At 43.0% G+C, this 288,358-nt stretch overlaps 3 protein-coding genes across 9 annotated transcripts; 2 read left to right on the plus strand and 1 right to left on the minus strand.

Annotated features, from left to right (window-relative positions):
• The first annotated feature begins 19,095 nt into the window (after positions 1-19,095).
• On the plus strand, positions 19,096-36,668 carry LOC131422627 (group 10 secretory phospholipase A2-like). Its single transcript, XM_058570014.1, has 5 exons — positions 19,096-19,307; positions 19,655-19,755; positions 23,034-23,175; positions 24,894-25,000; positions 36,454-36,668. Exons 2-5 carry the CDS (start codon positions 19,698-19,700, stop codon positions 36,594-36,596), a joined length of 450 nt encoding a protein of 149 aa, XP_058425997.1. The 5' UTR covers positions 19,096-19,307; positions 19,655-19,697; the 3' UTR covers positions 36,597-36,668.
• Positions 36,669-39,026: 2,358 nt separating this feature from the next.
• Positions 39,027-68,809, minus strand: BFAR (bifunctional apoptosis regulator). 5 transcript variants are annotated; one of them, XM_058570010.1, is made up of 8 exons: positions 68,723-68,809; positions 57,737-58,073; positions 55,914-56,118; positions 55,001-55,170; positions 52,189-52,333; positions 43,307-43,480; positions 41,629-41,831; positions 39,027-40,028 (listed from the first exon to the last, which is right to left on the minus strand). In XM_058570010.1, exons 2-8 carry the CDS (start codon positions 57,997-57,999, stop codon positions 39,836-39,838), a joined length of 1,353 nt encoding a protein of 450 aa, XP_058425993.1. In that variant the 5' UTR covers positions 58,000-58,073; positions 68,723-68,809; the 3' UTR covers positions 39,027-39,835. The 5 variants fall into 5 exon arrangements, with proteins under 5 accessions (XP_058425993.1, XP_058425992.1, XP_058425996.1 ...); XM_058570009.1 differs by having other exon boundaries at positions 68,699-68,793; XM_058570013.1 differs by having other exon boundaries at positions 68,711-68,744.
• Positions 68,810-72,568: 3,759 nt separating this feature from the next.
• Positions 72,569-229,261, plus strand: PARN (poly(A)-specific ribonuclease). Of its 3 annotated transcripts, none has more exons than XM_058570015.1 (24): positions 72,569-72,669; positions 73,098-73,175; positions 74,502-74,581; positions 75,058-75,125; positions 75,211-75,292; positions 79,620-79,680; positions 85,879-86,044; positions 86,743-86,808; positions 93,666-93,704; positions 94,833-94,875; positions 96,218-96,298; positions 99,748-99,804; positions 104,325-104,402; positions 108,377-108,420; positions 110,338-110,380; positions 111,048-111,123; positions 113,170-113,280; positions 113,595-113,664; positions 129,333-129,388; positions 130,573-130,659; positions 133,872-133,946; positions 186,112-186,301; positions 219,710-219,903; positions 228,217-229,261. In XM_058570015.1, the coding sequence occupies exons 1-24, from the start codon at positions 72,651-72,653 to the stop codon at positions 228,267-228,269; spliced, it is 1,917 nt and encodes a 638-aa protein (XP_058425998.1). In that variant the 5' UTR covers positions 72,569-72,650; the 3' UTR covers positions 228,270-229,261. The 3 variants fall into 3 exon arrangements, with proteins under 3 accessions (XP_058425998.1, XP_058426000.1, XP_058425999.1); XM_058570017.1 differs by having other exon boundaries at positions 85,879-85,969; XM_058570016.1 differs by lacking the exon at positions 133,872-133,946.
• The last annotated feature ends 59,097 nt before the right edge of the window (positions 229,262-288,358 follow it).

The raw sequence follows: 288,358 nt of genomic DNA on the forward strand, positions 1-288,358 counted from the left end.
TTAAGGGAGAATGGTTTCAAAGGACAAATTCAAGGTTCAAGTACTCATTTGGTTGCAAAGGACGAAAATCCAAATCAAACTAGCATGAAGGAAAACCAAGGAATATGTTGGTTTATGAAGTTGGAAACGATCCTGGGGAAATACGTAGGACTGAAGGAAGAGCTGGAGGAGGCAGGGGCTCAGACTCAGGGTGTGGGCTTGGGACATAATGCAACCAGCCATCTCTCTCTCTCTGCTTGTCTTCATTCTGCACAAAGTCTTTCTGTATTTGGCAAGGAAAATGTTGACGGCCAAATCCAGATTGCTTTGTAAGAGCTCTTTTTGTGTTATTCATCTTACGGTTTCTATAACACACACACACTCTCTGTCTCTCCCAGTCTACCTCTTACCTTTTAGCTTTATGTTTTATGTTTCTGTTGCATCAACTATAGACACACATTTATTGTTCCTGGTCTGCCTGTTCTCTTTTAACTTCCTTTTCTCATTACATCCTTTATGTTTTCTGGGTTTTATGTATTGCTTGGAGCCATCATTCCCTACCCCGTACTTATAAATGCATTATCCTCTACAATGTCTTTTCAATATTTTATACTTTTGATTTTTAGGATTAAGTCTAAATCCTAAAATTTTTAGGGTTAACTCTACTTAGAACTTATTTTCTGCATAATGTGAGGACAGGAACTAATTTTTTTCTCCCCAAATATTTTCTTACTTTGGGTGTCCACAGAAGCAGACCCAAGGATTCAAGTGCAAGTAGTTTATTTGGGAGATAAAAGGAAATACCATCATAAAAGACTAGGGAAATGGGACAAGGAAGGGAAGGCAGTCCATAAAGGACGTGTTATCGATCCCTTTGGGCAACTGCAGCTTAAACCCACTGAGAACCAGTGCACGATGTATGCCAGCCTAGAGTCAAGGGAGCTAGGATATTGGTTTGCCAACTCATCAGTCATTAGTTGAAGGCTCTTCCTAAGAACATCAGTTCCCTGTGCAGATGACAAAGTGGCATCCAGAGACATGAGACAGCCCATAGACTAAGAAAGGCCTGTGCTTGCAACTGGATGTTGGCCCACTGAAATCATTAGAGTGAAGGAATATGGGCAAGGTACCCACAATGCTGTACATCTTTCCAGTCATCCCAGGGGCATTTATTGGTTGGTTTGTTTTGTCACTTCTTATTTCAAATCAGACAGGTTCTGATCCGTCGCTGCTCATATAGCACCTTTAGTCCTGGTGAAACTGGGTGAGAATTGCAGGTGATATATAGAATCAGGTTTAAGTTTCCTCACCCCCTCAAAAAAACCCAAACATTCCTACTGACATTTGGTTCTTGTTATGGACTGAATTGTGTCCTGCCAAAATTCATATGTTCAAGCCCTAACCCCCAAAATGACTTTATTTGGAGATAGGGCCTATAAGGAGATAACAAAGGTTAAGTGAGGTCATAAGGGTGGGGCCTTAATCTGATACAGCTGATGTCTTTATAAGAAGAGGAAGAGACACCAGAAGGTTCTCCCTCCACACACACAGAGAAGAGGCCATGGCGAGAAGGTGTCCACCTGGAAGCTAGGAAGAGAATCTTCACCGGAAACCAAATCTGCCAGCACCTCAATATGAGATTTCTAGCCTCCAGAACTCTGAGAAAATAAATTTCTGTTGTTTAAGCCACTCTGTCTATGGTATTTTGTTATGGCAATCCATGCAGACAAATACAGTCCTAGATAATTCTTTGTTGTGGGAGGGCTGTCCTTTGTACAGTAAGACATTTAGCAGTGTCTCTAGGCTCTACTCACCATTAGATGCCAGCAGATACCTCCCTCCCCAGTCCTCTGCCCGCCAGGTGTGACAACCAAAAATGACTCCAGATATTGTCAGACATGCCTGAGAAGCAAGATCCCCAGCTGAGAAACACTGATGAAGAGTAATGGAAAGATGTCTATCTGGTGCTAAGTGTCCGGGCTCTGTTGCTTTCCTCTTCCTCAGGGGCAGTCTGTGAGAGAGGGGAAAATATCCTGTGGGAGAAAGAGACCAAGACCTTCGGTTTCAGCACACACCTGTGACATCGGGCAATATTAGAATCCTGAGAATAGACAAAAGACCTACTCGTCTTGCCCAAGTAGTTTCTGTTTAATAAACAGGGATTGTTGTACTGATTTTATTCATGTTTTCTGGGGCCCACGTAATTTGTGCTCTTTCTAAGTAGCAAAGGTTATAAAAGCTGGGTCTTCCTTGACTTTTAACTGATGAGTTGGTTAAAAGTTAAACGGAAATAGGAAATTTGCCCTTCTTTATTCTAGAGAGCACTGACTCGAGGACTCAGGAAAGGTTTAGCAAACTGGCTCTGAAGAATTTCTTCTCTAAACCCACGCCTGCTGTTGGTTATCTTATTGTATCATTTACTAATATTTAGAGAGAACTTCGATTATTAAGATGAAGAATTTTCCCTCTGCCCTACGTACAATATAAGAAAAGCTTTTCAAAAATGGAAATGAACTAATAGAAGCAAAATCTTTGTTGCTATATCTTAAAAACTAAAATTTATTTTGGGTGTAAGAAGAGGAAATATGATACATTTGAGGCCTGACTCTGCACACAAAAATGGATAAGAGGCTCATTCTGGCTCTTGCAGTCTAGATTAGGTTGGAGGTACATTCTGTATGTGGACACCATAATGCTTTGCTTGCCTTTGACTCATCTTCCCCATTGTTGCACTATAATATTCATATGTTGAGTATCAGTACCCAAAGAAGAACAAGTCCAAGGATGAAAGTTATCCAGTCTTCAGTTGACAAAGCCATTCCAATAGTGTACAGCGAATATCCTAATGTAAAGAGAACGATGAATTCATGGTGCTGCATCAAGAAGTTCCCTGCATGCTGAATCTCTTGTAACATGGTGTTTAAATTAGGAGCATGTGGGATCCCAGGCATGGTGGATTCTTGCTGGTGGCAGGAAGAAGAGAGAAAGAGTTATAAATACCATTCAAAGGCTGACTAAAGATCTTCTCATTTTGGAAGGACATTGTTTTTAATATAAAGTTCATTTGTACTCATAATGAGCATGACTGGTCAGACTAGCGTTCTACCCTATCTAGTTTTCTGGGGATAGTACAAAGATAATGTTCTAGGACAATCTAGAATATCTTTCATGAAAGATCCTCAAGAGAAGAGAATGCCTCACTTCAATTCTGTATGGCTTTAGACAACTTCAGGAAGCAATCTGTCATGAATTTATTGAACAAATCCCAGTGAACTTTTGAAACTAGGATATACCCTATTCTCCTGAGGCACGCTAGGGAGTGCTTAAAGCAAGAGTAAGCTTTATATGTCTTTCTGGAACATTTTCACTCTATGGCAAGTCATTTTATACTTCACAAAAGTAAACATATGATCAATAGAAAGTAAAATCCATCTGAACTTAAGAATCAATAGTTTGAGCCACAATCATTGGATATCTAGATAGTGATCTGTAATTACTTCACTTGGGTGAAATGTCTATATGATTTGCCACTCTGAACTTGCTTGAAAAACAAGCATGTCTTAAGGTGTCAGCGTTAGAAGATATCAGCTGTTAATCTAGTAGGCTCCTGAGATAGCATAGGTAATTGGTGACTTTGGAACAAGGTAAAGGCTCCTTGGGGTCTTACGTACGTACCAGGCCATGGAAATTTGACGGAACAGAGCAACCCCACTGCCTTGGGCAAGTTATCTCTCTAACCTCAGTTTCTTCATCAGTAGCAATACCCACCTCATTTGGCAGTTGGGAGGATTAAATTAGCAGGCTTAGTGGAGTGCCTGGCATAACAGCTAATGTCTATTAAGTTGTTTCAGGCCATAGAGCCAGAATTCTCAATCATCTGAGTAGAGAAGTGAAATCTCTCCTCAACTACCATTTTTCTGAACAAGTCAGATTCTTCGTTAAGGAACAGGTTTCCAAGGAAGGAGTTTGAGGCCTCATCGGATGACTTTTAGGTGAACTTATTCTAAAGCCAAAGTACATGCAACTTCAGAAATGTAAGCAACTCAGAGGGCTAGTCTTTTAAATATCAAGCTTGGAAGTTTTGAGATTTGATTTCTGACCCCCAAGTTACAGTTCTTCAAGCCCTGTAGTTCAGTGGAAAGATGCAGAAATGGAAATTCAAGGCTGTGTCTAGTAGATACCCCTTTTGTAGTGTGGGCTACCAAATGTTCTCGTTTATTTCAGTTTCCCCATGGAGATGATCAGAACACTCGTGTGCCCTCTCCCCTCCAAGACTTCTAGACTCTACAGTTATCCTTTAAAATTTGTCATTCACCATTTTTTCCCCATTGAAGTCTCAGTACAGAGAAATGTCCTAAACAGACCATTTGATAAGCTTACAACCTAATGAGAAACTTATTTCATCAAGTTCTGCAGAATCATGCATATCCAAGAAGTTTGCAGATGCCCTTTACACACTAGGATGCTTTTCACAGCATTTTATAAAGTCTAGGACAACTTCATAATGCAGTCTAGAGTTTTGGAAGGCACATCAGATGAGGAATCAGGACAGAGCTTCAAAGTTTTCAAACACCTGGATACTGAGATTCAGACATATCAGGTATATTAGGCCCTGTCTTCAAACAGCTTAATCTGGTAGAGGACAACAGTTATATAATTAAATCTGTGCAATCAAGTTTTATTGGTATGACTGTAGACGTGGACACTGGTGACAATGTGAGAGAATGGATAGAGAGATGCCAGGGAATAAACAGGAATGGCCTCCTAGTAACATATGGGCTTAGTCCTAAGACAGGACTGGTATATGCCAGGCCAAAGTGGGAGGCATATTCCAGCTAGACAGACTAGTAGAGAGGAGCAGGGCAGCATGGAGTGGTGCAGGATCATATATGGGTAATGACAAGTAATTTAGCACGGCCACAGTGGGAGCTGGTTTCTCTGAAGACGGGAGAGGCCAGAAAGGAAGAAGTTGAAGAGGTAGGCAAGGCCCAGATTATATAGAACGTTATAACAAGTTTATGATTTGGGGTTTGACCTTGAGAGCAACAGAAAAAATCTTCAAGAGTTTTAAGTCAAAGAAATGTACAGTAAATTGTAAACTCAGCAGCCCTGGGCTGTCCAAACCCTACACACTCCAGAGGTCTTCAGGACTGGTCCTTGACCACTCTTCGTAGATAACTTTTGAGCCCTTGGAATATGCTGCCTGATAAGAGTATTTTTGTATACCTGGGCTTTGGGCCACACCATATAGTTATGCTAATAATGTGACTTATGGCGAATGTCTATTTTTGCATGCTTAGGGGCTTTGGGCCACAATGTGCCCACATGCCTACATGACGGACCCCCAATAAGAATGCTGGACACCAAGGCCTGAGTGAGCCCCCCTGGTAGGGAACACTTCACACATATTGTGGAAGTGCTGGGAGAATTAAGTGCTGTCTGTGCGACTCCACTGGGAGAGGACAGTTGGAAGCCTGTTCCTGGTATATACTGGACTCTGCCTTATGTGCCTTTTCCTTTGCCGATTTTAATCTGTAACCTTTCACTGTAATAAACTGTAGCCGTGAGTATAACAGCTTCTCTGAATTCTGTGAGTCCTTCTAGTGAATTATCAAACTGAAGATGGTCTTGAGGACCCCACATATAAGAAATAAAAAGTAACATTTACACTTAACATTTAAGAATTAACACATTTGATCATGAGAATGATGGATTTGAGGCAGCTATTAGGGAATCCAGAAAGGAGATGTAAGGGCCCCAACTAAGGCAGTGTTAGTAGAGACTGAGAAAAGTCTTGATGAAGACAAATGAACAGACCTTGATGACCAGTGGTATGTGGGGAAGATTAGTGGGCAGGGGGTGTGGGAATTGGGGTTAGCTGGCTTGGGTGACTGGGCTTATAGTAGCTATATTTTCTAATGAAGATACTGGATACACAGGAAAGAACTGGTTCTAGGGTAAGGTGGATGAACTCAGTTGTAAACATGTCAGGAATTAAGTGCTTGTGCAAGATCTAGGTGGATAGGTCTAGTAAGAAAGCATCTCCAACCTGAGAGAGATATCAGGGTTGCCAGCATGCAGAAAGTAATTGAGACTATGGAATAGCAAGATGGTCTTGAAGGAATGTGCAGAGAGCGATGAGAAGAGAGTCAGGTACAGAACACTGTGGCACTGTCTAGTGTCTTCTGTAAGGCAAGGGGCCATGCTGGCTATTTTCTACTAAATTTCTCCCACCTGTGAAGAGTAGCTGTCCACCCTCTTCTTACTTCAGATCGTCTGGCTCTACTCCAAGAGAACAGAAATCTTGTCTATTGTTTTTTGCAGCTGTAGTGACTGTCACATAGTAGCTACTCAAATAGTTTTTTGGGTTTTTTTTTTTTTGTGAGGAAGATCAGCCCTGAGCTAACATCCATGCCAATCCTCCTCTTTTTGCTGAGGAAGACTGGCCCTGGGCTAACATCTATTGCCAATCCTCCTCCTTTTCCTCCCCAAAGCCCCAGTAGATAGTGGTATGTCACAGTTGCACATCCTTCTAGCTGCTGTATGTGGGACGCATGCTCCGCCTCAGCGTGGCCGGAGAAGCGGTGCGACGGTGCACGCCAGGGATCCGAACCCAGGCCGCCAGTAGCGGAGCGCGCGCACTTAACCACTAAGCCACGGGGCCGCCCCTCAAATAGTTCTTTAACCATGATTCTGAAACAAATTAAGAAAAGCTACTACAGGAAAGAACATAAACTGGTTTTTGGCTAGCAGAGTTGAAGTTGTACAATTAGATGAGAAAAATGTCACTCATTTAAGTTCTATGTACAAGTATTGGCTGGAAGAAATTATAAAGGTTGAGAAGTCGGACATGGGAGGGCAGAAAGACATGCACAAACCAGAAGGAGCACTTAACTTCTAGACCCGGTCCATCTTTTGCAGTAGATGAGGAAGCTCTCAGTTACTAATGTAGCTATTGCCAGCACTTCAGATATTTCCTCAGTGGTGTTCCACAGAACACTCGTCCCCAGAGAGATGCTTCACAAATAGAAAGTTTCTCTGTCAAATGAGTTTGGGAAATGCTACACACTCTCTTGGAGTTTCATAGTGCACGGTCCTCTAAAGGCTCTGGGGAATTTTGCATTGAAAACCTTCACTTGTTAAACCCGGTGTTCCCCCCACATCAACTGGCCATTGAACCACTTCCCACCAAAGACTTTTTAAAATCCTGCAGAACTCAGGCCCCTTGGAACACATCTCACCAAATACCAAGTTTGGATACTCCAAATGCTTTCCACAGGGCAGGCACCATTTTATAAGATCATTCTTTGACACCAAACATCTGAATAAAAAGCAGAGCTAACTTTCCTATCTGGCGGACGCATCGATTCCTCTGGTCTAAATTAAGGAAAATATGGAAGATTTTATAATTCAGGTGTAAAACCGAGTTTGTAGTGAAAGAACTTTGGCATTCAGCAGATCTGTGCTAGAGGGCAGTGATGAAGAGCATGGGCCCTGGGGCTGCACGACCTGGGTTCAGGTCCCCCTCTGCCACTTTCTAGCTACATGACCTTAGGCAAGTTGCTTAGTTATCTGCTCACATCTCTGCATCAGTAGAGGAGGGATGATAACAATAGTGCTCACCTCCTGAGGGTTGTTTTACCCAGCATATCATGAGTGCTCAACAAGCGTTGGCTATTTCTCTTAAATTACTGTGTATTTCATAATCATTATTTGGTATGGCGTTCTAATGAAGTCATTTCATTTTTTTAAATTAAAAAAAATTTTTTTTCTTTTTGTGAGGAAGATCAGCCCTGAGCTAACATCCGATGCCAATCCTCCTATTTTTTGCTGAAGAAGATTGGCCCTGGGCTAATATCCGTGCCCATCTTCCTCTACTTTATATGGGACGCCGCCACGGCATGGCCTGACAAGCGGTGCGTGGGTGCGCGCCTGGGATCCGAACCCAGCTGAGCGCAAGCACTTAACTGCTACCCCACGGCGCGGGCCCTAATAAAGTCATTTTAAAAGGTGAGGAGAGCTCTGGTCAATTAAAGTATCTTAATTTAAAATGGTTTAGGAAATTACCAAACATTTTCTGAGAATAACAGGCATTACTCTACAGATTAAGCTGAGAAAGAGATAATAATGAAGGGAAGCTGCATTTTCAAGAATCCTGTGCAAACGTTCAGAAAAGAACATCCTTTCAAAAAAATGATATAGTAGTCATTTTTAAAAAAATCAAGTTTACTTACCTGGTATACAAGGAGATTTTCAAGCAAAGATCGAGAAAGTTTCGTGAACAAGTGTCCTTCAAAACAAAATCCCTCAAAATCACCAGAGAAAAATGGCACCCTTTCTCTTTCTGTTAGGAGGAGTAGGCTCTTGAGTAGCTAGTACAACTGGGATTTCCTGGAGGAACCCATGACTGCACCTTGGGTTAGTACTTTTATTACTTGAGTGCATGAGATTGCCCATCTACAAGCTTGCTTCAGAAATCATTTTCAAAAGCTGTGAACAAATATGAATTAGTTACTAAGTAATTTGAAAATAAATATTCATAAAATGAGAAAATGCATACACTTAACTGATTGTTCTTCAGTTAGTAGTTGTAGCCCCGTATCTTTTCATTTGGTTTCACCTGGTCCTGATATGCTAAAGTGAAAGATAGGATCTAGGAGGAGGATCGTTGTAAACTACTTCATAGTTTACATCTCCCTAGAAAATGCTTACTTTTAGCCATTTATTAAGACAAGAATGTGTACTTTTAGAAAATAGATGTTTATTTTTATTATAAAAAAGTTTCATGAAAAAACTGGGAAAATAGAGATTAAGTGAAAGAATAATAAAGGAAAACATATCATGTGTAACAGAGGCTAGAAGAAAATACACCAAAATGCTCACAGCAATTCCAATGGTAGAGGAACTCAAAAAACATGAATTACACTATATTTTTATAAAGTTTTAAGTAGGAAGTGTTCAGAATACTTCAAGTTACTTTCTGGAAGTGCCACCATTTCAGTGATAGAAAAAAAATCAAAGCACCAAAGGCTGTTTGTTGTTGATACTTAAAGACAATGCCAAGAAATTGCCTTTAAGGGCCATCAGGAGAGGACCATCTGGTGGTCCTGCGGCAAAATGTGTCTTCCTGACACCCTGTTGTAGTGATCACCTTCAACCTCCTCCTATCAGGAGGGCTCAGGAATAGGGCACTCGGGGTTTCTTTCCTTTTTGATAAATTCAGAACATATGTATTTTTAAAAAGCTCTGGTAACTTTTATTCTGAGTCATCAGGATAATGATGTAAGCTAAATTCAAACATCATTTCAAAAATTTCTTTTCTTTTTTTTTTTTTAAAGATTTTATTTATTTATTTTTTCCCCCAAAGCCCCGGTAGATAGTTGTGTGTTGTAGTTGCACATCCATTCTAATTGCTGTATGTGGGACGTGGCCTCAGCATGGCCGGAGAAGCGGTGTGTTGGTGCTCGTGTTGGTGCTCGGCCGGGATCGGAACCCTGGCTGCCAGCAGCGGAGCGCGCGCACTTAACCGCTAAGCCACGGGGCCGGCCCATTTCAAAAATTTCTGAGAAGAGCTCTGACTAGTTAAGATACTATATTTCTCTAATACTTTTAAAGTTGAAGAATATTCTGAGGACCAACATTTATTACAATGCTTTCCAAGCAGAAGGAATTTTAAGTTCACATGAAGGAAGTCTTACTTTCAAGAGAAACGTAAAGGGCCGGCCTGGTGGCATAGTGGTTAAGTTCGCATGCTCTACTCTGGCGGCTCGGGGTTCAAGGGCCAGATCCCGGGTGTGGACTTATGCACCGCTAATCAAGCCATGCTGTGGTGGCGTCCCACATATAAAGTAGAGGAGGATAGGCATGGATGTTAGCCCAGGGCTGATCTTCCTCAGCAAAAAGAGAAGGATTGGCAACAGATGTTAGCTCAGGGCTAATCTTCCTACCTGCCCCGCCCCCCCCCAAAAAAGAGAAAAGTAAAAAACTTATGAATACACCAAGGCATTTTATATTAAATTTTTATTTCACTTACCTATTATAAAAAGTAGCTCTTAGGCAACAAATTAGAAGACATTTCAAGAAACAGACAAGATATCCTTTAACCTTCAGAGACAACCTATTTCTTCAGAGAAGAAATGAAACATCCACCTTTTCTCCACCTCTTACCTTTTTAAATATATGGCATGCATTGTCATTAATTACAATAACGTGGATTTTCAAAGGGAAGCACTTTTACAATCAGGTTTCTGTTTTTTCCCTTAATTGAGCCTGTAGTTTCAGTGCTCTTCTTTAAGTGGGGAAGGATCTCATTAAAAGGGGCTGCAAGTAATAATTGTTACTATAGGGCAGTGGTTCTCAACCCTGTTGCCCCAGAGAATCAACCACCTAAGGAGCTTTTTGTGTCTGTGTGTGTGAGGAAGATCAGCCCTGAGCTAACATCTGATGCCAATCCTCCACTTTTTTTTTTTTTTTGGCTGAGGAAGATTGGCCCTGAACTAACATCCATGCCCATCTTCCTCTACTTTATATGGGACGCCACCACAGCATGGCCTGACAAGCAGTGCGTCGGTGCGTGCCTGGGATCTGAACCCGAGAACCTCACGCCGCCACTGCAAGAGCATGCACTTAACCACTTGCGCCACCACGCTGGCCCCTAAGGAGCTTTTAAAAATACAGATGGCTCTGCCCTGCTCCAAGCTACCTGAATAAAATTTCTGGGGGTGAGGTCCTGCATCAGGAGAAATTAAAAGCTCCCAGGTTATTCTAAAGCTTATCCGGGTTCAAAAACTACTCCTCTAAATTAAGTAAATTGAAGGTAATTAATTTCTAGTAAAATTAGAAACTAATACATCGATTTTATACTACCCTCTCTTTCAATTAGAAACTATAATTGCCTCATTTGCTTTCTCCTGATGCTATTTTGATACAAATGTTACTTCTAAAAGAAGGCTCCTTCTAAACTATTGCACTGATTCTCAAAGTGTAGTCCCAACCAGCAGCATCAGCATCAACTGGGAATTTACTAGAAATGCAGATTATCAAGGCCCACCTAGACCTATGGAATCAGGAACTCTAGGGGTAGGCCCCAGCAATCAGTGTTTTAATAAGCAGTTTAATGCACCTGAAGTTTGAGACCCATGGAGCTATTGCAATACTTCATTTTATTTTAACTTTTTTGTGAGGAAGATCAGCCCTGAGCTAACATCCATGCTAATCCTCCTCTCTTTGCTGAGGAAGACCGGCTCTGAGATAACATCTATTGCCAATCCTCCTTTTTTTTTCCCCCCAAAGCCCCAGTAGATAGTTGTATGTCGTAGTTGCACATCCTGCTAGTTGCTGTATGTGGGACACGGCCTCAGCATGGCCAGAGAAGCGGTGCGTTGGTGCGCACCCGGGATCCGAACCCGGGCCACCAGTAGCAGAGCATGCGCACTTAACCTCTAAGCCACGGGGCCGGCCCTATAACCTAGTTTTTTTGCCCCAAGAACATATGTGAATCTTTTCTCAGATCATTAATTTTTTTCCACTTAATTTTGATGATGACTTAGTATTTAGTTATAGGGATGGCTATAAGATAATTTAATCTCCTATTGTTGAAGATTTAGTTTGCCTAGTTTTTCCCAATTGTGGATGCAGAACATTCTTGGATGTAGGTCTCATTGTATAGCTCTGATTAATCTCGCAGAGTGAATTCCTAGTCCTTACAAGAGACATTCCTGGGTCAAAGAGCCTTCTTCTTAAATTTGGTCATACTAGTTCAGCAGGATGTTAAGAAGGACTTTCCTTGATGTTCCAGGATAGGTCACCAGGGCTCTGTCAGCTAGGGCCAGAGTCCTTCCCAGGGAATGAGACCTTCAGCCACTACTCTGGCCATCATTCCCTTCCCCAGACTAAATAAACTGACTTGTGAAAGAGAGGTATCACGCGTGGGAGCTTTGTGGACAGTGTCATGAATGAAGCCCCATGCAACTACTTATAGAAAGACTCAGAGGAGGAGGCTGTGAAAAAAGGAGACTGGGTGGGTGGATGTGTGCTAAGGCAGGGAGAGGAGGCCTGGGGAGACGGCAAGGCAGAGCCGTGGTAATGAAGCAGCGAGCATCTCCACTATCTGGTGTAGCAGGGATGTTCCTACATCTTCCCTGCTCAGGTGGACACAGGGGAGGTAGAAGGTTTTCAATAGAAAATGAGAAAGTATACATTTTGAAAGATTGAGATAAAGATGGAGTAAATAATGTTTTTAAATATCTTGGCAATCACAATGGCTTCATACTATCATTACCTGATACCTCAAGGCATAATGCCTACTTATGATAAGATTGTTAACAATAGCGGATATTGATGTTAGCTCAGAGCTGGTCTTCCTCAGCAAAAAGAGGAGGATTAGCATGGACGTTAGCTCAGGGCTGATCTTCCTCACAAAAAAAATAGTGGATATAAACACTTTATTCAAGAAGACTTCTAGATAATTTTCCATTTCCTTGACTGATATTTTTTTAGATGTGATTAGATCGTTATTTTTTACCTCAAATATAGCTGGAAAAGAGCTCCTTGCAAGAGTCAAAGAAGCATCAGCTCTGCTATTTTCTTGTTTCTGCCCATTTTGTGAAGGTTAGTTCATTTAGAACTATAGTATAGTTTGTAAATCCAATAACTGGTCGTTAGGATACATCACAAAATACTGCAAGTGGAAAAATGAGAGAGGATGCCATTGTCAACGCCTTTGTGTTGTGGTAGTTCCACTCTTCTGTCAATATATGTGTGTGCTGACAGGGCCCATAGAAGGTGTGTACGTGACATCGCTCATCAGTCTACATTCAATTCTTAGTAAAGCTTAATTTCTTTCTTTTTCGTTTTAGATAAAAATAAATGTAGGTAGGTTTTAATATTTTCTCCCCCACCCTAATGGATTTTCTTGTTTATTCCCTGTGGTTCCTGAACCTATTTATGAAGACCACTGACTTAGAAGAGGGAGGGAAAGGGAATGAAGAAATACATGATGTCCCACCCCCCTCCACTTCAGGTCTGACCTGCAAAATGGGTAGGAGGGAGAACCTTACATCCTTTATGCGGGTGGAGTTTTAAACTGAAGCGGAATTTTTTTTAAAGATTTTATTTATCTATTTATTTATTTTATTTAATTTTTAATTTTAATTTTTATTATTTTTTATTGCAGTAACATTGGTTTATAACATTATATAAATTTCAGGTGTACATCATTATACTTCTATTTCTGCATAGATTACATCATGTTCACCACCCAAATACTAATTACAATCCATCACCACACACATGTGCCTAATCATCCCTTTCACCCTCCTCCCTCCCCCCTGCCCCTCTGGTAACCACCAATCCACTCTTATTTCTATGTGTTTGTTTTTTGTTGTTTTTATCTTCTACTTATGAGTGAGATCATACAGTATTTGACTTTCTCCCTCTGACTTATTTCTCTTAACATAATACCCTCAAAGTCCATCCATGTTGTCTCAAATGGCTGGATTTCATTGTTTCTTATGGCTGAGTAGTATTCCACTGTGTATATATACCACATCTTCTTTACCTATTCATCACTTGATGGGCACTTGGATTGCTTCAAAGTCTTGGCTATTGTGACTAATGCTGCAATGAACACAGGGGTGCATGTATCTTTATGCATTCGTGATTTCATATTCTTTGGATAAATACCCAGCAGTGGAATAGCTGGATCATATGGTAGTTCTATTCTGAATTTTTTGAGGAATCTCCATACTGTTTTCCATAGTGGCTGCACCAGTTTGCACTCCCACCAGCAGTGTATGAGAGTTCCCTTCTCTCCACATCCTCTCCAACACTTGTTGTTCCCTGTCTTAATTATAGCCATTCTGACGGGTGTGAGGTGATATCTCCTTGTAGTTTTGATTTGCATTTCCCTGATAGTTAATGATGTTGAACATCTTTTCATGTGTCTGTTGGCCATCTGTATATCTTCTTTGGAGAAATGTCTCTTCAGGTCTTTTGCCCATTTTTTAATCAGGTTGTTATTTTTTTTGTTGTTGAGATGTATGAGTTCTTTATATATTTTGGAGATTAAGCCCTTATCAGATATATGGTTTGCAAATATCTTCTCCCAATTGTTAGGTTGTCTTTTCGTTTTGTTGGTGGTTTCCTTTGCTGTGCAGAAGCTTTTTAGTTTGATGTAGTCCCATTTGTTTATTTTTTCTATTGTTTCTCTTGCCCAGTCAGACATGGTACTTGAAAATGTTGTTAAGACCAATGTCAAAGAGCGTATTGCCTATGTTTTCTTCTAGAAATTTCATGGTTTCAGGTCTTACATTCAAGTGTTTAATCCATTTTGAGTTAATTTTTGTGTATGGTGTAAGATAATGGTCTATTTTCATTTTTTTGCATGCGGCTGTCCAGTTTTCCCAAAACCATTTGTTGGGCCGGCCCCGTGGCTTAGCGGTTAAGTGCGTGCGCTCCGCTGCCAGCGGCCCGGGTTCGGATCCCGGGTGCGCACCGAGGCACCACTCCTCCAGCCATGCTGAGGCCGCGTCCCACATACAGCAACTAGAAGGATGTGCAGCTAAGACAGACAACTATGTATGTACTGGGGCTTTGGGGGAAAAATAAATAACTAAAATCTTTAAAAAAAAAAAAAAAACCATTTGTTGAAGAGACTTACCTTTCTCCATCGTATGTTCTTGGCTCCCTTGACGAAAATTAGCTGTCCATAGATGTGTGAGTTTATTTCTGGGCTCTCGATTCTGTTCCACTGATTTGTGTGTCTGTTTTTGTGCCAGTACCATGCTGTTTTGGTTACTATAGCTTTGTAGTATATTTTGAAATCAGGGAGTGTGATACCTCCAGCTTTGTTCTTTTTCCTCAGGATTCCTTTAGCTATTCGGGGTTTTTTGTTGTTCCATATAAATTTTAGGATTCTTTGTTCTATTTTTGTGAAAAATGTTGTTGGAACTTTGATAGGGATTGCATTGAATCTATAGATTGCTTTAGGAAGTATGGACATCTTAACTATGTTAATTCTTCCAATCCAAGAGCATGGAATATCTTTCCATTTCTTTGTGTCGTCTTCAATTTCTTTCAACAATGTTTTACAGTTTTCTATGTACAGATCTCTCACATCTTTGGTTGTTTGTTCCCATGTATTTTATTCTTTTTGTTGCAATTGTAAATGGGATTGTATTCTTAATTTCTCTTTCTGCTGCTTCGTTGTTAGTGTATAGAAATGCAACTGATTTTTGTATGTTGATTTTGTATCCTGCAACTTCATTCATTTACTATTTCTAAAAGTTTTTTGGCGGATTCTCTAGGGTTTTCTGTATATAAAATCATGTCATCTAAAATACTTTTATTTTTTTTTAATTAATTTTTTTTGTGTGTGTGAGGAAGATCAGCCCTGAGCTAACATCCATGCTAATCCTCCTCTTTTTGCTGAGGAAGACCGGCCCTGAGCTAACATCTATTGCCAATCCTCCTCCTTTTTTTTTTTTTTTTCCTCCAAAGCCCCAGTAGATAGTTGTATGTCATAGTTGCACATCCTTCTAGTTGCTGTATGTGGGAAGCAGCCTCAACATGGCAGGAGAAGCGGTGCGTCTGTGCGCGCCCAGGATCCGAACCCTGGGCCGCCAGTAGCAGAGCGTGCGCACTTAACTGCTAAGCCACGGGGCCGGCCCCTACTTTTACTTTTTAAAAGCGGTTTAGGTTTACAACAAATTTGAGAGGAAGGTACAGAGATTTCCTACATGTCTCCTGCCCCTGCACGTGGATAGCCTCCCCCATTATTAATATCACTCACCAGAATGGTATTTTTTTTTTTTACCAAAAATGAACCTACATTGAAGCATCATAACCACCCAAAGTCCATAGACTGCCTTAGGGTTCGTTTTTGGTGTTGTACATTCTATGGATTGGGACAAAAGTATAACAACATATATCCATCAATAATACCTATAGGGTATTTTCACTGCCCTAAAAGTCCTCTGTGAACTGCCAATTCATCTCACCTCAGCCCCCGCAACCATGGATCATTTTGTTGTGTCCATAGTTGTGCCTTTTCCAGAATATCACATAGCTGGAATCATACAGTGTATGTACCCTTTCCAGATTGGCTTCTTTCACTTAGTAATATGCACTAATGGCTTCTCCATGTCTTTCCACGGCTTGATAGCTCATTTCATTTTAGCACTGAATAATATTCTATTCTCTGGATGTACCACAGTTTATTTATCCATTCCCCCACCCGCCGCCTTTTTTTTGTGAGGAAGATTAGCCCTGAGCTAACATCCGATGCCAACCCTCCTCTTTTTTGCTGAGGGAGACTGACCCTGGGCTAACATCCGTGCCCATCTTCCTCTATTTATATGGGACACTGCCTCAGCATGGCTTGACAAGCGGTGCGTTGGTCCACGCCCGGGATCTTAACATGTGAACCCCAGGCCGCCAAAGCGGATTGTGTGAATTTAACTGCTATGCCACCAGGCTAGCCCCTCTCTGGGATTTCTCATAAGGGCGCTAATCTCATTCATGAAGGCTCCACCCTCACCATCTAATCACCTCCCAAAGGCTCTACCTCCAAATACTACCACATTGGGACTTAGAATTTCACCACATGAATTTTGGGAGGACACAAACTTTCAATCTATAGCACTTAGCTAGTAATTCTGGTATGATGTTGAAAAGGAGTGGTGAGAGAGGACATGCTTGCCTTGTTCCTGATCTTAGCAGGAAAGCTTCTAGTTTCTTACCATTAAGTATGATGTTAGTTATAGATTTTTTTTGTCAATTTTTTTTATCAAGACAAAGAAGTTTCCTCTATTCCTAGTTTGCTGTATTCACTTTATTTTAATATTTATATACCATTACCACCAACAATAAGCTCACTGAACACAGTTTAGGATCGCTTGGTGTAGGCGTTTTGTGTCTAGGATATACCGTCAAAATTCGGTGTTTCCAAGTCTCTTGAAATAATTCCTCTCCTTGTGGTTACTTACCAACTGCTTATATAGATAGGTTTATTAATTTCAGTTTGTTTTTATTTTTAGGGATATCGTCCTTTTTGATTTTATTTTGAAATGGTGTAAAACTTTTACATGAATTCACAGTCAAGCTAATAAAACACATTGAGAAGTCTATCTTCTACCCTTTGTTCAGTCTGTTCTCATACTCCTCTTCCATTTTTATTAGTTTTTGGTTTATCTTTCCATCATTACTTTTATATATAGAAAAAATCACATGTGTATGTGTTTATATCCTTCCCTCCTTTCTTAAACAAAACAGGGCTTACTATACATACTATTTTACACCTTGCTTTTTTTCACTTGACAGTATATCCTGGAGATCACTCAAAGCTATATGCAGAGTTCTTCCTCATTAAAACTGTACTGTTCCTGATTAAAACTTATTAACATTGTGAGGCTGTACCTTTCCCCTATTCATAGGCATTTGTGTTGTTTCCATTCCTTTGCTGTTGTAAAAGTGTTAAAATGAATATCCTTGAGCATAAGCCATTACATTTTTTTGCCAGTATATTTTTTGATAGATTCTTAGAATTGATTGCTGGATCAAAAAGTAAATGCATATGTATTTACTCTATAGTCATTAAACAACAAGTTATCTAACAAAATTGGGAACAAATTATTCTGTATAAATGAGCTTTGCAGATGATTGAGGCTAACTACTTAAAGTGGTAGAGTTTTCAGTGCAAAAGCTCTAATATTGAGAATAGATTTCCTGACTTCTTAATTATAATGGACTGTCGGGGAGGAAAAACTATTCCTCTATCTTCTGGGTCCTTCTGGCTGGTCTAAGAATTAAATTGAGATGAGACAGAATACAGGAAAAAATTAAAGTTTAATAACATGTAGACATGGGAGAAACTCAGGAAAACCAAGTAACTTGCCCAAATGGCCGAAGCCACCATCTTCAGCTAAAGACAAAGGAGGATGTTGGGGCTAGTGGTTTGGGCCTTCCAAGGCAAGGAAGGCAACTTACGTGGAGATAGAAAAATGTTTGATAAACAAGTGTTGGCTGGATTATCTACGGACAAGGAGATCCCAAAGAGATCTTTTGATAAAATGGCCCTTGCTAGATGCCTTCCTGTCTACCATACCTAAAATTATCTATGGTGATAGCTCCTTCCTGGGACAGGCCCTTCTATCTTAAATTCTTTCAGGCAATTTGAGGGAAAGTCAGATGTTCTTCCTGAGTCTTCTGAGCCTTTATCGTCTTCAGCTCAAAATAATCAGCACGCCACAGTGATGCATCTTGGGTTGGCCTATTCTGATCCCCTACAAGATGCATCATTGTCAATGAGTTTTCCTCTGTGCATATTGACTGGGAAATTCCTTGAAAGCAAAAATCTCTCTGCTGGATTTATATGGGATATTTTATCCCCCATTGCAGATGGGAGCCCTTAGAAGAAAGAAAATGTTTTTCACTCCACGTTTTGGAGAGTATGAAACCCATACTCCCCACATGGGCAAACCTTAATTGAACAACTATTCTGGGTCAGGCAGGGCCATGCTGGGCGTTCAAGAGGAGAAGCCCAGGCCTTGCCTTAAGGAGCTCACTCCAGAGGGGAGACAAGGACCTCAGAGCATGGCAGGTGGATGGTCTGATGCCTCAGGTTTTTGTAGGAGACAGACAGAGGTTTGGAACCATGTAGAAAATAACTGGAATCTGGGCTCCCTTAATTCTCAGTGCTTAGCTTTTCTGATCCTCAGTTTATTCCTGTGAAATGGGGACACCAGGGGTCTGAGGTTGTAAGACCATACTCCTGGTGCCCTTAGCACACTATAGCGAGTGAGACGTGACATCGCCTTAGTTGCCATTATTTTTACTAGAGCTTGGCGGTGGAGATGGAGGGATCTAGGGTTCCACTCTCAGAAGTAGTTATGACTCGTACTCAACAGAAATTGGTGACTAATTAATTCGGTAGGGCTAGCGGCAGGGACCATGGGGAACAGATTTGTGCCACGATCGTCGTCTCTTTTAAATACTGAGCGCCTACTGTGTATGTCTTCCCCGCCTCCTGCGGTCCCTGGGAGGGGCTTATTACCCAGGAACAGAGGGGAAGCCTGAGGCGGGAAGGGTATGGGGTGAGGGGCGGGCTCAGACACAGTTGCGGCCTCGCTGCCCTCCCCCACCATTCCAGTGTCTTGCGCAAATCTTTGACGGCCTCAGTTTCCCGACTATGGTGGCGGCGGTGGTGGTGGGATTGCAGAGAGCTGATTTCGAGGGGAATCAGGAGGGCCAAGTTTCCTAGCTTTAAAATGTTTAATATCACTTCAGCCCCTCCCCCTCCCCCAAGTCTTCTGCTCCTTTCGCACGCCCAGGTGAGTGCTGGGAGGGGCTGCAGGTGGTAGTATCTCAACAGAGCACCCTTGCTGCGCATTTACGCCATGTGCCGACCTGTGCTATGCGCCTTTCCTCCGTAATTCTCCCCAAGCCCCAGTCCGAGACATCCCGGGGCCGGATTCTCCCTGTCGGCCCCGCGCGCCCCTTCGATGACCGATGCAGAGGTCCGGGCGGGACTCGCCGCGCCGCCCCGGGTGCCCGCCCCTGCCTGGCTCCGCCTGGGACCTGCGGGAGGGTGAGGCCGGGGGCGGGGGCGGGGGCGGGGGCGGGCGGGGCGTCGGGGGACCGGGTCGGCCCCGGCTCGGTGACTCCAGCGGCCCGCCAGGCCGTCCCACACCTGCTAGGGTCCTCTGCCGCTGTGCCCCACGATGTCGCTGCTGCTGCTGCTGCTGCTGCTACTGGGACGCATACCTTACCTCAGCCAGGGTGAGTGAGGCTCCGGGAGTTCACCGGACTCCTCCAGCCCTCCCTAGGAACCCAGGAGCCCTGCCTCCCCACCCCTCTGTGAGGACTCCAGCTCAGCAGCCCTCCCCAGGGCCCAGGAGCCCTACAGCCCCAGCCCTCTTTTCCATTGCCCGCTGACAGATTCCTTCCCACCTTCCCAGGAGCCCTGTCCCGCAGTCCTCCCCAAGGGCCCCCACTGATTCCGCCCTCCCAGGGACCCAGAACTAGCCTAGCCCTACCCCAGGGCCTCAGGGTCCTTCCCAGACACCCCCTCCACTCACTGTAACCCTCTCCAGTTACCAGTCCCTCCCCACCCACCTGGCCTGGGGTCCTGTGAACTGAGCCTTCACTCCACCCATCCCTGGGGTCTGAGGTAGGACCACCAGGGGAACACCAGAGGCTGGGAGAAGGAGGGGAAGAAGGGGCCCAGCCCTACCTGGAACCAGGGAAGAGCTCCTCTTTCTCACCGTGTCGCTTTGTCACCTACCCCTGGGACCTCTCTTGGAGGGGTCCCTCTGGCAACTAACCATTTCTGGGGTGCACAGACACACACACTCACAGGGAAGTATATAGACACCACAAGCATGGAGACACACAGGCACAGAACAGCCCCAGCCTCGCCTGGGCACTCAGGTGTAGGGCTCGTGGACAGCCTCACACACAGACACGGGCAGAGATACCCTGAGAGGAGCGCACGCGCGCACACACACACACACACACACACAACGCAGGGATACTGAGACAGTCCCACATGGACACACACACAGAAGCACCCACACACATACCCCTCCACACACCCAGGAAGCCTGGACAGCCTTGCACTTTCAGCAGAGGCTGCCATGGGCAGACAGAGCAAACAGACCCCAGAATGACCTGCCCCACCTAAGTTGGCACGGAGGGAGTGTTTTTCTTGATTCCAAACCCATTGCTGGGTGTCCGCCCCATGCCTAGGTTCTCCATAGGGCTGTGCCCGGGACACTGAGATGCCAGAGCGTGGTCAGGTCAGGGTGGGGGGACCTCTGGGGGCAACTTTGGGATATGGGGTTAAGACTGGGGCCCTGTCAGATATGCTTAGACTGGGAGTGTTTCACAGGGTTTGGTGGATCCAGAGGTCAAGCGCCCTTATCTGGAAGCCCACTGCGTGCCAGGGGATCTGGAGCTGCCTACAGCAGAAATCTGCTCTTAAAGAGCTCCAGGGCCAAAGGGTCACTCCCATAAGCAGATAGCAGCACAGTGTGACAAGGGTCTTCTGGTCACATTCTAGAAGGAGGTGATAGGTGAGCTGGGTGAGGATGGGCTGAGGGCATTTGAGGGCACTGCACTGAGTGGGAAGTTTAGCTGGAGACACAGGAAATGATGAGCAGGGTCCATGTGGGGGTTGTTGAGAGAGGACCCTGAAGAGGTGGGAGGGCCAGCTTCTGCAGGGCCTCTGGGATCTTTATCTAGAGGGCAATGGGAGCCACGGGAGGTTTCAGGCAGAGGATGGGCAGCTGGGAGCAGCACTCTGGCAAGTCCTGTGAGAGTAAGGACTGGTCATCCAGAGGAAGGCAAAGCTTTTAACTCTAAACTTGTTTTTACATTTCGTTTCTATTTAAGTCATCTCTATTTCATTTCGTCACACAAACATGCTACTTTTTCCACTGAAAAAGAAAAACAGGGGCCAGCCAGGTGGCATAGTGGGTAAAGTTGGCATGCTCCGCTTCGGCGGCCCGGGGTTTGCAGGTTCAGATCCCAGGCATGGATCTACGCACCACTTATCGAGCCATGCTGTGGCGGCGTCCCACATATAAAAGTAGAGGAAGATGGGCGCGGATGTTAGCCCAGGGCCAATCTTCCTCAGAAAAAGAGGAGGATTGGCAATGGATGTTAGCTCAGGGCTGGTCTTCATCACCAAAAAAAAAGATTGGATTTGATTTTGGCCTAGACTCTTCAAAAAAGTCAGTGTGATAAAAAACTTGTTCAGATAAAAAGACACAAAACAGATATGATGACTGAATGTGATGCATCAGTCTCCTGTGTAGCCTCAGGCCCGGAGCAGTGGACAGCGGGCTCCCGGGCATCAGGCAGGCCCTGTGACCTGGGGTGGGTCCTTTCACCTCTCTTAGCTTCAGTCTCCCCACCTGTCAATGGGACAATGGCTGTCCACAAGACAAGGAGGCTGTGCTGTTGACAACAGATGATACCTGTAAGTTGGGGAGCACAGTGCCTGGGGCAGGCTGAGGTTCAAGTGAGTGCCTCTCCTTACTGTCGCTCTGACAACTGTTTCTGACCCAACGCCAGGGAGTGGACCCATTGCCCTCCCCAGAAGGAGGAGTCGCTCTAGGATTCTCTGATGCCCAGGTCACAGTGGTTTGGAGGCCCCTCACTCCAAGCAGCGGCCCCCTTGCTGCCCCTCAGCTCTATCCCCCTGCCAGGCGTCCTTCCCCTGCTGCGTTTGGGTAAGGAGGAAGGGACACTGGATTGGGAGTCAGAAGCCTGGGTGGGAGCCCCCAGTCAGGTCAGGTTCTTGTTGGCTGTGTGACTGTGGGGGTCCTCCTCTTTCTCACCTGTGAAATGCAGGGGTTCCATTCGCACCTGCTGTGTACTGCTGTGTGTCAGAGCCACACGGAGATCCAGAGAAATGGCTGGCTTGGGCCGCAGGGCTCCCTGTGTGGGATGAAGCTGTGCCTGGCAGTGAAAATAAGAGGAGATGCGAGGGACCCTGAGCCATAGTCTAGAGGGGAATGGTGGGGGGGGGGCAGGGGAGACCCAAGGTCTGGGAAGCCCTCACAGAGGAGCCCTCTTTGATGGCAGGTACCCTGTTTAGCTCATCTCTGATGTCCAGTGTCCACCACAGGCAACTGGACAGACATTTAATGCACGACTTGCAATCTGGAGTTGACAAGGGCAGGGGATGGGGAATCAGGGCATTCCGGGGAGAGGGACTAGCCTGTGCAAAGGCCCAGTGGTATGATCTTTCAGATGCTGTGGCTCTGTGACTTTTTCTCTTTCATGGCTGTCTTGAGGATATTGTTAATAATAGTTAGAGCTTGTTATGTGCCAGGTGCTTTACATGCACGATCTCATTTCATTCTATGAAGTGAGGTCCCCTTATCCTCCTGTTTTACAGAAGAGGAAGCCAAGGCACAGAGGTTGAGTAAGTTGTCCAAGGTCACACAGCTAGGAAGTAGGAGAAGTAGGATTCAAACCCAGTCATCCAGGCCCTTTCCCCAGGTCTAGGGCAGCCCTGACCTGCAGCCTCTAACCTTTTCTTCCCCCAGCCTCCCATGTACACCGGCGTGGGCTCCTAGAACTGGCAGGGACTGTGAATTGTGTTGGCACCCGCACCCCCGTGGCCTACGTGAACTACGGTTGCTATTGTGGCCTGGGTGGCAATGGCCAGCCCCGGGACGCCATCGACTGGTGAGTGCATGCTTGGGCCCAGGCTAGAAGGTCCCCCACCCCTGGGGTAGTTCAGGCCTATGAGGAAATGCCCAAAACCGAGGTTGTGGTTTGGACTAGGAAGATTCCAGCACGTGATACTACCTTGCAGGTAGAGGGCCTCCTGGGTAACGTGGCCAATAAGGCCAAACCTTGGTGCCAACTGCCCACCACCCTGGCTATGGGATGATTTCTTTGGCAGAAAAAGGTAACGTAAAGTTGATCAGACTTATCACGCGCCAGGAACTGTTCTGAGTCCCTTGAGTCCTCACAACAACTCAATTGCAGAGACGAGGAAACTGAGGCACAGAAAGATTAAGTGACTTGTCTGGGGCCACAGAGAGGGTAAAGGGTGGGGCTGGGATTCAAACCCAGGCAGTTGGGCTGGATTCATGCCCCTAATCACTGCATTCTGCTACCACGTGGGAGGTGCCTGTTCTGTCCAGGCTGTGGGCTTAGATCTTTCCATGACTTCCTTCATTTACCCTCAGGCCGTCCTTGGAGGCCGGCATGATGGCTATCCCTGTTTACAGAGGAGGGCCCTGAAGCTCAGAGAGGCGCAACCACCTACCCTTTTCCACACAGCTAGTAGGTGGCAGAGGCAGAATTTGATTCTCTCTTCCCTCGCTTAGAGGATGTCATTGTCACTGACAGGTCTTTATTCTGGCCACCGGCCATGTCCTCCTGCGCTCTGGCTGTCTGGTTTCTGCACATCCTTCCAGGTGCTGCTCAGGCATCACCCCCTCTAAGAAGTCTTCCTGAAGCCTGGCCAGGCCTGGTACCTCCTCCGTCTCCCAGAATCCCCTCTCCTTAGCCCACATTCCAGCACTTCTCACCATGCATGCAGTGTCTGGTGGTTTGTCAGCCTCCCCCGCCAGAGTGGGGGCTCATTGAGGGCAGAGCAGGGTCCGGCTGACCTCCCCTGCCAGATCCTGCTGAGGGCTTAACACGGAGTGGGGCTGATGGCTAGATGAAACAGTACCAGTGAGTGAATGAATGATAGGCACATTTAGGGACATTTATGAGTTTTTCTCAGGGAATTTTTCAACGTAAATTATTGTTATTATTATTGAGGTCCTATTACCTGGCAGGCCCTCAGCTGGACACTGGTGACACTGTGGGGAACAGGACAGAAATTGTCCCTCCCTCACAGAGCTCTGGTCAGTGAGAAGGACAGATGTTGATCCATCTTCTCCCAAATGAGGGTCTCATTATAAACCTGCCCTGAAGGGAAGGAACCTGGTTTTCTGAGAGGGTGTGACAGGGAGATCGTCATAGCCTGGGGAGGTAGGGGGCCTGGATGACATCCTGGGGGTGAGGGCTGTTGCTTGGGCTGAGACCTAAGGGAGGAAGAGTGGACATGTTGTCCCAGGCAGAGGGCAGGACACAGGCAAAGTCAGGGGGCGGGCAGGGGTTGGCTCACTCCAGGAAGAGAGAGGAGACCAGTGTGCCTGGAGCTCAGAGACTCAGAGAGGGAAGCAGACAGGGGCCAGGTTCGAGCGTGGCCAGGGCATGGAGGCAGTGCAGGACACACTGGAGTCAGTGGAATTATTTCCCAGGATGAGGATTCTCAGGGACAAAGCTTTGACCAGAAGATGCTGTCCCCCTGTGGGTCCTCACTCGCCCGCCTGGCGTGGCAGGGTGGCCAGGAGAGCATCCCTGCCTTCTGCATCCCTGGTCTGCCTGTCTGCCATCCGCAGGTGCTGTTATCGCCACGACTGCTGCTACATCCGTGCTGAGAAGATGGGCTGCATGCCCAAGTTGGAGGGCTACTCCTGGCGGTGCGTCAACCAGAGCATCGTGTGTGGTGAGTCCCCAGCACCACCCACACCAACCTCCCCGAGTGTGCCTGGGCATCCGGGCTGTAATAACTTACCACTGCTTCCAACTCTCCATAGACTGCCGTTTGGATTTATCTAATATAAGTGATCTTTAGTACTAACCACTTAAAAAAAATAAAGAAACCTGTTTCTTTGCTTTCTGGACAAAAACCAAAAAAGAGAAATGATACTAGACATAAACAACCTGAATATCCATCAGACAGGGCCTGGGTAAATAAACCTGTGATGTATCCTCACTGTGGGAGGCTCTGCAGCCTCAAGAAAGGATAAGGTAGAACAATATGCTGACGTGGAAAGATGTTGAGTGAAAAAGCAATCTACAGGATGATGTGTCCAGTAAAGCACAATTTGTATTAAAAGACAGAAAAAGAAATTTGCAAAATAGTACCAGACTACTTTCCATGGTTACATGTAGACCTATGCAAAGCTCAGAAAAAGGTATGTAAAGATACACTCTAGGGGCTGGCCCGGTGGCGCAGCAGTTAAGTGCGCACGCTCCACTTTGGCGGCCCAGGGTTCGCAGATTCAGATCCCTGGCGCGCACGAACGCACCGCTTATCAGGCCATGCTGTGGTGGCGTCCCATATAAAGTGGAGGAAGATGGGCATGGATGTTAGCCCAGGGCCAGTCTTCCTCAGCAAAAAAAGAGGAGGATTGGCAGATGTTAGCTCAGGGCTGATCTTCCTCGCAAAAACAAAACGAAGCAAAAGATATACTCCAAACTGAGGATGGCTGTGGTCATCTCTAGGGACAGGATCAGGCTGAGGGAAGTGGTGGTGGAAGGCGATTTCATGTTCTCTGTGATGCTTCCATTTTTTACGAAGAGAATGACTTTGTGAGTTACTTGTGGATTAAAAGTTAAAAAGAAAAGGAGTATACAGCCTGTGGTGTTTCAGGGTGAAGTGCACTGATCTCTGCAAGTTACTTTGACATGCATGAGAACAAAATAAAATAAAAAGGTAGATGGACGGATGGATGGATGGATGGACAGATAGAGGGGTAAGTGGCGAAGCAAAACGTTAATGGTGGAATCTGCGTGGTAGATCTACAGATGTTCTCTGAACAGTTCTTTCAGCTTTTCTGTATGTTTGAAATTTTCCACAATAAAACGTTAGCAACAGAGAAAATGGAAGAGGTTGGTGCGAGGGCTCCGTGCCTCCATTTCCTCACCTCCAGCCCCAGTGGGAGATCCTCTCAAGGTGCAGGCCAGCTGCACCCTGGCGTGGTTTGATGACCCTCCTCCACCATGGTTCTGAGGCTCCAGCACTGGATGTCCTGCACTAGAGTGACCAGAAGCCGTAGGCTGGGTCTCATCCTAGGGGACGGAGGGATGTAGAACTTGGACCGAGCCTGTACCCTGAGTGTCCATTTCACTGGCTCTTCTTCCCTAAGGCTGAGCCAGGCAGAATGAACCGAGTTCTAGAGACGTCCTGCCACTTACCAGTTGGGGACTCCAGGGAAACCCCTTTCCCCCTCTGGAACACTGTGCCCTCATCTCTAAAAATACGGATAATAGTATTCCAGGTTGGTGACCTCTGGGCCATGTTTGTCCTGCAAATGTTTTGTTTCACCTGCACGGTGTTTAGAAAAGCAGTTTGAGCCAGTATTTGAAAAATCAAAATGTGTCATATAAAAAAATCTGAATTTCTGAATGTCTGGTTTCCCTTAAAAAATTGGAGGCTTTAACAGCATCAGACTCAGTAGCAACCATTGGCTGGAACTTAGAGGTCTGCCAGTTATAGGCAGGGCCTATGGCTCCTATCTGCCCCAGTCCCCACCATGCCCTGTTGTCTGTCTGACACTGAGGCCAAGTGTTGATGACCATATTTCATTTCCCTTGTGCTGTTGATTTTGTTCCAGAAAAGAAATATTTCTAACAAACCTAGGAAAACAGAAGGCAGACCAAAAGGTTGAATGCTTCAAGAAAAAATGGGAACGTGTGGCCTATTTATTTGTTGAAATGAAGAATGCTCCTGTGTTTGATAAGAACCCCCTTTGCTTTACTCATTAGCACCGCCTGCCCCAGTGGACATCTGAGTTTGCAACTCCTGGTCCAGTGGTCAACAGCTTAGTCAGTGACTCAGATTCTGGGCAAGCCCTGATCTCTCCAAGCCTCAGTTTCCTCATCCGTAGACTTGGGGCAGAAATCAAGCCTGCCTGTTGTGAGGATGAAATAGCGGTGACTGACACCGTACTGCATACACAGTAGATGTCATTAAATGTCTGTTGAAGAGGTGACACAACACTGTTCCTCCAAGCACAGGATTTGGGGGAGTGCATGAACACAGTTCTAACCCTGAACCCCAAAAGGAGAGAGCGATTTCTCTTTCAATTCTCTTTTAATCCTTCTAATTCTGTGGAGGAGACAGTCTCAGTTCAGTGCTCCTTTAGCTCTAACATCCCTGGGACATGGCTGATCCTTTTCAATGAGAGAGGAGGCTTCTGGCTTATAGCCTTACCAAGAGCAGCTCTATTCCTAAATTTAATTCTGGCTTTTGAAAAAATTATTTCTGTCTATCTACCTATCTATTTATTTATCTTTAACCACAAGCAGCATGTATTTAGTGAGGATAATTATAACATAATCCACTCTAACATTACTGTATATTTTACATGACCAGCCGCTTCTGAAGTTAAAAGAAAAATAAAACTGCAATTAAAAATGTTGATGTCCCTCAGGGCAACCTCACTGGTTTTTAAAACAAAGCAATAAGAAAAGGAGTTAGGTATTTATTTTTAAGATTGCTTTCTGATGGATGGTATTTTCCATTTATAGGTTCCTTTCAAATGAATTAAAAAGGTGAATCAAATTTAAAAATAGGAAGTGAGGGCCAGCCCTGGTGACCTAGTGGTTAGGTTCAACGCACTCCACTTCGGCAGCCCGCGTTCAGTTCCTGGGTGTGGACCTACACCACTCATCTGTCAGTGGCCGTGCTGTGCTGGTGCCTCAAGTACAAAAAGAGGAAGATTGGCAGCAGATGTTAGCTCAGGGCGAATCCTCCTCAACGAAAAATAAATCAATAAATAAATAAAAATAGGAAGAGAGTAATAGTACAGGCAGAATGGATGTAAGGCTGGGGTTTGGGCAGTGAGACTAAGTTATCTGAGGAGTTAGCATTGACCCAGACACCTGATTCCATAACTTTTTTTTTCTTTTTACTTTTAATTGAGAATAAACATAACATAAAATTAACCTTTTTTTTTTTTTTGGTGAGGAAGATTAGCCCTGAGCTAACATCTGTTGCCAATCCTCTTTTTGCTGAGGAAGATTGGCCCTGGGCTAACATCCGTGCCCATCGTCCTCTACTTTAGATATGGGGATGCTGCCACAGCATGGCTTGATAACGGGTGTGTAGGTCTGCGCCTGGGATTCGAACCTGTGGACCCCGGGCCACCGAAGCAGAGCGCACAAACTTAACCACTACACCGCCGTGCCAGCCCCCCAGAATTAACCATTTTAAAGTGTATAATTCAGTGATATTTAACACATTCACAATGTCCTCCAACCACCACCTCTGTCTAGTTCCAAAACATTTTCATCAACTCCCACCTAAAAAAGCCCATACCCGTTAAGTACTCAGTCCCTATTCCTCCTCCTCGCCCCCAGCACCTGGCAACCACCAATTTGCTTTCCATCTCCATGGATTTACCTATTCTGAACATTTCGTATAAATGGAATCATACAATATGTGGCCTTTTGTGTCTGGCTTCTTTCACTTAGTGTCATGTTTTCAAGGTTCATCCACGTTGTAGCATGTATCTGAACTTCATCCCTTTTTATGGCTGAATAACGTTCCACTGTAGGTATGTACCACATTTTGTTTATCCATTCATCCATTGGTGGATATTGGGTTGTTTGCACCTTTTCACTACAGGGAATAGTGCTGCTATGAACGTTTGTGTACAAGTATTTGTTTGAGTACCTGTTTTCATTTCTTTGGGGTATATACCTAGGAGTAGAATTGTTGGATCATCTGGTAATTCTATGTTTTACTTTTTGAGGAGCCACCAAACTTTTCTACAGAAGCTGTGCCATTTTACATTCTTTTTTTTTTTTTTTTTGTGAGGAAGATTAGCCCTGAGCCAACATCTGTTGCCAATCCTCCTCTTTTTGCTGAGGAAGATTGGCCCTGGGCTAACATCCGTGCCCATCTTCTTGTACTTTATATGTGGGACACCTGCCACAGTGTGGCTTGACAAGCAGTGCATAGGTCCACCCCCAGGATCTAAGCCTGCTAACCCTGGGCCGCCGAAGCAGAGTGTGCGAACTTAACCACTATGCCACCAGGCTGGCCCCCATTTTACATTCTCATTAGCAATGTATGAGGGATCTGGTTCCTCCACAGCCTTGAGAACACTTGTTTTTTAGTTAGTGGGGGTGATTAGTGTATCTTGTTGTGGTTTTGATTTGCTTTCCCTAGTGACTAATGATGCTGAACATCTTTTCATGTGCCTTTTGGCCATTTTTATATCGTCTTTGGAGAAAGTATATTCATTTTTGAACAGTCTTTTGCTCATTTTTAATTGGGTTGTTTGTCTTTTTGTTGTTGAGTTGTAAGAGTTCTTTATATGTTCTGGATACTGGACCCTTATCAGATATGTGATTTGCAAATATTTTCTCCTATTCTGTAGGTTGCCTTTTCATTTTCTTGGAAATGTCTTTGGTGCACAAAGTTTTAATTTTGGTAAAGTCCAATTTATCTATTTTGTCTTTTGTTGATCGTGTTTTTGTTGTCCTAAGAATCCATTGCCAGATCTAAGGTCATGAAGACTTACTCCTGTTTTCTTCTAATAGTTTTTTTGAACTCTTGTATTTTGGTCACTGACCTACTTTGAGTTAATTTTTGTGTATGGTATGTGGTAGGGGTCCAACTTCATTCTTTTGCATGTGAATATCCAGTTGTCCCAGCACCATTTGTTGGAGAGACTCTTCTTATCTCATTCAATAGTCTTGGTACTCTTGTTGAAAATCACTTGGCCCTAGATGGATGACCTCTCTGAGCCTCAGTTCCCTTATCTGGAAGATGGGTATTGCGAAAATGAAAAAAAGGGTTTATGACATGATAAACAGATCGGACGGGGGTTGTTACTCTCTCCCTTCCCTTCTCCTCCATCCCTCATCCTGATCTGAACCTCTCTCTGACCCCCACTACCTCCACTAGAGAGAATCGAAGAGCTGCCTGACTCTCCACTAAAACCCCAGCTTTTGCAGACTTGGTTTGCTCTGGAGGGAAGGAGGCTCTCTTAAGGATTACTAAAGGATATTCTCACATATGCACGCGTTCTCAGTTGTATCTCCTTAGTATGAATTAGGAGTTGGCATAAGAGCAAAGCTGAATTAAAATGGAGACGTAATATCAATTTTTAGGACTGAAAGTGCCCCAGACATCATCTCGTCCAACTCTTTCATTTAGACTTGGGGAAACTGAAGCCCAGGGGAAGAAGTGACTTGCCTAACCTGGTGGTTATGTGCCCACTCCTGGGCACATCCTCTGCCCCCTTCCAGTGTGGGCAGAGAGGAGGTGATACGGGGCTTGAGTGGGAAATCTGTTGAAGATCTTTCTCTTCTCCTTCAACCTGCATGTTCCACTTGTCTCTAACCATGTGAAATGATGTTTGTAAAATATTTATTGGTGTGTCTGCTGGTGGAGTCCATGCCTGTGTACAGAACTACCCTCCCTGAACCAACCAAAAAGAATCAAAATACCTATTATGCATTTTTGGCTAAAAATATTCTCTTATTCTGTCTGGAGATATTCTGAACATAGTTGTTTACTTAATTACAGGTGTGGCCCATTTTCCATTTATGGGCCTGACTTAAATATATTAAAAAAAATTAAGCTTATAATAATATTTACTGGCAGGCCTTTATTTTAAACTTAACCCTGGGAACTATTTTTCCTTTTCAGTTTTTACTATTCTTGAATAACATGGTGCTGTTGGTTCCTGAGGCCATGGAGCAGTGAAACCAAGTCTTGCTTTTGAAAGAATCTTTCTCACTCAGGGAGAAGGGTGGGAGCACAAGGGAGGTACAGGCCTGGGTCAGGAGATCCTGGGCTGGAATCCTGGTCCACCCCTTCTCACTCTGTGCCCTTGGACAACTTACCGAGTCCCTCTGAGCCACACTTTCCTCATCTGTAAAATGGGAATAATAAACCTTCGATGCTGGGTTTGTGTGAGAATTAGAAATGATATATGGCTTTTCTATATTTTCCCAACAAATATTATTGAGAGTCTACTCTGTGCCAGGCTTCATGCTGGGTTTTGGGCAAGACAAAGAATCAAGGCTCTGTAGTCTAAAAGGAGGAGAGCGGGAAATAGTGTCTGTGCCAAGTGCTTTATAAGGGCTGTGTCGGAAAATCAAGCAAGTGAAGTACTATACCTGCTACGACATGGAGGAACCTTGAAAACGTGATGCTAAGTGAAAGAAACCACACACAAAAGGTCACATATTGTATGATTCCATGTATATGAAATGTCCAGAATAGGCAAATCCATAGAGACTGAAAGCAGATTAGTGGTTGCCAAGGACTCAGGAAAGAGGTAATGGGGAGTGACTTCTTGACGGGTATGCGGTTTCTTTGGGGTGATAAAAATGTTTTGGAACTAGATAGAGGTGATGGTCATACAACATTGTGAATGTACGAAATGCCACTGACTCGTGCACTTTAAAATGAGTAAAATGGTAAATCTTGTTATGAGAATTTTGCCCCAATAAAAAAAAAGCAGGGGTGCAGGGTGAAAGATACTTTTTTGTATAGAATGGTCAGGGGTCAGAGAAGTCCTCACTGATAGGATGCCATTGAAGCAGATACCTGAGGAATGAGAGGAGCCATGTGAAGAGGGAGTGGGAATGGCCAGTGCAAAGGCCCTGAGGTAGCAATGAATGTCTGGGTGGTCTGAGGAGCACCAGGAGGTTGGTGAAGCTGGAGCAGAGTCACCTAGGGTGAGAGCAGTGGGTGATGATGTCAGAGTGATGGGGGCCAGACTTTCCTCTGAGAGAGAAGGGGAGCCAGGGAGGATTCTGAGCAGAGGAGGGACTTGATCTGGTTTGCATTTTAACCGAACCTCTTTGGCTGCTGCATGGAACATATTCCGGAGCAAGCAGAGGTGGAAGTCGGGCACTGGTTACGAAGCTGGCGCAGTGGTCTTGGTGAGCGGTGGGTTGGGCGGGAGGTGGCAGTGGAGGTGGTGCAAGGGGCTGGCTTTTGGACATATTTGGCTGGGGGGTGGAGCTGTAGGGCTTGCTGGTGGATGGGTGAGGGAAGAGGAGCTGGCTGGGGTATTTATCCCAGTCACCTTGTCCTTAGACAGCTGGCCTCCAGCCAGCTCTGTGGGGAACACTGCCACCCTGGGCTTCCTCAGGAGCCCCTACCCCAGCAGGTCACACTGCTCTGAGGGTGTCCGAGTCTCTGTTGGGCAGCAGCCCACGGAAGGTTTACAGGCACAAGGGCTCGCTCCTGCACTGGCTGCTTCTATTACCAATTTTTACACATTATTTTTATCTATCTATCTAATCTGTTCATCCACATGCTTTTTCTGATTCAAACCTAATACGTGTTTGTTGTGAAAAATCCAAACATTACGAAACATTATAAAGTAGAAAGTTATGCTCCATCCACCAGACTGAACTAGCTTCTGTTAAGTTTGGCATTTCTTCCTCCACAATAATAATAATTAGATCACTCTACATATAGTTTATAATTTTTTTCACTTAATATTGTGTCTTGGACATCTTGGAACATATGGGTCGGCCTCATTCTTTTAAAGCTAGAGTTGCTCAATCTTGACACTACCGACATTTTGGACGAAATCTCTGTTGTGGGGCCGTCCTGTGCATTGTCAATGTTTAGCAGCATCCCCCAACCGGATGCCAGTAGCACTGCCCCTCACCCCCGGCATGTGACAACTAAAAATGTCTCGAGACATTGCCAAATGCCCCCTGGGGGACACAGCTGCCTATGGTTGAGAACAGCTGGTTTACGGCATGAGCATACTTTAATTTGACCATTTCCCCATCAACTGCTATACATGGTTGCAGAGACCTTGGCTGTTTGTAAATCTTTGTGCACTTGTGTGAGGCTTTTTGAGGCATCAAGTCCTAGAATTCTTGGGTCAAATGGTGTATTTGAGGCACGTCTAGAATTTATATGTAGGAAGGACTGGGGGACAGCCTGAAAGAGGGGCTGGAGGACTTCTCCTGAAGGGGCATTTACCTGGCAATGGCATTTTGTAACAATGTAAATTGTGGGGCCGGCCCCTGTGGCCTAGTGGTTAAGCTTGCGTACTTCGCTTCAGCGGCCCAGAGTTCGTGGGTTTGGATCCTGGGCGTGGACCTACACACTGCTCATCAAGCCATGCTGTGGCAGCATCCCACATAGAAAAAAATGGAGGAAGATTGGCAACAGATGTTAGCTCAAGGCCAATCTCCCTCACCAAAAAAAAAAAAAGTCAATTGTGGGAGAGGGTAAGGAGAGACCTGGTAAAGATTAGGGAGGAGGATGGCCTCTAAAGCCCTCACAAGCCACCTCCTTTTCGCACTGCCACTGAGTGGTATAGATGCTTTATTTTATTTCTTTATTTCTTTATTTTGTGAGGAAGATCAGCCCTGAGCTAACATCGTGCTAATCCTCCTCTTTTTGCTGAGGAAGACCGGCTCTGAGCTAACATCTATTGCCAGTCCTCCCCCCTCCCCACCAAAGCCCCAGTAGATAGTTGTATGTCATAGTTGCACATCCTTCTAGTTGCTGTATGTGGGACGTGGCCTCAGCATGGCCGGAGAAGCGGTGCCTCGGTGCACGCTCGGGATCTGAACCCGGGCCGCCAGCAGCAGAGCGCGTGCCCTTAACCGCTAAGCCACGGGGCCGGCCCTATAGATACTTTAAATCAACAATATTGTAAATTAAACCCTGAAATAGCTGCCCTTCAAATTTTGTTAATTGAGATTGCTTTTTCCGTGATGAAACCATCATACAGCTCAAAGTAGAAAAGTTTGAAATTACAAAATGTAAATAGAGGAAATAAAACCCCCAGAGACACTACACACAGACAACTACTTAGTTAACCTTCTGGTGTTTTTCCTGTCTTTTGAGTGCATAATTTTTTAAAAAATATAAGAGTATGTTTTGTATGCCTTATTTTTCTCTTAAGTATAAGCTGTTTCCCGTGTCATTAAAACTCCATTAAATAATCCTCGGTTATAAACATGAATTGTAAGCGCGGGCACATCCCCCAAGTTGACACCCCATTCCCTTCCTGCGGACAAGTCAGAGGCCTGGCGTCAGGCAGAGCTGGGGTGGGGCCCCAGTCCCCTTGCCCCTTCCTGGTTTTCTCTTCTGCGAGGTGGGGGTGCCAGTGGCACCGCCCTGAGATGACTGGATGACATGAGCACCATAAAGCCTTTCGCCCAGTGCCTGGCTCTGCGTTAACTGCACGATAAATGCTAACCCCCATTTTTTCAATCCTGTTTTTGTTAGCCATTTAATGAATTACAACCAAGGCAGTCTGCAGAGTGTTTAAACACAGGCTTTTGGAGTTGGAGGGGTTTGTTTTGTGTTTTGCCCTCCCTCCTAGAGTAGTTTCCTAGAGTATGGGAAGCTTAACAAATGAATTTAAGTGAGAAAGATTTTCCCTTTCAGTCCTTTGTTAATTTTTCCACTTAGGCAAGGAGGAAGTTCAATTGTGTGAGGGTTAAACCTCTCTTACGCTTGCTGACCTCCCTTTATTCTTAAACCAAGACACTCCAATTTGGGAGCTCACAGCCTTCAGGTATGCAACAGCATCTAACTAGATTTTGATATTAGAACTTCATCTTCGTTGGTTTTTGTTGTTATTTGTTTTTGCTTGTTTTTTTTAAATCAATTTCTTATATTTATGGCATAGATAAAATTTATTTAATGTAATTTAATATAATTTAACGTAATTTATAATTTACTTAATAACTGACTTAGAACTTTAAAATGAGGGGATTTAAAGCAATAATCTTGAAGCTGCCATGGGCTTGACAGAGGAAACTGTGTGCAGTCATGCAGAGAAACACTTGAGTCAACTCAGCTCACGACAGGGCCTAGAAAGATGATTGCCAGAGCATCCCGGGTCCCTTGCGTCCTGCTTGATGTGCGCCCCCACTCTCCATCATTCTGTCCCCTCCTGGTGCTACCAAGCTCTCTAGGTGTTGCTCCAGGAGAGAAGCTGGTGGATTTTCTGACTTTCATGCTTCACTTTACTGGGGTCTCCAAGGAACTGTGCATTTTAAGAGAGGATCTTTAAAGATCAGCTGGCAGCTTCGGGAGGTCAGCTTTGGCTGACTGAGTGCCTACTATATGCCCTGCATTTGACAACTTGGTCTCTTTTCATTCTCCCAACAGCCCTTACAACTAGGTACTATTAGTTCCCCACGTTCCCCCTGAGGACACAGCCTGGGAAGGACGAAGTGATGTGTCTAAAGGCTCATAGGGACTCCATCCATGGCCAAGCTGGCTGACTCCAAACCTCAGGCTTCACTGTGCCTCTGGAAGGAACTTGGAAGGATTTAATAGTGGGTGGGGTTTTTTTTCCCATTTATGTGAATAATTAAAAGCCCACACTAAAAGGCAGTGGGTGGCATGGCTAGCTGACATATCCATAGCTGTTTAAGGCATTATACCTTCTAGATTAATAAGATACGACTTGAAGATCACAAATTCTTTCCAACCCAAAGTAATGACTCTTGAGTAGTGGAGTTCCCAAGGCAGGAGACCTATCTTGGGGTGGCAACCTTTGCATCCCTGTGTAAGGTAGGCCCAGAATGGAGGGGAGAGATGGAATACATGATTGTCACCTAAAACAAGCTGTTTTTCTTGAAGGAGCACCTCAAAGAGACTTGGAGAAAGAAGGCAGAGAAATGCAGGTGGAGCCAGCACTGACTGAGTGCGTGTCCAGTGCCAAGGCCCTGGCGGGCACTTTATGTAGCTTTCTCACCGAGGCTTCCCAATAACCCTGCACAGTGGATAGTGCTCCCCATTTTAAACGAGGACTTGGCTCAGAAATCTTAGGCAAGATCACACAGCTAGGAAGTAGCAGAGCAGGCATTTCCAAAAAAAGGCCTGGGCGGTACCAGGCACCCACTGCTTACCTAAACAGATCCTCAAATGAAATAGTGTAGTGTTGATACAGAATTGAAGCCAAGAGTTGTACGGACTTTGGACTCGCCATCTGAAAATAATTCTCTGGCAACTTCAGTTTCCTTTTCTGTAAAATGGGGCTAACACCACTCCCTCCTGGAGTTGCCATGATGATGGAGATCACGTGGTGAACTGTCAAGTGTCACACAGATATGATTTATGACCCTTCCTGCCTCTAGCTTTACTGGCTTTCCTTGTGTTTATCCTCAAGTCTCTGCAAGTCCCTGCTCTAACCTCAGTTTCCCCATTTCTTCCAGAACCAACGGAGGACAAATGCAAACAACTCTTATGCAAGTGTGACCAGGAGGTTGCTTACTGTTTAGCCCCAACTACGTACAACTTAAAGTACCTCTTCTACCCCCGTTTCTTATGTGAGAGGGACCCACCCAAATGTGACTAACTAGACTGACTTGAAATGTCCTTTTGCACGAGGAAATAAAACTCCCTTTCACTATCAACAGCTGCATTCAGTTCTTTGCAGGAGGGAACTGAGGCCAAGTGTGTTAAGCTGCAACCCTTGTGTTTGCTTTCTCTCCGGTCCCGGAACTTGGGGCTGGAGGCCTGTTTGGTTTCCAGTTTGATGAGGGTCAAAAGTCCCATGCCTATATTATAAAACCACAACCGTGTTGATGACTGTATTGGGTTGGACGCCATTTTTGAGGTTCAACCTTTATGAAAAGGGCTGAGCTTTGTCTTCTAACCTGCTCTTGACGGCAGGTAGTCAAATATGAACAAACACCTACTATGTGCTCAGTCTTGTTCTAGGTTCTGGGTTGAGGAAAAAACCAAGACGGCCACACGACGCCCACCCTTGTGAAGTTCAAGTCTAGTAGTTGTTGGCTCAAGAAAGAGTATTCTTCCCCATCCCACTCCACTTTTAACAGTTAAAATGTATTTCTTGGGGACAGCCCAGTGGCGTAGTGGTTAAGTTCATTCGCACCGCTTCAGCGGCCTGGGGTTCACAGATTCGGATCCCGGGCACAGACCTACACACTGCTTATCAAGCCATGCTGTGGCAGCATCCCACATAGAAAGTGGAGGAAGATGGGCACAGATGTTAGCCCAGGGCCAATCTTCCTCAGCAAAAAGAGGAGGATTGGCAACAGATGTTGGCTCAGGGCTAATCTTCCTCACCAAATAATAATAATAATACCTTGATTATAAAAGTAGTACATACTCATTGCTTAAAAAAAAAAAAAAGGAAAATACAAAGGAGAAAAAAAATCACTCCAATTCCCACAATCCAGAATAACCACTTTTAGCCTTTTAGTGTACTATCAGTCTTTTCTATAATTTTTAAAAATGTAGTTGAAACTATACCGTATGATTTTCATAAGCTTTTCTCCATGTCATTAAAAAATCTTTGGAAACTTCATTTTAAATAGCTGTATTAGACAGCATTTTATAGATTGCTAACTTTTGGATATTGGTGATATTTCCTATTTTTATCAGTTGTTGATGTGAAGAGGATGATTGTGAATTTATCTTTGCCACCTTCTAGCACCCACCTTTTTATTATTCCTTAACCCAGATTTGCAGAAATGGAATTCTTGCATCAAAGGATCTGAATAATTTAAATAGACACTCCTTTTTGATGCACCCAAGCCTGCTGTGATTGCGAGTCCTAGAAAGGAGAGAGGCAGTCTGTGGCTCTCGCTCTGAACGTGCCTGTCCCTCCTGCTGGTGATAAGGAGCACGAGTCCAGCCCAGCCTGTTTGCTCTAGGCCAGGTCTCCTTTGTCCTCCTCCCCAGAGCATATGTGGGTATTACTCATCTTGGAAACAGGATATGGGGAGCAGGGGTGGGTACAGCGTGTGGCAGGCCATGGGGTGTGGGTGTGGGGCAATGGACTGGGAGTCCGGCAACCTGTGGTCTGGCCTGGGCCCAGCTCCACCAGTGCCACCCAACCTCCATCTCTTCATCTGGAGAGGAGGCAGCTAGTAACCCCACAAAGCATGAGACCAGGAACGTGCCAATACCGCACAGTGTCCTCAGACCTGCAGTGTTGTCAGCGTCTCTGGCAGGCCACAATTCTTAAACAGGTAAAGTCAGGCAGCCCTGGGGCCTGAGGAGCAAACACAGGAGGAAGAGAAACATCCTCCCTCCTTTCACTTACGATACCTTAGGGTGGCTCCTCGGCTCAATGTTCGCATCAGGCTGTGGGACTTAACCATGACTAGTAGTCTGTATTGGGCAATACAGATTTTCTTAGCAGTTTTTCTCTATGTAGAAGTTTTATCTGTATAAAAATCTTTATTTTTATTTCAAGTAATTTCTTCAAACTTTCAGATGCAAAGTTTGAGTTAAATCTTCAAAAATACAAAGGATTGCGGCTGGCCCAGCGGCGTAGTGGTTAAGTTCGCGCGCTCTGCTTCAGCAGCCTGGGGTTCGTGGGTTCGGATCCCAGGCGCGGACTATGCACTGCTTGTCGGGCCATGCTGTGGCAGTGTCCCACATATAGAGGAAGGTGGGCACGGATGTTAGCTCAGGGCCAGTCTTCCTCAGCAAAAAGAGGATTGGCAACAGATGTTAGCTCAGGGCTAATCTTCCTCACCCCCCGAAAAAATTACAAAGGATTAATGAATGGTTCGTGGAGTCACAAAAAAACACCTTGGATGCAAATGTATCTCTGTGGGGCCAATCTTCAGATGGATCACATTTTACACCTGCTATTTTTACAGTGAAGGAGATAAAAGGCCACAGTTCATCTCATTCATATGTACAATTACAGCACTTGGCGTAATTATACTTGCTGTTTTATACATTAGAACAGGACAATAAAGATTATACAGTGTGAGGTCAATATACAAAATGTTTCCTTGAACAAAAGGACTATCCTGGAATTTATTTTACAGATTAAATTCTTAAAAGCAAAACGAAGTAAACCCCAAAACAACAATTTTAAGTAGCACTGAGGCAACTCAGCCTGATGTGAATCACTATCCATTAATTGCCTGATATCCCACTCAATCCCCCTACTCATAGAAGGGACCCAAGCTTTCAATGATTACATGTGGAAAACAGTGACGATGAGTCTAACCATCATTCTAGTCTCAAACTGAATCCTTTTAGAGGTTTAACTCTGAAACCTTCTAGCACCTCTTCAATAAGACAGAAACGTTGATCAGATTTTGGTTTTTCCTCTGTATTTTTTATGTGTAACTGTCTATGCCTATGACAAAATCTCCCGTTTTCCTAACTTGACTTAGAGGATAGGCCTGGCCCCCAACAAGCCTGGTCTCAGGCTAAGGGCTCCACCTTGCCCTGGGAGTCTTTGTCAGTCACTGATGTTAGGGTAAGCAGGACTGCTGACGTGGCAGCCTTCTGATATCGCCCACATCGCATCCTCTGAGGACCCTGGGTCCTTGGCAGCTGTCGTGGACTGGGCCTCCCAAGTCCCTGTGAGGAAGGCAGCAGAGTGGGAGGTACTGCTGCTGTGTTGGCCCAGCTCCGGCTGCCACGATGCCACAGGTAGAGGGAGAGAGGACCTGGTTGTAGCCTTTGACAGACAAAGCAGCACCTTGTTTACTAGGGGCAGAAAATAGGAAGTCCGCTCCTGCCCCTGTCCACCCACCTTAAGCATCAGAGCTCAGATGTCAAGGAGGCTGGAAGAGTCCCTCAGAGCCTGGGCAATGCCAGTCACAACACTTGGGTTTCTAGCCGTCGGACTTCCCTGACCACAAGATCAATGTTAATAATTGGGTTAAAGTACAGGGCCCAGTAAAATAAACAGTTGCAAACAAACTGAGGAATGAGGGGCCAGAACATGGCCACAAAAAGCCCCTGTGTTGATACTTTCCAAAAATGGCTCCACATCCTCTGAGGCACAGTCCTGAAAAAAGAAGAGAAACGTTTGAGAGGTGGAATCGTGATGGTACTTCTAATGACGACACAGAAGTGCTCAGACCCTGGGCCTTTTCCCAATGCAGAGTCTGGCTGCCTGTGCTGCAAAGACCTTGTTTTCTGTGTCCAGTGCCCGAGACATACCTTTACCTGACCAACCCATCTTCAACTCTCAGGACGCAGCCTGGAGGGTGCTTCTGCAGGGCAGTGTTGCCTTGTTCCCACATCAGGTGAGGCCTCCCCATTACAGCCCCAACACCACCTGCCGCATTGTTGTGTCACACATACATAGTTAACATACATATTTTCTCCGCGAGGCTGTAGGCTTTCCTAGTAAAGACTGTCTTCTTTACCAAAAGATCTGCAGTGCCCAGCAGAGAGCCAGGGGCAGGGTCGGGGCTTAATCAACCGTGCATGAATAAATGAATTCACTGAATTGAAATAAATGAGGGAGATTCTTGTCAGGTTCTCAGAACTATTCATAAGGCTGCTCCTGATTGATGAGGCCAAGAACGCTGTCATGGGATGTTGAGTCATGGGACGTTTCAGGCTGAAAGGATGCTGGTGTGGTGATGTATTACTTCTGCCTGCCCAGCAGCCATCCCCTTTCTTCTGGAAACACCTTCTGATTTTTCCTTTGGGGTGCCTCACTCCCTCATTCCTTTCCATTGTAGTCTGGGTGGGGCTGAAGCCAGCCCCTGGTTGAGGATGAGTGCACGCCTCGAGCGTGGACAAGGAGAGCCGGCATACCCCTGCACCGTGTGATAGGTCTGGGGGTGGGGAGCAGCATGTGACCCAGGCTGGGCCAATCAGAGCAAAGGCGTGTGAGGCCTGAGACTTTTATAAGTGCTGTGGGGAAAGAAGTGCTCTCTTTCCACCAGGGTTGCTAAGCTGCTCAGTTCCATACCCAGAGTCACCAAGGGACCCACACCAAGAGAGCTGCCTGAGGCTGAACAATACGGGAAAGAGCAGAGCTGTGAGAGAGAGGGAGAGACAGTCAGTCCTGATGACAGCACTTGGGTCTTTGGGTCCAGCCCTGCAGGAAGCCTTGACTGGGCATTTCCCTTTTCAGGAAAGCCACTTTAGGTCAGCTTCTGTCACTTGGCAACCACAAGTCCTGACTCAGTGACTGTCTAGTCCAACTCCATTTTATGCATTAATCCAGAGAAGTTATTACTGTCCAAGCTGGTGGCAGAGCAGGATTAGAACTCATGCCTACAGAATTCCTCATCAGATCTCTTAATGTTCTACCATACTGCTGTTTTCCATGAAGTACCCTCTTCTTCTCACTTGTTTATTTCTGAATTATCAAAATCATTCATGCACACCCCCCACCCCCAGGAATTATATAGTACCTTATTATGAGGGGATAAGATATATGGAGAAACACTAACAATGAGCACCACGAAAACCTCCCCAATTCCAAACACAAAGTCATTTTCCTATTCACTGCCGAAGCAGCGTTTCTAAACCAGAGCCCGAGGAGTCTTGTCACATTTGAGTAATACTTCAAAGAGGACTTTTCCACCACTTGGCATTTCTTTCCCAGTCTGTTGCGCCAACCATCTCCAACATAAAAACACGCTTACTTCAGTTCACTTCTTGACCAGATCCTCCAAAAGGAGAATAATTCCAGAACCGAGAGTAACATGGCATTGACGATGAGAAACCGTGATGTCCAGTAATGGACCTCCAGCCAGTCCCAAGCAAATTCAGCAATCAGCTGGTATGGGAGGAAGGAGTATTTGACAAGGAATTCTCTCCATTGCTTCCATGTGGGTTCTCTGAGATCCTTTAAAACAAATAAATAAAAATGGACACAAAAAATCATGAGGATTGACTTTTACACAAAATATTGTGGTTATCCCAGTGAGTTTTACATTTATTAAAACACACACACATAGCCAACAATCTGAAATGAAATTTCCATCCATCAACTCATCTTATAATAATGAATCTTACATAGGATAAATGATACCAAAGAGGTTGAACTGAGATGCTTATTATATAATTGTGGGAGCTCAGAAGTAAAAATCTAAGCATGAGTTATAAATAATGAGGCTGAAATGAATATAAACTAACGAGTTTTTAAATTTCTGCATCACTGCATGAGTAGCTCAAACAATTTCGTAAATTCAACACGTCATGGGAAAATTAAACATGCACCATGAAAAAGTAATTTTGAGGAAAATAAAAAAACTTTAATTACAGATATTAAGAGATAATTAACAAGAGTCTTTAAACAACTCAGAGGCATTCAGAAGACTGATGGAAGCTCAGCAAGACTGTGTACAATGGAGCAGATACTGAGTATTTCAGGAAAAAATTAGCCTGATGAGGGGCTGCTGGATTTGTTAAAATGGAAGGGTCAGGGGGTCTCTGTGCTCCCAGTGCAGCAAGAGCAAGTAAAAGCTAGCGACTGGGTAATTAGAGAAACACTGTGCGGGTGTTCTGTGCACATCAGCAGGTTTTAAACTACATCCAAGGCTGAAGTCAGGCAGACACTTGATTGAAGTTTTTAAAAAAGGGTTTTGGGAGATTAAGGAATTCTGTTTCAACATTCATGGGCATGGATCATATACATATGACAATTCCTATATCCATGTGACTTTTAGATATAAACAGATCAGAGAGACTGCCCTAAGAGTAGCAATGCAAAGGCCATTAACCTCAAATGAACAAGCAAACACAGAGACATCACCCTGCGTCAATGGAATCCACCCACAATTCTGAAGGAATCCATGGGTCCAACTGAAGAAACCTGAGCTATGGTGGGTAACAGTCCCTGCCAAGGGCACTGTGGCCAGCTGATGATGACTTCCATCAGTGAGCTGGACGATGGCTTACAGTTCTGAGGCCAAAAGGATGGATCTAACCCTGCCTTGTGGTAGGACAAATAATCACCCTTTGAGGATCCTGTTGAGACAGATGATCAAACTAGAAGGCCCATAAATCTAACCTTTGGGCAATCTGGACCTAAGCTATCTTCTCTTATAATAAAAGCAATGCCTTTTTTTTTCCCCCTAAATATTTCAAATGCAGAGGGTAGCCCCTCTTGCTACGCAATGCAGGAAACAAAACAGGCTTCTGGGAGTGGGGAAGTTCCTGCTTTACTTTCTTTTGTAGGGGCTCTCCTTGCAAAATGCAAATGAAATTCAAATGAAGGCTAGGTGTTTTCTGCTCTTCCCTGAGAGGCTAGAGCCATGTCTCCAATATCACACTGAGGAACAGTAGACCAGATCCATTCAAGGTGCTCTGCAGACCTACCAGAAGCTTGGTGATGATGTCCTCCCCGGAGCTGTCTTCTTGTAGAGGGCAGATGGTGTGGATGAAGGGTAGGAAGGTGTCTGTGTAGTCAAACAGGTAGAGGTACAGCAGCCCAAGTCTGGGGGAACTCTTGAGGGCGTACAGCAGGAACAGGGACCTGCCCGGGTTCACGGCCTGCAGAGGGTGAGGCGGGCACAGAGCCACATTACAACCATGGCGGCCAGCTCCCCACCCACACTCCTTCCGCAGTCTCATGCCCTTTGCCATCAACCTTTTCTGTTCGGTTTGCACAAACAATGAATGAAGGAATGAATGGCGAGAAGAGGCAAAGTAACCAATCTATTGGGCTACATCATAGAAAGATCCAATCTCTCTCCATGGCTGGGGAGGGGAGGGCTAGGAGAAGCCCACTCCTAGGCACAGCTGGTAGAATACAACCTTTTTGGAAGGCAATTTTGCAAAGTGTATCAGAGTCTTAAAAATGTTTAATTTAACCAATCCATTAGTGGGCATCACTTAATAAAAATAACCCCAAATAGAGAAGGCTTTATGCACAAAATGTTTAGTGTTGCATTGTGTCTAGGGAGAAGGAGTGAAATCTGCGATCTAAGTAATGGAGTTACTCTAGATAGCACACAATTCATATAGCCATTGAAAAATGATTATGAGAGGCTGTGGATAACGCTCCCGTTACAGTAATGTTAGGTGAAAAAAAGAGTCCAAGACACGTAGCAATCCGATCTCGACAGTGTCAGCGCCCTGAGAGCAAGGCCTAGTTCAGGCCGAGAGCTCTCTCCTAGAGGAGCACCCAGCTCACAGCAGATGCGCTTCAGTATTTGTGGAATGAACACATCGACAAAAGGACTGTTCAAACTGTGCACAGAAAACTGTCTAGAAGAAAACAGAGCAAAATGCAATGTTAACCGTGTTTGAATCTCAGGTGGGATTACGGGCATTTTTCATTTTCCTTGCCTTTGTAAATTTTGCTACAATTTTAAAGTAACTTTAAAATTACTTGATGCTACTAAGCATCAAATAAAATGGGGAAAAGACATGAATGGATGCTTTGCCAAAGAAGATATAAGGATGGCAAATAAGCACATGAAAAGATGCTCAGTGTCATTAGTTCTTAGAGAAATGCAAATTACACCAGTGAGATACCTCTGTACACATCTTAGGATGGGGAGAGGTGGGAAGGAGTGTTTACAAAGGGGCAGCAGGAAACCTTTGGGAGTGATGGCTATGTTCACTAGCTTGATTGTAGCGATGGTTTCACAGGTGTGTACTTATGTCAAAACTTACTATAGTGTACACTTTAAATATGTATATGTCAATTATAGCTCAATAAAACTGTTAAAACATATTCAACTTATTTGATGCAATTAATGGCTTACTATTAAATTTTCTTTAAGTGTAACAATGGTTACATTTAAGAAAAGAATCTTTCTCTTTAGAGGTTCATACTGCAGTATTTAGGGATAAAATAATAAGATGTTTGGATATGCTTTAATATAATGCCAGGACTGGGGGTGTGGAGAGTGAGGGGAGGGGTATAGACGAAATAAGAATGGCCATGAGTGGATACTCCTTGAAGCTGGGTCTGAGTGCACTCTTCCCTCTCTTGTTGTACATATCTGAAGTTTTCCGGTACAAGATTTTTTAAAAAGGTCCAACTTGTGACATGGCTGATGCCAGGTCTGGGGCAGGAAAGGTACAAGAGTTAACTGGAACATCTTGTCACGTGACAAAGGAACGTATCCAAGACTAATGAAGTCACGTCAAAAGGACTCGCTAGCAAGTACATTACACCTCTATCCAAAAGTTAAATTTAAAAAATGGACTCAAACTAATTTGAGGAGACTCCTACTCAAAAATGATGGGATAATTTGAGTGTCAATTAGAATAATTACTGAAATGTATTCAAACATGTCAAGAATAAAAACCACATGATCATCTCAATAGACGCAGAGAAGGCATTTGACAAGATACAACATCCATTTATGATAAAAACTCTCAATAAAATGGGAATAGAAGGAAAATACCTCAACATAATAAAGGCCATATATGACAAACCCACAGCCAACATCATACTCAATGGGGAAAGACTGAAAGCCATTCCTCTGAGAACAGGAACGAGGCAGGGCTGCCCACTCTCACCACTCCTGTTCAACATAGTACTGGAGGTTTTGGCCAGAGCAATTAGGCAAGAAAAAGGAATAAAAGGAATCCAAATAGGTAATGAAGAAGTGAAACTCTCACTACTTGCAGATAACATGATTGTATATATAGAAAACCCTAAAGAATCGGTTGGAAAACTATTAGAAACAATCAACAACTACAGCAAAGTTGCAGGGTACAAAATCAATCCACAAAAATCAGTTGCATTTCTGTATGCTAATAATGAACTAACAGAAAGAGAGCTCAAAAAGATAATACCATTTACAATTGCATCAAAAAGAATAAAATACCTAGGAATAAATCTTACCAAGGAGGTGAAGGACCTATACAATGAGAACTACAAGACATTATTGAAAGAAATCCATGATGACATAAAGAAATGGAAAGATATCTCATGCACGTGGATTGGAAGAATAAACATAGTTAAAATGTCTATATTACGTAAAGCAATCTACAGATCCAATGCACTCCCAATCAGAATCCCAATGACATTCTTCACAGAAATAGAAAAAAGAATACTAAAATTTATATGGGGCAACAAAAGACCCCGAATAGCTAAAGAAATCCTAAGAAAAAAGAACAAAGCAGGAGGCATCACAATCCCTGACTTCAAAACATACTACAAAGCAATAGTAATCAAAACAGCATGGTACTGGTACAAAAACAGACACACAGATCGATGGAACAGAATTGAAAGCCCAGAAATAAAAACACACATATACGGACAGCTAATTTTCGACAAAGGTGCTAAGAACATGCAATGGAGAAAGGAAAGTCTCTTCAATAAATGGTGTTGGGAAAACTGGACAGCCACATGCAAAAGAATGAAAGTGGACCATGTGCTATCGCCATTCACAAAAATTAACTCAAAATGGATCAAAGACCTGAAGGTGAGACCTGAAACTATAAAACTCATAGAAGAAAATATAGGCAACACACTATTTGACATTGGTTTTAAAGGAATCTTTTCGGATGACATGCCTACCTAGACTAGGGAAACTAAAGAAAAAATAAACAAGTGGGACTTTATCAGATTAAAGAGCTTTTATAAGACAAATGAAATCAGAATCAAGATGAACAGACAACCAACCAGCTGGGAGAGAATATGTGCAAAACATACATCTGACAAGGGGTTGATCTCCATAATATATAAAGAACTCACACAACTGAACAACAAAAAAAACAAACAACCGGATCAAAAAATGGGCAGAGGAAATGAACAGACACTTCTCCAAAGAAGATATACAGATGGCCAATAGGCCAGGAAAAGATGCTCAACCTCACTAATCATCAGGGAAATGCAAATCAAAACAACACTAAGATACCACCTCACGCCCGTTAGAATGGCTATAATCACCAAGACAAAAAACAACACATGTTGGAGAGGATGTGGAGAAACAGGAACCCTCATACACAGCTGGTGGGAATGCAAATTGGTGCAGCCTCTATGGAAAACGGTATGGAGATTCCTCAAAGAATTAAAAACAGAGATGCCCTACGATCCAGCCATCCCACTACTGGGAATCTATCCAACGCACCTGAAATCAACAATCCAAAGAGGCTTATGCACCCCTATGTTCATTGCAGCATTATTCACCAAAGCCAAGAAGTGGAAGCAACCTAAGTGTCCGTCGACTGACAACTGGATTAGGAAAATGTGGTATATATATACAATGGAATACTACTCAGCCATAAAAAAAGACAAAATCGTCCCATTTGCAACAACATGGATGGGCCTGGAGCATATTATGTTAAGTGAAATAAGCCAGAAAGAGAAAGACAAACACTGTATGATCTCACTCATATGTGGAATATAAACCAACACATGGACAGAGAAAACTGGACTGTGGTTACCAGGGGCAGTGGGGGTGGGGGGTAGGCACAAGGGGTGAAGGGAGTCATATATATGGTGATGGACAAACAAAAATGTACAACCCAAAAATTTCACAATGTTAGAAACCATTAAAACATCAATTAAAAAAAAAAAAAAAAGAATGTTAAAATGCTCAGTTAATAATGATCCTAAAGAAAGAAATTAGTCCCTCTGGACGTAATAGAGAACCAAATCATTATTCCTTTTTTTGCTAAGGAAGATTTGCCCTGAGCTAACAACTGCTGCCTATCTTCCTTTTTTTTTTTTTTTTTAGAATTTTATTTAATTAATTAATTTATTTTGTGAGGGAGATCAGCCCTGAGCTAACATCCGTGCTAATCCTCCTCTTTTTGCTGAGGAAGACCGGCTCTGAGCTAACATCTATTGCCAATCCTCCTCCTTTTTTTTTTCCTTCCTCAAAGCCCCAGTAGATAGTTGTATGTCATAGTTGCACATCCTTCCAGTTGCTGTAGGTGGGATGCGGCCCCAGCATGGCCTGAGAAGCGGCGCATCGGTGCGCGCCCGGGATCCGAACCTGGGCCACCAGTAGCGGAGCCCGCGCACCCAACCACTAAGCCACTGGGCCGGCCCCAATCTTCCTTTTTTTTGCTTGAGGAAGATCAGCCCTGAGCTAACATCTGTGCCAGTCTTCCTCTATTTTGTATGTGGGTCGCTGCCTCAGCATGGCTGATGAGTGGTGTAGGTCCATGCCTGGGATCTGAACCCGTGAACCTGGGCTGCCAAAGCAGAGCACACCAAACTTAACCACTACACCCCAGGGCTGGCCCCCAATGTTCCTCTTTTTGTATATGAGCCACCACCACAGCATGGCCACTGACAGATGAGTGGTGTAGGTTGCCTGGGAACTGAATGTGGGCCGCTGATGCAGAGCGCACCAAACTTAACCACTAGGCCACCAGGTCTGGCCCCCAAATCATTATTCTGAAACTCGTGAAAAAAAAAAAAAAGGGAAAGAATCAAGCATTTAACCTGCCTTTCTGGTATAAATTGTATTTAGGTAATCAAAATGGTTGTTGAGGAAGTTTTCCTTTTTTTTTTAGATGTATTTCAGCAAACAAATAAATAAAAAATGAGAGAACTATAATATCACAATTTCGCAACCCCTAATGAACTAATGGATCTAAATAATCAATGATCACAGCGGCTGCTACCATCAGAAAAAGACAAACAGTTGGATATTATGAGCCTCTTGATGGAAGAAAACAGTATGTGGAAATTAACATAGGGAAACCTCATTTAAAATGGAGTCAGGAGGGCGGGAGGGGGAGTTCCCATGCAGTAACACTTGAGGTCAATTACAGGAAAGACAGAAAATCACAGACCCCAACAGAAAGAAGTCAACAGGAAAGAAGTGTCAATTGCAGGAAGAAATGTACATTGCACCCTCAACAGAAATTGACTACCCCAGTAACTCAGCCAATGAGAAACCATCACCACCCTGGACTCTTGCTTTTCTCCAATGGATTTTCCAACCCCTGCCACTTTCCTTCTTTTTCTCTATAACATAACATTCCTCTCCCTTGTTTGTTGGATTTGCCTATGGTCCACCATGGCATGCACATCCCAAATTGCAATTCTTTGGCTATTCCTAAACTCGTTTTGCTGGTAAAATAACTGGCTGTTTTATTTTTTAAGGTTGACAACCACCAACATCAAGTAGTCTTACCCAAATACCAAACCTAAACTAAAGCAAGCCTCTAGACCTAACTTCTAAATTGTAGCATATGCAGAGGACAAAGGGACCTGTTAGGTGACACCACAAGAGAGCAATCAGCAAAATTCAAGATGTGGGAAAACTACAGGACAAAATGATCTGTTTTCTTCAACAAATAAGTGCAGGGTAACAAAAAGAGGGAGAGAGAATCTATTAAACTAAAAGAGTCTGAAGAGACATAAGCAAATGTGGACCTTGTTTGGACCCTGGTTAGAACAAATCAACTGCAAAAAAAAAAAAAGGAGACGTGGGATATTTGAATACTGACAAATTATTTGATAATAGAGAATTATTATTAACTTTGGAGGGTACAATGGTGATATTTTAGTTTTGTTTTTTAAAAAGTCTTTACTTTTTAGAGATTCAAATATTTACTTACGAAACACATGGTATCTCAGATTTCCAAAACAATCAGGGCTGGGAGTAGACAGGGTCTTATTGAAACAAACATGGCCATGAGTTGCTGTCACCGATATGGGTAAATGGCGGTTTTGTACTATATCCTGCTTTTGTGTGTCTGAAGTTGTCCACAGTAAAAGTTTTTTAAAAATCAAACTTCTAAAAATATCTTTGTAGCCTAACTTAGGTGAGAGACAGATATATGGGAGTAGTCCTTCATTCTAAAGTAGTGTTCCCCAACCTTTTTGTTCATTATCACCCCTTATGGAGCCTTTTAAAAACATTTTTTTCATAATTTCCCTCCCACCCCCATGAAATGTTAATACCACAGAAATGCTGTATATCTGTTTATGTACTGTGGTCTTTTGGAGGGCCAGAGATCATTGTAACATCTAAGACTTTTCCACACCCTACCCCCAGAACCAATCGCCTTGGGGGTGATATTGCTCTTGTTGAGTATGCGCGCTCTAAAGGAACACAGGTCCCAGAAATATAGTCTGATGGCGTCCAGCCACATCATGGTCAGTACAAGAGAAAGGGAGATGACCAGGTTACAAATTTGTAGGTCTGGTGTCAGTGTGAGTCCTGGACCAAAATATTCCAACTCTTGGCTACTTCCTATCAGATAAGGAGGAAAAACCAACCACCCAGTGAGGTGATTATGATGATAGCACTGCAGTGGGGAGCCCCCTCTTTCAAGCCTGATGAGCACAGTGGCGTTCAGGAGGAGTTGCACTGGGACACTAGGGTTGGAGGAATCTTATCACACAGGCTTTCAGCTAATCATCCAATGGCCATCCTTGGAGAAGCGCTGGTAGCACAGAAGATCTGAAGGAGCAGACTGGTAAGATTCGCTTGCTTTTACGCCAGGACCAGAATCACATTCCCATTCACTCTGGGTAATATTAAGATTACTTTTACGTATTTTAAATAGAGGGTCATTGCTGGATACATGACCCAGAAATGTTCTGCCAGATATTAAAACCCACTATAGGATTAATATTGGCTACAGAAAGTCCAGAGTTTGACTGCATTAACAAAACTAATAATTTACGATAAAAGAGAAGTAGGGATTTTTTAAAATTAAGAAACAACAAACCTTCTACCTTAGGACCTCCATGCCTGTTCTTCAAAATTTTTTAACCTAGTGGTTTTTTTTAGTTTTAAAGTAATACAGGTACACAGTAAACATAATTTTTTTTCAAACGGCACAGAAATGTATTAAGTGACAAAATTCTCCCTCTCAGCCAAGTCTCAATTCCCAGATGAAAACATTGGTAAGTTTGCGTATATCCTTCCAGAAATTTTCTATGTATATGCAAACATATAGATACATACAAATGGGTATATTTTCCAACGAGCTTTTCTTTATTTTCAGTTAACAGTACAACTTGGGCATCCTTCCCTTATTAGTTAGCACACCCAGAGTCACCTCCTCTGTTTGCAGTGGTTACACGTACAGGTGTGCCATACTTATTTCCTGTTCCTGATAATGGGCGCTTAGGTTCTTTTCCATATGCTGCTATTACCAAGGATGCTGTGGTGAACATCTTGTTTAATGACTTTTTGTGACTCAAACATTCAGTTCTCACTATGACTCTTTGAGGCCATTTACAGAGGAGGAAATGGACATCAAGACGCCCGTGCTTGCTGGTGTTCCCACAGCCAGTGCACCCTGGAGGAGCCAGATGAGGAGCCCGGGCAGTCAGGCTCCTGAGCCCTGCTCTGGATCACCGTGCTACGCTGCCTGTGCTCTAAATACAAAGAAGGGAAACTGCGGATCAAAGAGTGGGTGTGGTTTACATTTTAACAGTTATTGACAAACCGCTCTCCAAAGAGACTGCACCAGTTCATGATCTACAACACACAAGTGCCTCTTTCCTCATATTGTTAAACGTTCTCATCCTTGACAATACCAGAGGTCAAAAAAATGCCATCTCGTTGTTTTAGTTTGTACTTCTTTAATTATGAATGAGCATTTTTCCCCATAAACTTATTGGTTATTTACATTTATTTTTCTCCATGATGTCTTTTTAGGGTATGTCGGTATATCCCAGATATTCTAAAACTAATAAAAAATATATAGCATTTGTTTTACAGTATTCGTTAAATCCTCTCTGTGAAGGAGAACCCATTGGTGCAGCCACAGCAAAGAACAATTTATCAATATCTAATAAAGTTGAAGATGTGCATTACTTGTGACCTAACAATCTCTCAGTATATACCATAAAGAAACTCTTGTATATGAGCGTGAGAACTTCCAAAGAATGTCCACAGCAGCACTGTTTCTAATAGCAAAAATGGAAACAATCTCAGCGTTCATCAGCAAGAACACGCATAAATTATCACATACTCGTGCAATGGAATACTGTGCAAAAGAAAAAATGAGTGAACTAGAGCTAGAGCCATAGAGAGAAAAACTACTTGCAGAAGGATATGCTCAGTTCAGGTCTCTTACATTAAGGTGAAAAACTTATAGAACAATGTTCCTAGTGCTCTCGGATACATACACATAATACAGGTAGGAAAACACGCCTAGGAAGCATACATAGCCTGGCTACAGGGGCATAGTACCTCTAGACAGGGTGGGGACACGGGGGGCTTCAATTGTGTCTGTGGTGTTTTCTTAAGTAGTTAGCATGCAGATTGCTATCTCGTTCTTCATACTTTTTTCAATTAAAAAAATAAAAAGTTCACCTTATATTCCCAGAAATTTTGGGGGGGCTTCACGCCTAGTGCTTTGACGCGCTCCAGTTCCGTGAGGATGGCTCTTCTGTGGCTGCTATTTTCTATACTATATGGCGCCCTTGAAAATTCTTCCTCTGTCAAAGTTAAAAGCAATCTGTGGGGGGAAAGGGATAGGAGGATATTTCTTTTGAGATGATATACTGGGAGCAAACTTTCCACAGTCAGAGTTCCGTCTTATCAACATCAGTACTTCAGGCTTGAGTTAAGGAAAGACACTTAATATATGAAATGATATTAGACACAGCCAACAATTGAATGCTTACTCTTTGCCAGTGACTATCTCGAAATACTTTCATAAATCATCACCGATTCATTTAACATTCTGCAAGATAGGTGGCATTATGACCATTCTGTGAATGAGAAAACCGGCTTAGACAAGTAGAGTGACTCAGCCAAGGCATACCCAGGTCTGTTTTGTTCCTAACCTTTGATCTTTCAGCTGTGAACTCTGACCTCTCCCATATTACTCTATTTTTTAAAGTATTTGTATAGAAGAAAACTGCAAAGAAATCCAATAAAACATCATGACATTAAGAGTAGTTGTTTTTGGGGCTGGCCCCGTGGCTTAGCGGTTAGGTGCGTGCGCTCCGCTGCTGGCGGCCCGGGTTCGGATCCTGGCTGCGCACCGATGCACCGCTTCTCTGGCCATGCTGAGGCCGTGTCCCACATGCAGCAACTGGAAGGATGTGCAGCTATGACATACAACTATCTACTGGGGCTTTGGGGGAACATAAATAAATGACAAAAGAATTAAAAAAAAAAAAGAGTAGTAGTTTTTGGTAGTGATTTAATAAAAAAAAATTGTAGATCCCTTTTTTCCCCTTTCATTAGAAAACATGAAGCCACCTCCGCAGTGACTCGTCGTTAAAAACATCCCTGTGCACTAGCAGATGAGGACCAGGAGGCACACACAACCACTGGTGGAGGAGTATAAATTGACGTCTTTTTGTGGGTAATTTGGTAATATTTACTAAAGTTGTAAAGGTTTATTCCCTTTGACCCACCAATTCCAGTTCTAGGAATCTATCCTCTAGAAGGAAGACAATTGTGCAAAGATATATTGTATTATGGGGCCGGCCCCATGGCGTAGTAGTTAAGTGCGTGCACTCCGCTGCTGGCGGCCCGGGTTCGGATCCCAGGCGTGCATGGACGCACCACTTGTCAGGCCATGCTGTGGCGGCGTTCCACATAAAGTAGAGGAAGTTCAGCACGGATGTTAGCTCAGGGCTAGTCTTTCCCAGGAAAAAGAGGAGGAGTGGCATGGATGTTAGCTCAGGGCTGATCTTCCTCACACACACACACAAAAAAGATATATTGCATTAGCTGGGTAGACAATTTTTTTTAACCACAATTTGGAGGAGGGGGCTAATTCTCACAAAAAACAAAGTGGGAGTATTTTGCTTCCCCAAAGGAGAGTCACTGAACTGAGTGTTGAAAACTCAGTTCAGTGGGAAAAAGTGACTGTAGTGGAAGGTGGGGCAGACAGGCAGCCTGGCAGTTGAGTGGCTATGTCTGAAACAAACGGATCAGGGAGAGTGGCTGCTCTCAGCACTGTGTGGTGTTCTAAGTCACATCCCTACACAGTCCCTCCAAGGAAGGGAGGGACTCCAACAAAGATGGACAGTGCTCTAGAAGGGGGCAGGGGGATTTGTTGTCGGGCAGAAGCAGGCCTCCCCAAAGTCCAGTAATTTGACTCATGAGTTCCTTGTACCAGGGCATTTGCTACGATGTTGTCTGGAATTGTCTGGAATAGGAAAAAGGAAACAACACAAATGTGTATTGGCAGAGATGGATTAAACAGACTGTAGTATATACACATACATACATACGTATATATACATATAAACACAGGTCTGCTTAGTACAATCTATTTTCAGTGTAAATAAATAAATGATACACATTTATATGTGTATGTTTGTATAAACATTGAAAAAAATCTGGACAGATGTCCAGCAAGATGATACAGTAGTTTTCTCCAATGAGTAGAATTACAAGAGTATTTCACTGCCAAATCCTATAGTTCTACATTATCTTTAAAAATAAATAATAAATATGTTACTTTTATAATCAGGAAGCAACAAACAAATTAAAATGTCAATGACATAAAATGGTACAGCCACTTTGGGAAACAGTTTGACAGTTCCTCAAAAAGTTAAACATAGAGTTACCTTATGACCCAGCAATTCCACTCTTACAGAGTATTGAAAATATATATATCCATACAAAAACTTTTAAACAAATGATCATAGCAGCAATATTCATAACAGCCTCAAAATGGAATCAACCCAAATGTCCATCAACTGAAGAATGGATAAATAAAAGATGGTCTATCCATAGAATGGAATATTATTTAGCCATAAAAAGGAATGAAGCACTGCTATATGCTACAACTTGGATGAACTTTGAAAATGTTATGCTAAGTGAAAAAGCCAGACACAAAAGGTCACACATATTGTATGATTCCATTTATATGAAATACTCTGAATAGGCATATCCAGAGAGACAGAAAGTAGAATGGTGGTTGCTCAGGGCTGAGGGAGGGCAGAAGTAAGGACTGACCAGTAAAGGGTAAGAGCTTTCTTTCTGGGGATGAATGTTCTAAAACTAGATTGTGGTGATAGCTGCACATATCTATGAATATATTAAAAACCACTGATTATACGCTTTAAATGGGTGAATTTTATGGTATGTGGATTATATCTCAATAAAGCTGTTAAAAAAAAAAAAACTCAGTGACGTGTCAGAAGATTTTGCTCCTCACCTTCCATTTACTCTTTCAGATAAAAACCTGTCTCTGTAGAGAGAGGCCCAAGGGCCCAGCTGCTCCAGCCAGAGGACAACTTCTTCCGCTGTCCATTTGGCCACAGCCTTGTGGACTAGGAGGTCGTGCTCAGATTCCCTGCTGCTCCAGTGATACACGAGCAGGACCACCTGGGGAAAAGTGACAGGGACCTTAAGACACAGAAAGATCAGAGATGCCAGTTTCTAAATACATGAGCGTGGGGCAAGGAAGGGAAGAGGCTGAGCTGGAAGGGAATGACGGCAAGTCTGTACACAGAGGCAGGGCAATGCCACTGCCACAGAGAACTGGGGTGCACGACTCTTGGCAGGCTCATCTCTCTGCTGGTTGTCAGGCCGTGAGGGAACAGACACAGGAACAGGACTCATCGCAGGGCATCTGGGAACACTGCACCCTTGACCCCATTCAACTCGGCCAACATAACTGACTCACGTGCCTTTTCTATTGGAAAATTTGTAACATTTAAGATTTCTGTAGCATGGAACTCATCAAGAAAGTATTCTCTACAATGGAAGTTAGTAAAGTGCTGTACTCAAGACTCTATCATCAAGGCAGACATGGTCTCAAATTCCAGTTCTAACACCTTTCTGCACCTGTTTCCTCATCTCTAAAATGGGAATAATAATGGTGCCTACTGCATAGGTTACAAAGAAGATGAAATGGGATAAAGTCAACATTTACTGGGCTCTGAATATTATGTTGTCTACTTGACTAAGCAACATCCCCAAAGAATCATACAAGCCAGCAGATTTCAATGTATGCAGTGAATTACCACATACAGTTATGTCATCAATTGTTTAGATGTATTTCAACAGAAATGACTTTAGTGGAAACCATGGCAGGGAGGGGGACAGAGAAACAGCAATAAACTTACTGCTACACCAGTTAAAGCTGTGAGCACTCCAGAAAAGAAGCCCCCTCCTCTCTGCTGATTCCCTCGGCCAGTGTTGGGAGCTAAAGGAATCTGATCATTCCCATACTTCTGAAAGGCTGCAAGACTCTGGACTATGTCATTATTCTGCTGAATGTCTTCAAATCGCATTCTAATGGCATCAGGAAATAATTTTTCAATGGCATCCCTATGGAGAACAGAAAAAAATGACAAGACGGTTGTTTGACTAAATACACTTTCAATGTTTAGAGGCCAAAATAAAACTAATAATTAACATTTAATAATATATGAGTATTCTAGAATAGACAAGGAGATTAGTTATGGCTCTGTCATTAGAAACAACCTACAAGTCCACTATTAGAGAAACAGCTATATAAAACATGGCATATTCATACAATGGAACACTACATAGTTTTAAAAATGAATTTACTGGATATCACTGTGTATCAAGATGGATAAATTTAAGACATACATATTGTTGATTGAAAATAGTAAACTATAGAACCATACAGATAGTACACCACTGATGTGAGAAAATATCTGCATTTCCTATTGGCAAATATATGTATAAGAATTTTTTTTTAAATCTGAAAGAAATCACTACTAAGTCATAACTGAAATTACTCAGAAGAAAAGGAAGGATTGTAAGATGAGGGAGGAGGAGTCAAAGGGGTAATGTTCTAATTTTTAAAAAAGAATGTAAACAAATTAATGGAAATATGTATGGCTTATGTTATCAAAAATTAATTCATAAAAAGGGAAAAAAGTAGGGGCCGGCCCAGTGGCTTAGCAGTTAAGGCCACGTGCTCCGCTTCAGTGGCCTGGGGTTCGCGGGTTCAGATCCCGGGCGTGGACCTATGCACTGCTTATCAAGCCATGCTGTGGTGGCGTCCCACATATAAAGTAGAGGAAGATGGGCACAGATGTTAGCTCAGGGCTAATCTTCCTCAGCAAAAAGAGGAGGATTAGCAACAGATGTTAGCTCAGGGCTAATTTTCCTCACCAAAAAAAAAAAGGGAAAAAAGTAAAGTTCAGTAGTAAGACATAGATAGACCAACCATGAGGCCATCTGTAGGGCTCTTCATTTTCAATTATACACAGAGAACCCTCCTTCAGTTTAGGATTAACCTTCAGGTAAACCAAGGCTGACAAGTCAGAGCACAGTGTTTGCAAATATATCTCCTGTGAAAAAGAGAAGGTTGGGCTAATGTTTTCATGGAACTTTCTGGTACTCTGCTGATCTCAAGAAAACAACAAGAGACAGGGATCTTACCCTCAAAGGCCTCACAGGTATCACAGGTATATTACAACCACAGGGAAACAGAAAAGAACCCGCTATCCGAAAGGTCTTGCCATTTGTCATGTACCACTCTGCATGAGTAACTATCTCTACTAATGTGATAAAGGGAACAAGGGTTCAGTTAAAGATTATGAAAATCAACATGAAGCCAGTTATTCAGAATTGTAGTTACACCATTTTCTCTGTTAGATTCAGGATGTTCTCAGTGAATACAAATCAATGAAAAATATTATATGACAACAGATTACGAGCAATGGTCTGATAACCAGAATTTACTTCTTTCCTTCACTTGCAATAAGTAATAAACAAATTACAGTCACCTATGAGGAAGAGAGTCTGGATTTTCAGATCCTTGAGCTCCCTGACTCACATTTCAGCAGATCCAGAATGACCACCAAGGAGACCGACTCTGTGCCTCCAGCCTTTTCAACACGGCTGCTCCCTCCCATTAAGAGAAACCATACCATACAAGCTGTATGTGCTACCAATATGGACTGAGCATTACCTGAGGAGAATATTGACTTTGGGGAAACCTTCCCATTTTTCTCTGCATTCTGGACACTCTGTTTTCTTCGAAGAGGCCCACCATAAAGCTAGGCAGTGCCGGCAGAAGCTGTGCCCACAGTTCAAGGTGGTGGGGTTAACCAAGATGTCGTAACAGCAGTGGCAAGAAAATTCACTAACAGAAATCTGAGGGCAGGTGCTCTTGAGAGGCTCATCTTTCTCAAGGGTCACTGTGGACAGATCATTGTGTTGAGATTCCTCCATCGCTTAGCAAATTCTGGGATCCACAGCCATAGAAAATTTCAGACTCAGAAAATTGCTGCAGAGCATCATTAAATCTAGGAAAAAAAGACAGCAACAGAAATAGGACAATTGTTTAGTAGGTGTTTGAGATTACGGCCATTCTATTAAAGGTGGTTTTTAAATGTACAAATTTGATTTTAAAAATTCACATTCCATAAACCAGATAAACATCACTGAATTGCTTTCTGGCTATTTGTCATACTTTTGAAAATTAGGTAAAGCAAAACAGTGTAGTGGAAAGTTCAGTGGATGGGGGGCGGTATGTGTGGAGAATTCTAGATCCTTTTCTTTCACTAACTTCTTTTGAAAACATAATTCCTCTGCCCTCAGTTTTCTCAATTAAATTTCTAAGGTCCTTTCAATGTGTATGATTTTAAATAAACCAGCTTCTGGGCCCAGTAAAATGTCTGCAGTCAGCAGTAACAGATGTACTTCATGTAAATAACACATTTTGTCCAAATAAATCTGCCTTCCCATTAGGTATTTATTTTATAAACATTTGATTTCGGAGGCTCCCACAGGAGCAGTACCAGGAAGTGAGTAAAGCCTTGTTTTCTGAGGTCCCTGTGCCCAGGTCGACTCCCTCATGGCTCAATATACTCCTTTCCCCCAAGTCAACCCAAACAGGCATAGCATGCCCTCTGCAGCCAGACAATTTGGTGCCACAGAAAACACACTAATGTTGCTAATATGCAAATGGCAAAGGACAATTCTCTTTTCATTCTCATCTGGGTCTTAGGAAATTTTCTTATTGAGACGCAGTATGATGGAGAATACCACGGAGTTAGAATCTCAACTCTCCAACTCACTAGCTCTGTGACTGCATAAGTTACTTGAGCTCTCCGAGCCTTGTTTCCTCAACTGTGACAACAGTCCAAAAACCTTCAAGGGTTCTTGTAAGGATTAGAGACAGCGAAAGGAAAGGGGCTCCGATGGCGTATAGTGTAAATAGGGGCTAAAGAAATGATTCCTCATACTATTCCTGGTATTAGCATAGTGTGGGCACTGGGGGGAAAGCAAGGAAATCACTCCTGATCCCCGACACTGGTCACACAGAGAGGGGCTCACGTTTTGTGCTCTGCAGGCACTGTGGTTAGGAACACAGGTTCCACGGCTGGGTGGCCTGGGTTCTTACCCCCCCTCTGCCTTTACCAGCCTTGAGGTCTGAACTTGTTTGAGTCTCAGCTTTCTCATGTGTAAATGGGGGTGGTAATAGTATTTACCCCACTGGGAGGTTTTAAGAATTAAATCAGAGAACGCAAGTAAAGTACCTAGTACAAAGCCTGGCATACGGTAAGTAAACCATACATGGTAGCAACTTACCTGATTTTCAAATTCAGCGGCAAGAGAATTTTATCACCTTTTATAATGTGCAAAATTTTACAGAAAGCATGGTAACATTATATTTTAAATAAGCAAATCTATAAACAAAGACTAGAAGAAAATACAATGAAGTGTTAGTAATGGGTGTGTTGGGTGGGGGAGGGTCATGATTGTTTCAGTTTTGGTTTTCTGTATTTATCAAGTTGTTCTTAATGAAAATGTATGATGTTATAATAACTGTAAAAATATATATGAAATTGTAAAAAAATATACTGTATTCCCTTTGGCCTAACACCAATGGGAGATTTTCAACTCAGAATAAACACAACTAAGAGGAAGACGGGCACAGATGTTTTAGCCCAGGGCCAATCTTCTCAGCAAAAAAAGAGGAGGACTGGCATCGGAAGTTAGCTCAGGGCCTATCTTCCTCACCAAAAAGAAAAAGAAAAAAGAAAAGAAAACTAAATTTTAAACTCAGTGTTAAAGAAGAATAGATTCCTCATCCAGTTCTAAAAAGATAAATCTAAATTTTTAAAATTTATAATTAAATTAGTAGTTATTCACAGTAGCAGATGATAGTAAAGAGGGATGCAACTTCTGTCCAGGCCCAATAAAAACCATTCTTTTTGGAAGAAAGAGTCTAAATAAATGTTCTTAATGACAAATTCTACATTATTTCTGATAATCATATTTTCTCATTATTTGTATGTTTAGGAACATTTAAAAAATTTCCAAGTGCTTCCATTTGGGCAGCCTGTTCAAATGGCTAAGAAAGTGGGAGATCTTATACGTATAGGTTTTGGGAGAAAGGAATCACTTTGATAAAGTAGTTCCTTTATTTGGCTAATAATGATTACACAACTACCACATGCAGAGCATTATCCCAGGAAAGAATAATTGCACCACTGCTATTTATTGAGCATCTCCTATTAGCTGGGCACTGGGCAGGTCTTTTCGCTACCTTCATGATCACATCTGGACTCGGTGTCAGAGGAAAGACAGCGAGGCTGCCAGCGAGGGCTGTGCAAGGGGTCAGACAAGACGGGCCTGACTGGGGCACTGCTCTGTGTTTTCCCGGGGAGCAGTGAGGGATACAGGAGCTACAGGTCTGCTACGGGGTCTTGTGTGCCTGGTTAACGAGAGGGGGGGCCGATGGGAGCACGTGAAGGTTTCAGAGGCAATGAGATCAGCGAAGCTGTGCTTGAGGATGGTAAGTCTCATCAAGAAGGAGGGCTAGGCTGGGCCAGGTGACAAGTGAGTATTATTACTTCTGGGACTAAGGTGGCAAAGGTGAAAATGGCAAAGAAATGAAAGGTGGCAAAAAAAGCGATCAATCTATCCGAGAGATGTTTAAGAAAATAACTGATGGGCTTTGGCGACTAGAGAGAAAGAATGATCAAAGATGCTGGCTAGGTTTCAGAACTAGGGAAGAAGAACAGTACTTCTGCTAGAAATGGGTCACTGTAAACCAGTGGAGCCAATCTTGGAAAGAAGTTGAATTTTAGAAAAGTTGAGTTTGAGGTGATGACAAGACTTCCAAGTAGAACTGCCTAGTGAGCAGATGGAGATACAAAACTATAGTTAAGAGTTAAGAATGAGGCCAAGTGTATGGATTTCAGAGTCATTTGCAGAGAAATGACAATGTATATTGAAATTAATTTCTCATAAATTAGCCTTTAAAACTAGAATGCATCAGTAGTTCCCAGCTTACCAGATCTTATTTCTCATGAGAGAAAACAAATCACACGCTGATGTCAAAAGTGTCTTTTATAAGTCGTATTTTCAAAAGCAGAGGTGGCCACTAACTTTGTTTTATAATTCTCTTTAACAAACTATAAACTGCAGGAACTTTATGTCTTGGGAATTTTGCTAGTTTCATTTTACCATAAATTCAGAAGTGAAAGCTAACAGAGAAAGAATACACATCTTAACCAAATTCAGTTGATTTTTTTCTGCTATTTCTGTCTGTACGTATTTGGGTTATCTCCATTAAGAAAGCAGTACTTTTAGAGGAGGAAAGTGCCTCTTAAGTGATAAAATCTAGCTCAGACACTAAAGTTCCAAGCTGTGGTGTTCTGGCTTGGGTAAACACACCCTCCCGCACTGGCAACGATTAAAGGCCTCTTTGAGGAGAAGGCCCAGTGTTCCTGAGGAGGTTTATAGCTGTTCTCTACAAACTTGGCACACGCATCAGCAGGCTGGAGCTGTGAGAAGGTTCGCGGGCTCCTTCTCAGTTCTTTCACAAGTAAGCCCACGTTAGAACATCCCTGTAGCCTCCTGTTCTTTTCCTCTTGTCTCAAAGGCCTCAGAGAAGACTGGGGGGACGTGGTTAGGACTGGGGCAAGGAGACTCATTCCATTCCCACCTCCAGTGCCCCATTCACATGGATACACTTTGGTTTATGTTTAATCATCACATCAAATTGCAAGCGTTAATCACCCAATTCAAAATTAACAGGAAGAATGCCTGAGTTTGGAAAACTCTCCAAAACTGCAGACAGAGACAAGTTTAAAATGACAGGTTGAACAGCACAGAATTGAAAAGTACAGCAAAACTTCTGTGGACTGAGTCACTCTGAAGAGCTGTGGTTTCTGAAGAAAAGTTGGGCCTTCAGCTGACGCCTGTAGAGGCACCTCAGGAGGTCTGTGCGTACTCTGAAATTACATACCGAGCTTGTGTTTGTGCATGTGGGCGTGTCATAAGAGCATTCTCCTGAAGGTAATCTTCAGCTCTTACTAGGCTCTCAAAGGGGACCAAGACCCAAATAAGGTTCAGAACTAGTGTTTATCCACTGGGATAAAGACTTTCTTAACGTACTACAGCCCTCTGCTTCCTAAGGTGGTTATAATGAACCCAGGTGAGCTTGCCACAGTGACGCAGCCTTCTTGCCATGAGCATCCATATTTTGTGTCCTGGAACAGTCTCAACATTGGCAGCCCCCACTCAACTGTGGCAACAGCTGGCCTGCAAAGCACGCTTGCTTTCACATGGTGTTTCTTTCTCTCTCTGCCCTTCTTTCTACCTTTCCCTCTCTTTCTTTGCTCCTCCCCCTTCTTCTTCTTTCCTCTCTTTCTTTCTATTGAATCTGGTGCCAGTATTTTTAAAAATCTGATTTCCATAAAAATCCAGATTCCTGGCTGCTACTGAAAAAACTCAGATCTGGCAAGAGCAGGCTCTCATTTTGCGTGACAAGAATCAGCTCCAACTGACTAAGTCAGCAGGTGCCCCCTTCAGACAGGGCACGCCCACTCCAGTTTGCTAGTCCTCACTCACCTGTTTTCCTCATTTCTGTTACTTGCCTGACCCCTGAGTTTTCATGACCTGCCGCGTAAGGCGATGTCTTCAGTCCACTGATGAGTGTATGATGTTTCCAGGTTAACCAGCCTTAGGCTAGTAAGCTTTTGGAGTTCTGACAGCTTATAGTTTTCCTGTCTTTTGATTTGCTGTCAGGCTGTTACTTATCATTGCTGAGAAAGTGATTGCCTATGAGGTCTTCCAAAATTTTTCAAAGTTACTGCTTCTACTCTGCTTTAGATGCAGAAGCCAGATAACCTTTGTTAGTAGATTCTGTGTGGGCAAGACTCTGGATGAACCTTAGGGCAGGAACCAAGTCTAAAAATTCTAAGTCAGCTTTATTGTCATCATATCCCCAGAGAACTAGCTCAAAATGAATAGAGTGAGAGTTTGTGGGCTCTTCTATGAATCACATATTTCATACAAGGCCTTTAAGACACTTATTTTAATTTTTGGGAGGTGTTCTTTACTTCCTGGTTTGAGAGGCAGTGTAATACACCTCAGTTTTAAAATCAGAAGACAGGTCTGAGTCCCAGCTCTTCTCTTTATGAGCCAGGAGATCATGGACAAATTACTCATTCCCTCCAAGTCTCACATTAGCATATGTAAGGAATGGGGTCACTACTGCCAACCTCACAGGGCTGTCATGAGCCTAAGGACGACACATGTAAGCTTTGGCACACAGGAAGTGTTCAATAAATGGGGTCCCTTCTTCCACAACACCTTCCGGGTGGATGACATTTCCCAATCCAGATAAGTGTGGAATCTAAAGTAGTTGTCGTTCTTAGGCTCATGCCATATAATCAACACCTTGTTCTAACATCTCACCAATGTAACTTTTAAAACACCTGGAGAGATGCTACTTCCTGAGGAACACACCATCTCTAAAATTACAGTGTCAAGAAATGGCGTAAAATCTTAGAAAGGATTAATATGTGAAATATGACATAAATACACACATATGAAAAAACTTTTCTACAAGTCGACCTTTCCTAAAACTGTCATGGGTTTGGTCTGTTGGCACAACTGATAGGAAACACTTATCACAGTCTCCAATGACTTGGGCAATTCCAAGATATCTATCACCATAACCTTTTCTAAGTTTTCCCAAAGAAATACCTAACTGACAGGGTATAGTTATCTGAAAAATCTATGCAGAAAAAGAAATGGCTGGGACATAAAAACAATCTCCTAATAATTCTAAGTAACTAAAGAACCTAGAATGAACTTGGCTATTCCTCCCTCAGAAGGAGAGTTGTCTGTCTGACGCAGTCAAGTGCTCATCTATGGAACTGTCCAGAGGGCTACTATCTGGAAGGAGGGGGTGGCACTGCTGTTACCTCTTTGATTCCTTAGTCATCCAACTAGCATTTAAGAAAGTCAATTAGTACAATAATTTTTATTGCGTTTATAAAAAAAGAATGCATTAATTCTGAGTTTAAGAATTTTTATAGGGCCGGCCCCGTGGCTTAGCGGTTAAGTGCGCGCGCTCCGCTGCTGGCAGCCCGGGTTCGGATGCCGGGCGCGCACCGACGAACTGCTTCTCTGGCCATGCTGAGGCCGCGTCCCACATACAGCAACCAGAAGGATGTGCAGCTATGACATACAACTATCTACTGGGGCTTTGGGGGAAAAAATAAATGAATAAATAAAATTATTAAAAAAAAAAGAATTTTTATACCTTAGCTTATAAAGATCTCATTATGTAATGATTGTTAACTCTTTAGAAATCATAATCTTCAAACTGCTTTGTTCAGTGGTATATAATTATGGTCCTACTTCTTCATTCAACAAAACATTTATTGTGATTATAGTACATACCTAATGTTTTAGGAATAATCCTTTGATGGGCTAATTTATTGGGATTCTAGCCTGAAAAATATGATGTCAATCATTTCTTAGCAAAGTTGTTCACCGAAATAAAAAGATTTTGGCTCTATATGGGCCTCTAATTAGGCTATTTCTTCTCATTACATATTACCTGACAACAGAGAATAATGACAATTGCTAATATTTACTAAGCCCTTATAATGTGAAAGACATAATAATCCTATGGGGTAATTATTACTGTCATTTTCATTTTACAGATGAGAAAATGGAGGCCTAATTCATATAGGACAGAGCCTGGTTTTAAATCATGGTCTGACTTAAAGCCTGTTCTCATAACACTATATTATCCCAACAAGGTAATAAATAAGTTATTAGTTCAAAGGAATGATTTGCTCCTTTGTCATCTAGGCCACATCACTGACCTGCTACTACACAGCTCAGAAATCCAAACTAGAGAAAAACTAGAATTTGACAACATTGCATTCTGGAACATGAACTCCAGCTTGTGGTTGTTAGGGTGAGCAAGCTATTCCATGAACTAAATAAACAGAAACATTCACAATAGAAATAGAGGTGAGGCTGGCTGGGAGCACCCCTATTTCTGACACCTCAGGTCCACCTCTGGGGACACCACTATAAACACTGGCAGAATACTACAGACATTATGAAATGTCCAAAGAGCGACCACGCATTTTTAGTGACTACGAAACAGGCTCTGACAGTATAAAACCTTGTGTTTTTCCAACTCCAAATAGATTTTCTTTTGGGATGGGGTCAGAAATCACTAGGGCAAAGGTAGCTCCCTCACTGGCTGTTGACCTGCTGCCTCAACTGTGAGGCGCTGTGATTTACTGCCTGAGTGGTGTTGGGCAAGATGAGAGCACTCTGAGAAGGGTGTCCTGTCTCTCTCTAGACTCTCCTCTCTCGCTTCTGTTACGTGGCATACATGCCATGACTTATCCTGTCTTAAATGCTGCACATGTCCAATAACTCAGAGAGTGATCAAAAACTACTGGTAGTTCCCAGCAACCCATACCTTAACCACCGGTTTTTAAACTATTCTGCTCTGATTCACATACTATAAACTAACGTGTTGTCTTCAGGTTTAGCTCACTCTTACACTTTTTGCATACTACTGTTGGAGTAGTCTTTGCCTCTCCAACCAGATCCTGAGCTCCTTGAGGTCGGGAACCAAGCCAATAGAATTCTAATTCAAGTCACCGTAGCTGAGAGTAGCTGGCGCAAAGCTGGGCTCTAGATATTTGTAGTTGAAAATCAAACCAACAAATATTTGACTTCCTATCACAGGAATTTCTCAGAACCTCCATCAGAATCACGTGGGAAGTTTGGCGAATCTGAATAAGGATATCTGGGATAGACTCAGGGATGTACATTTTATTTATTTATTTATTTTTTGGGTGAGGAAGATCAGCCCTGAGCTAACATCTGCCAATCCTCTTCTTTTTTGCTGAGGAAGATTGGCCCTGGGCTAACATCCGTGCCCATCTTCCTCTACTTTATACAGGACGCCGCCACAGCATGGCTTGACCAGCAGTGCATCAGTGCGCATCGGGATCCGAACATGTGAACCCCGGGCCACGGAAGCCGAGCGCATGCACTTACCCACTGCGCCACCGGGCTGGCCCAGGAATGTACATTTTAAACAAGCCCCTCAGGATATTCTTATGCACATGGAAGTTTGGGAACTAGACAGCTGTGACATACAAACACACACTTATATGCCTAAATATATGTTTTAGACAAGGTATGGGTAAGGTGCCAACAAAATAAAGTTTAAGTAACATTTCTAATCTCGTTTCCTCTTCTCTCATTGCCTTCCTCTCTCCACTGCTCGAATCATCCTCCTCGAGCAAAAGTCTGATCAAGCCTTTCCTTTGTTCAAAACCTTCCTGACTATGACAAATTAAAACCCATAGCTGTAAGCTTGTCCTTTAAGAATCTTTATGGGAGGCTGGCCCAGTGGCGTAGCAGTTAAGTTCATGCACTCTGATTCAGCAGCCCCAGGTTCGCAGGTTCGGATCCCGGGTGTGGACCTATGGACCGCTTATCAAGCCATGCTGTGGTGGCATCCCATATAAAGTGGAGGAAGATGGGCACGGATGTTAGCCCAGGGCCAGTCTTTCTCAGCAAAAAAGAGGATTGGCAACAGATGTTAGCTCAGGGCTAATCTTCCTCAAAAAAAGGAAAAAAAGAATCTTTATGGCCCACCAGCAATCAACACAACATTTTAAATAAGAAAACAAACTCTGGAGCCAGAATGAGTTCCAATCTCAGCCCCACCAATTATTAGTTGTATGATCTCAGGCAAGTCACTTCACCTCTGTGCCTCAGTTTCCTCATCTGTAAAATGGGGACAGTAATAGTATCTTCCTGATAGGGCTGTTGACAGAATTAAATGAATTAATATATGCACAGCACTCAGAATAGTGCTGGCACATAGTAAGTGCAATATAAGTGTTAGCTATTACTCTTATCGTGATTATGCCCTACTGCTCACCTCCTCACACACTACAATCTAGTCTTATTATTACTTCCTGCTCCTTGGGCATTTTTCCATATCACACTTTTCCCTCCATCTGTAACACAGCTCCACACCATGCCTGGGTCAAAAATGTCCAACTGATAAGACCCAAATCAACTGTCACTTGAAAGTCTTTAATGACTAACTCCCTCCACACCCAAATTAATCCTTCCCACCTCTATGCATTGGCATAACTTTTATTTGTGTACGTTTCCTCATCTTCTAGACTATAATTTCCCCAGAGAGGTTTGGTTTTAGGAATGAGAGAGGTTTGGAACCCAGGTCATATTTATCCTCCCTGAGCCTCATATTTCCCATATTAAGTTCAGGATAATAATATCTACTTGGAAGGAGGTTTAAATGACAAACTCTATCCATAGATACTCAAAGAGTCTACTGTATGGCTGATTGGTATATTAACAGAATTACTACATTTGCATTTACTGAGTGCCAGCTACGTAAGTAGTGTACGTAGTAAGCCAAGCCCTGGAGCTTACACACAAAAGAACTGCCCTGGAGCAGCAGTTTTTCCATCAAGTTTATGGAGACAGGCAGGGAAACGCAGAGCACCTCAAACACCCGGCTTGGCTGTTTACACACCAGCCGTGACAAGAACAAACAAAACAACCCAACCCGCACGTGCACTCCGTGCCGGCTCTGGGGTGTGCCCGGGGAAAGAGAGTACAGCTCCTTCCTATTGGCCTTTCAGAGCGCGACATCATGACCACCCCCAAAGGACCGGCCAATGGGCGCCGGCGGGGAGGACCCAACGGCGACAGTTGACCGCATGACAGCGCCTGGGCTCTCATTTTCTCCTCTCCAGCAAAGCTGGGGGGGCAGCCGCCTCGGGCAGTGACAGGGCCGCCTCCTGTTCCGCCAAAGATCCCCAGTTAGACCCACAGCCTAACTCTCATTTGCCTTTTTTTCCTAAACGAAAACTCTCTTTTGCTCCAGTTCAGTTTTCTAAGCCGTGAGTTCGGAGCCCAACCCCACTGTTGACTTTGGGGTTTCACTTTCCCTTTTCTGCGCGTCCGTTACCCCATTTTAAGACGGGAGCCATCGCTCCGCTTTGAGGCAAGAACGTGCCTCGCTAAGGAGACCTGAAGCCCAGCCTGACGTCTATCGGGAGCTTAATCCCAGTGCGACTCCGGGGTTTCACTTTTCCTTTTCTGCGCCTCCTAACCCTATTTTAAAACGGGAGCCATCGCTCCGCTTTGAGGCAGGCACGTGCCTCGCTAAGTAGACCTGAAGCCCAGCCCGGCGTCTATCGGGGGCCTAATCAATTCTGGACGCGTTGTCGCAGGCTGCGGTAGGCGCCCTGGGGAGGCGCCCCGTCGTCCCCCTCCAGGGGGTGTGGAAGCGACGCCTCCTCCCTCTCGCCCTGTAGAGACCCTGGAGCCACAGGCTCTGACTCTGATCCCCGAGGGCTCACAGGCGAGGCCCAGCGACAGGCCGAGCGGGATGTGGGGCTCTCGAGACGGGATGGGGAAGCTGGCCAAGCGCGGGGTCCACGCCCGGATGCCAAGACTGCGGATGCTCAGGACCCGGGCCTGGCTGACGAGAGCCCCGCGCACCTCTTCCGACTTCGTCCCCCACGCCCGTCCTCCACACCAGGCCCCGACATCGAGCCCGGGCCACCCGCTCGCCATCCCCCGCCGCGCCGCTGCTCACCACTCCGCTCACCCCCGGGCTGACCTGGCCGTCTGGCACCCTCTTGAACCCCTGCGGAAGTACAGGAGGAGTTGGCCCCTTCACTTCCGGAAGAAACACCTAGGACGGACTGCGGAGGAGGGTTCCCACTGCCCGCGACCATAGAGGAGAGGCCGCATTCGTTTCCCAAGCCCCTCAACCCCGCGACCTCCCGGCCGCCTAGAGCGGCCACTCCCCGGCCGCGGACTTTGGCGCATGCGTAGTACCGCCGGCCCCGCCCCTTCCTTTGCGTGGACACACCTTGGGCCGGGGCGTTACCCCCGGAGGGTGAGGCGGGTGCTTGGCTTTGCTCCAGCGGGGCGTGTGTTTCTGTCTGGAGGAGACAGCTTTGTCCAGAAATTAAAATGTTGTTACAAGACAGCACTGTACTACTCGCCACAAATTTTTTTTGCCTTCACATTTTATGCAGAACATCAAAGGACCATGGCTCAAGTTCCGTTTGCAGTAAGAAGAATCGGGATTAAAATGACTTTTTTATCACCGCGTTTTTTTCTCTCAGCGTCTTGATCCGTTGAAAATTCATGCTGATTATGTGTTTTAAATCGCTGGCCTGGAGATTGTTAAATTGATCATTTGGGACAACATTTTTTTTTTTCCTGTCTATCAAATTGGCAAAGAGTAAAAAGATTGGTAATGGCCTGTGCTAATGGGGGGAGTGTGTGAAGTCAGTTTCTGGAGGATAATCTGGCAATAGGTATCAGTATATTTTTTTTAAATTGTGGTAAAAGATACATAATGTAAAATTTACCATTTTAACCATTTTTAAGTGCCTAGTTCAGTGGCATTAAGTATATCCACATTGTTCTGCAACCATCATCATCATCATCCATTTCCAGGACTTTTTCATCTTCCCAAACTGAAATTCCATACCTATTCAAACAACTCCCCGAGATCCCTTCTCCAAGCCTCTGGTAACCACGGTTCTGCTTTTTGTTTCTATGAATTTGACTACTCTAGGTACCACATATAAGTAGAATCATACAGTATTTGTCTTGTTATGACTGGCTTATTTCATTTAGCATAATGTCCTCAAGTTTCATTTTCCTTTTCAAGGCTGAATAATGTTCCATTGTATGTATATATCATGTTTTGTTTATCCATTCATCTGTTAATGACACTTGGATTGTTTCCACCTTTTGGCTATTGTGAATAATGCTGCTGTGAACATGGGTGTGCAAATACCTGTTTAAACCTCTGCTTTCATTTCTTTTGGATGTATGCCCAAAAGTGGAATTGCTGCATCATATAATTCTATTTTTAATTTTCGTGTGTGTGTGTGTGTGTGTGTGTGTGTGTGTGAGGCACACTGGCCCTGAGCTAACATCTGTTGCCAATCTTCCTCCTTTTGCTTGAGGGAGATTGTCACTAAGCTAACATCTGTGCCAACCTTCCTCTACTTTGTATGTGGGACGCCGCCATAGCATGGCTCAATGAGCAGCGTGTTGGTCTGTGCCAGGGATCCAAACCCTTGAACCACTGGCCGCTGAAGCAGAGTTTGCAGATTTAACCACTACGCCACCAGGCTGGCCCCTGTTTTTAATTTTTTAAGAAGCACCGTACAGTTTTCCATAGTGGCTGCCTGATTTTACATTCCCACCAGCAGGACACAAAATTCCAATTTCTCACTTAATGGGTGTGAAATGGTTTCTCATTGTGGGTTTGATTTGCATTAGTGATGTTGAGCATCTTTTCATGTGCTTTTTGGCTATTTGTATATCTCCTTTGGAGAAATATTTATTCAAGTTTTGTCCATTTTTTAATTGGATTGTTTGTTTTTGAGTTGTTGAGTTGTAGGAGTTTTTTTATATATTATGAATGTTAAACCTTTAGCAGATATATGATGTGCTAATATTTTCTCCCATTCAGTGGATTGCCTTTTCACCTTGCTGATAGTGTCTTTTGATATACAATTGTTTTTAATTTTGATGTAGGTCAATTCATCTATTTTTTCTTTTGTTACCTGTGCTTTTCGTGTCCTAGCCAAAAAATCATTGCCAAATCCAATGTCATGAAGGTTTTGCCCTGTGTTTTCTTCTAATAGTCTTATAGTTTTAGCTCTTACATTTAGGTGTTTGATCTATTTTGAATTGTTTTATATGGTGTTAGGTAAGGGTTCAACTTCATTCTTTTTTTTTTTTTTTTTGAGGAAGCCTGGCCCTGTGCTAACATGTGTTGCCAATCTTTCTCTTTTCCTTTTTTCTCTTTTTCCTCCCCAAAGCCCCGGTACATAGTTGTATAGTTGTATATTATAGTTGTAGAGTTGTAACTCTTCTGTATGGGACGCAGCCTCAGCATGGCTTGATGAGCAGTGAGTAGGAGTAGGTTGGCGCCCAGGATCCAAACCATGAACACTGGGCTGCCGAAGCGAAACTCTCGAACTTAACCACTGCACCACCAGGCTGGGCCCTCAACTTCATTCTTTTGCATATGGATATCCAGTTTTCCCAGCACCGTTTGTTGGAAAGTGTATCCTTTTCCTCTTGAATGATCTTGGCATCCTTGTTGCAAATCATTTGACCGTATATTTGAGGGTTTATTTTGGGGCTTTCTATTCTCTTTCATTGGTCTGTATGTCTTTATGCCAGTACCACACTGTTTTGATTACTGTAGTTTTGTAGTGAGTTTTGATATTTGTTTAATTTAAATTACTTTAAATTTAAGTGGCCATATGTGGCTAGTACTTTCCATTTAGGACTTTTTTAGCTGAAAGAAGAAGGCAGAGAGACATGTCAAGCTTGAGGTTTGACTACTTGTCCTATTGGTATTTGCCCTTCCCATTCGATCTGAACTCTAGAATTGACATTCACTTGCTGCTGCCTCATACTAGGGATAGTGGGCATAATTTCCTATATATAAATTTCCATTGAATGAGGCATGGAAAATGGACTTGTTGTGGGACCTGGTGGGGAAAATATGGCTAGACTCTTATTTGTTCTTCAGAGTACTTAATATTTCCTTTTGGGAGGAAAATGGTTAAACTGGTTTGTACTCAGTATTTCTCTCAAACCTCAGAGATACGAATGCAGGGAAATGTGACAGCAAGTCAAAACTCTGATCATTTCTTACATATATTTATACAGGGCCTTAAAGTTCACATACATTATCACCACTGATCTCAACCCTTTTTAGTGGATGAGGAAATTGAGCTTTAAGAAGGTTGAATATGTTCCAGACCTAATAAATGGCAGAACTAGCCTTTGAAAACAGATCTTCTAGCCAGCTTCATAGTAGGCTTTTGTGAAAGACCAAGGTTATTCATTCACTGAACCCATGTTTATTGATGTGTCGTGGTAGGCTCTGGGGTTCAATGGCAAATACCAAACCAAAGTAAAACGCCGATAGGCAAGACTTTATCTGTGCTGCTTGCTTTAGTATTCCCAGTGGCTAGTGCAGTAAAGGTCTCAGCTCTGCTTTCTCTGTCACCTCTCTAAGTAACCTTCCCTCCCATTATTCTTATTGCAGCACCCTGCTCTTTCTCTTCATAGCGACTATCGTGTTTCCGAGTGGCAAGTTTCCTATCTGACTTGCTCCTCTTCCCCCAAATTAAGCTCCAGTGGGGCAGAGACCTTGTCTTTTTTTGTTTATCATTGTATCCCTACGCCTTTCAGAGAGCCTGGCACCTAATAGGAACCCAGGAAATATGTGTCCATCAACTGGATGTCAAGTTAGGCCACGCCTTGGGGACTTCGGTAGCCACGCCCCTCCTCTGTTCCTGGAAGGAGTGAGAGGAGCCCAGCCGGGGCCCCGCCCCCGCCGTGACGCAGGCGCACGTGACGCTCGCCGGCGCGCGCTGTTTCCGGAAGTCGCCGCTGGGGTCCCCGCAGCTGCTGCCTCTGCGGTCGCCGCGGAGCTCCACGAGTAGAACGGCGGAGGCTGCCTCGGGCGGGACGGGGGGCTGCGGCCACTCTGCAGAATGGAGATAATCAGGAGCAGTGCGTGTCCAACGTGCACCTCCCCGCGTCCTCGCGGCCTCCCTCAGCCGGCCTGCTAGGCCCAGACCACGGCCGGTCTGCTTGGCAGGGCCTGGGGCTGAAGCAGCCCGTCAGGGGTTTGTCCCCCTTAATCGTGGGCGCCTCCTGGGGCCTTGTTCCTCTCTGGCCCGTGCACCCCTAGGGACTTGTCCTCCTCCTTCCCGGGCACCCCCCGGGGCCTTGTCCCTCTTTGGCCGGTGCACCCTCGGGGCTTGTCCCCGTCTAGCCCGTGCACCCCTCGGGGACTTTCGGTTCCATGCTTCCCTCCAGGACTTGTACTCCGGCCCGAGGCCTTAGATGCTCCTTGGCCCTCCTTCCCTCTCCCCTTAGGAGCCTGCAGGCAGGAAGCCGGGCCACCGGTTCTGAGCCTCTTCTCGGTTTCTCCGCAGATTTTAAGAGTAATCTTCACAAAGTGTACCAGGCCATAGAGGAGGCCGACTTCTTCGCCATCGATGGGGAGTTTTCAGGTATCCTTCGCTTGTAAGCTCGAGGCCAGCGCCCGGCAATGCATAGCCAAGGCTCCGGTCCCCCGCCCCTGACTTCTGCGTGCTGGCCGCTCCTGCCTGTTTGTAGCCTTAGGCGAGTTGCATGAGTCTCAGCGTTTCCTTGTAAACGTTTCAAAAGCACGGAAGGGATGAGGTGGATTTCTGATTGTTTGAGCTCTGAGAGTTGGAGGTAGAGATCATGGTTTTGGTGCTGCTTAAAACTGACATGTACATGGGTTAGGGTCAGGCTTGTGTGTGTGGTAAAATATACATAACCATTTTTAAGTAGTTTTACAGTTCAGCAGCACTAAGTACATTCACAGTGTTGTGCAGCCATCTCCACCATCCATCTTCAGAACTTTTTCATCTTCCCAAACTTTGTACCCATTGAACAATAACTCTCAATTCCTTCTTCTCCTCTGCCTCTGGCAACCACTATTTCTGCGTCTATGAATTTGACTGCTCTAGCACTTCTTGTAAGTGGAATCATACAATATTTGTCCTTTGTGACTAACTTTAGGGTCAGGTTTTTGTGGGTAAATGAGGGTATTCTTTTATGCATTAGTGGAAGTGTTCATTGCCTACCTTGTTGTGAGTGTGTATGTGTGTGTAATACTTTACCTACACTTAAAATTGCACGGATTTTTTCTTTGGATCAAAGACTAATTTTTCAATTATTGAAGTCAGTATGAACAGTTGGCTCCCTTTGGTATAGATATCCACTTCCGCTATCTGATTTTACATGTTTAGAAAACTGTTCAGCTCTTTCTAAAGGAGTCCATGCTGGAGGTAAATAGGGATCCTTGGCTTTAATTAAGCATGCAGTTTCTAGTTGGAATCAGTTCCCCTGGAAGCTAAGAGTTTCCACCAGAAATAATTTTCTCTTGACCTTGAAAATAACCCTTGTTGTATAGATGTTACTCCAAACTGTTGGCCAAGACCGATACTCTAACAGTAACATACTTCAGGGTTTGTTGATGTCTGATTATGCCTTAATCTTTTGAAAGCAGCAAAACTTATTGAATCGTAGAGATAGCTTTCTTAAATCATTACTGTGTTTTGAAACCTCTTTTAGACACTGGAACTACCCATTCTCACATTGAAACATTCACATCTCTAAATTCATTATTATAGAGTTTAGCTTGGTAGTCAGTGAAATGAATACTAATTTTGAAAAAAGTGAAGCAGTGCTTCCAGTTAATCTTAATTCATAAGAATATGAAATTATAGAGCCATTGACTAGTTGACTGACATTTTTTACTTTATAATTTATTAACAAGTTAAAAACTTTTATTTCTTAAAATCTAGGAATCAGTGATGGACCTTCAGTCTCTGCCTTAACAAATGGTTTTGACACTCCGGAAGAAAGGTATCAGAAGCTTAAAAAAGTAAGTGGATGTGCTAGAAAATCTTTTTTTTTTTTTTTCACGTAGGTCCTCCTTATGTTGAATTATAGAGAAATATTAAACTTGCACAATAACTTCTCAACCCAGCAGTGAATTGATATTTTAGTGATATTTAAAACAACAGCAAAAATAATTGTTTGCTGGAAAACATGTTGGGTAAGGTTTAGTATTTTCAATGTTAATTTGATTTATAGGAAGTATGATGTGGTTATTTTAATCATTTGGAAATAGGCCTAATATGATGCTCTGGATGATGGATAGGTGCTTAATTGGGAAAAATATTAAGAAATGTATATAAACTAATAATGCTTCTGATACATAATCTGTAATCTGTTCTAATCGGAAGTATTCTGCCAAAGTCAAGTTGAGTAATCAGAAAGCCCACCTGATTGAGAATACTATTGCTCACATCGAATATACAGCACTGTTTTGACAGATGTTTTATTTCCCTTTTCCAGCATTCCATGGACTTTTTGCTGTTTCAGTTTGGCCTTTGCACTTTTAAGTATGACTACACAGATTCAAAGTAGGTTGTTTTAACAAGTGGTGGGAATTCTATTGTCGTGGCATAGTGTAATCCCCTAAGTCTCCTTTTATCTTATTTTTCCCAGGTATATAACAAAGTCATTTAACTTCTATGTTTTCCCGAAACCCTTCAATAGATCCTCACCAGATGTCAAATTTGTTTGTCAGGTTAGTAGTATCATTGAGTTTTTTTCTGTTATGAGTTGCTGATGAGGCAGCATGAAATTGTGGAATCAGAATTGTCTTTAAAATTTGGTTCTACCACTAACATTGGGCTTTGGGCAAATCATTTCACCTCTCTGACCTTTAGTTTTAGAGTTGTAAATTAATGACACTCTTATCTCCCCCGTTACTTCAGAATGAATTAAGGAGTAAGATGCAAGAGACAGACAGATGGAAATCAGAACATTAGCTTTATTATTCGTAAAGCTGAATTGGAGACATGGCTTCATAATGTGGCTCTATTTGGGATTTTTAATATCTTACCCCTGAAGTGAACCTACAGATCAGGACCTGCAGGCTGCTTCCTACCCTGTCTCCTTGCACCCATCCCCAACGGTAGAGCTTTATTTTCTGGAAGAGCAGAGTATGTGTATCCTGTACAAAAAGAGAGAACCCAAAAGGGGCTAATTACATATGCTCAGTTCCTTTTCCCAAGCTCACCATTTAAGAAAGAGGGGTGGAAAAAGACCACTGTTTCCTCCTGAGGAGGAGAGGGCTTATTTTATGAGCCAAGGTAAGGATCCAGGGAGAGTCCCCATTAGGACATCGCTTTAGAGTTGTGGCTGACCAGGTAGACACTCAGTAATATCAGTTTCCCCTTTCTGCCCTCTTGTAAATTGTTGTAATGGATAAGGAGAATGTGAATAAATGATATAGTGTATGGATATGTGATTAACAATGACTGTTAATCTTTTCTCCCTTACAATTTTGTGCCCTGGCTTCTCTCCCAATAGCAACGTCAGTTCATTTGAGTCTTCCCATCTTTCCCTTCTCCTGCTTGAAAGTGGTAATGCAGTTAAGAAAGCCTGGAGGGTAGGCTTCTGAGTGACTGAGTCATGTCAAATTCTTTCTGTAATAAGGCAGGATATAAACAAATGAAATTAAGAGTTAATTGTATGCCTGGGGCTGAAGAGAAAAGGTGAAGGTAATTTTCGTCTTGTAAGCTGTTTTCTTAAATTAGCAAATAAACCATAGTTAATATTTATGTGACATTTGTGTGGAAATAGTTTTCCAGCAGTTCCAGGAGAAGACACTTACTTACAGTGGGTTCCACAGCTTTAGCCAGGTGTTAATCAAATAAAAGCAGACAGTGGCAATGAGACACCTTAGGGATGATGCTCTGTTCTAAAAGAGCGATATAGTATGGCTATTCCACGAAATGTATTGGAGACAGATCAGAAGAACTCTACTCACTGTACAAAGCCATTCTGTGCTTACCCCTGGAACACTTCATGCAGTTCTAGTTCTAGCTTTTTTGTGTGTGTGAGGAAGATCGGCCCTGTGCTAACATCTACCAATCCTCCTCTTTTTTTTTTGCTGAGGAAGACTGGCTCCGGGCTAACATCCGTGCCCATCTTCCTCCACTTTCTATGGGACGCCGCCGTAGCATGGCTTGACAAGTGGTGCGTCGGTGCGCGCCCAGGATCCGAACCGGCGAACCCCGGGCTGCCACAGCAGAGTGCACACACTTAACAGCTTGCACCACCGGGCTGGCCCCTAGTTCTAGCTTTTTTCTTTAATATAGACAAAATCCTAATATTCATATTTTATATAACTTGCATTTTCCACTCAACACATCTTCATATTTCATAGTATGGATATGTGTAATTTTTTAAATTAGAATTTAGAAGCCTTCCAATGGTTCCCTGTTTTAAACAATGCTATAGTCACCATCCATGTGCAGTATATCTTGGTGTATATGTAGGAATATTTTTATAGGATAGATTTCCTGGAAGGGGAATTACTGGCTCATAGGGCATATGCGTTTAAGATTTTGATGCATGCCTCAAATTGCTGTGCTCATCTCTTGAATCCTGAAAATGGTACATTTAGGACAAATCAAAGGCAGTGGATAGTAAACCACAAGTAGATCTTGTTAGTTCAAAGGGTTTTTTTTTTTAATTATGGTAAAAAATACATAATATAAAACTTACTATTTTAAGTGGTTTTAAGTTCAGTAGCATTAAGTACATTTACATCGTTGTGCAACCTAAAGGGTAAAGGGTGTCATTTGAGTGAAAAATATATAGCTTCAAAAAGGGAATGGATGGGGGGCCGGCCCGGTGGCCAAAGCGGTTAAGTGCGCGCGCTCCGCTGCAGCGGCCTGGGGTTCGCTGGTTCACATCCTGGGCGTGCTCCAACGCACTGCTTGTCAAGCCATGCTGTGGCGGCGTCCCATATAAAGTGGAGGAAGATGGGCATGGATGTTAGCCCAGGGCCAGTCTTCCTCAGGAAAAAGAGGAGGATTGGCAGATGTTAGCTCAGGGCCAATCTTCCTCACAAAAAAAAAAAAAAAGGGAATAGACGAATCTTTGATTCTGGATTTTTAAAGAGAAGGAAGTTAGGATTTTTTGGAATGTAGTGACAAGAGAAACAAAAATGCCTTTCCATAATTCATCTTTCAGTGCCCCTGTCAGGGATGGAATATTTAGGTGGGCAAAAGTATAAGAATACTCAGGCGTGGTAGACAGAAAGGAGGCTTGTGGGGGCCGGCCCCGTGGCATAGCGGTTAAGTGCTCGTACTCTGCTGTTGGCGGCCCGGGTTCGGATCCTGGGCGCGCACCGATGCACCGCTTGTCAGGCCATGCCGTGGCAGTGTCCCACATAAAGTGGAGGAAGATGGGCACAGATGTTAGCTCAGGGCCAGTCTTCCTCAGCAAAAAGAGGAAGGATTGGCATGGATGTTAGCTCAGGGCTGATCTTCCTCATGAAACAAAAATAAAGTAAAATAAAAAAGAAAGGAGGCTTGTGGCCCAAGTCAGAAGACATTGGATCTTGGTTCAAAACGGGATAAAGGGGCCGACCTGGTGGTGTAGTGGTTAAATGCACGCTCTCCGCTGCTGTAGCCTGCTGTTTGCAGGCTCACATCCTGGGCATGAACCGACACACTGCTCATCAAGCCATGCTGTGGCAGTGTCCCATATAAAGTAGAAGAAGATGGACACGGATGTTAGCCCAGGGCCAATCTTCTTCAGCAAAAAGAGGAGGATTGGTAATGGATGTTAGCTCAGGGCTAGTCTTCCTCACACACACACAAAAAAACAGGATAAAAAGAGTTGCTTGTTTTAAACCATAGAAAACCGGGACATGATGGAAAATGATGTACATGTACCCAAGTTTGTGTGTGTGTGTCTGTGGTAAGATTGCCTTTTTATATCCCACCATATTTTTAAAAGAATTTGTTGGCTAATAAAGATATATTCAGTGTTTACCTTTTTACATAAGGTTAAAAAAATAAATGAAAAAATGGAAGAAAAGAAAAATGAGAATCTGATCGCTATGGTATGATTAGAATGCAGAATTTGTGCCAAAGAAAGTTTCAACTCTTTGTCTCTGAGCTTCCTACCAAAAGGGGGACACACACTATCAATTCTGTGGTCCATAGGATCAAAACAAACCAGGGCTCAGGACAAGTTCAGTAAAGAAATCCTTAATGTAGAAAACCTTGCCTTCAACCATATCTCTAAAGCGAATACCGAATGAATCTAGTGGGACTGGTACAATGTCCCTCCATCTAGAGTGAGGTATCATGTCAAAGTACATTTCAGGAAAGGTAGTTCTATGAGGGGCCAGATTAAAATGATTCAGGTGTGTCGCCTTCTCATGTTCTGACTTAAACCAAGAGTAGCTACAGTAATGTTTTCTATTCTGCAGTCAGTTTAAGAACTTTGTGATTTTGCCATTCTTGTGCACCATGTGTAATATTATTTACCTAATACTTTAAATTTTCTTACCTGTTTCAACTCACCCTAGGTTTGAGATATGTTTGTTTAATAAGGCTTGTTACTGGGAACTTTTCTGTATTTTGCTCTTGAATGTAAAGAACATCCACTTAAGATTTTGGGTTTTTAGAGCCTCATTTGAAGTGGATGTTGATGTCTTACAGCCTGTACATGTGAGCTACCTTCAACTTGAACCTGGGGTGAGATAATATAAATATATTTTATTTCTGTTTATAATCTCCTAGTCAGTACAGCGATCAGGAGTTTTCTGCCTTTTGGGAGAATATATGTTCACCAAGTAAAATTTTCTTAAATACTGTGAAACAAGGGATATTTGTTTTATAAGCTATAAAGGAGAAGAGCCCAGGTAGTTTAAGTACATTAATGGATTATTTGGCAGCCTTGGAGTAGAAATCCTGTCTTCTGACCTTTGGTATGTTGCTTCCCTGCCTGGTTGTCTTTGTTTACTCCCCTGAGTTACTTCTCTGTGTCTGTTTACATACCTGCCACTAACATCCCTGAAATGTGCCTTCTCTTTACTCTTGTTTCAGAGCTCAAGCATTGACTTTCTAGCAAGCCAAGGATTTGATTTTAATAAAGTTTTTCGCAATGGTAAGGTTATGTGTGACTTATCCTTAGAGCTTGTAAATCTGGATTTGGTTGAGAATTATCTTTTTGTGCCTGCTATCTGAGATAGGATCTTGGATTTCCAGTACATCATGTGCAGCCTTAGAGTTTTTAATAACTCTTTTATTGTGCCTTTTTTTTTTTTAAGCCTAGTCAACCATGAACTGAACAGGAGAGTAGATGCTACTCCATTTAGCTGTAATGAGGCCTCTCAGACTCCTGATTTATTGAGTGCAGTTTATTCTACCACTGACGTGGCTTAGTCGCCTAACAGACCACCCATGGGGAGCGCTTCCCTGTTTTCCTTCAGTGAGACAAGTGGTCTGGTATAGTACATTAAAAAGTGGCCATATTCCAGTAATGCTGTAATGCAAAACTCCCTTTTCCAATTGGCATTTGTTTTATAATTGGAGATGGTTTCTCATGGGAGGAAAAAAGTCTCCATAGACTGCACAGTCACGATGGCTACCTTGCTGCTGTGATGGGCTGGTGAGCATCCTGAGGAAAGAGACTGTGTCTCATTCCATATCTCCAGGGCATAGCGTGGTACTGTGTTAGGGAGATGACCATCAAATATTCAGTGAGTGAGTACTGGACGTTAGAGCACACCAGAGTGGTTTTGCTTCCTCCATTCATTTATTTTCCGAAAAGTGTTTGGGAAAGCCTCTGGTTTCCCAGCAGTAGTCAGCGCCTTCTGCCATAAGGTCAATAACTACTTTTAATTTAATTATTCTCGTAGATTGTATTCTTTTCCCATAGTAAATGTGTAATTATTAAGTGAGTTAAGGAAGGAGATTTTTCTCAACAAAAGTACTACAACATAGACTTCAAATAAATTCACTTCCCCCCAGCATGATCTAGCGAGGCCTTTAGAACGCATGCCGTATTGTTTTTTTAATTGCTTCAGTGGTGCTGCATCTTAATTTCTATTGATGCTTTTGTTTTTTGGAAATACTAAAAAAAGTTTTGGAGCCAAAACTGCTTAACATAGTGGGTGAGCCAGCTGGGTAACACAATTTAGGTGTTATAAAATAGTTTTTTCCTTTGGCTCATACTTGACTCTGAAAGCCATTATAGAATACAAGTTCCAAATGTAGTTAGAACACTATATTGGAATAAGTACAAAAATATTTTGAAGGAACTACTTGTTTTATTGTTTATTATGTTATTTGTTTCGTTTACTGGTTATTATGTTTATTTATTATCATTGTTTTATAGTCAGACCTTGGAATATTTTAGTCACAACTGATCAGGACTCCTAGGCCATCTACTTTTACTAAGACTCTTATCCTCACTCTGTTGTTGATGCTATCTAAATCTGATCTAGACCTTCACTTCTCTTCCTTATCAAATCTTGCCACTCTGGCTCCCTGAATGCCAGACCCTTTCCCGGCAGTCTTTTTGGAAGTGCCTTTGACTTCCTTGTCTGAAATGGAGCCCTGTGACTCCTCTTGTTACCGTTCCCCCTGCAACCCTCTCTAACACAGGTAGATTTACCTCTCTTTGTATATCTCCAGCCAGGCAGTGGTAGATAACCTTGTTCCTCATGCCACTTTCAAACCACTTGAATTCCCTCTTCTCAGGAGCCACAGTTCTTCTCAGGGCTGTTGCCTAGCTGTGCCATCCCTCTTTCTGCTGACTTCATGGGCATGGCATTCACCAACAACCTTGGCTTGGCTCATTCTCTTTCTCCCCACTCTACCTCTCTCCTCATTCTGGGTGACTTCAGCATCCACAGGGATGACCAGCATATGCTCTGTCTTATCTGCTCCTTGACCACGTGGTCAGCAGTCTTTGCTTCACCTCTCCTCAGCCATCTCCTCCCATGGTAGCATCATGGGTCTTGTCACCAGTAACTGCACCCACCTCCAACATTTCTCATTGAGAGCATTACCTCTTGTCCCTCTCATTCACGTACTCTAGTGCCTCATTTGAGCAATCTGTTGACCTCCATTGCTTTTTCACTAGTGGTTACCTTGTGCCCTCTTGTCTTGACTTCCTTCCTTATCCACATGGTCCATCATTATCCTTTCTTTTACCTCTCTCCCTGCATTGCACTTGCCTAGCAAAGTCCCAACCCTGGTTGGATTGGACCATCCACCTTCTCTGTTTTTGAGCATCCTCCGAATATTGCTGGAAAACATGACACACCTGAGCTAATTTGTCACTTTAAATTCATCACCACGAGCTTCAAATAAGCACTTAGTCGTGCTCAAAAATCCTACATTTCTGACTTAGAAATTCCCTTTCCAACTATCTAAGATGTCTGCTTTTAACCGCCTCTTTCTCCAAACCTCCCGCCCCAGCTGATGACCATGCTTCTCAATGAAAATAGAAGCCATCAGAGAAGAGCCACTTCTTGTTCTCACCACCAGATCCACAGACCTCCCCCCAGTCTGGACCCAGCCTTTTTGCTTCTCTCCCTTGCAGTGAAGAGGAGTCCCTGCACCTGTCAAAGGCTAGTCCCTGTCTCTCTGTCAGCACTGGCTCCTCCAGTTACCCTTCTCTCCTGAATTATTTTATTTTCCCTTCTCTACTGGGTCATTCCCGTCAGCCTTTGTAAACGTGCTTCAAGTACAGAGCTTCGTAATCTAGTCCATGCTTTCCTCCCGCCATTGATAGAGTCTGAACTTGGCGGTGGGGGGAGCTCATGTCTGTATTTTTTCCTAGCCTTGAACTGAATTTGGTAGTTTCTTACATTATGAATGTAGCAACAACCCCAGCAGTGTTAGCAGGATCTGGAAGTTTGTCATCAGTGAAATCTCAGGTATCTTCAAATGGCATTTGAATTGTTACAGATATCTTGAATATTATTTACATTTGTCAGTACTTTGAAATTATCATAGTTATTTCATCTGCCACTGGATCTTGTTATTTAATGTGTTGATTAAGAAGCTGATATACTGTATTGCTATATCATAGATTAAAAAAAATGTTTTGGTAACTATTTCCATATAATTACCTTCTTTTATAATCTTGTATACTTTATTTTATGCATTTAAAAACATTATTCTGAGGAAGGGTCTGTAGTCGTTTTTTGTGTGTGTGAGGAAGATCAGCCCTGAGCTAACATCCGATGCCAATCCTCCTCGTTTTTTTTTTGTTGAGTAGGATTGGCCCTGAGCTAACATCCGTGCCCATCTTCCTCTACTTTATATGGGACACCGCCACAGCATGGCTTGACAGGCAGTGCGTCGGTGTGTGCCCAGGATCCGAACCTGCGAACCCCGGGCTGTCAAAGAGGAGTGCACGCACTTAACCGCTTGTGCCACCGGGCCGGACCCTGGGGTCTGTAGTCTTTAGCAGACCGCCAAAGGGATCAGTGGCACGTGAAGGTTAAGCACGCCTGCAGGAATATCTCAGTCTTAAAATAACCCAAACCAAACCCCCTCACTTGTTTCCACTTCCCCTTCCTGGCCTGTGATGCTCCCACTCAGAGCAAAGCATCTTGAACAAGTTGTATGCTCTCCCTGTTCCTGCTTCTCCTCCACTGTTTTCTTCATCCTCTTCAGCTGGGCTTCCTTCTGCATCCTTCCACTGACACTTCGGGTTGGCCTGCCACGATCTCAAATCCAGTGACTCCCTCTTTGTCCTCATCTAATTCTACCTTTTGGTAGAATTTGACCCAGTTAATTACTCCCTCCTTCCCTAGATGCTCGCCTGCTGGCTTCCAGAACAGTGCATTCCCCTGGTTTTCCTCCAGAATCCTTAGTGTCCTGATTGGCTCTTTCTCATCTTGCCTCTTTCTAAATATTACTTTTCCTAATTGGTCTCATATATTCCATGGCTTTACTTTTTTTGTGCGTGTGAGGAAGATTAGCCCTGAGCTAACATCCGTTGCCAATCCTCCTCTTTCTGCTGAAGAAGATTGGCCCTGGGCTAACATCCGTGCCCATCTTCCTCTGTTTTATGTGGGACGCCGCCACAGCATGGCTTGATAAGCGGTGCGTAGGTCCACACCTGGGATCCAAACCTGTGAACCCCGGGGCGCCAAAGTGGAGCGTGCAAACTTAACCACTACGCCACTGGGCTGGCCCTTTACTTTTTTTATTATTAGATTATTAGAATTCCTATTTTTATTATTAGATTATTAGAATTCCTATACCTTCTCTCTCATTCCCCAAATGTTGGCATTGTACTGTTTGCTTTGTCATCCTTTCTCTCTTTATATATGTCTATATATAATTTTTTTCCTGAACCATTTTAGAGTAGTTGCAGACATGATGTTTCCCCTAGCTGGAGACGCACTGCTTCTCCAGCCATGCTGAGGCCGTGTCCCACGTACAGCAACTAGAAGGATGTGAAACTATGATGTACAACTATCTACTGGGGCTTCGGAGGGAAAAAAAAAAATTAAATTATTAAAAAAAAAAATGTCAAGGTATTAAGATCAAAGACAAACCGAGAAGCTGTTCTGGATTTAAAAAGAGAAAGATATGACAACTAAGTGAGCAATGCAGCAATGTCATTTTCCTAACTGGATTGCCGTACTGTGGTTATGTGAGAGAATGTCCTCATTTTTAGGAAATACACTACTACTTGTCTGATGTTTCCTCAGTCAAGTCCACATGCATTTATTTTTTTTTGGCAGGAACACTACAGAAGTGAGTGTGTGTGTGCTTCTTAGGGCATCATATCAGGAGGCACATGATGTCGATTTGTGCCGTTATGGTGATATTCACCTTTCTTATAATTGTGGAAAAATACACATAAAATTTATCTTAACCATGTTAAAGTATACAGTTCAGTAGTGTTAAGTACATTGATATTGTGAGCCGTTGGTGTTGTTAGCTTTGATCACTTTTTTCACCAGTTAGTTTTAGCATCCATTGATGATTCTTCTTGAAACAATTGTTGGCAAATGGTGATTTTCTAATTCCCTTGTTCTTTCTACAAAGTTCATTAGTGTCCCACGGCTTTTGATACCACCTGTATCCTGATGATACCTAAATTTATATCTCAACACCTTTCTTCTATACTGTAGACTTATATCTTCAGTTCTTAATTTGAGTATACCCGTAGATGATTTAATATGTCCAGGAAGGAGTTTTTGACTTTTATCCTTGGAACCCTAAACCTATTCTTTGCCTGGTTTTCCCTACCTAAATTAAGAGGCCTTACCGTCTTCTCAATTGCTTACACCTAAGTGTCATTTTATATTTTGCCCTTCCCTTTAGCCCTCACCTCCAGTATATCAGCAAGTTCTATCTCTCCTGTTTCTAAAATCATTCTCTCCATCTCTGTAGTCTAAGCCAGGGTCACAAACTATGGCCTGCTGCCTGTTTTGTAAATGAGATTTTATTGGGACACAGCCAAGCCCATTCAGTTACTCATTGTGTAGTACTCTTTTCATGCTACAAGAGCACAGCTGAGTAGTTGCAATGGAGACCCCATATGGCCCACAAGCCTAAAACATTTACTCTTTGTCCCTTTAAGGAAAAGTTTGTTGACCTCTGATCTAAGTGATCATCTCTTGCCTGAACGATTGCAGTGGGCAGTTGCTTCTAGCTGACCTCCCTACTTCAACTCTCATAGGTGTCAAAATGATCTTTTAAAAAAACGTGAAGCAGATAATGTAATTATCTTGCATAAATCTAATGGCATCCCATTGCTCTTAGAATAAAATACATTCTTACTGTGGTCTCTGTGGGCCTGCACAGTCTTGTTCCATCCTCTCTCTAATCTGACCTCATGCTGTTCTCCTGCTCACTATGTTCTGACCATACCAGCTTCCTTGCTGTTTTTGGAGCAGTCCAAGCCGTTTCCATCCTCTAGGCATTTCTACTTATTCCCCTGCCTGAAATATTCTTCCCCTAGCTCTTTGCATGTCTGATTCATTCTTATCTTTCGGGTCTTCCCTCACAGTGGCCGTCTCTGATCATCCTGTGTAAAGTCATTCCCTCACTACAGAGCAGGATGCGTCTACTTTGTTCACTGTGAAATTCCCCAGTGCCTAATACAGTGCGTGGCACAGCGTACGTGCCAAATAAAAATATGTTGAAAGAAGAATGAGTGGAGTGCGTGAATAGACAAACATATTTCAAAATCATTTGCTTTTTCTGTTGACTTTTTGAGATATAGTTAAATATAGTAAATCTTTCCTGAGTGTTTTAGACTCTTTGTTAAAAAATTTTTATGTTAAGCAGTTACTTCTTCTAATGCATTCTTTTAAAAACTGTTTAGGAATTCCATATTTAAATCAGGAAGAAGAAAGACAGTTAAGAGAGCAGTATGATGAAAAACGTTTACAGTCCAATGGTGCAGGAGCTCTATCGTATGTATCTCCTAATGCTTCAAAATGTCCCATAACAATTCCTGAGGATCAGAAGAAGTTTATTGACCAAGTAGTGTAAGTTCCTAAACTGAAACCAAATGTACATTGAGTAATGTGTATTGGGCAGGACCGACATCTGTATCTGAAACTTGGGCTACCCATGCAGAGTACACACAGAGGAGTGATGTTGTGAGTGGCAGGATTTAGTTGTGGCATATCTGAATTTGTGTAAAAACAGCACATTGTAAATAGAATTCTGTGTACTGTATTTAGACTTGTCACATGTTGCTAGACAAGAGACTGTCTCAGCAAGTGGGTAGACCTGCATGGACCAAGGGCCTGACAGCCACTGTCCAGTTTCCCTAAGAGGAGCAAAACAGGCCCGCGAAACAGGCCCGTTCAGATATTTGCAACATGCCCACATGTTTTTCTACCACGGTGAAGTTTCTGACAAGCAAAAGTGCCACTGGAGGAGTGTCTGTCTTGTCTTGTTTAGTTTACTTGTCTGTATAACTGCTTTATTAGAAAACTAAAAATTTTAATCACTGGTATTGATGAGAAGTTGTCACTAACTCTTATAAATAACAAGAACAAAAAGAATATGCCAAAATAAAGTATTTTTCTACTGAACTAAAAAGTTATAACATGATTTGATAAAATTACGTTGTCATATGTTCTTATATTTATATGGCTTTTGGGTATGATTATTCTGTTGGTTGATGACTTCATTCCTTAAGGGTATTGATGGTCATGTTTTTATTTTAATTCCTCAGAGAGAAAATAGAAGATTTATTACAAAGTGAAGAAGACAAGAACTTGGATTTAGAGCCATGTACTGGGTTAGTTGCCCTGAATATTTTCACATGTTCTTTTTTTGGAAGGGTAGATGATTTCTGGCGTGCATTTGGTCTTTTAAAAACACATTCATAAATAGTCTTTTTATTATAGATAGATTCCCAAGACTGAAGCACTAACCTCAGCATTAACACAGTGGAGACGACGGTATATTAAGACGCTGAATGAATGCTGTGTCTCCTCCTGGAGGGGAGAAAACTTGCGCAGCTTTGGCTTTAAGTTATACTCAAGAGTGGCGTAATTATTTTAGCCTCGAGGAGTGCTTATTACACAAAGGCTCTAGAAGAGAAGAATTCCCTGTCAGGCTACTTCTATCCTTTAATTTCTCTCTGCAGTAAAAAACATCAGTGTTTCAAAGAGTCAGTAACTCAAACATCCTATTTTCCTTTAACTGTGACTAGCTTCACAAAAGTGTTTTAATGCATCTGTCTGCTTTAAACTCCTGTTATACAGCCACAGGAAGTAATACTTTGGTTAGACAAGAACCTCTTCTATAAAGGCAATATAATAATATTAAAGAACATTTTAATGAAGATGAGTGATGAGGAATCCTTCCACCTCAAACATCCTGCCTGTTTTTTGTTTGCTATTACCTGTCACTTCTAATGAAGTCTCTTTTAAAAATTAGATGTCTTTCCCAAACAGTGCTTAGTCAGTTTGAATTTTCTTTTTTTTTTTTTTTTTTTGATTTTTATTGATATTTTAATGGTTTCTAACATTGTGAAATTTTGGGTTGTACATTTTTGTTTGTCCATCACCCCATATATGACTCCCTTCACCCCTTGTGCCCACCCCCCACCCCCACTTCCCGGGTAACCACAGTCCAGTTTTCTCTGTCCATGTGTTGGTTTATATTCCATATATGAGTGAGATCATACAGTGTTTGTCTTTCTCTTTCTGGCTTATTTCACTTAACATAATACGCTCCAGGCCCATCCATGTTGTTGCAAATGGGACGATTTTGTCTTTTTTTATGGCTGAGTAGTATTCCATTGTATATATATACCACATTTTCTTAATCCAGTCGTCAGTCGAGGGACACTTAGGTTGCTTCCACTTCTTGGCTATGGTGAATAATGCTGCAATGAACATAGGGGTGCATAAGCCTCTTTGGATTGTTGATTTCAGGTGCGTTGGATAGATTCCCAGTAGTGGGATGGCTGGATCATAGGGCATCTCTATTTTTAATTCTTTGAGGAATCTCCATACCGTTTTCCATAGAGGCTGCACCAATTTGCATTCCCACCAGCTGTGTATGAGGGTTCCTGTTTCTCCACATCCTCTCCAACATTTGTTGTTTTTTGTCTTGGTGATTATAGCCATTCTAACGGGCGTGAGGTGGTATCTTAGTGTTGTTTTGATTTGCATTTCCCTGATGATTAGTGATGTTGAGCATCTTTTCATGTGCCTATTGGCCATCTGTATATCTTCCTTGGAGAAGTGTCTGTTCATTTCCTCTGCCCATTTTTTGATCGGGTTGTTTGTTTTTTTGTTGTTCAATTGTGTGAGTTCTTTATATATTATGGAGATCAACCCCTTGTCAGATGTATGTTTTGCAAATATTCTCTCCCAGCTGGTTGGTTGTTTGTTCATCTTGATTCTGATTTCATTTGTCTTATAAAAGCTCTTTAGTCTGATAAAGTCCCACTTGTTTATTTTTTCTTTAGTTTCCCTAGTCTAGGTAGGCATGTCATCCGAAAAGATTCCTTTAAACCCAATGTCAAATAGTGTGTTGCCTATATTTTCTTCTATGAGTTTTATAGTTTCAGGTCTCACCTTCAGGTCTTTGATCCATTTTGAGTTAATTTTTGTGAATGGCGATAGCACATGGTCCACTTTCATTCTTTTGCATGTGGATGTCCAGTTTTCCCAACACCATTTATTGAAGAGACTTTCCTTTCTCCATTGCATGTCCTTAGCACCTTTGTCGAAAATTAGCTGTCCGTATATGTGTGGTTTTATTTCTGGGCTTTCAATTCTGTTCCATTGATCTGTGTGTCTGTTTTTGTACCAGTACCATGCTGTTTTGATTACTATTGCTTTGTAGTATGTTTTGAAGTCAGGAATTGTGATGCCTCCTGCTTTGTTCTTTTTCTTTAGGATTTCTTTAGCTATTCGGGGTCTTTTGTTGCCCCATATAAATTTTAGTATTCTTTTTTCTATTTCTGTGAAGAATGTCATTGGGATTCTGATTGGGATTGCATTGAATCTGTAGATTGCTTTAGGTAATATAGACATTTTAACTATGTTTATTCTTCCGATCCACGTGCATGGGATATCTTTCCATTTCTTTATGTCATCGTAGATTTCCCTCAATAATGTCTTGTAGTTCTCATTGTATAGGTCCTTCACCTCCTTGGTAAGATTTATTCCTAGGTATTTTATTCTTTTTGATGCAATTGTAAATGGTATTATCTTTTTGAGCTCTCTTTCTGTTAGTTCATTATTAGCATATAGAAATGCAACTGATTTTTGTAGATTGATTTTGTACCCTGCAACTTTGCTGTAGTTGTTGATTGTTTCTAACAGTTTTCCAACAGATTCTTTAGGGTTTTCTATATCTACAATCATGTCATCTGCAAATAGTGAGAGTTTCACTTCTTCGTTACCTATTTGGATTCCTTTTATTCCTTTTTCTTGCCTAATTGCTCTGGCCAAAACCTCCAGTACTATGTTGAACAGGAGTGGTGAGAGTGGGCAGCCCTGCCTCGTTCCTGTTCTCAGAGGAATGGCTTTCAGTCTTTCCCCGTTGAGTATGATGTTAGCTGTGGGTTTGTCATATATGGCCTTTATTATGTTGAGGTACTTTCCTTCTATTCCCATTTTATTGAGAGTTTTTATCATAAATGGATGTTGTATCTTGTCAAATGCCTTCTCTGCGTCTATTGAGACGATCATGTGGTTTTTATTCTTTGTTTTGTTGATGTGATGTATCACGTTGATTGATTTGCGGATGTTGAACCATCCCTGCGTCTCTGGTATAAATCCCACTTGATCATGGTGTATGATCTTTTTAATATATTGTTGTATTCGGTTTGCCAATATTTTGTTGAGGATTTTTGCATCAATGTTCATCAGCGATATTGGCCTGTAATTTTCTTTCTTTGTATTGTCTTTGTCTGGTTTCGGTATCAGGGTGATGTTGGCCTCATAGAATGATTCAGGAAGTGTTCCATCTTCCTCTATTTTTTGGAATAGTTTGAGGAGGCCATATGGGTATTAAATCTTCTTTGAATGTTTGGTAAAATTCACTGGAGAAGCCATCTGGTCCTGGACTTTTATTTTTTGGGAGGTTTTTGATTACTATTTCAATCTCTTTACTTGTGATTGGTCTATTCAGATTCTCCATTTCTTCTTGGTTCAATTTTGGGAGGTTGTATAAGTCTAAGAATTTATCCATTTCTTCTAGATTGTCCAATTTGTTGGCATATAATTTCTCATAGTATTCTCTTATAATCCTCTGTATTTCCATGGTATCCGTTGTAATTTCTCCTCTTTCATTTCTAATTTTATTTACTTGAGCCTTTTCTCTTTTTTTCTTAGTTAGCCTGGCTAAGGGTTTGTCTATTTTGTTTATCTTCTCGAAGAACCAACTCTTTGTTTCATTAATCCTTTCTACTGTTTTTTTGGTCTCAATATCATTTATTTCTGCTCTGATTTTTATTATTTCTCTCCTTCTGCTGGCTTTGGGCTTTGTTTGTTCTTCTTTTTCTAGTTCTGTTAGGTGTAATTTAAGGTTGCCTATTAGGGCTTTTTCTTGTTTGTTAAGGTGGGCTTGTATCGCTATGAGTTTCCCTCTCAGGACCGCTTTTGCTGCGTCCCATATGGTTTGATATGGCATGTTATCATTTTCGTTTGTTTCCAGATAGTTTTTGATTTCTCCTTTAATTTCATCAATGATCCATTGGTTGTTCAGTAGCATGTTGTTTAATCTCCACATTTTTGTCACTTTCCCAGTTTTTTTTTCCTGGTTCATTTCCAGTTTCATAGCCTTATGGTCTGAAAAGATGCTTGTTATGATTTCAATCTTCTTAAATTTATTGAGGCTTGCTTTGTTTCCCAACATATGGTCTATCCTAGAGAATGTTCCATGCGCGCTTGAGAAGAATGTGTAGTCAGCTGTTTTTGGGTGGAGTGCTCTGTATATGTCTACTAGGTCCATCTCGTCCAGTTTTTCATTTAAGTCTAATATTTCTTTATTAACTTTTTGTCTGGATGATCTATCCATTGCTGTAAGTGGGGTGTTAAGATCCCCTACTATTATTGTGTTGTTGTTGATTTCTCCTTTTAGGTTTGTTAATAGTTGTTTTATGTACATTGGTGCTCCTATGTTGGGTGCATATATATTTATAAGTGATATGTCTTCTTGATGGAGTGTCCCTTTTATCATTATATATTTCCCTTCTTTGTCTTTCTTAACCTGTTTTATCTTGAAGTCTACTTTGTCTGATATGAGTATGGCAACACCTGCTTTCTTTTGTTTGCCATTAGCTTGGAGTATTGTCTTCCATCCTTTCACTCTGAGCCTGTGCTTGTCTTTAGTGCTAAGATGTGTTTCCTGAAGGCAGCATATTGTTGGGTCTTGCTTTTTAATCCATCCTGCCACTCTGTATCTTTTGATTGGAGAGTTCAATCCATTTACATTTAGGGTAATTATTGAAATATGAGGGTTGAATGTTGCTGTTTTGTCACTTATTTTCTGGTTCTTTTGCATTTCCTTTGTTTCTTGTCCCATTTGTTTTGGACTGCCAATTCAGTTTGGTTGTTCTGTCTTATGATTCTTCTAGTTTTCTCTTTGTTTATCATATGTGGTTTTAATTTGATTATTTGTTTAGTGGTTACCTTGGGGTTTGGGCGAAAAATCTTCTGTATGAGATAGTCCATTATCTGATAGCCTCCTATTTCCTTATACTAAGTCAATTCAGTCACTTTCCTCTTCCCCTTCTAAGTTGCTCTTGTTATACCTTATTCTATCTTGTGTTGTGGCTGTGTGTTTACAGTGATGAGGTTAAATTTATTTTTGGTGAATTTCTTCCTTTGATCTTTGAGTTTAGTATTTAAGTGGTTGCTAACCTATTCCGGTAAAGATCTACTATTTCTCTGATTTTGTCTACCTACTTTTCTCCTTACTCCAAGCTTTGTGTTCCCTTTCTCTTCTTGTTTTCAGGCCTGAGGGCCTTCTTGAGTATTTCTTGTAGTGGCGGTCTCGTGGCCATGAACTCCCTTAGCTTTTGTTTATCTGGGAGAGTTACTATTTCTCCATCATATTTGAAGGATATTTTTGCTGGATAGAGTATTCTTGGCTGAAAGTTTTTGTCTTTTAGTATTTTGAATATATCATTCCAGTCTCTTCTAGCCTGAAAAGTTTCTGTTGAGAAATCCGCTGAGAGCCTGATGGGAGTTCCTTTGTACGTTATTTTTTGTTTTTGTCTAGCTGCCCTTAATATTGTTTCTTTGTCGTTGACCCTGGCTAGCCTTACCACTAGGTGTCGTGGTGAAGGCCTTTGTCTGTTAATATATATAGGAGTCCTGTTGGCTTCGCTTACTGGTATTTCCTGCTCCTTCCCCAGATTTGGGAAATTTTCAGCTATTATTTCCTTGAATAGGCTCTCTGTTCCTCTTTCCCTCTCCTCTCCCTCAGGAATACCTATAATTCTTATGTTACATTTTCTAATAGAGTCCGATATTTCTCGGAGTCTTTCTTCATTTCTTTTTAGTCTTAGTTCTCTCTCTTCTTCCATCTGGAGTATATCTGTATTCCTATCCTCTAAAGTACTAATTCTTTCCTCCATATTGTCAGCTCTGTTCTTTAAAGATTCCAGATTCTCCTTTATCTCCTCCATTGTGTTCTTCATCTCCATCAGCCCTGATAGGTTTTTCTTTATGATTTCAATCTCTTTTGTGAAGAAACTCCTAATCTCATTTAATTGTTTGTCTGTGTTGTCTCGTATTTCGTTGAGTGTTTTTATGATAGCTATTTTGAAATCTCTGTCATTTAGTTTATGGATTTCTGTGTCTTCGGGGTTGATTTCTGGGTGCTTGTCATTTTGTTTCTGGTCTGGTGATTTCATATATTTTTGCATTGTGGTTCCTGTGTTGGTTTTGATTTTCCTCATCCTGGAAGTCTCTGGTTGCAATTTTCACCTGCCGCCACTGTGTGGTGGTAAAGGGCTGTGTAGTCTAAGCCCCCTGCGCTCTGCCCCAGTTTTTCTGCTGCGATCCGCAGTTTTGTTTTGTTTTGTTTTGTTTCTTTTCCCCACTGCGATCCACGGGTCCAGTCCAGTTTATTCAGGTCTGCCTCGGACCGCTAGATCTGGTCGAGCTGCAGACTCCGGGTTGCGGGGAGGGGGGAGCTCTCTCTTTTGCCCTCTGGGTCCCTGACGTGGGAGGCTTCTCGTTTGCCCCTCTTTATCCGCTCTCTGGGTTGCTCAGATGTTGATGGTAGCCCTGTGGCTCCTCTGAGCCCTCTGTGCGGGAGTTTCCCACTGGCTGAGAGAGCCCGAAGAGCTACAGTTTCCCGCCGAGGGCCGCCCCTCCCCCCTCTCTGGGAGCCGCGCGGACCGGATCGCTGATCTGATGGGGAGGGAGCGGAGTTCTCCTTACCTCTCCCCACTTCCTCCGGGGGCCCAGCACGTTCCGCTCTCAGATGTGCGGCAGTGTGGATCCCTCCGCTCCAGCTTTTGACTGTCTGGGATTCCGTTGTTGGTCTGTGGCTGTTACTTTTGTTGTATTTTGTGGGGGAAGAATTCACGGGAAAGCTCACTCCGCCATGATGCTGACGTCACTCCTCGAATTTTCTTTTAATGAGCCCAAATCAGTAACTTTTCTTTTGTTTTTATAGGTTCCAAAGAAAACTAATTTATCAGACTTTGAGCTGGAAGTAAGTGTTGTTTATATTATATGTGAGAGCTCTGTGAGGGACCCAGGATGTAAAAACTAAATATGATCTCCTAGCTCTCATTTCATTATTGAAATTCTGCAGTTTTTGGGATCTGACCATACCACCTTCTTGGGCAGTGCTTTATTTTGTTATTTGCTCCTACTTTCTTAAGTTGAGTGCCCACTTAATTTATTTTCTTTGTTATTGCTTCTTAGTTGATGCTTTAAAGCCTTTAAATTTTCTTTTCCTTAGCTCTTTGGCATTATTGATTAAGTTTTAGATGAGTGGTGGTTTTGTTCTTTGAAGGTATGCGATAAAGATTTGGTTTTAAGACCTAGAAATATTCAGATGAATCCTTGTTCTAAAGCAGGGGTTAGACCATGGATGGGCTTCAGGAGGTCTGTGAATCCCCTGAAATAATATCCAAAATTTTTTGCATGCTGGAGGGGTTTCCGTTGGTTTCATTGTATTTTCAAGTGCTCTCTAACCCAAAAATTGAACATGAGTATTGGACAGATGGATGTTTGCATTTGACTTTGTTTGGGGTTCTTGTTCTTTCTTTAGAGCTTGCCATTGACTTGTATACTGGGAATTTACTCTGAACAAAACAGGAAAAGAGCCATTGTCCTTTGACCAGGCTGCTTTCCTGTTATATTATCTTTGCAACGTACTCCATGTGGGTTCCAGATTCCTCTCCTTGGCTGATGCAAACTACCTTGCCAAACTACAGCAGACTTCCCCTGTGTATGCCCCATACCATCTGAAAAGACTTTCAAAATTTCACTTAGGAAGTAAGCATTATTATATTTGGAAGCAAGATTTGACTGTGTGGTAATGAGTTGAGTGTATTACATGATGTATGACATTTCAGAAAATGCCTAAGTCCTAAAAAAATTAATCTGAAATCAGATACATTCTTTTGTTTTAAGAACAGAGATAGAGAAACATTTAGCAGCTGAAATATTATGGAATAAGCTTACTATAAAGTCTTCATTGTGGTAATGTTTATTTCATATTTAATAAAACTTATTTAATTAAATTATGGCCATATAGTTGCTTTTAAAATACTTAGGGTTTTAACTGTCATTGTCTAATCTACTCATGTCATATTTTCTTTCTTTTCTTTAGGTACCCCAAAGGCATTCATGTTGAGACTTTAGAAACTGAAAAGGTAACCCCAGGAATTACCTAGTGCCAACATTAAGCACATGCAATGATACATTGACATGTTGAAAGTCAGAGTTTACTCCTTGGCTCTGCTACCTATGAGCTGGGTGACTTTGGGCGAGTCATTTCACTTCACTGAACTTCATTTTTCTCATTTGTACATTGGGGGTGAGCATGATAATGATGATCTACATCTATCTCACAACTTTTTTATGGTGATCAAGTGGGTAAACGCAAGTGAACATGCTTTCTAAACTTGAAAGTATGCAGATGTTAGTACATGTTCTTATGATGGCAGAAAGCTGTAATGATATGCATGAAAAATGGCTTTCTGTTATGTGGGCAAATAAAATTAAATTTCAGAATCTGGGGCATAAGCGTAAGCATAGCTATTGTCATATATTCCCAAGGTGTGCTGGTAGAACTGATGCGTAGTGGTGGGCTCATGGTGGGTTCCTTTTGCAGGATTTTAGAATTTTAGAATTTAATTGTTGCTCTTAAGTCAGATGTCAAATTAAATAAGAGATTAAGAAAATTAGGGGCCGGCCCTGTGGCTTAGCAGTTAACTGCGCGTGCTCTACTACTGGCAGCCCAGGTTCAGATCCCAGGTGCGCACCGACACAGTGCTTTTTGGGCCATGCTGAGGCAGCGTCCCACATACAGCAGCTAGAAGGATGTGCAACTATAACATACAACTATCTACTGGGCTTTGGGGAAAAAAAGGAGGGGGATTGGCAATAGTTGTTAGCTCAGGGCCAGTCTTCCTCAGCAAAAAGAGGAGGATTGGCATAGATGTTAGCTCACGGCTGATCTTTCTCACAAAAAAAAAAAAAGAAAATTAAAAAATCTTGCTGAAGATAAATCTCAAACTTTGACATAGGAGGTTTTGTGGTGTGTTTAATTGATACAAAATGCAGTATATGACAAAGAAGGTGCTATAGTTGCCTGACAAGTTACCAGAAAAATCCAGGAATTTTTTCTTATGTTAATGAAATATGGTACAGAAATTTTATTTCAAAACCAGCTACTTAGAAATTCATTTTCAAATGCAGTGTAACATCTTAGTGTTCATCATGGGAAGTGTTGTATTCTCGTAGTCTGTTGATACTTTTAACGGAGTCTGTTGGGGTGAATTAATAAACCATGGGAAAATGTTATGGAATCAGAGGCAGAATTTTGTTTGTAATGCATCCACTCAACTTTTGGTGGCTTTTCAAAATACTTTGTGTGTTTAGCCCATGAAAGACTGCAGTGGTAAAAATTATAACTTCTAATGGTAGCAGAATCTAAATTTTGGGGGCTCAGGTTGCTTCCAGAAAATTGTATGTCTGCTTTATGTCTTTTAGAAAGAGCGATATATTGTTATCAGCAAAGTAGATGAAGAAGAACGCAAAAGAAGAGAACAGGAGAAACACGCTAAAGAACAGGTAATTGAGTTATGTTCGTTTCCTTTGGGTGAGAAATGGCAACAGAGATACTGATTTATTACTTTCTGTGTATTTGTAGATCATATGTTGGATTCAATTTAATGAATAGTTTTCTACCATAGAAGAATTGAATTGATAGAAAACTCTAGAATAGAATGAGGGGGACTTGAAGTTAAGTATTTAGACAAAGCCAACACAGTGAGACTGACATCATGGTTGACCAGTCTTCACTTATATAAAAGCAGCCTTATAGAAAGTCTTCTTGATTATCATTCAGAGCGTGTGTCACTGAGCTTCACTGCCCGTTAAGTAATATCTCTGTGTCTAACTTCAGGTACAGTTACTAGTTTTCCTAAAACAAAATTTAGAACATAGGATTTGACAGATTAGGATGTCGTGGTCATATTTGCATTGTTGGAACATCACCCTGGTTGCTGTCTAGAGAATGGATTCGAGTGAGTAAGACTGGAGGCAGGGAGACCAGGTAAGTTGTGGAGTAACCTAGCTAAGAGATGTCGGTGACCTGGAATAGGATAGTTAGTAGCTGGAATCTGGAGATTCTTAGAAGGTAGAATCAATGGAATTTGTGATTGGATGTGGGTGGTGAAAGAGGAAGGGAGACGAAGGAAGATGCTCCAGCCAGAAATTTGAGCAACTGAGTAGATTGAGATCAGTTCACTTAAATGGGGTGGACTGGAGTGTATTAATGGGGAGACACAGGCAGAGGAGGCCAGGAGTGGGTTTGGGTGTGAGTGGATGTCAAGCTCACACATATATAAGGCAGGGCCATATCTGACTGATTCAGCCAGTAAAGACACCATAAACCACTGTTAGATTTAGGCAGTTTATTACTTATATAGAGACGGACAGTCAGCTGAAGGTGCCAACTGCATGTGATCCTCGTCCCACACACCAAATAGACAACACTGAAACAAAAGGGACCAGGTGACTTGCAGCGTGAGTTGTGGATCCCCCATTACGGAGGAGCCAGCTCTAGACTGCAGCTAAGGGCTTTTATATTCTGTAGCTCTATTCTGAAAGGTGTGGGGCAGAAAGCGCTCTGCCTCATCAGAACCTGGGAGGTGGTGAGAAACTATCTCCTGACAGCATCCCAGGAGACAGAGGGAGGCGAGTGGGAGGTGGCCTTGGAACAGCTCCTTACAAGCCTCTGTCACTCCTCCTCTCCTCCTGAGGTGTTCCACTGAGACGCAGGTTCATTGCAGCTCATGCCTTTGCCTGCATGGCCTATTTGAATGTGTGCAGGGTCACCAGGGCACTGTGGCAGAGCTGTCCCCTTACAGTGGAAAAAGATGTTATGTTCTTTTTTTGTCCCAATGAGGTTTTAGTTGTCCTTGGGACATCCAAGGGTAGGTGTCCTGTAGTCAGATTTGTCATTCTGGAGTGCAGGAGAGAGGTGAGGGCTAGACTTGTTTGTCGTTGGCAGAGAGACTGGGACTGGATTAGAGCACCTATAGCTTGCATGAGAAATGAGTAAAGAGGGCCTAGGGTAGGACCCTGAAGACCACCAGCATTTAAATAATAGACAGAAGTAGAAAAATTTGCCAGGAGATTATTATGACACGGCAGCCAAGGGAAGAGAGTATTTGAAGAAGGGGATGTCAACAGTGTCTGATACTTCAGAGAAGTAAGAATAAGCACTGAGATGTGGCCATTGGGTTTAGCCTTGGGAGTAGTTTTTCTTTCTTTCTTTCTTTTTTTTTAATATTCTTTCAATTTTTAAAAATTTTTAATTGTGGTAAAATACGCAACATAAATTTACCATCTTAACTATTTTTAAGTGCGCAGTTTTGTAGTGTTAAATACGTTCACATTGTTGTGCAACCATCACCACCATCCATCTCCAGAACTCTTCATCTTGCAAAACTGAAACTCTTTACCCGTTAAATAACAACTCGCCATTCCCCCTTCCCCCCAGCCCCTGGTAACCACCATTCTACTTCTGTCTATGAATTTAACTACTTTAGATACCTCATATAAGTGGAATCATACAGTATTTGTCATTTTGTGACTGGCTTTTTTCACTTAGCGTAATGTCCTCAAAGTTCATCCATATTGTAGCAGGTGTCAGAATTTCCTTCCTTTCTAAGCTAAATAATATCCCATTGTGTGGATATATCACATTTTCTTTTCTGTCTCTCTCTTTTTTTTTTTTGAGGAAGATTGGCCTTGAGCTAACATCTGTTGCCGATCTTCCTCTTTTTCTTTTTCCTCCCCAAAGCCCCAGTACATAGTTGTCTATCTCAGTTGTAGGTCCTTCTAGGTCTTCTCTGTGGGACACCGCCTCAGTATGGCTTGATGAGCGGTGAGTAGGTCTGTGCCCAGGATCCAAACCAGCAAACCTCAGGCCACCGAAGCAGAATGTGCGAACTTAACCGCTGCACCGCTGGGCTGGCCGCTACCACGTTTTCTTTATCCATTCATCTCGTAATGGATGCTTGCATTGATTGCTTTTACCTTTTGGTTCTTGCGAATAGTGCTGCTAATGAACATAGGTGTACAAGTAGCTTTGAGTCCTTACTTTCAATTCTTTTAGGTATATACCCAGAAGTGGAATTGCTGGGTCATATGGAAATTCTGTTTAATTTTTTGAAGAACCGCGATACTGTTTTTCATAGCGACTATACCAGTTTACATTCCCACCGACAGGGCACAAGTATTCCAATTTTTCCACATCCCCGCCAACACTTGTTAGCCTTGGGAGTAGTTTAAAGAGGTGAGCAGTTTCAGTGAGGGTGAAGCCCGAGAGCAGAGGGCTGCAAGTACCTAGGAGTTAAACAAGAGCCAGTAAGTGGAGAGAAGTCTTGTAAGTCATTTAGCTGTGAAGAGACAAGGAGAAGGGGCCGTAGTTACATGGAGCTTAGAGTTAAGGAAGGGGTTTCAAGGTAGGAGACAAATGAGCCTATTTAAACACTGTTGGGAAGAAAATGGGAGAGAAGAAACAGTGAAGGTGAATCTCAGAGTGCTGTGCTATAAAAATTTTGTAAAACTGTTTGACACAGAAGGAAATCAGGAATTCTGAGAATACTTGATTTGATCAGTCAGGATGGGTTTCCTTAGAATTTAACGCAGTATTGAATTTTGCCAGCAGGTGGCAGCTTTTAAAAGTTTGTGTTTTTAAGACAGTTTGATAGACTTGGAAATTTCAACAAATGATGTGAAGTGATAGGTAGACCCTAGGCACTGTTATTTTAGTAACTAATGAATAATTTGCCACTTGCTCATTCCACTTTTTAAAACGGAAGAAACGGATGTACGTAGATCATTTCAGATGGTGGTGTTTGGGGTGATAGACACAAAGCATGTGAAACTAAAGCTATCTAACTTGATATAACATTTCAGTGCTTTTCTTTTTTTGCTAGGCTTTAGCCCATTCCAGTAAGGAATATATGTATGTCAGTAGTTTTTTTTTGCTTGTTTCTTTAAATTAGGAAGAACTGAATGATGCTGTGGGATTTTCTAGAGTCATTCATGCCATTGCTAATTCGGTAAGTAAACCAGACTTTTTCTTGCTCGTTTGGATATGATTGCTGAATTATATCCAAACCATTTTTCAGAAAGCTTTTCTTGTAAAATGCATAGGAGGATTATACTATAATGTCCTTATATGGCTACATGAAACTAGTGTTTATTATTCTCAAAGACAGTAAGAAGTAGAATAAGAAAGTAAGGAATATGAGGAGAAACAATCGGGTGTTTGACTGAAGACATTTTCTCCTTCATTAGAATAATCTAGAGGATAAAAATAATTGTGTTCAGTTCTTCTGCATAACTGTAATTGAATCTTATGTCTGATAGCCTTAATAATTGATAAGTTTTAAAAATGTGCTGACCATTTGTGTAATTGTGCTAGAGGGTTGTGTGAGAGGTATGATAGGCATTTTCCTTGTGTTGTAAGGCCTTTCAGAAAAGAGGGATCCACATCTTGCATAGATAAACTGGATCATGCTGCTAGTTGTTTTTCAAATTACACATCCAAGTCAGACTGCTTGCTTGGATGCTAACTTTCCTGGAGTCTAAGACTTTCTTTTCCTTGAGTCGTTGGCCGTGAGAGAAGGAATCCGCCTCCTGGAGAGGAATCATCTTGTCCCTCCTTTGCGTCAGGGAAGCTTTAAGGCTGTGGAGACCCTCTCAGAGTTCCGTGGCTGTCTCACTACCAGGGGCAGGCTTGTCAGAACAGGACACTTGAGGGGAGGCACGCCACCGTCCTCAGCTGGGGACAACAGAAGTTACAGAGCCTTGTGAAAGAAGAGGGCTGGCTCACTAGGAGCTCTTTCTCTCAAGTCAGCGAGGTAATCAGAACGGATAGCAAGTTGGATGAGCCTGGAGAGAAACAAAGAAGTGACTAAGATAACAGGTATCCAGGAAAGCAGAGAGGAGTTTCTGGTCACGTCTGCTTTCATTGTCCACACTCACCCAGCAGACTTCAGATAAGTGGTTGATTTGACTGAGGCTGGCCCCAAAATACAGACATGTGGGCATGACTTGGCTTTGAGCGCTCTCATAGCCATCATGACAGTTTAGTTTGCTTTTCCAGGATTGGGACATTTGTTTGCCTTCTAAAGATTCAGATGCCTTAGCTTGCTGTGCCTCTGCTTGTGATTCCTCTCCGTTGCCTTTCTTCTACAGAATAATTCATAGTCTGTCGCTGACCATTGGTAGTGAACATCACAAAGCGTACTACGAGAAAAAGCCCTATTTATTAGTGATCCAGACATTTCAAATTGAGGATTCACATACCTTAAAAAAATTGTAACATAGTTAGGCTCTGTCTGTACAGCCAGTGAACAGTAAACACTCTGAAATATTTATATCACAGCCAAATTCTTTTCCTGTCACTCTTTGTAGTAAATGTATGTTTTCTGTAGTTTCATACAAGTTTTCATTTTGTACTAATTTTACACTCACAGAAAAGTCGTAAAAATAGTAGAGCTTCCATATATCCCTCACCCAGCTACCCCTAACGTTAGTATCTTACATAACCACACAGTTGTCAGAGCCAGGAAATTAACATTGGTGCAATATTATGAACTAAACTGTAGACCTTATTGGAATTTCACCAGTTTTTCCACTAAGTCCTTTTTCTGTTCACAATTCTGTCTGGGATCCCAATTGCACTTACTTGTTATTTCTCCTTAGTCTTCTGCAGTCTGTAACAGTCTTTCATTGTCTTTTATTTTTTATTTTATTTATTTTTTATTTTTTGTGAGGAAGATTGGCCCTGAGCTAACATCTGCCAATCCTCCTCTTTTTGCTGAGGAAGACTGGCCCTGGGCTAACATCCGTGCCCATCTTCCTCCACTTTATATGGGACGCCGCCACAGCATGGCTTGACAAGCGGTGCGTTGGTGCGCGCCCGGGATCCGAACCAGCGAACCCCGGGCCGCCGCAGCGGAGCGCGCGCACTTAACCGCTTGCGCCACCGGGCCGGCCCCTCATTGTCTTTTATAACCTTGATATTTTTAAAAAGTATTGATTGTAATTTTGTCGAATGTCCCTCAGTTTCGATTTGTCTGATCTTTTCTCATGATTGGATTGAGGATGTATAGTTTTGGCAAGAACACCATAGATGTTGACCTTGGTCACTTGGTTAATGTGGTGTCTGCTGGATTTGTGCACTATAAAGTTACTATTTTTCCCTTTATGGTTAATAAATATCTTGGGGGGCTGGCGTGGTGGCGTAGCAGTTGTTTGCCTGCCCCCACTTCGGCAGCCCGGGGTTTGCAGGTTCAGATCCCAGGCAGGGACTGACGCACCGCTTGTCAAGCCGTGCCGTGACAGCGTCCCATACAAAGTGGAGGAAGATGGGCACGGCTGTTAGCCCAGGGCCAATCTTCCTCAGCAAAAAGAGGAGGATTGGCATGGATGTTAGCTCAGGGCTAATCTTCCTCAATAAATAAATAAATAGGTAAATAGATAGATAGATATTTATATATATATATATCTTGAAAGTATGAGTATATGTCTTGGAAGAGATACTTTGAGACTATGAAAATCCTATTTTCCTCAAACCTTTGCCCACGAATACAGCATCTATTGGTGGATCTTGCCTGCAGCCATTATTACTCTGGCGTTCTGATGGCGCGTTTGATTCCCTCTTTCTTTCTACATCTGTTCTTGGAATTCTTCTATAAGGAAGAGCTGTCCCTTCTCCCCTGTTTATTGAATCATTTTCTAATGTAGCTGAGTATGGACTCAGGGACATTTATTTTACTCTACAGATTATAATCTAGTATTGTTTATTTTGTTGCTCACATTGCACCACCTTTGGTGGTTGGAGCTTCTTCAGTTTGGCTCCTGTGTCCTTTGAACAAGTCCCCAGCCTTTTGTGAGCAACTCCTTATTTTCCTGCAATGCAAGGTGTTCCAGACTCATCTTGCATTTTCCCTGCCTCAGCTCGAGAGTGGACAGAGCTGAGAATGATGCATGTGTATAACCATGCATATAGTATACACACATTTCTGTGTCTGTCTGTTATATATATATAAAAAACCATGCCTTTATACTGATAGCTCAGATTCCAGTTCAATACCACAGAGTGTATTTTAGTCTCCTCTCTTTTCTTATTTGTAACTTCTTTCTCCAGCAGTGGGAAATCCAGTTCTTATGATTTGCATTATATGTACTTGTTTAAATCTTTTATACATGTAAAGAAGTTTCAGAATTACTACCCCTACCCTGTGAGCAGTGCATTTAGTGACTAGTCTACAGCATTTATGTGCAGCTCTTTTTGTCTTTAGCCTTACACTATCTAGTTAAGATGCTGATTTCATAGTTAGTTCTTTTCTTCCCAGGCTCCTTCAGTGTGGTTATGGGATTCATTTGTAATACAGTTGGGTTTGCCTTGAGTGCTTGTATTCCATTTTGGATTCCCTCCAGATCTTTTCTGTGGTTTCAATCAATTCTTAGTATTTTAGCATTGTATAGGTATTCAGAAGGTTCACAAACACAGAGCCAAAAGGAAAGCTTGTCTGTAGAGTTGGGAGATTTTGTGTAGAATTATTTATGTCAAAGAATTGTGTATAGCCCTGTGAGTCCAGGAGTGTTACTCTCAAGGTCCACTGGGATCTGAGTAAAAAGCTCCACTGTAGCTTTATGTTAAAAACGGTGTCACCTGGCTAGCTAAATCCAAGTTGATGTTCCATTTTGGTAGTTTAATTTTTATCAAAATGGAGTAACTTATGGCACACATATTGTGCTTTAGTTGGTTGAAAAGCAATGAATTTCATTGGAAATGGTATTTAATTAAGAACATGCCCCATGAATTTTGACATAGGTGATGAAGGAAATAATTGAAAAATTCTGTTTAATGTAATTAGAAATTAGTTGTTTTTACCTTTTAGCATTGTTATGAATGTATGACAATAAATGAGTTGTTTTAAAGAATACACTTCTAAGATATCTGGAGTTTGTTCACAGATTATTTGATGGTTCAAGGTACTTAGCATTCAGTTACTTTTCTAACTTGAGCTCTTCAATAAAAATTTTATTATTTCTGATTCTTTTTTTTTTTTTTAAACTTTATTTTTATTTATTTTTCCCCCCAAAGCCCCAGTAGATAGTTGTATGTCATAGTTGCACATCCTTCTAGTTGCTGTATGTGGGACTCGGCCTCAGCATGGCCTGACAAGCGGTACGTCGGTGCGCGCCCGGGATCCGAACCTGGGCCGCCAGCAGCGGAGCGCGCGCACTTAACCGCTAAGCCACGGGGCCGGCCCCTGTTTCTGATTCTTGAGGGTGGCAAGATGAACAAAAATCAGAGAAAAAGATAATGAAATAAAAATCACTTGGAGCTTTTACTTTGCATTCTGGATTTAACACCACAAAATTTAAGAGAAATGAAGCCAGCCCTAAATTATTTATTTGCGTATATTTATACCTTTTTTTTTAACGTCGAGAAGTGAGGTTAGTAGAAAATTCTCGTGGAATCTGAGCCATACATTTCACTCACAAGCCCCAATATGGTTTTGTACCTGGAAGTCTTTTTCCTAACCTTGACTTTCTTTAGGGAAAACTTGTTATTGGACACAATATGCTCTTGGATGTCATGCACACAGTTCATCAGTTCTACTGCCCTCTGCCTGCGGTAAGTGACTCGTCAGCCTGTGTTAAAAATTCATGATTCTTTATTACTGAGGAAGCGTTCTCACTTGGATGCTGTTTCCTTGTATGCAGTATGTTCCCAAAGAGAGAGTCTCCCAAAGAGAGAATTTCATGCGCTTGGTTGTACATTTTTGAAGAGATGTGCATACAAGCCATTTTAAGGGGTCTTCAGTCATCTGCCATTGCCAGAGCAAGGTTAAACCTTCGTTTCATCTTGATGTCAGTGGTTTGCTCAGTTAGTGCTGGGCAGGGGTTCCTCGGCCACAGGTGTGGTCTTATAGTCGGTACTGCTGACTTGAGACATAGCAGGGCCATTGAAGGTGAGTGGTGCTTTAGAGTCAGCTGAACTGGATCAGGTCCTAGAAAATTCTTGATTACCTCCTGCTAGGCTGCTTCGCTTAGATTCTCTGTTGACCCTGGTGTTTTTTCACTCTTGGAGCCAAGTCATCTCAGTGCACCAAAGCATGAGCTGCTTTGGTGGCACAGGAAAAGAGTTCCTCTTCTCTCTCTCTCTCTTCTGCTCCCTGAATCCCTCTCCTTTATTTTCACACCATAATTTCTGTCCTTTAGCGATCTCCCAAACTTTCATAACTTCAGCTGAACACACCGACATCTTTTTTTTGTGTGTGTGTGAAGAAGCTCAGCCCTGAGCTAACATCCATGCCAATCCTCCTCTTTTTTTTTTTTTTTTTTACTGAGGAAGACTGGCCCTGGGCTAACATCTGAGCCCATCTTCCTCCACTTTATATGGGAGTCTGCCACAGTATGGCCTGACAAACGGTGCATCAGTGCGTGCCCGGGATCTGAACCCGGGCCGCCAACAGCAGAGCGTGCGCACTTAACTGCTACGCCATGGGGCCGGCCGCCACACTGACATCTTTATCTCCAGCTGTGATCTCTCCTCAGATCCGAGTACACAGTTCATGCACCTGCTGACTCCACACATCTGCGCCTGGATAGCCTTCAGACTAGGTGGTATTTAGGATGTCTCAAACGAAATATATAACTTACACAACCTTTCTTTTCCTTCTTAGTGTTTCTAAACCAGTCTCTTACTTTCTCTTGATTCCATTACTATAAATGATACCCAGTCACCAACACTATTTTTAGCGTCAGTTTGACTCTTCCTCTGTCCTCCAGATCCAGTCAGTTGCAAAATCTTGACAATTTTATCTGCATGCTATTTATCACATCTGGATTGCAAGTAGCCTTGTTTATTAACTGGAGTTTAGTAAACTCCAGGCAGAACTCCCTGTCTCACTTGAACCTTTGTTTACTAAACAAGGTTTAAACAAGAGATTGCCTATCCTTTAAATAAGAGGTTGGCAAACTTTTTTTGTTAAGGGCCAGATAGTAAAATATTGGGCTTTCTGTGCTGTGTGACGTCTGTCACAACTCTCAAACGCTGCCATTGTAGCCCAAAAACTGCCACAGAATGCATAAACAAATGGGTATGGCTTTGTTCTCATAAAATTTTATTTAAAAAGTAGGCAGTGGGCCAGATTTGGCCTGCAGGCCATGGTTTGCCAACCCTTGCTTTAAACTGCCACTACTTCTGGATTGGGAGATACCCACTTTAGAGTTCAGTCTCATTTATACGTCTGCAAAGCCTCAGTTACTTATGTTTCTTATGTGACATTGTTCCTTTAGCACCTTGATTACTTGCCTTGGAAAAGTCCAGCACAGCCCAGCCACGAATACAGTGGGGCTGTTGCTCCCTTTGTCCTATTTCTGCAAACTTAAGGTTCTCACAGCTTTTCCTGATAACTGTATCACCCTCTGGGACTCAAAGGCTTGTGAGTCTCAAATGTGATGGGTACGAGTTTGCATTGTATAAATCTAAAGAGCTAATATTTATTTCACATCAGCTACTTCTTATTGGCCGAAAAGACCAAAGTAGCGCTTCTCTCATGACTTTTTAACCTTTAAAGCAATGAAGTTATCAGTAAGGAAAGAGGAAAGTAAATTTAGTACTGTGTTTATAGGTGTTTTGAATACCAAACAGAGCTTGGCACATAGGAGGCATTAAATATTGATTTAACAAATGAGTATCTTCCACCAGTTTTATAATCTTCTGTTGTTTGGCTCTATTCACATCACTGACCCTTCTCAAAATTCTGAACTAATCCCATATTCTTTGTTTTTCTATAGAGTTGACTCTTTTTAGCCTGGCGTACCAAGCTTTCTATAATCTGGCCCAACCTTCTTGTGTAGTCTAGTCACTCGTTACTCTCCTTATTCTCAACCAGGCTCGTTTGTTCCCTGGGAAGTGCTTTGTGTTTTTTCTTGTGTGTGTTTTTGGTATATAATTTCCTCCAACTTGACTTGTCTCTAGCTTTTCTCAATGTTTGCTGTATGCACCTTTCCCTGTATTACCAAGGTCCAGCTTCTGCCTCTTGTCTGAAGTTTTCCCTGCCTGCTGCCTTGCCCAAGAGGTGATTTCTCCTTTCCCTGAGCTCCCTCAGAGCTGTGTACCTCTTATGCTGCATAAATTGTGTTTTTACAGCTTATCCCTCTCCTCCTTCTAGATGATTGGCTCCATGGACAAGGAGCATAATGTTTTTGTTGTCTGTGTCTAAATGCATAGCGTACACTCTGTATGTAAGCACTTAATAAATGTTCACTTGAATGAAACTAGTTTTGAATCAAATTCTAGTAGAAGAAGCACGTGATTTGTTGCAGAGTAAGAGGTGGGTTAGGGTAAGTTGTCTCATCCCTTACTTTATTACTGAGGTGACCTGAGTAAGTTACTTAGCTTTTTTGTGTTCTGTCATTGTCAAAGGGAGAAAATGGTTTTCTTCCATCTGCTTTTAGAAGAAGTGATGAGAATAAATGAGAAAACATATTTAAAATGGTAGGGCTTTAATATGCACTGGTACCAAATTTTCCATTTAAAAGTATACTAAAGAATCCAAAGTTTGGAGCTGCCTTTTGGGGGAGAGTCTCTTCTCAAGAGTCTTCTTGGTACCTCAGCATGACCTTTTAGAAGGCATTGGTCTAGAACTCCACTATCTGCTGGCGCTGGAAGTAGCCATAATTCTAATTTTTTCTTGCTTGTGAAGCTTTGTAATGGTACTGAGAGATTACAAACAGTCATTATTGCATTTTTGTTTGACTTAGCATTGAAACCACTTATTCGTGTATTGTCCATTAATTTAACAATAGCCATTGAAAAGCTGGTAAATATTTCAGACTAGCTAAATACAGTCTGTATTTACAGGCTTGCAAAGCTAATTGGAAATGGCAGTTTCCTATGAAGCATGAATAACGCTGTAGAGACGTGTAGTTGGGAGGGGTCAGGAGTATGACTACTCAGTCTAGCGTGGCAATTATGTATGTAAATGAGTTAATTCAAAATGAGAGCACTCTCATTTCAGCTTTAGACTTCCTGATCAAAGTAGACTTGGGAAATGAATTGTCTAATTGAGGCACTCGATATTGGTGCCACTTTAGCAGTTTTCTGAGTAGTTAAAGCAGGAATAATGTGTGTATTGAAAAGTCTGTGTTTTAGTGGCCATTTTAACCAACATTTCAAAGGTGCTCCCAGTAAAGGTATAGTCTAGTTTACACTATTTCCATTTCCTATATAAACCATTTTATTTAAATAACTCTGCTAGCCTCACCATTATGATGAATTTGTCTAATAGAACAATTACTGTAAGTTTTCTATATATAATAGAAACCTTTCTCCTGCCTCCTATTTCAGGCATAAAATGCTTAAATTTGTCTATTTTGGTTATGCAAAGGTTTTATTTCGTGATTCCCAATCAGTGAGAAATTGGGAAGATTTTTAAAAAGTATTAGCTAGAAATGGGTCTGGCAATTTAGCTTAAAGGGGCTTGTGTGAAGTATCAGAGTTTGTTTGTGAAGAGAGCTATGGAACTTGAAATATTTGTTTGTTTTTAATGGTGTGAGCGTATTAGTAAAATTGTAACAAGTCATTCTCTTGTTTTTTAGGACTTAAATGAGTTTAAGGAGATGACAACATGTGTTTTCCCCAGGTAAGCTTTCTTTGAGGATTTGTCTTTCATTTGCAACAGTCATCATGGCGTATATAATACAAATAGGTGTGTAGTAATTTATTAAAACCATTAGATTGTGAATACAATCCAGTTGATATAAACTGGGAAATTATTTAATAGCCCCAAGTTTGTGATGGTTTGCTTTTATAATTGGTGATTGGTTTTGTCACTCCATTAAAAATCAGAGTTTTAACTGAGAGTGAAAATAGGTAGCAGCTCCTTTTTTCTCATCCCACACACATCCTGCCGTCTGAAGAACTGGTGAAGTTTTCTTGAATTGGCTCTTGTCTTTCTTGTATATTGGATATAGTCATGCACCACATAATGACGTTTGGTCAATGATGGACCACATACGTGGCGGTGGTCCCATAAGATTAGTACCATATAGCCTAGGTGTGTAGTAGGCTCTACCATCTTGGTTTTGTAAGTACTGTAGGGGAGGAAGAAATTTTCCTCTGCTCTTCTAGGTTCTTCTGGCTGGTCTAAGAATTAAGTTGACATGATACAGTTTAAGAGGAGAAAAACAAAAGTTTAATAATATGTATACATGGGAGAAACACAGGAAAACTAAATAACTCACCAAAATGGCTGAAGCCTTCACCTTAAATACCGTCCTCAGCTAAAGACAAAAGAAGACGTTGCGGGGTGGGGAGAGTCAGGGACTTCAAAGGAAAAAAGGTAATTCACAGGTAGGTGAAAAGGAGCAAGCGTTTGGAACACAAATGTTTGGCTACACAGAAACAGAACAACACAGAGGGGAGCCCAACACACAGGCTTTTCTAGGTTCCTCCCAGTCTACCACCTAGTTCGTGTTATGCTGAGGTGATAGCTCACCTCCTGAGACAGATTTTTTTGTTTGAATTCTGTTTGGCAGTTAAGGAGGAGGTAACAAGAAAAACTTGCTGAATCTTTTGTTTCTTAAAAATAATCAGCCTAAAATAATCCTCACGTTAAAGAGACATTTTGGGATGGGAAGTTTTGTCCCCTTTCAGTACATTCTGTGATGTTTCCGTGACGAAATGACCTAATGACTCATTTCACAGAACGTGTCCTCATTGTTAAGTACCACATGACTACGTATCTTGTCACAGTGAACTGTCCAGTTGAGAGTATTCTGTATTCAGTCAACTGTCTAGCTAGAGATATTTTTCCTCAACTTTAAGTCAGTGCCTTTACCTGTTAGTATTTTCCACAGTTAACATTGCGTGTTAGTTCTGATATGTCATGTCTACTAGATCACATGCCAGCTATGTGGAGCCTACAGAGCAAGCGTCTGCGTTTGAGAACCCATTTGAAAGGGGACGGGCATGGTAGCGGAGCAGTTGCTCTTTCAGCTGGGTTATTTCTGTCCTGTTATCTACAGTGTTCACATTTATGTGAAAAGAAACAGTTTTCGTATTAGTGTCTCTCTCTTTTAGTATTCTGATATCTGCAATAGAGTTGTAAGGAATAACAATAATAGCATGAAACTACCAAGTGCAGATTTTGACCCTCCAAGAATTTATATTGTACAAGTCTGGGTAGTGGTAGTAGATGGCAACAGCTTGGGAATGTTAGACCTGCAGCAGTGTTTGAACCGTGTAAACCATATGAGGATATTTGACTTACCCTAGAGATTGACATAGCCCGCACCCTCTCAGGGTACAAGCAAGTCTAGAACTTGTGCTCTGAGTGTGGCAGGGTGTGGACTCTCCCACAGCCTCTTGATGAAGTTCCTGGTTGAGGGGACTGAGTCCCCACCCTAATGTAGCGGAGATGCCAGCACTAGGTCAGAATGGCCAATGTGCTTAATTCCCCTGTCCACTTTTAAGACACTAGGCTATTCATTTGAGTAAAATATGTTTTGAACATGGATGCACATTTTGTTTATCTTATTAAAAATTCTTTTGTCTTTAGACTTTTGGATACTAAATTGATGGCCAGCACACAACCTTTTAAGGTATTTAAAAATTTTGAATATCACTGATAAGCTATATTTTTGAAACTTTCTGAATTGCTCACTAAGAGCTTTAGACTTCTAGTGTACTTAAATGTAATTTTTAATTACATCCCCCAAAAAAGGAAAGAATGAAAATGAAAAAAAAATTGGAAAAAGGCTATAAATAAATATATCAAAATGTGAATAAGCAGTTGTCTTTGGGTGGTAGAATTATAGATTTTTTTATCTTTTATTTTTTGAATGTAAGCTTTCTAATATTGAAATATATAATGTATTTTTGAATACATTACACATGCACACTTCTTCATTTCTTTACTTATTTTATATATTTTCTAATATAAGATATATTTTCTAATCAAGAAAATTCAAGTGAAAGTATAATCATTTGCTATTTTGTGAAGTGACTTTATATAACTGAGTGAAACGAATGCGAGAAGAGTATAGCTTTCTGGCCAAAGGTCTGTAGATATTTAACACATCTGTAAAAACCTTTCATATGGTTGTACTTTCCATATGGTGAAAATTAAACTCAACTCCTGTGTTTCTTTAAAGAACACAAGGGGGCAGTATGCTTTTTTTTTTTTGGTCCTGACATTCAGTGAATCTCTTTAATACGTGTTGCGCTGAGATGATAAGGGCTCATAATTCTCTGCTTGCTGGTTGACAGGATATCATTAACAACACATCCCTTGCGGAATTGGAAAAGCGGTTAAAAGAGACACCTTTCAACCCTCCTAAAGTTGGTAAGAATATAAAATGATCCTGAAAACCTCCAAATTCTCTGTGATAATTATTGATGTATATATTGTAGCAGAAAGGTGAAACTGGTCTAGAAACTCTATTGCAGTTTTATAGATTTTGGCTACTTGCTCAAGCCCTGTGTCAGAATTACTGTTTTCTGAATAAAGGTGGTCTTCTAATCCTACATTTATTTTATGTTAATAGAGTTGGGTAGTCTGTTCATTGAGAAGTTTAGCAATTAAAGCTTCAGGGCTTTTATTTCCTAATGCTTGGAATTCTCCCAAAACTTAATGTGTCCTTCTTTTTTATGGTGCATTGTTTAAGCAGAGACAAAGAGTTGGTGATTAATTGCCAGGGGTAGAATGGAAATATACTTTGTGTCTCAGAAAAGCCCAAGAACTGGGTTTACAGTGGAGGAAGGAGAGTCTCCACCCCTGCCTCCTTCAGAGCTGCCTTAGGAGTGGGAGCAGCACTGAGGAAAACCAGAAGTAAGGAGGAATGTTTCTCAGGGGTGGAGATGTTTTGCATGTCTGGCCATGCCCCCTACTCAGGTATTTGGTGAACCTTCCAGGTGTTACTTCCTTGGTTCCTGTTAGCCTGATTGTGCTGCTGATACTATAATGGTAGCTGTAGCTTGCAAACTTCTGAAGACGGTATAGGACTAATGGTTCAGAAATTGACAATGGAAGGTACTAAATCAGGCAAGATAACACTTATTTGCTTCCGTTTCTGGGTAATAGATCAAAAAAGGAATTAAGAAAAGGAGTGGGAGGAGAGAAAACCTAGACCTTTTCTATAACAATATAATGGAAATAATTGATTTTGGAAATATGTGTTTCAGCCTGTGGTAGAGAATATTACTTAGTTGGCTATCATGTTAAAAGACGTTTTTTAAGCTTAAAGTCTAAATATTTAATACTTAGGAGGTTAAGGAATTCTTGCTTGAAGGGCATTGTATTGACCTAAAAACAATTACAGCCTTTTCATTGTTAATTTCCATTCATGCTTTTGATTCTGTTGAATCCTTTTTGATATTCATTTCCAGAATGGTTCTAGGAAATAATTATTTGTGAGTTATAGTTTTATCCTATTATTTCTGTATAATATTCTGGTATCTGGTAGAGAATTTACTCTAAAGCAGGTCACTCTTCTCAGATGTTACCCTCTCAGCATCTGTATAAAGCAGTGTGACAAAAGAATCGTTATAAAATGGTCTCTCCTATGAAGTGGCCCCATGTTCCAAATGCAGCATTACAGCAAGTTCTGATCTATTTTTGGAGTTAGTTGTGCTTTTATCTTTAGATCTGTAAGCTTGGAAACATAGAAGAGGACACTATTGAATTGAGCTGCCAATATTGATTGGAGTCTTTTTTGGTGGGGAGGGTGACTTGGGTATTTATAGATAACACTGACTAGACGTTTACCTTGTACCAAGCGCTGTGTAAGAGCTTTACTTACATTAGCTCCATTTGATTCTCACGAAAGCCTAATGAGGGAGGTTTGATTGTCATCTCCATTCCACCAGAATGGAGGCCCAGAGGTGAAGTGACTTGCCCGAGATCACATAGCAAATAAGTGATGGAGCAAAGACTCAAACTCAGACAGCGGGCTCCAGAGTCCATTTTGTTAATTGTTACTCTGAAATACCTGTTGTGTCCCGATGTTATCATTATCTATAAGAGAAGAAGCTCCTTTTCGTGACCTTAGGAAGCAATCAAAAGAGCAATCATTGTTGTAGGGTGAGTCATGCATGGTCGTAAATAGCACCCACCAGTGTGGGACGAGGAGGCCTGCGCTGAGTCTTCGGTAATGTATGTAACGGAGGCATTTCTCTAGTTTAGACCAAAGCCCTCATTTTCCATGACTCTGATATCTCATATTATAAGGTCTTGTGTGGAGAGAATTAAGAAATAGCTTTTCTCCAGCTTATTTAGGATATTTTAGCAGTACAAACTAAGGCAGTTTGGATTTGGTAGGGCAGCGTGCTTCCCAATATTCGTGATTTGTGATGTCTCTTGGGAAAACTGTTTTTTCTTTTTTCTGTTTAGAAAGTGCAGAAGGTTTTCCAAGTTATGACACAGCTTCTGAACAGCTCCACGAGGCAGGCTATGATGCTTATATCACAGGACTGTGTTTCATCTCCATGGCAAACTACTTAGGTACTCACTATACGTGTTCCTGTCTACCGTGCAGTGGTCTAGAGTGGGTCTCACCTGTCTGCCGTTTCCCTGGCACCCACTCACCCAGTTAGAAGTGGGAGGGTTTTGAGGTTGGAGTCGGAGGAGATTGGGGTGAGGGGATGGAGAGTACACAGGAGGAACCGTTGACACTTAACCTGTGGCATGGTATTTGGCCCACGTGAGCACCTTTTACCCCTGCTGAACCATACTGTTGATTTAAATATATTTTTGCCTGAACTTTCAGGCTTTGTCTATTTGACTGTATATAATACTCTGCTTCTTTTCTTCATTAGGTTCTTTTCTTAGTCCTCCAAAAATTCATGTGTCTGCCAGATCAAAACTCATTGAACCTTTTTTTAACAAGTAAGTAATCAGAGGGTCCCATTCCCCAAGTTGTCTCTCTGTGGAAGAGCCAGTACTGGGGACGTCAGTTAGGGGTGATTGGGAGGCGCAGTGCATTTTTAGATAAAATATTTCTCATCTCTAGTGACTCAGATTTTTTTGAAAATAGAAATTGACCTTTGGGGAAGTAATTTCTTAAATATATTGGCTTAAAAAAAAAAAGAAAAGAAAACATTGCCAAAGGTAGTGCATCTCTTCTAAGACACAGAAGTGGTGGTTTTGGAAATTAAATTACCTACAAGGGAGACTGTGTGTGTGTGTGTGTGTGTGTGTGTGTGTGTGTGTGTATACACAGTTAGACCTAACTTACCCCTAACAAACTTTACATGTGAGATTCTTTCTAAGAAGATGTTAGTTACACAAATGGCTTTTAAGACAATCTGTGGAGAAGTTCTAATTGTCATCCTGAGCCCTTATCTGAATGGATCCGATGAAGTAAAATCTTGCTCATTTACCTTCATTGTTGGAAGAAGTCAGTGTGATTTCGGGAGAAGTCTAAGTTCAGAGCATTTTCAAAGAAACTCAAGATTATTACTTCAAAGTGTGGTTTGTGCTTTCTTGGCACAGTCGAGACTAAAGTTATGGATGTGATCCTCAAGCCGACCACAGTTTGGCTCTGTGCCAGAGCCCTAAACCTTCGTCTTTACCCCAGCTCTCTTAGCAGGGTTGGTTCTAGGAGATTCTGGGCAAGCCAGACAGAACAAGGCAGCCCACATCGATCACTACCACTGAGAGAGCGAACCATTTCACTGTTGGTCTGGTTACATCATTTCCTTACATTACATGCAGCACTTTACAATCCTATCAGTGCTTTACTGTCTCCTTCAGATGCCTGTATAAATACTAGTATCACAGCGCTTGTACTTAGGTGACAGCCTGCAGAGACAGATGTTAATTCCAAACATCTGGATTCCTACGAGTTCGGAATTTGTGTAGTCTGAGTTAGGGAATTTTATCATACTGTGGCTTCTTATTTTCTTAATCTTTGTTCTTCTTTTCTATGTAAGTTCAGAGGTAAATGTGTTTGACTTTCAAAACATCTTTCAAAGAGGGCTGGGTAACCATGTTGTATATTTTGAAAATTAAGTTGAATTTTTCCACATGGAAAATTAATTCTGCTAACAATTGAGTCCTTGCTGTCTATCTATTTCCTTATGGGGAAAACAGGATTTTCTTACCTCTTAACTCTCATTTTGGGGGCAGTGCTTATCTTTATCTTTGTGAATCTTTGGAACGGCAGCTTATGTCATAGACTGTTGAACTTGCAAGTGACACTAAATATTGTTTGGATCATGACCATTCCTTGCAGTTTTATGTACATGATGTTAAGTTTGTTGTTCAACAATATTTTTCAACTGGGAGATGTTTACTCATTTTTAAATATTTTAAATAACGATCCTGCGTCTTCACTAAAATCAACTCCTTATAAAATCAGAAGATGTATACAAACTGGGTTAGATATAGGCTGCATCTAGTTTATCAGTAATCTGTCTGACCAACATGAAGAGCAATCAAAATAAGTTTTGATTAAAAAGCTTAATTAAGACTATATTTTCTAGATCAATTTGATTTTGCTAATAATGTGAAAGACTGTTACTCAAAAGAACTGGACAGTAAACACACAGCTTCATTTTAAATTGGGACATCTGTCCATTCAGATTTTTTTTTGCCAAAACCTAGATGCATACCAAAAATAGTTGAGGATTCAGAAACCCTCCTGTGATATTGCACTGAAAATTCTTGCCTCGTTTGATTTTTTGCTCTATTTTTTTCCCCATCTCTAAAGGAAGAATATTTTCTTCATCTTTGAAGGAAAAAGAATTCCAGCAGGATTTGAAATGCAAAATAAGAACTATTTTTATTCTATATTGGAATAGCGTGGTCAAGTACAGTCATCCATTCTTAACCCATTTAGAAAGTGGAAAAAGCAGTTGCTTCTTTTGACATCTCTTTCTGTGTTAATACTGACCTCATTCTTACATGCAAGTTTGATTTATGACATTAAACCTTGATTTTGTCATGTTTTTCAGGATTACCCTTGTAGAAAAACATCTGACAGTTGCCATCAACTTTATCTCAAGTGGTTGATTTTAGAAGAATCTGTAAATTTTTCTGAGGGTTTATTTGTTTTGGCACCGGGCTTTTCTCCATGTAAGCTTAACAGAATATGCATAGTCCTAACACAAATTTGGATGAACATCAAACCACCTACATATGCAAATAATATTTTGTTCTGCTCTCACCAGATTTATGTTTAAAAAGTAAACCTTCAGGGGAAATAAGCTCTACCTGTTTCTGCATTATTCTAAATTAGTGTTGGGCTGCATTGGGTGTGCCTTTTTGGAAGCTTTATTGAGTTAACTATTGAGACGATCCTGAGACAGCTGGTGCTTGAGCAGTATGCAAAGACCAAATGTAATATAAGGTGTTCTCTGAGCGATATTTGTCTGGAAGAATGTCCCATGAGGATTTTGTACGGTGCCATTTTGTCTCTTTCATGGCCTAGGCACCTCCCCTATTTCTCCTTACTTTGTTGAAATCAGAATGAAAGTCATAAGACAGTTGAGCGATGGAAATCAGGATCAGAGCAGTGCTAATGACAGGCTGTGTGGAATGTGCTCCTCGTTTATGTTCTAGGCTCTCTGGCCAGAAAATGATTTACCTTCTTTTATAACCTTGGTCAGTTTTAATCAATGCATGGAAACCAGACTTAGAGAAGATCCTTTGGTCAAATCCTTTTAGGCTGGAAAGAGCTAAAAATACTCTCTGCTTTTGCTTTTTATTGCACCACAGAAAGCACAAAATCAGACTTTTGCCTTATGTTTTATTAACAGTCATCTGTTTCTGCGAAACACCTTGAACTCTCTTGTAGATCACCTTTTATGAAGGTTTTTGGGGAAGGTTATTTTCTCTTTACCTCAATTCTTAGAAAGAGGAAGGAAATGAGCAGATCTTTTATTTTGGCTTGTCTCTGTAAGTAACAGAGTTAAAAAGGGAGAATTGCCTGCAGTTTACTGTATAGGATGGCCGCCTTATTCTTGACACAGGTGTTCTAAAACTGAACGGGAGTCCTCTAGAAATCTAATTCCTGGTATGACAGTGCCGGATGTTCTTTCTAAGCTGCAGATGAGGAAACAAGCCATAAGCAGGAGTGATATGTTCTTGGACAAATTGTTTCCTCTTCTTTAAAATGGCGGTAAAACTGTTCGCCTCCCATGGAAGTTAAAAAGATTGCACGAAAGCTTAGTAGGTGCCCAGTATATATTATTTTCGTTTCTTGAAGTGTAAAAGAATTTAACACGCTAGCAGATCCAGAAAAATAGATGTGGTAGCAGAATGTGTTTTATGTTTTTGGTTTCTTGACAAAGAAGAAAATTTGTTATCATGTGGATATAAAATTAGAGCAAATGTGAAGTGTTCGCTTCTGCTTGTACCCACCTTTAGAGTTTGCTCATGAAAAATCAGATGATGTTGAAGTGTGTCAGACTGTACCTATGGAAGCAAATTTGCTTTGATTTGGAGCATTTTTTAAAGTTTTGTTATTCAAATGAATATAGCAATTTATGGAAAGTGGTATAGGTATATATAAGAGTGATAAGTATAGAGAGGGGAGGAACCATTATGGTGCCTGAAATAAAGCCCAATGATGTTTTCTCCCTTTTCCTCCATGGAAATCAATCATGTGCTGGCAGCAAGTTGCTTTTTTTGTATAATATGCATGTGCTTCATATTTACCCTCAGAGAGATTTTAAAATGAAGGATTATAGGAAAACAAAATAGTAAAGATCAGTGCTGTACCTCCTTTCTTCCAGCCCTTTCACTGATAATGGACAGAGCAATTCTCGTTTGCCCCTGTTTACTAGCAACTGTCATTCATGCCGAGCAGCGTGGTATGCCAGCTTGCTAGTGAGTTGTCAGTGGGCCCCTGTGTCCGGAGGTGCAGACCCTGCTTGTCTCTCGAGGGAACGGTGCCTGATCACCTGCAGGGGGCCCCTCACTTATGCTTCTCCTGTCCTGCCTGGCCCTCCTCATAAGGAGGAACAGAAGGTGCTGAAATAATAAGAGGATGAGGCCAGTCTGTTCTGAGTCCCAGTGTCTGCTGTCAGTTTTTAGCATCCTGGGTGATGGATCGAGTATGTCTTTACTGAGATACTGGTCAGGTCAGGTATAAATTAAGTCCATTGTTTTATTTTATTATTTTTTTTATTTTTAATTTTGTGTGTGTGTGTGTGAGGAAGATCAGCCCTGAGCTAACATCCATACTAATCTTCCTCTTTTTTGCTGAGGAAGACCAGCTCTGAGCTAACATCTATGGCCAATCCTCCTCCTTTTTTTTCCCCAAAGCCCCAGTAGATAGTTGTATGTCATAGTTGCGCATCCTTCTAGTTGCTGTATGTGGGATGCGGCCTCAGCATGGCCGGAGAAGCGGTGCGTCAGTGTGCGCCCGGGATCTGAACCCGGGCCGCCAGCAGCGGCGCACGCCAGGCCACGGGGCCAGGCCACGGGGCCGGCACCAAGTCCAATGTTTTAACTGTTACAGGTATTCACTCAGTGCGACTTGCAACTTCCCAACATAAGCAAGAGTTACATATAGTTTGTACTGTTGGTAAGGCTGAATGTCATGACACTCCGCATAATTTGTTTCCATTTGCATTTAAAATTTAAAAATCATTTAATTTCTCCAGGAGAATTGCTTCACTTCAGGATATTGTGTAGTATAGTGCAGTTGTGGTGTGTAGGGTCAGGTACCTGGACTTGAATCCCAGCCCCACTCCTTATACCTGTGCCATCTTGGGCAAGTCACCCTCTCTGGGCCTCTGCTTCCTCATCTGTAATTGAGAATATTGCTGTCGATTTGATAGGGTTGTTGTGAGGATGCAATGGGAGAAGGTATGTAAAATGTGCAGTGCCATGGGCCTCAGTCAGCTTGTCACTGCTGTGGGGACATTTATACTTTGAGGACATGCTTCTCTGACCAGATGCTGGGAGCTAACAAAGAGCTTTTTTGTTTTTATAGGAAGTACCGTATAATCGTACCTTTGGGACTGTACACAACCTGTAAGTAGGGCTTTGTATTCAGTTATGAGCCTTGATCGGAGAAGGGAGGTAGGAGAGGAAAAAGCCTACTTGTGACTCATGGTGTTCAGGGCACATGGTCATTTCTCAGTCCCTGTGCTGTGCAGCATTTTCAGTTGTAGATTTTTATTGGGAGAGGAGAATAAAGAAATAGCATTCACTAAGTGACCCACTGGAGGCTGTTTCTTCTTATTTTTAACAGCTTTATTGAGATATGACTTTGTATAACATGCAGTTCACCCATTTAAAGTGTACGATTCAATGGTTTTTGGTATATGACATGATTAATTTTTCAAAATTATGGTAAAGATATGTAACATACAATTTGCCATTTTAACTTTTTTTTTTTTTTGGTGAGGAAGATCAGCCCTGAGCTAACATCCATGCCAATACTCCTGTTTTTGCTGAGGAAGACTGGCCCTGGGCTAATATCTGTGTCCATCTTCCTCCATTTTGTATGGGATGCCGCCACAGCATGGCTTGACAAGTGGTGCATTGATGCATGCCTGGGATCCGAACCTGGCACACCAGCAGCGGAGCATGCATACTTAATTGCTACGCCACGGGGCTGGCCCCCATTTTAACCATTTTTAAATGAACAATTCAGTGGCCTTAATTACATTCACAGTGCTGTGCACTGTTTTCAGAACCGCTATCTGTTTTCAGAACTTTTTCCTCACCCCAAAGAGAAACTCTGTAACCATCTATTCCTGCCTCCCTTCAGCCCCTGGTAACTTCTAGTCTACTTTTCCATCCCTATAAATTTGTCCGGTATGACCTATTTCTTTTTGAGCAACTCATTGCTTCAGTGAGAATTTAATCTATTAAAATGATTGATATTTTGCAAACACCTGGAGCATTTTTCTTTTCTATTTTATTGCCGTCTTATGTTTGGATCACTTCTCGGGCACATAAACCCAAGATGCGTGGATGTGAAGTTGTGCAACTGCCTCGACTGAGGTTTGCTTACATGCAAGGCAGCCGGGACACGGTGAATAGAGCTGAGACCTCAGGGTGGGCCGGCTTGGTTCACATCACGCCGCTCCGGCAGGACATTCGTCCTTTCTGAAGCTCAATTTCCACCTCTGTGAAATGGAGAGAACAAATGTCCCCCTTGTAGGGCTGCCCTGAGGTTGCGGAGCAGCGTCGATAAGGCTGCTTAGCGTAGTGTGTGGCATGTGGTGGGTGTGCAGAGAGTGGTGGCTCCTGTGACTCTCACCACAGTGAACTTCCAAGAAAATAACGTGAACCTAGTTTTTCCCGGTATTGGGGGCAGCGGTAGATAAACAAAGTGGACTATGTGTACTTAGCTGAATATTCTTGGGTGGCAGTCTCTCTGTGTTGACAGGAGGAAAGAGGCAGAAGTGCATGGTGCTAATAAAACCTTTTTTATAGAGAACAGCAGCCTGTTCTCTTCAGAAAACACTTCATAACTTGTATCTTAATTAAAAAGGTTTTGCTGCGAGGTTGGATTGTGAATGAGAAGAAAATACCTGCCCTGTGTGTTGGTTGCACTCGTGTGTTGAGCCTCATGCTGCTGGTGAGGCAGCAGAGTGACTCACACAGCCTCCTCCTCTCGTCTGCCACCAGGAGCAGCTGTGCTGTGCACAATCCTTCCCCAGAAGCCCCTGGTGATTCCAGAACCGAGGAGGTCAGGAGAGGCAGATAATAGCAGTGGTGACTGTGGGACCCTTCAATTGGCTTGCTTTTTCAAGAACTTGGTAGTAGTTATCCTTTAATTTTATCTTAGTAGTGCTTGACTAAAGGAGTAGCGTCCTCTGCCCCCTAGCTTCTACCAGAAATGGTCTTGAACCAGGGAGAGGGAGTGATGAGCATAGCTCATCACTCATTCTCAGCTGGCTGGAAGTGGACTGTGGTGCTGTTGTGGACATTACTTTTTAATCATAAAGAGCTTAGGAAGTAAGCTTTTTAGTAAAAACGGGGTGCATTTTTAACTTCTTCCAGATTGTACAAATTTTGGAGTCAGGCGCCAGGAGGAGTAAAATCGCACTGTTACAAACGCTTAGAGCAGCCTTCCAGATTCCAGAAGGTTTGAAGCCAGTTTCTCCCTAGTTTACGGAATGTATTTTTCCCTAGTACACAGATGTATTTTATCCTCACAAACCTTAACCAAAGCCCTTCCCCCCCCCCCCAAAGCCCCAGTAGGTAGTTGTATGTCGTAGTTGAACATCCTTCTAGTTGCTGTATGTGGGACGCGGCCTCAGCATGGCCGGAGAAGCGGTGCGTCGGTGCACACCCGGATTCCGAACCCGGGCCGCCAGCAGCGGAGCGCGCTCACTTAACCGCTAAGCCACGGGGCCGGCCCAAAGCCCTTTATTTTTAACCCAAGTCGTGTTCATTTCACTTTTGGTGCCCTAAATTACTAGGATGGAAAGAATCTCCCAGAATTGGCTTGGTTTGAGTACCCTGAAAGTTCTTTAGTACACCGATTTTCATAAAGTTAAGAGACAGGTGAGTCCAGGGCACATTAAAGTATTCTGAAGCCTTCTGTCTGGTTTCTTAAGACTGGAACTAGTGCTTGTTTCCATGACTTCTTCAGGGAAGGGGGTGCTTGCCTCCTGTTGATATTGCCTTATCTAACTTCTACCTTGCACTCCTGATTGCCAGAAGATTTATTAGGTGAGCTGCTTCTGTGGCTTTATCAAAAGGCTACTTTTTAAAGAAACCTTAAAAGGTACCCGCCCCACAAACCGCTTCTTGGTGTGCTAGCGCTACGGGCACTTGCTTAGCATTACAATAAACAAGTAATTTGCAGAGGTAAAAAAATCAGTCAACCCCTGGATATCTATTTAAACAACTTGCCTCCTCTGTGTTAGAGTATTACATTAGTTTCCTATGACTGCTATAACTAGTCACCGCAAGCTTGGTAGCTTAAGACAGCAGAAATGCATTCTCTCACAGCTCTGGAGGCCAGAAGTCTGAAATCAAGGTCTAGGCAGGCTGCACCCCCTCCAGAGGCTCTGGGGAAGCATCTGTTCCCTGCCTCCCCTAGCTTCTGGTGACTGCTGGCTTTCCTTGGCTTCTGGTCGCATCTCTCCAATCTCCACCTCCATGGCCACATTGCCTCCTCCTGTGTGTGTCTGTCTTGTCTCCCTCTGCCTCTGTCTTGTAAGGACACTTGTGCTGGCATTCAGGGCCCACTTGAATAGTTCAGGATAATGGTCTTGTCTCAAGATCCTTAGCTGAATTATTAATTACATCTGCTAAGACCGTTTTTCCAAATAAGGCAACATTCACAGGTTCCAGGGATTAGAATGTGGACATGTCTTTTTGGAGGCCGCCATTTAGCCCACTATAGACATGTTAGTAGTAAAGTCAGCCTTCTTAGGTATTCCTTGCCTTGCTTTGGCCCTGGCTATGAGGCAGCAGGCAATAGTTATTTCCAAGACTATTTAACATTTAATTTTTATCATTCAAGGGTTAACAGTGTACTCTAAGAAACTGAGACTAGCTACCAAATATCATCTCCCTTGACCGTTTTCCACTCTTCAGAGTATATCACCCACATTCACAGGGATTTCTGACAGCAGCCCTCAGAAGTAGATAATAATGTCCCCATTTTAAAGCTGAGAAGTGACAAAGTCAGGGATGACCCAGGTCCATCCTCGACTAAAAACATCCACAGTACACGGTCTCTGAAAGAGACAGTTCTACAGTTAGTTGCACATTTTCTTAAGAGACAATGCTGAGAGCTCGGAAAGATTTCTTTTTCTCTCAGCCTGAGCAGTGATTCTAAAAGATGTTGCCTTTGACCATTGGATTGTGTGGGGCTGGTTTCCTCTGACATTTTACAATCTGTTCTTTACAGGCCCTGCAGACGCTCCCTTTGTATAATGCTTGGTTTAACATTTTTACTTGATGTAATTTGATACGGTTCATTTGATGGAGACTGTTCAGATGAGCTGCTGGTTTCTTTTTTTTTTTTTCCCTTTCTTTTTCCCCTTGTTTCTGGTGTTGTACCTCTGTTTAAGAAAGAATATGAGTTGGCTTCAGGACAGATGTTGGTTAACACTCTGTTTGTCAAAACGTCAAGTGACTAGATTGAAAATTGTATCCCCCCCCACCCCCACTTGAGTGAAATTAAAATGACTGAAGCCACAGTAACTCCCTTCCAGCCAGTGGTTGCCCTCTGATTTTACACAAGAGCTTTAGTGAGCAAAATAAATGAGCTTATTTTGTGAGAGAGGTCTGCATGCTTCCTACCCTGGATGATAAAATTAGTTTTTTATAGCACATAAATATGTATAATGATGAGCTCTTGCATACAGGGTTCTTATGAAGTGCTTTTACTGCTGGGCCCTGAAGGAAATACCGGACCATTTGCAAGTACAGTTGAGCTGGCAGTCGTTAAAGGTTTCAATTTTCCTTTGGAAGGCTTGGGACTTGGGGTAAGCTGTAAATTAATTCACTGCTCAGATTGTGTTGAGATGAGATTTTGCTCAACGTTTCTGTCTCCCAGTCTTCAGTGCTATGAGAGGAGTGCAATTTTACTTGGAAGTCTCTTTTTTGAGATACAGCTTTTTAGGAAGAGAGGTGTAGTCTTGATGAAAGCAGATGAACAAATGGAAATATTTAGTCATTGAATGAAATACTGAGTTTCTAGGAGGAAGAATGAAGAGTTTGGGGGCTTGAGGTTTTTTCTTTTGCTAGGGAAAGAGAGGAGAATAAACGTCGTCATCTTTATTAAGACATGGCATAACATTAGAAATCCTTCTAGATCATTCAGGCCTGCGTGTATGTGTACAAAGCTGACACGACATAAAATAAGCTCTTGTATTCGTACACCGCTAGGTCTCACTCAACCCTGAGATGCGCCGATTCGCCAGTTTCCTGATGGTGGTCATGGCGTGTGGGGGCAGGTGGGCCGGAAGGCCTGATGCCCGGGTAGCTGGGTAGCAGCTCTTTCTGTACTGCACGCATGAGAAGCTTGGCCTTTTGGTCTGTGGAAATATGGCTCTCTTTGCTGCCTTTTATTCCCATTGCCTTGAAAATTCAGTCTACCCACAGCTCTTCCTCAGACAGCAACCTCATTTCTCATATCTGGGCTTCCGCCCCATCACACGAAGCTATAATTTAATCAGCCCTTAGAGCACTGAAAAAAGTGTTTCTGGGATCTTGTATCCCAAGCTCTTGCTTCACTTATGTGCACTAGGGGCTTGGGAAGTGATTCAGGACTAAAATCCTGACTTGTCCCTAGATGCTCCTGCTAGGACTCACCATGTCACACGGAGGCTTTGGAAATAGCTCAGACTAAAAGCCAAATGTGAGGGGTACACAGCAGAGAGAAGGTGGGGGCCGGCAGTGAGAGAGTTTGGTTCTGAGTCTGTCTCTTCTCCCCTAGTGGCTAAGTTAAACCACTGAACTTAGAAAAACCTGCTTCCTCATTCCTTGTCTGATGGGACCGTTACTTCTCTGCCTGTCCTCCAGACACCAGGGAATCAAATGAGGCTGAACATGCAATAATAAATATTGTTATTTTAGTCAGGAACTTTGTACTTTTAAAAAAATAATATATTTTTTTCTAATTGAAACACAAAATTACCCACTCATAATTCCACCTGCCAAAAAGAAAAAAGAGCTGTTGTTTTAGTGAATTTCCTATTAGTGTGTTTTCTGTGTCTACTTCATTTACTAATTGAGATCAGTATACCTCATTTACTAATTGAGATTATACTGATTATGTAATTTTGTAACTTAAAAAAATACAATAAAGGATTTTCAAAAGATGGTGAAACTAGTGGTCAGCATCACGTAGATGGCCTTCAGTGGTTCGTCAGGTGGATATCCTAGTCACCTTATAACTTAACCCTTTGTGGGTTGGCCTTTTGTTAGTATGCACTTCTATTGCCCTGCACTGGGCATTACCATTTTTTGCCAATTGCTTCTTACAGTGGCCGTCAATGCATCTCACTGATCCGCTTTCTTTCTCTGCCATCAGTTACGCCATTGGAAAGCATGCTGCTGCAGGAGCAAAATTAAATATTTTCTTTCATTTCTCAATAGTATCATTGATTTTATGCGTAGATTTGGTAATGCAGAATTTTAAGGAACTTGAATGATCTTTTTAGTTCCCAGAGATTTGAGCCTCTTGTGCAAAGTATTCCTAAATCACTTTCAGGACTTCTTGCATGCGTTTTTGAGTGTCACTTTTGCCCTTTTGTTTTCTTGAGCTTAGCCGCATAAAATGGGTTAATACTGGCATTGTTTTGCAATCCTTTCTTTTTTATTCGACAACTAGGGAATGGTTCAGATAAGCCATAGTCCAAGACAAACTATTGTGTCATCAGAGAAGACCCTTTGATCTTAGTGTACTTCTTGGAGCAGCCTAGTGTGTTTTGTGGTTGCCGGAATCTGTGTCTGAAACTTGTTAGGAAGGTCGGAGGATTTTGATATGGTTGGAGGTGTCTGAGTCTTTGTGTCATGTGTGTTACTCCTTCAAGTGTTTGCCAGCCTTCCATACTGCGTTAGTGGCTAAAGTTTAATTTGTGATGCTGGAGGTGCTCATTTGTGGCCGATTCACAGAAACTGATTGGACTTTTGCCAATGAGTTGCCAAGAGAGTAGTATAAGTCGTCTTTTTTTCACTTTCTTCTTAAAAATGAGGAACAATAGCTGTCAGCAATAATTTCCTCAATTTATCTCTTGCAGAGGACCTAGTTGCTTGCCACAGTTGACCTCCTGGTTTCAGGGAGTGGTAGAAGACTTATGTTATTGCTTCCTGGATTTTGAGGTAGTCCTTAGTATTTGTTTTAATAGTTTTGTGTTTTTTTGAGCCGAAATCATTTAATGCAAACAAATCATTAAGACTAATGAATACTTTTTTTGGAGAAGTTGGTACAAGTCATTATTATCTAGTTGATTAATGGATCATCATTAATGGCATTTAACGATACAACATTGAACATTCTCTTTTCCTTTTAACTCAGTGACTCTTAGAACCCAGAGTTTCTGAGTCAGTAGGTCTTAGGTAGGGCCCCGGGAATTTCCATTACTAATAAGTTCCCGGGTGATACTGATGTTGCTGGTATGGGGAACATTTTAAAAAGGGCTCAAGGTTCTAGGCTCCTAGGAGGTTTTATATCTGAAACAAAATTCTTTAGTGACTGGCGAGCCTTCTCATACAGTAGGTCACAATGTCATACTGCCCTGGTTTGAAATGGACATTGGTGAATGGCTTTTTGGAGATAAAGGCACTGTGCACAGTCAGTGCTGTGTAGCCTATTAAGAGGCTGAGCTGAAGTTACCCAGTCTGCTGAGCAAAGGACTCTGGAGTGTGCTGTACTTTACCCTTGGGTCTTTCCAGACATGTTTGAAAGCCGAGATAAACAGCATCACCAGTCATATAATTGTAGAACATTAAAAAACTAACAAATGCCAAAAAGGATAAAATTTGTTTTATGGCATCTAAATGTGAACTGGAGTTACACGGTTTCTTAGGGTAGAATCCTGGTGTAAAATTGGCCATGGTATCAAATGGGAATTTTAATTTTAGTCTTTGACAGAGTTAGTGTCAATCCTTTAGAGAGTAAGTGCTAAAATAATATTTCATCAGAAAGCTTGCAGGAATGTGGCAAGACTCCTGCACAGCCTTGAGTGTCTTTACCAAATTATAGCCATCTCAAATCCTCACTAAAATAAGAAATAACGTTTCATCCAAGTATTGGTCTGAGCATCTTTTTGATATCTGCAGATGAAAGGCCTTCTAGGAGAGATTTTTCTTTGATACAATTCCCAGTGAGAGAACAGCCTTTCATGTATTTATCAGCATTTCTGCTTTCCCAGTGCATTTCCTCATACGTTAAAATGAAAACTGTCAAGTCAGATGATCCATATGTGAAGTATTTTATCAAATCATTCCGAGGAGTCAGTGTAGGCCTTTTGACAGCCAGTTTGTATGAGGCATGCGTACAAGGAAATGTTTTAATTTTACTTCAGAAGGGCCGGGATGTTACCAGAGCAGTGGCTTGCAAACAGCCTGGCATAAGGGAGGTGGGAGGCCATTGGAGAGTTTACTTTGGTTCAGTTCCACAGACGCTCAGCTACAGTTTTAGAGTCGGTTTCCCAATTGCATGGCTCTTGCCAGAGGCGCAGTCTGCCAAGTCACACACAGAGTTAGTTTTCGTCTTCCTCCAGGGTTTGGGGCTATTCACTTCTCTCTAAAGCCCAGGCATGAAGATGGAGGGACGGAGGAAGAGCAAGAAGCACTGTTAGTAATTCATTTGAAAGGAGTTTCTATTTAGTTAAAGTACTAGTCAGCAGACAAGATAGTGTAGGATTAACTAACTCAAAAGAATCTTTTGAGTGTTTTAGCTAAGAATAAATTTTTATCTATTTTAATCAGAGATGAAATATTAGAGAACAAATAGCCTGTATATTGCTCAACAAAGACATCTTTCAAATAAATTTTTGAAACATTTACATGGTGAGATAAATTAGGGACGTCTTCTTTTTCTAAGTAGAATCCTTGTTGGTATTTATAGGACAATAGGTTTCCTAAACTTGTTGAGGTCCCATGATTTTAGAAGTAAAACAATATTTTTAAAAGAAATAAAGCAATTATAGGCTCAAACTTGTGGTTTTACTTTATATTCCTCCTCCCCCAGCAGGTAAGATGTGCACAGGATACACAAGATTGAGTCAACCAGCATATTCAGTTGGACTTCTTTAAGCAAGTCTCTAGTTATTTCCCCTGGGCCTCTGGTTCTGGAAGCTTTTATTTTCCTTTTTAAGTTTAAAAAATAATAGTAAAAGGAATTTTGAAAAACAGAGCTCACTTTCCCAAAACCATTGGCTTTTTTTCTAGGGGGTGGGGGTATTTTTTATTCTTGGTTTAATGACATAAATATTTTACAAACCTATAATCATAGAATAAAATTTTGTGCTTTTTTTAAAACTTACAATTGGATCATGATTTATTGATGTGTTGAAGTTTTCAGAAGTTATTTTGGAATTATTTTGATTGTTGAATGTTCTGTTGAAATGATGAACTATAATTTACCAACCCCCACATATTATTGAATCTTGAGGTTGATTTTGATTATTGGTGTGTCTGATAGTGTAGCAGTGAACATCTTGTTGATTCAACTTTTATTCTTTTGTTGAAATTAGGGTTAAAAAACAAATTATTTTTATGGCGCTTGATATGTTCCATTAACTTTTAAATTAGAGTTTTTTTGAATTGGGGGACTATCTCTAAATTTACTAAATGGAGAATTGAAAATTACATGAAGCATAAAAATACTGAGCTTTCTGAGGCAGGCATGACTTTTCAGGCTCTGGTTGGCACTGTCACTGAGAACCAGCTAGCTGTGTAGTGGGTGCTTAAGATGACTTGTCTTCTGGTATTGCAGGTAGTATTGATTAAATTGGGTAAAACAGCTACCAGAACCAGAATAGGACACTTGAGCCTAAATTAGTGAACTAAAAATAAATTTGGTTTCTTAGCCATAGGATTTGGTTTATTAAATTGTAGGCTAGGCAACAAGTTCTCAAGCCACGGAGTACCAGTACTTGGTTTTTTCTGGCATTAGCAGAACAGTGTTATTCATAGTGATGGTTCCATTTGTAAACTAGATCATGCCCTGCTTGGCTTGTGAATGCCTGGTAATAATGTGCCTTAATTGCAGGTCAGTGAAGCCAAACTAATTGCTTGTTGGGTGCTTGGATTGCCTTTTTAATTTGCTGTATAATACAGTCTCTACCAGAAATGCACGATGTGTTATCTACATAAAACTCATTAAAATCATCTTATAACAACAGAATGCCTGATATTTTGTCCATAATCTTGCACATAAAAGAAAATTGAATAGCTTTACAGAGAGTTATAATTTACAAGTACTCTTTTTTAAGTGCTTTTGTATCCATTTTGGAAGGTATACATAAAATGACTGCTATGGTTTATAGCAGCGTGATGGTTTTCTTTACCAAGGATTGATTTGCTTTGCGCTTTTAATATGTTTTAGATGACAATAATGACATGAGCTTTTGAGACGGTCACTTAATTTAGACTGTGCAGTTCACCCGATAAGATTAGTATTCATCTGGTGACTTTGCATTTCAGTGAAAAAAAAAAAAGTCATCTCTACTGTCATTTTCAGCTCACGAAGCACCAGTCATGGGGATTACCCTTAAAGTTTGTAGGAACAAGTGTTCATAAGTCGATATGATGGTTAACACTCTGCAATGTTTGTTTCCTCTCAGTTTCTCTGGGCCAACAAGGCAACTCTGCAGAGGACTTGCTTTCAACTCCTTGATTGCTAATTTCATTCATTTAGCTAATATTTATTGAGCAGTTACTGAATGCCAAGAACTGTTGTAGATGTTAGGGATACCTTGGGTTTTTTTTTTTTTTTTCTATTTATGATAAATATTTAGCTCTAGAGAAAAATCTTTGAGGTGAATCTAAGAGCTTTTAAAATGATCTTAGAAATAGAGTAATATATTAAGAAGCTTCTAGTAAAAGATTTAATAGATGCGTATGTCAGGTTTTTAATAGAAATTAGTCCATTACCTGTTTTTCTTTTCTTTTTGTAGGTTATTTCTTATGAGAGTCATGGATATCCCCTATCTAAACTTGGAAGGCCCAGACTGTAAGTGAATTTTTATTTTCTCATTGCATCTGCACATTTAAGTGTGTGGTCTGGAAAGGATAACAGGAAAAGTATTACTGAAGAAAGAGCTTTATTCACTTAAAAATAGGCAGTGATTTTGTGGTTGATATGAATAGTATGCTTAAGTTAATGGTACCCTTGGGCCATGATTAATTCATCTCTTTACTTACATTTTCCAGTTGATGCATGAGTTGAATTTTTAAAAAATATATCTTCATTATTTCATTTTTACTCAGAACTCTAAATTTGTAATTTCTTCTAAGTATATATATAAAAGATTTTAACATGTGCTAGCTGTGTCAGTAACAGTAAGTTGTCTATTTTCCACTTATCTGAGTATGTATATATTTAAGTTTAGTAGGTTGATTTCTTTTTTTCATTGAAAACCTATTTGGGAGGTAGTTACTCCTCCTTCTGATTATTCTCTACTTTATCCTTATCACCCCACTCTTCTTTTCCATTGCTTTTTTCCTAGCCTTGGTTTATTTGCCGTAATAGCTGCCATAGAGGTATAGAAACGTGTGAACTGTACTTGATGATAGTAATCGTCACAGTGATAGTTCGGAGACATACTGTGGTGCACTCCATATTAGACTTACATTTTAATTTTTAATCTGTCGTTCTCGCAACAATTCTGTGAGCTAAACATTGTCATCCCAGTTCAGAGCCACGTGTGGCTAGAGTGGTTAGGTCCCTTGCTTAGAGTTGCACGGTTTAGTGGTGGGTCCCGGCTTAGAGCACAAGATTGTGACTCAGGACTGCCTCTACTTAAACTCAGTCTGTTTAATTTGCACAGGGTGTTATTTTTTTAGCTAAATAAATATGGACAACTAGATTAAAAGGAGAAAGTTAAATTTTAGTGAAACTTCTTGAACAGAGCAGCCTTTTTTTTTCTTTAAATAATTTTCACAGGAGCTTTATGAGCAAAGATGTTTCTGCATAGAATTGCTAGGGTTCAGATTGTTGTGGGTTCTATAAAATCTGAGGTTCAGGCTAAGATGGCAGAGTCCTGTTATTCCTGACGATACTTGTAGGAGTTGTTTGGTCATCATCAGGCATTCATAACGATTCCCCAAGTTAGCTTGGGCTTAGTTTCATCAAAGAACCACTGGTGTGTTACTCACTTTTCAGCTATCAACCTTCATCAAAAATTTGTCTTGTAGTGCAACCTAAACGCGATCACGTTCTCCACGTGACATTCCCCAAAGAATGGAAAACCAGCGACCTTTACCAGCTTTTTAGTGCCTTTGGTAAGTAAATCACAAGTACAAATGTACTTTCAGGATTTTGCTATTCTTTTGGTCTAGGTGGTCTGAAGTATATAGATGGCTTCAGCTTGGGCATAAAAGTATATTAATATGCAAGGTTTTTAATCTCACTCATGGAATTTTAGGGGGTTTGGTATACTGCTATCTTTGTACTAATATGATCTGAGGAGCTTTGAATAGCACCCCACAATAGAGTGCTATTATTAATCCGTAGAAAGCAAGATACAATTACTATAACTGCCCTTACTGCTAACCATGGAACATAAGTCGAGGCTGAGGATAAATCATTTTTAAGATTAAATTCAGAGGGAATGTCTGTTTCATAAGGGCAGGCGGTCACTGCTTGACATTGAAGAGTCCAAGCAGATGAACACAGATGCTTGAGAGGACCAAGTTATGTGATAGGTGTGAGGTAGGGCAGTTCTTCTGTTTCCTTTGCACCAGGCCAGGCGATTAGGTTAGACTGAAGTCTTCTGATTAGGGTTTATAAAGACCATTCTGATGGTAAGTCTTCAGCTGTGCCTCTTTAACAAATGAAGTATTTAAGCTGTTCTCTTTGGAAATTCTTCATAAAGTGAAGGCAGCAAAAACCTAAATATCCAATAATAAGAATGTTTAGTAAATGTTTATGTATCTCTTCAACAGATTAGTATGTAGCCATTTTAAAAATTTTTGAAGAGTTTATTAGAAGACGGTAATGTGTTTATATTTTAGAGTGAAAAACAGATACAAAGTAGGATTCCTATAAAACATTATTTTTAAAAAAACTTTGTATAAAATCAGACTGAAAGGAAGCATCAAGCTATCATCACTGAATGTTTTAGATAGGATTTTTTCTTTTTATGCTTTTCTGTATTTTCTAAAATAAGCATATATTAGCTTTTTATAAGTAAAGAACTTTACACACCTAAGTTTTAGAAAAGTAAGGAAAAGCAGGTATATTTCTGGAAAGTTATCCTAATCTTTGCAGATAGTCTAAAAGACTTCTGAAATTCTAGTTCTGCTTTTTAATTTAAATACAGATATAGAAATGCAGTTGAATTTTACAGCTCATTTCTTTTAAAAGCTTTTGATGTTTCTCATCTGGTACTCTTAAGTTCTTATCCTTACGTAGTTAAACTTTAATTGGCTAAATTAAATAGAATGCTCCAAGTAGAATTTCTTTTTCGTTTTAATTAAAAAAAAAAAAAAGCTGGGGGCTGGCCCAGTGGCACAGCAGTTAAGTTTGAGCACTCTGCTTCAGCGGCCCGAGGTTCGCAGGTTCGCATCCCGGTCACGGAGTGATGCACTGCTTGTCAAGCCGTGCTGTGGTGGCGTCCCATATAAAGCAGAGGAAGATGGGCACGAATGTTAGCCCAGGGCCAATCTTCCTCAGCAAAAAGGGAAGGATTGGCAACAGATGTTAGCTCAGGGCTAATCTTCCTTACAAAAAAAATTAGCTGTGTGATATTGGACAAGTAACCTCTCTGTATCTTTGTTTCCTCACCACAGATGATGATGATGATGATGATAGTAATAATACCACCTATTTCCTAGGCATATCACGAGGATTAAATGAGCTAATCCATGGGAGGCGTTTAGAAAAGTATGTGGTGTATAGTAACTACTTAATAAATGTTACCTATTATTATTTATCTAAAAGACAACAGACGGGGTAGAGAGGTAATGAAATAATTACGTGACTTTTGTAATTGAGCAAGTCATTACAGCATCTCACTGTGCGGCAGGAAGTTAGTTTTTTTCCCTATGACAGTGAAACAAAGCCGTTTTCAAGCATTCCTAACCTTCAAAAATTTTAGTAGGAATTAAAACACTTTTTCATTGCTAAATTCTGGTGATGTTTACCCATTTTTTAAAAATTCCAGTCTTCTGTGTTTTTTCAAGAAGAGTGGTAGCAGAATAATTAGGTCCCTGCTTTTCCCCTGGGTTTTCTCCAGCTTCCTCCCCCCGCCCCCCTCCTCCTCCCTTCTCAGCACTCTCCTACATTCCATTCTGTTTGCGTTTCACCTTTATTGAGGATTTGTCTCTCAGCGTGTAAAAACCATTGTGTTTCACTAATACTGCTTTCTGCCCCTCTTTTTCTTTTGTCTGTTAGTCTGTCTTGGTTTTCTCTCTCTGACGCCTTCTTTTCCTTGTCCTCCATTCTGCTAATTGTTTTCTTTGCTTGGCCTTGAGATCAACATTGGATTTTTCTTGTTTCTTGCTACATTAATTCATTTCATGTTTCCCATTAGCACTTTTCAAAGTTTGTATCGCTAAAAAATAGCTATGTTTTTGTTTGTTTGTTTGTTTGTTTTTGTGAGGGAGATCAGGCCTGAGCTAACATCTGTGCTAATCCTCCTCTTTTTGCTGAGGAAGACGGGCTCTGTGCTAACATCCATTGCCAATCCTCCTCCTTTTTTTTTTTTACCCCAAAGCCCCAGTAGATAGTTGTATGTCATAGTTGCACATCCTTCTAGTTGCCGCATGTGGGATTCGGCCTCAGCACTGCCGGAGAAGCAGGGCCTCGGTGTGCGCCCAGGATCCAAACCTGGGCCGCCAGTAGCAGAGCGCGCGCACTTAACCGCCAAGCCACGGGGCCGGCCTCAATAGCTGTGTTTTTGAACTTACATGGTCTCTGATTTTTGTTAGGGTCTTGATAGGAAAAAAGTCTCCAGCCCTGGCGTGAGATTGGGTTGAATGATGAAGTGCCCCAGGATTTATTCCAGAAGGACCTTTCTTTTGTTTTTAAAACAAATTTTTAAAGCTTCTTTTTTTCCCTGGTTTGTCTCTTTTCTTGAAGTTCTAACTGAAATAACTGCAGTGGTAGATTTAAGTTTCAGCTCTCTGTAGTGCTGAGATTTTGGTCAAACTTTAAACCAGCACCTCATCTCTCTTTAGGTTAACACATATGCTAAAATATATCAGATGTACAAATGAAATCTTTTATTTTTTTATTTTTTTATTTTTCCCCCCAAGCCCCGGCAGATAGTTGCATGTCACAGCTGCACATCCTTCCAGTTGCTGTATGTGGGATGCAGCCTCAGCATGGCCGGAGAAGCGGCGCATCAGTGCGCGCCCGGGACCCAAACCCCGGGCCGCCAGCAGCAGAGCGCTCGCACTCAACCGCTAAGCCACGGGGCCGGCCCTACAAATGAAATCTGATAGCTATCTAAATGGTCAATGTTCACTTTACCTTTAATTTGATATGACAGGTAACATTCAGATATCCTGGATTGATGACACATCAGCATTTGTTTCTCTCAGCCAGCCTGAACAAGTACGAATTGGTAAGTGTTTTGGACATTTGTGTGTTAATTAAAGTGGGAGCTTGCCCTCCTTCCCTCCCACCCCAGTCTAAATGCTGTGGGCTCAGTCAGCTGATTCACAAGCATTGCTGCCTGGTTTGTTTGAGCTTGTTTCTGTAATAAAGGAAATAATTAGTATCATGTGTAGATGAGAAAATAAGAAATTTATTGGTTTATTAGATATACTGCATAATATATTTTTTCACTTCCGTTCTCTTCCTTTCCCGTTGCACTTTTTCTAAAATGAGTTGCAGATTTACTTTGAGAAGTAGGAGTAGCAAATTGAGCGGAATGGGGAACACCAAAAAGTGACACCTGTATTGACACGTTTGTCTCTGTACTTACCCATTTATTTATAAATTTTTGTGATTTATTCATTGTTAAATTGCATCAAATACTTGTTTTACAAACAAACTGAAAGGTATTTTATTTGCTTTTAAAATCGTATTGTAAAAAGATGCAGCACCACCTCTCTCATTGGACCCTAAATAATTTTGATATTAACCATCACAAACATTCTGGTTTCCTAGGATGAAAAGTTATTGAATAAAATATTGAAGAAAATATATATCGTGAAGCTATTGATTCAATAGATCTCAAGTTCCCTGGTGCTTAATTATGTAGAAGGTGTGAAATTTTTAAATGATATGTCTAATTAATGTTTTCCTCTTATTTAACAAAGTGCCACATACTAAAACTATGTAATTCTGATAATGTAACTATATGAGTAATTGTATATGAAAACTTCTACAAATATACAAATTCATACAGAATATTTTGGTTTTTTTCTTTTGATTATATGACCATGGCAGGAACATAGGCTGTGTTGTAGGCAAGCAAAGCTTAGGCTCTGGAATCATACTGCTGTACTGCCTACGGTGTGTGACCTTGGGCAAGTTAACCTTGATAAGCTTCTGCTTATCTACATGACCTGAGGATGGTAGTGTGGACTTCTTAGGGTTATTCTGAGGATTACATGAGATTCTGTGTATAAAGCTTGGCTTACTTTGAACTTTTATTATGGTTATTTAACAGTAGATTTCCATGTGAAATGTACTTCAGGAGTACATGACACCAGGAATAGTGTCAGATACAGGGTTTTAATGATGTTGCTTGTTAAATGTTTTAATATTTGCTTATTTCTGTGAGCAGTTCCCCCACAATCCTAAAAAGACAGTTTAGATGGACAAAAAGGGATTGAATTATTAAGAGAGCTAAAGATAACTTCAAGTGGGGGCAGGGACTCTGAGATCAAGACTGTAGTGAGACTTCATTGTGGCTGAAAAAACACCAAACGAGAACTCTTGACCTCAAGTCTAGTCACGCCTCCTCCACTCAGTGTCACACTTCAGCTCCCTTACTGGTCACATTCGGGTGACATTGCAGCCATGCAGAGGGATGGAAGGAGGTACACAGGCTTTGAAATCAGGCTTGCCTCCACTGCTTGTCGGCCACGCGCCTTTGGGCAAGTTATGTAAACTCGCTAAGCCACGGATTCCTCATTTGAGAGATGGAGATGATGATGTGACTTTGTGAAATGAGATCATGGATATTAAGTTCCCAGCAAGAGCCTGGCACTCCACAAGCAGTGCTTGACAAATGGTAGGTAATTATTAAAATATCTAGTTGGCCTCCCTTGCTGTGAACAGTAGAAATGAGAGTGTGTAAACGTGCTTTGAAATCTGTAAAACACTACTTAGTGGTATTTACTTGAAAATACAAGCATAATTCCTTGTTTATTTGTGTGGGGTGGCAAAGCTTCCTTTAATGTTCCTGTTATAGCACATTTGATATTCAGTAATGATTGCTCCCTTACTTAGTATTGAAAGATCCTTCAAACAGTAGCTTTTAAGCTCAGTACTTTAATTTAGCAATACCTGAAATCAGGGAGCTCCTTTTCAGAATCATGTAGCCACAAGAAGCACTCTGATTTGATTGTCTGCCCAGGTTTGTTGCTTCCCTGAGGGCAATACTGAGTCCCTTTTGTTCACACTGAATCCTTCTCCAGTGCCTGGCACACCTGTGGCATGAGTAAATATATGTGTGTTTGAATGGGTAGTATGGGGAGTAGGCCAAGATGAAATTGTGACCTTTTTACGTTTTTTCCTCCTGGATTAAGAAGTGGATGTTGTCTTTTAATATATGCAGCTATAGTCTCTTTTCTTATACAAAAGACAACTCTTAACATAAATACTTGGCCATTTGCATGTGCTGTGCCTATGACCATAGCTTTCTTTGCCTGAAGCCATCTTGTACTCACCCATCCCCTCCCTCCAGAGCCTGGCTGTACGTCGTTCTCCCCTCCTCATCTCAGCTTAAACATCTGTTTCTCGGGACGTCTTCTCTGGCTCCCTTGGCAGGGGCTTGGACCCTGTTTTCTCTGCTAGCCTGGCATCCTTTACTGACACACCTTGTTTGTCTTCCCGGATAGACTGTAAACTCTTTGAGAGCAGGGACCATATCTCTTGTTCACCATTGTGTTTTCAGTGCTTAGAGTCGTAGTGTCTGACATTAGTAAGTATATATTAATTATTTATTGAGCTGAATAAATGATATTCAAGGTAATTAGACTTAGAAATGCCTTTTTTGCACGTGATGGATATATCTAATGTCTGTGGTCTTTTGCCGTGATTTCTAAAACTATGCAGATGCTTCATTGAAAGGCAATGTAAAATTTGTTTTTTATAGTGGTAATTCTAATGATGAGAGAGACCTAGGGTATCTAATGTGCTGCAAATCCTATTAATGTTATCTTAAGGAAATTACTTATTCATTTCAGCGGAAACAGAAGGGCTGTTAGATCAATAATGTAACATTGGAAAAATCATTAAATGCCTATTTATATAGCAGCTTGTAATGGCTTCTTTGGCTCTGTTACAAGCTGTTTTTGATTTACATTTAAGGAGTTGCTTTTTAACCGACACCTGTCTTTTTCTTTGATAATGCTAATACTAATCAAGATTTTTTTTTAATGGTGATACAGTAATTTCTTCTTTAGTAATTAAGATTTTTTTTCTCTTAAAAATATGTGTTTTCTAGTAGCATATTTTGAAGAAACAATCATAAGGGCTAATCAAGATTTTTTAAAAACCATTTTTAGCATCTTGAATATGAAAGTTCTCTTGCTCTAGGAAACCTTATTATATTAATTATTAAAACCCTCAACCAAGTGCCATTTGCTTTGATTCCTGTTGTTTTTTGTTTGCTGCTACTGTGAAGATGAGGGTCCCTGGTGGCTTTGGCATTCAGATGGTGATAACCGGGACAAGCTGTAGGTTCAGCGTTCTCCCTGTGGTTCTTCAGATGGGACAGAAGATCACTTAGCCTCACTGCTTGAGAATTTTTCTCAAAAGTAGTTGAGTAAGAAATCACCTTGAATGGTAACATCTGAATAGCTCATTCAGATTTTTATATTCCTAATGTAGTTTTGTTAAATGAGAGAAGAGCTCAACAGTATTTCAAAAGTCGTGGAACTTGCTCCTCATACCCTCAATATTTTGACATTGTCTTGAGTGTCCTGAAGTGCATTATAAGACCTTATCTCTCTGCTTGTAATTTTTATAGAAATAGCTGGAGAAAAATAAACTTTTCAGTTATTTTGAAAGCTGGGGATGGGAGATTCACACTGTGAATACTACAAGAAATTTTTAAAAAGCAGAAATTGATAAAGGCATGTTAGAAGAGGAGAACCTAACAATTATTTTGTAAAGCCAGCCCAAATTCAGGTAGTTATATAAATTCCTCATACGCTACCTTAGGAGCTTGTTCAGGATGATTTGTTGGGATGAGGGGAGATACTTGGCTTCACTTCAGTCCAAAGCATGAGTGTGCTTATATTAAATCATACTTCTCAAAGCACAGCTTTTGATTGTGCTGAAAAGATAAATATTAGGGTTGTGGATATGACTCTTCTGAGGTGATTATTCAGCATTGTATTTGCTAAAAGGCTGCTTATAACTTTAAAATTTATCTGTGCTTTTTGTTATCTTTTTAATGTTTGCAGAATCTGTAGTGATAACTGCTTTTCATTCGTGATATTGGCGACGTGAGTTTTCGTTTTTCCTTGATTGCCCTAGCTAGGGTTACTGATTTTGTTGATCTTTTCAAGAACCAGCTTTTGGCTTAGTTCATTTTTCTGTATTGTTTGCTATTGTCTATTTTGTTGGTTTTTGTTTTTCTTTCTCTCTTTTTTCTTCCTTTTACTTGCTTTGAATTTACTTTGACCTTCTTTTTCCAGCTTCTTGAGCTAGAACCTTAAGTGATTGATTTTGTTTTTTTTAATTCTTCTAAAAATTTTTTAAGCCTGGCTTCCTAGAGGTTGCCCCTGGACCAGCCAGTGATTGGTCAGCTGTTGTGCTTAAACACCGTGGGCCAGTAAGGCTTCCGCCCTTTGCCAGCTGGGTTGGGGAACACATTCAGCATTCAAGCAGTTTACAAGTCTGCCCCGGTTTTACTTCTGGCTGTACCTTCTCATCTCCTGTGTGGGTGCACAGAGCCTCACCCCCAGCTAGCAGTGTGTATATAGCTAAGACTCTCTCCAAATCATGATTTTTGACATTTTGTTTTGTTTCTAATACAAACGTTTAAAGCTATAATTTATCCTCTAAGCACTGCTTTAGGTGCATCTCACAAATTATATGTTGTAATTCCATTATCATTAAATTAGATAAATTTTCTAATTTCTCCTTTGACCCTGGATTATTTAGAAGTGTGTTGTTTAATTTGCAAGTACTTAGAATTTTCCTAGCTCTCTTATTGTTACTAATTTCTAATTTAATTATGTTGTGATTAGAGATTTCTATATGATTTCAACCCATTTAGATGTACTGAAACTTGCTTTATGATCTAGCATAAGGTCTATCTTGCTGAACATACTATGTGCACTTGAAAAGAATGTGAATTCTGGGGTGTATGGTTTGGTCTATAAATATCACTGTTGTTCAGTTATTCAGTGTCTTTACTGATGTTTTATTTAGTAGTTCTATCAGATTTTGAGAGGAGGTGTTAAAATTTCCTATGATTGTGGAATTATCTGTTTCTCCCTTTAATTTTGTTAATTTTCATGTCGTATATTTTGGAGTTGTGTTGCTAGGTACATACACATTTATGATTGTCTTTCTGACAAGTTGACTCATTTATTATTATAAAATGTCTCTTTTTATCTTTTGTGTTACTATTATTTTTAAGTCTACTTTATTTGATATTAATGTAGTCAATCTGTCTTTCTTGTGTTTTTTATGTTTGTCTGATATATCCTTTTCCTTCCGTTTGCTCTCAACATATCTGTGTGTATATGAAATCAATCTCTTGTAGACCGTGTATAGTCTTGCTTTTTTATCCATTCTGATAGCTCTGACTTTTAATTGGGGTATTTAGTCCATTGACATTTAAGTAATTATATGGTTAATCCTGTCATTTTAAAATTTGTTCTTTGTCCCCTTTCTTTTTTGTTCCTTTGTTTCTCCCTTTCTTTTCTTTTTTTTTTTTTGTGAGGAAGATCGGCCCTGAGCTAACATCTGATGCCAATCCTCCTCTTTTTGCTGAGGAAGATTGGCCCTGAGCTAACATCCATGCCCATCTTCCTCTACTTTTTATATGGGACGCCGCCACAGCATGGCTCTACAAACAGTGCATCGGTGCACACCCGGGATCCGAACCAGCGAACCCCGGGCCACCGCAGCAGAGTGCGTTCTCTTAACCACTTGTGCCACCGGGCCAGCCCGTTTCTCCCTTTCTTATGTTCTTTTGGATCATTTGAATTTTTTTTAAGAATTCCATTTTAATTTCTCTATTGGCTTTTTAGCACTACCACTTTTCATTATTTTTTAGTGGTTGCTTTAGAAATTTCAATATATATCTATAACTTTTCACAGTCTACTTAGCGTTCATATTGTACTACTTCATGTAGAATGTAGAAACCTTACATCTATGTAGGTCCATTTATTCCAGTCTCCATTGTCTTTCATGCTGTAGTTGGCGTATGTATTATATCTGCATCTATTCTAAATCCCACAAAGTGGTGTTATAATTTTGCTTTAAACAGTCATATGTATTTTAGGAAATGAAGAGGATAAATTCTTTTCTACTTACCCAGATACAATTTCAGATGTCTTCATTCATTCCTGAAGATCCAGGTTTCTTTTGGATATAATTTCACTTCAGCCTGAAGAACTTCCATCAGTATTTCTTATAGTGCTGGTGTGGTGGCAACTGATTTTCTTAGCTTTCATTTCTCGGAAAATGTCTTTATTTTGCCTTCATCCACATAGGGTATTTTAGCTGGATATAGAATTCTGGGTTTTTCTTTCAACATTTTAAAGATGTTGTTCCACTGCCTTCTGGCCTCCATGGTTTCTGATGAGAAGGCTGCAGTCATTTGAATCATTTTTGCTCTATATGTAACAGTTTGTTTTTCTATGGCCATTTTCAAGATTTTCTCTTTACCATTCATTTTGAGCAGTTTGATTATGATATACGTAGGTATGGCTTCCTTTGTAATTATTCTCTTGGGGTTGACTGAGTTTCTTAAATCTGCAAATTTATGTCTCTCACTAGATTTGGGAAGTTTTTAGACATTATTCAAACATTATTTTTTCTCTTCTATATTCTCTTGCCTCTCCTTCTGGGACTCCAATTACCTATATGTAGGAGACTTTTTGATATTGTTCCAGTAGTTCTTGATCTCTTCATTTTTTTCTACCTTCTTATTTGTCTTCTTCAGATTGGATAATTTCTGTTGATCTACAAGCTCACTGACTCTTCCTTCAGTTATCATTATTCTACTATTAACCCATCCAGTGAATATTTTATTTCATATATTATATTTTTCAGTTCTGTATTTCCATTCAGTTTACTTTTATATTTTCTATTTCTGTTAAGATTTCATATTTTTCTTTTATTTTGAGACTGTATTCCTTTACCTCATTGAACATGGTTAGAATAGCTTGTTTAAAGTATTTGTCTAATAATTCTGAAAATATGTGTCATCTAGGTGTTGGTACCTTTTGATCACCTTTCCCTTAGAATGGGTCATGTTTTCCTGGCTCTTCATATGTTGTATAATTTGGGATTGTTTCCTGGACATTGTGAACGTTCTTTTGTGGAGACTTCAGATTCACTTATATTCCTCAGAAGAGTGTTGATATTTTTGTTTTAGTTTTAGAAAGAAATTAACTTAAACTCAAACTACAAACTCATTCATGCCTGCGGTGGGCAGTGGCTCAGCTCCTAGCTCAGACTGCCTTCAGTCTGCTACATGCATGATTAAGGGTCAGCCAGACACATGGGCTGAGTCTGTACACAAAATTTAGGGGTTCCCATTTTCTGGTTTCCTGTCTTCTGGATTCCTTTCTCACTCTCCATTGCCACTGGTTGCCCAAATGCTTCTTCTCCTGGTTCCTCTACAAGAAAGACATAGGATTTTTCCATCAGAGTTTTAGTTGCGCCATATCCCTTTAACCACAGTTTCCCCTTAGGCCAAAGTCACACAGAAACCCCCAGGAAATTCACTGTGTGCTGGTTTGCTTCCTCCAAGTTTTGACTGCTCTCCAAAATCTACCTGTTTCTGTTCATGTTGCAGAGCCCTCAGGTACATGTTTTTTATATTTTTTCCAGAGCTTATAGTTGTTATTAGCAGAAAGGTCAATTTGTTAGGAACTTACTTCTCCATACTAGGCAAAAGCACTTTACCTGTGCTTTTCAATTGTTGCTTTTGTAGGATCTGCTTTTGATACACAGCTTCCTGCCACATTATACCATGCTTAAACTACCTCTTTCTCTTTGTTTAGTAGCATTTTAAGAGAATCTCATGTTAATGCATTAAAAAAAAACCTGCTACTTACCTCCTTTAACCAATTAAAAGTGGCTAAATTTCACTTCCTTTCAGATTCACGTGCATATCAATAGACAAAATCCAGACAAAGTATTCAGTATCTTTGCTTTTGTTTGTGGTGCTTTTCATAGTTGGCTAATGTGTTACTGTATATTTATTCTTGTCAAAGAGGAAATGCACAAAACAGTCAAGAAAAACCAAAAAATGAATGTTTTCTTTTGCATGATTTTGCCAATCTTAAACTTTTAATTTAATTTTAAAAGTTTAATTTAATTTCAATTTTACCAATCTTAAACTCTGTGTAGAGTTGGTTTATGTGAGAGATCAAAATTGGCCACCTTGAAATATGTCTCTTTACCTTGATTATTTTCTCTGATGGACATTTGACCTTCCCCAAACTGCCTGAAGAATTTAACATAGAAGACCTGTTCCAGGAAGGAGCCACTATCATATGATGGCTGTAATATAATGTAAAATAGATGTCACAATAGGAAAGATGCCCAAGCCCCTCTTATCAAAAATTCTGTCTCTCCCCGGCCACATTCTCTAGGTGGCCCTAAAAAGAGTTGCCAGACAAACATTTACATTTATAAGAGAAATCTCCATTTGTAAAGGTATCTCCCTCTCTGTACTCGGAAGAGGGGTGATGACCTCATCTCTAAAAACTTATCAGTGTGGAAGGTGAGGCCTTAAATCTGCATAATAACCCTACTCTTGTTTACTGTGCTTTTCTGGTAATCTCCCATAAGTGACTCCCCCCATCCCCAACATCCTCCTTTGTCTTTAGCTAAAGATGGTATTTAAGATGAGAATCTCTGTCATTTTGTCGAGAAACTCAGTTTCCCTGGTTTCTCCCATGTTATACATATTATTAAACTTGGTGTTATTTTCTCCTGCTAACCTGTCTTTTAATTATTTGGCCAGCCATTAAGAACCTTAAGGGAAAGGGCAGTGGGAGATTCTCCCTCTTCCTCAACATTTACAACAGTTACCTTGAATTATAAATATATCAATAGATAAATGAGTTCAACTATGACATGACTTTTTAAAATGAGAGTTCTATGAAATAAGCTTGTTTTAGAGGGAGGGACTGATAACTTACTTAACTTGTGTGTTTAAATGATATATGATTTTTATGCCTGTAAGTACTGGATACTGGAAACAATGTATTTGTTTTTATACAAACAAGATTTTTTTTGCAGTAGTGGCTTATTGAGTACTTCAGTTTGATAAAGGAAAATTATTATTAGTGAGAAGTATAAATGTCTTTATGTTTCGTGTAAATATCTTCTGATTTGAAAACTTGTAAGAGCAACTGGCTCTTTTTTCCCCCTCTAAATCACTTAATCCATGAAAAGCACTGTGGAAATTTTTAATAATATTTATTAAGAACCTTCTTGTTTTCCTAATTCCTCCGTGTGTTTACTCTTGAGAATTAGCAGTTTTATACATCTCTGCTATGAAATCTGTATCAGGCAGATTTATTTAAGCGCGTGACAATAAGTTGGACTCTCTCTAATTAGTATTCTTTAGGGCATTAGCTGGGCAAAATGAGAATAGGGCAAAAAGCTTCCTGACTGCCAGAGACGGCTTCCCAAGTTCTTAATATAATTACCAGTGTTAAAGCAGCAATGAGAAAATGAGTCCTCCGGCAGTTCAAGCGCAGCCAGGGGAAGTGCAGTGTTTGTGCTCTGGAGGCTGAATCTTCGTGTTAAATCGTTTCTTGTCCAAAGCATTGGGTTTGATTTTTGCTTTCTAGGGCCCATGTTATCTGGATCTAAGAACATTCGCTTTGTGATGCACTATTCAGTAGATGTATCAAATTTAATTGTAATATTATTTGTAAAAAATGGCTTTTGTTATGCTCTCCCACGTCTAGTTTTAGAAGTAAATCAAACTTGTTGAAAATGTGAACAGTATTTGAAAATATAAAGAAGAAAACAGTTCAACCATGGTCTCACAACCTAGACATGAATACTAGTAGTATTTTGGTTAGTATTTCCTTTCAGTTGTTTTATTCTGTCTAGATGAGTGCTTTTATAATATTTTAAATACTAATTAGAATCTGACTTTAAATACATTCCCATGCCATTACACATTTTTCTAGAAGAGTTTTCTTTTAATAGATGCATTATATTTCATTATACAGATAAACATAACTTATTTAACTGTATCCCTTTTGGATGCTTAAGTTATATCTAAATTTTTACTATTTTAAATTCTACAATGTTATAAACCAATGTTACTGCAATAAACAAAAAATTTTAAAAAAATAAATAAATTAATTCTTTAATGAGTAGCTTTGTACCTTAGTCTTTGTCGATATCTCTGATTATTTTCTTAAAATAAATTCTGAAGAAGCGAAATCATTAGGTCTATAAGGATGATCTTAAAAAAAATCTAAAACCAACTTATTTTTCCCTCTTTCTTATTAAACAGTGATAATTTATTTTGTTAATAGAAAAATTTTAAACCACCAAAAAAATTTTCTATTGCCTCTCTCTTAATTAACAAAGATAATTCGATAATATTTGAGATTTACCTTTCAGTTGTATATATGATATTTAAGTATATATTTCATTCATAATATCTTATACTTTGCATATTGTTTTATAGTTTGTTCTTTTAACTTAACAGTGCTTCTTATCTATGTAATAAATCCTTCCGTTACATTTTTTTTGTATTTAGTTGAATAACATTTCGTCATATGAGTGTATCATCATTTGTTTAACCAGTTCCTTGTTGGACGCTTAATTTAAACAATTTTAGGGCTCGTGACTCATATTTCTAAATAAGCTTTTATTTATTCTTCTAATTGAGCTTTGGAATCATTTTGTTAGGGTCACTCAAAAAAACCCATTGGGATTTTCACTGACATTTTAAAAAATTAATTCCACTGACATTTTTATTGAGACATTTTCAATCTTTATGACTGAGAATATAATGTGTGTCTCCATTTACTCATATAATTTTGTGTATTTTTGAATGTGGTTGTATTTTTGTGTGTATGTGTGAGGAAGATCAGCCCTGTGCTAACATCTGCCAATCCTCCTCTTTTTTTTTGCTGAGGAAGACAGGCCCTGGGCTAACATCTGTGCCCATCTTCCTCCACTTTATATGGGATGCCGCCACAGCATGGCCTGGCAAGCAGTGCGTCAGTGCGCACCCGGGATCCGAACTGGCGAACCCCGGGCAGCTGCAGCGGAGCGTGCGCACTTCACCACTTGCGCCACTGGGCTGGCCCCAGTGTAGTTGTATTTTTTATTGTTGTTTCTGTTATTTTTATCATGCATACTTTTTTTTATTGAGGTCATAATAGTTTATAACATTGTGAAATTTCAGGTGTACATTATTATTTGTCAGTCACTGTATATATGTGCCCCGTTACCCCTTATGCCCACCTCCCAACCTGCTTCCTCTCTGGTAATCACTAATCTGTTCTCTTTGTCCATGTATTTGTTTATCTTCCACATCTGAGTGAAATCGTATGGTGTTTGTCTTTCTCTGGTCTGGCTTATTTCACTTAACATAATACCCTCAGGTTCCATCCATATTTTTGCGAATGGGACAATTTTGTCTTTTTTATGGTTGAGTAGTATTCCAATGTATATATATACACCATATCTTCTTTATCCATTCAGCAGTTGATGGGCACTTGGGTTGCTTCCACATCTTGGCTATTGGGAATAATGGTGCAATGAACATAAGGGTGCATAAGTTTCTTTGAATTGTTGATTTCAAGTTCTTTGGATAAATACCCAGTAGTGGGATAGCTGGGTTGTATGGTATTTCTATTTTAATTTTTTGAGAGATCTCCGTACTGTTTTCCATAGTGGCTGCACCAGTTTATCATGCATACTTTTTAAGGTTATGTAGAATCCTTTAGAAAGCAGGTACCATTGTGCCTGATTTCGTACCACAACCATAGTTAGCTCTCTGTAAATGTTTTAGGTTGCTGGTGGTAAGAGGAAATTTAAGGCAGTGAGATTAACCTGCCTGATTGCTCTCAGGCCACTGAGAGACTAAGGTTGCAGTCTCACTGTAAACATGTCTCTGATTCTTCTTCCTGAGGTTTCAAATGCCATTTTGTTGTTGTTTTTGTCAGCAGAAATGATGAACTGGTTGATTAAGTTGGTTAGCTGTGTTGTGTTAGTCTTTACATGTTTACATTGTTTTCTCCTGCATGATTCCTTTTGGTCTACAATCTTACTATTTTTAAAAATGAAATAAATCTGGTTTTAGCAAATTTGAAATATAAGTGAAATGATTTTGGAGCACTTAAGTGGCTAATTCAGAATATTATTATGCTACTAAAAATGTTACCAATGAATCTCTTGGGGTGATGGAATTACAGGTAGATTTTACTTTCCTGTGTTTTTTCTATTTTCTGATTTTCCCATTGTGAACATTGTACTAAAATATTTAAATTTAAGACTAAAAAATTATTACTTGGTTTTTTATATTGCAGGAGCACAGCAAAGGGAAGCCTCTTGCTTCTGAAACGCTTAGCTGGCAGAGCAGTTCCTTCATGTGGTTGACTGTAGTTATTGTATGGCATCTTTTTTCTAGTCATGAAATTTATAGAATTAGTTTCTCTGAGTTTTCATTCTTCAGCTTTTTGGTTTGTCTGGTATTCTGAAAAGGTGAATATGAAACATTTTTGATTTGTGATGTTTATTGATAATACTTCCACTGCTGAGTGTTTTTACAACCATTTTGTTTGTTTGTCCTGGAAAGAAGCCCAAACATCACTTTAGTAGCAGGGTGAAGGTCACTTGACTATGTTAGCAAAAACGCTAGAAAATGCTAGACCACTGGAGGGTTAAGTAACTTATAATTGATGGTGGTAGTGGTGACCCTAGTACTTCAGACCAGGATTTTACCTTAACTTTTACACCTCATATTAATATATTTAGGTATTAATGAGTGTTTTTCAGGTTGTATGATTATAAAAAGCAAACATGGCTTAAAATAATTGTTTAGTAATAAGACTTTATATTACATTGTCTTTTATCCTTTCTGCATGTGAATTGGAGCAGTGTGGAGAACTTCATAGAGACTTGTTTTCAGATTTCATCTGAGGCCAAGGGCAAACTCCTACAGTATTGGGAGAAGGAACATAGAAAAGACAGACACATTAAAATAAAATTTTGAAACTGAGATTTCCCCCCCACACAAATCCTTTATTGTTATTATATAAATAATTTAAAGAGAAGGGAACTAAACTATTATAGTATATGATGTAACCAAAAAAATGAGCTTTTTATAGGATATCTACTGATTTTAGTAATGGTCTGTTAATTCCCAAAATAGGTTTGAATCACTTTATAGCATGAGCAGGGTCACGTTTAGGTGTTCATTTTTATAACTGTATTTTCAGATGGAGTGTAAGCCTTTTATTCCTCATTATTTATCACTGTATATTGCTAGATACCTTATGTTTTTATATTGAGTGTTCTTTTTAGTAACAACAGAAGAGAATAATTATGAAGGTATTTTGCAAGATTTTTAAAAGATGGTTTTCATTTGAAACCTGCAGTGTTATTCTTTGCATAAATATTTGCCTGTCTACTGTTGAAGAACTGAGGGACTGAATTTAGATGGGGAATAAGATGAAATAATAGTCTGTGCACTCAAGGAATTCATGGTCTAGTGATGCAGATGAGTATCTAGACAACCAGCACATCAGTGTAGGCTGAGTGCTGTGATAAGGAACGTTGCCAGGGGAGGGAGAACCAGCTCAGAAGCCAACAGAGTAGGCTTCCTGGAGTAGGTGATGCCTGTGCTGATCCTCAGATAATGAGTTGGAGTTAGCATAGTAGAAGAGAAAGCTTTGGTGCAAAGTGGGACCAGCACATTCTTTGGTATGCTGGAGCAGAGGGTACATATGGTGGAGTGGCAGGAGGAAAATTAGAAGGTGGAAATATGGAATTTGTATGTTAAAAATGAGTTTAAATCTTATCCTTTGTATAAGCCTTCCTGTGATACTGATTTGATGTGTTTTATTTTGTTGTTGTTAAATCAAGTTTTAACATGAAAATATTGCATCCAACTAGTTTTCTTTTAAAAGTCTAGGCCTTTCGAAACACTTTCCAGATATTGAGTGCCAAGTTTTCAACCTAACGGGGAGCTGCCCTTGGGAAGCCTGATTGTTTTCAGAGGGGGCTTCCCCGGTGGCACTCTTCCGTGTGTATATGGTCGCCTTGTAGCACAGGGTCGAAAATAGATGGATATATTCAACTAGTTTTTATTTATTTTTAAAGCCTGGAAGGTTGGTATTTGCATTTACTCTGGTTCATAGCCTTCTCTAAGAGACTGAGGCCAAATTGAATTTATCTGGGAACCTGCCATATCTATAAATGCTACACAGAATAATAAATGGGCCATTGGCTTCCAAGAATCAGTGACAGTGCACTTCAGTTCCTAATTTAGAGCTCGTGAAAATTATCCCTTGACAAACAAGATTGTAAAAAAAGAAATCCTACTTGACGGAGTCATCTTTTGATAAACATTTAAATGTTTACACAAATGGTGTGGGAGCGAGTCAAGGTGAGAAGTGAATGAGTGAATAAATAAGTGAGTGAATACACATGGCAAGTGTTTTTGTGTTCAGAGGAAGGGGAGATGACTGAGCTAAGGCATATCATATATATATATTTGTCCCACCCAATAGACTTGGTTGCTTGAAATGGGGACTAGCTATAGTTATTATTTTGCATCCTTGGTACTTGGGGCGGTGCTGGACACAGAGCTGGGGAAGGCTTGGAGGAGAGGCCTTGATTTGGTCCTTGTTAGAGGGATGATTCTGGTTTGTCAGGGAAGAGAGAGGAGCAGGCAAGCACAACAGAGGTAGGAGTGAAAGTGCATGTTTACAGTAGTGTTTGTCAGACTGTGGTTCACACTCAGTGGGTTGTGAAATCATTTTAGTGAGTGTGACCAGCATTTTTATAAAAGGAAGAAGTTAGAAAATTTCAGAGTGAGTCCCTTATGATAAAGGTAGGTTTGCTTTTTTTTGTGTGTCTGTGAGGAAGATTAGCCCTGAGCTAACATCTGTCGCCAATGCTCCTCTTTTTGCTGAGGAAGACTGGCCCTGGGCTAACATCCATGCCCATCTTCCTCCACTTTATATGGGACGCTGCCACAGCATGGCTTGCCAAGCGGTGCATCGGTGCGCGCCTGGGATCCAAACCCCGGGCTGCTGCAGCGGAGCGCGCACACTTAACTGCTATGCCACCGGGCTGGCCCCTAGGTTGGCTTTTTTTAATGTACCTTTTTTTCAGGTATAAATCTGTACGTGCAGATATATATGTATGTGTACTGGGTTGTAATAAAAGTATTGTAGGTCGTGGTCAAAAAAAGTTTGAACTCAGATGGTTTAGGAGACTGTTCTTTTCCGTGTGTGCAGAACAGTGTGGCAGGTGTTGGTGGTAGGGGTAGAGGAGGAAGGGAAGGTAGCTCTGACGAAGATCTCGACCCTCAAGTGTGTCCTGTCTCTAGACCAGTCTGGGGCTGAGGATTCATGTCTACAGTGTCTGGTAGGAATGCTCATGGCTTCACCCTTACTTCCCTGTTGGCCAGGGGGAGACTTCTGTGCTTCTCACCAAGAGAGGAATATTGTGGTTAAAGCATCTGACCCTGCTCTCCATCCCCCTTGCTTGGTCATCCTCTTGGAAGAAGGACAAATGACATATCTGATAGGTGAAGTCAGGAAGAGGCTGACACCCAAGGGCCTTTTTGACCAGTGAGTGGGGCCACTGCATTGAAGAAGGCAGGCCTGGAAACCAGCTGCTGAGGTCTCTTCTGGCTGCAGAGATCAGGAAAGAGTTATGGAGCTTAGAGGCTCCTTGCAGCTTTCAGGTCTTTTCATTCATGGGGTCTTCTGGTCTGGATTTCTTTCGCGAGTGGCAGTGGCTATAGTAGGAAGGCCCATTTGGACCTCAGGCCCAAGATCCATTTCCAACACAATCCACTAAGGAGTCCTATACTTTGGGGGAATGTAAAGGTCTAAGTCATCATTAGCTCCTCTATCTGTCCCTCAACTTGTTAGAACTCCTAAGAGAGGGTGACGCTCCCTAACTGCTAACCAGTACCAGAGAGAGATATGGTTGGAAAGGGCCAGATTCTGAGGGCCTTAATCGCGCTTGCTGCCCCCATCAAATTTCAGCTTTGTGTGTGAGCAGCAGAGAGCCTTTTTGTGCACCCTGGGGGGTATGAGTGTGACTCTGATGACATGATAAGGAATTTCGTTCATAAGACATGACAGGTTCTACACTATGGGAGAGCTGAGAGGCTGGGCATGGCTGCAGTGTTTCCAAAAGTGGAATGACGACCAGTAGTGACCTCTAGTTAAAATTTTTTCTGTTCTGTGATTGGTCTCTGAGGGTGTTTACTTACTACTGACTTGTTCAGATCTTGCGGAAACTAAATTTTCTAGTTTGCCACCCTTCTGGGCTACCAAACTGTTGAAGTGCTTTTTAACTCCAGATGTGACTTTCTATGTCTTAATTCCATTTCACCAACCAGAAGATGGTGCTGTCGTGCTAGCAACCAACCCACCTTTCCCTTTCCCTCTTCAAGTAAAACTTGTCATCTAAATGCTTATTCATGCTAAGTGATGTGGACAGATTTAGCATGCGGTGTTCACAATGTACCCCTCATGCAGTATAGCACCAGAGAGGCAACATGGAACATTCGTGGGACCAAACCTGCAGAGTCTGGGGCCAGAGAAACGCGGCACTGGGCCTTGGTTAGGTGCTTGCTCAGGGCCAACTTTGCGCTCGGATTAAAGTGACACTCTCGTAGGAGGCAGGATGAAGACTTCTGTTAGGTGCTGTTTGATCTGTGTGCAGTCTTGCGTGATTTGGTTTGGAGATTTATGAATAGAGATGAGACAAGTTGCCATAGAAAGAAAACATTTTTTCCCTCTTCTCTTTTTGGAAAAGATCTGAGTACCTAAAGGAAAACTCATGAATTAAGTTTATAAGCAATACTCTGCTCAATTCAATGCTTCATTGAATACTCGACTAGTTGAAATACCCAAGCAATCTCTCAGTTTATTTTAACCACTTGAAACCCAGATGGTATGATGGACTTGGAGTAAAATTGGTTGTGTGATCTTGGTGCTTGACTTAACCTCTCTGAGCCTTCAGCTGTAAAGTGAAGATGAGAAAATCCACTTCTCTGGGCTGGGAGGAATTGATTGAGGTAATAAAGGAATGTTCTCAACACAGTGCCTGGTACTAGCTGCTCAGTAAATGTTCATTTCTTCCCCCATCTCATCCCCATTCAGAAATCTAGACATTAAAATTATATTACAAAATTGATTTTACACAAAGTGTGCATTGTGGCATCGTGGAGACTGTGAGTGTAAAGCTCTCAGTGTTTCCATGCTCAGCTTACAGAATGACGCGTCCCTCAGGTAGGGCCATGTTTATTGCTGTAACTGACCTCCGGTTAAAGTCTTCTCCCCCCTGTGCTTTTTCAACAAAAGACCAAAACTGTTGCCACAATGATTTTTAGTTGTCTGTCTTTTTCTTTCCCCTGGCTTCCTACAGCTAGGTTGCCATTCTAATTAATCTCTTTATCTATGCAGTCAGGGGTCTCCCTCAGAGCGTCCTCAGGGGGCTGTCTAGTTACTGGAGCAGCTTTCTGTTATAGAGGGTAGCTTTTGAGTAGGTTCATAAGTAATATGAGGATTCTGCAGACATTCTCAGACTCATTTGGGCAGCTGGTTTGGGAATGGCCTTAAAAGTACAGTCAGTCCTCATTATGCACAGATTCTGTGTTTGTGAATTCACCTACTCGTTAACATTTTTTTTATAACCTCAAAATCAGTACTCACAGAGCTTTTGTGGTCATTCACTGACATGCGCAGAGCGGTAAAAATTTGAGTCACCCGACACACACGTTCCCCAGTTGAGGTTGAACAAGGCGACGCTCTGCCTTCATGTTGCAGCTCTCATACTGTAAACAAGTGTCCTTTTCACAGTCTGTTTAGTGCTACGCTTTTCACGTTTGTGCTTTTCATTGGTGATTTTGCCGTTTAAAATGGCCTCCAAGTATAGTGCCAGAGTGCTGTCTAGTGTTCCTCAGCACAAGAAGACTGTGCTGTGCCTTATGGAGAAAATGCATGTGTTAGATGAGCTTCGTTCAGGCACGAGTTATAGTGCTGTTGTTCATGAGTTCAATATTAATGGATTAACAGTGTCTATTAAATAAGGTATCCTTAAACAGAAGCACACACAAAACAAGAGTACGTGTTGATTGGTTTACATAAATGTACCCAAAGGCTCTCAGGAACCTAACCCTGGTTTTCCCCTAGGAGCAATGGTTCAGTGTTCATGGAGACTTCACAGACTATAACTGCCACGAATAATGAGACCTGAGACTGGACTGTTTGTTCCTTTCTGCCTTTCCTTTCGCCTCCAGGTTATTCGACCCAGAGCCCTTAGGGGAAAAGATTTCTGGGCTGCCTACCTTTCATTTGTTTTTCAAGGAGAGGTACATTTTGCAGAGCTTCAGGAGAGTTATTCTGGCTCTTGCCTGACAGGAACGCTGCTGCAAAAATGGGCTTGCTGCAGGGTGGCAAGGCCTCTCCTGGCCTGGCAGGCAGCTTGTACACTAAGTGGCACAGTGTCCATAGACGGCTCCGAGTGCTGGGTAATTAGGTGAATGGAGACCTAGGATCTTCATTTGGTGAGATGAGTACAGCAAGCCATATCCTCAGTTTCCTGTGACTTTGGTCATTTTTTTCTTATTATAGTTGTATATATATAGTTGTAGGATCGAGGTTAGTTAAATTTAGTTGTGTATTGAACATCTGTAATTCCTACGACCGTTGAATTTCACTTTAATTGAAGATGATATTGTCTTTATTCTTTTTCTTGATACCGTATTTCTGCAGATGAATCATCTTGTTGTGGATTTCTACCTTAACTTTTCTGTTGTGTGGCGAGGTTTGAGAAAATCAGGGGTGTTGGTTTCCCTTGCCAGCCTCTTCCTTTCAGCTGCATTTTAACTTGCCCCTTTGGAAAGGAAGGAGCCTGAGATGGGAGAAGAGTGAAATGTAGTGGAAGATTCACCTAATTCTTCCGCAGGTACTTGGAAAAAGTAACAAATTTGGTTGAAATCAAAGTGAGAACACTCAGTGTCCCATTATGCAATCTTTCTTTTCACCTCTGTACATATAACACGTAGTACAATCTTTTCCTAGTGGAGCCTGCAATTAAGGAAAGTGTTGCTTTTAGGTCTGTTGAGCTAACCAAATCCTTGGATGCACTGATCAGCTCTAACCTGTCATTTGGCATGGACCCCTTTACAGGTGGGTGGTAGTGAAGAGAGGCTGCAATGAATATGGTGGGCATGCCAGGCAGGACCGTCCTGTGTCCCAGCAGGCTGCATAGCTGGCACGCCGCTGCCTTCACTCATCCGCTCGGAAGCTTGGTCCACAGACGCGGCCCCACTGACTTGCATGTGATTGGGGTGTTTGTGCACCCTACCTCAGTCTGAGAGTGACTGGGTGCTCGGCTTGCTGTTTCAGAGGGCTTGCCCCCTTTGTGACTGCTGCATTGACAGGACAGTGTCAGTATTAAGTAGTGAAACTGACAGGTCTTGGACAACTTCAAACCAGGCTTCCTGCGTTTTCCAGACACATCCTTATCTTTCACATGGGAGTGGGTCATCTGTTTCAGTTCTTGGCAGAGAACAGACATTGGTGCATTTATCCATTGGTGCATTTACTTCCTCATCTGTAGAGGGTCACAATTAGTAAGAGTGGCATAGGAACTTAATCTGGTGTTGTTCCCAGAGATCTTCATACTGAAATTCCATAGCGAGATTATCTGTAAGTGTTCTGGATAACTTCAGACAAGCAGAAACAAGGAAATACTTAATTTAAGACCCCCATGTGGTTTTTTTTTTTTTTTTTATTTGTAGTAGTATTTGTTCTGGAAAATATCTTATCATAGACTGTTTTAAAATCTTTCATTGTTTAAATTTTCCTTCCTCTTTTCTCATGAAATTAGATCTTTCTTCTTCTCCATTAGGTTTACTCTGTTGGGCAATATTTAAAGGAGAGATTCATTTTGATGTACAAATGAAGTAAGAGTTTCATTTTTTATGTTTATGTAAAATACTACCGTGATATCTGGTAATAGAAAGATTTAATGGATCCGAACAAGGAAGGAGATACACATGAAAACCATAGGGCAGGATCTGAATGGCACCGATGGCTGCATTTTGTTGATGCTAACTCCTGGGAGAAATTTTTACAAGCAGTTGATATTCAGTTTTAATATTGCTTCAGAGACATTTTAACAGAATATTGTTTGGGAAATTATAAGTGGAGATAAAATGTTTTCAGTCAAGTATTTTAAGTAAATTTAAAGACTTTCCTCTAAATTATCATTTGATTTCTAATTTGATTGAAAGGAACTTTTCCCTCCTGGTCCTTCCCCACTTTTAAATGCTTGCAAGCATTTTGAAAAGTGATTATGTTAGAGCTTGATCTTTGTCTCCTTATCTTGATAAATCGAATACTCTTAATGCTGCAATTTAGCAGCAGCAGTGAACAGCCGCCCCTAGGAGTAAAGATCCTTTTTCATAATTCATGTTTGGACAGGAAAGTGTACCTGGTAGTGAATCTTGATTATCTAAACCACCAGTGATGGCCCAGCAGTATGATGATATACTGGTTTGCCTTTAGGCCTCAGCTCTTTGAGAGTTTACTGATAAGGAAAAACAAAACAAAACAAAGAATTCATAGCTAAGTAGTTGCCTTGGGAAAGCAACAGCTCATGAAATGTTTTTAAGTGTCTTAGGCTAAGGAAAAAGAGGATTTAAATAAAACTCATGGGTTAGAATCAACTACTTATGTTGTTTCTGGGCTTCCCTCTGCCTGAATGACTTAGTCTTTTATCTCCCTAATCCTGGCATCACTCCTGGGAGATACATGGGGCCAGGCAGGCTTTGTTTTCTTCATGAGGTTAGCTCCTCTGTCTTTGATATTAAGTGTCATAATTATTCAATGTTCTATATAAATGTATAGCCTTTCCGACATCAGTTCACTCTACATATATACAGTATTAATCTTAGGTTAGCGAGAGGATAGACTTCTCTGACTATGCTCAGAGAAATGAGGCAGAAAGTGGAAATTATTCTAATTTGCACCTCAGTCCCCACTATAGTTTCTGGTTTTATTGCAACGTGTTAGAGAATGTGGTTAAGATAACCCATGGTATTTATTGAGTCTTGCTTTATGACCTAGTCAGTTATAAAAGCTCCAAGTGTGTTTGAAAGGATAATTTTCTAATTGAAGTGTGGGGTTCCATATGTCCAGTAGATCAAGCTTGTTAAATATGTGGTTCTACTCTTTTATTTATTTACTAATTATTTTTGTTTACTTGATCTATAAGTTCATAATTGGGATTTTTTTCTAAACTTCTGTGGTTTTGAAATTGTTGGTTTTTCCCTGTAATTCTGTCAGTTTTTGCTTTGGATAGTTTAATGCTAATTGTTCTAATTAGTGGTTTGTTGTTTTGTTTTGTTTTTTGCCCTGAACTCACTTGTGTCTGATGTAACTTAATTATACCAACTTTTTTCTTTTTTTGGTTAGTATTTACCTCATATCTTTTTCCATCCTCTTACTTACAACCATTCTGAGTTGCTTTAGATGTGTCTTTTGTGAATAGCATATAGGTATAAATTAGCTTTTCTTCAGTCAGAGAATCTCTGTCTTTTAAATGGTGAGTGTGGTCAATTGGTCTTTACTACTTACCATGCTTCCTTCTATTTTCTTAACACCCACTGTGGAGCAGGCTTGAGGTGTGATTTCTCTTACAGACTTTCCCTCCCCCCCCAGGGCCTTGGACAGGGACAGACTTGGTTGCCACCTCTCGGGGCCAGTTGGTGAGTTCTTTTCGTCTTCTCCCTGAGGAGGCAGCTCTTCTATGTGCCTAGCTTTATGCAGGGGTCTCAAGCCAGCTTCCTGCCCCACAGAGGCCTGAGTCCATGTCTGGGTCTCTGTGTGGCTCAGGATGTTGGGGCCCATGCCCAGGTCTTATCCCCCAGGGCTGCCTCTGCCCGCTCCTGCTCTTCACTCTCTTGGGCCACAGAAAACTCTCTTCTTTCTGACCCCTGAGGATTTCCTTAGGTGTTAGTTTCCTTTCTCTAGCACTCCTTTACATCGCCAGTGGGAGGAGCCTCTGCGTTTCTGCCTTAGCTCAGTCCCCCTCCTCAACTGCACCCCAGTTCTGTTTGTTTCTCGATATGGGTGTGAGTGATGTCTGTGGCTAAAGATCTTTCTGTAGTGTTGGTGTTGGGCTTTCTTGTTTTTACCCACTGGACTACTCTTACCTTTGCCTTAGCTCCTTGGTAATATTTAACAAATACTCCAAATGGAAAACAGCAGCGTTTCTCTGTTGGTGTGAACTGATGTTCAGTGGTTCTATGTGTTCATTTACTGCTATGTGACTCTGTCTGGATTATACCACGTGTCAGATGTTTGCCAGGCTGGAGGATTGGGGGGTACGGGACCTGCAGGTGATTGAATTTTTTGACAGCCCTAGTTTGCTTTCAGAGAACAGCAGCAAAAGTTTGAGTTTGGGGATATGTTCACTCTGTTTATTGCCTGAGCCTCTAATCCCCATAAGTGTGAAAGTTCCAAGGGTGCCAGATTCTGGTCGAGATGTCTTAGCTGATGCTTAGGCCTCGTCTTAATTAGTCTGGGGAAAAAAATTAGAGGAACTTAGTCTATTATATGCCAAGTGCTCTATTTTACTTTGTTTTTCATATGAAAAAGAAAAGGGAATATTTAGGTTTGCCAAAGTGTGTTGTTATAGCCGTTCGATAGAGCTGAAAAAGCAGCAAAAGTGAAAATGATATTCTGACAAACCTTTTACCTTAGTTAAGCTATTTGGGGAGGTAGACTAGAAAACCAAAGGATAGCACTCTGTGGCATAGTTACCAGACAGGCGAATATAATGGCGAGTCTTGGGCCACAGAAAACTCTCGTCAGCTCTCTGAGGGTGTGGGGGAGGAGAGAGGCTGTTGCGGTCCAGTTGTTGGTTTGGTTGAATTTTTTTTGTGGAAAACTTTTAAAGATACAGAAGAAAGAAGAATACAATGCATCCCTCTGTGTACCCATCCCCTCCCCCTTCAACCACTATCGTGGCCAATCCTATTTCATCTCTACCAATACCCACTCTTTCCCTTTTGTTTTATTTTGAAGCATATAGATACCAAATCATATTCGCTGGTAAATATTTCAATGTGTATCTTTCAAAGACAAATTCTTTTTTTAAAACATAGCCACAGTATTATCGCTCTTAAAAAATATCATCATCAAATATTCACTTACTATTAAAATTATCAATTATCTCACAAGCGTCGTGAATTTTTCCTTTTCCGTCTAAGATCCGTATAAAGGCCACAAATTGTACTTATTGAAATGTCTATTATGTCTGTTAAGCTATAGGTGTCTCTCTCTCATTTGTTGAAGAAATAGTGATTGTGTCCCCTTGTGCTGTTTTATATATTCTTCTGTCCTGTTGCCTGTAAACTGCTCATTAAAATCTAGAAGCTTCATCTAAACAAGATTTGATTTGATCAAGATGCAAGACTACTTCATAGGTGTTTAGTGTTCTTCCATCAGGAAGCGCATAGTGTCTGTATCTCTCGTTTTGTGATCTGATGGCTGTTAATGCCTAACCTAGATCCATTATTTCATTAAAGGTTGTAATATGGTGATTACAATTCTAGCATTCATTTTCCTTTATTTGTTGGAATACATCCGTAAAGAGAAACTGTCACTTATCTGTTATATGGTTTGCAATTGTATAGGAAAAGCAGAATAAATATTTGATTCTTTCCTTTCATTTACAGTTTTTTAAAAAGTGAGTTGATTTATTGGACTTCTCCAATGATGACCAGTCAGTTACTTTGTTTTAGTATCGTTATGAACTCAAGGACATACTGGCGTGTAATCGTCTATAGTCTGAATCACTTGCAGTTTTGACCCTTAACTAATGATCCAGTTGTCTCAGCTTTGCAAGTGCAAGTCTCTTTAGGTTGGCCGAGTTCGTTGACTTGCTCTGTGATGTGACAACGTGTTCCAGGCTCATCTTGTACATGTTCTGCCCCAGACCTGGAATCAGCACCTCACCAAGGAGCTCTGGTTACTTTTCATGGAAAATGGCATTTCAAGACCACAGTCTGGATGCTAGAGTGCTCCTTCTGCTGGGTTGCTCATTGTTTCTGAGCCTTTACAATAGACAAAGCAAAGAAAATTTTCTTTCTTTCAGGTAAAAATACCATGAGTTCAAACTGGTATTTCTGATTCAACATCAGGACTACAGGTTTTTTATTTAACCTCTTCTGTCTTACATATATCTTCTTTCTCTCATACCAAGAACCCTGGTTCTCAGTGATACTGGGAATGGTAGAAATAGAATATCATGTAATTATTCCTTTGCTTTATCCCATGATATATATCGAGCAGTCTCAGAATAACCAAAGCCATGCAAACCAGTGCAGTCATCACCAATATGATCATTGAGAACTGTTTAAGATTTTTTGCAGTTCTTTTTGGCTTAGGGTGTCTCCCTCCAGGGATGCATACTCTGATAACTGTTTTAAAGCCTTTTGGGTTAGTTTCCTCTCTGAGTTTATGCCCCCAACTGGATACATTTAGGTTCATTTGGTTTCTTTTATTTTTAGTTCTTAGAGATCACTTTTAAAAATATAATTATTTTATAATTGTTGAAAATATTATCATGGTTCCAAAGTCAAATTTGAAAAACAAGGTAAACTATATTCCCAAAAGTCTAGCTTTTGTCCCCATCTCCTCCACCCTGTTCTTTCCGTTCCCTAATAAGTAACTGTTAAAAAGTTTGTGCTTTATCGTTCCATTGTTTGTTTTTCTTAATATAAAAAAATAAGTATACATATTTATATTCTTCTACTTCTTAGGTAAATTGTAGTCTGTGTTTGCTTTTTTTCCGACTTTGCTTTCTTCATTTCACAAGATTTCTGAGAGATCACTTCACAGAAGTACCACAGTAGTAGTAGTAGTACAGCACACTGTTGGACTGTACGTACTTTGCTATCCAGTCTGAAATTTTTTTCTTTTAATAGGTGAATTTAAACCCATTTAAATTTATTCATGCAACCGATATGTTTGGCCTCAGTTTTCCCATTGTTTTATATTATATATGTATGTATATAAGTCTTTTATATGAATAGTCTTTCTCTATATGATCTGTTTTATTTATTCTCTCTCTCCTTTAATTGGTATGTTTTTTGGTTTTGTTTATTGTTTTTGTGGGGTTTTTAAAGAGCAGCTTAGGGCCGGCCCTGAGGCTTAGCGGTTGAGTGCGTGCGCTCTGCTGCTGGCAGCCCGGCTTCGGATCCCGGGCGCACACCGACGCACCACTTCTCCGGCCATGCTGAGGCTGCGTCCCACATACAGCAACTAGAAGGATGTGCAGCTATGACATACAACTATCTACTGGGGCTTTGGGGGGGGAAATAAATAAGTAAATAAAATTATTAAAAAAAAAAAAAAGAGCAGCTTATGTCTTTGTTCTGAGGGCTACTGTATTCTAATGGGTTATGTAATACCTTAGTCACCCCTTTTTTCATGGTCCGTTAGTTACCCCTGTTTGCTTTGTGCTTGTTTACACACCTTTGGCCAGAGCAGGTCACGTGCGGATCTCAGATTCAAGGGGAGCAGTAAATACACTGTACCTCTTGACTGGAAGAGCAGAAAAGTCACGTTGCAAAGGCTGTGCATAAAAAGAAGGAAGATTTTTTTGGCCATCTGCCAAAATCTGCCACAACTACAGTGTGTCTTCAGGCTGGTTGTTTTGGATCAGCTTTCCCGGGTATATGGTGTTTCCTTTCCATGTGTAGTATCGAGTCTTTTTTTGGTTACTTTGGCAAAGTTGTCTTGAATTATGATTTTCAGCACTGTTCTGCTCCATGATTTTGTTTTCGTCCATGAGAACTTCTGTTATACCTATCTGGATCTTCTTTGCCTATCTTCTGTTTGTATCTCTTTCTTTCAAATCATTTTTAATCTTTGCATTTCTTTTTGGTTTTAAAATTTTCCTCCTTTCCATCTTCTCTTTCTCTTAAGACATGTTGCGCTTATTCATTCTTGTATTCTTTCTAATGTAGTCTTCATTTGTAAAATGAAGACTACATTATGAATGAATTTGTAAAATGTATTTATTTTTAAATACATTTTTTCCAGTTTTATTGAGATATGTTTGATATATGACTTTTTTCTTTTATATCTAATTCTTGAGTTCTAATGTTTTCCTGAGTACTGTCACCTCCTTTCTGAGCTTTTCTAATTCTTATCTTCTTCTCTCATATATTAGCATATCATATATGTGTTCCTAAATTCTCTTAGTTCATTTCAAAATATTAGGTGCAGTTTTCATCTCTTTTGAGGCATGTCTTCCTGACATGCTTTCACTGGCCGTAAGGATGATTTTGCTGCTTCTTTATAATAACTTCCTGTGGGATTTGAATACAGTCCTTTTCTGTTACTCATTTTGGCTGTATTTTCTTTTTCTTTTTACTATTAAAGCCTCTAAAGAAACATTAAATTGGCAATAAAATATTTTTGTGTACGTATATTTGAGCTCAGCTGTCAGTCCTAGTGATTTAACTGCAATGAAGCATACTTTAGCATTTGCTCCCGAGGTGGGTTAAAGCCATTTCATGTTTTACGGGGGACATTGTTTAGAAAAGAAAGTGAACGTTTCCTAGTATGTAGGTTGAAGTTATGTGTGAAATGCTTATGGTTGAACAGTGAAGAGACAGGAACAAGTATATATTTTGGAATTTGACCAGCACAATGACAAAGGCAAGTTTGGTTTGAGGGAACAATAAGGAACAAGTCAGTGTTGATTTGGGGCACATGTAAAGACGTTTGTGCCATGGACCACATGGTGTGTTATTACCAACAGAGAAGTTATATGATGAAAACTTAGCTTCACCTTGGCATGTGTGATAATTAACAGCTTGGCCTAATGTAGCTTTTCTGTGCTGTCCCATTTACACAAAACATCATTATTGAGTGCCCACTACGTCTGCTTGTTCCAGGCGTACTCCTGCTGCAGGCCTTCTCACTCGCTGCTTCCTCCACTTGGAGTGATCTTTCCCCACATATTCAGTGAGTCACACTCCTGCACCTCACCTCCGTCAAATCATTGCTCAAAATTTCTTTGCCTTACCACTCCATTTAAAAGTCGCTCTTCCATCCCCACCGCCGTTTTCGCCTTATTGTTCTCCAAAGCACTGTGTTAGATTTTTCATTTTGTCTCCGCCCCTCCTCCTGTGTCTGTTTCCTCATATTAGAATCTAAGGTCCATGATATTATTCCTGGTGCCTGGAACAGTTCCTGACACGCACTAGGTGCTCAGTGGTTTATTGAATGAATGCATGTATGCTGGGCACTGAGCTAGGTGCTGAGGATACAGTGGTGAGCAACAGGTGCCCCGCCCTCACGGAGTTTGTAGTTTAGTGGGGGAGACAGAAATTAATCAAATAAAGTGTGGAGAGGACAGAACAGGGGAAACAGAGCTAGTCTAGGGCCGTCAGGGTACGCTTCTCGGAGAAAGAGTTTTGAGCTAAGAAGTGACAGAATAGTGAGTATGAGCTTTGTGACAGTGGTGGGGAGTGTTCCAGGAAGAGGAGCACGTTTTTTAAAGGCTCTGTGGCAAGAGGGAGCAAGACGGACATGTTGAGTTCGACGAATTGGGAAAAGGCCAGTGCTCTGAGGGAGCAGGAGAGAGGTGACCAGGGCAGCTGGGCAGGGCTACGTCAAGCAAGGGCCTTCAGGCCAAGTTACGGATTTTGCTCTTAGTGAAGTGTCTAAAGAGTAGTACCAGTCACCGCCACTTAGGTTGAGTCATAAGTCAGACGATATGGTGTTTTGCAGTATGTGTAATAAATATAGGAATTTACAGGACATCCAGCATGAAACTATAATAATTAACAATGGAATCCATTCGTCATGGCCTACAAATGGTTCCCTCACAGCGATTTTGAGAGACCTCAGATAAAATGAATGTATGTATAATAAATAGTTCATATTTATCTCATATATTAGCAAGGTCACAGCATTCTAATGTTTTTGTTTTTAATAGTACACTTTATTTGCTGAAGTTCTGAAAGTATTTTTTAATTGCTCCTGGAAGAAAAGCATTTATTTTAGTTGTAAGATAAAAAAAAGAAAGAAAAAACCTTTAAAATGTACAAGATGACTTTTTATTGCTAGTTTCACCTGGAAAGGGCAAGTTTTAAAGACGTGTATGTATAAAAAAAAGTATCAGAGGCAGCAAGACCGGGGACAGAGCAGGCCTTTTTGGAGTTCCGCAGGCCTCACTTTGATTTCCGGGGCCTGGTTCCTCCAGGCTGTATGATGTTGGCCAGTTACTTCTCCAGGCTTTCTGAGCCTAGGTTTCCTCCTGGGTAAAACGAAGCTGAAATAGTACTTTGCTCATCCATCTGTAGCAAGTCAGCAAGCCTCCTCCTCCCCATTTGCAGTAGCTTCTTTGTTTCAGGTCTCCCAGGATCAGTGAGGTCGAGTGAGGTGATTGTTAGTCCACACTTCACACAGGCCTGACACTTAGGAAGCGCTCAACTAATGGTAGCTCTTACCTACAGAATGAAAGATAAAATTATTTGTCTTACTGGGTTTTGTACACAATTAATGGCTTTTTAACTTAAGCCTTCCAGAGGGAGAAAAGAAAATCACTTGTCTTAAAGACCTTTATGGCTTTTCAGAATTACTTTTTAGATACATTTAACCCTTGGGGTACATGGATCTCAACTTGAATCTGTTAAACCTAATAATTCAGGAGGCAGAGGAGAGCCAAAGATATTTCAGTCTCCTATTTTTGTGATGATGTCAGCCCATTGATTCAGGCTTATGTTATGTGTGGTGTATTGTTTATTAGCTACCCTCTCTGACTAGTGTTGGAATTCGTCTGCTGCGTGAATACTTCCCAAGGAATTTTTTTTTTTTTTTTTTTTAATGAGCCATCAAAAAGGATGTGGTTTGGAGTTTTCTCGGCAGTGGGAATAGATTTGTGTTAATCTGTCTAGATACTCTTTCCCTCTGCTTTGTGAAGAACAGCATTCATTTCTGAGCAGGGTGTTAAGGGTGCAGGATATGGACTGTGTCCCTAGAACAGGCCAAGCTATTTCATCCTTGACATTTAAATTTAAAAGATAATGGGACCTTGGACTCATCACCCTGAGTCAGCTCATGGAGATAAGCAAGCTGTGTGCTTTAGGGTTTGAGCTAGCAGTGAATTTTAATTTTCTTTTATTGTTTTAAATAAGGGAAGACTAATGTATAACTTAAAGGAAATACTTGTATAGATTGGAGATAATTGAAGAGTAAGAACTTATGATCTGATTTCTGTGTATTCTTGGGACTCTTTAAAAGGGGAAATGATCCAGAAACTACCTTTATTGAGCAACTCCATGGTTGGGTGGCATTCAGAACTTTTGACATTGGTGAATATTTTTTTTCCTCTGTGTCTCAGTTCTTTTCTACATCTTCTGCGGGTCTGTCTAGATTTCTTTTCTTCTCTTGTCTTTCCCCCTTCCTGGTTTAGCATAACAGAAGAGCAAGCTTGGCTAGATGATGAGCATTGTCTGCATAGCAAAGTCAAAACATCATGTCACAGGATGGGGGAGGCTGGATGGTCTGCTGCTCTGTGGCTCTGTGGTTGTCAGTGGAGACCTAGGCTTAAATCGCAGTGACCTGGTGTGGTCTCTGGAAAAGCAGAATGATAGATTAAGAAATTAAGTCCAGCTGAAGGTTTGGGTTTCCTTATTTATCATTTTAACTAAGCAATTATTTTTTGCTTTTTTAGACTTTATCATCATCTTCCCCTTCTTCAAACAATACAGATTGATCTTTCTTCTTTACTTGTGCTTTCAAAAAGTGAATTTTTAGAAATCCCTACATAATTTGTGGTTCTCTACAGGCATTTAATTATCCCTAAGTAAATAGTTTCACAGCCTTCATTTTTTTCTAGAATTTGTGAAAATGAGAAAAATACAGCACTGGTTAATAGCACTGGCTATTGTATATATTGATTAAAAGAGTTACCCTGGAAGGTAGTTTAAAGTTTTAGGAGAATGTGTTGTTTTACTCTGTATTCCTGCAGTTTTTGTGAAATTTGTTTGGTGAAACTCATTACCCATTACCCCATGCTTTGGAAATGGCCGTGACCTTTTCCTTTTCCTCAGTGAACATACTCCCTCAATCCTCTGCTGTTTGTTCTCTCCTCTAGGGAAGAGTCCTAGGGTGGAAATACTCTTGAAATGCCCCCACAGCAACACTGTGTAGGTTAAATCAGTAATCATTGGGTGTCTGGAAGTCTTTTCTGAATGGGAATATTTCCACCCGTTGTTTTTGTCATTGTTTTTTGGGGATGTTTTTGTTTGTTGGCTCTGGGTGAGGGTTTAGAACACGCCACTGAAAGAAAACTGTTGGGAATATGTTAGCATGATAAATTGTATAGCTCAGCTTTGGTGAGTTGTGAAACCCGTTTCTTAGGGACCAGAGGTAACAAGTACACTTAACCATATTCTTCCTTCTTTACTAAAGAAATTCAATGCCAAAGTGTACTTCCTTCAAGAATAGAAAAATATATACAAACCTTGCCAAGGGTTGGGAAATGCACTGATTCATATAAAGCAGGTTTCTACCGGAAACAGCTTCTGTAGGCTTTTTTTTTCCTCCAGCTATAAAAATCTCTGTAATTTGTTTTAATACGTTTTGCCCTATCCTTTTGTATTGCACTTAATATTACAAATAAAAATGCTCTTCAAGTGCTCTTAGATATTGGTGATATTTGACCAAGTATTAGAGCTTCATATTTGTGGGTTTTAAATCATAATAACGATAAGAGTTTGTCTTTATAATTTGATATCCATTTGATGTCTCTCTTATGTGATGGGTGGGGCTTAGGGTTTAAAATTTTCATCCTCCAAATATCCTTTCACATGACAATGGATTGATAATTATACTGCTTTACCATTTGTGACAACATTTTAAAATAATCTTGACTTACAGCAGAAGAAAAAGTTGCTGAATAATCATGCAGTAAATCGTATTTATTGAATGAAACCTTTTCTTCCCCTTCTCTCCATCTCCAATTCAGTAACTCTTAAGTGCACTGTTTGTTCTTTCTGTGAGCAAGGAGGGCCAGTTTAGTGATGATATTCCCAAGATACAGGCTGGAAGTCAGACTGCCCATCCATGTGGTGATGTCCTTGTCTGGACGCCACATCAGGGGCTGATCAGTAAGGTCAGACAAACAGGTTGACACATTGTTTACATCTTCTTTGGCAGTTTGCAGCTTGTAGCTTGTAGGAGAGGTTCCTTTCTCAGTGGAGATGGCTTTCTTGAAAGGTCAGTCTTAAGTAGGCAAAGTGAGTGGTTTATTTCTCAGAATAATCTTAATTATTTCAGAACAATTTTATTTATTTATAATTTAGCTTCTTCTGAAATTTTGCCTTTTTAAAATTTTACCTTCTGGATTCTCAGAATAATTTTTTTATTCTCAGAACAATTTACTTCCAAGAATAGTGTTTCAATTCTATCAAACATTAGAAATTGTCAGTTTAAGATGCTGATTTGCAGACAATCAGAAATGATAGAGGGATTTCCATTTGGTTTGTAATAACTCTGTTCTCTTAAGCCTATAGCTAAAAATGAAATGAATTGTGGAATTTTGGTTCAGCCTAGATTAGGACTTTTAAGATTGAGCTATAGCCAAACACCAAGTTAATGAAATAAAATATTGAGACTATTCCTTCTCAAAAAAAGTTTATTTGGTGTTGGCTGGCATTGAATACAGTCCTTCTGAGTGTAATGTTTCAGCGTATTAATATGTGTAAATGTACTCATAACTCATAACCTCCTTCTCTAATTTTCAAAACTATGCTATACCATGGTCAGTTAAAAAGGGCTCTCTCCTAGTTATAACAGAGGCTAGCACTGTGGGAATATGAGCCTGTGTTTTTTGTGCTCAGCTTTCAGATCATCTAATCGGGTAACTATAATAACAAAAAATTTCACTATGTTCCAAGTCTAAGAATGCCAATTATTTTTGTCTTTTACTTTTAAAAAATATTTTTAAAAATAAAACAAGTACATGCTCATTACAGAAAATTGGGGAGAAACACACACACGCACACACAGCAATGGAATAAAGAAAGATAATCACCTACAAATAACCACAATCACATTCAGGTATAAATTCTTCCTGTATTTTGTCTCTGTTTTTAATGTGGATATAATCATGCTATAGATAGAACTTTAGACTTTGCTTTTTTTATTAATAGTTGTGAGAATTTTTCTCAAGTTATTTAAACTCTATGAAAACATTTTAACTGGCTGCATTAGTTAAATAAGCCATCAAGTTACTATACGATAAATTACTCAACAATATTCTTATTATAGAATTTTTAGGTTATTTTTTATTTTTAATGCTATAAATAACGCTCTCAAACCTCTTTGGGCACAAGAATTTTGTGTGAAAGAAGGAACTCCGAATGCAAATTTACAAGTCTTTGGAATTTTAGTTGGCCTCTGTCTATAACATAAGAGAGTCAGAGAATTGATTTAAAAAAAAGTTTAAAAATCATAATCTCATATATTGTCAGATTGCCCTGTATAAAGGTTATGTCAGTTTATAATCCATTCAGTGTTAGATATTTATCTTTTTAAAACCATTCTTATCAGCAGTTCTTTGATTACCAAGAGAGACTGTATTTTCTTTCTTTTCTTTTTTTTGCAGTTGAACTTCATGCATTTTATTTTGTTTTATTTTTGCTGTTTTCTCCAACTTTTTATTTTGAAAAATTTCAAACCTATAGATAAGTTTGCAACATTTTGTCCATTTTGCTTTATCTCCCCCTCACTCTGCACGTACATACACGTATGCATACATATATATATGCGTTCATAATATATATATACCTGAACATGTCTGTCCATATGTATAATTTTTTATTGTGGGAAATTTATGGTATTGATATGATTGAATGTTCAAGCCATAGTCAAATTTCCCCAAATGTCCCAATAATGTCTCTTTTAGTTTTTTATTTTTATTTTTTGATCCAAGATCCAGTTAAAATCTTGTATTGCATTTAGTCTTCGTAGCTCTTTAATCTCCTTTAATCTAGAACAGTTCCCCAGCCTGGTTTTGTTTTTCATAACATTGACATTTTTTGAAGAGTTCAGACCAGTTGTTTTGCAGTGTCCTTCAATTTTGGTTTGTCTGTCTCATGATAAGATTCAGATTAAGCATTTTTGGCAGGAGTGCCACAGAGGTGATGTGTTCTCAACATTTTACATTGAGAGGCACATGATGTCAGTTTGTTCCATTATTACTGATGTTGATTTGATGACTTAGTTAAATGGTGGCCTCAGATTTATCCATTGTAGTTTTCCCTTTTCGTAATTGATAAGTGCCCTATGAGTAATACTTGTGCAAGGATGTCATTCAAATTTTAGTGTGTGTGTTGTCAAAGCGGGCACTAGAATTATTTTGAAAAGTTTAATTGGTTCTTCTTATTTTATGAATTGTATGCCTTTCTTATTGATTGTAAATACATTTTTATTATAATTATTATTCATTTCTAATGTTTAGTAAGCCGTTAGTTATTAGATACTAGATACTATTCTGAAATCTTCATAACAGCTCTATGAAATGCAGGTACCATTTTCCCCCTTCATCTTGCAGAAGAAACTGAAGCTTACATTAATCCTGGGTTTTGTATTTTGCAAATATTTGTCCCAATTTGTTGTGTACTTCTTTTGTTTGTTTGTTTGTTTGTTTTGCTGAGGAAGATTAGCCCTGAGCTAACATCTGTTGCCAGTCTTCCTCTTTTTGCTTGAGGAAGATTTGCTCGGAGCTAACATCTGTGCCAATCTTCCTCTATTTCGTATGTGAGTTGCCACCACAGCATGGCCACCAACGAGTGGTGTAGGTCTGCACCCAGGAACCAAACTCGGGCTGCTGAAGCAGAGTGCACCGAACTTAACCACTAGGCTATGGGGCCAGACCCTGTTGTGTACTTCTTAATATAGTCTATTTTGCTCCACCCAAGCTTTACATTTTTCCATAGTAACAACTATCAATTTATTCTTTTATAGTTTCTACCTTTGGTGTGCTATTTAGAAGCATTAAGTATTTAATCCATTAGGAATGAGTTTTACTCAAATGCTCCCTCATCAGTAAGTAGGGTTGCCAGATTTTAGTTAGAATAAGTATGTCCCAAATAGTGTATGGAATATACTTATTCTAAAAAATTATTTGTTGCTTATCAGAAATGCAGCTGTAACTGGGCATCTTGTATTTGTATTTGGCAATCATATCAGTAAGACTTTCTCTGACTACTTTATTAAAATTGCAACTCCTAGCTTAGCACTCTGCTTTTCTTTTTCTCCATAGCACTATATATACACAGTGTATGTTACCTTTGTTTAGTGTCTGTATTCTACCACTGAAATGTAAACTCCATGAAGTCAGGCTTTTTTTAACTTTTAAATTGAAGTTTAACATACATACAGAAAAGTGCACGTATCAAAGTATACTGCTCAATGAATTATCTCAAAGTGAACACACCCGTATAACCACCATCCAGGAGGGCAAAGATTTTTATTCTAAATGTATTTTCAGTGCCTAAAATAGTACCTGATAGGTGATCAGCAAATATTTGTTGAATGAGTCAATGATGTAACCTGTGAGGTAGGCATTCAAGTTACTTTTGTCCAAATAACTAGCCAGAGAATTTATTGATTATTTATTGTTTGGTTATTTTCCCCTTGAAAAGCATAACTTTTAATGAATAGGAATAGCATAATTATTTAGCTATTCTCCTACTGTTGAACATTTAGGAGGCTTATTTGTGATTTTTTAAATATATGTGTATATATATATTTTTTGATCTTCAAACATCTTTGTGCATTAAAAGTTAGTCCTTATTTCAGAATTTTTTCATAGACTTGTTTCCTAAAAGAGGAATTACTAGGTCAAAAGATACAAGCATCTCTAAGCCCCTTCTCTTTTAGACAGAACATTCCCTGACAGTGAGTGGACGTGTCTGCTGAAGAAGGACATAGAAGGAGCTGATACCATGGCCCTGTGTTCCCTGCTTTGGAGAACAACTAGCACAGTAGATGGCCAGTGTGTGGTGGCTTCCTTGACATCATTCTCCTTGGTTGATAAGAGTGACTGAAATTCCTTGGGTTTGAATGCCAGTTCCTCTCCTTATACTAGCTGCAAGACTTTGGGCAAGTCATTCAACAGATTTCAGTGTTCTCTTCTCTACAGTGAGGGCAGCAGAACCTGGAGCATCAGCAGTGTGTGCTACGGGGGATGTCGTCTCAGGCAATGATGACTGCAGCTCTAGTACTGATGGCCCCTGCCGCTCGAAGCTTACCCAGTCCTGGTCCAGGCCATTTTGGTAGATGAGCTGATGCCAGGGGACCACTTCTCCTTGGCCAAGAAATGCTTGTCAAGTGAATGAGGGCCAAGATGTGAGCTTACAGGACAGGATTCCCACCTTCCCATTTGTGTCCACAGGTATGGGGGCTTAGTACCCCTTTCAGACAGATTTATTTGAACTGTGAGAGCATGCCCCCGTCAGCTTAGGCTGCCCTCGGCTCTCCTTGCTTATCCATGATACGTCCATTTCTGTCACCTCTGCTGGAAAAGTAGATAGGCCATTACCCTTTTCTGACACCACTCAGCTCTTTCCAGGATTGCTTCTAACCACAAGGAACTCCTGACAGCTCCGTGAGTGTCGCTTGTGAATCTAGAGTACAAATTATCCTGTGTCCACTACTCTATGTGGACACTGCATTCACCACTTTGCTGCCAAGACGAGGAGGGGGTTTCTTCTCCCTTCTGATGTTCTCACTCCCCCAGAAAAGAGAACTGGTCATTCGTTGGGCTAATATTTATTACTCAGGGCCTCTGTGAGAGGAGGTTATTCTTCAGGTTCCACTAAGTACCCCTAACACCAAAGGAGAAAGATAGGAATGCTTATGGGCGTTTGGGGAGGCAGGAGAGGCGGGGGGGGGGGGGGGGACGAGTTGGGATTGCTCTGCAGTCTCGTGTTTTATTTAAACCATTCTCGCAAACTTAAAAAATTCCACTCTATAATACATCCATTTTATTTTAATATTAAAATGTTTTAAATTACCAAATAAATATATTTAACTTTTCCTCCCTGATCTCGTAAAATCCATGCTCTGGGAAGTTAAACCATGGTTATTCAGTGGCTTGTAGTAATTGCAAGTACAGGGCTGTTCGGAAGCAGAGAGAAGCAGCTGTGTTAGATATTCTCTCCTGGAGAAATATCACTGGTGATATAAAATGACTAAAACACGTTCCTCGCCTTCAAAGAACTAGCTAGGGTACATGTGATCAGACGACAGGCACAAAGGCCTGGATTGTATTTTCACTAGGTCCCAGCTAGAGTTGCATCATAAAATTTTAAAACTTGTGTGAATTCAAATTTACTCATTTGGGAAAATTTTTTCCATAGTGAGACTGGTTTTGCTTGTCACTTCACTCATTGAAAGTATGTGTCCAGGAGAGCCGGAGATGAAATGGGAGCTATGGATCTGCTTTTCTCATGTGAATATCAGTTCTCACATTCCACCTGTAGTGAGTGTCCTGCTGATTTAGAAACCTTGTGCTCGCACGTGTGTGAACACATGTTCAATAACATGGTCCTCACGAGCAAGCCATCTTCTTCCTCTGGTGTGCAAGAGAAGAAACAGCAGTGTGCTCTGACACTGGGGGGAAAACAGCCATGTTGGATGCCAGCGTTGCGCCTCCAAAGGGAATTTTGAAGGGTAACTTTGACTAAACGCAGTTTTCACCGTTAGTCTCCCTGTCCCTCTCCCCCCCACACACGTCCGCCCTGTTGCAACTCCACATTGCTAGGTGCTTTCCCTGAAATGCACCATGGAAAGCACCTCCGCTCAGAGCAAAGAAAGCAGTTGCCCCAAGAGGTTACGTGGTAGTCCAGCGGTAGAACTGCCCCACTCGTTGCACTGTACCATCTGCTGATACAGTTTTATTAAAATCCTTTAACTCGTGAAGCAGTCAAACTTTTTGTTTTTAATAATCCAAACAGTTTTGTCCGAGCTTCCAGAGAAGCAAGCACAGGGTCTGCCTGTGCTCCTTTTGGCAGCGGCGGTGCGTTCTGGATGCACTCTGGCTTGAGTTGGAGAGAGAACATGTGCGACCGGCACGCGTTTTGCTCCTGGTCTGTGGCTTTCCGGCTACGTCCAGGTAGCTGCTTCCTACTGCATTCCTCCCAGAGCATGTCTGTGGCGAGAGAATGTGCTAGGGGAGGCGACCAGCTGTGAGCCAGGGAGAACGCATGATGCAGCATTCCAGCCAGCCCTCTGAGGATTCTCGTCGCTGCTGCTTTCATAAAATGTGGCATGTTGCCCGGCAATCTGAGAGTTGGTGGGGCTTTTTTCTACCTACTTTACCAAAAGCCCTCTCTCAGCCCTTGGCTGACCACCCAGGGTGGAGTAGAAGATAAACTCGGCTCTGGAAGCCAACTTTCTTCTTTCTTTTTCGAGCCTCTGCCTGCATTTTAACATTTGCTGTCTCTTCCATGCTCATTTCTGTATCACTTACAGGTAGAAGCTGGACAGTGTGACTCCCAAATCAAGTCCTGAGGGGCATCAGTTACTGAAAACACACTCTTTTTATATTAGTCAGAGCTACTTCATTTGTGATGCAGACCTGTGGACTCGTTCACTGAGTACGTTGTAGAGCAGCAGAGTCTGTAGCCCTGCACCTCCTTGCCGCCCATGTGGTTTTGACAGAAGGATCCAGTCGTAGCCATAGAAGCAGGCCTGGCTTGTTCTTTTCCCGTTGGTGAAGGCCTGTTACTGCTGCCCTAATCGGGCACAGGGCGTGGGGCGCTGTCTGAGCTGACTGGAAAAACGTGGTTTGTGGAGCTTTGCATCTGGGTCCCATGGAAGTTGCTATCAGATACTCATATTTTTCTTCATTAAAACCGCAGCATAATACTATGCAAAGGCAAGATAAGTAAATTCGTTTATTAAACAAACATACTTGAATTTGCATCCTTAAAATTGAGACTTATGTTAGAGGCATCAGATGTGGGACTTCAGAGTTAAAATTTAAGGATGGTAGTATTTTTCTAGGGAAAAATAAATGTAGAGAGTACTTTTTAAAATCTACGAATGCACCATTATCATCAAGCATTTTGTGTTCTGCTGTACAGATATATGACTTTCAAAAGTCGTTTTTCAGTTTCCTAATTTGTGTTGAGTATTTTTGACATTGTAGGGAACCCTTGGGTCATTGGGAATTTTAAAATATAATGTTATAAAATATTCCAAAATACCATAAAGTGTAGTAATATCACAACACTCACCATTGTATTAATCTTTTTATATAAATCTTTTTAAATATAAGGCTTGACTCTTTTTATCTAATCAGTTGATCTGGTATTGGATGTCCAAATATAAAAAGATCTACGTTAATTTTTCCTTGGGATGTGGAAACAAAATGAATATTTGGAACAACTTAGAGATATTAACACCTTGAGACCAGGAAAGCTGAACAATGCTATATCACTTTTTAAAAAAATCTTCCTTATTCTCCTCCTGGCAAAGAATTTCACAGGTTCTTTACAGGTGCAACAGTGGTGAAGAACTTGTTACTTCTCTGAATTTTGGGAGTTGCCATCTCCCGAAAGCACGTACCAAATGGGAACAGCTGCTCTAGCTGACTCTCATGCAGGCATGCTCTCCCTGCCCCTTCCTCCTCTGTCCCTGTCTTCCTCTCTCTCCTTTCTTTCCTTCTCCCACTCCCCTGTGTATCTGTGTATTTGACTCGAGAGAAATGTCACTGAACTTGCTTCACTGCTTTTGGCAGCTTGATGTGCTTGCGTCAAGCCTGAACGCTGCCTGTAGGTCTGACCACTGATGTTGACAGCAATGGCCTCCCGTAACAGGAGACAGATTTAACGGTAGAAGAAAATAAAGAGGAGGACTAGTCTTCCTAAAATCTTCAAGTCTGTAGGGAGGTGATTTGGTAATTTAAAAGGAGAAAAATAATACAAGTATAGAAGGAATGTGTTAACTGCCAAGATGGGATGGGACGTTAAAATCAATATAGATCTTATTCAGTTCTGTGCCACCCTTTCAGGATATTTGGTAATCCTTAGGGTTCTAGTGTGTGGTCTACAGACAGAACCCACCAGTGAAATAAATTAGTCATTGAGCACGTAGTCTTAGGAAAAGCAAAGAGTATAATTGATGTGGAAGATAAAACTAACTTCGTTTGTCATTCTTCGTCTATTTTCCCTTCGGAGAAGTGTGTGATTTTTTCTGTATACTTTTCTGAAGTCAGAGGTTGCCAGTTATAACACACATTTCATTGTCCCAAAGCAACTTGTAGTCTGAAGAACCCATTTCATTCCTTTTGTTATTAAATGATTCTCTCTCCACAAAGAGTAGTCACAGTGCCAGTGAGGGCTCTCTGTGAAGGCACAGAGGCGGCTGGCCTACGTGTTAAATGAGGTTGCGTTGGCACTTTTTCAAACCTTTTTGGCTGTGACAGATCATATGTGGAGTGTCCTGGAGACACTAGAGAAGCGAGTCAACGTTTGATGTTGGTACAGAATGTTCCCTGTCCAAGGATGGATTGCAGGGGTGGGGAGTAGGGCAGAGATGAAAAGTGGGACTAGGCAGAGCACTCCTGTTCCTGGGGTAGCATCATGGTACCATCATGAGAGGCTGAGTCGTTGCAGACAGGCAGCTGGCAAGGAGTGGTTAAAGGGAACCATAGACAGAGTTGTCCCATTTACAGTTGTCCATTTATATGGAATTTCTGTGACTCCTTTCTTAATTGGTTGGGAGAGGCTGCTTTTGGTGACTGATACCCTCCCTCCCAGGGGTAATGACTCACCTTGCAGGTGAGGTAGCTCAGCCCTGCCTGGCTGATAAGGGCCTGTCATTCTCATTCTGTCTCCAGGTCCCCTCTTTTCCTCCTGGTTAATGAATAAGCTGAGTCAGGAGGTGTAAGTAAAATCTTTTATCAAATGAAAACCACATCAAAACATCCAGAGAGACATTTAATGAAAGTCTAAATGTTGCAGCACAGCATCTCCCATATCTGGTTGGCTTATAAACAAACAGACTTTAAGCTTTTCAACTATTGAAACCTTTACAACGTAAAACGTGCTGCTCTGTCAGGCTTTTTGCAAACATGGTTGTGGGAAGTGGAGAAAAGATGTTGCTGCACTTATGCTTTATCACAATAGCACTAATATTGTGGCAGATTTAATGCTTCATAAACAGGTCAGCAAGCTGCCAAGGTTACATAGTGCAAAAGTATTGTCTGAGTGTATGTGGTGTACATTTATATTTGGTGCATATTGGTATCTGGCATCCAAACCATCCTTAGCAAGAGCTAGTCCAGATTAAAGAACCCTACTTAACTCTGACTATAGACCCAGTCACTACCTCCAGCCAGCAGTTCAGTTACACTCAGGCTATGGTCCGTGAATAGGTTGTGTCCTAAAAGTTCTTTTGTTGATTAACCTTTTAGAACACAAAGCACATTGTCATGTGGAAATGCCATTTTGAATGGTGGGTGTCATTGAGCTGTGGTGTGTTTCAAACTTCGGGTGGGGGCCATTAGTGGGTCAGGAAATCAATGCTGGTTGACACCAGTATAAAAAAAGAAGGAAGAAAGAAACAGAATAGAAAACATGAGAGTGGGTTGCATGTAGTAAAGGTAGGTATTGTTTGGTGATACTGTTGGAATTTAAAACTTATTGCACACCATATGCTACCATTACAGCATGAAAGCACTCATGTAGGGGAAGTTGTGTCAGCGATGGGTTAAGTGTGGCCATTTACCACCATCTAGCACTACGACATCAGGCAAGTGACTTAACCTCTCTGGGGCTCCGTTTTCTCATATTCAAAATAGGGCTGTTTTGTAGAGATAGGATTAGAGATGAAAGAGAATATGTTAAGATGAATATATTAGGATATTACAGAATATAGGATAACCTTAAGATTAGAGTGAATACAGCACCTGGGGCATAGTAATCTCTCTATAAACCAATGAGTACACATTTATGTGTACTCCTTTACGTTATGTGTATAAGCTGACCTTAAGGATCTTGTTATAAAATAGTATAACTAAATTGTGTGCTATTTAGTCTTCCCTAGAGTAGAATTCAGTGTTCTTGATGTTTAGAATCTGCCATTTCAGTTCTGTCATTTCTCATGATCTAGGCGACCTTTGATTTTACTTTAAGTTGTTCCTGTGTAGTTGAAACATCATTCTTAATTTTCTCCCATGAAGTGTGAAGAATGTTGTAAATTGCTTAGGTCTTCCAGCTGTCTGTCAAGTTCATCAAGACTGTTAAGTATGGAATTGCTTCCCAACTCTTATTTTAAATTGTGTTTTTCATCTTTTAAAAAAAGAAGAAGAAAGTATTCTCTCTCTCTTTTTTCAAGTAACTCTCACTTCTAAACTTGTTTGGAACTCCATCTGCTTCTGTTTGACTCCATCATAAAATTCCTTCTTCCCTTCTGCACATCACCGCCCCACCTTTTAAGGAGCTATGTCAGCACTTGTGAAAACTTCTTTTTGTTTGGCTTGGGTTTAGAGCAGCTGCTTTGCTGACAGCTTTGAGAGGTAGGTTAAAATAGTTGTCAAAAGCATGGCACCAAAGTCAGGGAGATCAGGATTCTAATCCAGCTCTGCCAATCAGTGATTTGGGCCCTCGGCAGGTTACTCAACCTCTCTCAGCCTCTATTGTCATGTCTGTAAAAATATAGTTACTGCTCACCTTGTCGGGTTGTTTTGAGGAAGAAAACATAACGGGCAGATTGGTAACACTTTGCAAGAAGGCCACTATCTGTGGCTGGGTCCTCATCATAACTAGTTCCATGGCCTTTTCTGCTTTTCCTGTCCTCCCGGTCTCCAACCCTGCTGCTCTCAGCAAGACCCACACCTCTATCCAGGAAACAGCCAACTTCCAGAGACAGCTTCCTACCCCCAGATTCACAGAGGTCTGCACCCACACCTCCCTTCTCTCAGAAGTGGATCCCACACATGTGCTCTGGGCCCCTCTCCTCTCTGGGGCCTCACACAATCCTTTATCCCTGTGTCCACCCAGTGACTTCTTCCTAACATGGTGAAAACCTGCTGAATTCCTTCCATCTTTTCAAAAGAACTCCCAAGGTCCCAACTCGCCTTTGCTGCTGCTGATTTCTTTCCTTTTACAAATCCAGGTGGTTTGCATGCATCACCCTTGCCTGAGTGAGTTCCTCTCTCTCTCATCTGGCTGTGCTCTCCACACACCACTGAACTTATTCTCACTAAGGTCCCCGGGGGCCTCTGGGCCATAACGCCACCAGACCCTCTCCTCTTCTTGCCTGGTTGTGAGCACACTGACCCATTCTTCCTTCTTGAATTTCACAGCACTGCACTTTCTAGGTTAGTCCTCCTCCTCTTCAGCCTATAGCCTCCCAGGCTCCCGTGCCTGCTCTTCCCGATCTGTGTGATGATTCAAGACTTCTTTTCTTACTCTGTGTCTTCGCCATTCTTATTCCTGTTCTTCCCCCTCAGTCACAGTGATCTTGTACAAACACACATCAGATCATGTCCTCCTCCTGACTGAAAACCTTGTGGTGGCTTCTGCTGCACTTAGCATGGCCAAAGGCCCTTTGTGGTGTCTGTCACTCTCGTCTCACCACAAGCTCCCTCTTTCCGTGTCGGCCGTGAAGGTCTTCTTTCCTTTCCCTCTTCGCTCAGAGATTGGTTGCTTCATGTTCCTGCTGCCTAGAACACAGTTTCCCACCGCCAGTGTTTTTACTCTCCCAACCTTCAAGTCTCAGGAAAGACTCGAATGTCTTTTCCTTAGAGAAACCGACCCTGTGTCTTAGGCTTGATCAGCTCCCCGCTGGAAACTCCGGAGTGCTGCTTCTTTGCTAACCCTCAGCACACGTGTGGAGCTCTGTACACTGTCTCTCTCCCGGTGAATACAAGGGCTGTGTCTCTGATTCACCATCTGAGCCCCACTTGCCTAGTGTTAGAAGATGGTTTGTTTGTTCATGAATGAATGGATAGATGAATAAATGAACAAATGAGAATTTAATACATGAGTGTCTATTCATAAACAAATGGATGGATGAATAAATGAACAAGTGAGAACTAAATACATTTGTTTGTAAAGCAGTTAGCATAGTTCTTGATATATGGTAAGTACTCAATAAATGGTAGCTTTATTTATTTTTAATAGACTTTTCAGCTAGTAACCATGAAAAGAAAAAGAAAAAAATACACCACCAGGCTGGTTAATGGAAGCAGTGTTCCTTAGTGACATCATTCATTAAATGCTAAGGCAGTTGGCATAGACCATGGGAACTTAGAACTTAAATAGCAGCCTCTTCCCCTCACAGTCAACCTTTTAATAATCTTATATTTATTGTCTCTTCTCCTTCCTTCCTGCCCCTCCTCGTGGTAAATCATCATTTCTCACCTAGATTCTTGCCTACTTGCTGTTCTCCTACTAGTCTGTTCCTTTCCTTTCTGCCTCTTCTAGATCATGGGCTTCTTCGGAGCAGGGAATGTCTCTTCTCTCCTGCCACACCCCAGTGCCCAACCCAGCATAGGGCCAGTGTTTGCTGAATGAATGAATGAGGTGAATGTTTCAAAACCAGACTGTGGTGTTGTCAGAAGAGTTAGTGAAAATTAATTGACCAATTTTGGTCTCAGTATAATTTTGAAAAATTATAGTTTAGACTTTTTGATTTTATACTTGTCGAGTATGGTTGATATATTGATTTTTATATTTATCTTCCTATATTTTCCATTTTACTTCAACATTTTTGCATGGGAAAGATTTTGCTAGATTGCATCGAAATTCTAAATGATAGCGGTGTTCCATGAGCTATTGCAGACTCAGGTATGTCAGGCCACCCTCACTTCTAGTACACGGAGGTGTGATGAGTTACAGCTCGCTGAGTCTGTATCACTGCACAATGTCTTATGTTGGCTTAGGCACAGTTCTTTTTGTCTGAACTATGTTTTGTGATTTAACAGCAGTAGCCTCATTAATTAGGCATAGTTAATTAATTATGTCCCAGGTCCTGTGCTAAAAGCTTTGCATACTAACTCTTCCCTCTTCCTAACAGCCTTATAAGGTAAGGTATATATGCCCATTTTATGGATCAAGAAACAGAAGCCCGGGGATGCAGGTGACTTGCCTCAAGCAAGTTAAGATTTGGGCAGGATTTGAACCCAGGCCTCTGTGGCCTCAAAACCAGTGGTTTTCCCACTTGACTTTGTTGCTTCCTTCTGCCTAGGTTTTAAGTAAGTGTCACCATATCTACATGTCACCCTTTGTCCAATTTGTAAAGAGAGTTTTCTTCTCCGCTTTCTTGGCCTTAATTAGGGAACTGTGAGGTGACATGAGGTGTGGGACGGTGATCAAAATGAGTGCCTGTCTTTCTTTAATTGAGCAGAGAGATCATGGAGTCGAGGGCATGACTTGTAGGTAGCAGAACCTCGCCCTGCTCTGCCACTTCCTCGCTGGGTACCAGTTGAGTTTTCTCTTAGCCTTATTGATAAGCAGGGGTAAAGATGCCTTCCTTCACAGTGATAAGGAACCGGTGAGGAAGGACATGTGGAAGGGGTTTGTAAATGCTCAGCTGCTCTGGCTGTCATACTCCACGTTTCACATCTTTGTGAGCGTGGTCACCTGAGCCTGCTTCCTTTTCTTTAATTCATTTCCTTTACTGCTGCCTCCCATGTGCCAGGTGCTGTGATGGGGACCTTGGGAAAACAGACATGAATGAATCAAGGCCCCCTCTGCCTCTCACTGCAGTATTTCCATCTTTCCCCTTTACGGGGCTTGGAGATCTTTCACATGTCTTAGTTTTCACTCTTTCAGCCTCAGTACTTAAAAGTACCCGCTGTATGAAGGAAGAAGAAGGGACAAGGAATCACGAGCCCTGGGTCCTCACCGTGTGCCTGAGGCAAGGCAGTCGGCCTCGCAGTCTGTCCCTGGCGCTGCGTTTCTTTCCCAGCGTTGCTGTGAGGCTCAGGTGTGGCGGTTTGCGAGGATTGTTACTTCCCAGGGGAACCTGCTCTTCAGAGTCAGAGCCAGCTTCTCGTTTCTAATCCAGGGCTTTTTGTCCACTAGATCAGGCTTGAAGATGGAATTTTTAACTGAAAATTTTGTGAATATGTATCCTGGTTCTGGCTTTCTTCTCTTACGTAGAAACAGGCTGCCAGCAGATATAAAAGCTGTGTTTCTTCCTTCCTTTCCTTCCTTAATGTTAGAGTAAATTCCTGCAAAAGTACCATGGTAGGAATGAGGCACTACAAAGATGAATAAGGTATGGTCCCTTCCCTCAAAGAGTGTCTGGCCCTGTCGGGTGAATGTGGGAAGAGGGTAAGAGTTGAGATGAGAGAGCCAGGCAGAGCTCGATGATTATTGAGGGCCCCGTGTGGTACACTGGCAGGTTTGGGCTTTATCTTGAAGACTCTGAAGGGTTTTATAGGAGAGGATGGATCATGTCAGTAGGGAAAGTACGGACTGGAGAGGGTAAAACAGAGGGCTCTCATTTTCTGGGCTGGCTTGCCCACTTTTTCCTATTTGGGCACACTGGAAATAGCTATATTTCAGCATGCTTCTGTTAGCTCACCGATTCCTGCATACACTTTGGAATCTGCCTAGTCCCTTGGATGGGTTGCCAGGAAATACATCTAAGATCATTTTTTTGAACACAGGAAAGTGTTCATAGTGACCATTAGGGTTGAGTGGTTTTTTTTTGCGTGTGTGTGAAGAAGATTGGCCCTGAGCTAACACCCATGCCCATCTTCCTCTATTTTGTACGTAGCATGCCGCCACAGCATGGCCTGATGAGCAATGCGCAGGTCCGCGCCTGGGATCCAAACCGGCAAACCCCGGGCCGCCGAAGCAGAGCATGTGAACATAACCACTACGCCTGCCCCATTTTTTTTTTTTCCAGGTGAGGAAGATCAGCCCTGAGCTAGCATCCTTTGCCAATCTTCCTCTTTTTGATGAGGAAGATTAGCCCTGAGCTAACATCCATGCCCATCTTCCTCTATTTTGTGTATGAGATGCTGCCATAGCATGGCTTGATGAGTGGTGGGTAGGTCCGTGCCTGGGATTTGAACCTGTGAACCCCAGGCCACCGGGCTAGCCCCGAGTGTTTTGTTTTTAACTTCTTTCTTTAAAAATTTTAAAGTTTGCTCTCTAGTAGGATCCAAGATAAAACCCTCCATTCTCCACCTGGTAAAAGTAGAGAAGTGGTTACTCTGTTGAAAACCCAAACCTGATCAAAATTATATGGAATGTGAGAAAACTTTTGTATCCAATATGTTTATATTTAAGTAAACAAGCAAACACAGAGCCTCATTTGGGGTCATCCTGGTTTGGCGTGAAAACCCAGAATGAGAGCACAGGAGTGCAGGGCCCCACGCTGGCCACTGTGGAGGAATAAGGAGAGGCCATCTGACAGGGCGTCCAAAGTCGGTACCAGTGATTAAAGCACACCCTGCTGTACGAGGAGTAGGGTTTGGGCCTGCAAAGCTGGCAGAGGCCACTGGGCACATGTCACTTCTGGTGGTGGGTTAACATACCAGGTTATCACGCAAAGATTCCTTCTGCTATTTACACAAAACTGGTGTGTGGCGAGATGGGCAGACTCTGATTCTCTTGCAGACAGATGTATTTGCCTGTGTTAACTCTCAATGACACCATCTGGGACCCTTCCAAGGCACGTGGTGTCATGAAAAGAATGTTGGCTTTGGTTTGTATCCCAGCCCAAACACTTGTAATCTTTGGGACCTTGGACTGGTCACTTCTGAGCTTCAGTTTCCTTATCTGTGAAGTCAGGATAATGCTTACAGGATTTTCCGTACCTGGCAGAGTAAGTGTCCAATAAATATTTCTTTCTTGTAACCATTGGGTTAATAAGAATATAGGTAATTCTCTTAGAAATTGAGAAATGGATGTTGGCTGAGGATAGCCATTGTAAAAAACACAGGACTAATGGTGTGTAACTGCTTCAGCAGTGTCCCAGTGCTCCCCCCACCCCCCGCCCCACCCCCACCCCCCACAGTTGCTGGAATCAACTCATTCCAGCAGCCTGACAACCAGGCTGCACAAACCTCCTTAGCTTCCTGAGGAAGGTGTAAGAGGTCTGGCATCTCAGCAGCTCTGCTCGTGCGCACCGCAGGGAGCACTCGGGGCACCCCCCGATCACCAAAGACAACGAGTAACTTTTACCTGGTCATACAGAGACCTTCTAACCTGGACAGCCTGTTTTGGAAATAGCCCTTAGTAGTTGCACAGGGAAACAACAGAAAACCTAAACCGTTTGTTTAAAATGTAACGAACATTTGTGAATCCACCACTCAGCCGAAGAACTAAGATATTGCTAATAAATGACATCTCTCTGTTGTTCCTCCCCTCGCCCATCCTCCTGATTCCCTGCCAGCGGCAGCCACTCTCCTGAAAATTGTCCTAATCAATTTTCTTCCTTTTTTTTGTTCTCTCTCTCCCTCCCCACCCATCTTTCCGCCTCCCTCTCCCTCTCCAAATCTACAAAATACCATCTTGTGCTCATAATTTGCTTTTGCCTGAGGTTGAGCAACTCTTTATATAATTATTGGCATTATAGGCTTTCTTTTCTGTGAAATGACTATGCATACTTTTCACGTCTTGTGCCCATTTTTCTGTTGGGTGTTTTCTTGCTGATTTGTAGGCATTTTTATGTGTTCTGGTGCTAATCCTCCTTCAGTTACATGTGTTACAAATATCTTCTCCCAGTTTGTAACTTGTCTTCACTCTCTTTAGAGGGTCTTCTGAGGAACAAAAATTTTTATATTAATGTAGCCAAACTTATTGATCGTTTTTTTATTCTTAACATTTTTTGTATCTTCATAAATTCTTTCCTACTTCAAGCTCAGAAAGATATTCACTTATATTTTCTTTTCAAGTTTTAAAAGTTTGCTTTTGACATTTAAGTTCATCCATCTGGAGTTGATTTTTCGGCATGGTGTAAGAATCCAATTTCATTTTTTTCCTATGGATAAACAATTTTTCCAACTTTTCCTTTTCCACACTGTCTGTCATGCTGTCTCTGTTGAAAATCAAAGTTTCACAGATGCATACGTCTGTATTTCTAGGTTCTTCTATACCGTTGGTCATTTTGTTTATCTCTGCACTATTACTACACTGTCTTTAATTACTTGAGCTTATAATAAGTTTTTTTAGCTAGCAAGGCAAGTCCTCCTTCCTTATTCTTCAGAAATGGGCTGTTGTTGGCCCATTTGTTCTTCCATTTAAATTTTGGAATCAACTTTTCAAATACCACAGGATAATTGAGGTATAATTTATATATAGTAAAATTACCCTCTTTGTTGTACAGTTCTGTGCTTCAACAAACACACACAGTCATGTAACCACCACTCCAATCAAGATATAGGACAGTTCCTTCACCCCCCAAATTCCCTCATCCCCTTTGTAGTTGACCACCTCCCCTGGTCCCTGTCTACCACTGCTCTGTTTTCTGTTGAGATTTGTTTTTAATTTCATTTAAAATTTTTTCAATGTTTTGTTAAAATGTTGGCTTTTTTTTTTTTTTACTGGAGTTGCATTAAATCTATAGATCAATTTAGGAAGGAATCTACATCTTATGTTAACTCTTCTTGTCCATAAACATAATGTATCTAAACTTAGTTGGAGAGACTTTGCTTGACAGTAATGGAAAGTTCTAAATTTTTAGGAAAAAATCTAAGAATTTTAAATACTTTTTTTAAAACTCTTAGTAAAGGAAGTATTTTATAATTATCGATCTAAACAGACACATAAATACACGCAAATATATGGCAGATGTGTGGCAGTATTTCATTTTTTAAAGAACCACGTCTTGGTTGCAGACCAGCTTTGTTGCTTACCTGCGAGACTGAGCAAGCTGCTGGGCTTCCCTGGTGCTCAGTCTCTTGACCTGGGTGCCGACTGGAACATCCCTTCCCCCTGGGGTTCTTGCGAAGAGTAAGTGCCACCATGTGTGCAGAGTGTCAAGAGACAGCGGCCCCGGCACAATGAAGCCGGGAGTGGACGAGACTGTTCCGTGAGAGGAACTGCTCTCACTTACCTCCAAGGAAACAGGGAGGGCTCTCTGTGTATTTGGTTCCCCCAGTGGCTTTAACAAAGTGGCACGACCGAAAGCTGGCCTTGAATCATTTCCCTGACAAATTTGGAGAAGGTTAGCGTTACCAAGCAGCCTGCTGCTTCTGACAGGGGAGCTGGACTCGCTGGAGGACGCGGCTGACAGCCGATTCATCTTGCTGATTCAGCCATTAGAGGGGTGGCTGTGAGCCAGAGCTTGGCTTCCAGATTAAAGGCCAGGAGCTGCAAAGCTGCTGGGACTCGAAGGCATGCTGGTAAATTATTGCCGTGTGAAGGCCAACAGTGAAAAGTGGGTTGTTATTTTCCCCTTTTAAGTGATCCTAATTCCAAACGTGCTCAGATGAATTCCCCGACCGTAGTTAGGGAGTTGTTTGTAACATTTGTCCATGGGCTGAGAGCTAAATTATCAGAAACAATCAGATACTGTTAAATAGATCATCTTGGCTCCTTTATGACCCTATCATCACCTTTGCTTTCATGGGGACTGTTGACTTAAGCCTGCTCTCACTTGGCAGTCCAAATTAAATTCGGGAGAGGGAGTGTTGCAGGTGTCATCCCTTTTGGGCACATTTGCAAAATAAATCTGCTGAATTAAGGAATGAAATTTAAAGAGGAATTTCCAGGAGATGCTCATTTGCCAACCATCAGTACAGAATAATGGTGGTAGAAGGTGTGGGTTCTCGTTTTGTATCGCATTGGTAGATTAACCTGTTTTAGTAGGTGGTCTCAAGCTTATAGGGACATCAGCTCTGTACATAAAGCTCATCATACATAAAGCTTGCATGTGACAGGGTGAGCATAAGAGGGTGGAAATTGTGTATTGTTTTACCAAATACCTAGCATAGTCTCTGGGACAGACACTCAGTGAGCAATTACTGGATGGTAGCACAGATGGATGATGTTTGTTGAATGTATAAATTGTTGAGTGGTTAGATAAATGAGGGGAAAAAGTCAGGAATGTGGCCCATTGAAAGCAGAAAAAGGAACTGTCTTGAGGGTAAGGTTTTAAAGAAAGGATCCTATTTCTGTGGTTCTCTGACATGAGTGACTTTGGTCAACAGCACATCTCCAGCACTGGGTGTTTGCTCGGTTTATGTCCCCGTGAGTGAGTCAGAATATGCTGTTTTGAGTTTACATTTCAGTAACTTACTCTACTTCTTTGGGAGACTTTGTATAATATGCAAGTTCTTTAAGACTCTGAGGATTTTTTCCCTCTTTAACTCTAGAGTGAATATTTGAAAAATACAGCAAACTTCGTAGTAAAAATTTGTGTTTCTTCAAGAAGTAGAGTTTTTTTTCTTGTTTTCCTTTTTGTTGTTGTTTTGTTTTGCTCTTTTTTTTTTGTGAGGAGGACTAGCCCTGAGCTAACATCCGATGTCAATCCTCCCCTTTTTTCTTGAGGAAGATTGGCCCTGAGCTAACATCCGTGCCCATCTTCCTCCACTTTATATGGGACGCCGCCACAGCATGACCCAACAAGCGGTGCGTCAGTGCGCGCCCGGGATCCGAACCTGCGAACCCCGGGCAGGCGAAGCGGAGCGCACGAGCTTAACCGTTTGTGCCATTGGGCCGGCCCCTTGTTTTGCTCTTTAGATGGCTAAACATTTAGGGCATGACATTCTGTAAACCACTGTTGTGCAGAGAAGTTTTCGTCAAATCTGGTCCTCTTAGAGTGAATATTACAAGTGTCAGGTGTCGGATATGTGGAGCATCTGCCTCTCATCCGACTGTCTTTCCCTCTGATTTAAGGTCCCTAATAAACTAGAGTCCCTTGACAGTTCTGAGGTGCTCAAAGACTGCATGCTCATCACCACTTGCTGCCTTCTGCCATGCATTCATTCACGTAATATTTATTGAGAACTACTCTGTACCAAAACTTTGCTAGGAGTGGGTGTACAGATTCTGTTTCAGACGTCGTGGAGCTGTTGCAGCTACCCAGGTATCAAGTCTGCCCCTAAGAGCCCCTACCAGTGTGGCCGGACTATCTCACTGCCACTGTGGGTAATAACTGTTGGCAGTGATAGTGGGCTAGGAGAATATCCGCTCAAACTGCGTAAGCCAGAACCAACAAATGGGTACCCATCCACCAGCAGACTTTCCATGGGTCCTCACTCCGACACTACCAGCATGTTCCATCCCACCAGCCTCCAAGAAGGAGACAGCAAGGGATTACAGCAGAGCTGACTGGGCCTTAGTCAAGCATTAACACCAAGGAGGGAATAGGCTCCAGCTTTCAAGTACTCCTGCCAGTCAGAGGCACATTACAGAGCATTAGCAGTCTTTAAAAGTGAGAGAAGAGGCGTGTCTCAAGTATTATAGGGATGTCTTGAATTTGCAGGATCCATAGAGGGGTACAGGGCAGCAAGGAGTGCCCGGGCCTTAGGGTCAGAGTAACCTGACCCTGGGTTTTGCATCCCAGCACTGCTCCACTCACTCGTAGTGTGGCCTGCAGTAAATCATCTGACGTCTCTGCCCCTGCTTTCTCATCAGAAAAAACAGTTCCTCCCTCGCAAGTGTATCGTGAAGATTAGAACCATGTATGTAAAACACTGGGCACAGACATATGGTAGATCTTCAGTATTTGACACAATGATCACTACCACTGTCAGTATAGCTTTTATTGTCATTTTTAGTTTTAATAAAATAAGTGAGAGTTTACAGTTTTCTCTTGGTGGTTTTGTTTTTTCAATTTCTTACTCTGAAAATGAATAATTTTTGAGGAGTAATGTGACCTGCAAATGCTTTGAAAATTAATATTTTACTTACATAGTTACGGTTCTTTACAGTTTACGGAGCACTTTCACACTGTAAGGGAGGTTGGGGAGCAGTGCCTCTCTCTTTCTCCAGATGAGAAAACTCAGACTTGGAGAATCTATAGAATGTTCCCAAGGCCACCTGGCTTCTACGTGGCAGGGCCAAAGTGGGAGCTCAGACCTGAACCCAGGGTCCTGACTACCTCAGTGACGTCTCTGGGGCTAGGCCAGACTCTTGTTTACAAGGTCTTTTTTCTTTTCCTTGTAGCTGTCAATACCAGCAAATATGCAGAAAGCTATCGGATCCAGACCTATGCTGAGTATGTGGGAAAAAAGCATGAGGAGAAGCAGATCAAGAGAAAGTGGACAGAAGATAGTTGGAAGGAGGTTGAGAGAAAGCGGTTAAACACGCAGTGCGTATCCTATGCTCTGCATAACCACTATCACCACACCAATAGGTAAGAATTCTCGGTTGTCTATTTGAAAGGGCAGAGTCCTTCTAGCAATAGCTTTTCTTGTTGCCTCTTACAGGATTGTAAGTAATAAATCTGACTTTTGGGAAAGAATTTTTTCTAACTTTTCATATAATAGCAAAAGTTGCTACCACCTTGATTTCTTCTGTGCTTTTTAGACCACAGCTATTTCAGTTAACACTCACAAAACGCTCTTGAGGCAGACAGGACACCTCTTCTTCCCATTTTAAGCGTGAGGAAATGGAGACTCTATGGCTTGCCCACCAGTTCAGAGAGAGCACCAGGTTCAGAGCGGAACTCTTCTGTGTGTGATCCCTTCCTCTTCTCAGTATGCCACGGGGCCTCTGCCTGGGCTTCTGAATTCCTTTCAGAGCCCATGTGGGGATCCGAACCACCTGCCTGCTATAGAAAGAGAACTTGATGCATACTTCCTTTAATTACCCAGAATCCTACTTTCAGAAGATAAATACTAGTAACATTTTGGTATCTTTGTGACACTAACATAGGTATAGAAAACAGGAGAAGGAAGGTTCATTATAGAAAATTATAAAGTTTAGAAAAGTGTGAATTAACAGAGGAAAAAATAGCCATAATCCCACTACCCAGAAGGAATCACTTTTAATATTTTGGATTGCCTTCCACACTTTTTAAATGGTTTTTTAGAGATTTTAAAAATTGAGGTATAATGGACATACAATAAAATGTACAGATATAAAATGTTTAGTTCAACGAGTTTTCACAGTGTACACCCGTGTAACCACCACCCAAAGCAAGATACTGAACATTTCTATCCCAGAAGTTTCCTTGTGCCCCTTTTCAAGCACCCCAAGCCCCTACTGCCCTAAGCAACCATTTCTAATTTCTATCACTATAGATTAATTTTATTATGCTTGGAATTTATAAAAAATGGAATCATATTTACATAATCGTATTGTGTTTAGTTTCTTTTGCTTAACATGTTTTTGAAATTCATCATTGGTATTGTGCGTATCAGTTGTTTTTTTTTTTTCTAGAAAGATTAGCCCTGAGCTAACATCTGTTGCCAATCCTCCTCTTTTTAGCTGAGGAAGATTGGCCCTGGGCTAGCATCTGTCCCCATCTTCCTCTACTTTATATGGGACACCGCCACAGTATGGCTTGATAAACAGTGCATAGGTCCACACCCAGGATCCAAGCCTGTGAACCTTGGGCCCTCCACACTTTTTAAATGCACTCAAACTTAACCACTACACCACCGGGCTGGCCTAGGAGTTTGTTATTTTTTATCGCTCAGTAGTATTCTATTGTGTGAATATACAACATTTACCTGTTCTCGTGTTGGTGGACATTTTGGTTGTTACCAGTTTGAGACCATTATAAATAATGCTGCTGTGAGCATTTCTGTAAAAACAATTTTGTGGGTGTATGTTTTCATTTCTCTTGAGTAAATACCCAAGACTAGAATTGTTGGCTCTTAGGATAGGTGTATGTTAAACTTTATAAAAACAAACAGTTCTCCAAACTGAATGTACCATTTTATACTCCACTAGTATTATATGACAGTTCCGGTTGCTCTGCGTCCTCGTCAGAATTTACTGCTGTCAAATCTTTTTATTTTAGCCAGTGTAGAGGATATAAGATGGTATTGCATTGTGGTTTTAGTTTGCCTTTCTGTGGTGACTAATGATGTTGACCACTTTTTTGTGTGCTTATTGGCCATTCGGATGTCTTCTTTTTGAGGTGGATATTTAAGTCTCTTGCCCATTTTCTATTTGGGTTGTTTGTCTTTTACTGTTGATTTGTAGGGGTTCTTTTATGTATTCTGGGTACACATCCTTTGTCAGATATATGTGCTGCAAATATATTTTTTCAAGACTTGGTTTGCCTATTCATTTTATTAGTGATGTCTTTTGATGAACAGATATTTTTAATTTTGATGAAGTCCTGTTTATGAATTTTTTCTTTTATGATTAGTGGGTTTTATGCCTGTCCAAAAAATCTTTGCATATCCCAAGACTGCGGTGATTTTCATATATGTTTTCTTCTAGAAGGTTTATAGTTTTAGCTTTTACATTAAGTCATGGTCCATTTCAAGTTAATTTTGTATAAGGAATGAGGTAGGAGTCATGATTTATTTTTTTCTGTATGGATATCCTGTTGTTCTAGCGACATTTGTTTAAGAGACTTTTCCTTCCTCATTAGATTGACTTGGCACTTTTGTCAAAAATAAATTGACCATGTACATGTAGGTCTATTTCTGAACTCTTCTGTTCCACTCATTTTTATGTCTATTCTATGCCGATACCAATTTTCTTATTTCTATGACTAAAGGAAGTCTTAAAATCAGGTAGCATAAACCTTCCAACATTGTTTTTCTTTTTCTAATTGTTTTGGCTATTCAAGTTCCTTTGTATTCCAAATAAATTTTAGAATCATCTTATCTTTTTCTTCACCAGGCCTTCTTTGTAGTTTTTACTGTACAGGTCTTATATGTCTTACGTTAATTTTCTTTCTGAATATTTTATATTGTTGATGCTGTTGTAAATAGAATTGTTTCTTAAAACAATTCATTCATTTTCAGATTGTTTGCTTCTTCTATGTAGACATATAATTAATTGTTGTATCTTGACCTTGTATACTGCAACCTTTTAAAATTGGCTTGTTCTGATAGGTTTTTTTTTTAATGTTCCACAAAGTTTTTTATGTACACAATCTTGTTGGCATGCTATTAACAACAACAGTTTTATTTCTTTTCCAATCTTTATGTCTTTTGTTTCTTTTTCTTGACTTAACTGCACTGACTAGCACTTCTGGTATATTGTTAAATAGAAGTGGGGAGAGTGGCTATCCTTGCCTTGTTTCCAGTATTAGAGAGGGGAAGTTCAGTGTTTCCCCATGAAGTATGATTCTTAGATTATCTATGCAAGTCCTTTTTTAGGTTGAGGTTCCCTTCAGGAGTCCTTTCAGGCTCCCTTCCATTTCAAGTTGCTAAGAGTTTGTATCAAAATAGATGTTGAATATTTTCAGATGCTCTTTCTGTATCTTTTTAAATTGTCATGTGGTTTTCATCCTTTATTTTGTTAATATTTTGAATGACACTGATTGGTTTTTGAGTGCTTAATCAGATTTGCATTCCTGGGAGAAATCCCACTTGGTCATGATGTATTATCCTTTTTACGTGTTGCTGGATTTGATTTGCTAATATTTTGTTAAATGTTTTTGTGTCTTTGCTCATGAGGAATATTAAAATGTAATTTTCTTTTATATCTTTGTCAAGTTTTGGCATCAGCATATGCTGACCTCATAAAACTAGTTAGGAAATTCCTCTTCTGTTATTTTCTGACGGTGTGTATGGTATTTTTTCTTAAATTTCTGAGCATAAAGTTTTTTTGTGGAATGGTTTTTGATTATGAACTCAATTTCTTTAATAGATCTGAGACTATTTAGATTTTCTGTTTCTTCTTGTATCACTTTTAATAATCTGTGTTTTTTAAGGAATATTCCATTTCCTTTAAGTTTTCAAATTCATTAGCATAAAATTATTAGCTCTAAATATTCCATTATAATTTTAATATCTGTAGGATCTTTAATTGTTTCCCTTTAAAATTTCCTGATATTGGTAATTTGTATTTCCTCTGCTTTTTCCTTGCTGGATATTTATCAGTTAATTCTTTCAAAGAACTAACTTTTAACTTTATTGGTTTTTCTCTATTCTTTTTTCATTTATCTATACTCTTGTTCCTACTTACTTTTTTCTGCTTATGTTGCGTTTAATTTGTTATTCCTTGTCTAGCTTCTTAAGGTGGGAACTTAACTCACTGATTTTTTTCATTTCTTCTTTTCTAATAAAAGCATTTAAAGTTGTAAATTTTCGTTTAGACTCTGCTTAGCCACATCCCATATAGTTTGATATGTTGTCTTTTCACTATCATCTATTACAAATTTTTTTCTAATTTCCCCTCTGCTTTCTTCTTTAACCTGTGAGTTATTTAGAACTTTTTTGATAATTATTGAGACTTGTTTTATGGCCTGGCATTATGGTCTGTCTCGGTAAATGTTCCATTAATATCATTTTAGGTTACGTTAGTTCATGGTCTTACTCAAATCTTCTGTATCTTCACTGATTTTTTTTGGTCTACTTTTTCTTTCAACTACTGAGAGGGGTGTTGGAATCTCCAATTATGGTTGTAAATTTGTTTATTTCTCTGTTTAATTATATAAATTTTTTGCTTCATGTATTTTGAAGCTCTTTTGATAGGTATATGTTCATTTAGGATTGTTATGTCTTTTTAATGAATTGCCCCTTTTATCAGTATGGTGTATTCCTATTCATTTCTAGTAATAATCTTTTTTTTGATGTTTGTTTTGTCTGATATTAATATAGCCACTCTTGTTTCTTATGCCTGCTGTTTGCATTCAGCCTTTTACTGACAACTTGTTTGTCTTTATAATTACAGTGTGTTTCTTGTAAACAGCCAGCATAGTTGTAAACAACCCAAAATAGTTGGGTCTTGCTTTTTTATGCATTCTGACAATCCTTGCCTTTTATAATCTAATTAATGATACAAGTAGGTTTGTCTCCCATCTTGGTATTTATTTTCTATTTGTCCTGCTTATTCTGTGTCCCTCTGTTCCTCTTTTCTGTCACCTTTTGGATGAATTGTTTATTATTTAGTATTTACTGATATTTTAGCATCCCATTTTATCTTCTCTATTGACTTTTTGCTTATGCCTCTTTTTGTTGTTCTTTTAGTCATTGCTCCAGAGTAGTGGTTGGCAAATGATAGCCCACAAGCCAGATCTGACCCACATCTTTTTATAAAGTTTTATTGGAACACAGCTATACCCATTAATTTACATATTGCCTATGGCTGCTTTGCGTTACAGTGGAGATTTGGGTAGTTATGACAGAGATCTTATGGCGCACAAAACTCAAAATGTTAACTATCTGTCCCTTTACTGAAAAGTTTGCTGACTCCTGCTCTAGAGCTACACTGTCCAAGGGTAGCCACTGGCCACATGTGACTATTGAGTAGTTGAAATGTGGCTAGTCCAAACTGAGATGTGTTGTAAATTTAAAATACACATCAGATTTTGAAGGATTGATTACACATTGAAATAATAATAATTTGGATATATTGAGCTAAATAAAAATATTATTAAAATTAATTTCAGTTCTTTCTTTTTACTTTTTTAAAATGATGGCTTCTAGAAATTTTTAATCACATATCTGGTTCACATTATACTTCTGTTCACCAGGCACTGCTATAGAGATTATAACATGTTTCTTTCATGTAGCACAGCTTATCTTCAAGTGAAAATGACACTACTTCATGAGCAACATAAGACTCTTAAAACAGTGCATTTTCATTTACGCCTCCTGTCCTTTGTGATCCTTTGTATCATATTTTACTTCTGCATATTCTGTAAACTTGATACATTGTTGCTTTTGTTCCTTTCTCTGTTTTTCTTTGGACAGTTAATAGTCTTAAAGAAAATAAGGGACTAAAGTATCGGGAAAATGGCATAAGTATAAGCATGAATATTCTGGCATCCATAATTAGAAAGGTACAGTTAAGGTTGTGGGGGCCTTTACGGCTGAGAGGAAGACAGCTGCAGCTCTGTGACTCGCTCCACTTAGCTTTAGAGAATTGACTCAGGGACGTTGGGAGAGCTCTCACAACAGTGGAGCTTCTGCTGTTGGCTGTTAGCAGTGCTGATAGAGATGGATGTCCATTTCTTCTGCTCTTTGCATTGGTATTGTGGCAGCATGCTGCTTTTCTTTTCTGTAGTAGATTCAGTGTCCAGGATATTCAAGGACTTTATAGTCGATAACTGGACATAAGATAGGGCTTAGGTTCTGGGAAACTGGACTGGACATAAGTTGCTTGAGAAGGAGAGAAGATTTGGGTTGGTGGCATGAGATCTGAATAAATACAGATGAGCCTCGTGTTTGGTGAATCCTCCTTTACAGTGGATGCTGAAACATTTACGACCTCCCTAATAGATAGTTAGTTCCTATAAAGAAACACTGATGTCTGAAACATTCCTGAGAGACAGATGCTGTTACCTGTCTCGTTTTATTAATAATGTTCTGTGATTAAAGGAAACGGTTTTCCAAGGCCACTTTGCCCTTACAGAGATTTTGGTCAGTCATGTCTGTGGATTGTTTGCTCTTTGGCTTATTTCGACTGTTGGGAAACCCCTTTGGCTAGTCTTTTCCTTCTAGCCTTTCCTTGCTGTGAGACTAAATTTCAGCCTTCCTTGAAAATGTAGTAGCCCCTGGGAATTCCTGCTTATGTAAGAAATGCTAAAGCATGTAGCAAAGCAGTGGTTTTCACATTTCACTTAATTTTCATCTAAAGTTAGTGGTTTCTGAAAGTAACTGAATGTGCATATTACATTAGGAAATGGGAGGAAAAGCCCTTTAGAGACAAAGAACAATTCTGATTAAGCAGACTGTGTTCCAGGACCCGTCGCTTTGTCAGACTGCTTACACATTTATTCATAAATGGGCCTGTGGAGCAAGTGTTTTCTCTCCTCCTACTGAAAAATGCCTTCAAGATAGCAGAAGCCACTAGCGTCACAGGGCAGAGTGGAAAGGGAACTGACTTATCAGGCAGCTAGAAGACAAAAGTTCTAGCTTCGGCTCTGCCTCCACCTAGCACCTTGGAAAAGTCTCTTCGTTCACTCTTTCCCTTCAGCAAATACCCATCAGGATCCCAAACAGAGACAAAACAGTTCGTCTCTTGTTTTCTCATCTTAAATGAGGCATTTGGGGCAAAGAATGCTCAAGTCCCATCTAGCTCTTAAATTCCAAATGTTTTTACACTGGGCACAGTGTGGGGTGTGAGGAGAAAACGGACACAAGCTCTTGAGACCCTTCCATTCTCTCTTCCAGTAGCAAGTAGTCTCTTCTCAACCTGAGAGGCAAGTTTTGAAAATCCCCAGAGTAGGAGAATTTTTTGTTGAAAAGCATATAATAAAAATAAGATTGGGTAAACCAGTGTCACAAGTGAACCTATGAAAGCCCTTTACTATGCTGAAGTAATAGAGACAGCACACCAAATAAGAAAAGATCATTGACTCTTTTAATGGGCACTGCCTACCATCTATGTATTAGAATTCCCACCTACCCTCTATATACTAGAATTTCTTAGAAACTCCTCCCCATCATTTCAAGAAGATAGTTAGAAACCACCACCCTATGGCAGAAGGAGCTCGTACATAGCCCTTTTTGCCCTCTGTGTGTGGGCCCTCTGTTTGCACGTTCATTGCTTTCCTGCTTTGGTGGCAGAGTGGTTGCTTCTCACCTTCAGACCCGCCACAAGCCACCGCTGCCTCAGAATGATTTCTACAGCACGAGCACCAGCCTCCTCCCCTGGTGGCCGCTCACTCCCTCTCTGCAGTTGAGGAGTGCACGCAGAAGCTCTCTGTTGATGTCTCTGGTTTCTTTTTTTCTTGCCCCTGGCTCCATTGCAGAAATCACCATTCAGCTTTAACTACTTCTTCTGTTCCTGGTTCTCAGCTGCCTTTTTCTGGGGGAGATTTCCTGTTGTTTCGCTCTCATTTGCCTCTAAGTCTGTACCTTAGGAACAGACTGTACGTCTGTGGCTTTATCGTAACCAAATGGACATTTCTACAATTTGCATATTCCTTTGGACAGACCCTTAGCTTCTGGAAAAGACTATAGAAATTATTTAGTCTGGGGCCGGCCCTGTGGCTTAGCGGTTAAGTGCGTGTGCTCCGCTACTGGCGGCCCGGGTTTGGATTCCGGGCGCGCACCAACGCACCGCTTCTCTGGCCATGCTGAGGCCGCGTCCCACATACAGCAACTAGAAGGATGTGCAACTATGGCATACAACTATCTACTGGGGCTTTGGGGAGAAAAAGGGGGAAAAGGAGGAGGATTGGCAATAGATGTTAGCTCAGAGCCGGTCTTCCTCAGCAAAAAGAGGAGGATTGGCACGGATGTTAGCTCAGGGCTGATCGTCCTCACACACACACAAAAAAAATTATTTAGTCTAGCCACCTCAGAATCTTTCTTATGTTCAGGGAGAGTAAATGTTGGCAAAGTCAATGTAGCTCTTGTGGGTTTAGTATATTTTAGTAGAGAAATTGTTTCCCACGATACTTTTTAAACCATTGAAGTGATAAATGCATGTAATTTTTAAAAATTCCTGTAGTACAGGAGAATATAAAATGAAGGGGGGTAAATCTTCATTCCCCCAGTGGCAGCTTCTGTTACCCATTTTTTTTTTTTTTGGTGGTTTCCACTATACCTTTAATGATACCTCTGTTTCTTGTCTCTTGTTTTATCAACTTTGACCAATATATCTTGATCAATTCTATAAAAGATTAAAAATTTAGCACATGTATATTACCTTCCATCTCTCTCTGTCCCCCTTCTCACTTTGGTTATTTATGTTGTTTGTACTCTTTACTACTTTTTTGTATCTATACTTCTGTGCTTTCTTGAGAAGTTGATTCCAAGAGATGGCAGCAGGTATATAGCATGTATAATATTAGGATTGTGTAATGTAATTCTCTAAAGAAAAAAAGTTGCATAATGGGGCCTACAGAGAAGAAAATGTTTTCCTATCTCATTAAAACTTTGCTGTTCAAAGGAAAATCTTCCAAATACCTCAGCCTTTTTTGTTTTTGAGGGAAATAATTTTCTTTCCCTTGAGTGACTTTTTTTCTTTTTTGCATATTTAGTGTATGGTTAGTAAACTCTGTAAAGATTTCTCTATTCTGCCTTCATAATTGATAATGTTGCTGCATAAAGAATTCTAGATCCAAAACTTTTATCCTTTCAGAACTTCAGATACATTGCTCTTAACACTGTAATCATTGGTTTACTTTCTGTTCTCCTTCAAGGCAGGTGCCATGTTTTCTGTCTTTATATCTCTAGCTCCTAACCTAGAGTCTGACCCAGAGTAGGTACTCAGATGTTTGGTGAATTAATGAATGAATCAGTGCTCAAGTGCCAGCTTCCTGAGTGCCTGCTCCGGGCTAGGTCTTCCGTGTTTTATCTCATGTGATGCTCATAGCATTGTGAGGGAGGTGAGGTGATCCCCATTTCACAGAGGCTCAGGCACTTTAAACGGTTCTTGACAAAGAATTCAGTTTGATACCAGGATTATGTATGTATAGAGCCCCGTTCTTCCCGCTGTCCATCATGCCCCCCGTAAATTTTCCCAGTCTAGTGTACAGCCCTGTCCACTAGGGAAGAAAGTAGTCAAATAGAGTGCGTCTAGGTACATGCCAAATAGGGGACTGTTGTCTTGACTGTTAATTACCACATACCTAAGAAAACATCTGAGAGCTTGCATCTTTTCATTTAAAAGTGGTATCCTAGGAAGCAGAAGAGAGACCCTTTTGAACTTCTGCTTAAAAGAATATCAAAACTTTCATTACAGAAAAATTTTAAGCATATACAAAAGTAGAGAAAACAATATAACAAACTCCCATCTAACATCTCTGTGTCAACAGTCTGTGTGGCCAGTCCTATTTTATTAGTACTCTTTCTCCCTCTCCCCCTTCAGATAATTTTGAAACAAATCATAGATGACAACAGATTGTTTCAACCATAAGTCTCTCTCTATATATATAAAAGATAAGCAGTCATTTTTAAACAAAACTATAATACTACTACCACACACACACAAATTAACAACTCCTTAGTATCAGATATCCAGTGTTCAAATTTCCTGCTCACAGATTTTTTAAAAATAATTGTTTTGTTTGCACTCCAGTTTCCAAACATTCACTTATTACATTTGGTTAACATGTCTCATATCTCTCTTAATCTATGAATTCCCTCTCTCTGTGGATTCTCTTCACCCCATGCCTTTGCAATATGTTTAAGAAACCAGGTTGTTTGCTCTGTAGAATTTCCCATGTTCTGGAACATTTTTTTAAGGTTGTTTAACATGTTCCCTGGCTACTGTGTTTGTAATTAAGTGGCAGTTAGATCTATAAACTTGATCAGATTCAGGACTGAACTTACGGCAAGGATAGTTCATAGATGGTGTTGTATAATTCCTATTGCATCACATTAGGTGGCACAAAATGTCTGCTTGTCTATTTGTGATACGATTGATCAAGTGGGTTCAGATGTTGCCAGATTGGTCCATCCAATATAAAGTTCTCTATCAGCTTTTCACTTGATGGTGTTAGTAGCTATTAATGACCAATGGCTAGATTCATTATGTCATTAAGGGTTGCAAAATAGTAATATTATAGTTTGTTACTTCATTTGTTGTCCCAAATGCTTTTATTTAAAATAAAAAATTTCTTCTCATCATCTATTTGGTTACCTGGAGATATAGGTTATTTTAAAAAAGCAGAATAAATTCTTTAATCTCTCCCCCAACACACCTTTTTTAAACCAATTTTCAGAATAATCAGTTGGTTTCCTAGCACCTTCCAAAGATGAGCAATGAGGTTTGTTTTGTTTGTTTGAATTGTGTTTGGTTTTTTTAAAATATATTTTAGTACATTACAAATGTTATGCTTTTTGATGCTCTAATTATCTTGTTTCTGACCAGTGGGAGCCATTTTGAGTTGTCTCTTGAGTCCTCTGATAAAATCCCAATAGTCTTTAATGGTTTCCTTAACTGCTGGTATTCTTAAGATATTCCAGGTTCTTCTTATACGTTTCCTACCTTATATTTGGAATCAGCCGTTTCTCCAGGGGGCTTGTTCCTTTTGATGGGAAATGGTATTTAGAAACCATAATCTGGGTTCTAAGGGTTATTTATTGATATTGGATTCATCATTGTTTATAGTCTTTTTGAATGAAAGGAACTAGCAAGGAAGTCTTCTCTTCTTTTCTGTTTTCTTTTTAAGATAAATTTATACTGATATTTCCAGTTCCAGTTAGACTCCAGGACTTATTTAACTTCTTTTAATTTTCTCTTTTTTCATGCTGAAAATTTTGGTTCCTATTGATATTAAAGTAATTATTCATTTGCTTTATCCTACTATATATATAATAGTTTCAGAAGACCTATATCAATATCACTACTACTAATATAATTATTGAAAATAATTTTTTTTTGCAGTAATTTTTGTCCCCAGAATTTGTCTGACTATAGATGAACAGTCAAATTACCTTATTTTAAAGTCATTTGAGGGCCAGCCCCAGCAGCCTATTGGTTAAATTCAGCACACTGCGCTGTGGCGGCCTGGGTTCAGTTCCTGGGTGCAGACCTACAGCACTCGTCTGTCAGTGGCCATGTTGTGGTGGGGGCTCACATACAAAAAGAGGAAGATTGGCAACAGATGTTAGCTCAGGGCACATCTTCTCAGAAAAAAAAAAAAGGCATTTAAAATAATTCCTCTTTGTATGGTTAAGCTACCAACTTAATAAACATTTACGTTTGGTTTATTCTTACTCTTAGAGATTGCCTTTTTTAAAATTTAATATTGCTTTATAATTATGTAAAACATTTATGTGGTTCCAAAGTCAAATCTACCAATCTTCTCTCCCTGCATTCTCCAACTTGTTTCCTCCCTCCCTTGTGGGTGACCAGGTTTGTTAGTTTTTAGTATATCCTTCCATTTTTACACATATATAAACAACTGCATATATGTACCCCCACCTTTTGTTAGATAGATGGTAATGGACCATACATACTTTTCTCTCCCTTCCTTTTTTCATTTAGCCATATATTTTAGAAGTCACTCTTATTCTGCTTCTGTTAAGATGTGATTCTTTACACTGCCAGTGGTTTTAGTGTTCTTCAGCCGCCTTAATAAAACACACTAACCTGCTAAACCTAGGTTTTAATCCTAGTTTAAATGATCAACCTCGTAGCAAAATTCACGCATATTGTATAAGTCAGACGCTTTGTGAAAAATTAATTCATGACCAGTGCTCTAGTTCAGATGAATCATTCATCTTTTACCTTTTCTCACCTTCTTATCTCTTTCACTGTCCCTTCAGTATAAAGATGTGGAGCTCACTGACACACAGCATGCTTTTTGGAATATCTGCAGACCAGTGTGAAAAACGAGAGAAAGCTTGTATTTATTAAGTAGATTCTTCATTTTAGGTACGGTGCTGACTGCTTTACATCATTTTTTTTTTAAATCTACATAAGAACTCAGTGAAACCCTTGGTGATATTCCTAATTTATATATGAGAAAGTTGAGTCTCAGGGAAGCTAAATAATTTGGCTAACGTTACACAGGATTCTAACTACGGGCTTTTTGGATCCATAGCCCAGTGCATTAAGTTGCCTCTTAGGAACATGGCACATGCACACCCATGAGTGTGCATGTTTGAGACTGGTTTTAATAAATTATGTTTTCTTTAAAAAAAAAACAACAACAAACTGTGTTAAGCCCTAAGTTTAAAACCTTTGAATTTCAACCTTACTTCTTTGGGGTTTAAAAAATTTTTAAAGAAACAGAAATGACCCTGGGATGTACAAGCCAGTATCAGAAATACTGAATAGTCATCCTTCTAGAATACTCAGCACTGGTCATCCCCTTAGTAGAGCCCAGTCTTGGCCTTCAGTGGACTGGTTGATTGATGAGTAGAGGAACTGCAGTGAGTCCAGAGGAAGATGACTCGGTGGTGAAAAGGAGGGAAGTGTTGAGTCTGTTCAGCCTGGAAGAAGAGCTGGAGGGAAAGAGCAGTAGGAACATGGTCGAGATTGTGGAATGCCCTTAGGAGAAGATCATGGCTCTTCATCCACACAGAGGGCTGAGGAAGAGCCTCAGGGGGCTTAGGTAGCATTAGGAGTCCTACTTCGCTTATAAGAAAACTCTGAGGGGCCAGTGTCTTGCTGCAGATGCCAGAGCCGGTGCTGCGGTAGACACTCTTCCTGCTGCTTGGCTGCTGTCGCCCTCCTCCTTGCTGGTTTTGGCTAGATCTAATTGTCCTGCAAGGGCTCTGCCAATTTCAGACTGGAAAGGTGGTAGAGACCTTTAACATCTGTTCTAAATGATTTTTTTTAAATAAGTAAGGAGAAATTGCCACAGCCTTCCACTCAGTCTTCCCTCTTATTCAGCTCCTTTCCACTTCTGAACAATTGAAAGAAAGGATCACTCTGGCCTGAAGGGAGTATTTTAAGAAATTCAAATAAACATTCAACATAAAATGAGAGTCTGGTCAATGTAAAATGCAGAATTTTAAAGTATGTAGTTACTAATAAAGTGGAATGATTAACCAGACAAATTGGTTTTACCATGGAATGTCTCTAAGACGTAAAACCTGGGAGCTTTTAAATCAAGATCTAGGAAGGACTCTAACTTGTTCCTGTTCTGTCCCCTCTGCCTGGCTGAGGTCAGGGAAGGATGAACTGATCTAGCTTGTCTCTTTCCTTTGACTTTTCTTGGACTGGTAGATCAGGACACCACTGCTCTTTTTCAGAGGGGATGTTTCAACAGAATTCCTGAGAATAATGTAAAAAGAATTGCAGGCAACTAGGATAAACAAAATGTGGTACATATATACAATGGGATATTATCCAACGTTAAAAAGCAAAGAAAATCTGACACATGCTACAACATGGATGAACCTTGAAGACATTATGCTAAGTGAAAAAAGCCAGTCATGATCTCACTTACATGAAGTACCTAGAATAGTCAAATTCACAGAGACAGAAAGTGGGATGGTGGTTGCCACCGGCTTGGGGGAGGGGAGAATGGGGAATTGTTTAATAGGTGTAGAGTTTCTGTTTTGCAAGTTGAAAAGAGTTCTGAAGATTGGTTGCACAACAATATGAATGTACTTAACACTACTGAATTGTACACTTGAAATGGTTAAGATGATACATTTTGGTATGTGTATTTCCCCACAATTGAAAATTCAGAAAAGATGCAGGCAACTTAGAATGCATTTTTTTATAGTCGAGTTTGACTTGAAGCTTTTCTCATGATGAGAGAGGATGCTAATGGGAGACTTAGAATACTTTAAAAATATAGATATAAAACTGTGAATTATCAAGAAAAATAGTTGATGAATTCATAATTTTCAGTTACTACTTATCTATTTTATACTTTATTAAAATGCCTTTATAGATGTAAAAATTCTCAAGATAAAATATGAGAGCTTGGTAAAAAGATTGAAATAGTGCTGTAAGATCTGGCCTTTCTTTTGTCACCTGTTGTATGGGCTATAGCATGTACGGCAACCACGTAGAGTGATTTTTAGATGAAGGTCTGCTGTACCTAGAGTATGAAGTGTCAATTCTATAGAAATTGACAAAAGCACAGCTGTGGAAGTGGAACAAGTGTATTTATTAAGAATTATTTTTTGTGTATTTTTAAAAAGTTTAATCTGTAAGATTTCTGTAGGTTGATTTTTTTAAATCTGTAATTCATTAAAATTTAGAAGATTTTAGCAATGACTTAGCTTTCTTTAAATTTAAAAACATAGAAAAGTTAGCCACCATCTCCAATAAAATTCAACATTTCCATTTAGAAGTTCCTGTATGCAGAAATCTAGAATTTGGCACTGGAAGCCTGCTATCACCTCACACTTTAAAGCAGTCTGTCATCTCAAGATTTCATTGTAAATGACAGGAAAGCTCAGTTGAATATCGTCTTACTCTTAGTATGACTTTTGATGTTTTGGAATGCTTTCATGTTTCATGATAGCAGTAATATTTGAAAATGAATGCTTTCTTTCCATGTCTTCGTTTTATTTATTTGATTAACCATAATTAAAAGTAATTATCATCTGCGTTTCTAGTAAGTGTTATATTTTTATCTTCATGTAATAGTATAATTTTTTTTTAATGATGCTAACAATTGAAATTGCCCTCAACACACTTAGATGACAGGGGAGAGCAGTGCTATTTTTTCCATATCTGTTAACCAAACATGAAACAAAGTTCCTGTTTGAGTTATCCAGATAATGTGCAGCTAGGATTATTCCTGGATTATTTGTAGTAATTTTAGCTAAAATAAAGTATGAAATGTGTAAATCCTGTATTTTAATTGCCAGATGTAGAAGTCCTTAACACTTTCCTGGCAGTTCTTTTTTGACACTTTATGCTTTTTAAAAACTCTGCTAGTACATTATAAGCCAGCAGAAGCCATAGCATGTTTGTGTTTATTTGGGGGAAGTCAAGTGTCAAGATGAAGAAAGAGCTGTGGCCCAGCACCAAGTCTGTCATTGTGAGAATAGGTGGTTCCATGTTTAAATGCTGTCCACGGATTTGAGATGCTTCCTTTTGTCCATTCAAAGATCTCTGATGAGATTTCTGTTGCAGAGATTTCATTTCATTCAACTGCATTGCTGGTGGTGCAGAAGCCAAGTGTTTATCAGGTGGGAACATTCAGATCCTCCCTTTTGTCCCTCTTTCTCCCAAATACAAAAGAACTAAAATCTGCTCTGTATTTTCAAGTTTCCATTCCCCGAGTAGAACTAATTATAGAATCTAAGTGATGGCTAAATGGATGTTTACTGTACAATTCCTTAAACTTTTCTGTATATTTGAAGTTTTCATTATAAAATGTTGGGAAAAAATAGAACTGTGGCTTCTAGAAACCTTGTGTACATTTCCAACAGAGTAGGGCAGTTTGAGTGGTTCTTGATGGTCTGCAGGTTCCAGCCACCTGTGAGTTAACAAACGGCTGTCTAGCTGATGGCTTACCTGCCCACTGGGGAGGCTGCTGGAACACTTTCCTCCCTGCCCTTCCAGCCATCAGGACGGTGCTGTACAACCTGCTGATGCGTGCTGCTTGTGCCTGCCTTTCCCCTCTTCCTTCTCTCTTTCTCTCCTCCTTTCCTGATGCTTTTCAAAGATTTGGACCACTGCCTCTGAAGACTCAGATAACATCACTAAAGGTGTGGCCTTTTCCCTTTTGCCCACCAGAGGACCGGGAAGGAACAGAGAAGGCGCTGGCATTTAAGTGTCTGCCATGTGCCAGGCACTGTAACATGTGCTGTTTTGTTTTGTTTTGTTTTCTTATTTAATCCTCACAATAACCTATTTATAATTGAGGAGACTGAGACTCACAGAAGTAAAGAAGCTTGCCCAGAGACACAAAACCAATAAATGACAGAACCCAGGTTCAAGCCCTCATCTCTGTCATCTCAGATCCCATTCATGCTCTTTCCAAAATGCCTGCTCCCTCCTCATAAATCCATTTGTGATCCTTCCTCGCCACCAGAAATGCCTTCTGAGATGCCTTCCATGCCACCTGGAATTCTCGGGAATTCTTTGCCTTGGAGACTCTTGTAGGAAATGAAAAGATAAAGTTGGGGATTGTTGTTTATTCATATTAGCGATCCAGCACCTAACAAATGATGCCCTGTGGTCACTCATAAAAAGGTTTAAATAAATGAATGCACAAGAGAACCCATAACATATTAGGAACACATCTTCCTACCCAGTTTCTTATTGGAGAAGGCCATGCAGACTGCTTTTTTTCTTTTGAACAGTGTAAAGGCATGTTAGGAATACTTTCAATTGCTTTGTTAAAGGTAAGGCAGAAAGAAATGATATTCTTTTCATAATTACACCGGTATGCACCTTATTTTATTGGCTTACCCGCTGTTTAGACTGGAAGAACCATATGCAGGTGGAAGTAGATCAACTGTGGATGCCCTGGAACATCTCAAGTCTGAAGACTATTCATGCATGCCTTACCACATTTTTAAAGGGAAAATAATTTAAAAGAAAATCAATATCATGTGGTGCTACAGAAATCGGTATTCAGACCACCATTTTCTGAATATTACATCAGTTGTCATCTATTTGATATAGAGAATTGGGGAATTTTTTGGAATGACCATGAGGTACATTAGTTCATCATCATAGGTTAGTGACTCTAAGTGCTTAGAATGGATTAGTTTCTAGTTTGCTATAGTCATAAATTACCCCCAGAAAGGTCTTCACAAACCAAACCAAGACACAAGACGTGTGTGGTTTCTTGGTGTCAGAACATCTTCTGGTAGGTGGTCCTCTGTTCTGAGGGAGCTAAAATAACATTCTCCATGTCATGAGCAGCCCAACAATTAGAACCTTGTTCTCTTCTGGTAAAGCCATCATACCCTGTTCATTCATCAGATCAAATTGTTAGTGCTACTGATGTCATCTCATTTGGAATTTGGCTAAATATATGGTATGAATGTCCATTTAGGATGGCTAAATTAATGAATATAATGAAACTATTAGAATTTAGAGTAGCATTTTCCACGTGATTGGTAGCTTTCTTTTTATCCTTTTCTTTCATCTCCAGTTTCTCTTTCTCTTTCTCTCTCTCTGTCTCTGTGTCTCTCGTTAGCTCAGATTATTTGGCTACAATGGGCATTAGATAAAGGTGAGTGCCCAAGCAGAGAGGAAGAGTTGGATCCTTCCATGAGTATGAAAGCCCTACCTACCTCCTTCCTTCATCATCGTTTGTAAAACAGTACTTTAATTCCAAATTTGAGCCTGCCTAGTTGACATTCTGGTGTGTTTTCCTTCTCAAGTTGAGTTTAATCAATTTATAAGAAAATAGAAACAACCAAAAATGATGATTTGCAAAGAGATGGAATATCTTCAAAAACGTGGGCCAGCCCCGTGGCTTAGCAGTTAAGTGTGCGCGCTCCGCTACTGGTGGCCCGGGTTCGGATCCCGGGCGCGCGCCGACGCACCACTTCTCCGGCCATGCTGAGGCCGCGTCCCACATACAACAACTAGAAGGATGTGCAACTGTGACATACAACTATCTACTGGGGCTTTGGGGGGAAAAAAAGGAGGAGGATTGGCAATAGATGTTAGCTCAGAGCCGGTCTTCCTCAGCAAAAAGAGGAGGATTAGCATGGATGTTAGCTCAGGGCTGATCTTCCTCACACACACAAAAAAACGTGAAGTGTTGAGATAGTAATACTGTAAATATTGTTGTTGTTTAGGTAATTGGCTTTGATTTTTTTTTTAATTTTAAGAGTTTATTTGAGCAAAAATTGATTGGAATTGGGCTATGCCAAACCAGAAGTGGTTAGAAGTGCTCTGCCAATGGGGGCTAGAGAATGAATTTTTTTAATGTGTCATTTCTACTTGCAAATGCCAATAACTGTGGAATAGAGTAATACCACACTAATTCAGATAAATGGAGGTGAAAACTGAAGACTAGTCTAGACTGTAGGACATTTTTGAAGAAATGCAGGTATATTCTTTTAAAGAATGACTAGCATCTATAACTGTGTAAGAAAAAGTGTTGCTTGATAAAGCCATATGCTTGTGGAGCTGGAACGGACTTGAAAGTGATCTCGTCTACCCTCCATGATGTTACACAGGAGAACTGGGAAGTCAGAGAAGCTATCTTATTCGTAGTCTCCAAGGCAGTTAGTAACAGAGCTGAGTACACCCATTTAATATAACCAGACAAGTAATGATTTACTATTGGTATAGTAGTTTTTCGCATGTTAAGTGGATCTTTGTGAAGTCCTTGACATTTTTTTCTTTTAGAATATTTTCAATGAGGGGCTGGCCCGTGGCCAAGTGGTTAAAGTTCCACAAGTTCCGCTTCGGCAGCCCAGGTTCGCAGGCGCAGGTCCCAGGCGGGGACCCACACCACTCGTCAGCTGTGCTGTGGTGGCGACCCACATGCAAAATGGAGGAAGATTGGCACAGATGTTAGCTCAGGGCGAATCTTCCTCAAGCAAAAAAAGAAAAAAGAGGAAGATTGACAACAGACGTTAGCTCAGGGCGAATCTTCCTCAGGAAAAAAATATATATATATTTTCAATGAAACACATGAACATTGTTTTTAAAAGCCAAATAAGACAATAAAGTTTATAGTAAACAAAAGTTCCCTGTAGTAACAGAAGTCCCCTGTCACCCCCATCCTGTCCCTCAGAGGCAACTACTTTTAACTTTCTTTTGATAGTTTCCTTATTTTTCCAAGTAATGTACTTAGTACTACTGCTTGACTTTTCTGTTTATCCACTGACTTGCAAATATGGTAGGTTTGTGCAGTCATTTTTATGGTCCTATTCTATGTGCAAAGCAAGGACTGCCAGTAGTTTTTCAAGTTCCTCAGCTCCCTACATTGTCTGTTTCCTCGGAGTTTTTTCTATGTGTATATTGGTCTGTTTGGGTTTTTGTCTCTCGTGTTGAAGACTTTCTTCAAATATTTGGCTATTTTTGGCCATCCATTACTATTTAAGAATGAACTAAAAAGGGATGAGAAGCTCTGGGTGTGGAGGCAGATCTTATTGATGATTTTTCTCTGTAGAGTGATGAGGTGAGAAGCTGGCTTTGTAATTAAATATCTTTTCTCTGAAACTTATGCTTTTCTTTGTGGCTAATGATTTTTGTGATCTACATAAGAAATCTTTGCCTAAACTAGGATCACCAAGATTTTCTCGTTTTTTTCTATAAATTTTATAGATTTTTGTTTTATGTTTAGGTATATGATCTATTTCGAGTTGATTTTTATATACTATGTGAGGCATGGGTACAAGTTCATTTTTTGCATATAAATGTTCAGTAGTTCAAGCACCATTTTTTTAAAAGACTGTCCTTTCTCTATTGAATTACCTTGACTCCTTTGTCAACAACCAGTTGGCCATATATATATATGTGGGTCTGTTTCTGGGCTCTGTTCTATTCCATTGATCTCTGTGTCTGTCCTTTCTCCATTACCACTCTGTCTTGATTACTATAGCTCTATAGTGAGTTTTGAAATCAGGTAGTATGTCCTTCACCCTTGTTCTTCCTTTTTAAAAAGTGTTTATTCTAAGTCCTCACTTTTCCACAAAAAGTTTAGAGTCAATTTGTTGATTTCTACAAAAAGCCTGCTAGGACTTTGATTGGGGTTGTGTTGGATCTACGGATGATTTGGGAGAGAATTAACATCTCAACTATACTGAGTCTTCCAACCCGTGAACGTGGTTTCACTTATTCAGGTTTTCTTTGATTTTTCTATCAGCGTATTATAGTTTTCAGCATACAAATTTTGCATAATCTTTATTAGAGTTGTCTGTAAGTATTTTGCTTTTTGATGCTATTGTAAGTCATATTTTTAAAGTTCGATTTCCAGTTGTTCATTGCTAATACAAAGAAATGCAATTGATTTGCGTATTTTGACCTCATATCCCTGGACCTTACTAAATTCACTTATTAGTTCTACTTTTTTGTAGACTATTTGGTGTTTTCTGTTTAGACAATCATATCTGCAAATAAAGGCAGTCGTATTTCTCCCCGTCCAGTGGACTGTATGAATTTTATTTCTTTCTCTTGCCTGTTGCACTAGTTAGGGCTTCTAGTACAGCGTCGAATAGAAGTAGTGAGAGCCAACATCTTTGTCTTGTTCCTGATCTTAGGGAAAAAGTATCAGCTTAAGTATAATATTAGCTGTAAGCATTCAGTTTTCGTAGAGATTGATTTTCTGATTTGCAATTTGGGGGAGATAAGCCTGACTGCTGGTGTGATTGGCGGAGGGAAGCTGGAGGCCTCCCTTCTCAGTCTGTAGGGGATGCTACCTCCCCCGTTAGTCAGTTCTTGTTGCCCCACTCACTGCCATCTCCACTACTGGACCTGGGACCAGAGACTAAGCCTCCTCTCCACTTCCTGCCGACCTGGGGGAATGCTGGTCCCCTGGCTTCCCAGGGGTGGGGGTGGGGATCCTAGTACAGCCTTTCTCCCTGTTGACACAGCCCCAGTCCTTATCACCTGCCTGTTTCAGGAATTTGGTGCCTGTGATTTGCTGAGACTTTGCAGGGCTCTGCTGGGCGAATCAGCCTTTTATATAACACTTAGATTTCTGTCTCCTCCTCTGTGCAAAGTTCTTTGGCACTCTTCTCCCTACTTGTCACCTCGGAAGAGGGTGTCTCCAGAGTGAGATGACCTCCCACCCCCTGATTTGGCCTCTCCTCTTCTCTATGCCTTTGTAGAGATATTTATATCTCTCCACAGATAAAGATGTGTGTTTGGTGGGTTATGTTTAACTTCCTAGAAATGTTTTAAAAGCAGTTTATTTTCTGAAATAGTTGAGCTTTTGGTATGTGGGGGTGCGAGAGACTTGGTTTTTTTCCTCCTATAACTTTGATTACATTACTGGTTTCATTAGCAGATCCTTTCATCAGAGTCAAAGGTGAATTTTAGTGCAAAAGTAAAGTTCATCCCAGCCTCTGAAAATTTCAGATGTTTTGAATTCAGCTCCAATTAATTGTATGTTGAGTGTATGTTCTTTTTTTTTTCTTCTTTTTTTTGTGAGGAAGATTAGCCCTGAGCTAACATCCATTGCCAATTCTCCTCTCTTTGCTGAGGAAGATTGGCCCTGGGCTAACATCCGTGCCCATCTTCCTCTACTTTATATGTGGGACGCCTGCCACAGCATGACTTGATAAGTGGTGTGTAGGTCCACACCCAGGATCTGAACCTCTGAACCCCCAGGCCGCCAAAGCAGAGCACACGAACTTAACCACTACGCCACCGGGCCGGCCCCTGAGTGTCCGTTCTTAATTTAGGAATTAGTGTTAGGATAATTTCTTTCCTGTTTGTCAATTAATCTTTTCTACGTTGAATTAAAGTGAGTTAGCAATAGGGGATTGTTTAAAATATTCAAAGCAGGTTCTTGTAAAAAGCATTTCTAATTGAATGCCATCGATTCTTTATAACCCAGAAATAATTTTTCTCTCATTTAGGCCAATTTATATATTTATGGATAAACTTTATACCTAGGACCGAGCACATGCTTATACAACACATTCATATATTCTCTGTCTCTCTCTTTCTCGTTCTCTACCCCCCGCCCCTGCTTCCCTCTGCCCCTATCTCTCTCGCTTTCTCTCTCTCTCTCTAACACACACAGACACATTCCTTTTCCAGAAGAGATCTCCATTATTATTGGGTAGCTGTCGTACAGACATACCTTACTTAATGTTAATTTTGCTTTTTGAATTCAAATTCTTTATTAGAAATAGGAATCACAGTTTATCAGCAATCTCCAAGGGTTTGCCTCTGAGTTGAGCATAGACTGTCCTACATCCTCCCCTCATCCACCCAGATCATGCCCAAAAACACAGAAGTAGTCACGCTCATGGAATTTGAATTCAGCATGAAAGTTTGTGAAAACAATAAAAATGCATTTTCTAGCCCCCACTTCCCCAGATTTTTCCAGTTCATTTTGCTGTGTGAGGTAGTTTGTACAGTGGGACATCCCTTCTTTCTCCTAGTTACATCTAGTAGGGAATGTGTTTTTATCCAGACAGACTGGGGAAGTGGACTGTATACTAGAATATAAACCATGTTAATATTATATATAATTCAGGAAATAAACAATTTGGTGTTTTTCACTTGCCTTATTGCTTTTGGGGGGGGAACATTCACTTATTTCATCCATTCAACAATCTTGACTGCAGAGGGCTTACTCTCTGTAGGCCGAATGCTAGGCGCTGAGAATACCATGGTCAAACAGTAGTGTGAGATCCTTCTCTGGTGGAGCTTACATTCTAGTGGCAGAGAGAGAGAATAAACAGGTAAAGAAAAAGTAAGAAGCACAGGCAGAGATGAGTAGTAGGACGAAAACAAAACAAGATAGAGGGATGAATAGAAGGTGAGGGTGAGGGGCTGCTCGGGCTCCTTAGGAGGTCAGGGGAAGCGTTCCTGAGGGGATCTCTTTCCAGTGGAGACCTGCACAATAAGAACTGGCCTTGGGAAGATGGGGGTGAGGAGGGAGGTTATGAAGCAGTCCAGACAGCACTGGACTTGGAGGACAGTCTCAGATCTGCCTAACCAGCTATCCAACCTGGGGGAAGCCACTTATGCTGAGGATGAGGTTTCTTGTCTGTAAAATGGGAATGAAAACACATGTTCAGTTCCAAATGGTCGTATACAAGTATCAAATGAGAGAATTTTGTAAACTGAGCAGCCCTTTACAATGAAAGGTGGCTGTTATTTTATCCAGCAGCGTGAACCTCCCAGCCCACTAAAGGACTTATTCTGTCTCTCTCAGACTTACTATAAAGCTACAGGAGTAAAGACAGTGTGGTGCTGGCGTAAGGAAAGACAAATAGATAATGAGACGGAATAGAGTCCAGAAACACAACCACACGTTTGTGGTCTATGGATTTCCAGTAGTGTTTCCATGCAGGAATTCCTTCCTGGCATTTCTAGGGGCATTTGTATGTTACTTCAAATCCTGAGAAAAATCAGTCAAGGAGTCAGGTTTAAGGAAAAAAAATCTGTGGGAATTAAAAGTTTAACCATCAACATAAGCATTACTAGTTCAAAGGAATCCACTGACATGAAGTTGAAAGCAAGGGTGGAATGGAATCAATGTCAAACATTGTCACCATGTCTGAAACCAGGACAGGAGCATGTAAGAGAGAAGGGGCCACAATCAGATCGGTCAGTCGTTCTTGCTTGTCGCTGTTGCCATGTTATAAGTGTGTGGTCGTGGCCTGTCTGCTGCTAACAGTGAGTCGTTCTTATACATTAAAATGTATTAGTGAATTTATACACATTAGTATACTTTATAAAAATCCTGTGAGTCTTGTTGCAAGATACAATAAGTTTTGGAAACAATCCTTAAATTGGCAGTTTGAAACATGTTTCTGTGTAGTAGTGTTGTCTTTGCTAGGATATCCAAATGTTAGGTTATCTTAACAGAACCCAGTAGTGTTTCAGTGTTTGAATATTTGCTTTAGGCTACTGTTCTTTGTAAATACATTTACAGAAGAAACGCGAAGACAGGATGTAAATATCATTGTGGAATATTCCAGTGTGATATCAGCTGATCTAAAATGTGAATTAGGACAAGCAATATCAATTTTAACAGCAAAGTCAAAATCAAGGCAAGCAGACAAAATATTTTCAACCCAAAAATAGGAAATGAGCTTATATGAAGTGACATGTAGTCTAATGCCCAACTTGTATTTGCTTTGGACGCGCTCGAGACAATTTGACCAACATCAGACCAACAAGAAAGAAACTCTTCTACATCTGGAATATTTGTGACAAGACAAATGTTAGCAATTAATGTGTGTGTGGTTTAAAATCTCATATAAGAATAACTTTTAAATATTAAATATTTGTGACATCTTTCAATTTCTAAACAATATTTGTTGGGCATCCATTCGATACTAATGTTTTATTCTTTTAATGTTTTCTGTTACCAAATGTCTATATCAAGTGAGATTATTTTTACATGTTTCTGAAATATATAATTTTGTCATAGTATATTGATTCATAATAACCCATGTGTTTATTATTATATCTTACTTTACTAACTAACCCCTGAGACTTTTAATATAACCCTATCACAGAAAAGTGATTTATTCTTTATGATTATGATAACTCATTATTTAAAAACACATAAAGTACTATAAAAAGCACAGAATAATTTATGATTCTAGAATTCCAATTTCTTGTTCTCAAATCCTGAAGATTAACAACTGTTGGGAATTTTGATAATTAAAAATTTCTGACAAAGGTGCTGGTAATCCAGTAGGCAAAGCTTAGTTTTGTCAACAAATAGTGCTAAAGCGGTTGGATAACAGAATGCAAAAAAAATGAACTTCCACTCTTACATCACAACATATACATAATGAACTTGAAATAACTCATAGACCTAAATGTAAGAATTAAAACTGTCACACTTCTACAAGAAAAGATGGAAAAAATCTTAGTGACCTTGTGCTACGGAGTGAATTGTGCCCCCGCACCTCCATTCATATGTTGAAGCCCTAACCCCCAATGTGATGGTATTAGGAGATAGGGCCTTTGGGAGGTAATTAGAGTTAGATGAGGTCATGAGCATGGGGTCCTCATGATGGGATTAGTGCTCTTGTAAGAAAAGGGAGAGAGAGAGAGATGGCTCTCTCCTGCCATCTACAAAACATTGCTGAAAGAAATTAAAGAAAACTTAAATGAAAAGATATCCCATGTTCGTGGATTCAGAGACTTAATATTGCCGAGATGTTAATACTAGCTAAAGTGATCTACAGATTCAATGCACTGCCTATCAAAATTCCAATGACATTTTTTGCACAAATAGAAAAGTCCATCCTAAAATTCATATAGAGTCTCAGGGGAACTCAAATAGCCAAAACAATCTTGAAAAACAACAAAGTTGGAGGACTAACACTTTCTGAAGCTACAATAAACAAAACAGTATGATATCGGCATAAGGACAGACATATGGACCAATGGAACAGAGTAGAGAGCCCAGAAATAAACCTTCGCTTATATGGTCAGATGATTTTCGACAAGGGTGCCAAGACCATTCAGTGGGGAAAGGACAGTCTTTTCAATAAATTGGGTAAACTGGATATCCACATGCAAAAGAATGAAGTTGTACCCTTACTTTAGTGTATAAAATATATATATAAAAATTAACTCAAACTGGATCAGAAATCTTAATGTAAGAACTAAAATTATAAAACTCTTAGAAGACAACATACGGGAAGAGCTTCACAACATTGCATTTGTCAGTGACTTTTTTAGATATGACACCAAAGGCACAGGCAACAAAAGAAAAAAATAGACAAATTGGACTTCATGAAAATTAAAGGCTTTTGTGCATCGAAAGATACTATCAACAGAGTGAAAAGGCAACCCACAGAATGGGAGAAAATATTTTCAAATCACATATCTCATAAGGAATTAATATCCAGAATATCTAGAGAACTTTTAAAATTTAACCACAACAACAGACAAACAGCCTAATTCAAAAATGGGCAGAGAACTTGCATAGACATTTCTCCAAAGATGTACAATGATCAATAAGCACGTGAAAAGATTCTCGGTATCACTAATCATTAGAGAAATGCAAATCAAAACCACAGTGAGGTACCACCTCACACCCATTAGGATAACTACCATCAAAAAAAAATCAACAATAAGACAAAAACAGAAAATAACAAGTGTTGGTGAGGATATGGAGAAATTGGAATCTTGTGCACGGTTGGTGAGAATGGAAAATGGTACAGCTATTGTGGAAAGCAGTATGATGTTTCCTCAGAAAACTAAAAATAAATTAACCGTATGATCCAGGAATTCCACTTCTTAGTATATACCCAAAAGAATTGAAAGCAGGCTCTTGACGAAATATTTGTACTCCTGTGTTCATAGCAGCATTGTTCACAGTAGCTAAGACATGGAAACACCCCAAGCGTCCATTGACAGATGCATAGGTAAGCAAAATGAGAAATATACATATAGTAGAATATCATTCAGCCTTAAAAAGGAAAAAAATTCTGACACACTACAACATGGATGAACCTTGCTTGACATTATGCTAAGTGAAATAAGCCAGTCACAAAAAGACAAATTCTGTATGTATGTGGTACCTAGAGTAGTAAAAATCAGAGACAGAAAGTAGAATGGTGGTTGCCAGGGGTTGTGGGGAGGGGGAAATGGCGAGTTATTGTTTAGTGGATATGGAGTTTCAGTTTTGCAAGATGAAAAGAGCTCTGGAGATGGATGGTGGTGATGGTTACACAACAATATAACTGTACTTAATACCACTGAACTGTACACTTAAAAATGGGTAAGGTGGTAAGTTGTATGTTATGTGTGTTTTAGCACACTAGAAAACACAAAAAGTCAGAAGTCTTTACACAGATGTTCATAGTATTGTTATTTATAATAGCAAAAAATTGGAAGCAGCCCAAATGTCCATCAAACTGGTAAATGAATAAATGAATTGTGGTATAGCCATACTATGAAATAATACTACTCAGTAATAAAAGGAATGAAATACCAGTACTTCCAGCTTTGTGGCTGGTTCTGAGAGTATTATGCGAAGTGAAAGAGTCGAACACATACGACTAAATAACGTACTGGATGATTTCATTCATATGAACTTCTAGAAAAGGCGAAACTAGAGGGACTACAAGCAGATCAGTGGTTGCTGGGAGGGGGATTGAGTGCAGAATGGCACAAGGAATCCTTTAAGAGAAAAGGACCTATTCTATATCTTAATTGTTGTAGTACTTACGTGGTTATATACAATTCCCAAATTAGCTAAACTGAACACTTAAAATGAGTGAATTTTATTGCATGTAAATAATATCCTAATTTAAAATAAAGAGGGGAAAAATCTTATGGGGCAACCAGATTTTTATAGTTTTACAGCAAAATGTATTTGTAGGAGCTTGTAAATATGACCTTCCTATTAGCAAACATTTTTTTCTACTAAAAAGACGAAGTTAATGGAGATATTTACCCATGCAGAATTCGATTTGTAGTTGCTGCATTGTTAATAATTCCTTAACTGACAGCAAAATTTTAAGTTTGACCGAATAGCCGTTACGACCAGGATGGCTTATCATTGGCATCCCCCATATAAATGCTAATCAAGGTTTAATGTTCAATTTTGTCGTAACTAAGTTGTGTCTCTAACATTTTATTTTTTAATTAATCACCACCTCTTCAGTGGATTTAAATGTGCACTTCACATTCATTCTTTGTGCATTATAATTCTGCACGCAGAATGAGCTCAGACTAATGGGAGACTGTTTTGCCTGATTTTCATTTTGACTTTTGACCTTTAAAATCAATCTGTAAAGGAATATCTTACCAACATGCATGTATTGAGAGTATCTATACATATATACACACACACGACCGTACCTTAAAAATGTATAAATAATCAAAAATTTAAAAGCAATACTTCTTACCTCTGGTTTTCAGTGTATAATAAAAACTGTTTTTGATCCAAAGCTGCTTTAGTTAAGCTATATGGGATACAATCACAACTTTTATTTTTACTAGAGAATGATGGTTGAGAAAATTTTATGCTGATGTGGATATTACATACATATACATATTTAAGCATATGAAATGTATTAATTTCACATATATCTGAGGGCTTTCTCAGGCAGGATGTCCAATAAACAACAGCCCTTCCTAGGAGGCAAAGGATTCTTATTTGAGAGCCAAAACTACAGATTAGGAACTAAGAAGTATGTTGTAAATTAATTGGGAAAATGTTTTGAAAGTGCCTTGTAAACTTAAAAGTTATATAAACTGAGAACCTTCCGGAGGCAAAGTTCTAGCATAGTCCCTGATGTGTAGTAAACTCTCAGATGTTTGCGGAGAGGAATGTTACAGATTCATGGCCCTTGTTGGTCAAAAATACCACAATAACCTATGGTTAGGATAAAAATAATGTATTCCAGCAAATGCCTACAAAATTATCATTTGCAATTAATGCTAAAATTAAAGCAGTCAATCCCCGTGTTTATAGAATATCCATCTAATGTGGAAATATGAGTTTTGACAAAAGCATACTCCTATAAAGACACAGAGCATTAACATCACCCCAGAAATTTCCCTCAGGTTCCCCTCATCAATCCCTGCCTGCCCCCCACCCACCTCCACCATTCTTCTGAATTTTTTTCTCCGTAGTTTAGCCTTTTCTGGAATTTCAAAAAAATGGAATTATGAAATACCCACTCTTTTATGTGAAGGCTTTATTCATTTAGAATGTTTTTGAGATTCCTATCAGTAGTTCCTTATTGTTATATGCTGAATTGTTTTGCATTGTATACACATACCACAGTTTGTCTATCTGTTCTACTTCGGTGCACACCTGCACTGTTCCCAATTTTTGTTTATTATAAATAATAAGGGTGAATGACTTAAAGACCCCGTTGAGACAGACAAGCAGAGTGTTACGGGAAGCATGGAAGGAAAGGAACACTAAACATAGGAATTAGGGAACATTCTTAGAGGCTAGTGGTATTTGAGGCAGGAAGAGATGGACAGTAGGGTCTTGACACACAGCAACGTGGAAATGGGAAACGTAGGGTGTATTGGGCTTGGTAAGCCCACTAACGGGACAATGGATGTATTTCGAAGAGTGCATGTAATGGAATTCGTTGAGGTAAACGTATGTTGTCTTTGCAACTCGACTACCTTGTGGAAGATAAGGCAAGAAAAGCAGATTGGGACCCAGATGACAGAGGATCCTGGATGCTATGCCAGCCAGTTTAAATTTAGGTCTGTAGTGGAGAGCCATAGAAGTTTTTGAGCTGGGACTATCTTGATCAAATCTCTACTTTGGAATAAATTTGGCAACATTGGAAGGAATGGATTTGAAGGGGAAGGGAGACTGGAAAGAGGCAGAGAGGGAGAGACTGACCAATCAGGATCCTGTTTAAAGAGTCTAGGGGCAAGAGAGGGAGGACCCACGGCAGCAGTGGGTGAGGAAAGAGCTGCAATGGTGGCAGATAGGAGTAAAACAGGTGGGACTGGAGGATGGAGGTGGCCGCGGGAGGCGCCCGTTATGTTGGTGGGATATTATTTGTTAATGAGGAGACGAGCTTCTGAAGGAGCAAGGGGGCTCAGGCATTGAAGAATGAAAAGGGGCAAATGCTGACTCAGAGGGTGTGAGCCTGGGTGGCTGGAAAGGGCTTCAGTTGTATCAAATGGGACATTTTGTTAATGGTCAAGGCAGCTTCTCCCTTGTATTAATAGGCTGATAGTGTATTTATGAGTCAAGTATAAGCACACATACACTTCAGCCCTGGATTGTGTCACAGCAGGCATTAGAAGATACTCCTCAATGAAATGCACTTTTCCTTGTTTGTTACACATGGTTCTCAAGTGTCTCCTATAATTCTTTTTTTGTTTTTTTTGCTTTTAATTTCAAAATAATTTCAAACTTTAAAAAAGTTACACACATATTAGAAAGAACACACATATACTCTTCATCCAGATACGTCTGTTGTTAACATTTTGCATTTTGCTCTACTTGTTTTTCGCTTTCCGTGCACGTTCTCTTTTCCTCCTTTCCCCTCCCGCCCTGTCTGTAAACACATACTCTCTGTGTCGAGTTCTCTCTCCCTCTCTCTCTCCATCTCCCCTCCTCCAACAGCTTGATTTTTTTCTAAACCCTCTGAAGGAAGTTAGATACATCATGGTCCTTTATCCCTAAATACTCTAAACAAGGGCATTCTCTTATATACCTATAGGGCAGTTAGCAACCTTGGTAATTTAACATTGATATAATACTTCAAGCTGCTGTTCATATCCCAGTTTTATTATTTGATCCAATATGGTCTTTATAGCTTTTTCCCATTCAGTATCAGATCCAGTCTATGACCCAGTATCAGATCCAGTCTATGATAACGTGTTGCACCTAGTTTTCATGTCTCTTTAGTCTTTTTTATGACAATGATATTTTTGAAGAACACCAGGCCCCCCCGCCCACTTTTTTCAATAAAATATTTTTCATTTGGGTTTGTCTGATGTTTCTTCGTGATTACATTTAGGTTATACAGTCCTGACCAGACTACTACATAAGATGTTGTGTCCTTCTTGGGGAATCGGTCTGTGGAGAGACACTTTAAAATCATACAAATATCCTACTCTTCTCAAAATACCGCCCTAGATTTAGCATCTATTGATGATTTTTGCCTCAGCGATTCTTTATGTGTTACTTGCAAAAGGATGATTTTTCAACTCCATCTCTCTTTCTGCCTTTACCATTTCATAGTCACCATTCATCTGTAATTAAGAGCTCTCCCTTCTCTCTCTGTATTATGTATTGATGTAGACCCATGGTTCCTATTTTGTCAGTGGTTTAGAATTTATTATTGCCCCTTAATTATTTTGGTGCTCAACTATTTGGCCAGTGGGAGCCCTTTCTCACTGGTTCCTCTGTCCCTGTGCATGCACCATCATTTCTTGAGCAGTTTCCTACTTTCTGGTATTGCAAGATGGTCCAGGCTCGTTTTGCACCTCCTTTACCCCAGCCCTAGAATCAGCCACTTCTTCGAGGAGCCTTGGTTTTTTCACTGGGTATGGTATTAGAAACTAAGATCTGGACACTGGATGTACTCATTGCTACTGGGATTTCTTTGCTTCTAGGTGCTTTGAGTGGACAGAGCTGGGAAATATGTGCATGGATATACACACATAACCATATGTATAAGCACACATATGCACATGCTTATTTTAGAAATCACAAGCCCAAACCCATATCTCCAATTCCCTTTCATTCCCACAGGGTTCTTCCTTGCCTGCCCCGATTCCTTTATTTGTATCTCTGTCTTCCCACATCAACACATTTACTAATTTTCTCAGTACTATAATGCATCTAAGTATTTTCAGAATTGCTTCACTTGTTCGACTACAGAAGCAAACCTACTGAAGAGTTCAGGGTTTGTTTGCAGTGCTGCCCCACACCCCACCCAAGATTGGGAATACCCGGCTCGTAAATTGCTCTTTTGCACTTTCTTTTTTCACCTTTTTCACTGGAAATCATTCCATGTCAGTTCTTTGAGATCTCCATTCTTTCTTCTGACTGCTTAGTACTTCTTTGTGTGTACTGTAGTTTATTCAACCAGTTTCCTATGCTTAGACATTTAGTCACTTTGCAGTATCTTGCAATTACAAATAATGCTGCAGTGAATAACCTTGTGCATATATATTTTTGCATTGTTGGAGGTGTGTCTTCTAAATTCCTAGAAGTGGGATTGCTGGCTCAAAGAGAAAATGAATATGTAGTTTTGTTAGACATTGCCACATTCCCCTTCATAAGAGTGGGTTGTGCCATTTTGCATCCTTATCAGCAATGTATGAGTGCCTGTTTCTCCAGTCCCATGAATAGAATAGTTTATCAAGCTTTTGGATATTTCGTCTAATCTAGTGGGTGAGAAACGATATGTCAGTGTCATTTTATTTTGCATTATAAATGGAATTGAACACCTTTTCATGTGTTTAGGATGTGTGTGTGTAGCGTTGTTTATTCATAGTTTTGCCCATTTTTCTATAGGATTTTTGGTCTTTTTTCCTTCAATTTTGAGTGTTATTTGTCTATTAGGGACATTAACTCTCTGTCTGTGATAGATGTTACAAATGTTTCCTTATTTGTCTTTTGACTTTGCTCATGTTATTTATTGCCATGCAAAAGATTTTTATTTTTATAAAATCACATTTTTAAATCTTTTATTGCATCTGGATTGTGAGTTGTAGTAAGAAAGTTTACAAGTCCATCTTTGCCTCAGTAATTTGAGATACCACAGTAGATTTCTGTATGCCTTGGGGCTATTTCTGGACTTTGTATTTCTTGAAGTATTTTTAATGCCGATGGTTCCAGCTGAGTTTTCATTAAACATTTACGTCTCAGAGTCAACCAGTTTCCAGGATTTCCCATTCAGAGGAATTTTTAGTCCTCTTCCCTTTTGTAATATAAGAGTGAGTCATTATTTTCTTATTTATACTTTCTGAATTTTCCAGATTTTCGGAAACCAGCCCAAATTTTTTAGTCTTTAAAAAATTTTTTAAAGGTATTATCAGTTTTTAAACAGTAAACTTTGGCATAAACTTTGAATACCTGCCTTTGCTCCATATCCCTTCAGTAGAAGAGATGTTTCAGAAAGCTGCATGTAGTAGATGTGCAAAAGAAGACAAATGGAAAGCCAGCCAGCCGCTCTTAAGAGGCCCTGTGCTCTAAGCCCTGTTCCTCTTTCTGTGGCTTCTAAGAACCATCAGGGAAGCAATTTATTTGTCTCCTTCTTCACATGAGTGAACAAGTGTCAAGTACAGCAAAGATTTGAGTGCAGGAGTAATGCAAAGGAACTTGAATAATTGGGTAGCCAGACTTGTTTGTATGTAACATTTTTAAGTATTCACTTCCTAGGGAACGCTTAAATAAGAATATGTTCGAGTTTTCTCTCTCCTTCCCTCCAACCCCCTCTCTGTGCTTCAGTGGCCTCCCTTAAGTGGAATGACTTGATTTTTTTATGCTTTTCATAACTTGGGGGCTATAATAAAAAATCTATTTATAAGGCCTATTTAGAGGAGACAGGACTCACAATGGCCTTGTGGTCTCTGTTTTTATCAAGCTATATTTCAGGGAACATATTTTCTTAAGGAAAGATCAAGACATGTGATCTGATTTAAGTCAACATGTCAAATCCTATAAAGCTTTAAAAATGAAGCCACGTTTCATTATGAATTTGACAAGTCACCTTTTTGAAATAGAAGAGAATTATAAGAAGGTGGAGCATGCCCTGTAAGTGTATTCAAATGCATGAGCAGTGTGATAGCCGACAGACTCAAGAATCCTTCTGTTCTGCTGTGTATCCATTAGGCAGTCAAGAAGGTAACAATGCCATCTTCTGATTTAATGTCCTCAAGACCATTATTTGTTACAGCCGTTTTGCTCTTCTGTTCTACTCTTCTGTTGTAGGAGCTCTACCAAAATAGAGACCAGGGATTTGCTTTAAAGATGTGTTCTTTGAAGCACTAAGAACAGTTTAGATTTGTATGTATCTGTACACAAGCATAATGTAGAACTTGCTTCTGAGTAAGCTTGTCATGGGTAAACTTTTAGACTTCAGTTCATGATAAGGTCTTTAACTTTTACATACAGGTGGCAGCTGCCCATGTGGTTGACTGCTAGTTAAGTGTTAATGGAATCAAGAGTATTAAAATATTTTTATAGGCTAGTCTTCCTGTTACTCTTAACACCTTTCATGTTGCTCCACTGTTTGCATTTCAGTCTCACAGCTACCAGCGCAGGAGGAAAGAGAAATCTGAGTCCCAGTCAAGCAGAAGCTGGCTTGGAGGCCAGAGTATCGGGGGAGACTTCTGATGCTGAGCTTGAGCAGACAGATTCCTGTGCAGAAGCCCTCTCAGAGGGAAGGAAGAAGGCCAAGAAATTAAAAAGAATGAAGAAAGACCTTTCTCCAGCAGGTTTGTATCGGCTCTTATTAAAGTTCTAGCCTTGTGTACTCTTTAATGCTCTAGAAATTCATATTTGGGGAAGAAATTACAGCAAGGCTTCAGTTGGTGGCAGAGCCCCACGGGACCAGCTGTTTTTAGGATCAATTTAATTTCATTTGAGGAATTCCTAAAAAGCCCTGGCTCTTGATAGAGGAGGGCTTCCTGGGGGCCTCCTTGTTAAAGATGGTCAGTCCGCTTTGGTCATCCCTCTCTCCTCTCTGGTTTAGACGTTTTGCCGATGTGTTTAAAGTAGCCAGAGTCTTTTAAATGTGCATTTAAATTTGCACGGAGGCCTCCTCCTATGCATGTTATTTTCAGTGGCAGAGTTTTCACTGTTCCCGGCAAGACCCGGGCAGCCTGGATTTCTCTCTTAAGCAGACTTATATAAGGAGCAAAGGAAACAGGAAATTCACACATGTTGAGAGCCTACTGTGTGCTAGACACTGGAGTAGGAGCCTTTTCTCTCTTTATTTAATTTCATTCTCACAACAGCCCTGAGACAGGAAATATCATCCTTGTTTTAGTGATGCGGATGTCTGGGCTCAGAGAGGTGAAGAAACACGTGCAGGTGTAGCTAGTAAGAAGCTGAACCCGAAGGTGAGCGCAGGCCCGTGTGAAGCCAAATCCCATGTCCTCTCCGTCCCCCAGATGTGCTGTGGAGGCCCATGACCTAACTCAGCCCTGTGAGCACAGACCCTCTGCAGTGCTGGAGTCAGGGCGAGGCAGGGGCTCGCCTGTCAGTCAGCCTCTGTGAAAGGCCCGTCCCCACTCGGGAGTCTGGCCTACATGATCAGGCAGCAGTCCCGGTGACAGTGAAGATAGCCGCTGCTGACTGAGGGCTTGCTCAGGGTCCAGCGGGGCACCTCCTGCTTGACAGAAATTCTTTCATTTAAATCTCTGAGGTGGTCATCACAGTCCATTTTACAGTTAAGAAAATGGAGGCCTAGAGGGTTACATGACTTTCCAAGGTCACGGAGCCCTGAGTCTGTCCTACAAGAAAGCCCGTGCTTTTAAACAGTTTCCTGTTGTCTGCTCAGGATGAGAGCGATTATTCCTCTCCTTTGTCTCACATCGCGACAGTCGCCCTGGCTAGCAGGACCAACAGTCAAATTAAAGGAAGGTAGTGAGGCACTGGACTCAATTCACACCCAGGCTAAGAATTCATTGTGTTGTAATTAATTCCTCTTTTTGCACGTGGCCCAGTCTGACTCTAGGGAGCTTTCTGAATCTCATTGATATTAATGAAATCAAAGAAGCAGCAAAAATGTTGCATATAGTTCTTATACATTATGCTGAAGCTTAACTAGAACCAAAAACTTAAACTCTTGTTTGAAGCCTGGATTGTATATTTTAGCTGACACCCTGAATCCGGGTGTCTCCCTTTGCCTGCCTCCCTTCCTTTCCCTAAACCAAGTATTGGAGAAGTTTTTAATCTGTAACATACTTAGTCTTCATCTGTGATAACCTTGTTACCACGGCCACCTTGTACCTGTTCAACCAGTGTTAAATATTAAATGTTAGTGTGACTTTTCAAGATCACTCTGGGCATGACTGGGGGAGGGAGGGTTCCCCTCTTGTATCTTTCTTCGTATCTCATTCTCTTGAATTTTTCGGCTCATCTGTTACTTCTCAGGGACAAGATTTTAGTTTTTTTTCCTTCTATCTAGCATAATCTTAACGGTATTAGAATTAAAATACCTAATAATAGACTGCATTAATAGATTAGCTCTTTTTATAACTTCCATCGTTTTAAGTAAAAAATTTTTTTGAGTTATTTGGGGTTTTGAATTTATAATACCATCATTAAAATAGGTTTTTCTCTCCCATTGACAGTAAAGCTGTCAGTGCCACAAGATTTGAGCTAAAAACATGATAGATTTTGTACTTCTTTGTCAATCCTGCTAAAAAAGAAAGAGAAAGAGAGAAACATCTTGACAACTTTTAATTGAATCAGAGAACTTGAGAGCATTGAGCTTTCTCCTAGAGCACCATCACTGAGTGAGACCTTCCGATGGTGCAGGGGTGGATGTGTAATGGATCCTTTTCAGCTGCTTTGCTTTAACCGTTTTGTCCTAACAGTATCAGCAGGGTGTAGGTCAAGAGATCAGGTGCTGAACCTGTTGAATCAACCAACTTGGATTGCTCGGTTACTTCACTAAGGCCCTGTAATGAGTGAGAGCACCGAGTTCAGACCCTGGGAAGAGTCTGTGTTAAACTCTCAAAGGTCCAGAGTGTTCCAGGAGCTGAGAGGGCCTCGTCTGGCTGTTGGCAGGAACTGTATTAGTGTTTGGTGCAGTGTGGTTACGTCTGTCCTACGGAGACAGATGCTAAGGCATCAGGTCTGAGCTCTCCTGCTGGGGAGAGTATCTTGGCAGGTTCTCAGGTGATTCACTAAGGTGTGTTGGGTGCCCAGTGCTGTCAGTGAGGACATGAAAAATGTAAAAGACAGTGTTTCATCTGGAGGGAACTTTCTGTTTTCCAAGGAGAAGGTAGCAAAAAGTAGGACCATAGATATCGTGTACTGTAGCAATCCTGGGAAAATTGATTCTCGGTAAATCCCACACAAAAGAGTATCATTTTTCTTAGTTATACATTCTAATATCTAAGATACACTAAGAGTTAAGTACTAGACCCCTTCCCAGATAATAAAATGACTTAAATGGCAGAAGAAATGACCACTTATTAAGTTTATATCATATATCACACATTGTGCTAGGAACATCGTTTATTGTCTAGTCCTTATAAAAACCTAGTAAGGTATAGATATCATTATTTCCAATTTATCGAGAGGAAACCAAGGCTCAAAGAATTACAGACTTGCAAAGCCAAATGTAGCAGTATTGGGGGTGGCGGGGAGGGCTGTCTGATCCAGAACTCACGCACTGTACCACTCTGCAGTATGTGAAATCTATCCAAACTTGAGAGGAAGCAAAGGATTCTTTACAAAGCTATTTCTGGCAGCTGTTCTAGATCCAAAACAATTACCAACCTGGACTTTCTTGTGATCAAGTCATGTGATAAAAGTCCAAGTGACCATTCTTTTTTGGAGCTTATTATGTACATATTATGTACTTAGTAAATATTTTTCTCTTAAGTGTTGTTGTTTCTGTCCTATTTTCAGGAAGCAAACGTGTAAAGTAAGTCCTCTCCTTTTATATTTATTATGGTTAGTGTAGATTGGTAGTGCTATCTACTCCTCTGGGGAGTTCAAGCTACATTCTCAGTTGGTACATAAAGGAAAACAGGTCTGCATGCCATTTATGCTGAAATCAACTATCTCTAGGAAATGTTCCCCAGACAATGTGTAATGGACGGGTTTCCACAGCACGCTTGTACTTGCTGAGTAAGTGAATAGTGTTCCAGTGGGCTGATGCTGACCAGACTGGCCGTTCTCGAAATACTGACGGACAGTCCAATAGCCGGACGTTCCATTAGCGCCCTGTAGACAGCGTTCGTGGAGGCGTGCCGCAAGACTTCAACTATTCCTGGGGATTTTTTGTCGTGTAACAGAGAAGGTGTTCCAAGTCTTTTCCCCCTTACTTTTAAAATACAACATGTTAGACCTTTAAATGTTTGCCAAGAACCATGAGTTTTATTGGAGTCTTGACTAATCTGCTGAACTTTTCAAGCTGAAACCCTGAGGGTTACAGTATAAAAATTTAGAATCTACTTAGAGCAGCAGCCTCTCGGTGCTGTTACAGGTCTCCTTTGAGTCAGAAACAAGATCTGCAGTTGCTGCTGTCAGTCACCTGAGCCACCAGGCTAGGGAAGTCCAGTGACCTCCCAAGGAGCTCTTAATCACTCAATTAAAATGTGGTTTACAGCCTAAATGTGGCAAATGAGGTGTGTGCTGCGCTGCGGGGCTGTGTGCTCAGTGCATATTTGTGTCCTCCCTGCTCCTCCTGGCAACTGTCTGGGGCTCCCTATAAGCCACCCAGCGTGAGCTCTGCCTTCTTGTTGTGGGAAACCACCCTGTTAGGCCTTTGGAGCATTTCCTAGTTAAAAACTTTAGTATGGCACCTCAAAGGATCTTTCTCTATGCAGAATTCCACTCTGTAGAAAATGAGACGATGGCAGATTTCTAGTATACTATGTCGAATTTTAGATTCTGTTTTGGATTCACCTGAGGGAAGAGATGTCTTACCTCTCAGTCTCTCCCTTTCAACTCTAGTTAGCCGAAAGCTAAATAAGCAGAAACAGTCACCTTTTGTGTTTACCCCTTTTTAATTTCTTTTGTTGTTTTTGTTAATAAAAGGAACATGCTCACTATGAAAAGCTATAAAATGAAGAAATATAGAAGAAAATTGAACCCCACAGTTACTTGATGCTCTGTCAACAAGTGTTTTTACTCTGCCCATCATTTTTTTTTCTTTCTTTTTTTTTTTTTTGTGAGGAAGATCAGCCCTGAGGTAACATCCGTGCTAATCCTCCTCTTTTTGCTGAGGAAGACCGGCTCTGAGCTAACATCTATTGCCAGTCCTCCTCCTTTTTTTCCCCAAAGCCTCAGCAGATAGTTGTAGGTCATAGCTGCACATCCTTCTAGTTGCTGTATGTGGGATGGGGCCTCAGCATGGCCAGAGAGGCGGTGGGTCGGTGCGCGCCCGGGATCTGAACCCGGGCCGCCAGTAGCGGAGCACTTGCACTTAACCGCTAAGCCACGGGGCTGGCCTGCTGTTACCAGTTTTTAGCAACTAAGAATCAAGCGGCTATAAACATTTGTGTACAGGTTTTTCTGTGAACTAAGTTTTCATTTCTTTTGGGTCAATACCTAACAGTAGAATTGCTGGGTCATAAGCTAAGTGTATGTTGAGCTTTATAAGAAACGGACACAGTGTTTTCCGAAGTGGCTACACCATTTTGCGTTCCCACCAGCAGGGTGTGAGCGGCTCTGTACTTCATCGGTATTGGTATTGTCCTTTTTAGCCACTCTAATGGGTATGTAGTGGTATCTCATTATGGCTTTGATTTGAATTTCCCTAATGACTAATAATGTTAGTGTGTCTTTATGTGATTATTTGGCATCCAAATCTCTTCTTTGGTAAAATGTCTGGTCAAATCTTTTGCCCATTTTTTTCATTGCATTGTTTTTTTTCTTCTTATTGAGTTTTGAGAGTTCTTTATACATTCTGGATACAAGTCCTTTTGGGTGTTTTGCAAATTCTTCCAGGCTATGCTTTTCTTTTTATTCTCTTAATAGTATCTTTCAAATAGTAGAAGTTTTAAATTTTAATGAAATTCAATTTATCCATTTTTTTCTTGGATTATGCCTTTGGCATCATATCTAAGAAATCTTTGCCTGACTCAAGACTGTAAAAGATTTTCTTTTATGTTTTCTTCTAGAAGTTTTATGGTTTTAGATTTTACATTTAGATACACAATCCATTTTGAGTTAACTTTGTATGTGATGAGAGATGTGGATTGAGGTCCATGATAGCAGGAAGCAGGTGTCCTTAATTATCTGTTTAGGGGCCGGCCTGATGGTGCAAGCGGTTAAGTGAGCGCGTTTTGCTGCAGCGGCCCGGGGTTCGCTGGTTCGGATCCCGGGTGGGCACTGACGCATGCTTGTCAAGCCATGCTGTGGTGGCATCCCATATAAAGTGGAGGAAGATGGGCACGGATGTTAGCCCAGGGCCAGTCTTCCTCAGCAAAAAAAAAAAAAAAGAGGAGGATTGGCAGATGTTAGCACAAGGCTGATCTCCTCACACAAAAAAAAGAAAAAGTATCTGTTTAAAAAGAAAAACTTTTTCTGAATCATTCTTTGCATTCTAGTAAAACAGGGCTATAAAAATGAGTGCCCTGGAAAACTAACCATAGCTCCTTATCTGCTAGCTTTGAGACTGATCCTTTGACAGTATACAGCACTCACTTTTTGGAAAGTGCTAGAAAGGACAACGGCAGTGACCTCCAGCTCCCCTCTAGTCAAGGTCTCCTTAAGATGGTTCCTAAAGTTCTGGTTCCTCCATGCATATCATTCTCGCTCAGCAGCTGTATATTTTAGGCTGTGAAAATTAGCATCTCTTTGACTGCAGGCTGTTGGCTTCCTGGCCAACAACCGTGTTCAGTGTTGGGCCACCTTATTTTATTTTATTTTTTTGCTGAGGAAGATGGGCCCTGAACTAACATCTGTTGCCAATCTTCCTCTTTTTGCTTGAGGAAGATGGGCCCTGAGCTAACATCTGTGCCCGTCTTCCTCTGTTTTGTATATGGGATGTTGCCGCAGCATGGCTTGATGAGCAGTATGTAGGTGCGTGCCCGGGATCCAAACCCGTGAACCCAGGGCCACCAATGTGGAGGGTGCAAACTTAACCACTACGCCAGTGGGTTGGCCCCTGGGCCACCTTATTGATAAGGAAAATGGATCTAATGTGCATTAAAACCTTGCTCTGTGCCAGGAACTTGGCTCTATCACAGAAGTCCTATGTGGCATCCAGTTGCATTCGGTCCATCATATAGATGAGGCAGTGAGAGTTGTTCCAAGTCACACAGCTACTAAAATGGCCGCCAGACTTGCTTACCCCACAGCTTTTGCTTATTCCGTTATTTCTCACTAGCTCTTCACGGAGTCCCTTCCTGGGTGTAGATGGCATGGGGCCACACTCACACACACTCCCACCCAGCCACAGCAGGTGCTGTTGTAAGTGTGACAGTGCAGTTGCTTTTAGCCATTTATCTTTTTTTTTACCTCTGAGCTAGTTTTAATTTACTTCAGTTCCCCATGTTTGGCTTTGTGGCTTTTACCTTTAGAATGGCTAATTGGCTGCTGTAAAAGTTCTCTGATATGTGAGTTATAAAAATGCCCTGTTGATGTTTATTTTCCACCCTATAATTACGTATTGTATGAATGCGTGGTGGAGAAGATCAGGCCAGTTCTGTCTTATCACGGGCCATCTGCAGTACTTAGTTGTTGTAGGGAGGGGAGTGTTTGTGGTTTGTTTTGTTTTTTAATAATCCTTATTCCTTTTCTGACTGGATCATGGGAATCTTTGTCACGTGGATCACCTGCTGCCTCTTGTCCCTTCTCAGGAGCAGTCTCGCAGTCTTAAACGGGAGTCCTGAGACATGCATGTTCAACACAGCGATGAGACAAATTATCCCTCTCCTGGGCTTCTCATCCTGTCTCTCTGGATTTTATCTCAATAAATGATCAGAAGTGGGAATTCCCATTTTAGCTGAAATTATCGTTATTTGATGTGTTTATACCTGGTTACCTTTAGGCATCCCTGTAGCGATTCTCAGCTGAGTGATTTCCTGCCTTGTGGGACACGGCACCCCCTCCATTTTTAAAAGTTACTCTCCATTTTAGGCATCATCAAAGACTTCTCTCCCTTTTGAAATCTTGGAGTGTTAGCAGCTGGGGTTGGCTTTGCTGGTTTTCCCTGCCAACCCTGCTTTATGGCTTAAATAACGCGTTACACCACTCACAGTAGCGCCTGGTCTGCCACACTTTCCCTCAGGAACACGCTCTTTCCTGACTTCATTCCCATTGATTCAGCTCTCACCCAACTGTGCTGCTGCTGCTGTTGCAGAAAGTAGCATGAGTGGAAAAGCAGGGCTTCTAACTTTAGGGTGAAACTGTTTGTAACCAAAGAAGCTCTTCTAAAGAAGACCTTAGTCAGTGTTGCTGAAACTGGAAAAAGCCTGAAGCTTCTTTGGCCACTTTTGGGATCTCTGAACGCCCACTGGTCAGCTCCGCACCACTCTATGGCCACCAGCTCCTGAGATTTCTCATCTAGGTGCCAGTACACCACAGCACAGAGAAACCCAGTCTCCTGGGGCGTGGAAGGATCCACATCCCATCTCAGCCACTCGCCAGCTGTGTTGGCTAGTCACCTTACCTAGCCTCTCTGAACCTATTCTTGCATCTGTAAAATGGGGATATTGATACCACTGTGTTGGGCTTTTATGAAGACTAAATGAACTAAGTGCCCAGCCTGGTGGCTAGCAAAGAACACAGTGTGTGTGCTCACCGAGAGATGTTGTAAGCATCCATATTTTAACTCCCGTAAAAGAAATAGAGGCAACCAGGCTGAGGCAGGGAGGCCCTTCACTAGTCCTGCTTGTGCTGTTTCTGTGGTGTCGCCTTCGTTTGCTGGGCACTGCCCTCCACAGCTGAGACCTGTCTGTAGACTTCCTCCCGTTGAGGCTGTGCGGCCGCCCTGCCCTGGCCCTGGCCGAGGGCGTCCTTGCAGCCGCACCGGGCGCTCTGCTGCGTGCTGCTTGTTGTGTGTTCCTCTCTAGGTGCTGTGCTCTCCATCTTCCTCTTGTTTTGTCTTTTCCCACCAGGAAGCATCTCAGACAGCTCTGCCAAGCTCTTTGAAGTCCCTGACACGTGGTAACCCAGACCCGAGGGAAACAAATTGCTGGTACTGTCGCGGAGGAAGAATCAGCCAGCACATTTGGAAGCCATACTGTATTTAATTTAATAAATGTGGTATGGGAGGGGTTTGAAACCAAGTATGTCTCCTGAAAAAACGCAGTTTTTATTTTTGCAGCTGTGTTTCATTTCTTCCTTTTTAATGTAAACTGTCTGCTGACACTCAGCACGGTTGTAGGCTGTCGTGAATGTGTACACTGTTAACCAGTTAATTATTTGTTGCTTGTGTGAAACTCTTCCTGTCATGAGTTACTGTGTTTAGGAATCCATCTGATAGGGAATGTCACCTGGGAAATATGCAAAAAGGGCCAACATTGTTGGATGCTGTGATCATGAATTTGGGATTGAACTCTTCTCATCTGTCTTCTCATGCTCAGATCTTGGGGCAGCCACAGGACGTGGTTCCAGTCTCCCAGTGGACAGATCAGCTGTGTCTGCCTGCTTCCCACCGTAGCTGCCTGAAAATGTGAAGCTCTCAAGCTTGTTTTTCCAGTAGGAAAATGTCTACTGACATCAGCCATAGAGGAGCTTAACATATGCTTTGGCCTTTGGGGCATCTATATTTATTTAGAGTTATTTTTCCTAAGATGTGAGTTTCTCACAGCAGAGCGTCTGAGTAAAAAAAAGTTAATTTCTGTTGTGTATGCAGTGCTGTGCTCACTTTTCAGTCTCTTAGCCTGGTCGTCTTCTCTGTTTGTTTGGGTGGCAGTCTGCGTTTGGGTGGCATGTGTGCGTCCATGTGCGTGCGTGTGTGTGTGTGAAATCATGACAAATCTACATGTACCAGCCCTTTCTCTGTTGAAACAGATCACAACAGCGACCGAATTTCGTGGATCTGCTTCAGTAGATCTGCTTCATATAGATCATTGTTAGATATTTAACATTTTTGTATCACGGAAATAAAAATGAAAAATGTATTTCCAAAGGATGAAAATTAAAGAAATTTTCATAGGATTCTGGTTTCTCCTTTCTCTTTTTTTATAAGTGAATGACGTATTCAATCTCTACATAGGTACGTTTCTCTGTAAAGGTCACCCCTGAAAAGCTCTGGTAAGTTATTAAGCCTGGTGTTTATGGATTTTCTTTTCTTTTTTTTTTTTACCTCTAACCCCCATAGCTGCCTTAATGAGTCAGATGCCCAGTGCTGGAGTTGAGCCCAGGGGCAAATGGCTGTGTAGGAGGGTCTGCATTTTTCCACAGGAGGAATCTGAGCTCTTACAACTGGGAATTCAGATTTGTAACACTTTCCCAATTAAGAGCCTCTTAACACTTCCCTCTCCCCCTCTTCCCCCTTCCCCAGCAGTTTGATAGCCACAAAGTTGCAAACCCAAACTTGGCTGCAGGAACTACCCCCTGCTATAGCTACAGCTGCTCACAGCCTGTGGGGAGGTATGCAGGGGCAGGAGCCCAGCAGTGAGGGCGGTATCACCAGGAGGGGCTTACAGGTGCTGCTGGACTCTGCCAGAGTCGTTAAAACCCACAGGGAGAAACCAGACACTTTTCTTTAACATACTGAACAAGAGGGAAAACCAACAGAATACTGGTTGGCACACTTATGAAAAAATCCACGTCGCTTAGTGAGCAGGCCTTGGGTGGAAACACAGAGCTCAGGGTGGTCTGACAGCCTCTGGGGTGCAGGTCTTCAGTGGGTGAGAATCGGGCCTCTTGCCCTCGCGTAATGAAATTCTTCATTGTCCCCTGAAGCCCAGTGCTCCTGCTCGAAAAGCTTTACAACACACAGGTTGCCCCCCTGTCGCTACTGGTCCAGAGGGGGACTTGGGGAGGTGTGCTTTCTGGAAGGGGCCTGTGCTCCAGAGCCTCATGGAACTGTGCCTGCATCCCGGCTCCAGCTGTGTGTTCCTGGACACAGTATTTAATACCCTCTCGGAGCCTCAGTTTCCTCAATCATAAATCTACCTCTTAGGGTGGTTTCCAGGATTAAATGACATGACGTGAAATGCCCAGCATACACAGTGCACAGTGAATTGTAGTCATATTTGAGGATTATGCTTTTGATCTGAAACCCTCATTGTATCTGCTTCCATCGCCTGGAGCCGACGTAGGCGTGGTCTCGTGGAATTTGCCTGAGTTAAATACCCAGCGGAGCCCTCATACACACCCAGGACGCTGTTTTCCCAACTGTAGCAAATGACTTAAAATGGGTGAACTGGGCTGGCCCTCTGCCCGTCTGCACATACACACCGGGCTTTCTCGAGTCTCCTGAGCATAGGATGGTGCTTCTGGTGTTTTGATAGAACTGAGGCCCAGGGCCGTATTATGATGGGGCTTTTTTTTGAACACTGCAGCCAAACCTGGCAGTAGGCATGGGCATGGGGACCTCAGTGTTTCCTGCAGATACTTTTGTCGTTCTTTGATTTGGGAGCTGAGGTGGAGACCGATCACTGCGGCTCTGTCCATTTTTATAGCTTTGTGTTTGTCCAGTTCTTTTCCCCTGACATTTTATTATGAAAATTTTCCAACTTAGAGGAGTTGAAAGAATTGTTCCGTGAACGCTTGTTTACTCGCCGCCCAGATTGTTCAGGTACCATTTTGCTGTGTTTGCTTTGTTATGTAACCGTTCAGCCTTCCCTCCATCCATCCATCAATTGATGTTAGTTTTTGATGCATTTCTAAGTAAGTTGCAAACATCAGTGCACTCCCCCTCCCAAATACTTCAGCTTGGTATTAGCCGGAGTTTAGTACTTATTTATATTTGAGGGTCAGTGGGGATAAAATTGAAATGCTCAAATCTTAAGTGCACCATCTGAGAAGTTCTGATGAATGCAACCCAAACTATGAAGATACAGAGCATTACCGTCACCCCAGAATATTCCCTGCTGCTCTTCCCAGTCAACCTCCACCCCTCTCCCACCCCCAGAGGCAACCACTGGTCTGAATTTTTTCACCACAGATTAGTTGGACTTTTTCTAGAACTTCATGGAAATAGAATCACTCTTTGGTGTAAGGCCTCTTTCAGCATGATGTTTTTGAGATTCATGTGTGTCATGTGTATCAGCAGTTCTTGCCTTTTATTGCTGAGGGTGCATACACGAGTTTGTTTGTCCAGTCTCCAACGGAAGGGCGCCTGAGCTGTTTCCAGTTTGGAGCCGTTATGAATAAAACTGCTATGAACGTTCTAGTACAAGTCTTTTTGAGAACAAAAGCTTTCATTTTGGGGAAGTGGGATTGCTGGATGATAGGACAGGAGTATGTTTAGTATTATAGGAAACTTCTAGATCTTTTCCAAAGTGGTCATATCATTTATACCCTCCCCAACAATGTATGAGAGTTCTAGTAGCTCCCTTCCTTGGCAACAGTTGGCATTGTCAGTCTTGAGCTATCCTGGTGGGTGTATGGTATATTCGTTGCAGGTTTCCTTCACTTTTCCCTGATGACTGATGATGATGTACTTATTGGCCATTTGTGTGTATTCCTCTGCGAAGTATCTATTCAATTCTCTTGCCTTTTATTGGGTTGTTTGTCTTTCTGTTATTAAGTTATAGACGTTTGTAGGGTCAGGCTTGCCGGCAATAACCAGGAGCCCTATAGCAACAATGTGTCCTTCTGGCCCCCTTCTGGGCAGGACGCCAACCATTCTGTGTTATAACTGTTTCTCTCAAAGAACATCCCGTTCTGCGGGAACACAGAGCCCTTCCACCTGAGCTACTGATCCTTGGAATGCTGGCCATGCAAGGTCAGACCCTATTGGTAAGCATGTAGCCTTTGTTCCCTAGCATATATAAGCAACCCCCTCTCCCTTCACGGTAGCCGGTGCAGGTGCACGACTCCGTCCAGCTGGCGGCTCCTGGACATTCCCCATAAGACCCGATAAACCTTTATGTCTCGTCCGCTGCCTCCAGGTCTTTTCTTCAGTCTCTGCAACCTATCCTGCACTGCTTGTGCAACTGGGTGTGTGGCCAGACAACATTCATTATATATTTTGAACATCAGTCCTTTGTTAGATACAGTTTTGCAAATGTTGAGTCCCAGTCTATGGCTTGTTTATTTTCTTTTTCCCTCCAGCCTTACTAAGATACAATTGACATAGAACATTGTGTAAGTTTAAGGTGTACAACATATTGACTTAATACACCCATACATTGCAAAAAGATCACCACTGTAGCACTCGCTGACACTGCCATCACGTCACACCATCACCATTTCTTCTTGTGGTGAGAACATTTGGGATCCACTCTCCCAGCAACTTGTCTCTTCTCTTCCCTTCCCTCCTCTCCCCTCCCCTCCCCTCCCCTCCCCTCCCCTTCTCTTCTCTTCTCATGAGGAAGATTGGCCCTGAGCTAACATTCATGCCCATCTTCCTCTATTTTGTATACGAGATACCACCACAGCATGGCTTGATGAGCGGTATATAGGTCCGCACCTGGGATCCAAACCCATGAACCCCAGGCTGTAGAAGCAGAGCGTGCGAACTTAACCATTGTGCCACCGGGCCCGCCCCTTGTTTATTTTCTTAACAGTATCTTTTACTGGGCAGAAATTTTTCATTTTAATGAAGTCACTTTATCAATTTTCTCTTTCTCTGTCCTTTCTAAGAAACCCCAAAGTTATAAAGATATTCTTTCATGTTTCTTCTAGAAGCTTTATAGTTCTAGCATTTATGTTTAAGTCTACGATCCATCTTGAGTTAATTTGGGGGGATTTGGTATGAGGAGTTGAGGTGCCTTCATTCCGTGTTGGATTCTAGTCATGTCAGCACCATTTGTGGAGAAGACCTTTCCTATTGGATTTCTTGGTGCATTGTGCAAAAATCTGTTGACCTGATAACAAGTGTGGGTCTTGAGTGTGTGTGTTTTTAAAGTGTGCTGTTACTATTGCACAGCAGCACAGAGAGGCTCTCATCATGCCTGCGTGTGCAGGCAGCTCCCACCTGGACAATTTTGCAGCTCTCCTCTTGATGTGGAGCAGAAAATGCTGTGACCCTTGGCTACTGTTGAGGCCAGGCCAGGCCACTCTCTCCTGACCTGGGAAACTAGTGAGTGTTAAAAATAGTGCAATCTTTTTGGACCCTTTTTTTTTTAATCTCATGACTTAAGTTTCATGACTTCAGTTGAAATCTTTTTTTCCCCAAATGATTCATGGGGTAAATCGATGCGTCTGATTTTGTTGAGGAGGAGAAATAGAATCCCTGATGGCCGGTTCTTGTTTCTCTTGGTTGTGAGCCACCCTCTCCTCCAAGTGTCTGGTCTCTACTGAAAGCAGTTCGGTTTGTCTTCAGCCGCTCGCCTGTTGCCGTCTCGGCCTCCTGCTTTTTCTAGTCATGCAGTGAACCTGATCTGAGAAAGCTCTTGGTTGCGGCTGGGCCTGGTGAAAATGTTCACCAGCTGAGGGGGCCTTTTATAATTGAAATGTTTTAGACAAGATAATCCCATTAAAAAAGAAAGGACAACAAAAAGAGCCCCCTTTCTTTTCTTTCTTTTTTTGGGGAGGGATGGACTTTAATCTGTGTTTCATAAAAAGAGAGATTGAATTCTCATGCCCCCCCCCTTTTTTTTGTTTTTGGTGAGGAAGATTGGCCCTGAGCTAACATCTGTGCCAGTCTTCCTCTGTTTTGTACGTGGGTTGCTGCCACAGCACGGCTTGATGAATGGTATAGGTCCATGCCCAGGATCCAAACCTGCAAACCTGGGCCCCTGAAGTGGAGCATGCCGAACTTAACCACTATGCAACCGGGCCAGCCCTCATGTCCATTTTTCTTAGGGGAAATACTAGACCAGAAAACTTGAAGCCACAGAACCTTGCCAGGGTGTGCAAATTGTGGACTTGTGCAGAGCCCTGTGTGGAGGGAAGCCTTATGCTCCCATGCCTGGCCCATGCAACTTGTCCATGGAAACTTCTTGCCATATTTCTGAGACCAGCCAGGGAACTGGTCTTAGGAACTACCTTTGACACTTGCCTCCTCCAGCACAAGGCGAGTGGGGGACAGCACCCCTCCACCCAGTTGCTCCAAGCCTGGACAGTAGACTCTTCAGCCAGACCATTGAAAATACTTAGACTGAAGGTGGTTCCCTCTCACGTTCCAGTTGGTGATGAGGAAAGTAAAATCTCTCTGCACATCTCCCCTCTGTGCCCTGCAGTCCAGTTGGCCCAGGCTCTTATTTTCAGTTCCCAGAATCTGGGAATTCAGAGTCGTTCATTTTACTCAGGAAGGACTCATCTTACCCAGCAGGTCGTCCTCCATTTGTTAAACCAGATAAAAATTAAATAGCATCTCGGTGCACTGTGCCTACAAGTTACCTTGATAAATGATCATGACTCACAAGCTGAGACTTCTGCCCGCTTTTGGAGGCTGGGTCTAAGTGGGAAAAAATGGAGGCTCCTTTGGGTGTTTTGTTGTTTTCACAAGCACGGGAGTTCTCCACTGTCCAGTTGACTTCATCTTCCGCCTGCTGTGTGTGAATCAGCAAGCACTTAGCGTCCTGATGGATGGTGTGATAGGAGCACCCACCTCGCTGAGTCTCAGAGGCCCCATTGTCTCCCTTTTCCATTCTCTCACTCCCACTCAGCCTCTTGAAAGAGTTTCCGTTAATAACAGGGGCTGAGGAAACCACACATTAGAGGCAGCATGCTACGGTGTGGCGCGCAGCATCTGGACTTTATGATCGCACAGATCTGGGTGCAGCTCTGGCTCTGCCGCTCACCAGCTGTGTGAGCCCAAGGTTGCTGGCTCAGCATCAGTTTCCTGCCAGGCCGACTAGATCACCACCACCCTCCTCACAGGTCGCTGTGAGCTGCCCAGAGAGAACAGAAGGCACCCCACAGGGAGTGGGCGCTCACTAAGGTCTTTCCCCAGTTCTCTGTCGTCGTTCACGTACACTGGGAAAAATCGGGGGCCTCCTCCTTGGAGACACGTAACCCCTGCTCTCGAGAACTTTCCGTTTTAAAATAAACTCCCCCTCCAGTATTTAATCCTTGCTTTTGAAAGTAAATTTCTTCTCCACTGTGTTTTTTTCTGTAATATTAATAGGATATGCACAGTCACATGTTGCTCAACGACGGGGATGCATTCTGAGAAATGCGTCATTAGGCAATTTCATCGTTGTGCAAACATCATAGTGTCTACTTACACAAACCTAGATGGCATAGCCTACTACACACTGAGGCTCTGTGGTACTAATCTTGTGGGACCACCGTTGTATATGCGGTCCATCATTGACCAAAATGTCATCATGCAGTGCATGACTGTGTATTGAAGCATACCCTATTCTAAGCACTTCCTGATCTTTTTGAAACGTAAGTACTCTTATCACCGCTTGAAGATAGAACTGAGGCCCAGGCAGGTTCAGTAACGTGCCCTGGAAGTCACAGTCAGTGGCAGAGCTAGAATTCAAACCCCAGGATGTCTGACTACAGTGCCCATGTGCTTAACCAAGATATTGTCATATATCCGTAGGAAAGATGTCACTTGGAAGGGAGACAAAGAGAAGGCAGCTGGAGAGGTGCTGAGAGCCTCGGGGTGGCCACATCTCTGTGTACCCAAATCTCATTGGTGCACATCCTGTGTACATTAGGAGTCAGTGCCCGGGTTGGGGCCACATTTCCCCTCTTCGCACCCTCCATCCGTCCACAGGTCTAGGAACAGAGAGTTCTGCACACACCTGCAACCTCCTCCTTCTCGTGCCACAGACAGCCATAAAGCTTTTTCCATATCTTAGGCTATTTCTTGAGACAGCTGCTGAGAAGGGGGATTACAGCCATCAGAGAGCAGAAACATTTTAAAGGCTCTCGATATGTGTGGCCAAATTGCTTCCCAGTTTACACTCCTGCCAAAGGCCTACAATCCTGCACAGCGGTGTCCAAGACACCCGCCTCGTGAGCCAGCTCACTATTCCATTTTCAGAGGAGGCCTGGGAGGCCCAGAGCAGCGAAGAGACCCGCCCTGGCCTTTGAAGCTCCTTGTTCCCAGCAGCATCGGGCTCACCTGAGAACTAGTCAGAAATGGAAATTCTTGGGCCTCATCCCAGTCCTACTGAGTCAGAGACTCCAGGGGTGGGGCCCAGCCGTCTGGAAACGAAGCCTCCAGGTGATTCTGGTGCCTGCTCGCGTCTGGGAGCCACCGGTCTTGGGAGGGAAATGCACACGCTTGTTTATAGACCAAATCTGCCGCGGCTGGGAGCAAATCCAAGGCAAGGTCACTTCCACCTCCAGTCCACGTGGAGTCGACATCTCTTAGCTTATTCATATCTTAGCTTGGATAATTGAGACCAGGAGGAGAAGGTCCCTCTCTCTCATGTTAAGGGTCCAGCTCTCAGACTCTCGTTATTCATACCTAGAGGTTTATTATGTGCCAGGCACATTATCATTATCCCCTTTGCTCCCTCGGGAGGGGAAAAGGAAAGCTTAGAACAATTTAGAAACGTCCTAAGTTACACAGCCAGTAAGTGGCGGAACTGAAATTTGAATCCAGTCCGTCCACCAGAGACTGAGCTCTTGACGGCCACACCACCTGAGTGAAGGAGTTGAGATACATAATGTGGGAGTCTTTCAAATGATTGAGTTTGTTGTGGTTCTGGAATCTTCCAAAGTTCTGTCTCGAGCGCCTCGAGAAAGTAGCTTTCCCCTGCATCTTCTAACCTCGGACCCTGACAAACCAAAGCCGGTCTTGGGCACACGTAGCTCTTACCTGGTTGACAATCCCTAGCAAGTTAGTGAGGTGAGCTTTTATTTTTCCCCACCCGTTTTAATTCAACTCGTAGGGATGTTTCTAGAGTGTCCAGACTCCGGGCATCCCCTTGTAAGTAAGTGTCTCAGTTGTGTCTCACTTGGCCATGACACTTGGTGTACTGAGTTCTCAAATCTCATCTCCAATGACAGGTGGCGGCCAGAGGTCTGAGGAGACAGGGACACTGAGTGTGAACGCGGGGGGTCTGTTCTACCGGCTCACGCAGGGGTGAGCCTGCGGTTTGGGGTTTGCGCTGGCACTCAGGCTCCCCTGGGGCTTCGCGGCTCAGCTTCCGGGGAGTGGCGGCAGGGTGTGCCAGAGGCCAGAGCCCAAGAGCCAGGCCAGGCTCACCACCGCCCCAAAGGAGTCCCCCCGGAGAGCCCTCGGAGGTGCCTGCATCACAGCAAAACAGAGGAGACTGCAAATATTCCCTTTTGGGGCTGGGGAAGCGAGGCCAAATGAAACGTGAAGAGGTGTCTGGAGGCCCAGAGGAAAGCAGTGGGCCCTTCCAGAAGTTCTATTTGTGGTAAGAAGCCTTGGCGTGGGGCAGCCAGCTCTACTGCAAAAATAGACTGATGCGCCGAGAAACGGCTCGATTCTGGAAGCAGAAGTCCCTCTGCAGAGGAAGAGAGCTTGAGTCAGACTCCAGAAGGCTCTGCCCCTCTCTTCTGCCTCCCTCTGGACTCCAGTGCCAAAAAGAGAGAAAAAAGCTAAACATTTTAAAAGGAACTCTTGAGTACAGCCATGACTCGACTGTCAGAAATGGGGCCGATGAGAACATAGGGCAAAGGGAAGGTTTCAAATCAGCTTCTGGAAACCAAAGGGGCCTCCAGTCCGTCCTTGCGTCTGCCAGGACCAGCTCCCCTCACTGTGTTCCTTCTCCTTTGCCTCCAAATGGTGAGAGGACGAAGGAAATAGGGTACAACGTGCAGCAGAAGGGAGTGTGACAGAAAATACGGACCTTGACGGTGATCAAAGGCAGGACCCTTAAGAGAGGTGGTCTGAAGACCCTCCTTTAAAACACCAGGCTGACGGCCTGATGGGGGTTAAGATGTGACTGTGAAACCAGGAAATGAGACATGATCGACTCCAGAGGTCCATCCTGACTCTGGAAGTCTGCCCCTGCCATGTGTCTGTTTGGGGTGCTCATTTGGCTCCTCTCTGGGGTAGAAACTTCCACTCTCCTAGCATCCTGGCCTCTCTGCAGTGGGGGAACAGCAACAACTAGCCGCAGGCGTCCATCAGCTATTGATGTCACATGAAGCCAAGCCTGAAGCTTCTCTGCGTGGTCCTCGAGTATGTGGTCCCACCATATTTTCCTGGACTCCTGGCCACACTAAGGTTGCTGTGAAAGACACAAGTGTGCAGGGTCACCAATAAAGACTTGTGCTCCTTGGAAAGGGGTGCTTTGTTTTAGGGCCCAAGCAATTTGGGAAAAAAACCATAAAGGAGCTTATACCCAGTGTCTCCTCGGCTAGAACTGGGATACGTCGTCAAGCAAATCAGGTCCTTGCTCCTTCCACCCACAGGAGATGGGTGGGGTCTGCACCTCCCTCCCTCTCCCTCTTTGTGGCCAAGAACTGTCAACATCCAGCTGTGGCCTTGCACTCAGCTGCCACTCAGCCCGTTGGAGTTGAAAGGTCAAATGTCATCTGGAATTAGCAGCCCGGTTTACCAGCAGCACTTCTGTCTTCAGAGGGCTTAGGCAGGGACTCAAGAGGAAATTCCCTCTCTGCCAACAGAGAAAGCTCACCCTCAGTTGGGAGCATCCTGGAGGGAGAATGGTTAGGATCCCTGTGCAAACGAAAGCAGGCCAGAGAATGAGGAGAGATTGTCAGGAAGACAGAAAACAGGGCAGAGGGTGTGTGGGGGCAGGGGGGGAGCCCCATGCCAGATTCAGGAGCCACAGTGCATCGAGAGATCCATCTGCAAGCTGGACTCGTCAGGACACTTGGTTTTGCAAACATACGCAAACTTTCATCCACGTATTTGCAACGTTGGACTGAAGTGGAAATGCGTTGCTTTCTTCTGGAAGCGCCTCACTTCTTTGAGCCGAACTTCTCCAATCATGTAATTCTGGTAGGGCCTGCCGTTCACAGCACACCACCTTCCTAGCCACAGGTGGGCACATGACCCAGGCCCAGCCAATCAGAGTGCCCCCCCACCCCTGCCCCAGGATTGGATGGATCACTTCCTGGGCAGGTGGAGTTGCAGGCAAGATTCTCTTGTCTGTTCGGGCCGCTGTGCTGGAAGGACGTGATCTGGGTTGCTGGCAGCCATTTCCCAGCGCAATTCAGAACCCACTTGCAACGGCCAAGAAGGACAACCCAGTTTGAGAGAGCATATGGATGGCAGCATTTGGGTCCTGGATCCCTGTGTGCCCAATGCTAGATCCACCCCATCCTTCCCAGTTACGTAAATCAACAAACCACCTCTTTCTTTATCTTATCTTAGTTTGTACGTTTCTGTCACTTGCCACCATAAAAGCCCTGACTATTACAGGGGATACTTGGATACAGGAAGAGCCCTGCAGTCTGTGAGAAGAGCTTGCTAGCACTGAGTAACTGTGGACTGACACAAAGAGTAAAACAGACATGTTTAGCTTGACTTGAGAAAGTCGAGTCTCTTCAGCCTCTTGAGAAGCACTCATTGACCTACAGCTAATTGATAGGCTGACGACAAATCCTTTTTCTCCGTGCATCCAGGTAGGTTCATTAACGGAGTCTGAAGGTACTACTGTAGGTCAGGGGAGTGAAGGCAAGGAGCAGCAAGTCTCACACATGAAAAGGCTGCAGAGACGTTGAGTTGACGGGCCTCACCCCGCCACCAGCGGAAGGCTGCTTTCTCTGGCAGGTCCTGGGGTTTGAAGTGGAGTTCCCTGGTTAGGGGATGACCCGCCTCAGCCAGAGCCTTCCATCAAACTCCAGTGGAGGTCTGATTAGGATCTTCTCCAGAGGGACATGGCCTCGTGCCTTGGAGCATTTTAGAGGGTGTTACTAAACCCTGCCCGTAGCCTGGGGCAGCCTGCCTTCAAACACAGACCATCTGTTAACCAGACTTTTTTGCTCTTCCAGTCCAGCCTTCTCTATCACTTATTCTGAAATTGGGAACATTTCCCAAACCAACAATTGCCCGGGCCGCAGTGTTCCTTGCTGAGTGTCCCCACAGGAGACACTGGGAACACAATGAGTACAACCAGCAGTCTTTGCTCTCTGCCCTAGTAAAGGGATTGTTTTGCCAGGCTGCTATCACACGCTGCTACTGTCTCCCATTTGACTTCACATGGTGAAAATTGTCTGGAAGACGGGGCAGGAACTCCAGATGATTTTCCCCCACAGAGCTCTCTCTAGAAGCATTGGAAGGATATGGTGGGTTTTTTGTTTTGTTTTGTTTTTTGCTGAGGAAGATTTGCTGAGAAAGAAAAGAAAACTGAGGTTCGTAGGTACATAGGACTTATCCAAGGCCAAAAGCAAGTAAATGGTTGAGCCTGGGTTTGACTTCCACTTTGTTTTATTGAAAAACATCCTTCCAGGGACTGGCTCCGTGGCCTGGTGGTTAAGTTCTGTGCACTCCGCTTTCGCAGCCCAGGTTCAGTTCCTGGGCGTGGACCTATACCACTTGTTGGTGGCCATGCTGTGGCGGTGACCCACATACAAAATAGAGGAAGATTGGCATAGATGTTAGCTCAGGGCCAATCTTCCTCAAAAAAAAAAAAATGTATACAAAAAAAAAAAAAAGAAAGACTCCCGAGGTAGGCAGTCAGGCTGGTAGGACGGGTCACAGACTGGGGCCTATTCAGTCTTCCTGTGCTAGCTTCCATTCCAAAGGTTACCTCACTGTCTAAGGTGGCTGTTAGAGCTCCAGCCATTATGTTCCAGACTGGAAGAAAGAGGAAGTACCTTCTTACTCGCCTTTTTAGGTGCATCACCTTCCCAGAAATCCACCACAAAACTTCTGCTTATATTTCATTGGCTAGAATTTAGTCACATGGACTCCATCTAGCTGCAAGGGAGTCCGGGAAAGGTAGGTAGGTAGCCTCTAATTGCTGCCTCCTGGTATTCACTCCCCTGTGTAATTCCCTCCCCTTGAGTATGAGCTGGACCTAGTCGCTTCCTTCTAGCCAACAGAATATGGCAGAAGTGATGGGATGTCACTTCTGAAATTAGGTTACAAAGAGATGGTGGCTTCTGACTTGGGCCCCTCTCTTGCTCTGAGGAAGGCCAGCTACCATGTTGTGAGCTACCCTAGGGAGAGACCCACATGGCAAGGAACTGATGTCTCTGGCCAACAGCCAGCAAGCACCCAAGGCCCTCAGTCCAACAGCCTCATGAGTGAACTTGGAAGAACATCCTCCCCTAGTTGAGCCTTCTGATAACTGCAGCCCCCAGGGGCATCTTGACTGCAACCTCTTGAGATACTTGATCCAGAAGACCCACAAAATTGATCCACAGAAACTGTGAGATAATAGCGTTTGTTGTTTTCAGCTGCTAAGTTTGGGGCTCATTTGTTACACAGCAAGAGCTAACGAATACAGTGTTTTCCAGGTAGACACATTCCCAGAGTTCTGTTACTAGGAAGGAAGAGGAGGATGGAGATTGGGAGGCAACCAACACAGTCGCTGCCACCTGTACACACCTCATAGGACTGTTGTGAGGATGAGATGAGGTAAGTCTATAAAGTTCCCACCCAAGGCTGCCAGCTCCCAGGAAGTGCCTCACAGGACTGTTGTGAGGATGAGATGAGGTAAGTCTATAAAGTTCCCACCCAAGGCTGCCAGCGCCCAGAAAGTGCCTAAGGAGAGGTGGCTAGTGAAGGGCCACTATCCAGAGTCTGCTTCCTGGGCTTCTCACCAAGCTCTTCTAGGAGACACAGCTGTGCTACGTCGAATATGTTATTTTCTCTGGCTTCCTCTCCCCTTTTACAGTTCAGACCCCCTCCCCCAATCCAGCCAGTAGAATGACTGCTCCTGCAAAACCAGAGATCCCTGAGCCAGCTGATGGGCTCATGGGACAGTAAGATTTTAGTGGGAAAGGGGCTTGGAGCCCCTCTAATCCAGGCCCCCTATTTACGATGTGACCCAGACACTTGCTCAAGGTCACCCAGCCTCAAGGCAGAGGTGGGAATGGACCCTCTCTAGAGAAATACCCTCACTCTCTGCTCCTCCTTCCTTCTGCACTGCTGTTGCTGAGGCAGAACCCACGATTTGGAGCATTTACAGAGTTCCCTATAAAAAAAAATTGCACTAGTTCAACCCAATTTTCTCTCCCCGAGAGGAGTGGAGGTCAGGTTTATGGGACATGAGGTACTTTCTGAGTGAAGGAACATCGTATTTCCTTCTGGTTTTTCTTTAGGCTATTGGAGACCTTTCCTTGTGTCTGTCTACAGAGACCTAAAGTCCTTGCAGTGCCCCAAGAGCCTGTTGCTCCTGGTGTAACTGGGAGAAAAATCTAGAGTGTTCCCCCGGATCCCACAGTAATGTGTGCACCTAAATGAGGTGAGAATTGAGTCCCCCCCTTGTGTTATCACCCCTTCCCAGGACATAGGGATTTTGTCACCCTGGAAGAACGCGGACCCCCGACTCATTTCACATTTAATGAAATCCCAGTTTTTCAGACTGGTTTGAGACCAAGTCCTTTCAGTGAAAACAAATGTTCTGGAGAGAAAAACCTAACAAATCCTAAGACACTTTTTTCTTAATCTCCTTCAATAATGATAGAAGATAAAATGTGCCAGTGTTCTTGCTCCTGATTTTTATTAGTGAACTAGGATATAGAAGAACTTAATAAAATATTCCCAGAAGGCTTAACTGCATTATTAAAAATCTTTACCAGCCCTTTGAATTTTGTAAAAGCAGCAATTTCTTTAAAATCAGTGAGTATGAAGGGAAATGGGTGCATATGTAGGGTACTGTTCTTATTTAATGTGTTAACATGCTTTTATAAGTTAAAAAAATTGACTTTAATAAGTTTTTAGTTGGGCCGGCCCCGTGGCTTAGTGGTTAAGTGCGCGCACTCTGCTGCTGGTTCGGATCCCGGGCGCGCACCAACATGCCGCTTCTCCGGCCGTGCTGAGGCCGCGTCCCACACACAGCAACTAGAAGGATGTGCAGCTATGACATACAACTATCTACCGGGGCTTTGGGGGGAAAATAAATAAAATAAGTTTTTAGCATAAGTTGCAGAAGCTTATGAGAGTCCTGCTTGTAAAATGCAGAGGAACCCTACAATGTGAACGCTGTGTGAGCAGAGACACATCCCTAATCCCCGTGAGCGCCCAATCTGAAAAGTCCAGCGTGAACTGGAGGGATAAGCATGGAGAAGCCAAACACTGTGAGTTTAGAATGCTGTCACAACAAAATGATGCACGGAGAGTTTGAACACCCTGTCTTCTTGGAAGAGAGAACAGACTGAGCAGAAAGCACTGTGTGTGTGTGTGTGTGTGTGTGTGTGTGTGTGTGTGTGTGCGCGCGCGCGCGCATGCGCACGCACATGCGCATGTACATAGGGGAGCTTTGGGTGGGAGAGGAGTGTTAAGGAGGAAATTAATACTTTTATTCTGATAAGGAGCAGAGCAGTTATGAAGCGGTCAGGAGCTGGGTACGTGTCCAGCTTGAGGCTTTGCGATGAGTAATTGATAGCCGTTTAGCTGAGCGACTGAGTCACGGGCTGGTACTCGCTGATTGTTTTTCTTTACACCATGCTCTGCCATTATACTCTCTATTAGGAATTTGATATGCACCAAAGATATAGTGAGTTGGCTATTTGCTAACAACAGGCCTCTCTCAGAGAGCATCATCCACAGGAAACATTACCATTGGGTGGCTGTGACCCTGGCATCAGTATTTAGCTGGTGGTCACTCCCTGGCACTCACCTTTTCAGACCTCAGGGGGTGGCCTTGTAACCCCAGAGCTAAAGCTGCTTGCACAGAGGTCGCTGGGCAGAGCGTCTGTGTGGGGATCCAGTGTGCACCGGGAGTCACTGGGATGGTTTCCCCTCTCAGCCCAGTTCCCTTGACCCCTTGCTCTGTGCATGCCCGTCTCTCCATCTTGCTGGCGATCACGTCTTTGCAATGAATCATGAATGTTCTCCTCTCTTATGCTTTCAGAATATGAGAGTCAACCTCAACTGGAACATGGCAGGGGTCTGGGTAGGTGGCTGTCTCGGGCTGGACGGGGGAATCCAGGTGGGAGAGAGCATGGGGGGCTCACCTTTCTTCATACGATGGGTCACAGGATTCGCTGTGTGAAGCCAGAGGGAAACCCTGGACTCTGAAGTGGTTTCCTAAGGGAAGGCACAAGCTTGGGGACAGCAGGAGGAAATGGGTAGCCACCGCATGTGGTTATGAAAGCAATGACACGCAGGAAGTGAGTCATTACAAGAGTAGGCTGATTGGTCATCAAGTCAGTGGCCCAAAGAGGGAGTGAGTGACCGGATGTTTCTGGGACTCACCAGTACATCTTTACATGTTTCTCCTTAAACATTTGGAAGAAAACTTGATTTTTTTTTTCTGTCATATGCTCAGCTCTCTAAGAGATTTTTGGTCCCAGGAGGACATGCTGGTGTTTTACCAAACTGGGACTTGTCACCTGAAGCTTGCAAAGCGCTAGACAGTATCACAACAGCAGTAACAAGGCGGGATCTGAGGCAGCCGTGCTGTGAGCCAGGATTGTTGGAAGGGCTTTGCACGTGTTTCATAGCTGCCTCCAGGCTGAGAACAGGCAGAGGGGAGGGTCCAGCGGCTGGGCGGGGAGTAGCCAGCAGCCTTCCTGGTGAGACCCCTCCGCATTAGTCAGATGAATGAGTATCACTTCACAAATGTTGGGTTTTAAAATGGCATAATCCTTTAAAAATTTTTTTTGAATAAAATTTTTTTCAGCTTCATTGAAATATAATTGACATATAACATCATGTAAGCTTAAGGTGTACAGCGTGTTCATTTGATACACTTATGTATCGCAAAATGATTACCACCATAGCCTCAGCTAACACCTGCATCACGTCACATAGTTACCATTTCTTTTTTGCAGTGAGAGCATTTAAGATCTATTCTCCTAGCAACTTTCAAGTATACAATTCAATATTATAAACTATAATCACCAAGCTGTACATTAGATCCCCAGAACTTATTCGTTTATATCTGGAAGTTTGTACTCTTCGACCAACATCTCCCCCTTCCCACCACATCCCAGACCCTGTAACCACTGCTCTACTCTGTTTCTATGAGTTCAGCTTTTTTAGATTCCACGTGCAAATGAGAACAGACAGTATTTTTCTTTCTCTGTCTGACATCTCTCTTAGCTCATTTCACTTCACTCTAGGTTCATCCATGTTGTGGCAAATGGCAGGATTTCCTCCTTTCTCGTGGCTGAGTAGTATTCCATTGTATGTATGGACCACATCTTCTTTATCCATTCCTCTGTTGACGGACACTGCTGTTGTTTCCATATCTTGGCAATTGTGGCTAACGTTGCCATGAACATGGGAGAGCAGATATCTCTTTGAGGTCCTGTTTTCATTTCCTTTGGATTTATACCCAGAAGTGAGATTGCTGGACCAAATGGTAGTTTTATTTTTAATTTTTTGAGGAACCTCCATACTCTTTTCCATACGGGCTGCACCAATGTACATTTCCACCAACAGTGCACCAGGGTCCCCTTGTCTCCACATCCTCACCAATATTTGTTATCTCTTGTCCTTTTGATAACAGGCATTCTAACAGGTGTGAGATGATATCTCATTGTGGTTTTGATTTGCATTTCCCTGATGATTAGTGATGTTGAGCATCTTTTCATGTACTTATTGGCCATTTGTACATCATCTTTGGAAAAATGTCTATCAGTTCCTATTTAATTGAATCGTTTGTTTTTTTACTATTGAGTTGTATGAGTTCTTGATATATTTTGGATATTAACCCCTTATCAGATGCATCATTTGCAAATATCTTCTCCCATTCTATAGATTGCCTTTTCATTTTATTAATGGTGTCCTTTGCTGTGCAGAAGGTTTTTAGTTTGATGTAGTCCCACTTATTAATTTTTGCTTTTCTTGTTTGTGCTTTTGGTATCATATCCAAAAAACGGTTGCCAAGACAAATGTCAAGGAGCTTTTCCCCTATGTTTCCTTCTAGGAGTTTTATGATTTCAATTCTTAAGTCTTTAATCCATTAGGAGTTAATTTTTGTGAGTGGTGCAAGATAGGGGTCCAATTTCATTCTCTTGAACGTGCATATCCAGTTTTCCCAAAACCATTTATTGAAGAGACTCTTCTTTTCCCATTGAGTATTCTCATCAAATCTTAATTGACTTGTATGGGAGGGTTTATTTCTGGGCTCTCAATTCTGTTCCGTTGGTCTGTGTGTTGCTTTTTTGCCGGCACCATACTGTTTTGATTACTATAGCTTTGTTGTATAGTTTGAAACCAGGAGGTGTGATGCTCCCAGGTTTGTTCTTTCTTAGAGTTGCCTTGGCTATTTGGGGTCTTTTGTGGTTCCATACAAATTTTAGGATTTTTTTTTTTCTATTTCTGTGAAAAATGCCATTGGAATTGTGATAGAGATTGGACTGAATTTACAGATGGCTTTGGATAGTAAGGACAAAATGTCACAGTCCTTTATTCCTCTAAATCAAATGGGATGTGTTGTGAGCTGCCATCAGTTCAATGCCGAGGCTCTCTGCCCTCACTCCTCAGATTTGAGAGAAAGTCTTAGGAGGGGTCAGAACATGTTCGGAAAGGCCCCCCAGTCTTGAATCCACACTGGGACTACTCTGTGCTCTGACTCCAAGTGCCAGGAGCCCTCAAAGGTGGCAGCTCCACTGCTCAGGAGCCAAGCTTGAGGACCAGGGCCTCTCCCAGCAGCCAGAAAGAGCCCTGTTCCTAGTAGTGAGGGCTCTCGCTCCCCCATCTCCTCTCAGGGGGCTCTGCCAAGCCCCAGGCCCCTTCCCAGTTTGAGGGGACTATTCCCAAACCTCCCTTCAGCACTCCACTTCTATCTCCCCTCCCCTCAAAACCCTTCCCTCTGGCATCCTTGAGTTTCTCTTCTTGGGCCTGTGGGGGAAGAGGGAGAATCTCCCTCTGCCCTTTTCCTTAAGGTTCTTATGGCTGGCCAAATAATTAACAAGACAGGTTAGCAGGAGAAAATAATACCAAGTTTAATAACATGTATACATGGGAGAAACCAGGGACACTGCGTTTCTCAACACAATAGCAGAAATTCTCATCTTAAATACCATCTTCAGCTAAAGACAAAGGAGGATGTTGGGGGTGGGAGGAGTCAGTTACAGGAGATTACCACTAAAGCACAGTAAACAAGAGTAAGGTTATCATGCAGATTTAAGGCCTCACCTTCCACATTGATAAGTTTCTAGAAATGACATCATCTCCCCTCTTCCCAATACAGAGAGAGAGATACTTTTACAAATGGAGATTTCCCTTATAAATGTAAATGTTTGTCTGGCAACTCCTTGCAGGGCCATCCAGAGAATGTGGCCAGAGAGACAGAATTTTTGATAAGATGGGCTTGTTGGTGCCTTTCGTATTGTAACATCTATTTTACATTATATTACAGCCAGCAGATAGTAACTCCTTCCTGGAACAGGTCTTCTATGTCAAATTCTTTAGGCAGTTAGTGGGGAGGTTAAATGTCCGTCAGAGAAAACAATCAAGGTAAAGAGATATATTTCAGGGTGGCCAAATCTTGATCTCCCACAGGCCTCACCTTCCTGGGGATGCTTGGGCACTGAAATGCTCAAGCTGGCCTTGCCCCTTGACACTGTAATTGTTTGTTATCTCCCATTAAGCAAGGACCAAGCTTTGTCGAGCCCAGCGCCTGCTACAAAGTCAGAACAATGACCTTGGGAAAGTTACTGAACCATACCAGACCTCAGTTTCCATTTCGGTACTGAGGTCCGATGTGCTTTCATGCTGTGTGTCAGTTCTCTTTCACTTGTCCCTGATAGAAAACCAACTCAAACTGGCTTAAGCAAAAAGGGTACTGATTGGCCCACATTATTGAAAAGTGCAAGTGTATATCTGGCTTCAGGAATAGCTGGATCCAGGTGCTCAACTGTGGCATCAGGAATCCCTCTTCATGTCTCTTGAATCTAGTTTCTCTGTGGTGTTTTCATTCAAGTGCAGGTTCTTTCCTTGGAGTGGCAAAGTGGCTGCCCACGTTCTCATCTTCCCAAGGGTAAGTAGCAACAGAAGCCCAGGTTGGCTCTGATTGGGTCTCCTGTCCAGTCCTGAACCACTCACTTTGTCAAGTGGGATGCTCCCACCCTCTTGCCAGGAAGAGGAGGAAAAGAGGCCAGGCAGACTAGGACATCAAGTGCCACTGCACCATCCCTCACCATCTGCTCCTGCCTGGCCACTGGGGCGCCTGGACCCATGGCTCCTCCTGCCCCTGCCCGGGTTCACCCACCTTCACCCCAGAGCAGGCCAGGGCAGTGGGCTGGTGGCGAGTGGCAGAGGATGTTTCAGCACTCAGGGCTCAGCCTCTGCCCTGCCTTCCAGGCGTGGTGCAGTGGATCGCCCACCCTGGGAGGCTATCCTGGGTTGAATAGTGTCCCCCCAAAATTCATGCCCACCAGAACCTGTGACTGTGACCTGCTTTGGAAATAGGGTCTTTGCAGATGTCCTCAAGTCAAAATGAGGTCACACTGGGCCGGCCCCATGGCTTATCGGTTAAGTGATTGCACTCCGACGCTGGTGGCCCGGGTTCGGATCCCAGGCGCGCACCGACGCACCACTTGTCCGGCCATGCTGAGGCCACGTCCCGCATACAGCAACTAGAAGGATGTGCAGCTATGACATACAACTATCTACTGGGGCTTTGGGGGAAAAATAAATAAATAAATAAAATTACAAAATGAGGTCACACTGGATTTGCAGGGCCCTAGACTGGTGTCTTTATAAGAAGAGGGAAACTTGGACACAGAGACACACAGGGAGAAGGGCACGTGACGGAGGAGGCAGAGATGGAGTGGTGCAGCCACAAGGCAGGGAACACCAGGGATTGCCAGCAACCACCAGGAGCTGGAAGAGGCAAGGAAGGATCCTCCCCTAGAGCCTTCGGAGGGAGCGTGGCCCTGCCGACACCTTGATTTTGGACTTCTAGCCTCCAGGGTTGTGATACAACAAACGTCTGTTGTTTGAAGCCTCCCGGTTCGTGACACTTGGTTACAGCAGCCCTGCGAATCTATTACAGGGCTTCCTGAGCATCCACAGTTCTAGTCCCACCCCCAAGGACTCCGAATGGGAAACTGGCCCCCTTCCAGGAGGAGAAGAAATTCTCAGCTGATGAAAGACTTCAGCAGAAAAGGCCACATTATGTGTGCAGCTGGGGCCACTTCAAAGGGAAGGCCTCTCCCCAGCCCCGAGGCCCAGCGTTTCATCTCCCCGTGACAGCAGTGACCAGCATCGTCCTCACTCCCCCGTGACAGCAGTGACCAGCATCGTCCTCACTCCCTCCCGCCCCCAACCCTCTCCAGCTGCTCCAAGCTCACAACAGACCAAAAGCCCAGAGAGGGCTCTGCTGAGCCAGTGGCCTTGGGAAACTAGGGCTCGGGTGACCAACTCGTCCCTATGTTCCCAGGACTGTCTGGTTTTAGCCCTGGAAACTCTGCGTCCCGGGAACAGCTTGGTTCTGGGCAGGCCAGGGGGGCCGGCCCCCTCGCTGGGGCCTGAGTTGGTTTTAGCTCCTCGGGAGCAGGGAGGACAGGCTTACACATTTTGTACGTCCTCCCCAGATGCTCGGAGGCATTTTCACACCCTTTATCGTGCGCCGGTTTGTGCCTGGTGCGTCATGAACTAGCCAGTCCTCGTGACACTGCTGGGAGGGAGGTGCTGTAGCTGGTCCACTTTACACGCTGAGGCTCCGGCAGAGGGTCAGCCCCGTGTGCAGATGGCAGGTCCTGCGCCAGCGTGGCCCGGCGACCCCTCATCCTGTGCCCTCTCTGTGCGCTGGACTCACCTTGGAGGGGGCGCTTGGGGGAGAGGCTGACCCCTGGGCCCTCTGCGCACCCTCCAGATCCGTGTCTCCTGCCGAGGGGAGAGGCATCTCCCTGTAACATCTCCCTTCCCTGAGCCCTGCCTGTGATCCCGCTGGAGGCTCACGAGTGGCCTTGCCGAGCTGTTAGCAGCGAGGACTCAGGGAGCTCATTGCTCGGGTTTGAATTCCAAATCGGCCACTTGCTTGCTGTCCATGTGACCGTAAGCAAGTCGCTGTCTAAGAGTTGGGGGTAATGATTGTATCCTCCTTGCAGGGCTGCGTGGGGTTATAGCACAGGTGTCGGCATTATTGTTGGGAGGTTGTGAGCTGAGAGGTGTGGACCTCAGGTCCCAGAGTCAGATGGAGCTGGGTGCAAACGGCAGTGACCCCAGGGATGTTACCCTAAACTTGAGCCTTCCATCTGTAAAATGGGGATAAAGCAGCACTTTCCTCATAGGACGCCTGTGAGTTGAAAGGGGACCGGCCCTTGCTCCAGGCTAAGCGCCAATCAGATGTGGCTCGGGTTGACAGACACTCCGGCCAAGCCTGTGATCAGTTTGTTTGTTTGTTTGTTTGTTTGTTTATTTATTTATTCGAGGAAGACCAACCCTGAGCTAACATCCATGCCAATCCTCCTCTTTTTTTGCTGAGGAAGACTGGCCCTGGGCTAACATCCATGCCCATCTTCCTCCACTTTATGTGGGACACTGCCACAGCACGGCCTGACAAGGGGTGCCTCGGTGTGTGCCCGGGATCTGAACCCGGGCAGCCAGCAGCGGAGTGCGTGCACTTAACCGCTACGCCACGGGGCCGGCCCCTTGTAATCAGTTTAAATTGAAGACAAAATTCCCACAATTTTTTCTCTTCTGGTCCTTCAGTGGCACCAGTGCACTTTTTTTTTTTTTTATTGAGGTCACATTGGTTTGTAACGTTGTGTAAATTTCAGGTGTACATCATTATATTTCAGCTTCTGTATAGACATCACGTTCACCACCCATAGTCTAGTTTCCAACCGTCACCATACACATGTGCCCCTTTACCCCTTTCACCCTCCCCTGACCCCCTCCCCTCTGGTAACCACTAATCTGTTCTCCTTATCTATGTGTTTGTTTGTTTATCTTTCACATATGAGTGAAATCATACGGTATTCATCTTTCTCTGTCTGGCTTATTTCGCTTAGCACACCTTCCAGGTCCATCCATATTGTCACAAATGGCACAATTTCGTCTTTTTAATGGCTGAGTAATATTCCATTGTGTATATCACATCTTCTTTATCCATTCATCCGTTGATGGGCACTTGGGTTGCTTCCAAGTCTTGGCTATTGTGAATAATGCTGTGATGAACATAGGGGTGCACGTATCTTTTTGAATTATTGATTTCATGTTCTTTGGATAAATACTCAGTAGAGGAATAGCTGGGTCATATGGTATTTCTATTTTTAATTCTTTGAGGAATCTCCATACTGTTTTCCAAAGTGGCTGCACTAGTTTGCATTCCCACAGCAGTGTATGAGGGTTCCCTTTTCTCCACATCCTCTCCAACATTTGTTATTCCTCGTCTTTTTAATAATAGCCATTCTGACGGGTGTGAGGTGATATCTCATTGTAGTTTTGGTTTGCATTTCCCTAATAATTAGTGATGTTGAACATCTTTTCATGTGCCTGTTGGCCATCTGTACATCTTCTTCGGAAAAATGTCTGTTCATACCCTCTGCCCATTTTTTGACCCTGTTGTTTGTCTTTTTGTTGTTGAGTTGTATGAGTTCTTTATATATTTTAGAAATTAATCCCTTGTTGGATATATGATTTATTTGCAAATATTTTCTCCCAGTGGGTTGGTTGTGTTTTTGTTCTGTTGATGGTTTCCTTTCTTGCCACTGCACATGCTTCGAGGTGTCCCCAAGCTTGTGAGAGGGCCAGCGCTGGGTGGAGTTGAGAGGGTTGAGTGTGGCTGGCTCCTGCTAAAGATTCAGCGAAAAGGCCAGGTGAGAGGAAGAGGTTGGGGGTCAGGAGACCTAGGTCCTGGCTCAGCTCCATCTGCTCTTACACATCCTTGACTTTTCAGGCCTCGGTTCCCCATCTGTAAAATGGACAGAACTCCAGATTCTGAGCCTGGGGCTTGGGCCGGAGGTGATGTCACTAGTCATTCCCCAGGGTGACTCTCGAGGTAAGTAGTTTTCAACATTCATTATTATTCAACCAGGGCCAGCTTCACGGGCCGGTGACCTGTGCCATCAGCGTCCCCTGTGCAGAAGGACCCCATTCTTGGTCGAATGCTCTGCATCTGCCATCTTGAAGTCCTTCATTTTGGAACAAGGGGCCCTGAATTTTCATTTTGCACCACTCTCCACTAACTACATAGCCAGTCCTGCCTTTGACAAATACTTACTAAGTATCAAGGGTGTGTGAGGCTGTGTGGCAGGTACCAGGGATATACGGGTGGGAAAAGGTTGACATAGTCTCTCTCCTCATGGAGTTCACAGTCTAGGAAGGTTATAGTGGGTTGAACAATAGCTCCAAAAAGATACGCTCAAATCCTAACCCCAGGCAGCTGTGAATGTGACCTTATTTGGAAATAGGGTCTTTGCAGATGTAATTAAGTTAAGGATCTCGGGATGAGGTCATCCTGGATTTAGGGTGAGCTGGAAATCCAGTGACTGGTGTCCTTATAAGAGGAAGGAGAGGGAGATTTGAGAAACACAGAGAGAAAGCCGTGTGAAGTCAGAGGCAGAGATTGGAGTGACACATCTACAAACCGAGGAATGCCAAGGATTTCTGGTGACCACCAGAAGCTGGGAGAGGGGCCTGGGACAGCTTCTCCCCAGAGCCTCCGGGAGGAACCAGCCCTGCCAACACCTTGGTTTCGGACTTCTGGCCTCCAGAACTGTGCGAGAATAAATTTCTGTTGTTTTAGGCCACCAAGATTGTGATAATTTGTTACAGCGGCCCTAGGAAACAAATACAGCAGTAGACGGACCTTGATCAAACCATCACACAAACGCATTACACAAACATGTGAAATTGCTAGGGTGACGAGGAGGTGCAGGATGCTGGGGTTGAGGAAGGGTTCTCTGGCACTTCAAGTCCCAGATGGAGTTAACTAATGGGGCGGCCAGGATATGCCAGGCTGAGGGAAGGGCATGGGCAGAAGTTCAGGGGTGGGAGGCGCTCTCTGTGCAATCCAGGGGAGACACACCCCAGCAGCTTTCAGTCCATGTGGGTCTCTCCGATGTGTTGCCTTGGCCACAGAGGGTTTTAAAAAGCCACAGGGCTGGACAGGTGTCACTGCTGATGGCAGTGGCAGCCATTTGGCGCCTGTGGTTTCAACCCCACCCGTTCACATGTTTATGTTACCAGACTGGCCCCGGAAGGGAATCTGTTTGCCAGGCTCTGACCAGCCCGGAGCCTTCGTCAGCATCCTCTGACCTGGTGGGGCCTGAGGCTGGTCGCCCAGGCCAGAAGTGCCGGGGTGTTTGCTGTTCCCAGCCCCCAGAGGGGAGAGCTTTCTGCTGTCTTTTGTTGCCCCATGAGAGCTCGGCAAGACCCGGCTGACGATGTGGCTGAGTGAAGGGCCCCAGACCTGCTCTTTGGGGAGCAGAACTTTCCTGTAGGAGTCGAGGACGCAGGCGGTTCTGCGGTGCTGGCTGCAGCGGAGGGGGTGCCCCGTGCTGCAGGGAAGGACACAGATGGGGCCAGAGTGATTTTGGCTCCTCCAGGCGGCCAGCTGCACGGCCTGGGACACGCCACCTTTGCGCCTCTTTTTCCATCAGTAAATCCAGAGACATTACGCTCATCAGCTCCTTGTCTGTAATGTAGGGTTCATAACCATACCTCCTAGCAAAGTAGCTATGAGAATTAAACGAGATAATTTGCTCTTTCATTCAACAAATCTATTTCGAGCCACTACTCAGTGCTAGGCACTGATCTAGATGCAAGGGATAAGACAGCGAAGGAAATAAGACAGAAATACACGCTCTCCTGGAACTGACATCCCAGAGCCGGGGTCTGCAAACTACGGCCCAGGGGCCAGATCTGGTCTGTTTTTGCACCGGCTAAACTAATAATGGTTTCTGCATTTTCAAGTGGTTGAAAATAATCCAAAGAAGAGTAACATTTCACGACACTTGAAGACTATATGGAATTCAAATTTCAGTGTCCATAAATAAAGTTTTATTGGCACACAGCCACACCCATTCATGCTCATATTATCTATGGCTGCTTTGGGGCTATAATGGCAGAGTGGAGCAGTCATAACAGATTGTCTCGGCCCTGCAAAGCTGAAAATGCTTACGATCAGGTCCTTTACAGAAAGTTTGTCAGCCCCTCTTCTAGATTCTTGCTGTTCACAATGCAGTCTCTGGACCATAAAACATCAGTTTCACCCTGATGCTTGTTGGGAATCCAGATCTCCTGAGCCAAAATCTGCATTTTAACAAAATCCCCTGGGGACCAGTGTGTACCTTAAAACGTGAGATGTGCTGCTTAAAATGATGCATGCAAAATACTGCAAACGTTGTCTGCTGCGGTAGGCTGAACAATGGTCCCTCAGACAGCTCCGTGTCCTAATTCCCAGAGCCTGTGAATATGTTAACTTACATGGTTAAAGGGACGTTGCAGATGTGATTAAGGATCTCGAGACAAGGACAGACACTGGATTATCCCGGTGGGCCCAGTGATGTGATCATAAAGGTCCTTCTAAGAGGAGGCAGGAGGATCAAAGAGGAAGACGGAGATGTGACGACGAAAGCAGAGGTTCGAGTGATGTGCTTTGAAGATGGAGGAAGGGTGGCCTCTAGAAGCCGGAAAAGGCAAGGAAACAGACTCTTCCTTGGAGCCCTCAGGAGGAGTGCAAAACACCTTGATTTTAGACTTCTGACCTCTGGAACCATAAGAGAATACATTTGTCTTATTTTAAATCACTATGTTTGTGGTGATTGTTATAGCAGCAACAGGAGACTGATACAGCTGCCATTACTATTACGATTATTGTCGTTGTTGTTGTTGTTACATGTTGAGTGCTGGCTCTGCCATTCACCCATTAAGTTGTTTCAGGCATTACTGAATCTCTCCGAACCTCAGTTTCCTGCTCCATAGAATGGAAATAACTTTTCCTTCCTCAGGTCGTTGTGGGGCTTACATGACATGATGTATGTGAAATGGCTCAAAATGTCGGCCGCCATAATTATTGTTGACCTTGCTTGAGTGGAGGAGATGGCCAAGGGCTGGCTCTGTGTGACCTTGGGCAAGTTATTAAACCTCTCTGAACTTGAATTTCCCACCTACACAGTGGGCATCATCGTGGTGCCCGTCTCCCGGGGCAGCTGTGAAGCTGAATCTGGACCCTGAGCCAGACTCTGGGCCCAGGATGCACTCGAGAATGCCGGTGTGTCGGTGCCCAGACTGGGAATCAGATCTCTAAACTGGGCGGGCCCCTCCAGATTCAGGGCCTCTGCATCCTGGCCACAGCCCGGCTCTGAGGAGAGAAGATAACTCGTATTCCCTCTGTTGTCCCTGCTCTGTCCTCAGCAAGTACCCCCAGCCTGTTGCCTTTGCTGTGGCTGCTGCAGACCCACGTGGGGCTTCTGCCCTCATAGTGGGAGGGGGGCCGCTGAGCCGCGGAGGGGCCCAGGGCTCTCTCCAGGTTCTCTCCAGGCTGAGGCCCTGGCTCCTGGCCTCGTGGGGAGTCAGCGTTCCGAGGCCTGACCTGAGCTCGGCTTTCTAACCAGGGGGGCGCTGGCAGGCTCTGCTGCTCTGCATCCTGGGCTCCCTATGAGTGTTAATTACACTGGATTGGAACTGTCTGTCTCTGGAGGGGGTTCCTTAAAGGCAAGGACTGTTAGATTCAACGCCATGGGCTCCTGGCACACAGAAAATACTTACTGGACCCGTGATTGAAGGAGCGAAGGGACTGAGAGGCCCCAGCGCAAACAAGAAGGCAGCTCTCTTAGCGGTGGCCCTGCCAGCCCCCAGGAAATGCGGCCTGACCAGGCGTTCCTGCAGGACCGGAGTCACTGAAGTGGCCTTAAAGCTCTGAGGACTGGAGGCAGCATTTCCCGAGCACCTGCTGTGTGCCCTGGTGATGCTAATGCTGGTCTCCTCATCCGGGCCTCTCCACTCCCCCACGAGGGGCGCTCCCAGTTCCTGTGAGGCGGGACTCAGGCTCGGGGGCTGCACACCAGGCGAGTTTGGGGGCTGACACAGGTGGGGGTGGATGCCTGGCTAAGCACTTGGAGGTGTTCAGTAGGCATTGTGGGCCACTGAAGGCTTTGGGTTTACTTTTTTTTCTTTCGGTTTTGCTACTTTCTCCCCAACATTTTATTATAAAAGTGTTCAAACACACAGCGACATTGATTGATTGACATTTTACTAAACGTCTTGCTACTCGCCCTGCGTCCATTCTGGTGCCTCCTCCACCTCTCCACGTGTGCCTTAATGCCCCTCCCGCTGGGACCCCTTCCATGAGCGAAGCTGACATCACCTGGAGGGGCGGGGGACAGCTGCTCAGCTCTTTGAGATTCAGGGGCTGTACTGTGTCTAGAGAGCTGGGGGTGGGCTAGGCTCCTGCTGGAGGGTACTCCCAGGTGACGTTCCAGTAGAGGAGTGGGGTGAGGTGGGGTGAATCAAGAGGCTTGCTTCTTTGATCTGCCCTTCCATCTGTCCTCCCGTCCAGGAGGCATCACTTCCCTGACTCTGCCGCCCCACCGGGGACAGGATCTAGAATGTAAGGCAGGAGAACTGGGCATTGACTGTATAGACGTCTGGGTGAGAGGGGACACGTGAACTGTTTGCCCCCAAACACAAAACCCCGAATCAGCAGGCCTGGGGGAGGGGCGGCTGGTGAAACCGGAACGGAGAGGGAGGCAAGGATTTGGGGAGCAGGCAGCTCTGGGCGCGGCTGCAGGTGTCGGTTTACGTGTCCCTGTCCCGGGACTGTGGGCAACTGTAGGACGAGGACCGTGTCTGTACTTACCCCCCCATCCCTCATGCTCATCGCACGGGGGCACATGGTAGGTGCTCAGCAAATCATTTCTGGACAGATGCATATAAGAATGGTACTAACTCATCCTGCGGCCTTGAGCAAGTCACCCCTCCCCTCTGGGTCTGTGTCCTCCTCTCCAGGATGGACCAGGGGACCCCTAAGACTTCTCAAGTCTACGGTCCTCGGCTGACCCCTGCTCCCGCCGATTGTTGGTCTTGGGCCGGGAGGGTTCCTGAAGTGGTTTGTGCCATCGCCCTGCCCTTCAGGGGGAGCAGGGCAGTTCCTACATCTGGCCTCGGGAGGGGCACCTGGGCCAGCCCTGTGCTCCACAGACAGATCCTTCTCTGAGAGGCAGAGCTTGTGGATGGCGTCAGGCCCCAGCTTAAAACTCTTCCTCCACTCTGGGATAAAATCCAGAATCCTGGCCATGCCCAGACCCTGGCCAACCTCTGATGCCTCTGTGTGCCCCCTGTGCCCCCCTCTGCCCGGCCCCCCTCAGTTCTCTCCTGCCTTGGGGCCTCTGCAAAGCTGCTCCCTCTGCCTGGAATTCCCCCCTCCTCCAGTCTTCCCTTCGCTGTCTCCAGTCCACACCTCAGGCCTCTGCTCAGACACTGACTTCTCGGAGTCCTTCCTTGACCCCTCTCCAAGGTAGACCTCCCACCCATTACTGTCCTTCCAGGCACCCTGTTCTTTTCTTTTATAGGATTATTACCATCATATATACATTGTTTATTCATTTTCTTTGGGGGACAGGGCTGGCTCTGTCTTGTTCCCTACTGTATCCCCCGTCTGGCACAGAGCAGATGTTCAGTAAGTGTTTGTTGAATGAATACATGAATGAGGAGGACATTACCAGTCTTTGCCCTCCTTCCCCACTCCATGTCATGTTTCAACGTTTCTGATTTACTGAAGGCTTCTTTTGTGCCAGGCACTCTGCTAAGCCTCCTAGGCAGCAACCCCTAGTTCCCACACTTCACGGATGTGGCAGCCGAGGCTCAGAGAGGTGAGGCGACAGGCCCCAGGTCACACAACATAGAGTCGGGGAGCAGGATCCGACTGAAGTTTCTCCAACCCCGAGGCCCGTGCTCTGAATCTCCACCCAGCCATCGTGAGGTGGGTCCGCATCCCAGCCCCCGCTCTATCCAGCAGCAGGAGCTAGAGAATTCCAAGGGGTCCCAGATGCCCCACCTGGACGGTGGCCTGGCTCGGGGTGGACCTGCCTCCCAGGCTCTGGCTTATGTTCCGCTGTTCCTCACTGCCTCCCAAATTAGTTCCATGTTCAGCCCAGGGCCTGTGGTTTCCACTTGTTTTCTGTAACCGGAGCTTCCCCGGTGCTTGGCACTGAGATCCAGAACACGGCGGCGGCTCGAGTTGCTGATTTCCTTGGATGTCGAGATGATGTCAAATGATTTCGTTGGCAGAGAAAAGCCCAAGTGGGGGTGAGTGGGCAGGTCGCTCTCCCTCGCCGTACCCAGGTAGGGAAGGAGCACAAGGTACCGGCAGTGCCTCCTTTCTCATTTCATCCTGGCCACAGATGATGAAACAAGGGCTCAGAGAAGGCGGCGACTCGCCCAGTGTCACACAGCAAATGAGCGGCAGGGCAGCATTTGCACCCGACCCCCAAGCTCTTCCTCCTGGATGCCTTTCCAGCTCCAGGCTGCAGACAGAACTGGCCCCTGGGGACCCAGCGTGATGAAAACCCAGACCTTGCCCGCAAAGAGCTCAAAGTCGAACAGAAAAAGGCCAGATTGAGCGCAAACAGGGATCAAAGCGGCAGCCGCCAACATGAGACAATGTGTATTTTTAGACAGAGAGTGAGTCAGCCTGATGATTCACAGGCCTGGCCGGGCTTGCAGGGCAGCCCCAGGCCACCAAGGGCAGGGCGGGAGATCAGCCACACCAGGGGAAGGAAGGTCGAGAAGCGGGTGAGGGCCGCCGGTGGGGCCCCGCCTTGTTCTCCATTGTTCTGCGAGGAGTTGGACGCTGACTGGCTCATCTGGAAGATGTGCTTTTGAATAAAAATAGCTCACATTAACAGAACTGGAAGATGATGTTATAAGCAGCTTCCCAACACTTTACAACCATCGACACTGGCTGGACGCTGGGCTGGGGAGACAGCAGAGAATGTAACCCACGAAGCCTAACCTCCTACGACTTCCCTTCTAGAACAGGTGTTGGCATGCTTTCTCTATAAAGGGCCAGACAGTAAATATTTCAAGCTTTGTGGGCCCAGCGATCTCTGTTGCAGCTACCCAACTCTGCTGTCGGAGCAGAAAAGCAGCCGTAGGCATTATGTAAGTGAATGAGCACAGCTGTGTTCCAATAAAACTTTATTTATAAAAATGGGAAGTGGGCGGGATTTGGACTGGGGGCTGCAGTTTGCTAACCCCTGTTCTGGAAGATGCCTTTACGTATCCCCTGGCTCCCCTCAGCCCTCCACTGTGTGACTAATAGACCCCCTCCCCATCACGACCCCCCTGAAACTCAGTGTCCCCCCAGATGGCGTGCTAGTTCTGCAGGTTAAAACTGCTACAATGCTCTACTTTCAATAAGAAACTGTTCTTGTTTGCCCTCTACACACAGGGATTTATGGATCATACTGGACTGTGTCCTCCTGGGACAGCAATGTCCACGTGACACTCTGTGTCCACCGTAGAGCTTGGGACGTGTCAGGGGATGGAGAAGCCTTTGCAGAACGGACACCCCCACGGTGGTGCCCAGTCCTATCTATCTTCTTCACTTTAGTTAGAAACTAGGCCCCCTCTGGTCTTCTCTGTCCCCCAGGGGGTCTGGGCACCCCCAGTGTCCCTCCCCCACCTCATGTTCACACGATGAGAGTCCAGCAGGAGAGAGGTCAGGAGCCTTATTCACTTTATTTAATATACAGCCCTGTAACTTATGCCTGAACGAAGCTCATCTAACACCTCTTTTCTCTGTAACACACAGCCCAGCCTTCTCGCGCTTAGGAACACTAGATAGCATTTCAGCACTATGTTTGGGGGTCATTGTAAATATTGAAATCACCAACAAAAAGCACAAAAATGCGAAAAATATGGCATTTAAATAGACCACAAAAAGACAGTTGTTTATGGTATGACAGCTGAACCAAGAAGGCAGAGTGTGGCCTTCTGTGTTCAACCTCAGCTGCGAATGCCCACAGCGGGTGACTCAAATTTTTTCGCCATTTTGCACACATCTGTGAATGACCACAAATGCACCACGAGGATCTGGGGCTGCAAATAAATTCTAGTGCGTAGGCAATTTTACAAATGCAGAATCCACTGTTAAATAATGAGAAGTGATTGCATGTACATACATATATGTACATACATATGGAGATGGATTGCTCATATACATATATTTCCACCTCTCTTAGAAAGAGGCCTCAGTAGCCTTGCTGTACTCAGTCATTGATCAAAGCAGCCTATAGAAAGGTGAGCTGCTCTGTCTGCAGCTAAAAATCTATAACATTCTTGAGAACTTGCTTTGTGCCAATCCGAACTAAGCCTTTCACAGGCCTTATCTCGTTGAATCCTCAAATGGTCCTGTGAAGTTTGGTCCTATGATTATCACATGTTACAGATAAGGCACAGAGAGGTTGAGTAATTTCCCTGTGGTCACACAGCCAGCAAGAAGGATACAGACCTGGGCAACTGGACATTGCGTACACAACACCCCTTGCACGGGGACTGGCATAGACTGGTAGTAATAATAGCTGGCATGTTTTGACCAGGAGTTGGACCCAGGCCCGTCTGGATGCAAAGTGCTCCATACTATGGGAGATGAATATATTATTATCCCCAAGGAAACTACAAAATTTCAATATCATCTGGTATCCAGTGCACATTCAGGCGTTCCCAGTTCTCCCAATCTGTAAAAATATATTTCACAGCTGCCTTTTAAAACCTGGATCCTATCACACACAGTTCACACCTTGCATTTGGTTATGTCTTCTTGATCTTTTAGTCTATTTTCGTCCCGTTGTCTGTTTTTCCCCATGACATTGACTTTTAGAAGAATCTAGGTCTTTTATCTCGAAGATGATCTCAAATTTTGTATTTGTCTAATTATTTCCTCATGAGGTTGTTTAATGTTCCTCTGTCCCCTGTATGTCCTATAACCTAGAAGTTAGACCTAGAGGCTTAACTAGATTCTGATGCAACATTTTTAGCGAGAATGACCTATGGGTGACATTCTGTTGCATCACATTAGGGAACTCAGACTGGCAGGTTAAAACCCCCAGTGATGCCAAGGTTATTACCTCCTTTAGGTGTTGCCTGCCAGGTTCTCCATTGTAAACTCTGTCGTCCCCTGTGCAATAAGTGACCTGTGGGGTGATGCGTTGGCACTGGTGAATATCCCGCCCCACAATGGCCTTTCACCCAGTGCTTTTACAACCATTCCTGAGCCTTGCCCCAATCAGTTACTGCCCCGGCGATTGCAAAACTAGGATTTTCCTATCATTCCTTCTACATTTTTAGCTGGTGTTCTTCTATAGAAAGAGCTTTCCTCCTACTTTTATTTTCCATGTACAGTCAATTCTAATTATTCGTGATGGTTAGGTTCTGTAGAGTCACTCGAACACTGAACCTTTGCTCCTAGAGGAAGTACAGAGTTAGGTTCCTACGAGCCTCAGGTCACAACATTTTGGTCAACTGATCACTATGCAATCTTGTTTTATGTGTGTTTCTGTTTAAAGACATTTTATTTAATATGTGTCGTTGATTCGTTAACATCGAACTCACAGACAACAGCACTAAAACTTGTGCCTGAACGAAGCTTATCTAACACATGTGTTTTCTCCACAAGGCACATCGCAGTGTCTTCTTGTGCTTAGAAACACTAGACAGCACGTCAGCAGTACATTCGGGGCCATTTTAAGCAGCAAAATCACCAACAAAAACTACAAAAATGCGAAAAAAGCATGGCACTATGTAGACCACAAAAAGGACTTTTGCTTGCAGTCTGGGAGCTGAAACAAGAAGGCAGAGCTATGCCTTGTTCAGCCTCGGCTGGGACGTGCGTGTCAGGGGAATCAAATTTTTCACCTCTCTGTGCATGTCCAAGAATGACTGTGAAAGTGCTGTGAGTATTGATTTGGGGGTTACAAGTAAATTTTAGCCAGTAGGCAAATTTGCAAATACCAAATCTGTGAATAATGAGGATCAACGGTATCAGTATGGGTACATGGATTTTTATTTATTGAATATTAGAGTTCGTTATAGTCACTATTCTTTAGATGTTCGAAAGTCCCAATTTGGCCAAGGGGAGCCTCTTCAAGCTGGATTCTGTGTCCTTTTGACATGATTCTTTTGTCTTGGATGGCTTTCTGATTCTTTGATACAAGGTATCCTCCGCTCACCTGGAATGAGCCATTTCTCCAAAGAGCCGCAGTCCCCAGTTAAGGGAAATGGTATTTAGAAACCAAGACTTGAGTGTTAGGCATGCTAATTGCTACTGGGGTGTCAGTGCGTCTTTGCCATTTCAGCGGACAGAGATAGGAAATGTATTTATGAAAATCATGTATGTGTATTGATATTTCCAATTCAAATTTCACATATCAAGAGTGTTTTCTTAACTACTCTCTTTTATTGTGGTAAAATCTATACAACAATAAAATTTACCATCTTTTTTTTTTTTTTAATAGTTTTATTTATTTATTTTTTTTCCCCAAAGCCCCAGTGGATAGTTGTACGTCGTAGTTGCACATCCTTCTAGTTGCTGTATGTGGGACGCGGCCTCAGCATGGCCCGACAAGCGGTGGTCGGTGCGCGCCCGGGATCCGAACCCAGGCCGCCAGCAGCGGAGCGCGTGCACTTAACCGCTAAGCCACGGGGCCGGCCCTAAAATTTACCATCTTAACTATTTTTAACCACACAATTCAGTGGCGTTAAATACATTCACATTGTTTTGCAACTGTCACCTCCATCCATCTCCAGAACTTTGTCATCAGCCCAAACTGAAACTTTGTACTCATTAAACGACAATTCCCCATTACCTCCTCTGCCCAGCCTCTGGTAGCTACTGTTCTATTTTCTGTCTTTATGACTTTGACTACTCTACGAACCTCATGTAAGTGGACTCATGCAGTGTTTGTCTTTCTGTGACTGACTTCTTTCAGTTAGCATAATGTTTTCAAGGTTCGTGTTGTAGCATGCACCAGAATTTCCTCTCTTTTAAGGCAGAATAATATTCCATTGTATGTTTATATCACATTTTGTTTATCCATCCATCCATCAACGGAGATTTGGGTTGTTTTCACCTTTTGCTACTGTGGGTAATGCTGCTATGAACGTGGGTGTGCAAATATCAGTTCATCTTAACTCCTTTTATATTTGTATCTCTTTTCTCGTACACTGAAAATCTGGGTTCCTAATAACATTAGTATTTACTCTTTGCTTTATCCTACAATATGTATAAAATAAGTCCAAAATTATAATAGCAATGGCTTCTAAAAATAAACCTACAGGAGACAGAAAGCAGATTGGTGGTTCCCAGGGGCTGGGGGAAGGGGGGGTGAAGAGTGACTGCTTAATGGTTGTGGGGTTTTATCTTGGGGTGATGAAAATGTTTTAGAACTAGATAGTAGCGATGGTTGCACAACACTGTGAATGTACTAAATGCCACTGAATTGTAAATTTTAAAATGGTTAATTTTATGTTTTGTGAATTTCACCTGAATTAAAAAAAACCCTTCTGGGTGCCATTTAAGATTCCTCTGCGTGTCTTTTTGTCCTTAGAATGTATCACTCTGAGGAGATGCAGACAGATCACTGTGTTCAAAAGTTATGAGAAATACTTTTCTCAGTATGGTTATGTTATCAATGTGATATACAATTAGGTTCACTTGTTTTTGTTTTGTATTCAGTTTTGGAGTTTGCTTTCTTTTCTTTTTTCATTTCGTTTTATTTCTTGAAGATAAAACAGTCAATGAATAAAATAAAATTAAGAAGCTCACTCCCATCTCCTCTTCCCCAGTCCCAGCCAAATCCCTATGAGTGACCCTGCCATCAGTGTCTCTTCATTTTCCTGTTTTTTTTGTAAAAATAAACATAATAGATAGATATATCCTTATTTCTTCTTGTCTAACACAAAAACTAACGTACTGTATACACTGTTCTATGTTTTGTTTTTTCCACTTAAAATGATAAGAAATGATAATACTTTATCAAATGTTGTAAATAGTTGTTTCAGACTTGTCCTTTGCCTTCCATTTCTGTATGTGACTTAAAAAAAAAAAATACAGGAATGTAAAATTTGTATGTGGCCAATTTTATCTATCTCCTTTAAAGGTTTCTTGCCCCTGGTGTATTCATTTTCTTTTAGCTTTCACGACGTGTCTCATTATGTTTAAGTTTTTAATTGACCCTTGGCGATTGTTCCTCGGTGCAGAGGGAATCTCACTTTGTCAGTGTCCAAACTGGTCGCCATTTTGAACGGTCAGTCCTTTGCTGGCTGCTTGGAGATGCCACCTTTACTGCAGAATAAATTCTTTAGAGGGCTTGGATCTCTTTCTGGACTCTGTTCTAGTCCATTGATCTGTCGATTCACGTTGTTATACAGTCATGCGCCACATAGCGATGTTTCGGTCAACGACAGACAGCCTATACAATGGTGGTCCCATAAGAATGGTACCATGTAGCCTAGGTGTGTAGTAACCTGTACCATCTAGGTTTGTGTAAGTACACTCTATGATGTTTGCACAACGACGAAATGGCCTAACGACACATTTCTCAGAACGTATCCCTGTTGTTAAGTGACATGTGACTGTAGTTGTTGCCTACTCTGTCTTATAATCTCTAAGGTCCTCTCTGGACAACAGAACCAGGATGCTGGACGCACTTAGTGAGAGTCTAGTTCAAGGTAAATCATGTGCCCAAGCCATTCAGACAGCGTGTTCAGGCGATACCTTCTGTCCAGGCACTATTTTCAATCCTGAAGAGATAAAGATGAGATGGTGAGTTCCCCAAGGCTGTCAAGGATGACTGCTATGGGGTTGGAGCTAAGTGTTTTTTTTTTGAGGAAGACTGGCCCTGCGCTAACGACTGTTGCCAGTCTTCCTCTTTTTTCATTTTTTCTCCCCAAGTACATAGTTGTGTATCATAGTTGTAGAGTTGTAGCTCCTCTACGTGGGTTGCCACCTCAGCATGGCTTGATGAACGGTGAGTAGGTCCGCACCCACTGGTGAACCCCGGATCACCGAAGCAGAACATGCACGAAATTAATCGCTAAGCCACCAGACCGGCCCCTGGAGCTAAGTTTTGAAAGTTGAGTAGAATTTTCTGGGTGGAGAAGGGGAAACGGTAGTTGGGAACAGCATGAGGCAAACCAAGGAGGCGTCAGAGGATGGGGTTCAGGACTAAGTCCCTGAGGCTGGGGTGTGGGTGACGAGGTGTCCCCAATGCTGGGTGCTAGGGAGCCTCAGAAGGCTTTATAGCAGCAGAGTGGCCTGGTGGATCTGGTTTGGTAAGATGGGTCCAGGCCTGGGAAGCAGCTGCTTAGAGGGGCAGCAAAGGCCTATCTAAGAGATGTCGCCACCCCCCCCCCCGCCCCCGCCCCATTTCCCTGAAGTCCCTCCGGCCTCTTAGATTCAGAGCCAAGGGCAACTCTGGTGTGTCCTAAGGCCTCTCCTCCCCTCCTGCCTTTTCCCTGCCCCCGGGATGGATTAGGCAGCATCTCCACCCTGTAGCCTGAGGTCTTCCCCCCTCCATCGTCCACCCCAGGGCCTCCCTGTGCCTCCAGCAAGATCTAGGCCCAATTGGAATAATGCGCCCACTTCCGGGGACTTAGCCTTCAAGCTCACACGTCCTTCTCACTCCTTCGCAGGGCCTTGACGTGTGTCTGGGATAGGGTCGTGGGATCATCCCAGTGGGGCGGGGGAGGGGGGCATGTCACCCCAGCCTTCCAGGTGCTGGGGGAGCACGAGGGAGGACCTGTCCAGACCCCCAGCATCTCCTTGTGGAGAGAGAGGACTGGCCTCAGGCCTCCGAGGGGGCGTGGACGGGAGAGGTGGTGGGCTCCCCAGGCCCCAATCCCATCAGTTGTTGCTAGACCACAGAGGCCCCCAGCCGGGTGGAGGGGGCTGCTCGAGCTCTGTCTGGACGCAGGGGCCCCTGTGACTCACCGTCCCACCACTGGCTTCTCGACAGGCCAGCTCAGTACAGAAATCCCCCTGCCCCCTCCCACCCGGCGGCCCGTGGTGAGTGGGCCTCTCTGTCGCGGAGGCTGAGTCAGCGTTTCCCCTCACCCTTCTGTCTGTGGGCTCTGGGATCACACAAACCCAGTTCCACCCCGGGCGGTGTCCTGCCTGCTCTGTGACCTTGGCCAGGCGAGCCCCTTCACCCCTCTGGGTCTCTTTCATCCTCCATAAAATGAGGGGATTATTCAAGCTGCCTGAGACACAGCCCACCTTCTGTACACGGTCAAGGGGACATCCACTGGTTTCCCTCCTGCCCCTTCATCTTGGCAGAGATGGAGGCCCCTGGGCTGCTGAAAGGACTGGAGTGGGGGCCGGGGGCTCTGCATAGAGCTTGCCAGATGGTCAACTAAGAGATGCCCTCCCATTCCTGTCTTCCTGGTACCCCCTGCCCAGGTGGAGAACATCTCACACCCACCCACACCCTTCCTTTGGGTCAGCAGGCAACAGGAGATCAGAGGTGGGGACCAGAAGCCCGGAGTGACCTGGGCAAATCTCTTCCCCTCCCGGCTTCAGTTTGCCCATCTCTAGGGACAGAGTTGGACCCAGTGACCTTGAAGGTCCGTCAGGATCCAAACTCCAGGATTCTTTTTATAAAAAAGTTTTGTTTAGGGCTGGCCCCGTGGCTTAGTGGTTAAGTGCGCACACTCTGCTGCTGGCGGCCGGGGTTCAGATCCCGGGCGCGCACAGACGCACCGCTTCTCCGGCCATGCTGAGGCCGCGTCCCACATACAGCAACTAGAAGGTTGTGCAACTACGACATACAACTATCCACTGGGGCTTTGGGGAAAAAAAAAAAGGAGGAGGATTGGCAATAGATGTTAGCTCAGGGCCGGTCTTCCTCAGCAAAAAGAGGAGGATTAGCATGGATGTTAGCTCAGGGCTGATCTTCCTCACAAAAAAAAAAAAAGTTTTGTTTATATCTAATTCACATGCCATACACTTCAGCCATGTAAAGTACAATTTAGTGGTTTTTAGTATATTCCCAGATATGTGCAACCATAACTACAATCAATTTTAGAACATTTTCAACATCTCAACAAGAAACTCGGTACCCGTATGATTTCCTTCATTAAGTAGTAGATAATAACAACAATAAACAAACACATAGGGACAGAGATTGGATTGGTGGTTACCAGAGGGGAAGGGGGGAGGGAAGAGGGTGGAAGGGATAATTCGGCACATGTGTGTGGTGATGGGTTGTAATTAGTATTTTGGTGGTGAACATGATGTAGTCCATGCAGAAATAGAAGTACAATGATGTACACCTGAAATTTATACAATGTTATAAACCAATGTTACTGCAATAAAGAAAAAATTAAAAAAATAAAATAAAGGCCAAAAGAAAAAAAAAAAAGAAAGAAACTCGGTACCTATTAGCTCTCACCCTCCTACCCCCCCTCCCCCTCCCCACAGCTCTAGACAACCACTAATCTACTTTCTGTCTCGTAGATTACCCTATTTGGACTTTCATATGAATGGAATCATGGAAGATGTGACCTTTTGTGTCTGGCTTCTTTCATTTAGCATAATGTTTTCAAGTTTCATCCATGTCAGGACAGGTGTCAGTACTTCCTGCTTTTTAATGGCTGAGTAATATTCCATTGTATGCACGTATCACATTTTGTTTCTCTGCTCATCAGTTGATGGACACTTGGGTTGCTTCCACTTTTTGGCTGTTGTGAATAAGGCTACTATGAACGTTCATGTACAAGTCTTTGTGTGGACATGTGTTTTAATTTCTCTTGGGTACCCAGGCGTGGAATTGCTGAGTCACATGGCAACTCTCTGTTTAAATATTTGAAGGACTGCCAAACTGTTTTCCAGAGTGGCCACTCTATTCTACATGAGGGTTCCAGTTCCTCCTACAACCTCATCAACATTTCATTGTTTTTTTTGTTTTGTTTTGTTTTGTTTTTTCGAGGAAGATCAGCCCTGAGCTAACATCCATGCCAATCCTCCTCTTTTTGCTGAGGAAGACCGGCCCTGAGCTAACACTATTGCCAATCCTCCTCCTTTTTTTTTCCCCCAAAGCCCCAGTAGATAGTTGTATGTCATAGCTGCACATCCTTCTAGTTGCTGTATGTGGGACGCAGCCTCAGCATGGCTGGACAAGCGGTGCGTCGGTGCGCGCCCGGGATCCGAACCCGGGCCGCCAGCAGCGGAGCGCGTGCACTTAACCGCTAAGCCCCGGGGCCGGCCCCCTCATTGTCTTTTTGATTCCAGCCATCCTAGTGGGTGTGAAGTGGCGTCTCATTGTGCCTTTGATTTGCATTTCCCTGATGGCTAATGATGCTGAACATCTTTTCATGTGCTTGTTGGCTATTCTGTTATGGCGAAATGTCTATTCAGATGTTTTACTCATTTTTCATTGGGTTATTTGTTTTCTTACTATTGAGTTGTAAGAGGTCTTTATAGACTCTGGATACAAGTCCCAGGAGGGCATCTAATGTCTCGGTTTCCAGGGCAGGCCCAGGCTGTGGGGGGTGAGACCCCACAATAGGTCTCTGCGTGGACCACCGAGTCAGCTCCTTCTGGAGCCAGAGGTCCGTGCTGGCTCGGCTGGGGAGGGCTCAGAGGAAAGCCACAGGGCTCCCGGGTGACCCTGGGCCCCAGCTGGCTTGGGATTACAGAGTAGAGGGGGCTGGCGAGACGAGCAGGACCGGGTCTGTGTTTCTGACACCTGCCTGGGATGGGGAGATCCTCACCTCTGGCCCCTGTCTCCTCATCCTTCTCCTTTCCAGTGAGAATGTCTCTGGAGGCCTGACCTTGTCTATTTCAGAGCCTCCAAGCCTGACCTTGACCCCCTCTGGTGAGAACCAGAGGGCCTCGAAGTGGCCTTTGGAGTTCACGCCCAACTGTAGAACCCCAGACTGGGAGCCATCAGCTCTCCGGGGCATCCTCCTCTTATCCCTGCCCCCCAAGCATTAAGAGCTGCTGCCTTAAAGATCCCAGGATGAGGGCCGGCCCCGTGGCTTGGCAGTTGAGTGCGCGCGCTCCGCTGCTGGCGGCCCGGGTTCGGATCCCGGGTGCGCACCGACGCACCGCTTCTCTGGCCATGCTGGGGCCGTGTCCCACATGCAGTGGCTGGAAGGATGTGCAGCTGTGACATGCAACTATCTACTGGGGCTTTGGGGGGAAAAATAGATAAATAAAATCTTTAAAAAAAAAAAAAAAAAATCCCAGGATGAGCCCAGAGGAACCAGACCCCGTTTTGTTCACTCAGCACAGACTGGGGGACAAGGGGGTGTGTCTGTCCCCTGAGGGCTGTGGTCCCCCTTCCAGCTTTGGGCCTGGGTCCTGTGAACATGTGACCCTTTGCTGGAGAAAATCCCCCAGCAAACAGGGCTTCCCAGGGCCTGAGCAGAAGGCCTGGCTCTGGCTCTGGCTCTGGCGTCTGTTGTGGGTTGGCTGAGCGCAGCAGTGAGAGGCTCCCAGCAGAAGACCCTGTCCTTTCCCAAAGTGATTGAGTCAGAAGCCCGGGGTTCAAATCCCCTCCCTGCCCCTCGGAGGTGACACCATGAACTCTCTGCACCTCAGTTTCCTCTTCTGCAAAATGGGACTTGATCCATCTCACAGTGCTGGCTGTGACAATGAGGAAGTCCGGCTGGCTAAGAGATAACAGAGAAGGCAGTTCTGGGGAGTCCCCGTTCATCCCCTGACAACCCCTTGTCCTTGAGACCCGAGGGCATCACCTCCTCCAGGCGGGGCAAGGGAGCTCCCCTCTGGTTTTCTGTGGTCCCTGTGTGGCCCGGGTGCCAGCAATAGTCACACTGTCTGCCCTTGTCTGTCTCGCTCCCCTGGCTGATCCACAGCTCCTGGGGCAGGGGTGTGCCACGTTCTCCTCTGTGTCCCCAGCTCTCTGTGGGGCCTGGCCCGGAGCGGGTGAGCCAACAATCCCTCCTCCCACGGTGGTTCTGGGTTTGAGGATCCAGAAGGCTGGGCACAGGGTCTCAGGAAGGGTGGGCTTCACCCCTGTCTTAGGTAACTGGGACAGTGCCGGCTGGGCCAGCAGAGCAAGCGGGGCGCGGTGGCCCCTTGCTCTGCTGTCCCCGTTGGTGTGTGGGCGTGGTGCACGAGTGCACTGGATTTTCTTAGTACAAGGCCAGCCAGCGCTGGCTGCTCATGTTCACTGTTCCTCTGGGGCCTGCGACCTCTCACCATCCTGGCTTGTCACTGGTGAGGATTTCTCACCCAGCCCTCGAGGGCCTGCGCCCCCTCCTTGATTCCCAGTGGGGCTGCACCACCCTATGGGGTTTGCAAAAAAAGGAGGGAATCTGGCGGGAAGGGAACCAGGACACGGCGTGTGCGTCCTAGGCCCCCATTCTCATCCCAAACTCAACAAGTGTCACGGCACCTTCACGCTGTGTTTCCTGACCCGTAAATTTAGGTCAAATGCATATTAATCACTAGCAGTCAACACCCTCACACCCCATACCCACCTGTAGCAAGATAAGGGACGTGCAGACATTTTAAAAGGGTTGTGCGGTGGCTAAGGCTATCCCCCCAGGAGCAGAATTCCTGGGTTCGAATCCAGCCTGGGACAGCTACCACGTGACTCTCTGAGCCCCAGGTCCTCGCCTGTCCTGGCTTCCTGGTGAAGGTGCAAAGGCAGAATGTGCTTAATGCGTCCTTGGCGTGGTGCCGGGTCCAGGAGGGCTCAATAAATAAGACAACGCGCCTCCAGGCCCTGCTGGAGAGCCGGCGAAGCCCTCCCTCTCTGAGCTACCCTGCGCTCTTTGTGTGCTGGCTATGGCCTTCGGCTGCCGCCCCCCACGGATGTGAGGTGACAGCTGGCAGCAAGGGGCCACCTGCATCTTGCTCGATGTCCTGGGGTGGGGGTGGGGGAGAGTTTATTCCCACAGTCGGCTAAGGAGAGTCTGGAGTAGGGTTGCCAGGTAAAATACAAGGCACCCAGTTATTCAGATAAGCAAGGAGTAAATGTTAAGTATAACTATGTCCCAATATTACATGGAACATACTTATACTAAAATAATTATTTGTAGTTGATCTGAAATTCAAATTTGACTGGGCGTCCTGTATTGTCATTTGCTGAAGCTGGTCCTGATTGTCCCCCACCCCCACCCCGGGCCTGGGGCCAGCCCTGGGCTGGCTGATCTAGGCCTGGGCCACTGTGGGCAGCGTGGGGATTGGTTTAGGCCAGTCAGGGTTCGCCCTGGGGTTGGGGATGGGTGTGGGGTCCATCTCCCCAACCACCGGCTGAAGGGGCTGCTGGGGAGGTCACCCCGCTTCCTCACAATTGGGGGGCACCGGTTACCGTGTGTCTTCCCCCTGCCCATCCAGAGAGGCTTTGCCTGGAACGAACAGTCTACAAATCCAGGGGACGTTTGACTCGCAGTCCCTCCTTGTCCCTACTTAAACAGGAGTCTGCCCATTTCACAAACAGAGAGACTGAGGCAGGGAGACTGGGAGGGAGGTGGCCGGCCGCATGGATGCAGTGGTGTCCTGTCTGACACCAGGAGCTGAGCACACCTGTCGGCATCTCTTAATCTGTTAGTATCTGAGATTTTTCCAGGGCTGAATGGTGTTCTTCACACCTGTCCGCTGTGAGACACCCACCACTTCTGTCTAGGAATGGGGAGGGCATTGCCAGTCATTATTGGGCCTTACTGGGAGCCCAGCACGGGCCGGCAGCCATGCTGGGAGCTTCAGGGAAGTGAAAGCCCTTTGGGAGGGTCACTCCTGCCTGCAGTGGCAGCTCAAACCAGGGAAATGACCAGCCCAGGGTCACGTGGGGACTCAGACACAGCATGGGGCTCAAACCCAGGGCTCCTGGCTTCCAATCCAGGAGGGTTCTTTCTACGCAACAGCCCGCTGCTGGCTGAACTTGGATTTCAAGGTCTCTTCCTAGGAAAGACGTGGGGGTACTCAGGATTGTAACCCCACAACTCATGCCTGCTATACTCAGGGTCGAAGGAATGTGCTGGAACTCTGGCCCCCTCTTTTGAAAGCCTGGGAAGGGGGCCTCCCGGGTCTGGGGGTTGAGGAGGGAGCGACCGAGACCCTCCTCTTGGAAGGTGGACGGAATGGGTGACGGTGAAATGTACGATGGTTTTAGGTGGTACGCGGGTGAGCCATGTTTTATTTTTATAGTTACTTGTTTACCATAAAGCCGACGGGGGGGAAGGATAAGTAGCCCCTCAGACTCTGATTTCACCAGGGAGTGACAGAATATTTCCATTTCACATGAACAATGAATGTTTTTCTCAGTGGCCCTCTTACGAGAGGTATTAGGTAAGTGATGGTGGAGATGATGTACGCGGCTACGGCAGACACCAAGGGGCTGGGGAGCCGGTAAGGAGTTTGGCAAACGTGGCCTCGGTGCAAGCAGCTGGAAGCAGCAGCCCGCAGCCTCCACCCCGGGCTTCCCGCGGCGCCTGCAGCCAAGCTCGCTGACGGGGCTGGAAAGAGTGACTCCCAGCTGGCCTGCCTCGCAGGTCAGAGTGACCAGGAGCCGGCCCCGTGCCCGCCACTCAGCCACACCCACCCAGCCTGGCCAAGCCTCCCTGGGGCTTGACCCCGTGGCCTTCATGTGGGTCAGGGGCCTGGGGCTCCCCATCTCCTCTGGGTCCCCCCACTGCTTGCGTGGGCCTCAGCTGGGCCACGTGTGGAGCGTTTTCTCGTCCTCTTGGCAGGACTCCAGGGGCGAGGGGGTGCGAGCTGTCACCCATTTCACAGATGACCCCTGGCCAGCTGGTGTGTCCAATGTAGCGTCAAGTCCAGACTGCCGGGGTCCGGGGTCCCAGCCCACCACCTCCTCGCCCAGTCTCTCTGAGGCCTGGTGCAGATTAAACAAGATACAACAGGAAGACACTCCCAGCAGGGCCTGGCATACAGCAGGTGCCAGATAAGTGTAGATTTTTGGTGTTGCTGTTGTTCGGCCCCTGGACTCCCACCCCGAGGGTCTTCCTTCTCTCTCCGTTCACACGCATTTGGGGAGCGTCTCTGGACGTCAGGCAGCAGGCTGTGGACATGTGCCAGAGCCTGGCGCTGTCCTCAGGGGAGACAGACAGGTGACAGGATGGCATTTCCACCTGCCCTCAGCTCCTTCCTCGCTCTGGCCTCTGCGGAGCCCGGGTGACGGAACATGGTGTCTAGGAGACGGAGAAGTGGGACAGAGACCCTGGGTGTCAAGCACTGTCTTAAAGAGGGTCAGCCCTGGCCGAGGGGAGGGGTCGCCCTTGTTGGTGCTTCAGTGTGAGGTTCTGAGGAGCCTCTTCTTGGGGACAGATTCCCAGGGAAAGACCGGGAGAAAGAAGGAGGCTCCCTGGGGCCCGAACTGAGGGTTTTCAGGATGAGGGGTGGCTCTCCAGGACGTGTGACGACCTGGCATGCTATCCTCTGGATGCCACGCAGTGGACCATCTTTCTATCGTGGGAGTCCCTTCTTGGTAACAGACACGCCCTTGACCCCTTCCAAGTGTCAGGAACATGGCCAAGGGGTGCAGATGTGTGCACTGCTGAATGGGATCTGGTTTTAGAGGGGCTGTGATAGAATTGATGCTGAGTACATAGGGACTAATTCTCCCAGGGAGAGGGGATGGGAAGGGTGCAGGGAAAGTTTCAGGGGGAAATGTCTGCAAAGGAACTAGTCTTGAGATAAAGCAGAGAAGGTGTTCCAGGTGGAGGGAACAGCCTGTGCAAAGGCCCTGGGGTGTGAAAGAGCCCTTGACGTCAGCCCAATTTTGGGCTGGTTTAAAGCCCAAACCACCAATGGGGTGGTTTGAAGCCCATCAGGCTGCTGTTGCTGTACAGATGGGGTAAGGTTGGGGTCAACTCCGAGACGGGCAGGCTGCCCTTCCGGAGTGCTAGGCACTGTGTATCTCCCAGCTTCCAGGTCACATCTGGAAGATCCCTGGTTTCTGCTGAAAGTGTCTCGGTGCCTTTGTCTCTGAGGAACGTCATCATCTGGGGTCTAAAGAACAGAATGAACCTCTCAGTGCTTCCTGCGTCTGGAGCCCAGCCAGAAGGGCAGCATCTCCCCGGGTCTGGGGCCAAAGGTCGTGTCCCCAGAGGTGGGCCCCTGCCAGCAGATCCGTCCACGTGCCAGGCCCTGCTACTCCACTGCCTGTGCGTGTAGATCAAAACTCTCCCCTGGGCCCGCCTCTGGGGCCACCCCGGCGGGGCCACACGGAAGCTGCTCCCTGGCCTGCGGCTGGGGCTGCAGTGTGCGGACTCCTGGCTTCCAGGTCGTTCTTTCCTCCCCTGTGGCAGCCCAGAGGGCAGGTGGGGGTCAGGTCTTGAGCTTTTTCTGCTGTGTGACTCTGGGTGTGAGACCCTTGGCCTCACTGAGCCTCAAGTTCCTCATCTAAAAAATGGGGGGCCAGCCCGTTGGCATAGCCGTTAAGCTCACACATTCCACTTCGGCAACCTGGGGTTTGCAGGTTCAGATCCTGGGCACGGACCTACACACCACTTATCAAGCCATGCTGTGGCGGCGTCGCATAGAAAGTAGAGGAAGATGGGAACGGATGTTAGCCCAGGGCCAGTCTTCCTCACAAAACAAAAAAGAAAAGAAAAAATGGGGACAACGCCACGTGCCCCTGAGTCTGTTACGAGCACTGAACGAGGCAGCGTTTGCCTGGAGCCCACGGAGTGGACTTGGGACCCAGGCCACCGGCTGTGGGGTCCATGCCTCACCCTCCACACTCAATCTCCGCAGAGGGTATGGCTTGGAAACTGGAGCACCGCGCGGGGCCGTTGAGATGCCTCCTGGCCAGGCCTGGAGCCGGGCACAGGGCACCCAGAGGAAGACCACACAGGCGCGTCCTCGTGGGCTGCGGGGGTGCCCAGGAGGCCCAGATTTCAGACATAGCACCGCCTTGCCTCTAAGACATATTTTTCTCAGATATGAATAACTTCTGAAATCTGAATGTCTTCCGAGTAGTGTGCCTGTTTCCTCGGCATCGGCATAACATGCGTTTATTGGCGCCCACTGACGGCCAGACACTCGTGGGGCCCCGGGGATGAGCAGGGAAGGAGGCAGATGAAGCCCTGGCTGTGTGGAGCTCACGTCCATCGGGGGAGATGGAGAGAAAGAAGTACATTAACAAGATACCGTCAGGTAGCCATGCGTTCCAGAAGGAAATAAAATAAGGTGAAGGGATAGAGAGTATCTGGGGACGGGTCTTAGGGAGACCTGCCCTGGAGAGCTCTTGCAGGAACTCTCTCCTTCTCTAAGGAAATGAGTTTTGAACTGAGCCCTGAAGGGGGAGAACTGACACAGCGTCCAAAGACAAGCAACCTCAGCTGAGGGAACCACCTGGGCAAAGGCCCTGAGGTTTGAAATGGCCTGTGATATCGGCCTGATTGGGTGGCTTGAAGCCAATGAAGGTGTCACTTTACAAAGGAGTAAGGTTGGGGTCTGCTGAGAGGTGTGTGCTCCCCCGACACACATCCCCAGCTCAAGCCATGGCAAGACCTGCTGGAAAAACATTACAGGCAGAGGGGACAGCATATGCAAAGGTCCTGAGGCAGGAGGGAGCTTGACACATTCAGGAGCTGAAAGAAGGTCAGTGAGGCTGTTACAGGGTGAAATGAAGGAGGGGGTACAATTCAGAGAGGTTGCCAGGGGCCCCATCATATTGGACCTGTAGGCCTTGAGGATGAGTTGGGATTTGAACCAGTATATATATATATTTATCTTGCTAGACGCTGTTATCAGATCAGCAGTGGCTTAGAATGGAGGAAAGGAGTTAATTCAGTCCCCTGTGCTGCATGCCTTCAGTAGAGGCCCTCTGGGGGCCTGGGGAACTGAGCCCCCTCACCCTGGGGAGCCCAGGGATGCTTTTTTATGAGGCGAGGCTCCGAGGATCAGGGGTAGTGGAGGAAGCTGGAAACCACTGACTTTGTCCAGGGCTGCTGCTACTTCAAGATTCCTTGAGGGCAGGAGAAAGGGGAGAGGGGCCTGGAGAGGGGGCCAGAGGCCAGGCCACCAGGGCTCCACCTCATCTGAGGCCAAGGGGCAGAGCCGGCCACAGACAAGCTTTGTGTGGCTTGTACAGCACCTAGATTTCTCTGATTTTTGGAATTCCGATGTTTAGAAATCGAGATTAAAAAACAATCCAGATTTCTGACTGGCTTGAACAACAGAAAAATCTGGCAGCCCTGGACCCACATTCCTGCATGACGAGCACCAGCTGGAGCTGAGTGACACCTGCCCAGTGTCGGGGCCTGTGATCTCCTGTTGTTCACAGTCTCCACCATTCCCTATCATCTCCCCCAGCCTCTTTCACTCCTTGGTCCCCAGCCTGGTCCCTGAGGGCATGTGAGTTTATTGTTCCTGCTGGGGCAATGGGGAGCCACTTAGGATGGACCGTTGGGGCTGGAGTGAGAGCTTGGCAGGGACAAGGTGTGCCCGGAGCCCAGGACATTGTAGTCACCCCTCCCCCAGGTGCTGACAAGTCTTGACCCCAGGCAGTGGGCGCGGGATGGAAGGATGGCACACGCCAGCCTCCGGCCCAGACCGGTCGTGCTGGGTTTCTCATGATGACGCTCCGTGGGTTTGTCTCCTCTCCCAGGCTGTCTCCGGCCCCCGCCCCATCACAGCCTTCCGGCTGACCTTTCACCCCGCGAGGAACCTCTCCATGTCTGGCTCAGACTCTCCACAGACTGCACGAGAAAGCCGGCCGGAAGGCTGTCCTTGGCAGTAATAGAAGGCTCTCCACCCCACCCCGGGCACCCTTGTGCGGGCGCCTGCCTTCCTGGACGCGTGGGTGGCAGGGAGGCCTCTGCGAGGTCCCCAGGGCATTGCCATCCTTGCATTTGCCCCACGCCTGTGTGCAGCCTGCTTCCCCAGTCCTGAGCCAGTGACCAAGCTCCTGGGTGACTCAGCGCCCCGTGCTGGCAGTGTGTGCGGGACCAAAGGCCTGGGGGCCTGCGGAAGGAGCCCCTAGGGCCCAGGATGTCATTTCCAGTCCTGCGTCTGCACCACTGCGGAGGGGGCACAGGGGCAGCCGGGCCAAGCGCTGGGGGCTCAGCCCTGCACGTGGGCCTCCCCTGAGCACAGAGTTCTTGTCCCTGCAGGCCTGGGGCTGGAGGCATCACTTCTAGTTGCTTCTCTCTCCTGCACATGCCTTTTTGTTCTTGCGGGGCGTGGCTTTCTTTTCTTCTTCGTGAGGAAGCGCTCCAAGAAGGAAGGAAAGTCACCGATGGCTGTGGAATGCTGTGGGCACTGGCCACTTCTCAAAGCCACCTGGGCAGCAGGCCTGGCTAGCCCATTGGACAGAGGGGGAAATCGAGGCAGCGTCGCACAGTGATGAGCAAGGGAGCATTGCTTCCGAGCTTGGCAGCCAGGAGTCCTCCCTGTGAAGCCCCTGCTGCCGTCCCCTTGCTCCTCTGTGACATGCAACATGGAGAAGGCCAGGCACTGTGATGGGCCGGGCTGGGGGTCCCCTCCCTGCTCCCCCAACCCCCAGCTTGCCAGGTCTGACTGGCCCTTTCTGGAGGGAGCCCTGGTCTTTGCCCTGGACTGGGGGGTGGGGGGTGGGGGCTGGGGGCTGGGCTAGCCGGGCTCTTCCCGTCCCCATCCTTCCAGCCGGGGCCAAGCTGGTGGCAGCTCTTCAAGTGGGAACGAGAGACATTTTCTCTGCTGTATTCCCCTCCCAACAAGTGCTTCACTGTGAACATGCTTTAAAACTGAAAATCATCATCAAAATCACATTCACCAGGAGCTGTGAACTCAGTGCTCTGCCTGCAGGTTTGAATCAGCTTCTCAACCCAATGCCTGTGTGTCCTCCAGCAAGTTTCTCAACCTCTCTGTGCCTTAGTTTCTCATCTGGTGAATGAGAGTGGCAACGGTGCCCTAGATTGGAGGATTTAACACAGGGCAGGGTCTGGTGCTGAGTCAGCTCTGTGCATGGCTGTGGCCTCCTCCCTGACTTTCACCGCAACCCTGTGAGATTCCTGTCGTCAGTGGACCCATTTTCTAGTTGAGGAAACTGAGGTTCAGAGCAGAAAGTGACTTCCCCAAGATCAGGCCACCATTTAAAAATCTCTTGAGGTAATAATGCCATTGAAGGAATCAGGCAGGGTGTACTGGCACAGCCGCCCTCCAGGCACACTGAGGGGTCACACCCCGCCCACAAGCCTCCCTTTGCCAGCAGCCAGCAGCTCCCCAGCGCCCGGACTCTGAGACCCCCCAGGGAAACTGTACTGTGGATCCCACCTCTTCCTGGGAGTCTTTCCCTCCCAGGACTCTCTCCCATTAGGAACCATCTCAGTCACCCACCCCACCCCCCGCCCAGTTTCCAGAAAGTTCTCTCTGGGAGTCTAAAACAGCCCTGGACCCCTCTCGGCCCCGCCCTGCAGTGGCCTGACAAACGTGTGACCTGGCGTGGCTGGATTCTACCGCGGTGGTTAAGCGTTATTTCCTTTAATGCACATGTATACACACACAGCTGTCTGGAAGAATTCCTGGGCTGAGCGCAGAGCGTGAGTCAGCGCTCTGGGCGCACGCCTGCGCGCCGGGTCTGGGCGGACGTGCACCCACCCATGCATATCAGTGTTTGTCATTTTACATCTTTATTACAGAATATTTCAAAAATGCACAGAAGGCGGGACGACCAGACACCGGTTCCGGCATCCCCGCCCCTCAGCATCATCATCGGCAACGCTTGGCAATCTTGTTTTATCACCCCCTGTGGACCCCCTCTCCTGCTTTTTCCCCGTTTGGTTGAGGATTTGAAAGCAAATTGCAGATCACACCATGCACGTCGTTTTTGCAAAAACTTAGTTTTGAAATAATTATAGTGTCGCAGGGAATTGCAAAGACAGCACAGCGTGGTCCGTGCACCCTTCACCCAGTTTCCCCAGGGGTTATGCCTCATGTAATTACCCCACAGTATCAGAACCCCGAACTGACATTGGTAGAGTGTGTGTGTGTGTGCGTGTGTAGTTCTATGGCATTTTGTCACGTGTGTGGATTTAGTTCACCGCCACTGCAATGAAGAACAGAACTATTCCATCACCACAAAGATCTCCCCGTAGTCACACCCGCCGCCTGGCCCCTGTGACAGCCGCTGATATGGTCTCCATCTCTATAATGTTGTCCTTGGAGAACGTTATATAAATGGAATCATATAGCATGTGACCTTTGAAATTGGCTTTTTTTCCACGCAGTATAGTGCCCGGAGATTCATCCGAGTTGTTTTGTGTGTCAGCAGTTCATTCCTTTTTATGGCGGGTAGTAATCCACGATAGGGATGGATTAATCTGCTTAACCGTTCACCTATGGAGGGGCGTCTGGGCTGTTCACAGTTTTTGGCTATCATGAATAAAGCTGCTACAGGCTTTTGTGTGGATATAAGTTTTCATTTCTCTGGGATAAATGCCCACCCAGGAGTGGGATTGTATAAACGTCTGAGTTTATGGTTAGCGTTTAAGAAACAGACAAGCTCCTTTCCAGAGTGGCTGTTCAGGCTTATGGCCTGAAAGAGAAGCATCCATCAGCAGAAGCCCAGTGAGGCGGCCCCCGGGATTCGGAACAGCCTATGCTCGGCTCACGTCTGAACACTTTCTGTGTTCCAGGCGCTGTGCTAGGTTCCTTTCCCATAGAGGATGTTTAGTCCCTGCTTTCCGGAAAACTAAAGCTCAGAGAGCTGACCGATTTGCCTGGAGGAACAGCTAACAAGTGGGAGTGTCAGGATTCGAATCCAGCTCTGTGCAGCTCCAAAGCCTGGGGGGTTGATGCCCTCCCTTTTGGGGTGGCAGGAATCGGTGCTCAATGTCTTAGGGGGCAGTGAACAGACTAGGGGAGTCTAAGAGGAAGAGCCTGGTGAGGGGCGCACAGACCCAGCCCGAGGGCCCCAGCTTCTCTCTCCTCGCCAGGCTGAGCTAGCTTCTGTCTCCTAACCTTTGCACCAGACCCTTCCTCTCTCCGTCACAGATGGAGCTGTAGATCTGTTGTTAGCTGGGTCCCCTGGGCCCAGGTGGGGGGCCCAGCCTTCCCTGGCACCTCCGTCACCGCAGTGGGGGACTCCCCACCCAGACCCATCTGCACCCTGGAACCTCCAGTCTCCCCATCAGCCTGAGAAGCTGTGGGTAACGCACAGAAAACCCGCTCTTCGCTCTTCATCCATCCCTGCAGCAAACTCTGAGCCTCTGCCCTCTTTCCTGGGCTTTGGTGTCACGAAGATGCTGGTGGCGGCGAGGATGGCAATACCTACTGTTTACTGGGCGCTGTGGCAGGGGCTTGAAGATATGATTTCACGGGATCGGGATGATCACCACTGCTTTAGAGAGACGCATTCAGAGGCTCACCCAGGTCACAAGTGGCAGAGCTGGTGACCCAAAGCGGGGCCTCTCCCAGCTGAACCAGTGAGGAGGGTCTCTTGCCAACCCTGCTGGAGGAGCCTTGTCTTTCGTGCCCAGGAGGGGGCAGCCTGGGGCTCTGGGATATCTGGAGTCTGCACAGGTTGATGGTCCCGTCCTCAGTGGTCCAGGTGGTGCTGGAGGGGCCTCAGGGATGGAGTCTCCGCCTGGCCCGAGGTTCCAGACCTGCCCTTCTCTTCAGCTAGCCTCTCTTTCTCCTTACCTCATACCTTACCTTCCTAGCTGTGTGACCCTGGGGAGGTGACTTGGGCTCTCTGAGCATCCTTCTCTCCTCCGTGCGGGGGAATCAGTCTTTCTCCTCTTGGGCAGGCCACTTGAGCTCAGGGCCTGTTTCCACTTAGCAAAGATGGCTATTACGACAGGATTTGCTGAGTTGACTCCTAGGATGGCTCTTTGAGAACCAGGAGACACTATGTAAACCTGCAGCTTTGCTGTTCTGTCAAACCATCAGTTTGGATCTCTGTATTTTTATTTCTGAGCCTGCTTTTCTTTTGTGGCTCCAATTTTGTTTTTTAAAGTTGAGTTGGGCGAGTATATTTCTGATCAAATCACATTATCTGTGCACTGGGGGAGTGGGGCACAGAATCCCCTCCTCCGGTGTGCTTGGTTTGGTTCAGCGGCATTTCCTGAGCCCACTGGATGCCAGGCTGGGTGTTGGGGACAGAGAGGGAGCCAGGCGTGTTCTCTGCCCTCGAAGGGCGCACAGCCTACTGGGGAGTCAGGAGTGAGGAGACCAGCACGATACAGGGTGGTCTGTGTGGTAACGGAGGGGTGCTGTTGGGGGAACCTGGCCCAGGTTAGGGGGAGGAGGGCCCATCAGGGACTTCCTTGAGACCCAGAAACCCAAGATGAGTCATAAAAGATAGAGTGGGAGTCAGGTAGGCAAAGAAGGGGAAAAGAATGTTCCATGCAAAAGGAACAGCCCAGGCCAAAGCCTAGAGGTATATAAATAGTCACACATCTCTCCCCCTTCTCTATGTGTCCAGGTGTGTGAATTGCCCAAATCACCCTCCACAGTGGTCTCCCTGCTGGATGCTGAGGTTTACCTTAAGACTAGGCTGTTTCTATTATGCCCAGTTTGCACCTTGGGTCTGCAAAGTATCCTTTTCTATCCTTAAAGATTTACAATCTCATCCATCCATCCGTCTGTCTCCATCTATTCATCATCCATCCACTCATCCATTTATTCATCCATCCATTCAACTATCTGTCCATCCATCCATCCGTGTATCCGCTGTCTGTCTGTTTGTCCATCCATCCATAATTCATCCTTCCATCTATTCAAACACTCATCTGTCTGTTCATTCATCATCCATCCATCCGCCCATCAATTTATCCATCCATCCATTCACCCATTTATTTACCCATCCATTCATCCATCTATTCATTCATCCAGGCATCCATCTGTCTGTCTGCCTGTTTGTCCATTCATCCATCCATTCATCTATTCATTCATCCATCCATCTATCCATCTGCCTATCCATCTGTTTGTCCATCTATCCATTCATCTATTTATCCATGCATCCATCCATCTGTCTGTTGTCCATCCATCCTTTATCCATCCATGCATCTGTCTGTCTGTCCATCTATCTACCCTTCCATCCATCCAGCCAGCCAGCCATATATTCAACAAGTATTTATTGAGTGCTGATGATGTGCCAGGCCCTGCTGGTAGCAGCCTTCCCTGGGGAGGCGCAGGGCAGGTGATGAGCAGATGTGGGCTGAGGTTTGCTTTATTCTCTGCTGGGGCCTTGCCCGAGATGGGAACAGACTTGCCCCTGGAGTCCCTCCCTCTCCTGGGCTGCCTGGTCTTGTTAGGAAGGAGGCGGCTCTTGCCTCTCAGCTTGGGAACCTGTCCCTGACAGTCTGCTCTTGAAAACGTCACCTCCCCAGACAGAAGGTGAGGAAATCAACGCAGACCACAGATGGCTGTGTGCTCCCCGGGACGTGGGCCCCCGCCTGCCCCTGCTGAGAACACCACCCCTCGCTGCCTTTCTAGGGATGTGAACCCTGGGCACACTTAGTCACTGCTGATGATGCGTTCGGCTGTCTCCCCACCCCAGGCCTTTGGGTTCCAGACAAAACTCCAAATGTTCATGCTGCCCATTGAGCCCATTCCCAGCTGGTCCCAGCACCTCACAGCAGGCTTTTTAGTTATGTGACTTAAAGCAAGTCCCCACCAGCAGTGCTCATGAAAGCCAATTGGCTAACCCCTCTCAGGATCCCTGCTGGTGTCCTGAACTGGAGGGCCATCAGCTGGGCTCCTGTCTGCCCACTTAGAGATCTGAAAAATTTGAGTCCAATTGGCCAGCACTGTGTCCACGTGCCAGCCTATTAGGGGTGGGCTGGGGCCCAGCAGGACCGCCCATTCAGACGGAGGGTGGACTCCCCAGTATCCTGCTTCGTGATGGAGTAAAGTGTAGAGAGAGGCGGGACAGAGTTGGTAAAGGTCAAGCGAGAGGGGACAGCGCTGCCCCCCCCCGGGGGCTCTTGGCTCCCCAGTGACCCTGGCTGTGACCATGTTGCAGGGTTGGGGCCCAATGCGATGGGCTTTACTTCAGCTGGAAGGCCCGACCATTCCTTGTGGGAGGGGTGGGCTTCCTGTTAGGGACCGAGCTCCCTGCCCCTCAGCCCAGGCATCCTGGCCTGGGGAAGGTAAAGGGGAGAGCCCCGGGAGAAGGGACCTTCTGAGGCTCTGGGGCTTCGTGGCCTGGATCTTGGGGGGCGTGGAACTGCTGTAACTCTCTCGAGATGGGAGATGCGTTCAGAGTAAGGCAAGTGGGCTTCAGAGGTGCTGAAGATGGGCCTGGTGGCTGTGGACAGAGCGCCATCTGTGATCTGGTGGCGGCTGGAGCCACCATCCCCGGGCACAGGGGGTGACGCCTAACTCGGGCAGCTTGGATGAAGTTTTGATCCTGGTGAGATCCTGGCAGAGTCACTATAATTCGGATACGTAATGGAAACCTGATTCTTTGTTATCATGGGCCTTGTCTTTGGGATATGATTTATCTGATACATGCTCATTGTGTACCCACTTCTGGAGTTCCACAGATAAATCGAACCACCGTTTTTGCCTCAGGGAAAACGCAGCCTGGGGGCATGAGGAAGGCTTCCTGGAGGAGGTGACACCTCAGTGGGAGTTGTGAAGGGTGAAGTGAACAGTTAGCCAGGTGAAGCCCAAAGGAGAAAGGGGCCAGGCAAAGGGAACAGAAGATGCAAGCGGAGAAGGCACTGAGGCAAGATGGCTCCCAGCCTGTTGGGGACAGAGTGACTGAGGGGAATTGGCAGCAGGGCCTGAGGCTGGAGGGAGGGAGGTGCAGTAAGTGCTCACTGGACGCTGGATCAAAGTGGCCTTGTGGGGAGGCTCAGGAAGTTGGAGTCAGAAATTTACCCGGATGGCAGTGGAGTGCGAGGAAAGGGATTTTAGTAAGGGAGTGGGGTGTGTTTTATAGAGCCCTCAGCCGAATGCGGGGAACAGAGGGGTTGCAGACGCTATTGCAACGCCAAGGGGTGGCCGTGGGTGGTGAGGAGGGGCGAGATGTGGGGGACCTTTAGAAGGGGCCCTGGGGACTCATGGCCGGTGGTGGATGAAGGAGGAGGTGTCCTGTCTGGGAGTTGGGGCAGCAGAGTCAGGACCCCGGGCAATGGTGCGCTAGAGGATAGTTCACTGGAAGCCCCTCCCCCAAACACCCTAAGGAGAGATCACGAGGTCACTAGGGTTACAAGGGTACACGATGTAGTGGGGCAGGGATGAGTCTAGATCTGAAAGATGAAGATGAGCTGGGCACATGTCAAGGGGAGAGTGAGGGCTGTGGCAGATGGCACAGCATGTACTAAGGCCCTGTGGCAGCAGAGACAGAGAAGAGAAGGGGCCAAAAGGTGGCCTGCAAGGCTGAACAGGGAAAAGGTATGAGATGAGGTTGGAGGGTGCAGGAGCCAGACCACAGGGACACTGGGGAGCCACTGAAGGGCTTTCAGTGGTGACATCATCCGATGTGTCTACAATGATCACTGAGCTGCAGGAGGCGACATTCTTAGATCAGTGCAGAAGCTGGAGTATGTGTCCAGGTGAGAGGTGAACTCATATGACCTTTATAACCAGAAAAAATATTAAACTGCATAGACCATATGTATTAGTTTCCTTGGGCTGCCTTAACACATTGCCACAAACAGCGTAGCTTGAAACAACAGAAATTGATTTGCTAAAAGCTCTGGAGGCTAGAAGTCTAACGTTGAGGTTTTGGCAGGGCCCTGCTCCCTCTGAAGACTCTCGGGAAGAATCCTTCCTCGCCTCTTCTAGCTTCTGGTGTTTGTTGGCCATCCTTGGTGTTCCTAGGTTTGTGGCTGCCTCTCTCCCATCTCTGCCTCTGTCATCACGTAGCCTTCTTCCCTGTGTGTCTCTTCTTATAAGGAGCTCAGTCATTGGATCAGGGCCCACCCTAACCCAGTGTGACCTCACCTTGCCTTGATTACATCAGTAAAGACCCTATTTCCAAATAAGCCCACATTCAGGGGTACCTGGGGTTAGGACTTCAACATATTTTGGGGGGGACACAGTTCAATCCACAAAAACACATGCACGGTCACATTCTGTTTCTTGATCTGGATGCTCATTACATGGGAGTTTTCACTCTGAAAATTCATTGAGCTGTACACGTATGATCCACGCACTTTTCTGCACATATTTCAATTAGCATATTGACATACATGCACACCCTGAAAACAGAGCCTGGTGGCCCCTATACTGTGATGTTAATAGAGGCTTCCCCTGGGTGATGGGTTTATGGATTCATTTCATTTTCGCCCCATATGTTCCAAATTTCCTGTCACAAGCGTGCGTTAACTTTATCGAATAATAATAAATGCACGCATATCATAAAAGGAAAGCTGGCTTGGAACCCTCACCCACCAATCCTTCCCTGTCCCCAAAGCCATTGTAACAGTAGGTGAGGGTCTGAATAAGAATTTGGCCTGCCCTGAGAATCCTTCCAAATAAATATTTTTAGCCCCATGACCTACCTCCCTGAAATGTCCTGCTAATGATTTGTAGCCCTGATGATCCCAACAGACTTTTTGTGGAGCCCAGGGCTTGGCAGATACCGCACCTGGTCCTCTTCCGGAGGACAGAGGAGCAGGGTAATAATAGAACTGACCTCACGGGTGGCTGGGAGGATGCACGTGAAACCCTTTGCACGGGGCCCTGGCACAGGGACAGGCTACCACGAATACCCTCCTGATTAGAAAATACCCCGAGTATGTGGCTGGCGTCTCAGGGTCCTAGTGTAATGCTTCAGCTTGTCGGGGAGAGTCCACTAAATGATCCCTCGCCCCGTTGCACATGGTCATCCCTGGAGGACAGACAGGGCTGGCGAGGGCTTCCCTTCCCCGGCACGTTTTCCCGTTTTGCTTCGTTTTAACACTTCCCGGCGCTCGTCTCCCGCTGTCCTCCTCACCTGTTGCGGCTGTGTGCTGTTTCAGCCCGTGCGTTTAAGGCCACGAGCTGTCGCGGCGGTTGAGCCAGCACAGGAAGATTTAGAGGGAGCAGGTGGGGGTGAGACGGTGAGAGGATGGATGGACCAGAGGAGGCAGTCCGAGGGGGAGGGGTTCTTAGCGCTCTCCAGGCCCCGCCCACCCTGGCCCCGCCCCTGTCCTGGCCCCGCCCTGACCACGCCCCCGGAGGCGGTCCTTCGCCAGGTCTCTGCTCCCGCCGGCGCCCCAGGGCTTTGCAATTCGAGCTGCGTCGGAACCTGGTCTCCTTTGGCAAGGTCTGTCCAATTCCAGATGCAGAAACTGTCTGTCCCAGCTGGGCTGCTGCCCAACAATAATCCTACAGATAAACTGGGAATTGTGGGGCGTTACTTATGTACAAGGTTATCCTTTGCAACGTTGTAAAAGCGAAAGATTGGCAACAACCTAAAGACCCATCAGTAGGGGGCTGATTAAAGAAACAGACGCAATGCACATACTGGAATACTGTACTGTGCAGCTGCAGAGAACAGTGAGGAACCGTCTCTAAGCTTTATTAGGTGAGGAAAGCAAAGTTCAAATAGTATATAGTATATACCTCTTTGCATTAAAAGGGAGGAATAAGTACATACTTGTATTAGCTTGTATTTGCATAAAGAATCTGTGGCTACCCACTGAATGGCTAAATGTCACCTGTGGAGGTGGGGGTGAAACTTAGTGGTTGAGGGACACAGAGAGGGGAGAAAACCCAGATTTGTTCATTGCCTTTTTTTTTTTTGACCTGTGTGAACTTACTACTTTTCAAAATTGCAAATTAAACAAAAATGTAGCACTTTTAAAACAAAGCATGTTTTAAAGCAGCAGGTTGGGCTCGAGTGTCACATTGAGTCTTGCTTCACCCTCCGATAGCTGTGTGACCTTGGGCAAGTTACTCAACCTTTCTGTTTCAGTTCCTCTATTGATGAAATGGGGGTAATAACTTGGGCTTTTGGGAGGATTAAATGAGATCAACTGTGCCACTGCAGGATGTGAACCCCAGAGCTGCTGCGAGCCCTCTCTGTCTGTGTCTGTGTTTTCCCTCTGCTGCAGGGGTCGTGGCCTGATGGGAGCCACTTGTTAAGCGACAGTAGGGTCTCCTCCTCCTTCCAGAATGGCAAGTCCCCCTTGGAGCTGGCTCTGGCTTCTTGCCCTGCCTGACCCTTTGGCTCCACTTCCTGGAACCCCTAAGAGTGAGGAGCCCAGAGTGTAGGTCACACATGGCACCCCACGACCGCCCCCAGCCCTCATGCTGCACTGATGACACCAGCAGAGAGGGGCACCCCCTGCCCAGAGTCAACAGTGAACAAGCAGTGCCAGACCATGGCACTTGGCTCAGAGCCCGTCTCACTTCCTGCCCAGTGAAGGCTTTTTCCAGAAGGTTCTATCCACCATGGCTTTGGAGGCTGGTTTCGCTGAATACACAGGCCCTGTGCCTCACTTTGTTGAAACGGGGGTGATAACCATCCTGCCTCCTCCCCGTGAGGACAAGGTGAGGCTGGCGGTCACTTCGGAGGGAACAGGGACAGAGGGACCCGTGCTCTTATTTGTGTGTCTGCCTTTATCCAGTCGAGACGTTCCTGAAATACGAGTCAGTGTACATCTGTCACATGATTGCTCTTTAAAATAAGGCGGACTTGGGTAGGTGTATGACATAGCTCCAGACTCAGGCATTGGGAATTCAAGTTTTGTATAAATTCATTTAATTTCAGCTTTGGGCCGGCCCTGTGACTTAGTGGTTAAGCGCACGTGCTCTGCTGCTGGCGGCCCGGGTTCGGATCCCGGGCGCGCGCCGATGCACTGCTTGTCCAGCCATGCTGAGGCCGCGTCCCATATACAGCAACTAGAAGGATGTGCAGCTATGACATACAACTATCTACTGGGGCTTTGGGGGGAAAAAATAAATAAATAAAATCTTTAAAAAAAAAAAAAATTCTGTTTAAGCCTCCATCCTGCCAGCCTGGCAGAAGACTTGAGCCTCAGTTTTTCAGGGTTAACCCACCTTGTGGAGTTAACGCTGTGGTCCGCTGGTCCTGACTGGGACACATGACATGGGAGGGTATCAGGGGCCCTTTGAGATCTGGGAATTTGGGGCTGCTTGGGACAGGACCCTGTGGTCAGGCCATCCCTTTTCCCTCTTGAAGTCTCTCTGATTCAGGAATCAGAACGGGTGTCCCCTTCCTCCCATTCTGCCTTTACTCAGTGTAATCTTTACCCTATTGCTTCCAACGTGGCGCCCTGGCCTCAATTCTCTGAAGCCCTTGAGGGCTAGGACAGGGGTTGGCAACCTTTCTGTAAAGTGCCAGGTAGTAAATATTTCCAGCTTTGCTGGCTATGGAGTCTCTGTAGCAATGACT

This window comes from Diceros bicornis, chromosome 26 (assembly GCF_020826845.1).
Source record: "Diceros bicornis minor isolate mBicDic1 chromosome 26, mDicBic1.mat.cur, whole genome shotgun sequence".
In the NCBI taxonomy this organism is placed as follows: domain Eukaryota; kingdom Metazoa; phylum Chordata; class Mammalia; order Perissodactyla; family Rhinocerotidae; genus Diceros; species Diceros bicornis.

What these genes read in the sequence shown, in the direction of transcription:
- BFAR (XM_058570010.1), bottom strand. Translation starts at nt 57,999, where the DNA reads ATGGAGGAATCTCAACACAATGATCTGTCCACAGTGACCCTTGAGAAA. An exon ending in ACATCATCACCAAGCTTCTG is followed by an intron (nt 41,832 to 43,306) that starts GTAGGTCTGCAG and finishes TTTGTTTTAAAG; the next exon opens with GATCTCAGAGAACCCACATG. An exon ending in TGGTCAAGAAGTGAACTGAA is followed by an intron (nt 40,029 to 41,628) that starts GTAAGCGTGTTT and finishes TTCTTTTTTCAG; the next exon opens with GACTGTGCCTCAGAGGATGT.
- PARN (XM_058570015.1), top strand. An exon ending in TTCATGCCATTGCTAATTCG is followed by an intron (nt 99,805 to 104,324) that starts GTAAGTAAACCA and finishes GACTTTCTTTAG; the next exon opens with GGAAAACTTGTTATTGGACA. An exon ending in CACTATCACCACACCAATAG is followed by an intron (nt 186,302 to 219,709) that starts GTAAGAATTCTC and finishes TTTGCATTTCAG; the next exon opens with TCTCACAGCTACCAGCGCAG.
- LOC131422627 (XM_058570014.1), top strand. Translation starts at nt 19,698, where the DNA reads ATGTCGCTGCTGCTGCTGCTGCTGCTGCTACTGGGACGCATACCTTAC. An exon ending in CATACCTTACCTCAGCCAGG is followed by an intron (nt 19,756 to 23,033) that starts GTGAGTGAGGCT and finishes TTCTTCCCCCAG; the next exon opens with CCTCCCATGTACACCGGCGT. An exon ending in CCCCGGGACGCCATCGACTG is followed by an intron (nt 23,176 to 24,893) that starts GTGAGTGCATGC and finishes TGCCATCCGCAG; the next exon opens with GTGCTGTTATCGCCACGACT.